The sequence below is a fragment of the Pogona vitticeps genome, chromosome 3 (genome assembly GCF_051106095.1).
Source record: "Pogona vitticeps strain Pit_001003342236 chromosome 3, PviZW2.1, whole genome shotgun sequence".
Classification (NCBI taxonomy): Eukaryota; Metazoa; Chordata; class Lepidosauria; order Squamata; family Agamidae; genus Pogona; species Pogona vitticeps.
The window spans coordinates 248,444,147-248,732,504 of NC_135785.1; the positions used below are offsets into that span (position 1 = coordinate 248,444,147).

At 40.3% G+C, this 288,358-nt stretch overlaps 4 protein-coding genes, 3 long non-coding RNA genes and 1 other non-coding gene across 18 annotated transcripts; 4 read left to right on the forward strand and 4 right to left on the reverse strand.

Moving 5' to 3' along the window:
* Positions 1–29,534: 29,534 nt before the first annotated feature.
* YAP1 (Yes1 associated transcriptional regulator) lies at positions 29,535–125,328 on the reverse strand. Of its 4 annotated transcripts, XM_078390099.1 has the most exons (10): positions 124,802–125,037; positions 124,530–124,755; positions 117,603–117,844; positions 76,665–76,780; positions 70,143–70,256; positions 55,756–55,934; positions 53,572–53,619; positions 38,063–38,190; positions 35,515–35,627; positions 29,535–33,534 (listed from the first exon to the last, which is right to left on the reverse strand). In XM_078390099.1, the coding sequence occupies exons 1-10, from the start codon at positions 124,891–124,893 to the stop codon at positions 33,296–33,298; spliced, it is 1,497 nt and encodes a 498-aa protein (XP_078246225.1). In that variant the 5' UTR covers positions 124,894–125,037; the 3' UTR covers positions 29,535–33,295. The 4 variants fall into 4 exon arrangements, with proteins under 4 accessions (XP_078246225.1, XP_078246226.1, XP_072849729.2 ...); XM_078390100.1 differs by lacking the exon at positions 53,572–53,619; XM_072993628.2 differs by lacking the exon at positions 53,572–53,619 and having other exon boundaries at positions 124,530–125,328.
* On the forward strand, positions 34,538–48,933 carry LOC140705589 (uncharacterized). Its single transcript, XR_012084976.2, has 3 exons — positions 34,538–34,602; positions 44,330–44,417; positions 48,768–48,933. It is a non-coding gene; the product is annotated as an uncharacterized LOC140705589 (long non-coding RNA).
* A 356-nt stretch (positions 125,329–125,684) lies between the features above and the next one.
* On the forward strand, positions 125,685–127,065 carry LOC140705590 (uncharacterized). Its single transcript, XR_012084977.2, has 2 exons — positions 125,685–126,234; positions 126,539–127,065. It is a non-coding gene; the product is annotated as an uncharacterized LOC140705590 (long non-coding RNA).
* A 1,487-nt stretch (positions 127,066–128,552) lies between these two features.
* On the reverse strand, positions 128,553–150,279 carry CFAP300 (cilia and flagella associated protein 300). Of its 3 annotated transcripts, XM_072993633.2 has the most exons (8): positions 149,929–150,279; positions 147,070–147,151; positions 143,139–143,211; positions 142,241–142,407; positions 136,336–136,508; positions 135,265–135,346; positions 134,495–134,561; positions 128,553–128,967 (listed from the first exon to the last, which is right to left on the reverse strand). In XM_072993633.2, the coding sequence occupies exons 1-7, from the start codon at positions 150,039–150,041 to the stop codon at positions 134,544–134,546; spliced, it is 708 nt and encodes a 235-aa protein (XP_072849734.2). In that variant the 5' UTR covers positions 150,042–150,279; the 3' UTR covers positions 128,553–128,967; positions 134,495–134,543. The 3 variants fall into 3 exon arrangements, with proteins under 3 accessions (XP_072849734.2, XP_020651668.3, XP_072849735.2); XM_020796009.3 differs by lacking the exon at positions 135,265–135,346; XM_072993634.2 differs by lacking the exon at positions 135,265–135,346 and having other exon boundaries at positions 150,068–150,185.
* Positions 138,746–138,912, forward strand: LOC140706124 (U1 spliceosomal RNA). The gene has a single exon (XR_012085852.2). It is a non-coding gene; the product is annotated as a U1 spliceosomal RNA (small nuclear RNA).
* A 4,945-nt stretch (positions 150,280–155,224) lies between the features above and the next one.
* Positions 155,225–179,410, reverse strand: CEP126 (centrosomal protein 126). Of its 4 annotated transcripts, none has more exons than XM_020796003.3 (12): positions 179,013–179,405; positions 176,764–176,883; positions 173,986–174,131; positions 171,320–171,410; positions 170,467–170,629; positions 166,528–168,187; positions 163,747–163,908; positions 161,683–161,807; positions 160,464–160,542; positions 158,523–158,732; positions 156,822–156,886; positions 155,225–155,656 (listed from the first exon to the last, which is right to left on the reverse strand). In XM_020796003.3, exons 1-12 carry the CDS (start codon positions 179,270–179,272, stop codon positions 155,561–155,563), a joined length of 3,177 nt encoding a protein of 1,058 aa, XP_020651662.3. In that variant the 5' UTR covers positions 179,273–179,405; the 3' UTR covers positions 155,225–155,560. The 4 variants fall into 4 exon arrangements, 3 of the variants coding, with proteins under 3 accessions (XP_020651662.3, XP_020651660.3, XP_020651661.3); XM_020796001.3 differs by having other exon boundaries at positions 166,102–168,187; XR_013543408.1 differs by lacking the exon at positions 161,683–161,807 and having other exon boundaries at positions 166,102–168,187; positions 179,013–179,410.
* A 481-nt stretch (positions 179,411–179,891) lies between these two features.
* ANGPTL5 (angiopoietin like 5) lies at positions 179,892–197,200 on the forward strand. Of its 3 annotated transcripts, XM_020796006.3 has the most exons (9): positions 179,892–180,124; positions 181,792–181,912; positions 186,567–186,714; positions 188,367–188,470; positions 190,037–190,130; positions 191,485–191,585; positions 192,586–192,706; positions 192,866–193,051; positions 196,584–197,200. In XM_020796006.3, exons 2-9 carry the CDS (start codon positions 181,910–181,912, stop codon positions 196,889–196,891), a joined length of 1,065 nt encoding a protein of 354 aa, XP_020651665.3. In that variant the 5' UTR covers positions 179,892–180,124; positions 181,792–181,909; the 3' UTR covers positions 196,892–197,200. The 3 variants fall into 3 exon arrangements, with proteins under 3 accessions (XP_020651665.3, XP_078246228.1, XP_072849725.2); XM_078390102.1 differs by lacking the exon at positions 179,892–180,124 and having other exon boundaries at positions 181,725–181,912; XM_072993624.2 differs by lacking the exons at positions 179,892–180,124; positions 181,792–181,912 and adding an exon at positions 182,333–182,544.
* Positions 197,201–229,934: 32,734 nt separating this feature from the next.
* LOC144588075 (uncharacterized) lies at positions 229,935–250,129 on the reverse strand. Its single transcript, XR_013543412.1, has 3 exons — positions 250,066–250,129; positions 246,684–246,736; positions 229,935–230,064 (listed from the first exon to the last, which is right to left on the reverse strand). It is a non-coding gene; the product is annotated as an uncharacterized LOC144588075 (long non-coding RNA).
* Positions 250,130–288,358: the final 38,229 nt, after the last annotated feature.

The window sequence follows — 288,358 nt, forward strand, 5'->3', positions numbered from 1 at the left end:
GGCTGACACCTGGAAATGCTGTTGTCAGGAGGCAAGAGTCAGCCTTAAAATTGTTTGAGAAAGATACTTCATGTCAATGAATCTCCTGCAGCTTGTGGAAGGATTATTATCTTAGTACAGTAGTAGTAAAGAACATGAGATTCATGGAAAGGGCCCCAGACATCTCTTAAGAAAGGCTGGAAAAGCCCCTTGTTTGAGAGAGCTTCTGCCAGTCCAGTTAGATCAGTGTGGTGTTTGGCATCTCCTGTAAGTTTTCATAACACCTGTGGTAAGGGGTTGTGGGAGCTGTAGTTGAAAACATCTGGAGGCCAAGGTGGAACCACTTTGGAGTGGATAATCGTGTGCTTAATGGATGTATGGTGTGATTTCTTTCTCATGATAATGAATTACTTGCTTTAAGCAACTGCTGCACTTTAGTGCCATACCTCTCAATACACCTGGTATCAAAATTTCATAGTACAGTTCTGTTAATAAATTTATTGGATGAAGATAAGCTTCAGAATTGATTATATAGAAGACTCTTGTGTAATTTTATTTCACAATGTCTGTTAAGTAAAACAAAATGCACCCAAGCATCAGTTCATAGCACTGCTTCCTAGGTAATCTCATACCAGTTTATCTATTAATAGTTGAGGGGGCTGCTTTCCAGGCAAGTATGTACAGTATTACTGCAGGAGAGCATAAATGCTGTACATGTTTAGGAAAAGGTTCCCCTTGACAAACTGTCCAGTCATGTCCAACTCTAGGGTGTGGTCCTCAGTTCCGTTTCCAACTCATAGAGCCAGCATTTGTCTGTAGACAGTTTCCGTGGTCACGTGGCCAGAATGACTAGACATGGAATGCCGTTACCTTCCACTATGGTGGTACAGTGGTGCCTTGACTTATGAACATCCCAACCTACAAACATTTCGAGTTACAAACAGCTCCGTTTGCAAAATTTTCCTTTGATTTGCGAACGGTGCTTTGACTTACAAACAAAAAAAGCAGGGAAGACGGGAAATTTGAACTTTCAGTTAACCGTTGGCCAGCGAAGAGGCTGCTTGTCTGCTACCTTGCTTGTCCCAGCGGTTAGAGAGAGTGGATATGGAGAGAGACTTCAGACTGCTGACTGCCTGATACTGTACTGTACAGACTGGTTTTGGGGTGGTGGTTATTTTTTTATTTTTGACTTTTTTAAAACAGAGACTGCTTGTTCGGGGTGAGTACACTATATTTACTGTACACGGGTTTTGCAGCTTGGGGTTGGACTAGGTGGCTAGGTGGGCAGTTATGTTTCTGTGCTGGCTGTAGGTTTTAAAATCAGAAACTTTGCAAAGGGGTCTGTCTGGATGTTGGTCTCTAAAATGCATTTTAGTCTTTTGGTTTTAAAATCAGAAAACTGTTTGCAAAGGTCTGTCTGTCTGTTGGCCTCTAAAATGGAGTTTAGACTCAAGTCTTCCCCCCCCCCCATTGTCTTCTCTCTCTCTCTGCTCTCTTTTTGTGCTGTTTGCTGGAATAATGGTTGCTGGATTCTGTGGCTCCTAGGGTTTGTGTACTGTGGTGTGCTGAACATGAGAACAAAAAACAGCCGGAACAGATTAATCGGGTTTCAATGCATTCCTATGGGAAATGCTGATTTGACTTACAAACGTTTTGACTTACGAACATCTCCTGGACAGATTAAGTTTGTAAGTCAAGCCACCACTGTATCTATTTATCTACTCGCATTTTTACATGCTTTCGAACTGCTAGTTTGGCAGGAGCTGGGACAAGCGATGGGAGCTCACTCTGTCGCTTTGATTCGAACTGCTGATCTTACGTCCTTGCAGCACAGAGGCCTTGAGGTTTAACCTGCAGCCCCATCACATGTACATGTTTACTCGGCAATCAGTCCAAATACAGTGAATAGTTTTAACTCCATGTCTGCATAAAATTGTAGGAAAGGCTCCAGTACTTTGTACACTAATGTAAAAATAAGCCCCATTAAACACAATGAAACTCACTACTGAGTAAACATGTAAGATGTTTTCAAGCCCTCAGACTGGGGCAAGGTTGTGAGGGTGTGTGTGTTTCTATGCATGCATATGTAGGGATAAAGGCTATGTCTGTGGGGGATTTTTTTTAGATAAGTGGTGGCATATGATAACCTTTATTTTAGTTCATGAAATTTGAGAAAGTTGTAGTTATTGTATCAGTGTTATTTTGAGATAAAAGTCTAAAGCATGCAGGGGTGGAAGGAGGCAGGAACAATCGCATCTAGTACTGTTCCTATGCTGCATAAGCATGTAAAAAGGCACAGGAAAGCTGAACCATTTTTTCTACATGTGCCATAAGTCCTAGCACTCCTGCAAAGTAGCCGGTATTATCTGCATATTATAGTAAAGAGTGGAGTTGATGTTGAAATCATGGTTTACATTGGACTGCCAAGTGACTTCATGGGGAAATTTCTAGGCAAAGGAATATGAAGTTTCCCTCACAGGAAATTCCCAGTAGAAACAAAATCGTTCGTGTGGGAAAATAAAGAAGTAGTGTTTGTGAACAGAAAAAAATGAAAGTTGCTTTATTTAGTAATAACAAGGTGGGGAAATTAAATTGATTATACAGAAAAAAATCCAGACTAATCATGCTTTTAGTTTAATGCAAATTAATCATGTGTCAGCAAACCTCTTCAGAACAGGGATCTACCCAAATAAAACCAAAATAATTTTGATTAAGGGTGCAGTGAATACAGATATCAAGAACATTAGGTGCTTTTTGCCTCGGGGAAAACCAGCAGAAGTATATTTCCATTTAACATGACCTTTTGTGAAAGGGGAATTCCAGTCCTTGAATAATTTCCTGTGTGTCATTGCCAGACTGGCAGACAGCCAAGTTTGGGTAAGCTATACTGCAGTCACTAGCTGGGAATAATGTGAATCTTTGAAATGAAATGCTGAGCCAAGTAGAGAACTTGTGGCCTTCCAAATATTATTGAACGGCAGCTTAAAGTATCCCTTACTATTGGCCCTGGTGGGTGGGGCTAATGGTAGTTGCAGTTTCATGATAATGGAGTACATGGTACATTTCACTACCTTCTTCTAAACCATTGTGATTCTGCAAGTTCTAGACTAGTTGAATTTTGATATTTTGCCATAAGATCTCCCTTAACTTCACAATCATACCGTATTTCTCCTTTCAGCATCTGCATTCATTTTATGTGTAATACAGTAGTAAGTATATTACACTCTTATAGGTGTTAATAAAGGAAAGACTATTTCGGACAGCTTAGAAGTTATGTCTGATTTTAAATAGAAGCTGATTATAAGGTGTAGTACTATTCATTTTTCCCTTATGTATATTACTAGGGCTTTGTGTTATCAAACTGAAAATGATGACAATATCATTTATGATTTCTTTACATTGTTTTAGAAGAGGGAGCCTTATTAGTCTGTGTTATTAGTCAAAAACAAAAGTAAAAAAATACAGAAGACAAAAACATTGAGGCACCTTGAAGACTAGCTGCTATATTTGTGAGCTTTCATATACAGGTCACGCTCATCAGACTGAAGAGTGGAACTACAGGGCAAATATTTATATATGTCAGTAAATCGGAGACTATATCAGGTCTTTGCCAGTTTAACAACTTGACCTTGGGTCTCCAGTGACACATCCTTGGACTTGATCTTTTCCAGTTCCTTTGTTGTCACCTTTTCGCGCATCAGTCATATTCTGAATTATTGGCTGTAATCTCCTGCTTAGTGGCTTAGGTCTGGCTCCGTAGCCAGAGGTTGGAACTTAATTTCTCACGGTGCCTGCTTGGGAGGGCCTGGACTCAATAATCCATAGGGTCCCTTCCAGCTCTGCAGTTCAAAGGTTGTTGTAGTTGTTGAACCAAGGTATACAGAATCTTTTATCAATTTCTTCATTGTCAATAAAGTTGCATAGTCCCTTTCCTAGTCATGATTTTTTTAATTTAATGTTCAACTATAGTCCTGCTTTGGCACTTTTACTTTCATCAGTAGTCCAAGGTTGGGAACTACAGTGGTGCCTCGCTTGACAACGATAATCTGTTCCATTCAAATAGCTGTTAAGCGAAATCGTCGTCGAGCGAAATTAAAAACCCATTAGAATGCATTAGAAACAGGTTAATGCATTCTAATGGGTGAAATACCTCATTGTCCAGTGAAGATCCTGCATAGGGCGGCCCTTTTCCGGTGCCTGTAAAGCGAGCAATCAGTGCTGAAAACAGCAGGGAGCCATTTTGCACAGCAGGTGGCCATTTTGCCACCCGCTGATCAGCTGTTCTAAAAATATTGTTAAGCAAACAATCGGTTCCCAAAGCAGGGATCCGATTGTCGTCAAACGAAAAAAGCCCATAGGAACATTGTTTTGCGGTCGCAATAGCGATTGCAAAAAAACCCATTGTAAAGCGGATTCGTCGTTTAACGAGGTAAGCGTTAAGCGGGGCACCACTGTACTGCCGTAGGGTCTATGCTTACAATGTCCAGCACCTCTAATACCTGTTTTTCAAATCCAGAAATGAACTTGTGACAATTTCTGATTGAGGTCTCCCCCTCCTGCATTTATTATGTGGTCCATGTGTCACCTGAAGCAGTGGTCCCCAACCTTTTTGTCACCGTGAACCAGTTGGGGAAGAATGGGGTCCATGTGTGGGGAAGGTGGGGCATCCTTCTCTCATGTGCATGCATGAAGAGGCGGGGGTGTTTGCGTGGGCATGCACTCACGTGAAGAGGTGGGGGCTCTCATGGACTCGTGCACATGCACGAAGGGGCTGTGCGAGGGGTGTGTGCATGGGGGTGAGTGGGAGATCTGTGTCCGTGGGGGTTGGGGACCCCTGCCCTGAAGGATAGCACAGAATTAACCCTTAAGATATATTGTTGTACATTCTGGTTTAAAGCAACTCAGAAAAATCAGTCTTCCTCAGATCAGTGCTTCTCAGGCTTGATGTGCTCCAGTAAGGTGTTTTTCAAATGGCATAACTAAGATATTTCCACATGATAAATTTGTTTCATGATAAATAAACATTTACTGTGCTTTTGTGGCTATCAGTGCTCGATTATCATTCTTTTGTCCAAACATATTTTTCTAAGCAATACTTTTCCTTGATGAAAGCCCTACACAGAAAGCTATTGCCATTTCTGTGTAGAAGCTTAAAAGATATTTTTAGACATGATGCCTCTTCACGCATTTTTATTAATAAAATAAAAACTTTTTGTATGGACACACAAACACATCCTATATTCTTTTATTTATTTATTTATTACATTTTATCTATCTAGTGAGAATCCACTACTCTCACAGTTCATATCCAGCCCCCAAGCAAAAAACAACTAATTAAAAGAAATATGGATGAGTACAATGGGGGATGGGGAGCCCAAATGGTAACAGCTAAACAGGATTTCAAATGAAACTATTCAAACTATGGGCCAAAAATGTCTACCACAGAGGTAGGATGTCCTTGAAAGCAGCTTTGTAGAGCTCTGTTTTCACCAGATTTCTAAACATTATGAGGGAGGAGGCCTAGTGCCACTCCAAAGGCAGAGAGTTACAAACAGGGTGGATAAAAATCATTTTAAAAAATTTAAATAGTCAAGCATTTTTAAAAATGCTTGATTTAAATCAAGTCTACCCTGTTTATGGAGAGACGGGGCAACAACTGAGAAGCCCCAGTTTTCTAATAAAAGTACATACTCCAGACCTCTCTTGAGGTAGCCACTTGTAGCTACAAACCTAGAGGACAGAGTGATAGAAGTAACAGATACTTAAGAGAGATGTTCCAACAGGTTTTGAGGCCCCAAACTTAAGAGCATTACAAGTCAATATTTTTTGTTGTTGTTTAGTTGTTAAGTCGTGTCTGACTCTTTGTGACCCCATGGACCAGAGTACGCGAAGACCTCCTGTCTTCCAATACCTCCCGGAGTTGGGTTAAATTCATGTTGGTAGCTTCAATGACACTGTCTAGCCATCTCATCCTCTGTCATCCTCTTCTCTTGCCTTCACACTTTCCCAACATCAGAGTCTTTTCCAGGGAGTCTTCTCTTCTCATGAGATGGCCGAAGTATTGGAGCCGCAGCTTCAGGATCTGTCCTTCCAGTGAGCACTCAGGGTTGATTTCCTACAAAATGGATAGGTTTGTTCTCTTTGCAGTCCAGGGGACTCTCAAGAGTCTCCTCCAGAACCACAGTTGAAAAGCATCAGTTCTTTGGCAATCAGCATTGGTGGTTGGTGCATAAACTTGGATTACTGTGATGTTGAAAGGTCTGCCTTGGATTCATATTGAAATCCTATCATTTTTGACATTGTATCCCAGTACTGTACAGCTTTTCCCACTCTTTTGTTGACTATGAGGTCTACTCCATTTCTTCTACGGGATTCTTCCCCAAAATAGTAGATATGATAATTGTCTGAATTGAATTCGCCCATTCCTATCCATTTTAGTTCACTGACGCCCAGGATGTCAATGTTGCCATCTCCTGTTCGACCACATCCACCTTGCCTATGTTCATAGATCTTACATTCCAGGTTCCTATGCAGTATTTTTCTTTGCAGCATCAGACTTTCCTTTCACTTCCAGCCGCGTCCACAGCTGAGTGTCCTTTCAGCTTTGGCCCAACCACTTCATTAGCTCTGGAGCTACTTGTATTTGTCTTCCTCAGTAGCATGTTGGACGCCTTCCAACCTGAGGGGCTCATCTTCCAGCATCATATCTTTTAGACTTTTTTTCTATTCATGGGGTTTTCTTGGCAAAGATACTGGAGTGGCTTGTCAGTTCCTGCTCCCAGTGGATCGTGTTTAGTCAGAACTCTCCACTATGACCTGTTCGTCTTGGGTGTCCCTGCACGGCATAGCCCATAGCGTCTCTGAATTACTCAAGCCCCTTCGCCATGACAAGACAGCAGTCCGTGAAGGGGACAAGTCAATATTAGCACTTTGAATTTGGCACAGAAGTTCACAGAGCACCAAAGCAAGCAGGCCAGCATCTGGGGGAGGCAATTAAAGCTTGAAGCCCCGTAAACTATCCTGGCCACTGCATTTTGAACCTGCAACTTCAAGGACAGCTCTGCTTAGAGGCCATTGCAATAACCAATATTTGAGATTACCAGTGCAGGAACTAGTATATTATTATTAGTTTTATTTGTATGCTGCATTTCTCTCAACAGAGGGAGAGAGGAGGCTCACAGCATTAACATTCACACAATTAAAACACAATAAGTTAAACAGAAGAGAAATTAAATATATGATTTAAAATAAAATTAAAAGATTAAAACAGAAACATGGAAAAAATTAAAATTACCTGCTAAAATGGGGTTCAGGGATTCAGTAGTAATTGTTAAAAGCCTGCCTGAAGAGATGAGTCTTTAGCTTTTTTTGGAAGGATAAAAAGGAAGGGGCCATCCTGCTCTCCCAAGGGAAAGTGTTCCATAGTTTGGGAGCTGCCACAGAGAAGGCCCTCCACCATCTCCCCATCAGCTGTGCTTGTGCTGGCAATGGAACTGAAAGAAGGGCCTCCTCTGCTGATCTTAATCACCAAGAAGGCGCATATAGGGAGATCCGGTCCTTCAGGTAGTCTGTACCCAAGTTGTATAGGGCTTTATGGATAATGACCAGCACTTTGAATTGGGCCTGGAAACAGACTGATAGCCAGTGCAGTTCTTGTAACAGGTGTGTTACATGCTCCCTGTCGCTAGCCCCAGTCAGGAGTCTGGCTGCAGAGTTTTGCACCAGCTGAAGTTTCCGAACCATCTTCAAAGGCATCCCTGCATAGAGCGTGTTACAGTTATCCAAACAGGATGTAATTAAGGCATGTGTCACTGTAGCCAAATCTGACACCTCAAGGAACGGACAGAACTGGCACACAAGCTTTAGCTGTGCAAATGCACTCCTGGCCACTGCCGAGACCTGGGCATCCAAGCTTAGGGATGAATCCAGGAGTACACCCAAGCTGCGGACCTGAGTTTGCAGGGGGAGTGTAACCCCATCCAGCACAGGTAGTATCCCTATTCCCTCATCTGCCTTCTGACTGACCAGGAGCACCTCTGTCTTGTCTGGATTAAGTTTTGGTTTGTTTGCCCTCATCCAGCCCATTACTGATGGCAAGCACTGGTTTAGAGTCAAGATGGCTTTCCTAGAATTAGGTGGAAAGGAGAATTGGGTGTCATCCGTCTACTGATGACACCAAAACTTCAGACAACCTTTCCCAGTGATTTCATGTACATGTTAAAAAGTTTGGGTGACAAAGCAGAAGCCAGACGTATTGCCTGTCCAGATAGGAACCAACTGGTTAATCTGCCAAAATTGGAAAAAGGCAGACCTGACCACAGCAGAAATTTGCTTCTCCATAGAGAGAGTTGAGTCCAGAAGAATACCCAAGTTGTGCACCTGGTTCTTTAAGGAGAGTGTAACTCCATCCAGACTAGGCAAAATACATCCAGATCTCTGCCTTGTCAAGACTTAGTTTCAGGCTGTTAGCCCTGGTCTAGTCCATCATTGAGGCCAGGCAGCACTAAAGGGTCTGGACAGCCTCCTCCACTGATGTAAAGGAGAGACAGAGCTACATATTGCAGCAGACTACAAATCTGATTACCTCACCCAGCAGCATCATATAGAATAGATGTTAAAAAACATTTAATAACAGTTCTTCAGGATTAAGTACAAAGTGTTATTAACACAGGATATGTGTGTCCAAACAGAAAATTTATTTCATTAGTGATTCATTAAAACTTTTTTAAAAAGTGAATAGGTTAATCTCCAGTTACACATTCCACACAGAAAGTAAAGCATTTCTGAGTACTCTGTACCTTTTTAGAAAACAACAACTGGAAAGGGTTGCTGTTAAGAGATGATCAGGAACCTCAGCTTAGTTTGGCATGGTGCCTGCACAGGTGTTCTGCAGGCACTGTGCACTGCCCCCTCCCATCTTCTCTGCGTGCTCGCCCATTCCGTGGCTGAAGCGCACTTCCCTTCCCCTCCTGCTCGACAACTCACCCATGGCACTGAGCTTCCCTTCCTCTGCCTCCTTCATTAGCCGCCCACTCAAAAGCAGCCCTGGGGGCAGGAAGCGAAGGAGTGAAGCACACACTGCTGCAATGGGTTAACTAACTTTTTAGTATTAACTAAAACATGAACAGCAGTACTATCATTTTGCAAAATATAGTAACTGTTCACAAACCTTTGTACTATCATTACTACAAAGAGAGACGTGGAAGTGTGAGCCAGACGCTAAAATGCAAGAAGTGACTCGAATGCTGATGTGGCAAAAGTTCCTGGTTACACAACTAAGTGGTGAGCTGACACACGAGAAAAAGAAAAATGGACAAGACAGTCAAGATAACATCAGTTTATAGCGATGAAGGACAGAGTGTTCTCTTCTGCCATGGGCTTGCGGAGGACTTTCAGTATCTTTCTTACACAGTAGGGGCAAAGTTTATCAGAGATACAAGACCACTATCTGGAGGGGAGAACCCAGCTGGAACATCATATGTGTAGTAATTATTAGGAAATCTGAAACAAGTGCTCAATTTTTCCAAACAGAGTTTCTCCTCTGTAAGCACGACTTGTAGTGTTCTACTCACCCCTCCTTGCCAGAGGAATTAAGTCAAGACAAGGGTAGGCATTGAGCATTTGCTTCCTATGACAGAGCAGTAAATGCCACCCCTCTCTCATGCACAAATGCTTAGGGTTTCTTAAAAAGGCACAGCATTGTGGAGTGATAAGCACATCAAAGACAATCCAGAATACTATGCCTCTATGGGTTCCCTATGCTGAAAGAATTGAGGTTAGAAAAAAATATTTTCTATGAGTTAAAGCCTATTCAATGGGCTTGTGTACTTAATATTTGATTGTGGTCTCTTCATCTCCATGTTTTTAAAAAATATGTTTACCCTGCCTTTATACTTAAAAAGGACCCAAAGCAGTTCACATCATTAAAAACACAAAAGCTAAATGCAGTAAATTATAAGAATAATATTATAAAGGTAATATTTGGTAAAGGCATTACTACAAACAAAATTAGAAGCAGCAACAAAATATAAACCATCCTGTTTATTGTCTCCCAGACAGACAGTTGCTAAGGAAAAGCCTCCCTGGAGAGAAAGGTCTTCACCTGCTTGCAGAAAGACATCAGAGATGGGGCCCGTCTGGCCTCCTGTGGGAGAGAATTCCAGAATCTGGGAGCAGCAACAGAGAAGGCCCTCTCCTGTGTCCCCACCAAATGTACCTGTGAAGGTAGTGGGAGCAAGAGAAAGGCCTCTCCTAATGATCTTAACATCTCAGCTTGGCATAAATGCAGTTTCTAATTTGCATCTGGTTGAACCAATATGCCCGTATTTGCCTTTGATGAAGAAAAGGGAGGACTTTTACTCATTACACTGAACATTAGGGAGCAATCTGTATGAGTGTTGGTAGATAGTTTAGGGTTGATTTGATCAGTGGCCCACTGGGTTGTCTTTCTGGCAGTCCAGGGTATCTGCAAAGCTCCACCACCACATTTCAAACAAATCTCTTTTTCCCCCCTGTCAGCTTCCTTCACTGTCCTGCTTTCACACCCATACATGGTGATCAGAAATAGAAGTGTGGATGATCTTGGTCTTGATTCCCAGTGACACATCCTTACACTTGCTTATCTTTTCTCATTCATTCATTGCTGCTTTCCCCAATCTCAGTCTTCTGATTTATTGACTGCAGTCTCCATTTGGATGGATAGTTGAACCAATGAATTTCTAACTATTTCAATTTCACTTAAACTATTTCATTGAAACTGAAATAGAGAGTTTGTATACCTAGGGGGAAACCTCCACAATTCTCCAAGTGTCTCTGTTTTGGTTTGTTGTTTCTCTGTGTTTCTCATAGAGTAGTCAAGTAACCACCACTAGTGAAACAGGACTAACCTAGATAAGATCTGAAAGTTTGCTGCTTCTTTCTGCATAGAATGCTAGTGCTTGAAAACCTGTTCTCGGCTTTTGGAAATGGGGAGAGGAGTCAGAAGAATGCCAGGGAGAAGGCGTGCTATACAGCTGCTGTTTTAGCACCACCGTGTGGTTTTAAAGAAAATAATGTTTAGAAAAACAATGGAAAGGGAAGTTACTGAATCCTTTGTTGGATCTCATTTTGCGTCAAGAAGAATCCTAACGGCACAGGCCAGACTTTAGCTTTGCTGAATTTATTTCGGTTTTCAGCTATAATTCTGAGGTCCACCAATAAGAGCCAACTAGTGCAAAATAATGACTCGGAAATGGAAAAAGAGACTTGAAAATCCTTAGTTAGCAATTTATTTTCAGTAGCAGAACTGGTGCTCTCACACACATATTGTCACACGAAACCCTTCCTTCTGTTTTGCTCCCATCTTTCTTTGCTAAAGCATCTTACTCCAGGAAGACAACAACGGCATTTTGTTATTGCTGTTATTAAACCTTTGGGAGAAACCGATCCTTCCTAATCTACTGCAGATTAACTGTATGTGCCTTCTACCTCCTCTTGGGTTAAGCTGTTGACAAATCAGCAAAAATAATGATTTGTAACAATCAGAAAATATTCAAAAGTATCTTGTCAGGGAGGGGAGGGAAAGCACACAAAAGTTATAACTGATAAATCTTTGTTAATCCATACTAGGACAGTACTTTCCTTAGGCCAATCAAAATAACACAAGAAGACATGGAGGTTTTTGAGATCACACACAAAAATAATTCTTTGGTTGTTTGGGCATTCTGTGGGTTACGTGATTCTCGTTCCCCTGATGTAAAGGCTCCACAGCAACAAACATGTCTTGTCATCCATGCAAAGTGCCTCAGCCAAGACATCATAATTATTATGTGTTGCCAAGTTGATTCCAATTTAGGGCAGCCTTCTCAGAGTGCACCATTCTCTATGGTGGCACTTTAGGACCAAAGTGCAGCCTAGCTAGGACTGCACAAATGGCCGGGCAAGTAACGCAACTCAGCACATACTCCGGGTGCTCTTGGCTGACCTCACTCCTGGGAGGCCCAGTGGGGGATTCAAACTCCCCGCCCTTGACTCGGCAGTCATGCACTCCAACCCACTGAGATATACCAGCCTTAGGGTGACCACTTACATGGCCCCAAAAATGAGGGGCATGTGTCACCAAAGAGAAAGATAAAAGAAGCCACGGATTTGTATAAAATTGCATATGATGATTTGTATGTATAATCAAAATAGCTGTATACCAGAATTGCAGTGCACTGACTTCAGTGGGGTGATGGCAGAAAGTGAGGAGGAATTAAAGAACCTTGTAATGAGGGTGAAAGAGGAGAGTGCAAAAAACGGTCTGAAACTCAACATCAAAAAAACTAAGATCATGGCCACTGGTCCCATCACCTCCTGGGAAATAGAAGGGGAAGTTATGGAGGCAGTGACAGATTTTATTTTCCTGGGCTCCATGATCACTGCAGATGGAGACAGCAGCCACGAAATTAAAAGACACCTGCTTCTTGGGAGGAAAGCGATGACAAATCTTGACAGCATCTTAAAAAGCAGAGACATTACCTTGCCAACAAAAGTCCGAATAGTCAAAGCTATGGTTTTTCCTGTTGTGATGTATAGAAGTGAGAGCTGGACCATAAAGAAAGCAGACCGCCGAAGAATTGATGCCTTTGAATTGTGGTGCTGGAGGAGACTCTTGAGAATCCCCTGGACTGCAAGGAGAACAAACCTATCAGTTCTAAAGGAAATCAACCCTGAGTGCTCACTGGAAGGACAGATCCTGAAGCTGAGGCTCCAGTACTTTGGCCATCTCATGAGAAGAAAAGACTCCCTGGAAAAGACCCTGATGTTGGGAAAGTGTGAAGGCAAGAGGAGAAGGGGACGACCGAGGATGAGATGGCTGGACAGTGTCTGCGAAGCAACCAACATGAATTTGACACAACTCCGGGAGGCAGTAGAAGATAGGAGGGCCTGGCGTGCTCTGGTCCATGGGGTCACGAAGAGTCGGACACGACTAAACGACTAAACACACACTTCAGTGGGGAATGCTGTCCAGAGTAGACCTTTGGTCTAGATGGGCAGGGTAGAAGTCTAATAAAATAAATAAATAAGGTTAATCCTCTGTGCCTACTGGAGTCTGCTGTCTATGTTCTGCTAAATGTGAAAGAACAACTTTGTGGCTTTTCCTCTTCTATTTCTTTTCTTTTTTAAAATCAAGTTTGGACTGGATACCCCTTCAAATGAAGGACAACAACAATAGTCATCCGGAAGGTCTTAAAACAGAGGATTGTTGTCCCTAAAAATAGGGCATGTGGCCACCCCCTACCTATCTTAGAAAATATTTACCTGTGTGACAGGAAAAAGAGCCAAGACTCAACTCTAGGATATCCTTGTACTGTACTGATATCACCTGATGTGCTGTTCCAGGGAAATTGAGACTCCCACTCTTACAGAAATAAAATTTCACTCTCCTAAATAACCACTGGGAAAACAGTGAGTGGCAATGGCTTCTGTCCATGTAAATGCAGCATTACTGGGGCCATCCTGACCCACAATGCCCAAATAGTCTAAGAAACTTAGCTGTTGCTAAGATGACTTTACCAGTTCTGGCGAGGACTTTGAAACTGATAGTCTGTAATTCAAAAAGCAGGTTTGTCACTGGAACAATGACTGAAAGAGCTGGGACATAAAACTGGAACATCAAGGAACATCTTCTTGGCCAGTATTACTGGCAGCAACATAACAACACCAATAGCCAGACTGATTAATTCTTATAACCAGAGGTTCTCTTGAATTACACCTCTTTCAGGATAGTTGTGAACTTTATTCTCTCAGACTTCTTTGCTGCCAATGTTATTGTTGCATTCTTTTATTTTAATAGTTTTCTATTTTTATGTTACTTTCCTTCAGCTGGGAAAGACAAAATAAAATATTTTAATGTAATCATTTTCTATCTGTCGCTGCGTATCTGTTGCACTATTTTTTTTGCAAAATGAAAAATATGTCTTTTTTTTTCACAGTCTGAATTCCATTAACTCTTAGGAGTTAGCCAAGGGAGCATAAAATTTTGCCTCATACTGAGCTGGACCATTGGTTTATTTAGGCCAATACTGGCAGCTCTAACTGGCAGCCTCCAGGGTTTCAGGCACGACTCTTCCCAAATCCTATCTGGAAATCTGTGATCTTTCTATTTGGCCTCCCATCCCTGCTGAACTTCCTAAATTGGATGAGAGGTGGTGTGTTCAAGTTACAATGATGGTTAAATTCATAGGCACTGGTTCCCACAGCAATACTCATCTGTAAAAAAAAAAAAAGTTGAATTAAGAACTCTATGATCCTGTGAACCTCCAGAGGGTGTCCCAGAAGTTGCATAATTCTGTTGGGGGGAAAAGAGCAAAGAAATGCAGGGAGCCTGCCCAATCTCATCCTTTCCCTTGGAGAAGAAAAAAAATAATATTTCGCTTCTTGGCTAAATGTGACCCAAAAAAAGAGAAAGTTTTATTTACATTTCATGGCTTTTGTACTTTTATAGATATACATGTAGTATGGAGCTACATTGCCATACAGTGGGGTCTTGACTTGAGAACTTAATCCGTATTGGAAGGCGGTTCTCAAGTCAAAAAGTTCTCAGGTCAAATCTGCATTTCCCATAGGAATGCATTGAAAACCATTTGATCCGTATCTGCTCTTTTCCGTCCATAGAAACTAATGGGAAGCTGCTATTCCGCCTTCAACCACTAGAGGGGGATATTTTGTTTCTTTTTTTCTTAGGTCAAGAAAGGTTCAGGGAAGGCAGGGAAAATACAGTCCAGGCAGTCTCAGGCAGTCTGAAGACTGTCTCCCAATCCACTCTCTAAACGCTGGGAGGAGTGAGGAAGCAGACAGGCACCCTTTTCACTGGCCAACAGTTAACTGAAAGTTCACATTTTGCACTTTCCCTGCCTCCCACGTGGTTTTTTTTCAGTTCTTAACTCAAATCTAAGTATGTAAGTCAAGTCAATATTTTCCTATGGGAGTGGTTCTTAAGTCAAAATGTTCTTAACTCAAGCCGTTCTTAAGTCAAGACCCAACTGTACATCTATTTTTGGAGAGCAGAAAATGGAGCAGGGAGAAAAAGGCAGCTAACAACAGGAAGGAAGTGGAGGTCTCAAAGAATGGGGCGTAGGGGAAAAGCTAAGGTTTGTGGAAAATACAGAGTGCACACCTCACAAGACACTCAGGGTTAAAGAGAAGCTTGCAAGATTTCATTTTCCCAACACAGTGTTTTCCTGAACAAGCAGAGAGAGGTCTGATCTCAGAGGAGGAAAGCTGACCTTGGTATAATCCCCTCCCAGTCCTTGCAGATATTTCTCCATCATTCAGTGCTCTGATGGAGAAAATGTAGAAGGGAGGAAATGCACGGAAGACATGGCATCTGGCAACTGGGAGGCTTCAGATCCAGAGCCTTCCCAATGCCAGCCTTCAGTAATTTCCAGTTTTTGAAAATGCCCATTCTCCTTCAGTTCCGCTGGGGAAGGGAACCAAACAGATCTTTGAGGCTTCAGCGTTGGAAATATCGAATAAAAATGCTAGGATTTCTCTTGAGAATTGGAGATTTTTCTTTATCATAATCTGAAAAGGTAGAGAGCCACTGTGGTGTGTAGCAGACGGTGTGTTTGACTAGATTTCTGTAAATGTAGGTTCTGATCCCTGCTCAGCCAGATAAACCCACTGTTAGGGTTGCCATAAATAAACTGCAGCCTGAAGGCACAAAAGTGGACTTCTACGAGACCGCTATCACTAGACCTTCCCTGTGTCCACAGAGTCCTGGAAGGTGAGGTCAGCAATGGTGCTGCAGTCTCGAGTCAATCTGTGTACTCTGGGTGTGGGGGCTAAACATTCATTCATGCTGAATATTTTTTGTCAACCTTGCCTTTTAGAGCAAGCTCTCACAAGCTGCTTTGCAATAAATACACTAAAAGCAATAGGATGATAGAGAGGAAAGCCACACAGACAGACAAAAACACATAATGAAAAACAGGATCAGATAAATTTAGAGAGAGAGAAGCAAGAATAAAAGTGATGAAAAGCTTGGCGCAATAGTGTACACCCTGGCTTGTTCTCTAGGGAAATATTGGCTTTTCTTGAAAAGAAAAAGTTTATACCTGTGTTTTGGCTCTTTGGTGCACTCATATAATCCTAATTTCAGCCTTTCATAGAAGTCCAATTGCTGTTAGATTTCAACATGTTTGTACTGTTATTTTGTTCTTGCATCTCCTAATAAAAATACTGTATGTAGTAGCACAGTTAAGCAGTCAAGAACTGGAAAAGCAACCTTGTGGATCCCTCCTTAGGTGGATAACTCTGGACCAATTCTCCAACTAAATATCTCTTTTCCTGGCAGCAAGGAGATATTAATCTTACTTCAGATGCTTTCAAAGGCCTATTTTCTATATTTTCTCCGTCATGTTTCCTTCAGTGCAAGGCCATCCAGGCAAATTGCACTGTCTGCTGTCTGATTCATTCGGCAGTTGCACAAACTGTGTGACCTTCCAGTTCCCAACCCTCCCTTGGGAACCAGCCGATTAAAAAGAAGACCGATTGTGCTCCTACCAGCTGTCTCCCAGGAACAAGAAAGACAAAATACAAGAGGTTGAGCACAATATTGCTATTGTCAAAGCTTGCCCAACTGAAGCAATGGATACTTGGTTTAGAAATGATTGCAGCCTCCTTCATATTATACTGTAGAATGGCATGTGTGAGCTTGAGAGATTAAAAGCCCGAACCTGGAAGCTGCTGCATCTCAAAAATATGAAAAAAATGCCCAACAACCACTGTACCAACAGAACTACACAATCTGTGCTGCTTTGGACCAACGTCAGTCACACAAAAACTACATAGGAAAACTTTTTACAGAGTTGTGAATTTCTGGTAAAATTCCTTGTGCAATGGAGAAGTACAGAGAATCACTGGAATAGCTACAAGTTCCCCAAATCCACCTCTTTCTCAATGAAGTCTCAGTAAGTCCCAAAGGGCTGATATAGACAGGGTTGATCTGTTTTTTTAAATTACTGTAAATTGTTGTAGAGATTGGAGTGGGCAACAAGTCACCTTCATGGGCCCCAAAACACAGCTCACAGTAGCCCTGGGCACATAGCAGCAACAACAAAGTTTATTACCCAAGATGCTAGTTTACAGCATCTCCCCTTCCTGTAAGGGCTCAACAGACTCTGGGAAACCCTAAAGTTTGTAGCTGTCTCCAAAATATTGTATAGAAAAGGAGATGGCAGGGGGATGCTCAAACATCAATGGAGAAATCAAATAATTGAATGTAATTGGGCTTGGGAACCAATGTGTTTACCATATACCAGACAAAGTCCAGAGTGCAGGCAAGAGGGGAAAAATCCAGAGGCAAACTAAGGAATGCAGACTAAATGTGCTGTTAAGGGATGTGAAGAAGGTTTGAACCCCAAGGAGAGGCTCTCCCACATATTTTGTGGCAGGGAGCCCCTTGCCCTGTGGTAATCCTTGTATTGCCTCTTCCATCTTCTAAGAAGTCCACAAATTCAGCCCAGTTTCAGACCTCAGCTGATTGATTTGTGACCTCAGCTGATTGAGATGACAGAGGAAAACTAGAAGTCAAGTGAGAGCTGGCAGCATCCTCTTTGTGAAATTGATGACTCCTGAGGGAAGCATTATGGGAGCTCAAACTCCTGTTGTTTTTTTTCATTCTTCTGAAGTGGGACGGCAGGAAGTTCTCCCTCTGTTTGAAAACGTAGTGCTTTCACAATTGCTATTTCTGAATCAACAAATGAACAGTGAAGCAATAAGGAGGAAGTACAGTGGGAAGACCAACTGAGTTATCTTTCATCTTCCCTCAAGCATCCTCCCATCAGTTGCTTTTCAAGCTACCCACACTGTTGAGTCCTTTGACGGGTATGCTCTGCCATCCTGCTTGCTAAGATATTACATTACAAGGAATTATATTCTAGCAGAGGAAGCTGGTTATTCCAATTTTATTTGTATCATAAGATGAAAGGAGTCGGATATGCCTGGCATTAGTTCAAGAATCCACTGTTTCTCCACCAGCGGTACACCTATCATCAGTGGGAGACAGGCACATGATAGGTGTGGCTAGGGTTCTTTTTTAAAAGCCGATTTTCCCACTGCCTGGAGAAATACCTTGTCAGATCCCCACCTCCACCTGGAAAAGCCAAATGTACAAGTCTTCAGGTCAAACGGCTGTTACACTGCTGTCAGTAAGGTCTGCAGAATTTCAGTACTGATGAAGGTGAAAAAGATGCGGTTTTGGCTAGAAAGAAGCTGTTTTGATACAGGTTGGGCCAGTTTGGTTTAAGTCTGGAAAGAAAGCACTTCCTTACCATTGTCTAAATCATGTTACACAACACTGTCATTTAATAAATAGAGACACATTCTGTCACCTGTCTGTTTTCCTCCTTTGTCACTCCAATGGTGTTATCTCTATCAATATTGAACTGCACCATTTTCTTTCCCACCTACACATTTTGTGTCAAACTACATGCTTAGGTCAGCAGCAGATTTTTCATCATAACAATAAGAACAAACTTCTTCAGGTCCTGTTTCTTTTTTTGGAAAAAATTCAGTTCAGTCAGTAACATGGGCTTGCCTGTCCATCTTTTTGAAGTCACCCAATTCTTAGGATTCTCTTTCCAAACTGTTTCCTGATATCCCTGTAAATTAAACAGTTTTGGCATGTTTCTGGTGCAGATTCCAGAGCAACATAGGGAACCCTTGGCCCTCCACATGTTGAAGTATACTCCCCCTTAGTCCTCACTGTAGGCCATGCTGGCTGGGGAACCTTAGGAGATGAAACCCACCCTTCTCTAAGAGGCCAAGCTTCGGACTATATTTTATGTAAGCCTGTAAAACTGGGATCAAGCTTTAAATGAACCTGTTGATTTGGCCCACGTTTAACTACAGATTTCTTGGAAACGTTATGTGAATAGATGCCCACACCCTAACAAAGAGCTGCTTAGAGTATGGGCATCTGTCTGCATAAGTTTTGCAATAAATCTGTAATTAAATGCAGGTCAAATCGACAAGGGACAGTGTCATCGAAGCGACCAACATGATCTGACCAAACTCTGGGAGGCAGTGGAAGACAGGAGGGCCTGGCGTGCTCTGGTCCATGGGGTCACAAAGAGTTGGCCACGACTTAATGACTAAAAACAACAAAGCCCCTACAGTTATTTTTGTTCGTTTAGTCTTTTAGTCGTGTCCGACTTTTCATGATCCCGTGGACCAGAACACACCAGGCCCTCCTGTCTTCCACTGCCTCCCTGAATTGTGGCAAATTCATGTTGGTTGCTTCAATGACACCATCCATCCATCTCACCCTCTGTCGTCCCCTTCTCCTCTTGCCTTCATTCTTTCCCAACATCAAGGGCTTTTCCAGGGAGTCTTCTCTTCTCATAAGATGGCCAAAGTATTGGAGCCTCAACTTCAGGATCTGTCCTTCCAGTGAGCACTCGGGTTGATTTCCTTTAGAATGGATAGGTTTGTTCTCCTTGCAGTCCAGGGGACTCTCAAGTTATTTTAGTTACTCCCAAACTCTGATTAGGCTGTATATAAATAGTTGAGCCCCAAACAATTAACTTTTTGAGCACAAGAATGAAGTCTTTACCTTTTTAAAGTATCACTATCAATTCAGAAAGAAAGGATATACTTTGGCTGTTGGACCTTTGGGAAGCACTGTCAAAAGCAAATAAATCTAATTAGTTCAGGGGTGGTCAGAGGGAAATAACAAATCATGGCAGTGACAGCCCTTCTGTGGCGATCAATAACACTAAACGCCAGGCCCAGGTAAATCAGCATGCCTAGGCTTGACGGTTCAACCTTTGGCTGTTTGTTCATGGTCCATTAGGTTCACAAAAGTAGATCTAAAGGAAAGGGAAGCTTCAAGGAGGTTACCTATCTCTTTTGTTAGCTGTGAGATTTAGAAAAGTAAATAAAGAAACAAATAGGCGGCTTAGCGGGTAGCTTGGAGGTGTGCCTTGAAACTGCTGTAGGCCAAAGGCTTCGGAGAAAAAAAACATCAGATCATGCATTTGTTAAGCACAGCAGGCAACGGCCAATCTTTGAAGGAGTTCATGGAAATCTGGAAATAAATATAGATCTTCCTGGCTCTCCGGAGGCTAATTGTACTTCCAGATGGAATACTTGTCTTCCACATCAGGAGACTAATTCAGTGCAATTGGCAGTGTCTGCAAATGAAAGGTGGTGCTGATTAGCTACTATTCAACTCCCCACTTCTTGAAATGATAGTCCCTTGGTGACTCTACTCGGATGGGGGTACTATGTGGCGAAGTGCTCCCGTCCCAAAGCCTGATGGATATTGGGCTACTGAGCTCTGGAATATACTGTGAATCACTCTACACAGGTGCAAGAACCCATAGGTGTGAATCACAGAGACCATGAAATAAGAAAGGGAAGAGCCATTGCCCATGCTTATGACTCAGAGAGAAAACAACAATAAAAACACACAATCAGCAAAGAAAGCCACTGCTTAATTGGTCGTTTTTAGGGGTTTCTTCTTGGGTGAGCAAGCCCTTGATCTCCAGGAGGCAGTTTTAAGCCCACAGGATCCAACCAAGTGCTGTACTAGCAGTCTGTTATTCTGCATTTAAAACCCTTCTTAAAATTGGAGTTGTGGGAAGGAGACAAGAAAATGAGGAGGATTTTGGCTTATTTTAAGGCATTTGTTTAGAGAGTGGGCTTCAGGAATCTCAGAAGGAAGGAACGAATGAACGAACGAAGAGGGCATTATTTGTGATGTGTGGGCTGCTGAATTCCCACTTCTGATTTATATATATGGCCAAGACAGTCAGAGTTCTTACTTATACTGTGTTGCAATTGCTCTGTAACATTCATATAAAGTTGACGTGCAGTGCAATACACCCCCTAACAACCTCCTAATTATACTGTATTTCCAGACTCTTCCATTCAAATTTGGAAAGTCCTTGGAGTTTTAATTTTTTTAATTTTGAAAGAGTCTGTAAGTTGAGAGCTTTTGTAAACGGCTTGGTTATTTAAGGTGCTGGAAACAGCTGAAATTGTGAACCTTTCAAATCATTATTGAACTTCAGAACAATCTGGAAGCCCCTACTGGACCTTCTGTTATATAAAGGGGAAAAAATGAATTGATAGTATGTGGTTTTGAACTCTAGAAACATTGAAAAGATGTATAAATGAGGAGACTCCAATAATCCTGAGTATGGACTAGTTTTCATGCAGTGAATACTGACTTTGAAGTATTTACTATAGATAAGCAAAGGAGTAATTGTTAGATTGAGTAACAAATGATGGGAAGGTCTAAAATGTCAACAGTGTGAAGATATTGTAAAACTGGTTTGCAACCTTTACCTTTTTGCATCCCTTGCACGAGAAGCTTATTAAAATACATTAAATAGAAAGTCCATGGAGTTTTAAGTATCTTATGTCTCCTTTGCCCCAAACCTTTCCTTGATCAGAACCAACATACCCTCTAATTTTCAGCCCCGCTGGGTGGGACTCTGCCTCTCACACACACATCTTTGCCGCTGTGTGCGCCTCCACCCCCTCGTGCAGGGTTCCCTCACAACCAGAACCAAAAGGGCCGAAAATGATCACTGTGTGAAGGAGGAGGAAAGCTGCATGAAGGGAAACAGAGTTGCACATGTGTTCCACACCTGGCACTCTTGTTATCTGGCTTAAACTCTGCTTGGGGACACAACCTCATTTTCTAACAAAGGTATCTCGACTTCCTGGAAGTAACTGGTCCTCACAGAATCACAGAAAAGTGAAGCCATCAAGACCCAGCCCCCTGCTCAATTCAACGCAGGAATACAATCAAAGCACATCTGCCAGGGGATTATCCAGATTTTTCGTGAATGCCTCCAGTGTTGGAGCACTTTTGACAGTGCCTGCAGAATCCAACTCTGTCCTTGGACTTGAGGCTACGACATGGACATGTGAACGTGAAAAGTGATTTGTTGAAAAGCAAGGTATTTCTAGAATGCAGGCAAAGTGTGTGGCTTTCCCCATATCGCTGGACTGAAACCCCCATGAGCCATAGCTAACATAGGCAATAGTGATGCAGGCTGGCAGTTAAGAGTTTTCCGCTTCAACTGTTAGTCTATTCATCTTTACCTTAGTGGAATAAGCAAATCACTAGATCCTTAGCTCTTGGTCTTTTGCCCAGTACACTTTCTGAAAACATCTGCTGGTTCTCCCTATGTCAGCTAACAGAACAATTAGAGCCATGTTCCCCCCCCCCCAAAAAAGCAATTAAAAAATAAATTAATAAAATCTCACCCACTATAAATCTGGAAGGTCCTTTCTTTATGTTGCACAGCTATCCACTTGAAAAGCCACACACGATTGTTATGCTGATTTTTTAAAAGAAAACAATGCCATTTATTCCTGCCTAGACTGACTATGAAGCTGCAAGTTGTATAACTCTGTTGATGTGCAATCAGATATGGCAGCTTGCATGCATGATCTGTTTGGTCTGAATTAGGATCCTTGGCAGAAGCTCTCTGGCTGCCCAATGTCAAGTTGTTGCACTCAGGCGTATATGGATGTCAGCTGCCTCCACAGCTATAACTTCAAACCTGGCATTGAAACAGGAAATATCTGACAGAAGAGGCCTCCGACACAACAAATGTTGAAACACAACAGCTGGTTTTGCAGGATGGCTGCTCTTCCTCCATCATTACCCTGCAAATCCTGCTAGCACACCTGGATGTCATGGAAATTCAGGATGGGAATCAATATCCTTGAAATTGGCCTACAAGGGTCACAAAAAGCACTGGAACCACTTGAGAATGGCGACTTCTAGAAGTCTATCTTAAAAAAAGATTTCTTTTCCAAAAAAATATCCAAATTTCCCACACACAGTTCACGCTGCTGGCCAGCCAAGGCTTGGACGTAACACATTAGATGTAACCATGCTCTCTTGTGACTCATTACTCTTTTTTTTTAAAGCATGAAAGATGTAAGAAGTAACATAATCAGTTGTTGACATTGTTGGGGTTTGGGTTATAACTGTTCCTGTTACCTTTTTGTTCCTTTTACAACAAGCCTTTTGAACGGGAGTTGTGATGTACAAGCCTGTGATCGCTTCAGCCAAGCTCTTCCACTGACTGGGGTCAGAGAAACTGTCCGAATACAAAAAACGTTTACAGAGAAAACAGAGTCATCATCTAATTTTGCTGGGGGAAGATCCTACTGCCCTTCAGACAGGTATATCTAGTACATTTTAGAAAAGTGCCCTATTAATTTTTTTAATTGTGATTTTTTTAAAAAATGTTTTTGTCTTTGGGTTTTTTGTTTGTTTTTGTTTTTGGAAGGTACACATTTCCTTTCTAGAATACCCTGTGGGCAAAAGCATTTCTGCACTGGAAATTTCTGTAAGCACTACAAGAAGTTTGGCTTCTGAAGATACCTTATAGATCGACACGGGTCATGGGGGCTCACCTTTAAGTGTGTGCATTTGTGTAGTCACCATGTATCGACCAGGTGCCCTTTAAAACGAGAGTTAGTATTTTATTCCTTCCCTCTCCAAACATCACAGTAAGCAAATGCGCATTTACCCAGTCATTTTCTTTGGCACATGTCATCAACAGTCTTGAAGGACTTGGGAGCCGCTCCTTTTCATGTTGGTTCTTATTCCAAGTTAACACAAATAAATGTCATAGTAATCCAGGGTGTTCTCAGTTATTAGTCATGCAATTGTTCATGCGCTTCCCCCCCTTCAACACTTAATAAGGTCTTTGAATTACATAGTGTTTTCCGCTACAGCTCACAGAAGACTCCTCACCACAAGTCAGGAGCAAAGACAGAGTACAAGTACAGTTAATGTGGTTTCCATGCAATTGTCATTCACATGGCACTCACCGCATATATATTTGTTATTTGAAATATTCTTACCCTGTCTTTCTCCTTGAAGGTTGGCTACAGTTTCCCAAAGGGACTGTTATGAACTGGGAAGTACCAAATAGGTAACAGCTTGGCACTGGAAAATAATAATGAAAGATTCTGAACTAGACAGAGATTCTTTGGGGTCTGAAAAACGCAACAGCTGGTTTTTATAGTAGTCGAGTACAGGAATGGATGACATTTGTGATTCTGGGAGACAGACATTGTAATTTTCCAGACTTTTCCATGGGGTCATGGCGTTTCAAACTAAAATTGCCTTCAGACTTCTATATATATATTTAACATGTATCAACAACTTACCCAGATGCCTGTGCAGTGGTAATATAGCAGGAACTTCTGAAGTACAGACATGCTTCATAGCCACCCTCCCAAGGAGACTGAACATAATGGAGTCAATTGTATTGATCCATATAAACCAACAATACTATCACTTTCCAGTGTCTTCATGAAAAGATCTTTTATAAAGCCAACGGGCCTTACCAACTCATTCTAGACTAAATCAAATGTGGCTAGTCCCTTTTTCTTAAGCTGTGCAGCCCTGCCCAAGGCGGCACAGGTGGCAGGGCTCATAACCTCATCAGCCACACAGGCTCCAGGATAATACTGGCTTTGAAATAAGCCATGTACTTTAAACATGTGAGATGCGCATTATGAATGCTTATTTATATATATACAGTGGTGCCTTGCATAACGAGTGCACCGTTTAACGACGAATCCGCATAGCGATCTAATTTCTTAGATCGCTAATACGATCGCATTGCGATGTTTTAATGGGTAAAACATTGCATTGCGATGTTTTTTTAAACAGCTGATTGGCAGTTCCAAAATGGCTGCTGGGTGCCTAAAATGGCCGCCGCAAGTGTTTTCGTGCCCTACCCTCGCTTACCGAGGGCGCGAAAATGGCGGCGCTATGGAGGAACTTCGCTCAACGGTGAGTTTGGGAGCCATAGGAACACATTAAACAAAGTTTAATGTGTTCCTATGGCTTTTTCCATTCCGTTTTGCGATGTTTCTGCATAGCGATGATTAATCCGGAACGGATTAATGTTGCTATGCGGGGCACCACTGTATATATAAAGCAATTTGGGTATGTAACTCTAGTATTTATTGTGCCCCATTTTCAGTCTGCCTTTTCTAATGATAAGCGGTTCCGACAGACAAAATCTAAACACAAACAATCTTGTTTTTATTTCTTCAAAGGAAGGAAGGTAAACAGGCACACTGAGTTTTTGTACACAATATAATTAAAGCAGTTAGATTCCACTTCAGTAACTCTCATGGCTGCGCCTTACAGAACCCTGCTGTTTGTAGTTTGGAATACTTAAAACTTTGTGCCACAGACCTCTAGTGTTATGATTCAGAGGAATGCAAGAAGGAATTATGACAGCATGGTATCAAAATGCTACAACTGCATAGTGTAGCTACACTCAAAGATATCAACCAGGTGTTTTAAAAGAGGTATTGCGCATCTATAGTATATTCACATAAGCCAGTTCAGCTATTTCACAATGATCACTATGTAGATTTACAACACTACCTCCTATGATGGTGTACAGACTGCTACTAGTCCAATGGCTGAGGAGACCTACAATAGGTTTCTGTATCAGAAACTTCATTCTGTAGAAACAGGGCAGCTCAAAACAGGGACATGGCAACAAGAACCTGCTATAGCAAAAACCTGCTGCTTTTTAACCATTTATCTTTCCCAGCCAACCACAGACTGGGAGCCTCATGCTAGTTGAACCCAAGCAGCCAACTGTTCAATCAGATCAACTTGAGCAAACATATTAAAAGAAAAGCAAGGGCTGGATGTCCTTCATGGAGAAAATTTGTAGTTCTGAAATTCCTTGCCCTGGGCTTTGCTAAAAGTCCCAGAATGCCCATATAGGGACCATCAGGATACTCAAGGTTTAGAACAGAAGACAAGCTTAAGGTCATGGAAGAGCCACTAATCGGCAGTATATCATGGTAGAAAAGTAGACGTTGTACACCATCACAGCACAGACTAGAAAATAATATTTTTCCCCTTAGCATCCTGACCTCACCTATGCAGCTACATCTGTCTCCTGTGGGATTAAACTTGAATCATTTTAGACCAGTGCTTCCCAATCTTGGGTTGTCAGAACTAAAACTCCCAAAAGCCTTCACCACTTACTTTGCTGGCCAGGATTTCTGTGAATCGTTAAGCCAAGAATATGTGGAGGACCCAAAGTTGGGAACTTCTATAGGTGTATAGAAGTTAGAGGCTAGGTTACAGCAGCCATTCTCAACAGGGTCCATATGGCCCTGCTGAGGGGCTCTGGAACATTTGAAGGGGGGCCAAAGACTGGAAACAACTCTTCACACACCGCCTTTTAAGGTTCATTATGTGATTTATACAATCCTGATTTGGCCTATATTTCTTTCCGCTTCTCAGCAATCAGCTAGAAACAACAGCACCAAGGGAACTGCCTCCTCAAGGTTATTGGGAGGGCATGTATTGCATAAAGGGTGTATATTTTGAATTAATCCCTACATAAAACCAAATTTTAAAACATCTGAGAAGCCTATGTGTCTCACATTTTCTTAATGCCTTGTTTTTCTGGTATAACAAGTTGCAAAGAGCAAGACAACAGAGGTGAATATAGCCCTCATAAGAAGGCAAGCCAAGCCACCCACACATTAATTTCTTTAACTTGTGCAATGCACTTGAAAATACATTAGAGGCTACTGAATCTGGTTCCTTGACATGTCATAGGCCACCCTAACTCTTACCTTCAAGAAAATAAAAGAAATAAAACCAAACAATTGCCATCAAGTAGATCCCATATGTCAAAACACAAATCTTTTTTTATAAACATATACCCTGTAGTCACCCTGTTTCCCCTAAAGTAAGACCTACCCTGAAAAATAAGCCCTAGTATGATTTTTCAGGATGCTCGTAATACAAACCTTACCCCAAAAATAAGCCCCAGTTAAGTGAAACCCAACTCTCTACCACTGTGCAGCAACCAGCATTTTAATAGACGTACAGTAGATTGTTGTACATGAAAAAAACAAAACATCTCCTGAAAATAAGCCCTAATCTAATGCGTTTTTCGGAGCAAAAATTAATATAAGACCCCATCTTATTTTCAGGGAAACAGGGTAATGAGATGCCAAGTTAAGTGGGCAAATGGTGTGAATACGCCCAAACAATTATTATTTAATTCCTTTTCCTCATTAGTCATATGGCCTCACACTATTTACTGCAGTTCAGGACTAGGGACCAAAAATCATGGGCACCCATGGCCAACATTCTTTTGAAGTTTCCTGTCCATTTTTTAAAAATAAATAGCACAGACTCTATGGAGACAGACATATTAAGATACAAATGCATAGAAGTACAAATGCACAGTGCAGAAGAACTTGAGTGGCATTAGGTGAGTGACAGGCCAAAAGAATGAAAGAAGCAAATTTGAAAGAGATCACATTGTATATCCATCGCTCAGTTAGTCTGTTACAACTTTATTTCCATGATGTGCGCATAGGACAGTTCTTTTTGATTGTCAAGATAAAAGAGGCTTCTCCTCCTCCAAGTGTCATAGATACAACTCATGTTTAGCTATATTTTATGTAATGATACAATCCCGCTTAATGAAAATTGAATCTTCCCTATACGAGCTAATTTCATAAAATCACTGAGGTCCCTTTTGCTTGGACTCAAACCTTGAAATTAATACAGTACAAATAACAACCTGTAGTTGTATAATTGCTGGATAACTGTTTTGAAAACATGAAGAACAGCATTTTGGTGCAAGTATGTGTGCACTGGAGTCAAGCGTTCAAGTGTTTATTGCTTGTACATGTACCATGACTCTACACAACATATTGGAAAATACTTCAAAATACAGCACAAACCAAACCCAAGCCCTCCATGGCAGTCTTATTTCTGATAAACATTTAGTTTTAGCTAGGCATCCTTCAGTCTCGAGAGACTATGGCAATGTGCTCTGTATGGAGGACTTGGAACAGCGTCTAGTATCTTCTTGAGCAAAAGATATAACTTCTAATTTGATGCTGCAGTGAAAATAAGATGCTGAAACTCTTGTCACTGAAGCATCAAGTCAAGCTACAGTTTTTATACTGCTTCAAAAGATGCTCAGGCAAGCTTCCAAGAAAAATTCTGCTAAGAGAACACCTAAAGTGTGAGAAGGCCAAATTCAATGCACTGAATTTATCCACTTTTGCTGTCTTCAGGCTGTATTAACAGTTGTATCAACTGGTCAAAGAAAGTAATGGTAACACTTGAGAGATCCGGATCTGCTTAGCCAGGAGAAAGCTGAGAGGTGACACAACAGCTATCTTCAGAATGGCTTTCACATGGAAAATGGAGCAAACTTGTTTTCTACTGCTTCAGAGGGTAGGACATGAACTAGTGGACTCAAGTTACAAGAAAGGAGATTCTACCTGACAGTAACAGCTGTTTGGCAGTGGAATGGATTGCCTCAGATCTTAGCAGAGTCTCCTTCACTGGAGGTTTAAACAGGGGTTAGATGAGCATATGTTTAGAGGTGCTGTAACTATGAGTTTCCTGCACTGGTGTGGGGTGGACTAAATGTCTTTCAACTCTCAAGATCCCTTCCAAATTTAGGACTCCTTCCAAATCTATTTGTTCAGGGGGAGCAGTACTGCACAGGGCCTCTCGGTTTCCATGGAATAATGCAGCAGAATGCTCCTGCAGAGCCTGTGTTACAAGCTGATAAGAATCTCCGAAGACCATCCTCCTAGCAAAGGAGATAACAAAACAAGTCTGTGCTTCAAGAAGTCATAAACAAAATGAGTAATATACATAGCTTGCATTTCAAACAAAATCAGGAAGGGTAATGCAGAAGGATTTACTATGCAAAACTCTGAAAATACTGAAACTCAAACTGAACAATACACCGAGGCAGCATAATGAAGATAAAGGAAATACGTGGTATATGAGGATAGCCTTTTCAAAAGTTCTTCTTTCCTCACCTCAATTTTTAAAAAAGAACAACAACCACCTGCAGCCATCAGTGGTTGCAAAACTGATTTCTCCCAAATCTTCAGAGCACACTGATGCACTGACCTGAGTTAAGAGGAAGGTCTACTTGCCTTTGCTATCTATTCAAAGGGGACCGTTTCCAAAAACTTGCATGTGTGGAGCTCCACCTATCAGCAAATCAGGCCAGGCTGCACATACAGAAGCACTGCAATATTTCAGAGTACAGTACATGGGGTTCTGGACAATGGTGAATTATACTGTATTTTGGCAACTATGAGGTCTAAATATTGTTTTTAAAAAGCATTACTTTTCAGTACCCTGAATGAGGTGTTTGACTCAAGGTGCAAAATTCCTAAGCTTTTCCTATTAGTATTGATGAATCCATAAGGTGCCCTCGAGTCAACCCTCCCAGAGTATTGTTACGTATAAAGTACTCAGAAGGAGTTTACCAGTCCCTCCTTCTGGCGGCACTCTGGAGCCTTGCAATTTACCGAAGGCTGCATAGGTGGCAAGGCATATAACCCCATTAGCCTCTTCTGGGTCACTTCAGCTTGCCCACCTCTGAAGAAGAACAGGAAGTATACCGACGCCTGGCCCTTCGCTTCACAGCCAGCTGCTCCAACTCACTAAGCTATATGAGCTCCTCATTACCAGGCATGATATGTTTAGTGTAAAAAAAACAAACAAGACATTGTAAGCGCAAAGTATATATTTATGTCATGTAAAACAAAAAAAAAAGCAATGAAAAACGTATTACATAAAGGAAAATAATGTAACAGAATTTACTATGGTACCTAACAGAGGCATGCTCTTACATCTAAAGAAAATACAACATTCATATATATATATATATATGATAATTGTGTCTCAGAGTTTTGGAAACATTAAAATATTGTGATTTTTACCCTAAAGAAAAAAAAGAGTGTTGTTATAGACAGACATACCTGTCTCTTGTATAAAAAAACACCCTCATGATTGCAAGTGAATTCATTATAAGATGTATTCTCCAGATGTGCAAAAGCTACATTATCATTAATCAGTCTGAAACTGTCGTCCCACCTCTTGCATTGCTTGAGCTCCAACACTGATTGGTACAATTTTGGATCCATATGATTTATGGAAATAGTACATATTCCAAAGCAATTATGTTGCCAGACATACACATGAATTCATAAGCCTCAAATCCATTCTGAACACACTGTATTAAAAAAACTAGAAGCTATAAAGTTAGAACAGTGATCTGTTTAAATATATACACCAATCAATACAAAATACTACCCATAACACTTTTATTTTCTTCTTCTTTTTGTATTGCAATAAAAAAAGTTAAACCACTTTCTCAAGTGATTGATTTGAATAAAATCTTCCAACTGGTCTGGTTTGTTTGATTTTCTCCTGCCAACAGTACAAGTAATCTCTAAGGCACATGTCTCATCAAATCAAGAGGCTTAAAAAATAGCTAGAGTTAAGTACTGCACTAATAGAGTTAAAAGAAATTCAAGAATTCCCAGTTTTATATCAGTACCTCTCCAGCAGTGCTACTCAAATACAGAAGTTGTATAGTGTATGTACAATGAGAGGGGGAAAAGTTCCAACTTTAAAGCTGTGACCCAGAAAAACAAACAGAAACTACTTCTGTGCATTTCTAACCAATACCCAGGATCAGAATTCAGCAGTTCCTACTTAATGCTCAAATAGATACAAGTGGTCCTCCAGTCTCTGGATATAAATAGGCAAACCAACATGCAGGAACACTGGCTAAAATCCTGTTGCTTAGCACAGTAAGTCACAACTAGAAGAGGCTGAATGAATCAGTGGGAACTGGATGAGCAAACTCCTCCCTAGGTTCCACTGATTCAAAGGATCTTAGTTATGTGCCATCAAGTTGGAACCAATTTATAGCTGTCCTAACAAGGCAAGTGAGACATTTAAGGAGCGATTTCATCAGTCTCACTCCCCCGGTGATTTTCCATGGCCAACATGGGATTTGAATCCTGGTCTCCATAGCTCTAGCTCATAGCTCTATCCATTAGTCCACACTGGGTACTTGCAATGGACCTACACTAGTTGAGACATATTACATAAAGCAACATGATTTCAGCCTCTGAATCTTGCTTTTCTTCATTTCTACCTCTACTCATGTCAACATATATTTTTTATCAGTTTGCTTTTTTAAAAATACTTTTAAAAAAGGGAAGGAAACATTTGCACTAACGGAAAGCTGCTCTTTCTTATAAGCCCCCCACCCCCTTGTAAGCTGATTTGAGGGTTAATGTGGCATTCCAGGAGGGGAACCCCCCCCCCCCCATTTAGCTATCACTTATTGGCACAGGCAAAATTATACCTCTTGTGTTAACTCCTGCCCATCAAATAGGAATGGCCAAATTAAGTTCTGATTTTTTTAAAACCATTGCTCAGATTGAGAATGAACACACATTTCAACCTGAGAAGTTCTCTGATGGCCACATTTCAAACCCTGAAAAATAACAATAACACATTAAAGGGAATGTTGACAGTCACTTTATGTACTTTCTGGTGCCAATGTACTTAAAGAATTAAAAAAATACTTCATAGCTTATACCATATAATTGATTCATGCTCATTTGTTCACTTTAAAATACTCTTTGGAAAACATTGCAATTCCTACAGACAACTTCAAGGACAATCATTTTCTGTTAAAGTAACTGTATCTAGATGTACTCACTCACTCAATTTCAGTGCTAATCTCTACAACTAAATTACACTACTACTTGCTCGTGTCACCATCTAACACATGTCTTTACAATCTTCTATGTGCACCATGGCCCTATCCGTCATTGCGTTCTTGATGTATCTTAACGTTAGTGTTTGTGTTACTAGTTCTGTAAACTCAAATAACAGTGCAGATGATATTACTAAACTAAGTACAGGAGAGCATCCATTTTCATCCATCAGAGACTTCAGAATCTCAAGCCACCAATTTCATCAAAATTAAAAAGCTCTTCCAGCAATGGCAAGAGCTGTTCTGCAATGAAGACTCATAGCCTACTACTTGCTGTGTTTAAAACTCTGCATAAAAGCTAGTTAATCACCCTTAGGCAGTAGTCCCAAATACACTCAAATGGATGCAGGTCTTCTGAAATAAGTGGGACTAACATTCAACTAAGTGTACCTAGGAACAGTAAGAGTTACAAATTTTAAAATTCATCCTAAAAGAATCTTTGATTCAAATTCTGGCACATGTATGAAAAGAGAAGCCAGCAGTCCTTTAGTCTAAGGCAGCCTTCCCTAAGCTGGTGCCCCATAGATGGGTTCAACCCCCATAATTCTACAGCTAGCTGGTGGCTGGACTATAGGAGCTGCACTCTAAAACACCTGGAGAGAACCAGAGGAGGGAAGGTTGGTCTAGGGAATACATTCAAAGCTATCTCTTAAAAAGTTACAAGCAAAACACAGAACACTAGATATTCACTGGCTACAGTAAGGTATAAAAAAGGTCAACCATTTCAGACTTAAATAAGACTAGGTGAAGTCAGGAAATTTAGATTTCACTATTTAAAAATACAAAATGAAACAAAATCATCCGAAGACCAAAAACAGTTATTTTCCTAACCTACAACTATAATAATAAAAAAGGATCTAGAATTTTCAAAAGAGAAACATAATCTACAATAAGAGGCAATGATCAAGATTTATAAAGTCTGTATGTGTAGTGACTCACTTATGGTGCCATAAAATGTGGACAAGCTGATAGAGAAAACTAGCAAGTAACTAATGATGGGCATATTCCCACAGACATCGCTAACATGCATCTTTTACTCATTTCAATATTGATCAAACAGCGATAATGCCTGGGGGACTGTGTCCCCCAAAAGGGAATTAGTGTTCTTCTGACGTCCAAATCAGTATTGATTTATTTCCCATCAGATACATCATTTTTGGCTTGCTGGACTAGTAAGTCAGTTTTGCCACTTGCCATGGGCAACAGAGCAAACAACAAGCAGAGACAGCTACAGGCGGTGGCATGCACAGTTAAACTCAACAAAATCCATACTGTCGTAATCAATGGATATACACGTGGATAGCAGGACAAAAGGAATGGCAGATATCATCCCAAAACAGGGCTGGTCTCTCTATTTCTTACTCCACAGTTACCCATGATCTCCCTCTCCACTATTACCATGTTGAACAGTAGTTGCAACAGGAAAAAAAAGAATTTCAAAAGGATAATAAAACAAACAGTCTAATTCTTCAGAGTCAACTGTAAAAGAGGTCAGCAGTAACAGCAGCGATTGGACAAGGAAGAACAAAACATTGGATGAAAAGAATCTGGAGTATTTTGTTCATTTATGTGTTTTCCTCTCTGATCATAAGCCAAGAAGCCTTTGCCGCACAGGCTTGTTCTCAACATCAGGTACATGTCTTATCTCCTTAGATCCTTCAAAGATTTCAGACTCCATCTCCCTGAGGCCCCTATAACCAGGTAAGAAAGCTTTCTTTATCTAGCTTGGTGGCTGCCAATACGGACTCCATGTCATTAAGGATATCAGAACTCAAAGCTTCTTGTAGACTTGGCATCAGTTCCTCTCCCTCTATATTCATTGCATCTCCTTCCAGTGTGCCAAGGTCCACGTTAGTCCCTGGAATGGCTTCAAGGTAGTCTGGAAAACGGTTCTGATGAGAAGGCATGTTGCTTTGGTTGATACTGTCGCCTAGATAAAACAGGAATGCAGAGCATGAGTGTTAAATAGCACACCATCTGGATAAATTTGGGGACTTGCTCCTATCATGCATCCCAAAATTATTCTGACAGATTTACTCTCTCCCCACCACCACTTCAGAAATAGGAAGGGGGCCCGCACACGTTTTAGAGCTATGTTTTTAATGTTTGCATGTTTTTCATTTTGTGTTGTGTGATTTTAAACTGTTAAAGTATCTGTAAGATTGTTTTATACAGTTTTGTAACCTGCCCTGAGATCCTGCGATATTGGGCAGGTTATAAATGTTTAAATAAGCAAGTACTCAGGAATATCACAGTGGTGGCCACACATTTGGTCATGTGGGATAAAGTTCCATGCTGGTATGCATGACTATATCAATCTAACCAGGCACACTCTGATCCTAAGCCTGAGCCAGCTATATTTGATTAAAGGGATCCAGCAAAGAAGATTTTCCTACATGCCAGGGCCTTCCCAACTGATTAGATACAATAATTGTGTTGTGCTTTGCTTACCTTGTATCTTCTCCAATAGGACCCTCTATCCTTCCACAGAGGCTATTTTTTTTTGGGGGGGGAGCATAACTCCTGGAATCCCACAGCCAGCATGGCTGATGGTTAGAGAATCCTGGTATTTTTATTCTAGAACAGTAGTTTTTCTGAATTCTGCATTCAACTGTCTAGATGCCAGGCTATTTCTACTTCCACTGCACCTTGATGCTTAGCTCTGATCTCCTAGCAGCCCACAAGAGGAAGTCTACCTACTTGGGGGGGGGGGAGATGATTAGTTCATGCCATCTTGCAATTAAGAACTAGTACCGAAGTTTCTTCTTTTTGCCCTTTGTCTCTATCTAACCTTCTTCACTGTTACCTTTTAGATTGTAAACTTGAGCACCAGTTACTGTGTGTACTGTGGAACTACTGAATCTAGTAAACTGCTCTGGAGATTTTTCTCAGTAGAAGAAACAGATGAAATTGACTTAAATAATTCTAATAACCTACCTCTTCTCTTTTATTACAGGACAGCCATATTCTTGGAAGCAGGAATCTCCTTTAAAACAAGGTATGTACTCTTCACATGCCTTGTTCTATACTAAAAAACAGCTTTTTAAAAGAAAGGATTGGAAATAGCCTTCAGGTAATTCTCCCCACATTTTCTAATGGAATGCACTAATGGTAAAAGGTGGATGTGTGGTAACTGGGATCCGGGGGAGAGAACTGGCCCACAGAACCACAAAAATACTCATCCATGTTGTAGACCACCTAGTACACTCTCTTTCTCAGTGCAAGATATCTAGAATGACAGCGATCTTAATAAAATGTCAATAGATTTCTCCTTACGTGCTATTCAAGTTTCTTATAATATTCAACCAAAATCTCTATCCATAACTTTAAACCACGATGACATTCTTGGTTCCAGGCAAGCTGAAGGGCCTTGTCCCCCCATATTATCCTGTCTGGGAACTGAGATCTTGATGTCTTTCTTTCCATCCCACCACTATCACAGGTGTGTCTGGTGATGACGTGAGACAAGCATCTTGGAGCTCACTCCACCCCGTTGTCCTTCTCCTGGCAGGCAAAGGCATTTTTATTTAGACAGTCCTTTGGCCTCTGAACGTTTGTTAGGGAACAACCTTTTAGTGGTTGGTGCTGTATTTTGGCTTGTTGTTGAAAATAAATTTTAAATCATTTTTTTTAAAACATTGACATGACAATCTATATAGATGTCATGATCTATTGAATACTATGAATTCTGCAATTTATAATGGTTTCCAACTGCATCTGTTTTGAAATTTATATTGTAACCAATCTTGGGCCCTGGAAAGAGGGGAAAATCCTACTCTTTGGAATGAGGCATGACAGCATCTGAATTAATTCTGATATTACCCAGAATACACATAAAAATCCAATTCATTCTTTACATTAGCTAAGCTGTGAGAAACATACACTAAAACAAGAAGTCAACAAAACAAACCTGTATCCATTTCATCAACACTGTTGAGGAAATCATCCGGAGTTCTGGGGACACTGTAACTGCTCATGCTAAGGCCACTGTCTGTGCTCTCATCTCTAGAGTGGTATGTTCCACTGCAGACAAAGTGAAGTGAAGCAAAGCAAAACCAAAATCACTTTATTACTATTTGTTTGAAAGAACATTGCAGCACTTATTATCCAAAAAGCAAAACGATTCTCTTCATGACATCATGAATTTTTAAAACGAATGTAAACAGAGAAACTATGGATGTGCAGTTTTGCAAAAAAAAAGATATCTTAAAACATGCAATAGAACTGCATGTCATACATGTGATCAGAATCCTATTGGCAATATATGTGTGTGTAAATGAAATAACTTACGTTGCACAAGCAAACTATCACTAATTAATAAGATGCTAATTGTACTCTTGGTTACATGCATGTTGTGGGACTAGACACAGGACCAGGTATGCAACTAGTAGCTTGCTAATCTATGACTTACGGTATTTCAGTTATGCATGTGTAGACTGCCAATAGGATTTTGGCAGTCTATGGCCAAAAAGGCAAAAAGGCAAGAATACTGGGTGAACAATCAAAGCAAGATGGATGTAACACAGAGAGAAATTTCCTTCCCATGTTTTATGCTGGAGATACAGTTAGAACCAACAGAATTAAGAATAAGCATATTAAACCTGTAAGTGGAAAAAGGTCATGAGCCACACAATGGAAATAAGGGAAGTAAGGCTGCTCTTAGATAAGAAATGCGTGTAATTTTTAATGTGGAGACTGATGGCTCTTGCCATGTGTGTGTAACTCACTCTGCAGTGCATGTACAGTGAAAACAATGTGTAATAATGCAAAAATGTTTTGTGAGTGGAATCAATTCCACTTTACAGTATCACTTGTAATACAACATCAAGATACATATAATTATAATACAGCATGTAATTCTGAGGTACTCACACAACATGAGTACAACACAATGTAAAGCAGCTACAAGGAATATAATTCTGTAATTCCTGTACATGGCAGCTGTCCAGCCAGAAATTAACAGTTGATTAGAAAGTGATGTTTGTTCCTGCTAATACTTAAGACCAAGGAGAAAATCCAATTTTAGTTCCCAATATGGAAAATTCATTAAAATTAATGGGACCTATGCTAATTTTGACTAACAAAATATTTTCCTTCAACGGACCTACTCTAAAACTAGATTTAAGCCCATCCTCCTATAATCTGATGCTCTATTGATCATATCCAAAGAAATGTGTGTCACGTTTGTAACTTCCTCTCCATTCTTGCACTACTATGTGCTCCATCATCCCAACATCTACAAGTGTTTAAGTTACTTCTTCAACACTACTGAGGCTGCCAACATCCCATGGTCAATTAAAACATTCAGCACAGGACTACTGATGCACTGCAACAATGGCTGTCATTTAAGCTAAAGGTGTCGGCACAAAATTTAAAGGTGCAGATAGAGCCAAAATCTATCTATAATTAACACAGTTCTGAAAGCTGAAGTTTCACATGGCTGTAACCAAGGAATCAGCCCAGATGGTAAGTTGTTCATACTGAATTGACTTGTACGAAACAAAGAGAAAGAACTGGGTGGCCAGATTTGAGAAAGCACATTCTATATATAACATCCACGTTTTCAATTTTATTTCTTCTTTACTTTTATTTTATTTGTAATGTGTCCAGTGTACTGGTTTATGATTTTATTGTAAATCAATTGAAACACTCATTGGTTGGAGGACCAATTCAGAAACACTATATAATATTTGCAAGTGACTTCCAAAAAACCCAGTGTAATTTTCTTCTATGCGTTAGTGACTGAAACACGTGTGACACAAATAGAACTATGCTGTTTAATATCACACTCTCAGCCTGAAAAATTGGGGGATCTGAAAGTGACAAATTTATCACATTATCTGAGTTGGTAGGCTCTACAGATGTCCCATTTTCATACATATTCATATAATGTATGAAAATATTATATGAAGGGTTAAAAATATTGTTTTAAGAACTAAATTAGACACACAGCACTCTAAACAAGACTCCATAGTCCACACAAATCAATGCCAAAAAAGCTAGCCTACAGCCTTGTAAATATGATATGTATACTCTTATCACTGTTATTTTCCGTGTCAGTCCTACAAAGGATAAAAATAGAACCAAGAAGGCAGCACAAACTCCTTAAAGTGAGCCTCGCAGCAGTTTTCACTGCTAGCTTTTGAAAAGCTTTTCCGAGTCAGTAATTCTAAACGGCTATGCATCAATTGACTTGTGCCTGGGCAAACATGTTGTAACTTTGAAGACAAACCCTTCCTACAAGTCTGAACAGTTGACTTCCTCCCGCAGGAGACAGCTTTTAATCCTCAACCTCTTTTTTTTCCTTAAACTGAGTCTTTCCTTAAATGGCAAGTCCATGTACAGCTGTGGTTCTTGGAACAGACAGATGTTCAAAACAGACGATTACATGCACCAAACAGAATTCGAAAATCATCATGTTTGGTGAAACAAAACCACCAGTAGCTACAGCAACTAACCTGTTAAGAAAAGGATCCGAACTGTTTGTGGTCATTGTTCTTAGTTCTTGTGACATGCCAGGAGAAGATACAGGATTCTGAGAGACATCTTGTTCCATACTGGGAAGCTGACTACGAAGAGCCAATTCCTGCCAACCAAGAAGTGAGTGAATTTGTAAGTTCCATACAAAGCTCAAAAGGCATAGATAACAATGAAGGACAGATGTCTGTATTTACATAAACACTGTGTAAAATGAAAAGCTACATCCAATCCTATACAAGCGGTATTGCCTTTATCATGGGCTACTAGCCGTGACACCCTAATATTGCCTCCAGTCTCAAGAGGCATTGGCTCTGTTCAACCACCATGAAATCTAGCATCACCAATACACTTAGAGAGAGTGATTCTCTCTCTCTCTGTTGTTGCTCTCCCCATCTAAGCAGTGACAAATCTGAGGAGGCTCCCATCACATGTTGCCTTCAAACGTGAGCAAGAACCCTGTGAAATCTAGGTTCTGTGCATGAAGAAGTTACAAACAACCAGAAAACTCACCTCTTCAAAAACGGTCACTGAGTGTGTTGAGAAAACCACAATGGGAGCAGGGCTAGGTACTAAGCACTAACTTCCCTTTAACTGCTGAAAAAGCTGTATTAATAATGCCCAAATAATTTTATTTCTCTATATACCAGCTGCCAGAGAACCTGAACAGCAAGGTATTATTACACTCAGGCCCTGCCTATAATTCTCACATAGGAAAGTGTTGCATCACTGTGAAAATTCACTGCAAGAATAGAAAGGACTGTGGTTTGACCCAATGCAAGAGAGTATGGTCCTCAGAAGCGACTGTGAAATCACTAGGTCTAATCATCTCAAGATTAGCAGATGAAATTAACTAGGTTTCTGTAATCAATGGATGCAAAGACCCATTGTGTAAAAACAAAATGCATCAAAGAAGCAACAGAAAGACAAAACCTCTGCCTAGACCAGTTCTCCAAATAATGTTTACTTCTAATAATGAAAGATATTTTCAGATAAAGAGAGTTTCTAAAAAATGCAAAATAAGGATGGAAAATGAGGAAAAAAATCCAGGGATTTTTTTTTTAAACTCAGGAGCAAACGCTGTCAGCTGCACTACTGTGGTGGATGCAAAGGAACTGAGGGAGGACCATCAGGGAGTGGTTGAGCGTGCACACACAAGATCGGGGGAAGGCAGCCTGAGGGTTCTAAGGCTCTGGAACATTCTGAATGTTGCATACACAAGCACAGAACCCATATATGCGAGCCACAGACACCACAAAGAATTATGAAGTTTACATCCACTGGATGCATTCATCTATACATTTTATGGGACAACGGGACACAGTTGCAAAACACTGGACACAATGATTTCACTAATTTGTCATGATGACAACAGAAGAACTGAAAGCAAAAACTGACACAAACTTGAGGTAACCACACACTAGCTTTTGTTTATCTGTAAGTCTTCCACAACCATTCCTTGAACTGTTGTAGCACACAAGCCTGGGCCAACAGTTTAAATGATGAAAGAAACCGAAGGAAGAACATAATGAATTTAAAACAAGGGCAGGAATGCTAGAAAAGAGGAGATGGGTAGTCTAATGCTTCTTGCTAGCATATAATCTGAAATAAACAACATGAGTAGAAGCATTGTAGTGACAACACACATCAAGAAAATAAATTAATAGAAACAAGCTGTTTGATGAAGATGACCTGAAAAGCAAAGCCCAAACAGACAGGTTACATACACGATTGGTAAGCAGAACTTGGATGGGGGAACAAGGCACAGAAGAGCGGATGTTTCAGCTCTTAAGACCTCAGAGTCCAACTAATCAAGTGCTGAAAGGGATATGACTGCTAATGGCCAGCCACCAAAACTTTCCAAGGATGCAGCTCATGTATGCATGTATGTATGCATGTATGTATGTATGTACGTACGTACGTACAGTGGTGCCTTGACTTACATACGACCAGCTCCAGCCGCAAAATTTTGCTTTGACTTGCGACCGAAGCTTTGAGTTACAATCAGGAAAAGGCAGGGGGATAAAGGTGGGAAATTCAAACCGTTGGTGGCAAAGGGGCTGCTTCTTTGTAGCTCTTTAACCCCAACAGTTAGGGAAAGGGATGCAGCAGTGGGGGGAGGCGGGGGCGTTACTGCACCTGAAGGTGGGATCCCAGTCCTCGGCCTCGGTACAGGGGCAGAAGGGCCCTGATCCTGGCTCCCGGAAGAAAGGTCCTCCCGCACGGCCTCCTCCTCCTCCTTCCTGGCAGGGCCATACTCAGTGCTTGGCCCTGCGGGGGTGGCTCCCCTTCTCCGCTGGCCTTGCCGTCGAAGCACTGCGATAGGCTCTGCCAGGCCCGGCTGGCTGGTGCGGAGGCAGTGCCATAGAAAGCTGCGTGTCCGGACAAGCGCCGCTGCCACCCAAGGGGCTCCTACGAGGATGGGGTATGGGGCGACGGGAGGCTGAGCATGGCCCATGCCACCGTTGTGGCCGTGCCCATCCCCCTGCCACGATCTACCTCTCCAGACGCTGGAAAGAGAGGCTCCTCCTGGCCGGGGTGCTCCGACCGCTTGTCCCGGCTTCGCCCTCCACCATGCCGGCCCTGTCGCTGCCGCCTCGGCCACAGTTGGGGAGTGAGTGCCATCGGAGGAGGCTTCGGACTGGTAAAGCAATGTGCTGCTTTTTGCTTTTTAAAAACTGTTCTGGGTGGCTTTTGCAGTTATGTTTATGTGCTTTGTTGTTTTGTTTTTTTGGTGATTTTTTAAAGCCTCAGCGCCTTTGGGGCTTCTGTTTATTTTTTTTTTTTTTTTAAGCCTCAGCACCTTCCGATAGGGCTTTCTGTGTGCTTTTTAAAATATTTTTTTTAAATGCTGGAACGGATTAATTGTGTTCCAATGCATTTCAGTTGGAAAAGGTGCTTCGACTTACGACCCTTTCGAGTTACATCCATCTTCTGGAACAGATTATGGTCTTAAGTCAAGACACCACTCTGTGTGTGTGTGTGTGTGTGTGTGTGTGTGTGTGTGTGTGTGTGTGTGTGTGTGTGTGTGTGTGTGTGCGTGTGTGCGTGCGCGCGCGCGCGCGCACGCACGCACGCACGCACGCACGTTACGGAACTATTCTGAGTGGTGTACATATAAAAATAATATAACATAAAACAAAGCAAAATATAAAAACCCAACAACAACAAGCCAGTGTTAAGCTCCAATGGAAAAGCATATCATAGCAGCAATACAAGGGTTAGAATTCAAGAGAGGCTGCCTTCAAAGGCCTGGCACTCTGTCAGTCAGCTTTAAAATCTAACAAATTTAATAGGAACGAGGTAGACTACCCCCCAAATCTTCCCCAATACCACTATATTTTCTCATAGATATTAACTTGCTTCTTAACCTATACCAGGAAAACTGTAACATTTAAATAAACAACTCACTTCCCACTCTTAAAGGTACCACCAGCCTCTAAAATTTTGGAACTCCTAAAGTGTACAATGTTCTCTGTATTCAGTATTTCGGAGTCTAGGAAAGAGAGAAAAGCCTAGAAACCTAAGCTCCTACTTCATAAATCAAAAGCATACTGGAAAGGTCCTGCTGTTAATTCAAGTTTCAAAAATATGTGCTGTTCTACATCTAAAAATAAAAAGTATTTAAAAAAACTGGCTGAAAACTGTGATTCTCCATTACTTGAAAAAAAGTAAAACCATGTCAAACTTTTCAAATGTCCCTGGGGAAAATAAGACTTAACACTCATTGTTAGTACAAATTCTAATTTTGGATGTTGCAAAAGAAGCCAAAATGATCTGTCAGCTTCTTGGAGAAGCTACTATAAAAACAGGGTTGGTGTTTTGAAAGCCATCCAATTGCCTTTTAATGCTCTTTGGGTGGGTTTGCGTGTTTAAAGTGTCCCAGAGTCGATGTATCTTTACTTCTACTCTCAAAGTGCAAAACTCTTGAGCTGTTTTTTTTTTAATTTAACATTTCCCTGAACAGTTTCTACATTTGAAATATTATTTTGAATGATACAGCTGTATCTTCTAGTTACAAACTTTTATAGATATTACAAAAATGTGAATATGTATAAATGCCAGAAAAAATATTTGACAAAATTGAATTCCCATGTTTCAGGGTAAAGGTTCCCCTTGACATTTAGTCCAGTCACGTCTGATTCTAGGGGGCGGTGCTCATCCCTGTCTCCAAGTCGTAGAGACAGCATTTGTCCATAGACAGTTTCCGTGGTCACGTGGCCAGGGCAACTAGACACGGAACGCCGTTACCTTCCCACTGATCTTATGACTGCTGGTCTTCTGACCTTGCAGCACAGAAGCTTCTGTGGTTTAACCCACAGCACCACCACGTCCCTGTTTCAGAGAAAATTAGTCCTTAAATCTGCAAATATTTGAGAGTGCGAGATACTGTAGTAGGATGATGGTTAAAACTCTATGTCAGCCATAAAAGAATCAAATTAGATATTTCAGAAGGTCTTCTGTCACCATGGAAATATAAATGGTTTTTTCATGAAGTCACTGAAGATCCAGTGTCAAATACTTCCTTTTATTAATTTTTTTACATTTCCTGACAGGAATTATTAAATGTAACAATTATTAAGGAAAAATGTGAGATGGGTTCTTTAGCAGTTGCTAAAGTGGCTGAAATCCAACAGTAAGTCACAACTAGAGTAGGTCCATTGAGTCAACGGAACTTACAACACAATTAACTCCTCAAATTTCCATTCAATGGGCCTACTCTAGTTGTGACTTTCACTGGATTTCAGCCAGCAATTAGTGAATGAAAGTCCAAGTAACTATTACATCCTTTGGTATTACAGCCTGAAGAAGAGCACATGCTATCCTACAATTTCAATTAATTTTTCTTTTCTGGCTATACATACATTTTTCTGCTTCAAAAGTAATTTCCAATATAAGGCAACCAAAGTTTGTTCCCATAACATTCCCCAAATGATTTTAGCTGCTAATGCATTTGCTGAAAGTTTCTCAGTTTGCTAAAACAATTACCCATTTATGTAGAAAACGGGTAAGATGAATAAATCACTAATTAAGAAGCAGGATTAACTACTCACATAAGTTTTCAATATTGGTTGGATTTCATACATATACCACAGAGGAATAGTAGTGACTGATGATATAAATATATACAGTGGTGCCCCACTTGACGTTTACCCTGCATGACGTCGAAATAGCTTTACGATGAGTTTTTTGTGATCGCTACTGCGATCGCAAAACAATGGTTCCAATGTTTTTTTTTCGATTGATGTCGACTATTTTTCCGGCTCCGCAAAATGGTTTCCCTTTGTAAAATGGTTTCCCTCCCTTCGCAAAATGGCTGTTTTCCAGACCCCTGCTTCGGAAGACAGCAATTTTAAACAGCTGATCGGCGGTTCTCTATGGGCAATCTTCGCTGGATGATCAGTTATTTCCCCATTGGAACACACTGACCAGTTTTCAATGCATTCTAATGGGTTGTATTTTTTTTCGCTTGACAACATTTCGCTTAACAGCGATTTTCCTGGAATGGATTATGTTGTCAAGCGGGGCACCACTGTATATTACTGTAGGACCAGTATTCACAGGATCAATACAGGACCAGTATCCATTGTTTCACTTATCCACGGTCTGAAAGTATCAAAAATATTAAAAGGAAAAAAAATCAGAAAACTATTTTCATATGTATAAGCAGAACTGGTCATGAAAGGTTAACAGAGACCATGCTATGAATACTTGTTAGTGAAGAACACATAACATGATCACTAGTGGCCAGTTTTGGTAATGCATGTGAAAATATTCCCCTCCCCCCCTTTACCATAAATAAACAAACTATTTTCCATGGGGAGGGGGGCTTGGAACCAATCCTCAGTGAATATGGGGGTCTTAATGTATAAAAGTAATGTATCTATTGCTCTACCTTCTTAAACATTTTAATTTTGTTTGTTTTTTTCGATACAACCAATGGAACCAGGTTTTGGAAAATACTTAGTATATCTTATCTTTCCAGTACAGCGAATCTTAGGGCCTGACCACCATATTCATCCTGTTAGTTTTCCATATTGGGGCAAAGTAATTTATTTAAACATAAGCATCACTTCCTAAAGAACAAAAATGCATATCAGCTGAAAACGTTGAAAAATTAAATAGTATGAAATGGTTCATAAGAAGAGAAGTCCTCAGGACACAAAGTTGAATCTGGAAAAAAAGGGAAACTCTTATTGTAGAGTTCAAGAGGAGCAGCCTTTTATTTATGTCCCCATTTATTTCAGAGAAGTTAAGATCTGGGACTATGGGAAATAGAAGCACTTAGTCACAGTACAGCAAAACCAAGAGGCAATTCACAGGATGAGCTTCCAGGTAAGAGAATGTAACTAAAAACAAGTATCACATAAATCTACGGTGCACCAACTAGATCCTACAACAGAGATGCCAACTCTGTCCCTCATATCTACTCTGGCAATTTAATATCATGCACAAAACCTGGGAATAATTCGGCTGCTCATCTTCCCATATAATATATGCTGCTATTTGCCTGCAATTCCTCTCTGCATTCTACACAGGAGAAACAGACCAGATTTCACAAAAGAATAGACACACACATCTAAACTTTGAAATTACGATGTTAAAAAAAACACAGTGGGACAACAAAAAGGGACTAGTCTTAAAATAACCACGACTGAGCAAAACTTCAAAAGGAGACTAAATGAGAGGATGATAAATTCTAATTAATCAAGAGACTCAATTCTGTCTTATATCACCTAAATCAGGACATCTTATTATCCAGTTCCATGTCATTTCTGCTATCAGTAAGAGCTATATTCCCTAGATGGCCATGACTAACATAGCTGTTGTAGTTTTCACTTTTCTCCATTTCTCTCTGACTTTACTGTCTACTGCCTGCTCTTAACTCTTAAGAGAGCAATCTTCATTATCACCAATAAGAAATGAATATATCACAATCTTTTACACAGGAATAGCTATCAAATATGAATGGAATCTTCCAAGCTGCAGCAGAACTGTAAACGACTCATAGTTTCCACAGACTTTGAATATTTAAGCTCAAGCCAAAATAAATCTTTCAGAATGCTGGCTCTAATTATTTTTAGACTCTTTTCTTCCTAAGCATTGATACCACTCTGTTCTTGGTGTCCCACAGGCCCAGAAATGATCAAACAGGTGTTGTGTTCTGCCTTGAAGCTTAGGATGTGACTGCACTTAAATACAAGCAGCATATTTAAAACCTGGGGCAAGGAAACAAATTCTGAAGCTGAAACAAGGATTAGAAAATATGAGAACAAGACAGGAATTCCTGCAAAGAGAATCAAGAAAGGAGGTCTGAGTTAAGGAATGGATGTGGCACTTTCTCTTTGTTGATTTCCAGCAGACATATTAGGCCTTTGATTTATTTACTGTATATTACAATGATACTAGGCTCAGAAACAGTTATGCTTTGAGATGGCCAAGGTCTTCCTCCATCCCATGAACACAACAAAGTGTTTCCCTTCCAGGTTTCATACAAAACAGTGTTGCCTCAAACCAGGATAGGACAGAGTGAATCACCTCAAGTGATCATCTGTTGTTCCTCAAAGTTTGTTTAGACACCAACACATCGTGGTTTGGTATCATTTGTCAAAGAACTCATTCTGTGTCTGGCTTACCTACACAAATTCACACTCATGTTAATGATTTGACTTACGGGAGTAGAAAAATTGGAAGGAGGGAAATAATGAAATAGTGCGGCTTCTTATGCAATTAGAAGCCAGTTTAGAAAGGTGCCCTGCTCTTACACTTAAAATAGTATGTGTATAAAGGCAGTGTGACCCCAAGACAATGGCACAACCATCGCCCATGATGATTCATAATTATATTGTTCACATGAATGCATCACTCATTTGAAAAAAGCTGCAGCAATGTCTGTACTTGCTCTTAGTTTCACAGTTCTGTCATACTTCTGTCAGCAAACTGTCCTGAAGAAGCTACACAGGATAGCTTTTGTGTCCTGGGGAAGAAACTTGCTTACTTTTCTGGGTTACTTTAACAAATGGCACACTGAAATACTCCCCATAACATTTAAAAGTAACTTCTTAGCATTCAGTTACATCAAGCAATCCTTTCATGAGTTCTGAACAGCCTAAAAATTGCAGCACAATTCAGAATGAGGAGTGTGTCCTTCTGAGGTCTGGCAGAAGTCTGAGCCACATTAGGAGAAGATGGAACATGGTGAACAGACTTCTAATCACACACACAGTTATTAAAAAACATTTAATAAATGTTTTGCCAGGAAATTCAACACAGAGTTCAGTCTCAATGAACACACAGCCTCACTGTTCATAACAGCAGCACTCGTAATATATACAAACACATTAAGTGGAGTAGAAAAGAAATTCAGGCTCGCATTTTGCTGCTCGCGTCAGTTCCAGTTCCATGATTTCAGTAGTATACATATAAAATGGGCTCAGTTTGCTGCTGCCAAAAAGCAGATCCATGAAAACAAACAGCATTTCCACAAAAAGACTGTCAGAAGTAAGTCCAGAATATAGCACAGAGCCTGGCTTTCTACATTAATCTGTATTTTAAACCTGCAATTACCTCACTTATTTCATCTAACCAACTTTGTGTTAAAAAGTGTCAGCTATTTAAATAGGTCTTTAAAAAAAAACCTTAAGAGCCAGTATGTTGTAACAGAGTGATGAGCTAGGCTTCAAATCTCTGGTCGGCCGCAAAAACTCACTTGGGAGCGGCACTGCTAAAACACCTCTTAAATATCTCACCTTGAGAACTCTTTTAGGGTAACCGTAAGTAAAATACAATTTGCTGGTATATAGCAACAAAAATGCCTTGTAAACTACTAGTGTACTAGCAGCACATTTTCAGTTTCTCAAATTTAAATCACAGGCTGTAATACCTGGAAACTGGTTATGAGTTATGGAAAATATATATGGCACATTCTCTTTTTTTATTTACATTTTTTATTCACTTAGGTTACATGTTGCTGTGGGTTACATCCACTAATACCTCTGTCAGTTTCAGATGAAGTAGCATTTATATTTGATGTATAAGCAATAGTATAAACAGTTAAATGTCTAACCTGTTTAACTTCCATTATTTCTCTCCCTTTAATTTCTTAATTTGATGTACATTACTATAACAACAATAGCCTGACGTTATCTCAGTTGCAAGACAAACATTCACCGATTTAACACTGTTTTGGTATCTGTGTATAGGAAGAATACCCTGGTTCATTCCAATATTGCTGTTAGTAGCAATACTAATACATCTCCTTGACAGTAATCTGAATGTGGTATTCAGTGACTACAAATTCTACTTCCTAAAAGTATTCTTTCCCACTTTCATTTTATGTTCCTATTCTGTATTTTCCAGAATACATTATTAAAATTCTCCTTTTATGAAATTTAGTTTTTGCTTGTATGTTTCACAACTTTGAGCTCTTTGTAGAATTTGCTTTCTTCATTTTTATTGCAACTGAAGGGCATCAGGTAAATGGCTGGGAGCTTTGCCTTTACAGTGGTGCCTCGCTTAACGAGCGCACCGTTTAACGACGAATCCGCGTAGCGACCCGTTTTTTGGGGTCGCTAATGCGATCGCATTGTGATGTTTAGATAGGCTAAACATCGCATTGCGATCATTTCTGCACCCAGTGGCCATTTTGGAAACAGCTGATCGATGGTTCCAAAATGGCCACCGGGTGCAGAAAATGGCCGCCCGCACCATTTTCGCGCCCTGCCCTCGCTTACCGGGCAGCGAAAATGGTGGCCGGATCCAGGATTCTTCGCTTACCTGTGAGTTTTTCCCTAATAGGAATGCATTAAATGGAGTTTAATGCGTTCCTATGGGTTTTCCCCGCTCGGATAGCGAAGAATCCGGATAGCGACGTTAATCCTGGAATGGATTAACGTCGCTATGCGGGGCACCACTGTAATTGGATAAACACTACCCAATCTAAGTATGGAATGAAACTAGCAGCAACTGCATTTATACCTTTTTAAAAAAACTATGATTGAAAGTCCATAATTTCCTTTACTGAAAATACAGTATCATAATCATTATGAAGAAAATACGGCATGCCAATGTCTTATCTGTATTTGGCAGAACCCTGATGAATTCTAAGGACTGAAAAGTTTACACTTTTCACTTATTTTCATATATTGTGGATTCTTCCTGCTTTGTACATATTTTATACATCCCAAATTCCTAATCTAACTTTCATCCTCAATATTATTAGCACTCTTTTATCATCCAAGTGCTTTCAGGGAATAAGGGACTTTTTACATTTCTATTTAACCATGATTAGTTTACTTGGAAGATACAATGAGTGGGCTTCTATTGCCTTCCATATCTTAGTGGTATGGTTGATGTCTATGAGTATGGCCATGCCTGCTGTTTTCTATATGGAAGCCCAAATGGCATCCTTTGCCTTTTGCCTCTAATTCGTAGTGACACTGCTGCTGCCCAAGGTCAAATGGGGGTTTAAAGGGCAATTTAGTTCCTCATGGCTTCGTAGTGACACTGCTGCTGCCCAAGGTCAAATTGGGGTTTAAAGGGCAATTTAGTTCCTCATGGCTCCGCTGAGGCTTTTTGAGGGGTTTGTGTTAATTAATCTACACCCAATACTTGCTATGTCTGAGGTACACTATTCAACAAAGCTGGTCCAGAAGCTGCTCCCTCAGTGTTAATTTTTTTTTAAAGGAAGAAGTGGGTGAAAAGAGAAATACCATAGGTTGTGGCAGAAAGAGGAAAACGAATGAAAAAAAAAGCATCAAATACAGAGAATTATGGAAGAAGATCTGAAATGAAATTAGAAAAGACAAAGAAAAATTGTGGTCCAAATAATACACTGTAAAGAAACAGAAAACCTAGAGAAGATCTAAATCTTCTATAATGCAGATAAAAAGATGAAGGACTTAACAGAAGGACAATGCCTGCTATTAATAGATAGTAAGAATGTTCTTGTCATTTGATGTCAAGGGTAAAAACACAGTGTGGGTGGATGCATTAAAGAACTGTTTGAAGATAATCAATAGACTGTATTGAACAAGATGCCAACATTGGACTGGCAATATAGATATATGAAATCTTATATCCAGTATAGCTAATAAAAACTGGCAAAGCTTTTGGAATCAGTGATATGTTTGCAGACGCATCACAGCTAGGGAATGGTGAGAACTTGCATGCTTTAGTGAATCTTTTCAATTAAATCTAAAATGTAAAGGTTCCACAACATTATTTTTCAAGATTTAAGAAAAATATTCTTCGAAGACGTTGAACAAATAAACTTGGATAATATTAAATGTTAATTAGTAGTCGCTGGTATCTAAGTACTTTGGAGGAGGGAAAACAATACAAGCCATCATAATAGAAATTAAGCCTGAATGTTATTCTGAATACATTCCTCTCAGGGTGGATAAAAATTTATAATTAAAAAAAAATTAAAATATCAGATTTTTTAATTTGAATTGGATATTTTAAAATTTAAATCAAATTTATTTTAATGAAATGCTTCTGGAGGAAAAATCTATCTAAAAATAGTTTTCTATTTAAGATACATTATAGCTCATAGATTATCCAGCATGAAATAGAAATTATGTAGCATGAAGCTGTATGTATATTCATGCAATATTTACGTTTTTGGTGAAATAATTCAATTAATCCAAGTTATCCAAGCTGAGATAACCTTTTCACAGTAGAAATGGTACAAAATGAACAAGGTTCAGGAAAAAAACTTTAATTCCATTGTTGTTCTGCAATTCTACGTACAAAAATGAACACATTGATATTAAAGCAAATATATGCGTATCTGTGCTATATGTTTTTTTTATTTAAATAAAATAATTTAAGTACTTCTCTAAATATGAGTGATTAATGTATTACACTAAAATCTGTTCTGATGTAGCTGTTTTGATAATCTGACAGATTACTATTCTAAATATGAAATCTTTGTTTGGTTGCAAATATTAACGATTATAACAACCAGCAAGAATGAGTCTTTAGATTTAAAAATCATGATTTAAATCAAGTCTTACTGATTAGTTATTTAAATCATGATCTTGATTGCTAACACTGCTGTTGCCAACATTCAGACTCAACTTTGCTATATAAAGGTTGGAACTCTTTTTCCTGCTAGCAATACAGGCATGATACTAGAAGGCAATGTTGGTCTGGTTCCTTATTTTGAATCATTCATAAACCAGAGGGTTCAGTTTAAAGGATTAAATTTCCTGGTTTTTAAACATAAATTTAGCAACACACAATACATCCATATTTCCAATAGAAGAAATGAGCTAAAGGTTTTCAACACAGTACCAGGCACAAACAGATGGATGTAGTGCCATAAGCAACCAGTAGAAATGCCCAGTGTGGTACTACAGTGGCCAAAATATCAGCCTAAGACTCAGGAGACCTGGGTTTGAATCGTATAGCAGGGATGGTAGTGGAGGAATTGATAAAATATCTCACTTACCTCGAGAGCCCTACCAGGGTCATTGCAAGTTGGTTCTGAATATCTTTCTTAATTTACCATGCCCAGAACTGGAAGGGTGAACAGCAAAAACATTACCCAGTAAATGTAAGCAGCATTGAGATAAAGAAGTGAAGGTTTTAGACCAACCTGGGGTCAATAGGGCTAGAAAAAACTGAGAGACTAACCAATTCAAATGGGTTACCATTCATGTAAGTTTAGTGAGTCTCTTCTGAGCTTCCATGAATGAAAGATGTTGATGCAGAAGGCTTCTGTTAAAAATGTGTACTTTATACTGTACATGAAAGAACTTAGTGAACACATGTTCAAATTACTACCACACATAGTTTGGAAAGTTTTTACAGACTGGAGTGGCTAGTAAGTCAGAGTATTATTTCACCTTCTTCCACAACTTGCTACTGGCTTGCTGAAAAAATATTTCAGTTTTGTATAGCTTGCTAATTCATGCTATTTGCTTCTAGCATGCTGAGAGGTAAGATAAACTGGCATTTTTTCTCTAGCAGGTCTTAGATCAGTGCCTGAATTTGCACTAGGTGACTTCTAAGTTCCTTTCTACAATCCGTTTGAATGCAACATGAGAATTCCAGCAAGGTAAGGAACGGAACTACAGATCTCCGGGAGATGAGGCGGAAGCAACAGTAAGGCCCATGGAGTTTAAAAATCTTGGTCTAATATTTTCCGGCTCAGCTGGCTGAATAGGTCAGTGAGTCTGGTAACAGTCTGCAGAACCCCACTGTGCCTCCAAGGAGAAAAGGCAGTCTGTGTGCCTTGGGCAAGCTGTACAGTCCCCTCTGAGTACTCTCTACCTAGAAACCCCTGAAAAGAGTTGCAGTAAGTCAGAATTCACTCGACAGCACACAATTATTGGCTGGCTGGATATCTCTGTGAATTAGATATCTTTTCTGTGGAGCCAAGAACTGAAAGCTCAATTCCTCATTGTGCTTTTCAGGAAGCAGAGTAAGCATGTGTGGCCTTGGGCAAGCTGTACAGTCCCACAGTGCCACCAAAAGAAGGGAATGTTAAGCCACTTCTGAGTACTCTTTACATAGAAAACCCTGGAAAGGATCAGCATAAATCTGAATTGATCTGATGGCACACAGTTATTATTATTCTTTTCCAACTCAACATGATAAATCAATAGAAGACAAAAATTCAGATTAGGAGACAACAACTTGGAACAGTACCAATCATAAATGAAAGGCATACTGAGAAAACCATGATCACTTCAACCAGCTCTAAAGCTAACTCCAGTACTGAAAAGATAATTTCTTTAATAAAAACAGAAAACTACGAGAGGTCAGCATCAAGATGCCTTTATGGGAAATAGCGTGAAATAGAATTCCATGATTCACAATAAGGAAGGAAGGAAAGAAAGAGCAGTGATTTTCTGTAATCCAAGGTCTCTACAACTTTGGAGGGGAAAAGATAGTCAATTTGGAACACTCCTCTGTTCTTTGAACAGTAATCTATCACAAGTATTCTACATTCACCCCCATTTTATTTTGGTTGTGTTGACAAAGGGAAGTAATGGCAAGGTGCTGAGAGCTTTTGATAATAGAGAGTTCAGAAACAGCATTTCTGTAAAAGCTCTAGTGGCCACATTTCAAAAGTGTATCAAAGATTTTTTAAAAATCTTAATAGATTTCTCACAGCTATCAATCAGGCTACCAAAAGTGCCCAATTTCTACTACTTCATTTCTCTGATGCTAAAGTTTTCTTACTAGAATTCTATTTTTAAAAAAGGACACAGAATGAATGAGATGTAACTTTGAAGTTAGCAAAGTGGATTTTACAGCACAAATGGTTAAGTGTGTATTCCATTTGTGCAGAGTACACAGCAAAAGAAATACTCCATTGCTTGGAGGCAGAACAAGCTAGGTCTCACCTAGTGATGAAAGCAAATACTGGATCTCCAGGATAACTGAAGCAAGTGATGGACTAATGTTGTGTCGCTTTATCTCCTTTGCAGCCTATGGAACATCGTAGATATAAAACTGATTCTGGGCTTTGATACCTTTTTTCCCACTCAGTAACTAAGTCACAAGGCCACAACATTGAATATTTGGAACATCAAATATTAACTGAACCAGACACAGTTCTTTTTATATAAATTGGAAAATGAGAAAATTATTTAAAAGTAATGATGTAGAAGTAAATTTGGAAGTGCAAGGGCTTATCACCCCCACAGCCATCACCTTTCCAGGAGACTCCAAAAATGAAGGCGGTCGGATCAGTCAATATCCACAAATGAGGAGCAGATCTTTAGTGAAGCTAATGACTCTTTTTCATCCCTTAAAAACCAAATCGCATCCGAACAGTTTGTACAATATAATACTCACAGGAAAATCTATTTCTTTCCCAGCTGCTATGAGGATTTCAGCTAAGCTCAGAGAGAAAAGGAAGGTTTAGGTGATGGTGGATGATGCTACAGTCCTTGCTACTCAGGAGGTTCCAGGGCACTGACCCGGAATGCCCTGATTTTACTACACTACTGATTAATAGCAAAATGTTCAACCATCTTGATATGAAGCTCTGCTGATACGATAATTCCAGCAGTATTCTCTATGGCCATGTAGATCAACAAGAGGTTCTCATGCTGCTAGAGAAGGAAGGTTTTCAAGTCTGAGGGAAGGTCAGGTTTCAGCCAAGTGGAAAAGCGTTGGGACAAAATATGCTCCTGAAGTTACAAAAGAAACCTTGTCTTAATGGGCCAACTAGTACATTGTAGGAGTGGCAAGGTCTCATCCCATGCCCTCTGAAAACCACTGCATCACAGGGTGGGGAATGGGGGACAAAGCAAGTGCAGATGCATCTCATTAAGCTGTGTATTCTTTAAAGCAGGAGACACAAACTTTAGAGATTCACAAAGCTTTTTTCTTTTCAAGCATGCTGGGATTATTGGCAGGCTGGAGTTAGAAAATGCAAGTAGCTTCATGTCACTCAAGCACCTTTTGTAGCTGATCTAAGTTTTAAAAAATGCTTCTTAGCTTGCTGAAATATCTGTTAGGCGCCTACCTGACGTTTTGGAGAATTTGCTGTGCTGGGATTGATATTCCGCAATGCCTAAGAGTAAAAGAAATAACATGGATAAACATTACTTTCTTGTGGCTCGTGTTGGGATGGGAAGGTGGACTTGACACATACATCACCCTCTTAGCATTCTGTAGAGGCAGATTTCCATGACAGCCAAAGATGACAAAGGGTAAGGTAGTTAAGAGATGATAAAAGCTGCTGCATAACGGAACAAGACGCTTAGGAGTCCTTACAGAGCACATGAATACAGGTTGGTTTAACATATAGGGCACAAAAAGAAGGGACATCAGAGTAGCCAATGCTGCCCGGCCTGAAGTTAGTCAACTTGTCAAGAAGTTATCAAAGAAGAAAAGAAATCCAAAATTAGGAGCCTTATCTAAAAGCATGCTGGCGTATGAATTTCTTTGAGGATTAATAGCAAAGCAGTTACAGGAAAAGCTCAAGACATTTCAGCTAAAAAAGCCCTTAAAACTGTCTGCAGACAAATGTAAGTAGTTTTTAAAAGCGGGACACATCCCACAATGAGTCTATTCAAACAAAGGGGTTACCCTACAAATATTCCTTAAATACATAAAAGTGAGTTAGACTCCAGAATAACGGTAGAAAAAGCAAGAGGTGATGAAGGCAAAAAGCCTAAGGAAATGATCTCCAAGAGCATGAAAATATTTTATGATGCAGGGCCCATCACCCAAATAGAAAGAGGGAGATATTTAACCGAATACTCTCATAGAGGTTAGGATATCTGCAATGCCCCACAACCTTTGCAGAAGTGATGCCAGAGATTTGAAACAAGGAACTAATAAATAATTAGCAACAGATCTAGGACAGGAAGCACTGATTGAGAGGGATAGTAGTAGAAAGTAAGCTTCATTGTCTCTTTGGGTTCATGCCTTGAGGGTTATAAAAAAGCAAAAAGCAGAAAATCAGCTATATTTGAACCACCTAGAAAAATTTATTAATGTTTTAGAAATTAATTAAAACTGAAGCAAAGACACTTAGTTATTCTATTTACTTTTAAAGAAGTTATGAGTTCACAAATTATACTCAACAAAACAAAGACTGCCTAATATGATTGAATTTCCCATGCATTTTCTTTCTTGTAAATCACATGGAGAAACTTGTTCATAATGGGATGTGTATATAAATAGCTTACTGACATGCACTTCACTACACTCTTTATCCTTCATTAAAGGGTTAGCAAACTTATTTGGTGACAATCTTCAAAGCTGTTATCAGAAAGCAAAAAAAAAATCTGTTTACTGACCATGCACAAGTATTGTCAAGTTTATATCTAGCATGGCCAAAAGAACATAGCCACGGAGTTCATAATGAGAGATACCAAATATTTCATCTGGGTTTTGTCAAATGACTACATGATATGCTTATAGACGTTGGCTTCAGTGGCATGGACAATTTTTTTCGATGAATTTTAAAATATTCAGAGGACATAGTCTGTTGATGGCTATAAACCAAGAGAGCTAAATGAGTGTCCATGTACAAAGTCTTTATACCTCTGCATACCAGATGCTGGAGACAGGCAATATGGCCAGTATTTTGAGACCTTGCTTGCAAGCATTCAGAAGGACCTGGCTAGCTATTGTTGGAAACAAAATGATAGATTATGACCTCCTAGAGAGGACCAGCCTTATTTTTACAAACAGCATATGAAGAGTACATGAAAGTATACAGGAATCAGAGGCTCAAATATGGCAAAGCTAGATTCATTTTACAAGGTTGCCCCATTGCGAAGATGGGCAATTCAGCAAGAGCAGAGAAATCCATGCAGAGCATTAACTTTGCAAGGCAGCCTGACAGATTGCTGTCCATGTAGTTGAATTTGAAGCAATGAAAAAAGGCACCAATATTAGGAAACAGCCCTTGCACCAGAGATCAAAGGAAGCACACACAGATTATGAAGAGTCACAGTTCCTGAGATAAATTCATTTGCTTACACCTGTGGTATATTGTTGGGAAATTTGTCCAAAAAGGAAAATATTCTTTAAAACACTCAAATCTCAAACTTTATCACAATGAAGAAGTAGCCCCTCCTCCTCAAATCTGCCAATGCTTCCTAGAGCTACAAGTTGATGAGCATAATGCCACCCATTCATGCACACACAACAGACGGCATTACAGTGGAAATGCATTTCTAACCTGTGGCCTCACCTGCCGAAGCAGTTCTTGATGTTTCAGTCGTAACCTTTCTTTTTCCATCTGCAGTTGTTGCAGTCTCATCTGCTGCTGCTGATTAGAGTTGTTACTTCCCAGCACGCCACCAGGTGGACTCTGGGGGGCTAGTGGAGGTGGCTTCACTGGAACACTTTGGCTGATTCTCTGACTCATAGCTGTGGATGCAAATAGCACAGCAAGCATTTTAAATAACAAGGCATAGTTCAGAGACCTCATTTAAAGCTCATTTAAAAGCAGACAACAAAAAGGAGTGTATCACAATTTTCACAAACATTAGCAACTTTCATTTTGATCTTGTGGATCATCTTCTGATGGTAGAGTTGGCATATAAGGGCTTAGATAAATAAAAAAATACCAGTTTATTTAGCTTCAGAATGCTGGAAATCACAGTAGAGGTGTTACCTATCTCAAGCCTATACTTCATTTTTACTTGCATGCCACCAGGACTGTTCCTGACATTTCACCGAGAATATCTGCCTCATTATTCTTTATAAAGACTCTAGCTCTCTTGACTACCAGGAAAAGTTCAAACGGGTCTAGGAAGGATTCAGGCTGTTTTCTAATAGGTAGCTCTTTCTTACTTAATGATTTCTACCACTCTAGCCCATTCCAATATTTTCTAAATTGCAAAAACTACGAAAAGAATTGCTGCCAAAACTGTGTCAGTCATCAGGCTTTACAAATGTGTATAAATTCCCATGGATAACTGGGTTTTGGAATGCAGCACTGGGATTCTCTTTAAGATACATCACATAATTTTTAAAGCTACCGAAACCCTTGACTTCCAAGCAGCAAGATTATTTTTATATTTCTGACATACATAAAATGCCTTTATAAACTATCAAGGTAGCACACAATAAATAGACACATTCTACCTAATGAAAAACAATGGGTGGGTTTGCATGCTACAACAAGCTGGAATTTTACTTTGTGGGTGAATTCCGGGGGGGGGGGGAAGTACTCCTACAATGAGGCTGCAAACTAGAGTAGCTTTTACCTATACTTTACTTGTTGTGATAGGTGAACACAGTTGCAAACAACTTTAGAACAACCTTCTACCCTGTTTCCCTGAAAATAAGCCCTAGTATGATTTTTCAGAATGCTTGTAATATAAGCCCTACCCCCAAAAGAAGCCCTGGTTAAGTGAAGCCCACCATTGTACAGCAACCAGAAGATGACATGACTGTATTTGAATGAACGTAGATTGTTGTACATGAAAAAAATAAAACATCCCCAGAAAATAAGCCCTACTGCTTTTTTTGGAACAAAAATTAATATAAGACCCTGTCTTATTTTCAGGGAAACACTGTAACAAACCAAGAAACAAATCCTGCAACTATGTTTGGAGATAATACAGACTTGCTACTGTGTCCCTGTTAGGCCACAGCAAACTTGGACCTAATTCTGCTGTAAGTGGAAGGTGAGAGTCAACACACCAGTTTTCCCAAGGCAAGTAAGGATTCCCAATGAGCCCTGGCCTTCCATGTAATCCAAGCACGCTCAGTTTCACTAGAGTAGTGGTTCTTAACCTTGGGTTATTCAGGTGTTTTTGGACTGCAACTCCCAGAAGCCTTCACCACCAGCTGTGCTGGCTGGGGTTTCTGGGAGTTGCAGTTCAAAAACACCTGAGTAACCCAAGGTTAAGAACCACTGCACTAGAGCACTGTTCAGATGTTAAGGAAGCATGTAGAACTTACACACATGCAGGGGACCACAGTAGCTCCAACTTATTGCCACAAATAACAAAGACGTGTGATAGTCTGAAGAGGGGAAGTCTGGGTTACCAAGGTAATCTCTCAATGGAAATCAAAACCCTGATTCAAGGGTGGGTTGATTAAAGGGTGAAATAACCTGGTTATGCCAGATTTCTGCTCCTTGAGACAGGCACTCCCCTCAACTCATGCAGGTTCCACATGCTTCCTTAATGACCAGAGCCCTTCAGGTACAATGAATACAGGTGTTTCTACAATCACACAAGAAGCTTACACTGACTGGGAGCAGGTCTCCAGTGGTTGAGGAAGGGTTGTTTTCTAACGATCTGGAGACCCCTGGTATTTCCTAGCTGTCTCCCATTCACATGGTAACCAGACCTGATTCTGCTTAGCTTCCATGATCTGCTTAGCTTCCATGATTTGGGTACATTTGTGGTGCAATGGTGTATGATTCGAAAAAACCACATCCCTATATGCCCCAAACCTGATGCTGATTTTTTTAACGGATCATTGTAATTAGAAAGCTTATGCAACTTACATGAAAATGCCATGAGCTGTATGTGGAAGCAGAAAAGGAAAAATAGAAGAAAGTGAAAAGCTAGAAAGAAAGCAACTGACAAAGAACCTGTTTGTAATACAAATACAGTATACTTTTTAAAAAATGAATTCTCGCTGAATGTTGATAATGCTAGGATAAAGGCAAATCCCATTTATCACCTTGCCCTGAATCGAGTCTGAATTTTGTGTTGCACCAATTCATTCAAGAACTTTAACCAAAAGGGCATCACAGCATTGGAATGTCCTATTATTATATAATATAGATCATAATCCAGCAAACTATACAGGAGGTTTCACAAAAAGATACTACATACTGCTCAGCAAGTAACTTCTGAAATTTAGGGAAGATTATTCTTTAAGACTGTTTAGACCATGGGATTCCAAATGAAATCTACCACTCCTCCTCCCCTAACCAACCCTGCCTGCAACACCAACTAACAAAATCCCCCAAACCTTTCCTGGCCAAAAGAACACATTACTGCTCCTGGAATCCTCTGGAAGCTACGGTTCACCTTTTAAATAGGTCACCACCCCCTCCATGTTTAACAACCCAAAACAAAGAACAAAGCAAATGTCTCCAGGCAACTCTAGTTTTGTTCTTTACAGATTTTGGACTTTTGTGTGGCCCTTGGAGACATTTAGGGGAGGAAACACATCCCTAGACCTACCAAACTTGCTCACCTATGGTTCAGACCTGCACATGCTATCTTTATTTAGACCTTCTAAATATTTAGAGATTCAACTTTCATTCCACTGCTGATCCCAATGATTCTTCCAGTCATGATAGAGTGGTCAAATAGAAGGAGTGAACAAACTGAATCCTTAACAATGACATCTGAGAACAGGGAAAATAGGACAGTGACGTGACAGCTCCTCCCCAGGGATGGTCATTTCCCAATTTGGTTTACATCCAGAGTTCTCAAGAGTCAGTTAAAAACTAACAAAACACTTGGGCAGCAAGTCTGCTATTCCAATTACACGGTTCAGCCAAGTGGGCTGCTCCTGGGTCAACGAAACAGAATACATTTATGATAAATATAGGCTCATGTAAAAATTGTGCCAATTTCCATTTCAGTTGTAAACAGACAACCATCAGCCAGCTCTACTGGGCTGAAGATCAAACCTAGGCTATTTATAGGCATGTGTAAAAATAACCAACACTTTCAATTCCTTGAACATGTTTTCAGCCAGGACTGAGATGCACAATATGATTAACATTTATGAGGACAATTGCTCCAGAATCGTCTCAGAAAAAAAATATAAAAGCACAGAGGAGTGGCACAAGAATTGTTCTACACTGTGGTACTTTGTTTTTCTTTAAAAAAAAAACCTGGAGAGTGAGAGGACTACCAGGTCTATAAGAAAATATAAAGTTTTTCAGAAAAGCAGAATAGTGGTTTTTAATGTGACATATTAAATATTATGTCTGATATTTATCAGTCTGGAAGGTGACAAGGAGGAAAATGAAGGGCTTTTCCACAGTATTAAGTCTCTCTTAAATGGCCTGCCTGAGTATATGCAGCCCTTGGAGACATGTATTTGTTTGTGATCTTAAATTGAATATTTAGCTTAGCAAGCAACACTTGTGGAGTTGGGGGCAGGGGCAACAGAATCCATGACTAATTAAAGTTGGTGGAGAGGGAAGAGGGATGCCTCATAGCAAAAGCCACACACACAGCTATACATTCTTCACAGGGAACACCCTTGTTTTCATGTACCTATAGAGCCACTTCAGAGGCACAAGACAGCCTTCTAATGATCTCTAAACACAGCTCATTTCTAAACACTATCTAAATTAAGAAGATGGAAAAAGGGAAAAATAACTTCCTTTATCTGCCACAGCCTGGATTTAACAGCTTCCTGTTCTTTGCTTTCACGGGTATCAGGGAAGCATTTAAATACAGGGCTCTGCACCCACACATGGGCCATGCAGCGAAGACCTCACAGGCAGACAAGGAACAAACAAGTCTTTGTTTCACAGAGGAAAGAGAGGGATTTAGAAGGAAAGAGAGGGATTTGGAACAAGAGGAGAGGGAAGCAGGACTTTAAAAACACATAGTTAGAACCTTCTTGAAACAGGCAAGCATTTTAAGCAAAATTACAGTATGCTCATAGCAAATACATTTACTTAAAATCAAGGCCCAGTATGTTGTGGGCCTTACTTTCATGCAACTATACATACGAGGACAGGGTCTGTTTGTTCAGATAGGGAACAAAGCATTCTCTTTCTATAGACACTAAAGGTCTGAAGCCAAAATTCAATCTCTAAAGGCAAACTGATTGTCATCAAAGAGGTTTGGGCTTCACAGTACTGAAAACTGTACGGCAAATGATATATTCATCAACCTGCTAAGGGTATTCCTAAAATTACTTCAGAATTCCAATTGGAGATGACATAATTGAATGTTTGCCCAAAACACTGCCATACCCATGAAGAATTAACATGATGCTGAAGAGGGTGTCATCTTCTATACATACTCAAATGTGTAACCCTCAAATCCACTCATCACTGGGCAATTTCATTATTTAATACAGCATCTGATTTGAAAATGCTGAGCAAATGTGGGCAGGTCCCTGGAATGTTTACTTCTTTTACATAAGGCTTTCAGTGTTTGCATAATTCAGTTAAGAACTGGTCCCCTTGTATTCTCCACAAAGAAGGCATAACAGAATTTATGAGTAAGCTGTTTAACTTTGCAGCATCAGCACAATGCACCAACATGAAGTGGCAGTTTATAATTTGTAAATATAGAATTTTTCATTGACAATTATCAATTTTAAACAATTGCCAACAGCTGTTCATTTGTTTCCTGAAATCTTCAAATCTACGATTTTGCAAACATGCCAACTCCCCAACAATTGTTAGGACTTGATTCCTAATTTTTGGGCTTGATCCTTTGGTCCACTGGTATGCACCAATAATGATGAGCAATAATGATGAGCAATAAAAGTGCATGATGATAATGATGGAATGTAACTGCATCTATATTTGAGACTGTGCTTATTTTGTTATTTTTTTAAGTCCAAGTGCTGCATCTGAACTCTGTTTCTAAAACTGTTAACACTCTGTTTCTGATTATATTACATACAGAGTACAGAAGCCACATCTTTTTACATACAGAAGTTATTGCCACATTTGTTTTCATTCTAAAATTCTACTAGACCTACACATTCTGTTAACACCTGGTCATCTGCAAAGGCTGCGGATATAGAATCATATAATTATAAAGTTGGAAGCTGCTTATGAGACCGTCGAGTCCATCCCCTTACTCAAATCAAAAGGTACCTGTCAGGTGGTTGTCCAAGCTTCTCTTGAATGCCTCCAGTGTTGGAGCATCATCACCTCTTGAGATAATTAGTTCCACTGCTGTACTGCTCTAACAGTTAGGACATTTTTCCTGATATTCAACCGAAATCTGGCTTCCTGTAATTAGAGTCCTCTCAGTCTAGCAACTCTATTTTAATGGGAAGTTTCACGGACCAAGTCCATACCCTCAGACATTACCTGAAAATAAAGTAATTGTCTGAAGAAGCAGACTTGTCCACGAAAGCTTACATTAAAATACTGTATAGCAGTTAAGTCTTTAAGGTGCCACAACATTTTTGTCATCTTTATTTTTAATTTTCTCTTGGTTTTGTAAATAAAATTCACCAAAGGGTTACTGGACAGCTGAAACCCAACCATTACTGCCGTGTATAACTTCAGGTTTCCAAGAACCCTCCTCCCTTCTGCCCCCTCCAGAGGGCAGAGAAGCCCACATGCTTGAGTTTCTCTTCTCCTGCCCCCTCCAGTTGGGCTCTTTTTGACTGAAAAGGCCTGGAATATATTAAAAGTCCAACCACAAAATAATAATAATAATAATAATAATAAAAAGATTTCTGGCATTTACTCAAGCTTGTCTTGACCAGGCATACAGAGTGGGCCCAAAAAGGGAAACTATGCAGTTTAAAAAAACACAAAAAACTGTTTTATGTATCTCCCTCTTTTCTGATACAGAGGCAGTCAAGCTTAACTAATGCAGCTGCTAGCCTCTTGGGAAACCATGGACTGCTTAAAACAAGGAGCTGAATCCCTTGGAGTGAGGAGACACTGTTAGTTGTCGCATAGACAATAATAGCTACATCAACAAGAATGTCGTCTTCCAGAACTCAGATATTTCCAGCTTCTGACCTTTGTTCTAGATCTTCATTCCAGACAGCCTTTAGACTCTCACAAATAAGGGTATAAAGAGGAGGAGAGGCAGTTATTGCTTGGGTGGTGAAAAAGTGCAAAACAAAAATGTTTCTTCTCAGATCATCAACAGAAGTGATCAGAGTAAAATAAGGAGATGTGATCCTTCGCCGTTTACTAACTTTTGCCCAGGAAAAGTGGGCTCCTCTACTCCATCCAAACACAACTTCTCCCCGCCCCCACACACAAAAAAAGCCTAGGGTGACACTTGAGAAGCACCATTTAAAAAACAGACGGACATTTCCAGAGGCGAGTTCAGTCTACAGCTCGCTGCAGAAAAGCTGATGCAGAGAATTGATTCAGAGTAGGATTCCCAGCTCCCTTGTTTTTGCTAAGACTTGGGGAACTCAACTGGTTCTCCAGTTCTTTTGGTAAATGGTTTAAATCTCTGGGACAGGGAAGGGAGGTGATACTCCTGCCTGGTGACTTTTAATTTTAGGTATCAAAGCTCTAAAAGCAATAGGAAGAAATGTGCTGTGCAACTACTGTTTAGACGGTACTTAGCTGCAAAAGCAAGAGCTGCTGGTCACCTCCTCTCTCTCTCTCTCTCTCTCTCACACACACACACACACACACACAAACACACAAACACACACACACACACACACACACGCACACACACACACACACACAGAGTTGCCAGCCTGGTAAAGACAAGACAGAGGAGGTGAAGAAAGCCTTTGTTCCAGCAGGAGCTCCAAACCACTATTGAGATTTGACTACCTGGAGACAAGTTCTTTCCAGGACTTCTGAACAAAGGCATGTAATAACACTGTTAAAAACATGCAATCCCTTTCTTCTTCCTTAAAGACCTGGGTTATCATTTCAGGCAGTCTTTATGTGGGATCTACTCCTGGGCAGAAGCTGGTAGGAGTTGCCATTTACAGTGGGGTCTTGACTTAAGAACGGCTCGAGTTAAGAACATTTTGACTTAAGAACCGCTCTCATAGGAAAATATTGACTTGACTTACATACTTAGATTTGAGTTACAAACTGAAAAAAACCACGTGGCAGGCAGGGAAAGAGCAAAATTTGAACTTTCAGTTAACTGTTGGCCAGTGAAAAGGGTGCCTGTCTGCTTCCTCACTCCTCCCAGCGTTTAGAGAGTGGATTGGGAGGCAGTCTTCGGACTGCCTGGTCCTGTACTGCCTGGACTGTATTTTCCCTGCCTTCCCTGAACCTTTCTTGACCTAAGAAAAAAGAAACAAAATATCCCCCTCTAGTGGTCGAAGGCAGAATAGCAGCTTCCCATTAGTTTCTATAGATGGAAAAGAGCAGATACGGATCAAATGGTTTTCAATGCATTCCTATGGGAAATGCAGATTTGACCTGAGAACTTTTTGACTTGAGAACCGCCTTCCAATACGGATTAAGTTCTCAAGTCAAGACCCCACTGTATATGCACACACAGGCAAATGCGTTGGGGAGTGGGGTGGATGGCAATCATTTCCCTCAATGCTGTTGTTTCCTCTTTTTCTGTCTCTGAGGTGAAGCTTTTCAGAATTCCTTTTCCTTTTCTGTTGCAACAGCTGAATTTTTTTAGTATAAACAGAACACTGAGAGAAGTGAGGAGTTCCGAGCGACAGAAGGCTACCTAACATTGCATGCCTAAAGCCAGCATTTTCATTGCCAGCTCAGATTTTTGCATTCCATCTTCCTCCACACCTCTTTCTCCAGCACCCATTACCCTAAGTAAATCTGAAATCAGAATCATGGCTCATGAAACACTGAGTAACTTATATATATTCCTTCATAATTAGTTTTGTTTTTTGTTTGTTTGTTTTTGGATTTTTACATGCAACAAAATTGCATATACATGGATATTAGAACAATGTGGGTCAGACACATCATGCTGATGTCCCAATCAGTTGATTCTGAGTTGAGGACTCAGGATTAGTCTGACCTAGCATTCTAACACTTTACTGATTTTGCTGCTGACACTTTACTGATTTTGCTGTAAAAATGGGGCCTTAGCTGCAAGCATATACCACCGTTTCAAAGAGAAGCCACAAGGCAGAAACCTGGATAAGTCTTCTGAGTTCTTAAATTACGTTATACTGAAATTCTGCAAAGAACCATTTTGAAATATTTTACTGACTTTAAGCCCATAAGCTAATTATTTCTTAGTTAATTCATTTAATATGCTATTCAAGAAATATTAACTGCAACTGTGTGTGTACAGAAAATCTAAACAAGGATACTAAGAATACTTATAAATGAAAACAAATTAACTTGACTATTTTTTTAAAAAAATTATTAGAACTATCATAAAATAACTGTGGGTTGTGTGCTTGTGATGTCACAGGGGTCTACCTTTATGTCTCAGGTTTTGGCTGCTAAATCTCAGGAGATGCTGCTAACCTGGCAGCTCTAAATTGAAGAAAAGGGCAGCAGTTCACAAAAGATTATATGAAATAAAATTTGTTAGTATTTAAGGTGCCGGTTTTGCTACAACAAAAAGGAATCTATCTTCATGCTACAACAGCCCTTCAAAGCCCTTCTGGAGTTTTGAAGGTGTTGACAGGTCATACCGGTAACTCCAAGGAAGCTTGCAATTTGCATATAATGTTTTATATATCAACTAAATTTATTTTGAACTTTACCACTCTGTTTCATTCCTCTTTTAACATTTTTTTCCCTGTAGCTTTAGTTCTTTAGCTGAAGAGCAAGATATAAGTTGTTGAAACTGACTTATATTCAGGGCCAGCACCTAGTGTGGCAACAGGAAGGCAACAATTCAGTATGCCTAAACAGCAATTAGCATGGAAAGAATTTCTTCCAGGTGGCCAAACAGGACTGATTCCAGGATATGGAAGAGCTGTTCCTCCCCTTTCCCTTCCAGGCCATCACTGTGCAACATATGGTGGACTAACTTTAAAAGAAACAATTTAAATTAAATTAGAAGGAAGAGCAAGATCATCCTTCTGATCCATTTTCATATGAAGTCTTCAGTCTTTTGACTTGTGCATTTCTAGTGAATACTGATTTATTAATTAGCCAGGAACAGAGTTAAAACAGATCTCAAGCTTTTGTTACTCGGCATGGAATTAAAATTGTTTTCATTACAAAGCACACACCCCTTGCATGAAAGGTGGTTCTGACATTAAGAGTTCCTCTGTAGACCTATGTATTCAGTTATATATCTCAATTATTATGGAATATGAAAGAATAATCCCTATCGCATAAGAATTTGAATCAACAACAGCATTATTCTAATTAATATTTTTGAAACGCCAGCTGTAATAAAAATTAATCTCAAAAACTTCAAGTAATCATCTTCTAACAAAGTAGAGGCCAAATCCCTACATACACAGAGACTTCATTTCTGAAAAGAAGTAATTTTAGCCAATGTGCTTACATCCCAAAATTTCTGTAAACAATAGGTATTATTAAAGTCCAACAGTACATCAAAGCATTGCATAAATAGCCCTTGTTGTAGACTTCTTAATTACATGCTTGCCTTCTTAAAGTAATTTAAACATACAAATTAGGTTTTCATTTGAATTTCAGTATTGTATTCCTAACATTTATCCAAATTAACCATTCTTCCATATTACAGAATCACCACATATAAATAAAATTCACCTCATGAGTTAGATCGTAATAACATTTATGTTTAGAACTGCTATAGTCCCCCCATAAAAAAATTCTCAAGGTATCAAGCAGCCCCATTTGTATGCTGATTCTTCCTTGACAGGGAAGTAAATATACAATGCTCTCATAAGGGGCTGTTTGATATTAACATTTTGTACAATTCTGAGCCAGGTGGTTGAGAGTATAGAGCTGTCACAAGGCTTTTTAAAAAAAAGAATGGGTCTGAATGGGTTTTATCACTCTAGAGAAACCTGTCCAGTTGTGCCATAAGAAATTTAAGTTAATGAGGTGTGGGACTGTCAAGCCGCCTTGCATCTGACTTCAACAGCACAGGAAACTTTCAGGAAGGGAAAAGAAAAAGCAGGTGTTCCTTTTCTTCTTCCATGTTCCTGAAAATTCCTCTCTCCTTCAAGTCTTGAACACACCACTGCAAGGTTCCTACGTTAGCTAGATTTCTAAGAAGGACATTCTGATTAGGGACACAGATCACACTGCAAAATTTTGTTCCAGTTCCCACTATATCTATGTAGCACCTCTAATTTGAAGGACCGTATCTCTCCCTATGAGCCTTCTTGGCACTTAAGACCATCAGAGGAGGTCCTCCTCTCGGTCCCATTGCCAGCGCAGAGATGGTTGATGGGGACAGGAGATAGGGCTTTTTCTGCTCCCAGGTTATGGAATGGTCTCCCTTAGGAGATCAGGTGGGGCCCTTCCTTTTATCCTTCCACCAACAGCTGAAAACCCACCTTTTCAGGCAACAAGCCTTTAACAATCAAGACTGACTACTTGAATGCCGCTTTTTTTTGTTAAGATAGTTTTAAACGTTTTACATGTTTTTAATCATGCAAAGGTTATTTTAATCAGCTTTATAGTTTAATTATTTTTAATGTAGAATTCATTATGTTTTAAATTCTTTTTAATAAAGTGAGCCACTCTGAGTCTCCTTACTGGAGAAAGGCAGCCTATAAATAATGAAGTAAATATATTTAATAGGCATTTTGGTAATCTGATTTGGTAGAAGCATTTCATACTACTAAAGCAAGGGTACTGCACCATCCATGCACCCCAGCAGTAATGCTTTGCTTTCGTTGACTGCTACAGTTAGGCTGCAGTTCAGGTACTGGTGTGGTGTCTCACTGGCTAAATTACTCTTGAGTCCTCTTGCTTGTTTGCAATCTACATCCTTTTTCTCCATCTGCAAACAGAGGACTTTTAAAGGGTTACTATTACTAATTATTTGTAGGAGTCTCACATTGTCTTTAAAGTTTAAACAGTAATACAAATATTAGCAGAGAGGCTGCTGATGAAACAATGCATCTTCCAGTGATGTGCATTCTATTATTTGTGGACTTAAATATCTCCCCCTCCCCAAAGGCCTAAATCTGTTAATATGTCAAAACCCCAGTAAATCTTCAAAGTATTTTGTACACCAGTCTGACTGACCTGCTCAATGATCCACACATTATTTTTACATAACTGCAATAAAGCCAAGAAAACTGACGTTTGGAAGCCACAGTGTTCTGCTTTCGCGCCAATAACCATGTTGCTAAATATTTCTATCTACACAGACATTCATATACTAATTTTTGAAAAGTCAATCATTGTTTACTTATGGTGACTGCCTCATCTTGGTCAAGAAACTCAGTGCAGTTTCTTTAATGTTTTCAGGCAGCCTCCTATGAAACCACTGTGTCCAGGCAGAACCTTGCTTGGCTTTAACAACGCAGCAGCACTGCATGCCTTCAGAGAACTCCTTGAACCTAGCAGCACAGTATACTAAAGATCCTACATAGAGACATCCATTTTTATTCATTTTCTCCTTACTAGCCAAAAAAAACGATGTAAGAAATCTGCACCGATTCACACAATCATTTAAAATTATAGACAACCATGCAAAATTTCATGGAGCAGCTATTTTGACTAGAATCAAATTCCACTCACAGAGGAATTGAGCCACCAAATCCCCACTGATTCAATGGGCCTACTTTCATGTGACTTACTACACAATTTCAGTCAATATTTCACAGAAAAACAAAAACATGTACTTATCTACTAGCATGAATTTTGAATGCAATTCTAAATTTATTAGCCTCAGTGAACACAGACTGCACTTCTAAATAAACTTATATAGGGATTTCATTGCAAGTTAAACTAAGAAAATCTTCAAATCACTCATCCATTACCAAGAGTGACTCCAAAAACTGTTACTTCTATTTAAGCATCTGTTTTTATTTTGAAACTTATTCCAAAATTGACTTTCCAATAAATTTTATGCAAAGAAAGAAAAGGAAACCAAAAGGATGAAGTTCAGTTCTGAATTACCTGTGTAAACTACTGTGTTTCCCCGAAAATAAGATAGGGTCTTACACAGTATTAATTTTTGCTCCGAAAATGCATTAGGGCTTATTTTCAGGGGATTTTTTTTCATGTACAACAATCTAGATTTATTCAAATAGAGTTATGTCATCTTTTTCTGGTTGCTGCACTATGGTGGAGGACAGGGTTTCACTTAACTGGGGCTTATTTTTGGTGTAGGGCTTATATTATGAGCATCTTGAAAAATCATATTAGGGCTTATTTTCAGGTCTTATTTTAGGGGAAACAGGGTAGCTGCCAAAAATCACAGCCATAATTTAATGGCAGCCCTAGTAAAAATTCATTTATTCGTCAGGGTCATGTTTCAATATACCCTACGGCTGTGAAACCACCATTCACAGCAATGGGGTGTGTTTGAATTTCTCACATTTACTTCACACAGAAAAAGCATCAGTGGTTGCTAGATTTGCAACAAATACTACACTAGAGACAAACTTTTTTTTGTTATAAACCAGTTTATGTTTCCAGTTTTTTAAATCAATTTCGATTTGTCAAGGATCTATTGTACACATTATTATGGCACATTGGAGTAAAAGATTTAGAATACCTAGTTAAAATGTGGGAGCTATTCCAGTGTAATTATATTTTTATGGGATTCGCCAAATGGAGCAAAGATTCACAGTACTAAACAGGCATGCTTCTATAATATCCTGAATATTGGTACTACTCAGCTATTATTTGCAACTTATGCTTGAATGCAAACTATTGACCTACTGTAAAGTTGGAGAATAGTCACAATCATCCTAGCTATGGAAAAGAAGGGTCAGCCAAATGTGCTACCACTGTAGTTTCTGAGCAAGAAATGGGAAATCATCCAAAGGAGAAGAAAGTCATGTCCTGACTTGGCAGAAGGAATGAGGTCAGGGGTGTAGAGAAGGGTCTTAGTGGAAGAGGTACAGTACTAAAATACAGCTGAAGGAAAGATAAAGTACAGAAATAAGATTAAGAATGCTCATCAGATGTTTCTTCAGAACACAGACCTAGCATAGCACTAATGTTTAGAATTTGCACCCTGGATTTGAAAACTTCTAGTCCAAATTTCCTTCTGGCCAAAACTTACTAGGTGCTTTTAGGCAAACTATCATTGAATATTCTAGCCCCCCTACATGGAATAGAAATATTGATTTACCCATACAAGATTATTTCAACAGTTGACAATGTAGGTAAAACTTCCCAGCACTATACAATTACTAAATCTTACTACAGTAATCTGAAGAATATGAATCTAAGAGAAGGAAGGAATGGCAGCTAATAACCAGAAGGCCATGAGGCCAAAGGGAAGAGGTATTCGAGGAGAAACATCACCAGATATCTGAAGATAGGACTATCTGCTATTAGTAGAAGTAGGCAGGGGCACAAGAGATAATGGGGTGAACCCAGATTTAGTCAAACTTAGAGAAGACCCAATGAAATCAATAGGGCTTTTAAGTCATGACTAATATTATGCCAGCTGATTGGATATCTGAGAGGGTTTCAGAGCTAATGTTTGGGCATTTGATTCTCCATTGTGTCTCTTAGCAGAAAAGCCAGCCTATACAGTTTTGATAAGCTCTATGGTCCCACAATGCCATCAAAAGGAAGGAATGGTAAATCACATCTGAGTACTTTGTATCTAGAAAACCCAGGAAGGTCCCTGTAAGTCACAATCAACTTGAAAGCACATACTGTTAATGTAATCCCACTGATTACAGTGGGTCTGCTCAAAGTACATCTAAATCCGGATCTAGCTTGAGACACTACGTTAAGCTGATGAGTGAATATCTCAAGTTGATTTGAAATATTTAGCCAATATTTTAGCTATAGGACACTGACTTAAATGGTTATGTTTACTTCAGTACATAAGTGTCTTATGTAAAAAAAGAAAAAAAGTCTTAAGTGAGAGGAACTTTTACCAAAGCGTGGGTCAAGTCTTGGATCTAGCCAAGATGTGGTCTTGTTCTTATGGTTTATGTAGTAAATTTCTCCATCCTGGGTCATGGCTTGTTCCCATCCATCAGGGAGCGGGCCTGTAACACAGAAGGAAGCAATTCATAGTAGGCTCTGGTGTGCCCCCACTGAAAAGGTTAAATTTTGAAAAGAAAACTGAACTTTAGAAAGAAACCCAAAATAATTTGCATAGAACAGAGCACGTGTGAAACCAATGGTTTCATTCTATAGTAGCTATGAATGAGGGCTTGGGCGACAGAAAGGGAAACTGATTTATAGTGCAGCACCTGTTCCAACATATCTGAAGTGAAAATTTCAAAGTCCTAGAAGACATGGTACCTTTTTCTTATTCTCACTTTGAGGGGCTTAGACAAAGCTCAATTAATATATATGCAGGAGGTTATTTTCTGTGCCCCAAGTCTTAAAAAGTAACTCAAATCAAGCAAGCATTTCCATCTTTGTTTCTCTTTTTTAAATCCCTCTAGAAGTTGCTGAATGTTTATATAATCTTTAAAAGGACTATAAAGATCTATTGCTGGTTCCCTTTGTTTTCCTTGCTTAGTTTTTCTAAACCATTCCACGGATTTTACTTTATTTTGATGTAATGATGAGATATATCTGCAAAGGCTATGTGAAATTGTATTCGCGAAGGCTTTCACGGCCGGGATCTAATGGTTGTTGTGGGTTTTTCGGGCTTCTTGGCCGTGTTCTGAAAGTGGTTCTTCCTAACGTTTCGCCAGTCTCTGTGGCCGGCATCTTCAGAGGACAGCACAGTTTGCTGTCCTCTGAAGATGCCAGCCACAGAGACTGGCGAAACGTTAGGAAGAACCACTTTCAGAACACGGCCAAGAAGCCCGAAAAACCCACAACAACCGCTATGTGAAATTATTAGAACACTGTAGCATGCTACTTTCAATGAAAGGACTTTTGCATTTTCCAATTCTATGATTTCTGTGAGCATTGGCATGGAGGGCCATTCAAATGCTGGACTTGAGCAGGGAAGATCAGGACCATGGACTCACTGGAAAGAACAAGCTGCTTCAATCTCTCTCTCTCTCTCACTGCCTCTGGAATGGGAAAACTAATCACCTAGTTCTCTCAAGACTGATGACAACACAGATGAACTAGAGGCTACAAAGCATTCTGTAAACTAAAGGAAATATCTAAACAATTAATCATAAGAGACGTTTGTTTACTGGATGGGAACCAAAGTGTTCTATTTCACAGAAGTGTCCTATGTTAACGAGCATTACTAATGTTCACCATTGAGACATCACAGAAGAACATGCTCTACTTAATTCCAATGCAAATTCCAAACACACGCACAGTAATTATGCAAATGTATGCAGATTATGTGGAAAGTGAAGATGATTAACCAGTAAGCTTTCAAGGTTGCTCATCCAAAGCAGAGAGAATGAACTTTTAAGTTAGGAAGACCACCCAAGAGAACAAAAAAGGGAAGACAGGAGGAGAGGAGAAAAGGAGTGTTTAAATAACTATATATACAACATTTTTCTATAAAACTCCAGAAGTGGAGGGTAAGATATGTAATTTAAAATATATTAGTTCAAGTTATATAAGATACAGTCCTGCACACATCCCTTGAACCTCCAGCTGTTACCATCACTATCAGTTCTAAAAAAGTTCCAACTTCCTTCAGACCCTACAGATTATTTATTATATCTCAAATTTAGGGATGGGCACAAGCCTTGGTTTGAACGTTCGTGCTGCGCATTCCCTTCCCCCTCTTAGCCGGCTCCTCCAATCACCAGCCAGTGTGCACTACTTTTCTCCTGCTCTTTGCACAATTGTCCAGTGACAGTAGGAGCATGGACTTCCTTTCTCCATCTCCTCCAGCAGCCACCCACTCAGACGAGGCAGAAAAGGGATTCCATCACTGCTGCTTTCAGTGGGCAGCTGCTGGAGGAGGTGAAGAGGAGGTCTGTGCTCCTGCTGCAACTGGAAGAATGTGTGAAGAAAAGAAAAGCAGCATATGCCAGCTGCTGAGTTGGGGAGCTGCCCAGGGGGAGAGGGAACACACTGCACCTGTGATGCTGTGCTGGCGAACCAGCACAAACCTCTGAACCAAGGTTGATGTCCATCTCTACTTAAATTCTCTTCCAGCATACCTACAGAAAGCAACTACTTCAACTTCAAACTACTCTTCATAGAATACACCTTGTCCATACAGCTCTTAGTCCTTCTAAACTTCACTCAATGTAACATAAACTAAGCAACTGCTCTTGTCCATTCTGCTTATTTCAGCCATCTGCTCTCATGCTATAAGCTCATGCATGAATGATGAACTATATATATTTAAATTTAGGACTTCCCATTAACTGTTGAATGAATGTTACTGAACACTCAAGATCATGTATCAGGTTTCACAGCTCAGCAAGAACTTGAATTACTTCAACACTTTACCAGGGTACCAACAAACATTTTCACAATAAGGTGTCAAATGCATAACAAAAGAGTACAGATATCTAATAAGAAAAGGAAAAAAGACGGGACAACACCAAAACAGACTGAATAAATGCAAAATGGCATAAAACATATGCATGAATTCTGAAGGGAAGAGGGAAATACATAATACACAATTTAAATTTGGCTGATTTTGATGTTATTTTTTAAATGTAACTTTGTTAGAGAAGCTTGTTGACCCTCAAAAAACTTCTTACAAGTAACTACATTAATTGTACGTCCTTTCTTCAACACCGAGAATTTAAAAAATCAATGCTTTTCAAAACAAATTTTTTTTAAAAAAAGAATGTTTACATTTGAATCAAATTTTTAAATTGCTGCTGGCAGTACACACACACACACACACACACACACACACACACACACACACACACACACACACACACACATATAAAATAGGGGTCAGGAAAATCAGAGTGAGTATCATAATTTTCCAAGTCACACACAACAATCTTGCATATTTCTTGGATTAATTAATATAGTGTTTTTTTAAACTAGTCCTCTGATGTTGGCCCAAATGTGTTCTCTCAATCAACTGACTATCCAGAAAGCAAGCCTCTACTTTTTTCCTAACAGATCAATGGACCAAATATAATTCTCGGACACTTTTGTGATTTCCTGTCAATCAGTCTTTAATGGAAACATTGAATGCTACGATCACTACAACCACTTCTGGAGAATGATCAATTAGTTTCACAGTTCTCCATTATGTAAAAGGCTATGTTGTGGTGTTGTTATGTGACACTGAGTCACTTCCAATGTCTGGGAAGTCTATGAATTAGCAGTATTCAAAACAGCCCACCTTTAACAGTCCTGCTCCAGTCTTGCAAACACCATGGCTTCTTTCACTAAATCAATTCATCTCATATTCTATCTTCTTATTTTTCTGCCACCTTTACCTCTTCCCAGCATTCCTGTCTTCAGTGAGTCATCTGCTCAAGATGTGTTCAAAGTACGACAGTCTCAGCTTAGTAGTTTTTGCTTCTAGAAATAAAGTGTTCAGGCTTGCCAAAAGGGGTTTTGTGGGTGTGAAAGTAAACACCCAGAGTAATGCTCGCACTAAAGGGGCAGTATATAAATAAAATAAAATAAAAGGCCATGCTGTCTAACAAATTCAAATTTGAGCAAAATAGTACCAGAATTACTCAAAATACTTCGAGAATTTGCAATGAAAAACTAGAGGGCTAGTCACAAGAGCTTGGGCTCTTCAACTACCTAGCAAGAGGTCCACACCGTGCAATCTATATTTGCCTTCTGAAAACAGTGGTAGATAAGAGATATGAAAATTAGCACTATCATAGTACTACAATGTCTCCATCGTATCTTCACACAGCTTAGCCATCAGAAAAATCAAGCTGTAAATGAACTTTTGATCTATGCACAAAACTGGATTATTTATAATACTAATATTTCAGAGTTTTGTTTTATTTATATCTCATAAAATGATCCATCATATGAAGACTCATACATAAGAATGGAACCACTGGGTATGAGAAACTACCCTAGGACATGCAAGAACTCTCACTCGCATTGGGTAAAATGTCCTAAGTTAGGCAGGAGGCTTTAATTTCCATTCAGGGCTACAGGCATACCTTTTTCAGGGAAAGCTGAGCAAACTCCTGATCATTTCTTCTCAAGGCAAAGTGACTCTCTTCTCTCAAATTCTTACATAGCACTTGCCAACAGGGAGAGTATGAGCTTCGTCCTGCTAGGGAAGTTGAATTTGGTCCAAACTAAGCTTCTGAACGGCCTGCTTCCAGGGAATATACCCCCCAACTGCGATTTCACATTATTTTACCTGAGCTCTCCTGTATAACACTAGGTGCTGCCAAAAACTTGTCACCCTACAGTGTTAATCATGTGCAGGCTTGTTCTGCATCCTAATACCACAGGAGGAGTGGGATAGCATCATGGGACAAAGATTGATTTTGAGGCCTAGACCTTATAATTTCCAGCTACCTGAGAAAATTCAGTTGCCTATTCTCTCCCCTGCTGAGAACTGCCAAAAAGACACACTCATCTTTTGACTTCATGTGTCACTTACTTTACACTGAACAGTTGCTTAAATAGTCTGTTAATAAATACTGCTGCTTACTGTGTTTTTAGATAAAAACAATGACCAAGAAATGCACATCTAAAATGTAATAATATAATAAATGAAAGGTGGAGCTTTTCAGTGTTTGACACGGTTTACTTGACTGAAGCCACTGTGTACCATCAAAAATTTCCTCGCTTGGACTTGCTTTCACCTTATCAACTGAGGAGCTGATTGATGATTTTGTAGTTGTCCAGAAGATTGGACATACACACATTACATCACTTTGGTATCATTTGACTTAAAAACACTTTTGATTCCTATTGATTCCTATTCCTATTGGGGTCAAGATAGCATACAAAGTAAAAATAAATGGAGAAAAAAGCATGGCCATGGCATTTCACAGTGGAGCTAGATACACATGCACAAATATGTATGTATGTATGTATGTATGTATGTATGTATGTATGTATGTATGTATGTATGTATGTATGTATGTATGTATGTATGTATGTATGTATGTATGTATGTATGTATGTATGTATGTATGTATGTATGTATGTGCTCACTGGAAGGACAGATCCTGAAGCGGGGGCTCCAGTACTTTGGCCATCTCATGAGAAGACTCCCTGGAAAAGACCCTGATGTTGGGAAAGTGTGAAGGCAAGAGGAGAAGGGGACGACAGAGGACGAGATGGTTGGACGGTGTCATCGAAGCTACCAACATGAATTTGACCCAACTCCGGGAGGCAATGGAAGACAGGAGGGCCTGGCGTGCTCTGGTCCATGGGGTCATGAAGAGTGGGACATGACTTAACCACTAAACAACAACAACAATGTATGTATGTATGTATGTATGTATGTATGTATGTATGTATGTATGTAGGTAGGTAGGTAGGTAGGTAGGTAGGTAGGTAGGTAGGCAGGCAGGCAGGCAGGCAGGCAGGCAGGCAGGCAGGCAGGCAGGCAGGCAGGCAGGCAGGCAGGCAGGCAGGCAGGCAGGCAGGCAGGCAGGCACGTGTATATTTATACCCTGCCTTTCTCCTTGAAACGACCTAAGGAGGCTTAACAAAATGAAGTGCCCATCTCTGCGAGCAGTATAGACCTTCCCCATACTCCTGAGGTGTCTATCTTTGACTTCCACTGCATGTGATTTGCTCCAATGTCCCAATGGCTTAGGCCATGCAGATTTCTAACATCTCCTCCAACTGTTGCAAGCTTATCTGCTCTAATCGTAAATAAGCTTGTTAGCATCAATGTGCAGGAATTTTAAATTTAGGGAGGCTTTTGAGACCCCAGAATCTGAATTTTGAGATCTGCAAGCAGCTTAAATGAACATTATTAAGAATTTACAAGTTTTCCTAGCACATGCAAAAGTAAACAAACCTCCTCATGTATTTTAATGCTCTTTTGATGGCCGAATGAGACTTTCTTAGCCATTGGTTCAGTGGACATATGAGCAACATTTTATTCTTGTATCATATGAAGAATAGAGAAGTTAATTATAAAAATGAAAAAACAAAGAACAGTTAAAAAAATCTTAACTGGTTTTGACATCTCTGAAGAGCTCAATCAGGATGATTTTAGGAAGATAAAGAGAAGCAGAGAGTACAAACATGATGTAATTTGAGCATTTAACATGCAAAATCTGATACAATGTTCAAAACCAGTCTTGAACTATTTCAAAGGAAGCAAGTTTGTTTTCTTCACCTGCATGACACTCCCATTTCCAGAGGTAATGAGAGTCCCTTATTATACAAATTAACACTGTTAATTGTGTGTTTTATATACTCAGGAGAAGCACAAGCATGTAGTAATTAAATAGAAGGAAACCTGTTTAGGATCTATTTTGTATATCAAACATTTATAGAAAACGATAATGACAGCCTGCACTTGGGCGATGTATGTAACTACAAAATACAAAAGCACCTGCAGTAAGTTCTATAAAGATGTGTTGATTTCCCCTTACCAGTTGCTGAATTCATGATATTCTGTTGCACTGGAGGACTTGTGGGAGCTGTAACATTCATCTGGGAAAGGAGGGCCTTCCTTGGATCCTGCCATGTTGTCGTCTGATCGATGTGACTGAGAAAAAACAGACCAAGGAATTTAGACAGCACACAATCACAACAAAGTTTTGTAAAACTGGAAGAACAATTGGAAAGCAAGCACTGAACAAGAGCACCATACTGAATAGATAACAGATAAATATTGTTCACAGACTGTGGCACCAGCCATAGTAGACATAGCCAGGCATATAAGAACAGCTAATAGTATACCCCAGGCAGCTTCTGATTACAACGGTATCTTACCAAAAGCAGGTTCCCCATGGGAAACTCATTTGGAACTGAGGAACATTTTCTAAAAATGAGTTTGTGCTGTGGTTTGAACAGTCTGGCATTCAAAGCCTCAAGGAACCACATTGCAAAGTATGCCAAAACACAGTTTTTAGGCCCATACAGAACATAATCAAAATCAAATAATACTGGCCTGCCATGAAATTATTCAATTTTTAAATGTTTCAGCTTAAAAGCAAAAATCAACACAGTATTCAGCTGAAACTCTAGGGCCACAAAAGGGTAAGGAAGGAATACTGCTCTGAATGCAGCCAGCTGAGTGCAGACAGTCTTTGACATTTTTTATGTTTCCAGGCTATATAGATATATAATTATCTATAAAAGTATAAAAGTTTTTTTCCCAAAATAAATCTTATTGTGGAGAGAGGAAGTGAACTGCTTAATCATTTACATTACTATCCAAATACTAGGAACTAATTTCTGATTGCACTGATTTCAAACAAAGAAAATAAGTTTGTTCTAACAGTTGACTATTTTGTTTGTAGCTATTTTAGACAATCGCTTTTTATAGGCCACTAACAATTTAATGACAAGCCACTGTGGACTTCAATCTATTTGTCCTCCATCTGAATTGCTCAAATTTTATTGCGTTAAGTATCTTTTAGGATTACTCAATTGAGGGGCTTTATGTCCATTTGTAAGGCAGTTATTTTCAATTTCATCCTCTCCAAAGATTTTAGATCACAATCTCAATCTCCCCAATACTGACCTTTTGGCAGAAGTTGTAGTCTAACACAGAGGTCCCCAACCCCCGGTCCACAGCCCACTGCCGGTCCGTGGCCTGAGCTGGACCAGGCTGCAGAGAGAGTCCTCTCCCCACCCCAACACGCATTCCCCCCCCCCGCACAGCCTATTTGTGCCTGCACCCAAGCGCCCGCACAAGCTCTGCACCGCCCTTTGCGCACAAGCGCTGCCCTGCCCTTTGCGCATGTGCAAAAGCGTGCTCCTTCACACATGCACATGAGCGCAGGGTGATGCCCCACCTCCCCCAGCTGGTCCGCAGGGCTGAAAAGGTTGGGGACCGCTGGTCTAACAGAATTGGAGGACACTCAATTGAGGAATGCTAGAAATTGCTTTTCTGAAGAACAGTTTTCTAAAGAAGTGTACTAAAATTATAATTAACATAATTAAATAATGAATTAATATTATAATTAATGTTAGTCTAAAGCTTTGTAATGTTACATTTTTATGCCACCAATAATCGAAATAGATAAATTTGCTTTCATATACTGTACCCTGTTTTCTGAAAATAAGTCCTACCCTGCAAATAAACCCTAGTATGATTTTTCAGGATGCTCATAATATAAGCCCTACCCCAAAAATAAGCCCCAGTTAAGGGAAACCCTGCCCTCCACCATTGTGCAGCAACAAGAAGATGACATAACTCTATTTGAATAAATGTAGATTGTTGTACATAAAAAAAAAACTATCCCCTGAAAATAAGCCCTAATGCATGTTTGGAGCAAAAATTAATATAAGACCCTGTCTTATTCTCAGGGAAACACGGTTACAACGTAGCACCAGTTGTGTTACTAACTCCTTACAGTGTTTCCAGTATTTCTACACCTGCTTCTTGTTGTTGTTGTTTAGTCGTTAAGTCGCTTCAATGACACTGTCCAACCATCTCATCCTCTGTCGTCCCCTTCTCCTCTTCCCTTCACACTTTCCCAACATCAGGGTCTTCCAGGACTGAGAAGAGAAGACTTCGAGGGAGTCTTTTCTTCTCATGAGATGGCCAAATTATTGGAGCCTCAGCTTCAGGATCTGTCCTTCCAGTGAGCACTCAGGCTTGATTTCCTTCAGAATGGATAGGTTTGTTCTCCTTGCAGTCCAGGGGACTCTCAAGAGCCTCCTCCAGCACTAGAATTTGGCAGTCAGCTTTCCTTATGGTCCAGCTTGGACAGATGCAATAAAAGAAACCACAGCCTTTAGTTTCCAAGTCCTGAGCAGGGCTGTTATTGATGGACCTTCTAGAGGTCACGAATTCACAGACTCACCTAGGTCAGAAGTGATTTGACAGCAGCTAACAACAAATCAGTGTACTCAGAATTCCAGGAAAAGAAACTGCAGAGGAGCCCTCAGGATTAAAGATCAAACAGCTTTAACAAAACAGCTGACATTATTCTTTAGGAGAGATATTTTATCAGATGTTGCATCACAGGCAAACCTAAAGAAGTGAGGCCAAGAAAAGACAACCCTACTGCACGCAGACACATTTATTTCCTATAGCCTGTCAAGCAACATGTTTGGGTGAGGCCTGCAGGAAGAGGGAACACTCTGCCCTGTTCTTAATCTTTTTTTTTTTAGAATAAACTTCAGGGATCATTCTTGTTCACATGCAAACTCATATACTTACATGTACACTGAAGGTTATTAAACTAAAACGTGACTCTTTTTGTACTCCACTGCAGCTATACTGAATACATGATATAAAGGAAAAAGCTTACACTTTTCTTAATAATGGTGGCATTCACGGGTTAGCAATTTGCAACTCTCATTCATACTATGCAGTCCCTTACCATTTTCATTATTTTCTTGCAGACCATGCACAGTATGAAACACTCCTCACCAGTCACTGAGCAGATACTTCCCGAGCTTTCTTGTTGTTTCTGGAGATTTACCGTATTTTTCCATGTATAAAACAAAACTTTTTTCTTAAATAATTTGAGAAAAAAAATGAGGGTCATTTTATACACAGAAGGCAGCTCTTTTTTTTTTTTACAAAAGCAAAGAGTTTAGCAAGAAGGGTTTTTTTTTCTTATACTTTGGGTCGTCTTATAAACGGAAAAATATGGTACATTCAAAATCTTGTTAGGAAACACATTGGAAAGGCAGTCCTCACCAGCTGCCACATTTCAGTTTTCATTAAAAACTGAGTGATGAAAGTTCTACATAACCTTCTTAATCCTTTTTCATTAATCAGCCATTAAAATAATAATCCCTCCAAGTCCAAGTGCATATCGTAATTTTACTGAAGAAGTGGTTCAGATACATGTTTGACAAGAAACTAATGTTAAAACAGCCACTGATGAAACTGATGTACATGTATGGAAAGTGGCTTGGTGACCTCTCCTAAATGTTTGCAGAACCAAATTAAGTATTTTGGATGGTCTGCTCTGCAGTGTTTACAAAGAGTTTGACTTTTATCCCTTTAGTGCAGTTTGTTCTTCACAGGCGTATCTTTGGCGCTCTACTCAGCTTCTGTCTCATGTTACAGTTTCTACATCCAGCTTCTTTTCAGAGAGAGAGAATAAATTAGTAGTGTGAGGTAAGCAGCTTTATGACTTGGGAAACAACACAGACATCTATAGGACACATGGTAGAGGGCTTTAAAATACCAGGAAGGAAAAGAAGGAGGGCATATGGAAAAGACGTACCACCAAAACAGATTCAAGCTACAGTCTCCCACTATTTTCACATTATTTCAATAAGTGCTAAATACCCATAGTGTCAATTATACATGTAAATAATTTGGTTTGCAAACACAGGCCTGGCACAGTTTTCACTCAGATACTTCATTGGTGGGGAACCATGGCAAGTACCAGAAGCATGTAGAATTAGATACTGTGGCTTAAATCCAATTCCTAAACTCAAACCACTGAACCAATGGAAGGTATGTAAATGCTGACTAAGAATTCAGCAACTGATTGCATATGGCTACTCCCGCTGGGCCTAGTAACTGGATCTAGGCCTGTACACCTATCTCACAGCTAGAAATAAAAATGCAGTTTTGAAGATGTGCACACTTCTGAAATGCAATACTAACATTTGTTAACATTATGAAACAACACAATTCCATTATCAAGTGTGAGGAAAAACCACAACCACCACCAACTACCAGACCTCTGATCATCCATGTATAAAGCTGCCATTTGCCCCAAATTGGCAAATACCGACTAAACGTCAGCACTTTTAGACTTTATGGAATTAGAGCAACAAAATTCTACTCTCTCAAAGCAAGCAGTTTACTTAGAAGTGTAGCAGTAATAATTTGCAGCAGTAATAATGGTCTATGTTGCACTGGTCTACCAATGCAATGTTTTAAAATGATTACTGCTGCATTTTTATTATGGTTCTTTTGTAAGCTTAGAGCGGTTGACTAAAGTAGGCTACTGAGGAGGCATATATACCGAGGAGGCACGGACCTGCTTAAACTGGAACCACTTTGTTGTACCTTGTGTTCTCCAATTCTTTTCTGGGCACTTAAAGCACTATCTGGGGAGTTTACAATTTAATTATGGAGGCTACAAAATTCCCCACCTCCACAAGCTAGATACTCAATTTACCAACCTTGGAAAGACAGGAGGCTGAGTGAACCTTGAGCCAGCTACCTAGGATTGAACCTGGGTCATGAGCAGAGTTTGGGCTGCACTACTACAGTTTAACCACTATGCCGTGCAGCTTCTAAGGATGTCAAGCAACACCAGGCCCTAGATAAAACCCCGTGGCACCCTATATAACCACAAGAATATTGTGAGGAGCCCTGTCAGAACTATTAGTGAAATCAAAATATACTATGTTCACAGCATTCCTTTCATTTAGCAAGCTCATGAAATCGACATCAAGGCAGTGTTTTCACTAAAGATCACCAGCAAAGACAAAGCAGCAACACACGCCTGCCCTACCCCAGTGCTCCTCTCATGAGGACAACAATATAGACTAAGTGCAAAAAGGCACTTTGGATTTCAGCATTATATATTTCTAATGTATGTAGAAATATACATTATATATTCCTCCTCTCTAATTCTGCAAGTTGTATTACAAATAGTCATACTATGCATGAAATCCAGGAAAGGAACAATATTCTTCTAATTAAGTCACAGATTTTCCATTACTTCTGACTTCTTATGCAGTTCATAGCATTTTGAGTGAGTAAACATTGTCTGAAAAAGTGTTTTACATATTCCAAATGAGAAAAAATGTGATTAGCTTTTGTTTTTGTATTCCCCAAATTTTCCAATTTTTCCACTGGGAAACTGAAAAATTGTCCTTGGAGATTGTTTTTCCCCACCAAGGCCTGACCTCTCTACATAAAACCTACCACTGTTATTGCCTGACTAAGCTGGTGGTTTTCCTGTACAAAAAATGATATTCTGCTGCCAGGCTGTTTCAAACTAACTTAGCCATAGACTGTTTCTGGGGTGGGGTGGGGTGGGGTGACCAGAAATCCAAAGCAAGTACAGCAAAGTTGTCAAGAGTATTGGACTAGAACTCAGAGCACCTGGATTCAGATTTGAAACTCATCGGGTGCCTTTTGGCCAATCACATTCTCTCAGCCTAACCTGCCTCATAAGGCTGTTGTGAAAATAAAAAAAAAAGGGGGGGGAAGAGGAATGTCACCTTGCCCTCAGTAAAGGAAAAGTGAGATATAAATCTAACAAACAATCCTGGTTTGCACACAAAATTGTTTTATTGATCCACAACCATTTGAACAATCGTTTTCTTTGCAAGGTGAAGCAGTTACACAGGACTCAAAGGGCAGCCACTTGTATGATCAGTTGTGCATCTGCAGTTGTTGGCCTGAAACTATAAAGCATTGTTGTCAGATTCTTGCTGTTCAGAACAGTACAAAGATGATAATCAAAGATTAACTACACCAAATTCACCTTACATAGCTTCTAGAGGATGAAGAAAACTTTCCATGATACAAACTTGGCTCTAAAAGATACAAGACTGAAATCAAGGAAAGGAATAACACTCTCCTACACAAGTCACAGATTTTTCCCCATTATTTCTGTCTTGTTTAGATCATATTTCAGTTAACCTTTATCTAGCTCTAAACACATGGACTCCTAACAAAGAGCTTCTTTCAGATTTAAGTAGGATGAAACAGAGGTAAGATTTTTGCAGTTACTACGCTGTTTCCCCGAAAATAAGACCTACCTTGAAAATAAGCCCTAGTATGATTTTTCAGGATACTCGTAATATAAACCCTACCCCCAAAATAAGCCCTAGTTAAGTGAAAGCCCGCCCCACCATTGTGCAGCATTGTGCAGCAACCAGAAGATGACACAACTGTAAAATAATACAGCCTCTGAAAATAAGCGCCAATACATTTTTGTAACAAAAATTAATATAATACCCTGTCTTATTTTCGGGAAAGCATGGTACTGTCACTGATTAAACACACAGGAATAATTACAACTGCATAGGTGATAACTATAGCAAAGAGGTATAGAAATCAGTGTAGTTGATCTCTGATTAAGATCTTTGTACAGTTCTGCTGACAAAGGTCCGCATAGTCAAAGCTATGGTTTTTCCAGTAGTGATGTATGGAAGAGAGAGCTGGACTGTAAAGAAGGCTGACCATCAAAGAATTGATGCTTTTGAACTGTGGTGCTGGAGGAGACTCCATTTTGAAAGAAATCAACCTTGAGTGCTCACTGGAAGGACAGATCGTGAAGCTGAGGCTCCAATACAGTGGTGCCCCGTATAGCGAGGTTAATCCGTTCCGGATTAACCTTCGCTATACGAAAACATCGCTGTGCGGGTAAGTAAAACCTATTGGAACGCATTAAACTTAGTTTAATGCGTTCCAATAAGTGTGCAAACTTACCCCTCCAGCGATGTTTTCGCGTCCGGCGGCCATTTTGGAGCCGCCGATCAGCTGATCGGCGGCTCCAAAATGGCCGCCGGATGACCCGAAATGGCCCCTATCAGCGTTTTCGCGCCCTCCCCTTGCTTATGCAAATGGCCGCCCAAGCCCCAATCGTCGCAAAGCGAGTGCGGCGATTGGGGCTGATCCGTATAGCGATCCCCAAAAAGGGATCGCTATACGGATTTTTCGTTAAACGGTGCACTCGTTAAGCGAGGCACCACTGTACTTTGGCCATCTCATGAGAAGAGAAGACTCCCTGTTAAAAAACAGTTAAAAACTTGGCTATTTAAGCAGGCCTTCCCTCCAGTCAGCTAAGTCTTTTATTTTTTATTTTTTCTCATCTTATCTTATTTTGCTAACTTTTTCTTAATCTATTTTTATTAATTAATATACTAATTGTATTTTAAGATTATTTATATTCTATATTGTCTTATTTTATGCTGTAAGCCGCCCCGAGTAGACATGGTCTAGAAGGGCGGGGTATAAATTTAATAAATAAATAAATAAATAAATAAATAAATAAATAAATAAATAAATAAATAAATAAATAAATAAATAAATAAATAAATAAAAGACCCTGATGTTGGGAAAATGTGAAGGCAAGAGGAAAAGGGGATGACAGAGGACAAGATGATTGGACAATGTCATCCTAAGCGACCAATATGAATTTGACCCAACTCCAGGATGCAGTGGAAGACGGGAGGGCCTCGCGTTCTGGTCCATGGGGTCATGAAGAGTGGGCCACGACTTAACAACTAAACAACAACAGTTCTAAAGATTCAGATTGGCATTCCATATAAACAGATATGAGAAACATTTACTTCTGTCCTATTTTAGAACCTTGGGACCCACTTAAAACAAAAAGAAAGAAAACTTCTAAACAGGACATTGGAGAAAAGAAGGAAGGGTTGCTGAAGTTTTGGGGATGACCACAGAGGAAAATTTTACATGAATATAACTATGAGGAAAGCAATTGTATTGCTTTTCTCCCCGGCTCTTTGTCTTCCCATTTGAAGTAAGGAAAAAAGGGAAAAAGTTGGGAGAGAGAACATATGATTTCTTCACATGTAGAGTGTATCCTTCTTTCCATTCTCCCTTTACCTGGCATGGGAGACTCAGAAGATTAGGTCACTCAGCCCCTTCTACAATGAAAGTTGCATTGCTGGGTCACAGGATATATACCACCTGTTGTATTTCACCACTGGTGTAGTCTTTTTCCTAGTTACAAGAATCTGTTTCAGAGGTTTTGTTTATAACCCAATGACCTTGTTTCTCTTGATGGAAAGCAGGCTGTAAAGGCCAAATCCACCAAAGTAGAATACAAATATGGTTTTGACAACCGAATGGATTTTAGCTTAACTCCAATTCCTAATTTTCTCACCAGCAGTCAATTAGAAGTATTGTGATGGCATGGCTGGCATGGCATTAAAATGCTCAGCAGGCTGGCTGCCCAGATTTATGGCCCACTTACCAAGCCTATGTTTGTTGTGAAATTGTTATTTATAAAGTCACATGCTAGGGCTTGTTCCCAAGCTCGCTAAACCTACACGCTTAATTGACTCTCTGGACAATGCTTTATTGTTGACTAATCTTTCTACAGTTCTTCACACAAAAAGTACGCTCTCTTGTTTAGGTTACACAGATTGTAGATTTGCTCTTGTCCAGAATTGACAATACAAAATTCAAACACAACACAGAACATTACTTTACAGGAATAAAAGATTTATGAATGCCACAAAAAACTCAGGTTAGTCTTCCACATATACAAAATGCCATCACCAGTGACTAATCCCACTATATTTTTTAATAAACTACAATATAAAAAAGAGGTATTCTAGCCCGAGATAGAATTGGCATAATCACAAGGATGTACCCACCCTTTATCTAGGTTTGTGAATAACTGAAAGCAAAGATTAAGCAACTACACTTTAAATGTTTACCATATAGAACAGGAAAGACAACACTTTTAAAATAGATTGGAAATGTTTAGCCTATTTATAACTAAAGTACTAAATCTAGGTTCACCAGGGCAAAGGAAGAAACTTCTATAACATTTATGGCAAGACTCCAACTGGTTAAGCATTAATGGGCTCTCTCCCTCCAACTACTAATGATTAACAAGTGACATTTTTATGACTTCAGTGTGTTTTCAAAAAAAGGGAAGGAAATAAATTCAAATTTCCCAGTCTATAGAAAAACTATGACAATTAGCATGCTATCTTTGTTTGATATTTGGAGTATCAAAAATTGGGTGTAGGTTTTTTTGGGGGAGGGGTAGAATTTCAATGGCTCAGTTACAGACATTAAAGCCCACTGTAAATTTAAAGTTACAGCCTTCTTCTTGGGATCGTTCATTATCTAAATACCACATCTATACTACAGAGAGACTATGGATGACATTTGTAGGATGAATGACAGCATAAAGAAAGCAGACAAATAATTCAATCCAGGGGTGGGGTGGGGGACAAAAGAGCATGAGGGAAGAAAACAGCCAGCCAATTTGGGCTAGAAACCAGTGTTGAGTATATGAGAGAGTAAGTGGGATGCAACATCAGAACGCACATATAAATGCATAGGAAGGAGAAGGAGAATTGGGCTGGTAGCAGGTCAGACCAATAAAGCAACCAAAAGGTAAGGTAATGCATAGTTCTTTGCAGTCTAATGGGCAGTAATGAGATTATGACTACCAATTTCTTAGTAGGTTAGTATAGCTAATCAGATCTGTTATTTCTCACATTTATGTATTTCTGTGAACCAGTATAAGTCTCTGGAATACAAACACAGTCTGAGCAGCAAACTTTTAATTATAATAACTAGCAATGTGCCATTTATTGCTGTTTTGTGCTCCAGGAATTCCACAGGCAAAATTCTGGAAGTTCCAGTCCGTAGGCCCACACTTACAAACACCTACAGTTTGCTTACCTGGACCACATATGGCCTAGTTGGAGCCTTGTTTCATGTTGGCAATGTAAAAAAAAAGGGGGGGGAGTTTGCTGCTATGCTTCCTAGGAGTGACAGTTTTACTGTCCTTTAGGTTCTAAAGAAGGAACCTCTGACAGAACTACCACTCCCAGGGAGCCATGGATAAATGTGATTTTATGAGTGGTCACCTGTGAACCCACACAGATGCATCCTGAGCTTATGCACAGCCATGTGTGGAACATTCTTGATCTAAGTATGTGCCAGATGCTGAAAAGGAACATAGTACCTTCCTCCTAAACCCCAATAAAAGGTTATACATTTTCCTAGAGGACAAGGAATCAAGAATGATGTGGACTGGGACTGCTGGACTGGATTCAAGAGAGCAGGTAATAAAGGAATCGTCACTGGTGGCAAAGATTTGACAAATATTTACAGTCAGGATGTGACATTGGTGGGATAGAGCTTTTATCTCACACTCCAATGAGTGAGTCACAGCAACTGTGCCACATAAATACAGTATTAACATCTTTTGAGGGGTAAAGCAGTGTTACACCCTGTGCCCGGTAAAGACAATGGCAGCAATCAGGACGAAGGAGATGAATCTGCTTATTAGTCTGTGGACTGAGATGGTATACATGGGGTCCTTCTCTGAAAAGTAGACATGGTCTAGAGGGGCGGGGTATAAATTTAATAAATAAATAAATAAATAAATAAATTAAAAAAAAAGAATTAAGAGATGCAGCCCCACCCCCAAGCCTTACTTACCCAACAAGATGGATCAAGACCAACAAAGCTTGATGCTTAAAGTTTGGGAAGTATGTGCCCTCCTATCGTCAAGTAGTAAGGCATTGCTTTTTTTCACTAATACCAAGAGCAGAGCCTGGATCACTGACTGAGTGGTGTGGGGATACTTCAAGCCAAGTGGAGGAAACGGCACAAGTCAATTGATTCGGATATAGTGGCTACTAAATAGCAAAGTCAATACTGGGAAACAACACAGATATCACTGTTAAAAAAATGAAAGTTTATGTAGCTACAGAAGCTGTAACAAATGTAGGTGAGTATATTACCACAGGTGGTACTGAAATTATTCATTTCGATGGAGGCAGACAAACGATGGTAGATGTATATTTTGCCCATTCCCAGCCTCTGCATCTCAATGATGGAAAGTGGCTATCGTATTAAGCAAGTCCAACTTAGACCACATAGTGTAAAACATATTACCTGGCCAGCCTCTATGAAAAGCCAGTGGTGGTGGTGGTGGGGGGTTACTTTTGTATCATGCACCTCCATTTTCCTCACTCACTCAAGATAAACGAAATTCCTGCTTATCTGACAGATGGGAGGGTTTCTGCTGGGGGTTCCTTTCCCTTTCTTGGATCTAAGAAGCTCAATAAACAAAATAAAAGCCCCAAAGAACCCCAAGCCAAACAGCTTTCTTTTTTCATCTTTGAAAAAAGACACTCTGTTAAATAAATCAAGTGGTTGGTGAGACTGGGTTGTATCTAATAAGGAACTATACTTTATTACATCCGAAAGAAAAGAATTACAACACTTTCAAAACAAAAAAGTGTAACGCTAGGTAGAAAAAAAATCAGACACACATCTTTGTATACAAAACTTGAAAACAATATAGAAAACAAGTAGAAGAAACGTGAAAACAGATATACACAGAGCAAAACCATAATCCACGGCACAAACTAGTTAGTTCATTACCATTCTAATTCTACTCATTGCCATCTAGTGGGTTTTCATTCCCCATAACCTGGGAACAGCTGTCCCACAAGGCCAACCAAAGAGTTAAAAGCAAAGCAAGCAAAGGGACTTCTTAATGGTCATGTAAAGGTCATCCAGGGAATCAGTGAGCCATCAGTAACACAATCACTGGGAACGAAGACTACCTTTCTAAGTATTAACCTTTCCAGACGTGCATATAACATGAACAATTGTACTTTTAAAATATGTTACTCCATAATGACACACTTGAATCCACTATCATGACATGGTCATGACCCTGAGAGGACAAGTACTCTTACTATTCAGGTGATCTGTGGTCATGGTAAGTGAGAATAGCAATAATTTTCTCCCCAGTGTAGTTCCAATGGCATCAGCTGGTGTCTCCCAATACACTGGAGGGAAAGGAATATATTGGGGAGCATTCTGACCACAAATGCTGTTGGTAAAACTGGACATGCTGGCAGGGTTCTAACTGAACCACACTCCAAACACAAGGTGTGGCTGCATTTCTTAATTCTTTTTCAGAGAAAGCCCCCATGCACACCACCTCAGTCCTAGGACTAATTAACAACTTCTGCCTGGAATCTCTCCAGGATTGAATTAGAGATGAGAACAACAATAGAAGGTAAAAGAAAGGTTAGGTAATGGCAGCAGGCACCAAAAACTAACAGCATAGGCTGTTCAACTACTAGAGTGAGGTGTTCCTTGTCAGACCTCTTTGCTGTCTGCTTTAGTCTCTGATGAGCCTGATGGTTTAGAGAACTTCTTACAGACTGATGCATTTATGGATTTTTCTGCTGCTGACAGGCCTATAACAGCTAGATGCAACTTTCAAAGAGGAAGTATGTCCGGTAGGAGATTTCTGTGCTGAAACAGTCTGAGTACAGGTCAAGTACAGGGCAAGGAGAAAGCCAGCCTAACCACCTGTGAGTGATGATGCCATGAATAGAGGTTTAATCACCATAGCCAGGTCTTCAGCACAAAGAAAAATATAAGGAAGGATTAATCTGTTTAGTCCCAGTTTGGTAAACCCCAGCAAACCAAGAGGGGATGGGCCAGATGGATTTTGCCCAAACAAAAATGCACTTTGAATAAACTGCCTGAGGGTCCAATTTTCTCCCTACAGTCAATGGCCTTTTTAAAACAACTCTGTAGCAGTCAAAATGTTTGGGCAAACCCCAACAGGTTAAACAGAGATGATGAGAAAACAGAACTGTCTACTCCAAGAAAAGGGAAAAAAACACACCACACAGCAGAACACCAATTCAAAGAGAATTTTCCAAGCACACACTCTTCAGAGTGAAAATGAGATTATTTGCCCCAGAAGCCACTAAAAACAACCCATAAAAAATAATTGAGGGACTTTCATTAAGGCACACTTTTAGCAAGAACCTTGCCCTGCTATTCAATTCCACACACTGAGGCATATGGAGCAGAGTTCCTACTCAATTACTGAGCAAAGTTCCTACTAAAAACTACAGCCAACTCTCAACTTACTAACGTTCCTTCATATGAACTTTTCGATTTATGAATGGCTCTATTCGGAAAAATTGGCATCGACTTGCGAACGGAGCCTTGACCTACGAATGAGGCCAAGGCTCTGTTCGCAAGTCAATGCCATTTTTTGCCAACAGAGCCGTTCGTCACCTTTGGAGGTCTCAAAAGGCTTTCCGTCGGACATCGGAGGAAGCCCTTTGAGAGCTCTGAAGGCAAAAAGGCAGGGAGAAAGGTCTGGAAATTCGAATTTCCCACCCTTTCTTCCTGCCTTTTTGCCTTTGGAGCTTTCAAAGGGCTTTCCACCTGACATCGGAGGAAACCCTTTGAGAGCTCCGAAGGCGCCGATTGCGGCGGCAGGGTCCCACAGGGAGGTGGGAGGGACCCACAGGGCAAGCCCTGGGAGACCTCCCTGGGGGTCCCTGCCACCGTGATTGGCACCTTTGGAGCTCTCAAATGGCTTTCCCCCTGACACTGAAGGAAGTCCTTTGAGAGCTCCGAAGGCAAAAAGGAAGGGAAATTCAAATTTCCTACCCTTTCTCCCTGCCCTTTTGCCTTCGGCGCTCTCAAAGGGCTTCCTCTGATGTCGGGGGGAAAGCCCTCCGAAGGTAATTTTTTGAAATGCTGGAACGAATTAATTCCGTTCCCATGCATTTCAATGGAAAATGGTACTTCGACTTACAAACTTTTCAACGTACGAATGCCATTCCAAAACGGATTAAGTTCGTAAGTCAAGGTACCACTGTACTTGGCTCTAGCACACTCTGGGTGCTCCTCTGAGTAGATGCAGTATCCTGAGAAGGTGCTGGTAGGCATTAAGTCACAGAGATTATGAAGAAAAACAGTTAACTCATGTGCACATACATTAACATGCACAGTCCTTTTTTAGGAGAGAGGTAGGATAAAATATTTTAAATAAATAAATAAATATTACATAATGTCCTGTTCTTGCTCCTTGAGTTCATGTAGAGTGGAATCTATCCATCTATGAAAGTTTTATGTCACCAAAAACCTTGGAAGCAAGTTACAATTTCACTGGTCTGTCATCTGTTTATTGTACATGGCCTGCGGTGTGCACTTTATTAACTAATACGTACCATGAAAAGGCTACACTCATTGCCATGCAACAAATGGCTGCAAACCTTCCAGTCTCTTGAATTTCAACATTTAGTATGTTTTTCATAGAGTCAAAATGGAATGTAAACTTTGTATTTTGTTTAGCTTGTTTATAAAAAGAGCACTGTTCATTCACTGAAACAAGCCTCTGTGAAATTTTGAATGAAAATACAGCGACCTACGGAATGAAAAAAATCCAGCTGCCAACGTTCCTTGGTCAGTTTTTCCTTTTTATATTTGCAGCACTGTAATACAGGTTATTTGAACCACAAGCAATTATCTTGTGAACTCTGCCTTTTCCAATCACGGCATTTGGTACAAGTTGACTGGCTTTGAACACAACTGTAGGCTTCAATTTATAAGTAATAAACAGATTAATTTTTTTAAACAACCACAATTTTTTAGAGAAGTTTTCCTCACCTAAAAATGCTCCAAGCAGTTTGACTTGGCAGTGAAATTTCTCCCTCCCTCCCTCCCTCCCTCCCTCTCTCCCTCTCACACACACACACACACACCCATCCCCATAATCCAAATCTCAAGATGGATAGAATTTTATAGGCATTCAAAACAAGACCAATGTGGCTGTTCTCTACTAAGTTTCATCCCCAATTAGGTTACCATAAGGTTGGAGGGGTGGATAATATTGAGATCAGCCATATTGTATCAATTAAAAATTTGGAGAAAAGCTGTTCCAAAATGAAAGGAAAAGAAAAATTCTTCTGAATCTATTTGTAACACATAGTGCATGATTTTGTACTTTTCCAGCCGATGCAAACTAAAGGCAAGGGAAAACAAGCACCACAACTGAACTACTCTCTTTTCATCTACTGAGTCATGTGATCTCTTCAGTTTTTAATTTGGTTAAGTAAGGTTACAGGAAATCATTAACCTATTAATCCCTATTTTGCATTAGGAAAATTTAAAAAATGGAAGACTTTGTGTTGGGCAAGCAAAGATCTGAATTTTAAGTGAGTAAAGCTGACACAGTAAAGGTTCTGAACTCTTCCTTCATTACAACTACAGGGTGAAGGAACCATAAAGATTGTAAGTCAGTCTACAACTTGTTCAGCAACTCTGCATAAATAGAATTTATGTTGCAACCCTGAGGAGAAAAATGCAGAAACCTTTAAGGTACTAATTGATGATCAACAGCAAAATCTGAGGAACTGTCAACACAGGTTTAGAAAATTAATTTCAGGATGGATTTCTGCAGATGCTAGGGAGATAGTCATATGATCAAAATATCAATTCTGCTCTGATCATAAGCCAAATATGCTAGCTGTTAGATTTTACCAATCTTCTATCAGAAGACACCATTAGGCGATGTGAGGCAGCTAGATGATGCAGCAGATTTTGTGTGATATTAAAATAAGTCTTGCCAACTCAGCAGACATTTCTGAAAAGTTGCCTAGCACAAGGCACATAAAATGAAAAGGAACTTCCATATTTGTAAGACTATCTCCATAACAAAAGTAGATTGTACAAAAACTTAATAGCTGTCACAGTCTTCCACAATCTGGATCTTCTACTTCAGATTTTTTTTAAAATAAGTGATATACTACAGAAACTATATTTCTTATTACATGCCACCAAATCACTTCTGGTTTATGGTGATTGGATGAATCAACCACTTCCAAAAGGCCCAAACATTAACAGCCATACTCAGCTCTTGCAAACTCAGGACTCTAATTCCCTTTACTGAGTCAATCACATTAATGTTCATTCTTCCTGTTTTTCTACTACCTTCAATCATTATCAGCAATTTCTTTTCCACTGAAGGCTCTTGTTATATAAAATACACTAGTCCCAGATTAGTCATTTTAGCCTCTAGTGAGAGTTTAGGCTTGATTAGTCTTTCTGGCAGTCCATGGTAAGCATAAAGCTCTCTTCCAACATCTCATTTGAAATGAATCAGGCTTTCTCCTGTCAGTTTTCTTCACTGTCAAGCTTTCATATCCACATATATGAAATGGAAATACCACAATATGAATGATCTTGACCTTGGTCTCCAGTTGGATTGATAATTGATCCAATAGTTTTCTTTGTTCCTATGTACAAATTTGATGAAAAGTTGCATTTAGGTTTGTAATTTTATTCCCGTCACCTTTTACTTTTGCTGGCTGAATTGCTCAGTCAATTAGGTCTCTGGCTGCAGAACCAGAGGTTGGGAGTTTGATTCCACACTGTGCCTCTGGAGAGAGAAAAAAGTTTGTGTGGCCTTCGGCAAGCTTGCACAATCCAAGGATTTCCACAGAAGAAGGAAATGGTAAACTACTTCTGAGTATTCTCTAAACAACCCCGAAAAGGGTTGATATAAAACAGAATTGACTTGATAGCATACAACAACAAAGATGACAGATGGGAATCGTAGCCCAATAACATCTGTAGGGCACATGTTGCTTACCACTAGTTTAAGGGTTTTGTTAATAACTGTGGAATAACTTTACTATTACTTTACATTACAAGCAGGTTTTAAGGTAATACGTTCCTCAAATCCCTGCTTTGCAATGTGAAAACAGTGAAGGGCAATATATTTTAAATCACTTTAAATAAATAACATATAAATAAATGAAGTGTAGCATTAAGAGACTAGTAAAATATACCCTGGAAAAGACCCTGATGTTGGGAAAGTGTGAGGGCAAAAGGAGAAGGGGACGACTTAGGACAAGATGGTTAGACAGCGTCATCCTAAGGACCAATATGAATTTGACCCAAATCCGGGAGGCAGTGGAAGACAGGAGGGCTTGACATGCTCTGGTCCATGGGGTCATGAAGAGTCAGACACGACTTAACGACTAAACAACATCAAAAATATATTTACTATTTTCCAAAGTACTGAATAATGGACAGTGGTATTACATTTGGCAGAGCTTCAAAATAAAAGTGAAAGAGTGAAATGCAGTCTAGCCTAAGGGCAAACAAAATCCTAGGCAAGTTTCAACTGTATTCATAGTACTTATAAACATGTACTGTACCAGATGTCTCTTCAATGAAAGAGGTTAAAGTCACTTTGAAAGAGTTCATATAGTGAAATGTAATTTTCAAAAAGCAGGTACATATACTCTCTAAGACAGAACTACATGCACTCACAAGGAACAGTTTTCAAATGTCACCCTAGAAACCTTTCACATTTTCCTGTTATGCATAAGTGCTATCATATGGGAAGGAACTGTGAATAGAAACAGGTCACCACTGCTGCCAGCGTGCACTGCATACTTACATTACAATCATCTTCATAAGTAAAAACACCCCAACCTGCCTTTAACATTCAATGTAAGGGATCAGTAACACCTAATGTTTGTGGATTCATCCACTCCCTACTCTAAACATACACGTGGAATATCAACTATTTTAGTCACATAATGTCTAGTTTACAACCTAACTAAAGGTTGTGTAACATTTCTGACATTGACGGAAAAAGCATCCTTGAACCATACTTTATTCTCTAAATAACTAGTCTGCAATGTTAAATATTCTTTTTAAAAACATTTTACTGATAATAAAGAGATAAAGATACAAATCCTATACTGAAAACACACAAACATCACCGCACAGTTTTCACAAATTGTCAGTTGTCTGTCATGAGCAACTGCACATCCCACTGTACAACTGAAAGATTACAGGGTGCACAACAGACATCTGACAAACTCCTTCCTATTGTTGGTGTGATTCTGATCACATTAACATGACAGGATTTTAGCCAATGTGAGTAGTTCTTTCTGATTCCAGCTCAGCAAACTAAATAAAACAGAACCTTACATTGTTATGTCACTTTCAACTGATGGCACTACTAAGAATGCAACCCAAAGAAGATTTACATAGCAACCATGCTGGACTCTTGCTTCAAATGAGGAGTAAATCAGCTTTCAGTTCAACTGAATTTCCTCCGGAAATTCGCGAGGCCCCAACGCTGGGTACTTTCAAATGCCAACTGAAAACATGGATGTACATCCAGGCCTTCCCTCCTGTCAACTACAGATTTCTTTGCTTTGCTATTTATTATTTATTTATTCCTGCACTATTTGTTATTGTTGTATGCTAATGTTTTTATGTTTTTTTAAATTGTTTTTGATATTCTGTAAACCCAGAGTGGTAGAATATACCAGATGGGCGGGATATAAATTGAATAAAGAAACAAACAAATAAATAAACAAACTGGCTTCTGATCTTTTCCCTTTAGTTTAATTGATGCTGTTCAGGGCCACACACCTCATTCTTGTTTTGCTATTTAGATATCTAGTTTACCCATGGTTTTAGAGCAGGTGACATCAATTTCACCTAACACCACAATCTCTCCTTAATAGCTGAGAATGTATATACAGCGGTGCCTCGCATAACGATGTTAATTGGTTCCAGAAAAAAAAACATTATGTGAAAACATCGTTATGGGAAGCACCATTTCCCATAGGAATGCATTGAAAACCGGTTAATCCGTTCCAACTGGAACGGATTATCCGGTTTTTTCCCTCCCCCCCGCGGCTTGGATCTGACCCATGGCGGCTACCTCAGCCATGGCTGGACTCCCTAGAGTCCGGCCATGGCTGGGGTAGCCGCTGCGGTTACCCTTTAAGCGGCGGAGACAGGCTGGGGGGTGGATCGGGGAGCTTGAAGCCTCTCCGCGCCGCCTACCCAGGTCGTTCCCGGACTTCTGGAAGTCCGGGAACGACCTGGGTAAGCAGCGCTGGGAGGCTTCAAGCTTCCCGATCCACCCCCCAGCCTGTCCCCGCCGCTTAAAGCCTCCTTGCGCCGCCTACCCAGCCCGTTCTTGGACACCTAGGTGTCCGAGAACGGGCTGGGTAGGCGGCGGGGGAGGCTACCGGCATCGGAGAACAGGCTGGGGGGTGGACCGGGGAGCTTGAAGCCTCTCCGCGCCGCCTACCCAGGTCGTTCCCGGACTTCTGGAAGTCCGGGAACGACCTGGGTAAGCAGCGCTGGGAGGCTTCAAGCTTCCCGATCCACCCCCCAGCCTGTCCCCGCCGCTTAAAGCCTCCTTGCGCCGCCTACCCAGCCCGTTCTCGGACACCTAGGTGTCCGAGAACGGGCTGGGTAGGCGGCGGGGGAGGCTACCGGCATCGGAGAACAGGCTGGGGGGTGGACCGGGGAGCTTGAAGCCTGGGTAAGCAGCGCGGGAAGGCTTCATAGGCAAGATCGTTGTGCGATCGCAAAAGCGATGGCAACAAAGCCATCGCTATGCGATTTTTTCGTTAAACTGCACTCGTTAAGCGAGGCACCACTGTAATCCGCTGATATCCCTCATATGCCTCTCAACTCCAGCCTCCTAAACAAACCTAAAATTTCAATTACTATTACTGTATAAACTTTTACTCACTACTTGGGGAGAGAAGAACACACACAAAAAAAATCCAGATTGCTTACTGTGTACTGTAATTAATGTAACTGTAGCTCTCTTGAGTGGCCACCTGTGCATTCACATATACAGTGGTAACCTTCGCTATAGCGAAACATCGCTGAACGGGACAGGGAAAGCCATTGGAACGCATTAAACATCATTTAATGTGTTCCAAAAGGCTCCTTTACTCACCGTTCAGCAAAGTTTCCTATGGCCGGCAGCCATTTCTGCGCCCTCGTTAAGCGAGGGGAGGGCGCGAAAACACTGTGCGTGGCCATTTTGGGGCTTCCGGTGGCCATTTTGTCTGCCAAACAGCTGATTGTCGGGGCTTCGTTTTGCGAAGATCGGTAAGCGAAACGCTTGCCGATCTTCGCAAAGCGAGTTTCGCCCTATCTAAATGTCGTTGAGCGATCGCATTAGCGATCCCAAAAAAGGGATCGCTATGCGATTTCGTCGTTGTACGGTGCGCTCGTTAAGCAAGGCACCACTGTACACTTTTGCTGCTTATTCAGTGCCATGTCTGAAACATTCTAGAACAGAAAGGCTTTTGATGTAGTGGCTGCAGTCTGCAAAAGCTTGTACTGACACTGTATTCCATCATGGAAATCCAGGTGCCTGGCATGGCACACTCCTATTTAATCCTCCAGATTGTTTTAGCAGTCAGAAAACCAGAGAACCATCCAAGTAGGACACACCTTCATCAGAATGGTGGATGGGATATGTAAATGAAGAGGTGGATTCCTGAAGAACACATTTACATGTAACTAGTTGTCTATAAAAAAATCAGTCCTAATTCTGCAACATGTTTAACTTCTGGCCCACTAAGCAGTTTCTTATTATAGTCTATTATTATATGTCTGGCTGTTTTTCATTCACCAAAGGACAACTTCATATTACATTTCACCTACATTTGTGTGAATGAAGACAGACAACAATTCTTCTAAAATCAGACTTCAGCTGGTCTCTGAATGCACTGGCTAAAGCTGTGTTTCCCAACCTTAGGGTCCTCAGATGTTCTTGGACTACGACTCCCAGAAATCTTGGCACAGGTAGTGGTGAAGACTTCTGGGAGTATTAGTGTAAGAACATCTTGGGACTCAAGGTTGGCTAAAGGAACCAACTTGTAGCAGCCTTCTTCCACAGAAAGAATTAAGAGCACACACCTTAAGAATAAACTTTCCAAAACTCACAATACACTTTATTCTCATACAGCAGCTCAAAGTTATCACTGACATCAACTAGGGAGGGTTTTGGCAAAAACACTGGTAATTGTTCTTTCACCAAAACAAACTTTCAAACTGTAGAACCAATAAGGGCAAACATTCTAAAAATTGGAGAGAATATACAGTGGTGCCTCGCTTAACGAGCGCCTCGCTGAGCGATGAAATCGCTTAATGAGGCGCTCTGGGCCATCGCTGGATCATTCGCTCAGCGATGGCCCCTATGGGGATTTTTCGCTTTGCGATATTCGCTAAGCGATTCGCTTAGCGAATATCGCATAACGAAGCGGGGGAGAACAGCTGATTGGCGGTTCCAAAATGGCCGCCGGAAGGTCCGCGCCGCATTTTCGCGCCCTGCCCTCACTTACCGAGGGTGCGAAAATGGTGGCGCTATGGCAGAACCTCGCTTAACGGTGAGTTTTCAAGCCATAGGAATGCACTGAACAAAGTTCAATGCGTTTCTATGGCTTTTTAAATTCCGTTTAGCGATGTTTCGCTATAGCGAAGGTTAATCCGGAACGGATTAACCTCGCTATGCGAGGCACCACTGTACCTATGTTCTCACAACAGAAGAATCCATGGAGGAATGACTGACAATAAGAGAGCCTGAGGAATAGCTCTCAATTGCACAGCAAGTATCCGTAAGACTAGTTACTGCTCTCTGGAAATCAGTAAGTCATGGCAGCCGGTTAACTTTGCGATATTGGACAAATCCTGACTCCACAACAGTTTACACAGAGGCTAGTATTCTACAGGCAACAGCTGGGTACATTTAAACATTTAAAAAAGCTTATTATGTTGTCTAAACCAACAAACAGTATTTACTCCTAACTATGTTACACTCAAAATAAGCCAGTTCCAATCCATGAGTTTAAAGCTGGCTTGTTTCAGATAAAACAGTTAGGATCAGCCACTGTTCTTTCATTCAGAAAACACAAGCCATAGATAATTTAAACTGGAAGAAAAAGTTTCCACTCCTGTGGTGTGTATGGACGGGGATACAAACCCAGGCATAAGACTAAACTCAATACCATCACAAAATGCTCAGGTTTACTATGAAATTTGAATGCAGCCATATGGTTAGATGCTTTTGTGGTTGTTTAAAAGCATAAGACAAAAGAGTTAAGAAAAATACCTGGCCTTCTAGTGACCGAACAAACATTACAAACAAAATGCCATGTGTCACCTTGTATTGTATACTCCTAATGAATCCAGAATAAAAAATTATTACAAGTACAAGAAATCAGAAGTATCATCCTAAATTTACATTTTTGTCCTCTATACATTATATTAGCTTCTGTAAATGTAATATTTTGCCCAGTAGTTACCAGTCTGTGCTGCTGGAAAAGTAATATTCAAGTAAACAATCTTGCTTAGTACCTTTGCAGATGTGCAAAGAGCCAAACTTATCTGTCTCTTTGTCTTTAGACAGACATAATTTCACAATATAAAAGCATGTAACCAATAGGTGTTTAGTTTATCCTCATATACTGTGAAGGTTCTATCTTGGTTTGCAAAAAAATATTCTACCTTTAATTGTGACTGACTTTAATCGTCAAAATTTATGTTAAACAGGACATCCTTACCTTCTGCTCTTTGCTCCACAGTACATGAAGATGCATCTTCTGATTCTTTCCTCCAGCTCCACATGGTAAGCATAATAGTTACTAATCTGCCTTTAGTTAAGTTTCCTAAGTATGTTTGCATACTGTGAATTTTAAGATCAGACATATTCAAGACCATTGGCTATTTTTCTTAATCAACTAGAATCAACTCTCAGAAATCGTAAGACTTAGAAAATCACAACTCAGATGAAAACCAACCAATATAATTATTCCTATTCTATAGCAACAAGAAGAAGACTGGGATAAAAGAGGAAAATAGAAAGTGCAGGGTGAAGGTTTTGAAACCAAGTGCCATGATTTATGAGCAACTCTTATTTGCCTCTTGCAGAGGTCAAGACCTGAACAAATAAAGGTGCTTCCATGGCAGCAGCATATAATTGCTAGAAAGCTTTTTGCTACAGTATGTGGGCTCAGACAAGAACAAACAACTTCATTTTGTTAAAGCAACATCATCTTCTTCCACAATTTGATGCTCTGATTTCCACTACAATGAAGCAGCCCTTAAGGCCGAAGTAGGTGTGATAGCAGCAACATCTACTTGTCTCAACCCAGCTCTTTCACAATTATGAGGGAGGGGTGAAACTTTATTCCAAAGGTGATGTGCAGCAAGAAAGCACTAAAATCTCCGAAGATGCTTACCTTGTAACTAATAAGAATTAGAGTTTGATTGTCCCAGAAGCCTCCTCCCACATTTTCCTTTCATTCTTAGTAAAGATTGGACTTTCTTACTCATCTTCATTACCACATAATGCAGCTAAAGCAGTCACAAAAAGATCGATTACTATCAGGTCTACTTTGCCTAACAGCAGAAGCACCGGTACCTATGCCTACCAATACTATTTTACTATTTTTTTGGGGAACTGCAGACAGATGTTGAAAATGACAGACTATGGTTGTTCCCTAAAGTTTTATTTTTTTAAAAAAAGTTATAAATGCTATTCAAACAGAACTGTTAAAAAAAAAACCCAAAAACCTAAATAATTTAGACAGGTAAATTATTTGGTCAGATGGGTGGTTTAGAAATTAATTAATTAATAATTTGCAGGCTGAAACTTCAAATCAGCTCTTCAGAAATGATTTATCACATTAAAGGTAAGCAGGAAAGGTTACTAAAGAGCGTTTAACTTTACGAGTTCTTATCACTTAAGAACTTTCCTTTAAAAATATGTACGATTTCAACTAGTTTTCAAGGTTTAAAACTCTTTTGAATATGCAATAGCTACTTTTTAAGCTCTCGGTAAGCCAAAATACATCCATTAGATAGCTTTTACCTCAAGTGCCCATTTGACAACCATTTTGGTAGCACAGCCATGCTGCAGTTATAAGAGAAACTGCTCTTGCAAATCAAAGAAATACATACTGTTTGCCAACATTACTTCTTAAACCTAATGGCTGTATTCTATTGGAAACAGATACAACACTCACTTGCATTCCAACTGCAACTTTGCTGCCCATTTTTCTCTTTTTAGCACTCAAAGTGATATACTGTACACAGTCTCCCACACAGATTTTCTTATCCTCCCTTGTGGCACTCCGGAAGCTGTCATAATCCTACTGTTTTTATCACAATGTCATTAAGCAGTTGCAAAGGAGAATACTAGCATATTCGGCACCCTGAACTCTTTAGAGAAAAGATGGGTAAGGCAGATAAACACAAGACTGATAAGAAATTTTACTTGTGAACAAAGCAAATTGTGGAGTGCTTTCTTAGCCTTCTAGGTGTATGGTACTCCAGATGCTGAAATGAAATTGCCATACTCCTTCACCGTTAGCAATGCTAGTTCAGTCTGTGGGGAACAGTAGGCTAAGAACACATTTGTCTAGTCTAGTCTAGAGGGAAGAGAAGCAGGACCCTATGGCTAATAAAATATAAACTCTCAACAGCAAATGATTAAAGGCTTATAAAAGGGAAACGATGATTCATCACCACTAGCAAGCCATGAGATTTTGGTGGCAAAGCTATCTTTAGGCCCTCTAGAATCACATGCCATTTCCACACATTCCAGAGCAAAGTATGGAAAGGCAAGACAGTGGAACATACGTATTACTCTAGACAATTTCAGTTCAGTGAATGAGAACTATAAGGCAAGGCAAAAGTGGGAGCAACATACAACATGCCCAACATGTGCTCGAATATACTGAGTTCACTTTTTATAACAAGGTGTATAAAAAGTGTAAAAATGAGAGAAGCATTTTACAGTGGCACCTTGGTTTCCGAATGTAATGTGTTCTCTAGGACATTTCATATTGTGAAAAATATGCAAACCGAAACGCAGCTTCCCGTAGGAACGCATGCACGGGGACAGTACTATAAACCTCCTAGGCGTAATGCACCCTGGGGAAACTTGCTTCGTATTGAAAAAAGAAAGAAAGAAAGAAAGAAAAAAGAAAAGAAAAAAAATCATAAACCAAAGCATTATTTTCAATGGATTTTCATTCGTAAACCAAAAATTACATTAACCGAGGTGTTGGTAAACCAAGGTACCACTGTATTTTAAAATACTGCTGCCCTCCACCAGGTGTATCCTGAGAATGATGTATGAAATATAATGATATATTATTAAGCTAATTTCGAAAGCTAAGAAACTCAGTTTAATGAGCATTTACTAACCCACAGCTACTGAAGATAGATGCATAGTGAATTATTCATAATAATTTAACAGCATTAGTCAATCAGTGAATAGTATTTGCAGAGAGTGAGAGTTCAAAAGCTTGTGGACTAGTTCAAAAACACTATGCAAAAGAATGCATTTACAAAATTTATACAAGAAAATCACACACATATATTTAATTAGTATAGCTTACACAGTTGTACAATTGGCCTGGAGTTAAGATAGCTTCTTCTCCATCAAGTCTAGTATTGCCTCTCCTGGCTGGCTGGCTGTTAATCTTCAGGAATTTAGGCAAAATTCCCTCCCCTCCTTTTTAAACCGGATACTTCAGAGACTATTCTGCACAAAGACCTTTGCCCTGGGCTTTTATTATCATAAAATCAGTCGTTTGGTAAAACATACTGTTGCTTAGCAAGAAATGACACTGTCCAACTATACTCTACAGGGTTTTTTTTCAGATACAATGTTGTGCTTTTGCCTTTATTTCATGATGCACTTTTAGAAACAACTATCCTATTTTCTAAGGGTCAATTATCACACATTTTTGCCCTACATTTCCATATTTACACTCTCAAGGCAGGACACATCTAATCACTTTATAAAGGATACACAACATTAGGGTTTTGCCAACAGCCCTAAGAGCACCCCAAGACAGCAACTGAAAACATACCACAAGTTCATTTAGGAAGCAATATAAAGATGGGGGGAGAGAGAGGAAGTTGTTGACAAACTTCTTGGAAGAACAGTTTCCTGCAGAGTAAGCTAACCACATAAGACAGCTGGGGTGATCAGTAACAATTTCCTCAGGATCAAGCATGATTAATAGGTATTCTGAGAGTCTGCAAAGGAATTAGACATGTTGAGCCATTCAACTTGTTTTTGTTCTAGAAATTAAGAGAAAGCACACCTGGAAAAGCAGCCCCCCCCCCCAAACCCTCTAAGATACAGGTCTGCAAGCCATCAGCTCCTGCTAATTAAAACTTGCTTTTTGCCTTTAAGATGAAGCTGAGACCTCATTTCATAGTTCATTGCAATGGCAAGCTACAGCTGGCCAACAGGAAGCATTTCCAAAGCAACACAGATGTCCCCTCTATTCAGCTTGCAAGCTGTAGGGTAGGCAAATCCATTTTGAAAATTTATTTATTTAATTTATTTAATTTATATGCTGCCCACACTACCCAAAGGTCTCTGGGCGGCAGCAAACAATGGACACTGGAGGTACAACCAACAAGCACTGTTGCCAGTACAAGCATGGCTAAAGTGTATGGGCAGCTCAGTGGAAAAAAACCTTGATGGACTAGATTCTTAACTAACAAGTTAAGTTTTCTCTCATGAGAGCATCATTATTAATTACTCTGCTTTGGATTTTACTGTCTTCCGACCACAAAAGCTAAAATTCCACTGTACAGTGGTGTCTCGCTTTACAATTGCCCCGCATTACAACAAATCCGCTTAATGATGATCTTTTTGCAATCGCAATGGTCTGAATGGGGGAATTTCGCTTTGCGATGATCGGTTCCCTGCTTCAGGAACCGATTCTTCGCAAAACAACGTTTTTTGAACAGCTGATCAGCGGTTTCAAAATGGCCGCCGGGTGATTAAAATGGCTCCCCGCTGTGTTTAGGGACGGATTCCTCGCTATACAGGCAGCGAAAATGGCCGCTGTATGGAGGATCTTCACTGGACGGTGAGTTTTTACCCCATTGGAACGCAATGAACAGGTTTCAATGCGTTTCAGTGGGGTTTTTATTTTCGCTTTACGATGTTTTCGCTTAACGGCAATTTTCCTGGAACGGATTATCGTTGTTAAGTGAGGCACAACTGTAATCTAGTTCAAGTCATAAGCGTTCTAGACTCCTATCACATAAGGCAGGTTTCCTCAATAAAAAGCACCAATGCCTTGCTATTCCTGTTCAAAATGAGACAGCATTAAGCCCTCTGCTTCCAGTTAAAACTCCACTACCATAAAATTAGCTCTGGAAAATAAAAGTACACTGTGCATCTGGAAGCAATTGCTAATCAATAAAGATGGCAAAAAAGGCCAAGAAAGATGAGGCTATGCAAGCAGCAAATATGTTCCCAAGGCTGGTCTTTTGAGGAAACAGAAAAACAGCTGGATGGTATTGTTTTAACTTCAAGTCACCCAATGTATTGTTATAATCTTGCTTATCATTCATAATCTTGCTTATCATTCAACAACCAATGAATTATTTTATTCACATTTGATTTCAACTGAATGTAAGGAAGTAATATCCCAGAGTCTTAATTAATAAAGTATTAAGCTAACAAATATATGTTACAACACTATAAAATATATAAATCTTTTGAAACCAACTAGATACAAAAGTATAGCTTCTCCATAATCGATTAAACCATATGAGAAATCCAATACATTCAAACATGTAAAAATCCAAATTATGTCAATAATCCAATAGTCCAATTCTAGCATTGGAGCACCATCTACTGTGAATGTCTACTAGAGATTTCCCATTAAAATAAATGAGAACCATATATTCATTTGTGACATCATAACACATTTAAATGTGGCATGCATAGGAGAACCTCCAAGTAGAGTGAAGTAATATAAAGGAAGTTTGTATGAATATGCAATAGATCTTTACATTCCTAAGCAATTACCTGACCTAAGTAGATGGTGGGGTCAAATAAAATAGCTACTTTAATTTAAAGGGTTTTAATCAACCTAAACCTTGCAACTAGCATTGGTTATGGATTTGAAATTATATTGATTTTATATTGGGTTCAAAACTGAAAAATATGCTCAATATGCTCTGTTACACATATTCTAAAAATGGGTCATCTAACAACTCTTCTAAGCTTTATTTAGACCCCCAATAAGTAGTATCACCATGACAGCTGAATTAAAAAGTGCAATAAAATATTGTTTCTAAACAAAGAATGTCTTATAGGAAACAGTAAGAAACTCACCAAAGAGATCACACAATTCTTTTCTCTGGTGGTTGGTGCGAGCAAATATGATCGCATCACCCTATTTCTGGCTTGCTTCCACTAGCTACCCATGGAGTCCTGGATTAGGTTCAAGGTTTTGACGCTCACATACACAACTCTCTACATTTGGGTCCACGTTAGTTGTCACTGAGATATTCTTTCAGAAGGCATTTTAAGCTGCTTGTATTGATTTGCAATTAAAAGAAATCGCAGGTATAAACTGTAGTTTTCACTTTTACAGTTTTCTTAAGAATAGTCCTCATGCCATCTGTGTTACAAAACTTACAGAGGTGTTCATGTTCCAGATCATACTTAATAAACCATAACTATATACTGTAAGCCAAGAACTGGCTGGATAACTTAGTGAATTATGCATCCTGCTGCAGAGCCAGAGCTTAAGAGTTCAGTTCCCCACTGGGCATCCCAGAAGAGCTAGCCTGTGTGGGCGAAGGCCAAGCTGCAGTCCCAGGATGCTCCCAGAAGAATGGAAGTCCTGGGCCTGAGAAGTCCTGGGTTTGAGAACTCAGCATGCACTCTTTCATTTAGAAGAGACTCAATGGAACACTGGAGATTAGCAAGTTTCATAGAGGTTAATGAGGGCTTTTCCAGTTAAAGTGGAACATACCATAGCTTAAATTTCTAAACATTCTTCATAGGCTCTTCTTTAAAGGAACGTTACAGAGAGAGATTCATTATTCCCTTTACCCTGTTGGCTAATCCTTTCCTATCACCCTGCAACTTTTATGACCCAAGCAGGTGTCCAACACATATTTGGTAGATTTTACCTCTCTAAGAATCCCATCTATGTCTTCAGCTAATAAAACTGTGAAGTACCCACTGCTATAAAACAGCCACTGAGGCTGTATCAGCACCTCTGTTCTCACACTGCAGTGAACTACATCTCCCCTTTAAGAAAGAATACAAACAGGCCTCTGACTACGCATCTTAGTCCAAATGAGTATAAATCCCACCAGGATGTGTTTTGTCTATGCCAGTGGAACTATAGAGAGGTCTTCCACAGCAAGATCAGCATCCTTCCACCCAGGTGGGGAGAGCATGCTGATTCAAGGTGCAATCATACCAGCACCACACTATCCCAACAGTAGTCCAAGATCCAGAAAGATGATGCAACAGGGGGGAGAGGGCTGTAGGAAAGTGCTAAATGAGGGTCTCAGTACTGCAAGCAGCTATGCTCAAAAGCAGTTATCAACTAGTTAATAAGACTCATCTACCAGCAGCTACTCTATAGTGTTGGAATTCTCCATTTCCTTGGACAACCATAGAATTTCCTGGTTTGGCCAACAAAAAAGTATAGTTTAAATCTAACCAAGACAGAAGTATTAAAGCTGCCAAGCTAACAAAGCAGCAGGGAAACAGGGGGATATGTAGAAGCGATGCTGCTGCTTCTGTTTAATATGTGTAGCCTGCATAATCAACTTATAAACCACCCAGAGAGTGCTTGAAGCACTATGCAGCAGTATATAAACAGCATATTTTGCTTTAACACACCAGCTTATTAATTAGCATGCTGCAACTGAGCTGGGCCTGTATCTGTTAATACTGTGGTTCCCAAGCTTCAGTCCCCAGATATTCTTGAACTAAAATTCCCAGAAGCCTTCACCACTAGCTGTGCTAACCAGGATTTCTGGGAGTTGTAGCGCAAGAACAACTGGAGACGCAAGTTTGGGAAACACTATTAAAATTAACTATGATTTTTTTTAAAATCTGCTTTTCTCTATCCATACTAATTAAGATCACTTCTGTTAATGCTAAAATGTTCAGAATTTTCCAGAAGTAAAGACTGGTATTTATCACTGTGAACAGTGTTTCTCTATGATATAGAAAATATCTGTCAACACTATTCAGTTGACCATCTGAATATTCACAGATTGAACAATACTGTTTTTCTTTTCTTTTTTTAACCTATTGTCATTTGAATGTCTGGCACTGTGACACATTCTCTCTCATACTTCAGCCTTTTACACAGAAAGAACACTGAGCCAACTCTTAAGTATAGACTACTTCACAGGAGCTCATGTTTCAGCTTTAAGAGAGGATGCAGGCTTTAACAAGGGTAGGCAAAGTGTGGTCTGTGGCCACGCAAGACACCTCCATAGCCATCTTGTGACCTTTCCATACTCTCTCATCCAAAACAAGCCAAAAAAAATGTTCATAAAAAAGCGTATCTTCTGCCACGGGAGGTCTCAAGAGATTGCAAGTTTTGCACAGGAGGGGATTTGGAAGTCTATCCTAGTAAGACTTATCTCCTTCAACTGAAAAATCAACAGTGGAAACAGACATCTAGATGCTTCTGCTCTGGCGTTTCTTCTCATGATTCTTTGGCATTTCTGAGCCTGAAAGTGAAAATATAGTCCTCAGACCTTCCAAAGATGTTCACCTCTGCTTTAAAATGTGTGGTTTTTCATTAATCTCACTTCAAACCACATTACTGGTTCTGCATTTAAAGAGTCAAAAATGGATGTTCAAATACAGGATGTAAGATAGTTAGCTTGGCATGTGAAAAGTACCTAGGGGTCTTAGTTAGCTATGTGCTGTCAAGTCAGAATCAGTTTATAGCAACACTAATATGGCTTTCAAGTTAAGTGGGACATTTAAGAAGTGATTTTACCAGTTCCACTCCCCCAGTGAATTTCCATTGTCAAGTAGGGATTCAAACCTTATCTTCAGAATCCTAGTCCATCACTCTACCCACTACACCACACTGGATACTAGGGGTCAGAGTAGGCCGCAAACAATAGTTGTGCATCACATTGGAGAGAAGTAACTAACAGGATCCCATGTGGTTCTGTCTTAAGCGCAGTGTTCAATATTTTCATAAATGAAATGAATGAGGGACTGGAGAGGATAATCATAAAATCTGCATTAAGATGGGAGGTGTGGCTAATAAAACCAGGATTGAGGAACAACATAACAAACTGGATAAATAAGCTAAACCAAACCAAAAGAGTTTTAATAGAGAAAAATGTCAAGTTCCAAATTTGTTGTTTAGTCTTTAAGTCATGTCCGACTCTTCGTGACCCCATGGACCAGATCATGCCAGGCCCTCCTGTCTTCCACTGCCTCACAGGTTTTGGTCAAATTGGTTGCTTCGGTGACACTGTCCAACCATCTTGTCCTCTGTCGTCCCCTTCTCCTCTTGCCTTCACACTTTCCCAACATCAGGGTCTTTTCCAGGGAGTCTTCTCTTCTCATGAGATGGCCAAAGTATTGGAGCCTCAGCTTCAGGATCTGCCCTTCCAGTGAGCACTCAGGGTTGATTTCCTTCAAAATGGATAGGTTTGTTCTCCTTGCAGTCCAGGGGACTCTCAAGAGCCTCCTCTAGCACCACAATTCAAAAGCATCAATTCTTTGGCAGTCTGCTTAAGATGCTGTCGAGGTTTGTCATTGCTTTCCTCCCAAGAAGCAGGTGTCTTTTAATTTCGTGGCTGCTGTCACCATCTGCAGTGATCATGGAATATCTCTACTGAGTAGCTAACCACTATTTCTTTTGTCTTTTGCTACGCACATTCCTGAAGAATGCTTTTTTTGTTGCTTTTAGTGTCTTTAGCTAACCTCAGCTCATTCTCAGTTTTTGCCCTCCTAATATCATCACTACAGTTCCTTGCTACTTGTTTGTACTCCTTTGTGTTCATGGCCTCCTTTCCACTTCCTATATGTCCCTTGTTGGTCTAGGGCTTGCCTTTGCTTTGTTGAATTCTGGACATCACAGTTTCAGAAGGATAACAAAAAGTTGGAATGCCCAAAGGAGGGTAGCCAGGATAAAGCAGTTGAAAACCAAGCCCTACAAAGAATGGTTAATGAAACTGGGCATGTTTAGCCTTGCAAAGAGAAGACTGAGAGGAAATATGATAGTCAACATCAAATATCTGAATGGCTGTCACATGGCACATACAGTGAACTTGTTTTCTTCATCAGCAGAGGGTAGGACCCTTAGCAACATATTTAAACTACAGGAAAGGAGACCTTCTTAACCATGAGAGCATTTTGACAATAGAACAGAGCGCTTCATAGGGCGGTAGATTTTCCAGCACTAGAGGTGTTTAAACAGAAGGTGGGACGGCGGATGACTGCCTGTCAGGGATACTTTAGAATGCATGCCTTTGCAGTGTGACAGCAGCACACATGCAGCAATGTCCTATACTGGACATGATACAGCACAGCACTATGGAAACCGCACCCATAGCTGTCAGTTTCTTCACCATCAAGGAAACAGAAAGAAGACACAGCACACACATACATAGTCACCTACCATAACACTGAATGGCAACAGCTGACTATTAAAAGTAATCTGCATAGTCCCATAATAGTATAGGGAATGAGACAGGAACTGTTACTGGCAGCAGGGTGGGGATGCACTAAACAGAGAAGAAAGCAAAAGCAGAGGCAGGCCCTAGACCAAGAATCTTCTATGTTGATTTTAAAGCTTCAAAGACCTACCATACCTTAATACAAGTAAAGAAAATATTGGTTTTGCAGCACACATAAGAATGTACTGTATTTTTTGCACCATAAGACTCACTTTTTTCCCACAAAACAGGGGTGTGGAAAGTCTGTGCGTCTTATGGAGCAAAGAAAACAGATTATATTTTCCTGTTTTCTTCTCCTAAAAAATTGGTGCGTCTTATGGAAAGGTGCGTCTTATGGAGCGAAAAATACGGTAAATATACTATTCTTTTAAGGCATTTTAAAAGGATACAAAAATCCTATTAGTCGTATTGAAGTTTGAAAAAGGAATACATCTTACTTTTTTTTAGATGACTTCACATATTTATTTTTTCTAAGATGATCTTAATAAAAACAAGTCAATTTTACAAGTTAAGCAACTGAGCTTACAAAAAGAAATCATTTTATACAAACAGTGGATCTGGTACAGTTCCACAACACACATAATCTATATTGGAGCATCAGTGTTGTTCTTCAGGGCTAAGCTGTCCTCAGATTCTCCCAAACCACGGCAGCACCCAAGAAAAAGAAGAAAGAAAAACAACTTATCAAGCTGTTTATCTTCTCAGATCAGCATGTGATCCAACAGGAAGAAAGTCAAAAAATACAGCCTTTATTTTTCTTCCTAACAACCTGGTTTGCTTCTACTTTTCCCCCCACCTTCAAGCCACATCTTTCACAGCTAGCAGCTCTCTCAATCATATACTTTGGATGTCTGCTTCAGAACAAATGATCTGGCTCATGCAGATGAGTCTGCCAGACTTGTGTGTACTTTCCAATCTCAGGCTCTTTATTGTTCTTACTGAAACCTGATGCTTTGAAACAGATACCAGAAACAAAAGAGAGAGAGAGAAAGGAGAGAAAGAAAAGACATCTCTTGCAGGGGTGGTTTGAAGATATTTCTTTAACAATAATAAAACTGTCCAAAGTCTATTCTTGATCAAATGCACACCATTTATTCCTAAAACAGCACAGATTCAAAAGCCAGCTATAAAAGGCTATTCTTTCTTCTCTGTATAAAAAAGAATTATGTTCAAAAGAAGGGAGTTGACTTCACAAGAAATCTACGATACAGTTTGCAACTGATGTAGATTTTGTCCAGGCTAGACATTTATCCTACAATCCAACTGTATCTGGGTGGGAAGAGATACCTTTAAACTACAGATATGTGAACCTGTTTCATCCTGTTGGGTCTTTCCAGTTCAGCATCATCTACCGTATCTAGCATCAGCTTTCCAAGGTTTCAGACAGGAATATCCCAGTTCTAATGTGAGATGCCTATCATCGAACATGTAACCTATTATAATCAATGTGCTGAGTGAGCTACAGACTCTCTCCATGGGTTCACATTCCCTTTGCTACAGCTAAACTGTGACCTACATTCTAATCTTATTTAAAGTATTTATGAACCCATCTTTCTGCTCAACAACATGTCTGCAATAATAAAAAGAATTCAGACATAGTAAACTGCACACCACTGTTTTTGGGGAGTCATGGTAACTCATGATGAAGACTTGAGTGAGATTATGTGATATGCCCATCATTAACAGACAAGCACACACTAGAGCCAGGCATCTACTTACTAGTTACTCAGACACCAAACTATTTTCCACTAAGTATTTATTTGCATTGTTTGCACTGCTCCTTACTTAAGGGGCTGAAATGATTTGCAACTACTGTCCCAGTAAATGTCCAGATCAGGGAGGTTCCTTATCTGGGCCCTAGAGACCTGAGTGAAGGAAACCCCTGGCATCTCCAATCACTGAGAATTCAAAGATTCCCTTCCTGATGTTGCTTCTAACATTGTAATGCAAGGAAAGGGGATAAAAAGGGAAGCCGAGCCGGGGTCCAAGCTGAAATGCTAGATGGAAAAACGCCTTTCACAGCTTTGGCTGGAGACTCAGTGATGTAAAAGGGATTGGCCATTTCCATTATGTCATTTAGACCACAGAGGATTGGGGTAGAGCATAGAATCCAGCCCCGGTTCTGCACTAAAGCAAGGCAATATTATTCCTGTAGTACAATGTCTGAAATAGTGGAGAGGCAAGGCTACCTAGAAAGTATATGGCTAAGACAAAATGTGAGCTTTCTCTTAAACACCTGTTATGAGATGGCTCTGATGTAACAAATAAAGTATAATATTAGAATGAAACTATACCAAGTCTTAGAGTTGCATAGTCCTCTTTCTCCTTCAATGCAGTCATGGAAAATTAAAACATTTTATGCTGTTTTTGCTGACACAATTTATCATACTTTATCATAACTTCCTGTGAACTTAACAAACAGTATAACCTGAACTACGATCTGCTTGAAACAAGCAAACCTGATTTTATGAGTTTCGAAGAAGTGTCCTAACTGGTCCTATGTTTTCTTAAAGATTTTGTTTTGTATTGTCCTACTTTGAAATTTAGGAATACTAAAATCAGTGGCACTTCAATAACCCTAAAAGTCTATGGACCATCTATATTTGGCTATACAGTATAATAATAAAATATACAGATGATCCCTTATACTAAGTTACCATATTTTTTGCTCCATAAGATGCACTTCCCCCCCCCCAAAAAAAAGTGGGGTGAAAAGTGTGTGCATCTTATGGAGCGAATACATTTCTGCGAGGGCTCCCTCCAATGTTGGAGGAAAGCCCTTGGAGACCTCCTCGGGGTCAGATCGTGGCGGCGGGGGACCCCCAGGAGGTCTCTGATGGCTTCCTCCAAGCCATCAGAGACCTCCTGTGGGGATCCCCCGCCGCCGCAATCGGATCCCCAGGAGGTCTCCAAGGGCTTTCCCCCGACATCAGATGAAGCCCTTTGAGACCTCGGAAGGCGCCGATCGTGGTGATGGGGACCCCAGGGAGGTCTCCCATGGCGGTGGGCAAGCCCTGGGAGAGCTCCCTGGGGGTCCCCGTCGTGGCAAACGGCACCTTCAGGGGTCTTCAAGGGCTTTCCCCCCAAAATCGGAGGAAGCCGTTTTGAGACCTCCGAAAGCAAAAAGGCAGGGGAAAAGGACAAGAAATTCGAATCTCCCGTCCTTTTCCCCTGCCTTTTTGCCTTCAATGTACTGTATTTTTTCACTCCATAATTAAGTGTGTCTTATAGTCAGGTGCATCTTATGGAGCGAAAAATAGGTAAATCATTGGTGCATCTAAGCCCATCTCCACAAGCAATGGGCTCCCACATCTTAGATGAAGGTCTCCTGCTTCACCTGGTACCTTACTCTATTTACTGTATATGCTACAGATGGAAGCTGCCACTTCTGCATGTGAAGATTGTGCTCTAGGGCTGAGTTACAATGTTAATCAACCAGACAGGCCTGTACTATTTCCTCTCCTTAACTTTCTGAATAACTCAGTTATTCCAATTTCATTCTGTTCATTCACAGCCAGCTTTGCTAGCAATTGATTAAACCAGGTTAAATGAACTGAAACTACTCCCCAAAATTGCTTGTTACACCGAGACATACTAGTTGCATGTCCCTCTTGAAAATCTCTACAATAGAACAATTTCCCTGAAATCAAAATGCTTAACTTTGGGTCATTCAACTAGGAAGAAGGAGAAAAGGTGAGGAAGAATGGAGAGAAGTGTGTTTGAAATGTCCTCAGACATGAGGATCAAATAGGATCTTGGCTTGATCTTTCTCATTTCTCTCATATTCCCTCAAAGCTCCTATGAAATGGGGGAAAGTAGTAAGGAGTGGGACTGATCTCCGGCAGGAGGGCACAATAACATAACATACAGTATTTATTTATTTGTTCCATTTTTACCTCACCCCTCTAGATTTGGGAATCTACTCTGGCTTACATAATATAAAGATAAAAACAGCATCAAAATAACTTTGATCATAAGAGCAGAAAGATCAATAAAGAACACAGGATCCAAGATGGGATAAAGAAGCTATGTAATGGGAGGAGGGAAGGCCTACAGGAAGAACCAAGTCTTCAACTTGTTTTTAAAAATTTCCAGTGAGGGTGCCAGTTGAATCTCCGGGGGTAAGGTGTTCCAAAGATGATGGGCTACCACCGAGAAGGCCCAGTTTCTTGTTCTCTCCTTTAGATAAACTCAATTATTTAACCCCAAACCACCTCCCAAAATACCAGTTTGCCTTAAATAGGGAGAAACATGAAGCAACCACCTTTCATAAATTCAGCAGTCAATGCTCCAGTGGAGTGACCTGCAGACTGAAATATAGAAGCCAATGATCTCCAGTGTGAATGGGCTGCCTTTCAAGAAAAGCTTTCCTACAATTTTGGAAAACTACCTGGCCTAAGAGCAAAAGGCTTCACCATGGATCATGCTACTAACTGGAACAGTAAGCAGGGGAAGGTTATTAGGTGTTATTAGGTGCTACACCCAGAATTATACTACAACAAGAAGAATGGTAAATATAATGAAATCAGTGAGACTTTAGAAGCCAGTTGGTCAGTTAAGCAAGGCTACAGCACCCCCTCATCCATGATTCCCACCCAAATGGTGCACTAAAAGTATGACATTAAAAAAATATGACTTATTGCAACAGGAAAATAATTTCTGAAAGCTGAGCAGGAGGTTGAAGTTAAACAGCAGCTCCCATAATTTTATTTATTTTTGCAAGACTGTTGGTACTAGTTTAAGTACTGAACCAGACATGTATTTAAATGGCTTTCCCTTATGAACAGTGCCTGTTCCAAGTACACTTAACATAGCACAAAATAGCTGGCTATACCAGCCCTTCCTGGTCTCAGGATGCAAGGAATTGCTTGATTTATCCCGCGTCCCTTGGCTGGGGGCAGGATGCATGGGCCATACTGTGGCTCCTCCCTTGCCCTGTTCTCTGCTGCCTTTTGGGTACTTCTGCTGATGGAGCAATGTGGTTTCAGGATGTCAGCTACTTTGGTGTTTGTTCCAGTTACTTATCATGTTATGGTCCAGTTACTTTTTCCAGTTACCTATGATGGTAAGATTTTTTTATCCACAACAATCTACTTTAATGGAGCTTTTAGGGTTACACATGCTTAAAGTCCCACCAAATCCTATATTTTACAGATACAGAATGCTGATGGGGAACTGCTTGTGGGCCAGGGGTTTCCCACCATGTCAACAATAATTTTCTGCTTCTCTCTCTTGTTGTATTTAAACACCTTAAACATCCTGCATGGAACCAAACTGTGTTTACAGGCCAGAGAGGTATTGCACTGAGCTGATTCCTGAGTAGACATGTTCAAAACTGAGCTTGATAAACTCCACATTGAAGATTTGGTGAAAAAATATCCAAATTAATCCAATCCTACCCCATTTTGATTTGGTCTCACTTTCTCAGTTTCTGGATTTGCCTAATTCTCTGCGGACCACAGCAAACTATGGCAACTCCTTAAAGAAATGGGAGTACCCGATCACCTTATCTACCTCCTGAGAAATCTATATGTGGGACAGGAAGCAACAGCTAGAACTGGATATGGAATAACTGATTGGTTCAAAATTGGGGAAGGATTATGACCAGGCTGTATATTGTCTCCCGGCTTATTTAACTTATATGCAGAATACATCATGTGAAAGGCTGGACTGGATGAATCCCAAGCCGGAATTAAGATTGCAGGAAGAAATAGCAGTAACCTCAGATATGCAGGCAATACCACTCTGATGGCAGAAAGTGAAGAGGAATTCAAGAACCTCGTAATGAGGATGAAAGAGGCGAGCACAAAAAATGGTCTGAAGCTCAACATCAAAAAAACTAAGATCATGGCCACTGGTCCCATCACCTCCTGGCAAATAGAATGGGAAGATATGGAGGTAGTGACAGATATTACTTTCCTGAGCTCCATGATCTCTGCAGATGGTGACAGCAGCCACGAAATTAAAAGATGACTGCTTCTTGGGAGGAAAGCAATGACAAACCTAGATCAGTGGTTCTTAACGTGGGCGATAATGCCCCCCAGGGGGCAATTTCATTTTTCAGGGGGGCAGTAAAACGAAAAGGGGCGGCATGGGGGCGCTGGAGCAGAAGGGGGGCGGTAGGGGGGCGCTGGAGCAAGCCAAACCTGTGAAGATGGCTGCAGCCTTTTTACAGTGTGCATGAATATAGATTTTCCTCCAATCTTAATTTAGTTTCAGAGTTTTCGTCTTGAAATTTTTAGTTCCTGCATTGCAGTTTGTTTTTATGCTCTTTTTATATTTCTTTTTGGGTCTTAAAATTCACTTGCAACTAAATCATTAAATGTTCCTTTTTTGGGGCATTTCATTTTCTTGGAATTGAATTTTGTTTTCAGGGGTCATTGGATTTAAGTGTCATAAATAAATAAACAAACAAACAAACAAACAAACAAACAAATAAGATATCAGTGCGGGGAGGGGGGCGATAATAACTTCCTCAATGGCTCAAGGGGGCGTTTCTTTCAAAAAGGTTAAGAACCACTGACCTAGATAGCATCTTAAAAAGCAGAGACATCACCTTGCCGACAAAGGTCCGCATAGTCAAAGCTATGGTTTTTCCAGTAGCGATGTATGGAAGTGAGAGCTGGACCATAAAGAAGGCTGACCGCCGAAGAATTGATGCTTTTGAATTGTGGTGCTGGAGGGAACTCTTGAGAGTCCCCTGGATTGCAAAGAGAACAAACCTATCCATTTTGGAGGAAATCAACCCTGAGTGCTCACTGGAAGGACAGATCCTGAAGCTGAGGCTCCAATACTTTGGCCATCTCATGAGAAGACTCCCTGGAAAAAAACCCTAATGTTGGGAAAATGTGAAGGCAAGACGAGATGGTTGGACAGTGTCACCGAAGCTACCAACATGAGTTTGACCAAACTCCAGGCGGCAGTGAAAGACAGGAGGGCCTGGCGTGCTCTGGTCCATGGGGTCATGAAGAGTTGGACACAAGTTAACAACTAAATAAGAACAACAACAAATAGTCTTCACCTTTCAAAATGCTAGAATGTAGTCCTTCACAGCCGTCTGAAATTGGATAATCTGGACTAAATATTTTTTCTTCTTCTTGATACAGCAGTATCTACAATAAGCCTGCAATCAAATTACTTCAAAATGAGGGGCAGCCAAATGTATAGTCTTCTGCTGCAAAATGCATGGACTCCGGTGGCAGCTTAAAGATTAACATTTTTTTTGACATACATTTTTGTGGTCTACAAACCACTTTTTCAGATGTATTATAACAGCCTTAAAAGGCAGACATCCATACACAAGAAGGGGTTATGAAATGACATTGCTGTATCTTACACATTCTTGTTCGCATCTATAGCATCATAGCTTACACAAAAAAGTTCCTCTGTCCCAAGGTTTCAGAAAGCAGTTTAAAATATGGTCTCAAAAAAGCTTTCTGAGAATCAGAAACAAAGAAATAAGTACCTGGCCACTAATGCATAACTCCCCACTGCCCAGCTTTTCTACTCTCAAAGGTGTCTCAATATATGAAATTGTCTTTCATGGAGGAAGACACTTTGTTGTTTGTAGTTTAGTCGTTAAGTTGTGTCCGACTCTTTGTGACCCCATAGACCAGAGCATGCCAGACCCTCCTGTCTTCCATTGCCTCCCGGAGTTGTGTCAAATTCATGTTGGTCACTTCGGTGACACTGTCCAACCATCCCATCCTCTGTCGTCCCCTTCTCCTCTTGCCCTCACACTTTCCCAACATCAGGGTCTTTTCCAGGGAGTCTTCTCTTCTCATGAGATGGCCAAAGTATTGGAGCCTCAGCTTCACGATCTGTCCTTCCAGAGATCACTCAGGGTTGATTAGTAGTGACTTTTCAAGTTAACTAGTGGTGACTTTTCAAGATCTTAAGGAAAAGCTTTTCCTAACTATGGTCTTTCAAATTGATTTTGACTAGGATATTGCTTGAGTGCTTCTAAAGCAGTGGTTCCAAAACATGCATGTTTTCTATGATTGTGTGTGTGGATGCAAATGTGCTTGCGAGAGTGACAGCAAGATATTCTAAAGAAAAACATTTGTACCAGTTTAAAAGAATTCTGTGACAGATATTACTAAAATGCAATATTCCTCAATAAAAACTATTTGAGATAATTTTTAATTTGAAAAATGTTCTACTAAAAAGAGAGTTGGACAATGGGAAAAGTAACGGGGAGACATGAGGATTTTTTATTTAAAAAATCAGAAAGCACTCATGATGGCAAGAAGTTTGTGAACTACTGCTCTAAAACATGTGCTCAATGCTAAGCTATGGTCCTACCACATACAGTATTATCAACAGTCTTCTAACACTACAGGTATGTTCATATGTTAAATGCAATTATTTCAGAAAATGTGCAATTTCAGTATACAATTGCTCACAAGCCAACCCTGTCACTGCAATCATTTTCAACAATGATCCCCAAACAATGTCAAGGGCATACAAATAGTTTTACACAAACAGGTTAAGCAAGCAAATAAAACAATTAATTCTGCTGAAAAAAAAATGAAAACGCTCAAAGATCTGCCACCACCCCTCTTTTGTGATTTTTACTTACTTCAGAAAATATCTCTGGCCAGAAGGTGTCTTTGCCATCTCCCAACCAGGTGGTAGGGGCACATCATCAGGGATTTCAAAAGATGACTGGCGGAGATGCTGAGAAGGTGCAGCCCCAGGAACTACACTGGAAGGAGTAAGCGTTCCTGGAGAAATGGTTCCCAACTGCAGTGAGGCTGGAGAGGAGTGGGCGCGGACATGTTGAGGAGTCAGGGCTCCAGCTGTCCCTGCATCTGTGCTGGCCTGCAGAAAATTAAGCAGTTCCTTTAGTCTGAGATACAGCCAGATCATCACTGACAGCAATCTGTTTTTTAAAAGCATGTGTTTTCCACTTGAAATGTTTAACAACATGATCATGTACTCTCAAGGCAAATGAAAATGTAAGACAATACTGCTCCTTGCACTAGTGAAGTGCCAAAGTTCATGCTGAAGTGGATATGAGACACATGTCCCATTAGCAAAGTAAGAATTTAATTAATGTTATTCTAAATACAGAAGTCTGTGATTAAATGCTGGAATCAATGTTCCCTCTAATTTTCAGCCCCACTGGGCAAGACTCTGCTCCTCGCATGCTTGACTTCGCCCTGCACACGTGATTCTCCCCCTCCACATGGGGTTCTGTCAAACCCAGAACCAAAGGGGCTGAAAATTATTGTTGGTGTGTAAAAGAGGAAGGCTGTGTGGAGGGGAGCAGAGTTGCAGGCATGCACCTTGGCTGGAATTGAATTGGACTTATCTTTTTTTTAAAAAAAATGCTTTGAAACAAAACTTCTACTGAATGCATAGAGGTGCATGGGGTAGGGGGGCAAACTGTTTTAGTTTTCAGGTTGCACCTATTTCTTTCTAATACCAAATACCATACCTGGCTCTGGCTCTACCTCCCCCTACTGTTTCCCCTTCCTTTGTCACCCATCTTTATCAAGAGCATCAAGAGACAGCTGTGAAAGCTATTTAAATAGTATTACAAAACAGGACAAATGCGGTCCACATTGCAAACAGTAACACATGTCTGGTTTTGGTAAAATGTGTTCCAGATGACAAAAGATTTGAGCGGGGAGGGAAGAAGGGAAGGCATGATCTAAAGCAGGACAGGGCAAACTGGGTTTTTCTCCAGGCTAACTTTCCTCCTGTTACTGTATCTCTGGAGATAAAATATACAAAAGCCGCCATTTAGAACATGGCTGGTGATGAGATCCCAAACCCTACTTTCCAACACAATTACTTTCAGCTGTAAATTGCAGAGGACTGATGTCTTGAAAAATCACCAGTCTCTTTCAAAAGCAAGATTTATAAACACAGTGGAGTATTCCCCTTTCCACACCACCTTCCAATGGACAACCTGAAGGGAAACGCTGTAAAATCCCCACAAAAAGTCTTTCTCACTGTAAAACTGAAAAGGAGGAAAGAACCAGCTCTAGTAGTGGACCATATCCAATGGTTTCCATCCATGAAAAAAAGCTGTCCTTTCACTTACGGAAGTGTCCAATTTAGCAGAGGGCTCTGTTAAAAGATAAGACAGGGAAGGTCTTTTGCATTTCTTTTTTGGCTGATCACCCGTCTCCCCTGCAGGATCCTGTACCACTTTTTACAATGATCTAAAGCAGGGGTGCCCAACCTTTCACCTTCCCTGGGCCACATTAGAAGATGAAAATTTGGTTTGGGCCGCACATACATTTGGTTTGGGCCACATGGGGGGGGGCAGCCCTAGCCTTCCTCCACAACCCCGCTCCAAGCGCGCTTACCGGCAGCTGCGATCTTAGACAGCGGAGGCTGCCAGCTTCAACTCCGGCGGCTTTATGGAGCTGGGAGGGGGTCCGCCTATTGACGGGGATGGCGCAATGCAGTCACGCAGCCCCCCTGTCCCCTCCCTCACCCTCCTTCCTTCCTTCCCTCTCTCCCCCTCTACTGTTGTGACATGCCCCGGCCACATTCTGGCCACAAGCGCCGGTAGTGTAACTTGAAACTTTGGAATTTCTTTAAAAATAAAAAATTGCACTGGGCCGCATTACGAGCTGACCTGGGCCGTATGCCCGGAGGTTGGACAAGCAAGATCTAAAGTGGTCCCCCAACACTCTGGAGCAAACTGGAAGTGCTACACAGGGGACTGGCACAGACGACATTCCATCCCCTTCAAAGGTTCTTCTGTGAACAGAAGGGCACAACTAGATTCAACTAATTAAAGAAGTGAGCAAATCATTCCTTGTTCAGTTAATATAGTCCAGATTATGCTAAATATATCCACAGTTGTAAATACCCATCATGGAGGAAGCACACTCTTACTATTAGCAATCAACTCAGGCTGATGCTTTGCAAAAAAAAAAGCCAGTTCTTTTAAGCCAGTAATGACCTATACAGGCATATGGAAACAGACATACTGGAATTCATTCCAGGAGTTGGGGTTAAAAAATCTGAATGCCACATCCCTGTTCCAATCAAAAATGATAGGCCTTCAGTTTAACCCTTACCCAATGACTGGCAAAGAATCTGCAGACAATGTAAGTAACCTTCCAGCAGCATTAATAGCTAACATTCTGTTGAGAGTGGGCAGAAGGCAACCTCTACCCATAGCATTCTGTGATTTCTGGCTTACTTTTGTACAACCTAGAGATTGCCTCCTTTCTGCAATGAGGCTTTTGTAAGGGTTAGGATGTTCCTTGCGGAACATCCAAAAAAGGCCCACAGTTAGACCACATTTCACTGCATGCACAAAACAGGGCAACAGAATTCTGGACAAAAAGTTTCAACACACCAGTGTCTGTATCTTTGATATGTCTATAAAGCTTTAAATCCCATACCAAGCCAATAGATATAACTGGTTGGGAATGTGTTAAGACCATAGGAACCACTTAGGCAAGTATTTTAGCCTTCTTCAAGCAGTACAAATTGATCCTTGTAGTTTTAAACTGCTTCTGTGTAAAGTTATATATAACTATATAACTGTCAGCAAAATTCAAGATATTAGACCTACATGGAAGTATATGATAAGCCTGTATTGCATTAAAAGGCAACAAAGCAATAGTCTTTGTTAGCATCTTTACAACTTCTAGACTAAGCCTTTTCATTTTTATATCTTTCAAGTGAGCTAATGCTTGGACTGAGTGCTTGTGCACCAAGGTTCAAGTACAGTAGACTCTTTTAAAGCCACAAATGAAGGCAAAGTCCTCTTACAGATGCTTAATACTGGGAAAGCTGACATAACCCTTCTGTTACAGCAACTCCATTAGCTGCCACTCCACTTCTGGGCAGAATTCAAAGTGATGGCTATAACCTATAAAGCCCCAAACAACTTGGGCCCAAGCTGTCTTAAGGACTGCATCTCTCTTTATGACCTGCTGAAGTGTTAACATCAGGAGAGGCTTTCCTCTCAGTCCCACCCCCTTCACAGGTGTGTTTGATGGGGACACAGGAGAGGACCCAGACTGTGGAACCCCCTCCCACAGAAGGCTAGGCTGACCCCATCTTTAATGTTCTTCCTCAAGCAAGTGGCCAAACTTTCCCTTAGTGACTGGCTGCCAAGTGGGGTTGTAAAAATAGATTGTAGTACCATACTGTTTTGCATGTATTTTGGTGTCCCTTATGCTTTTTGGCATTGTACTCATTGATCCTTTTAGTATTGTATACTCACTGCTATTAACTTAAATGCTGCCTTTTAACTGCTGTAATCTGCCTTGGGTCTTTTTTAAAGAGAAAGGTGGGTTAAAATATTTTAAATAAATTGGTCACATAGATAACAGAAGTGGTTACAAAGTTGCCACTTACTTCTCTTATTTGCACAGATAACATGACAACACTTTAGACTGAAGGAATCGTTTACAAGATTCTCTTCCGTTATGAGTGACCTATGAGTGACCGAGTGTGTGGGTTCCAGAAAGACCAGTACCTCAGGCCTAAAAAGGAGATGGAGACTTGCAAGGGAAGATGGGATGGTGAGCCTAATACAAACCTGCAAAGAGTTGCAAGAGATAAAAGTTTCTATATCAGCAAGAAACTGCATGTGTGGGCAGAAGTTCTAAATTTGGACTCATTTGTCCAGACAAGAAAGGGGAAGCAGGCTGGCTGGAATCAGGTCTGTGGTAAAGGAAGCAAACCCTTGAACAAATCAACCACAAGCAATTCTGGGGTCAAGGACCTTTTGTTCTTTTAAGTAATTAATTTTCCCTTCCTCCAACAAAACACCAGAACTGTTGTTGTGTGGCAGGTAAAGCACTAGTGTGGTGAGAACAGACCTTGGATGATACAGGGCCTTATCTAGAAAGCATTCAGGTTCCCACAGATCCAACTCCTCTCTCCTGCCTTCCACAAATTTGGGAGGAGAGAAAGAAGATGAAGTGCCAAGAAAACATTGTGCTATTGGGCAGAGAAGAGATTATACTCCTCCCATTCAACATCTGTGCAGACAGATTAAAGAGAAATAAGGAAAAGTAGGAGTAAAGCTTCCTGTTAAAGGCTTTTAATTGAAATAGTATCAGCTGCGGGTCCTGATGGCAATTTTTAAAGCATATATTTTAATTGTTTTGTCTTTTTATTGTATTTTAAATGTTGTAAGCCGCTCAGAGACCTTTGGGTAGTGTGAGCGGCATATAAATTAAATAATAAATAAATAAATAAATAAATAAATAAGCATCTTTCATTAAAGCTGAGAAAAACCGAAAGAATGAAATAACCTCTCTGTGCCTGGATAGTTATTTCCCTCTTTAAGAAGGAGGGAAGAAAGTCCAAACTCTACCATACTCAAGCGGGTTGGTGTGGGGAACTCAATAAGAAGCATAGTGGTGGTCGAGAAAAGAAAGCCAGTTTTAATGGTCCTATCCAGAGATTTATGAAGAGGACATATTAGAGGAAAGGTGAACTTCCTCATAACAAAACCCTCAAAACGCTAGGCCATCTTGTCATGTATGCCATCTTGAGTTCTTCAGAGTTTAATAAACAATAAGAAAAATGAATATCCATAATAAGCTACAGACATCTGGAATTTCCCCTTCCTGGAAAATCTGGAGCTAGAATACAGTACTTACAAAATGAAACAGAAAAGATTGCACTTTCACAAATCTACTGCAAATAGAACTTCATGTGTCTAAGTGAAAGCTGGGCATAATCATCCTCCTGGAAGTCAGACCTTCTGACCTGGAAATGTTTCCAGTCAAGTTGAGGATTACTCCAGCAATCACAAGCCCAAGCATCTACAAAGCTACTGCAGAAGTGCCTATTATGCCTCATGGACATAAGCAGTAGCTTCCCACTGTGCAGATATAGCAAAACAGAGGCAAGTATCATGTAGGTGTGACTGTATACCTCCAATTCCACCCACACTCCAATGCAAAAGGGAAAAGTGGTGCCCAAAGGTTGATTTCAGCCATGGGGCAGGGGTTGAAATCCACAACTGCATTTAATTGAAAGAAAGCCTAACTACCATTGCCCATCATTGTTTGCTCATCAGCCTTGCTTTTCTTCCCCCCCCCGCCTTCTCCACCCTCAACTGTTCCCACCATGTCAAACACTTTGAGTGCAAACCTGTCCACTGGGTACCACTTACCCATCAAAACCTGACATTTGTTCTATTAAGAAACAAGAACAGCTGGAAATATAGGGAGGTAAAGATGACAACAATAACAACTGTGGTGATTCTACGGTGGCAAACAGGCTGCCCAACTAAGGAATCAACTGCATATTTCATTAACTTTTGATTTATCCCAAAAAAAACCCTGAGATCCACCTGGGCAAAGTGCGGCCCGAGGGCCACATACGGCCCGCAAGCCTCTCCAGTCCGGCCCGTGGACAGTTTTGAACATCAAAACCATTTATAGCTTTTTGTCTAAAGTTGAACAGTTGCTTATCTTTAACATAATGAAAAAAACCTCTTTAGTATTTGTGAAGATTAACAAGTTTAAAATAAAAACAATCATAACATCACTGTTTCATTTTATTTTTAAGTAAAGTTGGTTCGGCCCCCAAACACAGTTCAGATTTTTCATGTGCCCCCCCCCCTATAGAAATCAATTGCCCACCCCTGACTTAAAGGCTCCATGCTGGGCCTTCTTTCAGAGGGCAGGGGAAGAGGAGCCCTCAGAGGCCTGCAACCCCATAAACAACTCACCTGGGCAGAAAGTCAGACTTAGACTTACCAGAAGCCATACCTAGGGTTGTATGGGGGGGGGGGAGAGAATCCTCCCTTCAACAAACCATTTAAAAAATAATACTAAGCAGAGCATACTTCAAATATGTACAGTGGTGCCTCGCTAGACAGTTACCCTGCATGACAGTTTTTTCGCTAGACATTGACTTTTTGCGATCGCTATAGTGATTCACAAAGTGATTCCTATGGGGGAATTTCGCTGGACAATATTTGGTCCCTGCTTCACAAACCGATTTTCGCTAGATGACGATTTTGACAGCTCCCTCCGCGCTCGCAAAACGGGTGTTTTCGGGACCTAAGCTTTGCAAGACAGCATTGTGGTTCCCAAAGCGGCTTTCCTATGGCCGATCTGATCTTCGCTAGACAACGATGATTCTTCCCCATTGGAACGCATTAAACAGGTTTCAATGCATTGCAATGGGGAAATGCTTTTTGCTAGAAGATGATTTCGCTAAACAGTGATTTCAGTGGAACGGACTGTCTAGCCAGGCACCACTGTATATGGATAAGCATGGCTATTCTTTCTACCCAGATCCCATAGAAAGTAGCCCGTTCGAGGTGTCTCTCGGTAAAATGCTTCATTTTCTTATACACCGCCTTTCCGCACAACTGGCAAAAGGCGGTCAACTGAACCTCATGTTAAAGGGACGGGGGGGGGAGGGAAGAAGGCCGCCCTGAGCGCCGCCTTCCTGCGGGTCCGTCCCCCTCCCCGCGGATTTCACCGGGGGGCGCCCCCTAGAGGCGTCCCGCCGCCTGCTCGCCCGCCCTCCCTGCCCCCCTCCCTCCGCTCCTCACCTGGCGGGAGTGGGCCTTGGGCTCCGGCGGCTTAAAGAAGGAGTCGGGCAGCTTTCGGAGCCTCATGGGCAGCGTGTGAGGGACGTTGGCGCCCTTGGGGTTCATGACGGCGTTGAAGAGGGCCTCCAAGTCGGTCTCCGAGTCGCCCCTGACGTGGACGATTTGGTGGCCGGCCGGGGGAGGCCCGGAGACCGCGGCCCCCCCCTCCGCCACCGCCACCGCCGGGCTGGGGCTGAGGGGGCGGCTGAGGCGGCGGCGCCTGTTGCTGCTGCTGAGGGGGCTGCCCCGAAGGCTGCTGGGCCGCCGGCGTGGGCTGAGCCGCCGCCGGCGGAGACTGCTGTTGGGGCTGCCCGACGCCGTCCATGGCTGGCTGGCTCGCCCGCCCTGCCCCGCTTCAGCGGCCGCTTCTCTTAAGCCACCACCCGGGCTTCGCCGCCCCGCATGCCCCGCTCCAGACGGCCGCGGGCTGGTGAGGGTGCGGAGGAGGGGGCGCCACTCGTTTCCTCGCTCGGTCTGGGCTCCGGCGGATCTCGTCGCTCTCCTTCCCAAGGAATCCGGATCGCGAGGGGAGGCTTTCAATCGGTCGACGTTTGTATGGAGAGAGAGCGAGAGAGAATAAAAAAATCTCGGCACCTCCAAACTCCCTGGCGCAAAAACACTCCCAAACAAAAGTTCTGAGAGGCGCCCGCCCGAGCCAACTCCGCCCAGCGCGAGCCCGCCCGCACCGAATCCGACGGGACTTAATTCAGTCCAGCCGGGACTAAGATCCTCCTGGTTGGCGGTGGTGGTGGTGTTTTTTTTTTTTAATTAATCGCCTCGTCCCCGGCCGTACTGAATTTCGCGAGGGAGAAGGAAAACTTTTTCCCCCTCAACGTGCGCTTCCGAGCCGGCTTTCTCCCCCTTCCCCAAGACTCTTCCCTGTTTTGCTTCCTAACGAGACCCACCGAAGGCTTCTTCGCCGCCGCCTTCAGTGCTATCCGACGGGCTCCTTTCCTAAAGTGGCTGGACCCGCCCGTGCAGCCACTTTTCGGCGTTGTTGTATTCAGCAACCATGTTTTTTATTGTTCTACTCTTCTCTTCCCCCCCCCCCAATACTCCCACCAAAAAAAGTTTTCCAACCCTCCCACAGAGAGGAGGAGGAGGAGGAGGGGAAATGGGGGACTATTTTTCCCTCCGTCACCCGCACCAAGCAAAAGGGGGGGGGGGGAGGAGAAGGGGAAACGAGCCTTTTAACCCCCCCCCCCCGCCAGGCTTCAAAGCTTTTCGTGGGGACGAAGGGAAAAGGAGGGAGAGACACCCCGCTCTGGCCACTGCTAGGATTTGTTCCCCCTCAGAGATCCCTGCAAATGGCGTAGCAGGATTTCTCCAGATCGGCCCCCTTCCCAGAGAAATTGCTCAACTCCTTCAGCCGCCCGCCCCGGAAGAGGCCCAGGGTGAAAGCCTCTCACAGGTCTACTTGGAAGTAAGCCCCTTTGCGGTCAACGGCCCTCACTCCCGAGTAAAAACAATGAAGTCTCGTGGCGCCGAGAAGGCAAGAGTTCAATAGGCAAAAAAAAAAAAATTTTTTTTGGTGAGCTGCGATCCTTTCTTTCCGTACACCTGAGTTCGTTACCCCTTAGAAACTTTCAGATGAGTAATAATTTCCAGGGAGGTAGTTGGACTCGTTTGCTGCTGCCCAGACAACAACATCTTGTGACACACTAAGGTAATAATTGCTGTTTGTCCATTTTACCTCTTAATCCCCTCTCAGGCCGTTGAGTACCTCTCCTACTTAGCGCCATGCAGGGGTGCAAATCAGCTGCCAACGGTGGCAAAACTTTTCAGTCTTTTAAGGTGTCTGATAAGCATGAGCAGGATGGCCCTGAAATGGGCGTTACAGAGGAAACCCCTTAATTTCCTGTCCCTACAGACACCTATCTTGTTTAACTTGCTCTCGGTGCCTCTGTATTCACCCTGTTTCCCTGAAAATAAGATCTAACCTCAAAATAAGCCCTAGTATGATTTTTCAGAAGGAAATTTCTGAAGGAAATCAACCCTGAGTGCTCATTGGAAGGACAGATCCTGAAGCTGAGGTTCCAAACTTTTGGCCATCTCATTTTAAGAGAAGACTCCCTGGAAAAGACCCTGATGTTGGGAAGTGTGAGGGCAAGAGGGGAAGGGGACGACAGAGGATGAGATGGATGGACAGTGTCATCAAAGGGACCAACATGACTCTGACCAAACTCCGGGAGGCAGTAGAAGACAGGAGGGCCTGGCATGCTCTGGTCCATGGGGTCATGCAACTTGACTAAACAACAACAAGCAGGTGTAGAAATATTGGAAACACTGTAAGGAGTTAGTAACGCAACTGGTGCTACGTTGTTACTGTGTTTCCCCGAAAATAAGACTGATTTTTCAGGATGCTCATAAGTCCTAAGCCCCTGTTAAGTGTAACCCCGCCCTCCACTATTGTGCAGCAACCAGAAGATGATATGACTGTATTTGAATAAATGTAGATTGTTGTACTTGAAAAAAATAAAACATCCCCTGAAAATAAGCCCTAATGCATTTTGTCGTGTTTTGTTTTGGAGCAAAAATTAATATAAGACCCTGTCTTATTTTCAGGGAAACACAGTACTTTTCAATGGGCTGTGGAAATTGCCTTGTTGATTTTAAAATTACCGTGGCAGAAGCCTCAGCGAAACAGGGAAAGCTGCTATGATTGTTTTTACAGCCATGTTCGGGCACATAAAGATCAGCTATTGACAAATGTAGCCTGCTACAACTATCATGGGAAAAAATGGAAAGAATAACATGCAACTGCTTCTCTTGGATGCACATCTTAACATGGTGAGGGGAGTTAAGTGTGTCAAGAAAGGTGAGACAAGTGTCTTTGGGAGGCTGACCTTCATTACTAGTCTGGACTTCTAGGAAGGTTGCTCAAGGCAGAATTGTTAAAGCTAAGTCATCAGACTCATAAGATGCATTCCTCTTGTTGAGGAACATCAGTTGCATCAGCAGAAGAAAATGAACAGTTCCAATGGTGATAGGGCAGAGAAACTCTTCAAGGGCAGCTATTTAGAAGGTAATGCTGACAGAGGAAATGGCAATTACAATGTTTGTTCTATGCAGAATAAGGCAATATTAAATCAATGCTGAAACAGTTCAAAAATGAAACAAGATAGTGCTGGAAGAAGAGACTCCCATTCAGCTAGTGAAAAGAGTAAAGGACAACTATGAATAGCACTGACACTACTGAAGGATCTACTATATTAAAGGTGAAAGGATGTTTAGTGGCTGACATGCACACAGGTGAAAGGAAAGCCTTGTGCTGTACAACACGTACAGTAAACTGGAAACCATAAAACAGGAAATGGAACATTTACACATTGCAGTACTTGCTGTGAACAAACCAAAATGGGCAGAAATAGGACATTTTTGGTCAGACAGTTGCAAAGCACTTTATTCTGGATATGGCAAAATAAGAAGAAACGGTGGCTCTAATAATGAAGCAAGGTGCCGCATAGGCAATTAGAGGCTATAAGGCAAGGTATGACTGAACTTAGAAAACTTGTCTACTTAAACACCATCCAAGGCTATGCTTCCACTACAGTTGTTAAAACTAAATGGAAAGCTTTTATATAAGTATCCAGAAGAAAACTGATCACACACCAAAGCAAGAGATGCCCATAACGATAGGGAGCTGATACACAAAAATAGGAAACAAATGACAACCAAATATTCTTGGAGAATATTGTTGGACTTCTATCTTGATCTGAATTCTATAGTATTTTTAAATATTTTCTTTAGCTAGGGATAATTGCTATCTTCCTGTGCTAATTATTTGACTTTTGAATAAATATGCTTAGGATTATGCTATAAGAATAATAAGATACCCTTTAAATTATCTTCATCATCTCAGAAAATAATTTTTCTGACACCAGGACTAAATCATGATTTCAGAAATATTACAACTCTTAATATTTAGAAAAATAGAAAACGTAGAAAAATATTTAACACTTAAACATGTAGACAGACAATAGGTTTCTCTTTCAAATAATAATTTATTATAATTTTCCATTAACATACAACAGAAAATATTACAGTGGCAGGACATATTAGTCAATTGAGCAATGGCAAAGTCAAGAAGTATATTCTACAAGCAGTGGTATGGATGTTGAATGTTGAATGTTAATACAAGAACCATTATAAGTGTGAAAACAGTAATGAACCACATGTAGGTAATATAGATCTCTCGCTTAATATACAATCCTGCCAGTCTTGTACAGAGTTCCTATGTTAATGAAATATAACTGAGAAACCAAGATCAGTTACAGAAGAAAGCCCCACCAAAAGAGTGGTACAAAACATAGACATGGCGTTTCAAAGGATTCACAATCAAATAAGCAAAATTCTGTTCATGGCTATTAGATGAAGGATAACAAAGGCCATTAGCATCCTAAAAAAAGAAAATGTTTTGTTGTAGTATATTGTAGTAATAGACAATACTCAGTTGTCAAACCATTATGCTACTTATTTTAGATGGGGTTAACACACTTTGCGGTTTTCAGACATAACACAGAATTATACTGATAAACCGTTCCCCTATGCCATCTCCTCCTCCAGCACAACTGGGAGGAGAAAATTGGTCAAATCTGCTATTCTTTTCAAATATCTGTTGTTGGTCATGTCCAAACTGAGATAAACTGTGGTGAGCATAAACTACAGTTTATTCATAGACTCAGAGGCTTGAAGTGGATGTTAGAGGTCATCTACCTCAACCTCTGCCTGGTACACTATAGAATCATAGACATATGGGTCAGTTTCCACCCAAACATCTCAAAGCCCATTTCCTAAGACTATCTGCTTCACTATCACAGAGCTCTTGTAATTAGGAAGTTTCTACTAATTTTTAACTAAAACTTGCTTCCCTGAAATTTCCACCCATTGGTTCTACTTCTACCTCTAAAGCAAGACAGAATACTCTTGTTCTGTATTCATCTCGATACTTAAATTCGTTTTTAATTATTTCCTTAGCTAATGTTTTTAATTATTTCCTTAACTAGCCTGGGAGTTAAATTCCTCTTTATATGATTTGCTCTATTTGCAGGGTGAACACAATTCCCCTTATAACAGATTAAAGCAAATCAGGAATTCTGCCCTCTGTTCACCTGTTAGCACTTCATTGTCTACTCTATGCAAAACTACCCTTTCTTGCTCTTAAAACAGCTCAAATAGTCCCTTTTGTTGTTTTTAGCATGCCTCACAAGCTTCATCTCATACTTGGTGTTAGTCTTCCTGACATGATCCTTAGAGGTTCAAGATACAGTATTCCACTTTGTCCTTTCTTAAGACCTGTACAGATTGGCAGTTTTGGTAAGGGCTGAATTGGACTGCAGAGGGTCCGTTGAGGTTGGGGGGTGGTGATGTGCCATTTGGCACACTTATCCCCTCTGAACAGCATATTGACCTTCGTGCCAATTAAATGCTTACCCTGATCATCTGTGGAAGGTCAGAGGAAGTGAAACTATTTTTTAAAATATGTGCTAGATTGTCGCTAATGTCATTAATCACTTTGATTAAATTTTAAAAAATCTTTCCCTGTCTATGTACCGCTGATTGAGAAACTGCCCCCAGCTGCAGTTTAGACAAGCAAAGAAAAAATAGTTTTTAATTTAGTTGAATTTAGTTGAAGTCTAGTAGATTTAAAAAATCTAGTAGACTAAAAAAAAAACCCAACTAATTTCACTTCTACTGACCCTCTGTAGACAATCAGGGAAAATGTTCAGTTTCGTAAGCCATTTCCAGATACTGGAAATTGATGCGGGAAGGAGCAGCAAGGGTCTAGTTTAGTCAATTCAAAGCAACCATACTCACTGGGAATAGACAAAACTGGAGCTCTTTAGCCTACACCAAAATAGTAGAAATAAATGAACTAGTTGAGGCAAATTGACCTGCTCCAGCTATGTCCGTGTGTAGATGCTGGAAAAAAGAGTGAACCAGCTCAACCCATCAGTGCACCAAATAACAACAAAAATGCCCATGTGGACAGGCTTGAAGTTACATGCAGCTGGTTTAATCTTTTGTACATTTCCTTCGTAAATCCCAGCTAAGAGAGTTCCTGCTTTAGTCAAATTGTCTTCCCTTGTCTTTCCTTACTAGATATTTGTCTTTGCTGTCAGTATTTAATTTCTCAGACTTTCCCATTCCTCTTAGAATTTTTAACCACTGCATCCTATCCAGCTTTTCTGTGAACTTTTTGAAACTGCCATTTCTTAACTTCAGGATACTTGAAAATAATATTTTCACATTCCTTGCTATCAAAACTTTCAAGGTGTCATCATTTTCTGAGGTTCCACTTTCACTTCATCCACTAGTTCTTCCTTGTTGTTTAAGAATAAGTTTAAAAGAACAGATCATCCTGCTGCTTCCTGTTCTTTCTCAGAGATAAATTTGTCAGCAAGGCAAGAATTTACTTGGCATTCCATTCTTAGTAGAGGAAGTCTTCCAGGAAATGGCAGAATGGCTGAAATACTCCATTACTACTAGACTCTTCATTATAAGTTTAGTAATCTATTTCATGGAAGTATCATCTATGTCTTCCAGTTGGCTGCACAATCTGTAATACACTGCCACAACACTATTCTTTTGTTTGTTTCTTTTTCTATTCTAATCCAGATGCTTTCAACAGAACTCTCAAATGCATGCATTTTTGTTTAGATGTCTACATTTATAATATATAGTACAACTCCCTACATTCTTTCTTTTGGATTTATTTAATTTTGTATTTATTTATTTATTTATTGAATTTGTATCCCGCACCATCAGGCAACCAGGCCACTCTGGACGGCTAACAACAGTATAAACAACAATATTAAAACACGATAAACATAAATAAAATAATACAAGCCAAATTGGATAATTCTATTCTATAAATTCTATACTTTATAGAAAGTATACCGTTCTGTTCCAGTGTTCCAGTCATGAGTTTCATCCCATCAGGTGTGATACTTGTCAGATCATATTTATTTTCCTATATCAAAATTTCAAGTTTTTCCTGTTTGTTTTCCTTAGTCCACACATTAATATAGTATATAGACCTGGAAGGCCATGGGTGTTGCATTTCACTCTTATATTTACCTGCAAATTAGCAGGTACCATCTCTACTGCCTGACTCCCTAAAATGGCTCAGCAACTAGCTTTTAGCTACTGTCTGTCTTCCTCACCCACAGGATTTAGTTTAAAAGCATGGTTTAGCTTTAAATACTCCTGGCAAACATGTTTTACTAGTCTTTATAAAATACACCACATCTCCTGTCAAAAGTATGGTAGATTCCAGTAGTTAATTATCCTGTCATGTTTCATATGACATTAATCATGGTTTATCATAGTGAAACATAACAAACCAGTTTGGACATAATCACAAAAGTCATTTAGTTGAAACTAAGAGCAGATACAGAGGAAAAGAAGGGAGAGGGGAGCCGAAGGTTTAATCTTACATCCAAGCCATGCCTGTATTGTTTCATGTTTATTATCTGTAAAATATATTGGCTTATTCCCAAATAAAATAGGAAAATAAAGTTGGGAAATGTTCTAGATTCAAGTTTATTAACATTTAAAACTAGAAATTTAAGTGGTGAGAGGCATAACAAGCCCTGTACTAGTATGCAGAAATTCTTATGCACACGGAAGCACCTTAAACATCAGGCAAGAAGGGACTGCCTTGTCTAATTTTATATTACAGTATGTGCAATGCCTCAGCCTAAGTAGAGCACATGGAAATGGTGGAACGTGTGGGATGGTCATGCTTGAGTGAAGCACCCTGTCACCACCTGAGAGTCACAAAGTTGTGATTCAGGCTTCCATATCTGTGTAGTGCAATTTGCAAGTCAAGTATTAGTCAGCAAATACCACTGAGTTCTCCCTTCTACTTAGGTGTAATCACCATTAAAGGAGCTTTACTGTGGTTTAGTTTTGATATGGAATGCTGACAATTTTATTTTTATATGAATTTCTTCTGGATCAAAATATAACATACGAACCAGAGCCTGAAGAAATGTGTACCTATGGGAATAAATGGGAAAATCCGGGATTTGTTTTTCTAAAAAAGTAACTTTCAAAAGTCTGGATAAGAACATAAGAAGAACTGATATGTATTACCACAAAGACAATGAATTACAATGGAAACACTGACACTGTGATGAAAATTAACAGTTGCTGTTTTTATTAAAAACAATTATACCACTTACCCGGCTGTGTCTTGTGCACACTTATTTGAATGTAACTCCAATGAGACTTAACTCCATTATAATACATATGGGACTGCAGTCTTAATATTTAAAATTTACCATATTTTTAGATTGTTATCAAAGATACCATGTCCAGTGGTATGAAATAGTAAGTCGGGGTAATACATTTCTCTGTATGTTTGCTGCAAACCTTAATGAGACCTGTTCCTTAGTATGTATGTGTATGATGGCAATTTTAACTGACAAATTTACATATATTCATACATAGTTTTCTTATTTTTCAATACTGGAGCTTTATAGTTAATAGCAATATATAGTGGATAGCAATCAGAAATGGAAAAGGCTTGATTTTGGACTATTATTACCAGAATCCCATATCCCAGTCTATGGGATTCTGGGAGTTGTAGTCCAGTCCCTTCCCAACATTTCCCAAATCTGGAAGCAAGAATTGCAGACAGCCTCCTGAGCAAGTTAGCTAAGGAAGCATAGAAACCATGTAGGCTGCCAAAGAAGGAAAGCTGGAACAGAACTCTTTGTCCCTGCCTTGCAAGTCAGAAGCAGGTTAGTAACTATTGGTTTTTGTTATTTATTTATTTATTTACTTTTTGCAGCTGTGTAACTTTTATAGATCTATTGTGGAAAAGAAGATAATTTTCAAGACCTAAGCAGGGCTGTTAATGCCAGGACTTTCTGGAAGTAATTAATTCATAGGGAAGCAACTCGACAACATGTAACAGCAACAAGCCTTGTGGCCTTATTTACCATTTCAACATGGCTTACATGACTAAGAACTTTAAATGCCAGAAACCCTGAGCTATGTTTAGTCCAGGCTTTCTATTGTGCATTGTTTATGCAAATACTCAGAAAAATGGGCTCAAGCCTTTTTCTATGTAACTGTATATAAATTACCCTTTGCCCACCTAACTACAGCAGGAGCATGCTACACTGTGCTACATTATGATGATTATTAACATGATATACTGTAATCATATAAGAAACTGAATTTATTTAAGGTTTTATTCTCCTTAAACTTTTTAATGTTGAGGTGTATTTTTAAAACACTGGCTGAAATCCTGTTGCTCTATAATACAAAACAGTGCAAAATTCAGTTTTTCTTAACCTGCAATTAAGAAGTAATCGCTAGGATTCTTGGGCTTGATGGTGTGGACTGGCTTGCTACCATCCCCAAAAATCTGAAAAAACACTTGAAAATTGCAGCAGAGACTAATTAATTGTTGGCTAGGAATGACTGAATTTTTTTGCTTTTTGTGTAACAAAGCAGCAGGTTTTCAGTCATTCATTAATATTATTGCTGTTTTCATTCTAATCAAGTGAAACAGCTGAATTTATCAAAATAAATGCAAGCTTTCAAGTTTCATAAAGATCTTTTAACATCTAATTGTGGTCAAAAGAATAAACAGACAGATAGTCCTTGCAATGTTGATCCTAACTATGGGCTATACTAGCAAACCTGTATCTCTTTCAAATTCATGATGTAATTTTCCCAGATTATTTGGGATGCAATTACAGTACTACATATTTACAAGTCTCTTCCTTCCTAAACATCTCAGTAGGTAAGTATTCTGTGTAAATGAAATTATTTTGTTTTATCAGTCTTGTTAGCTTCTCTGGACCTTTCAGGGGGAGAGTATAAAGTCTTTCATTTTATTTCAAAATTATATCTGTCAATACTTCTGGGCTGCATGCTTAGGACTCCTACTCTAATGTGATACTTACATATGCACAGACTTTAAAAACAGTCGATATTATATTTATCTCCTTAGTTTCAGGATCCTTTTGAACACTGAAATTCATTAAAAAAAACAAGTGTTAATGAAAATGGACTAGCAAAAACACACATTTTACAATTTAAGGTAGCTATCCAAGAACTGAAAGGAACATCACTAAGAAGACTAGCAACTATAAAGATATTAGAAGGCAAGTACAGATGAAATCTCCAGGAACAAAGGAACACTAGAAGGGCTATTCCACATGAAGCATTTCTTCAAAAAGTATTGCACTGATTTTACTGATATTTCCCCCCCTTCATCTGCAAAAACAAATAAAACAAGTAAAACATGGCTCAGTTTGTTCAGTGTTGCTTTTTATGTACTGTGCTCTTAAAATTCTCTTAAACTTTTTTTAAAGTTTTGTAGAGTTCACGCAGCAAGAGTTTAGCACTAATGACCAATAAACAAACACAGTGAAAAAATCTAGCAGAGAAGTTCATTTATAAAAGGTTTCCTCAAAATATTTTAAAGAGTTGTTTTTAAAGATCTCTAATTTCAGAAGGGGATTAGTGGTATAATTCAATACTGAATGGTACAGCCAGGAATGTTTAATTTTAGCACAAATTGATCACTAGACCAAATAAGTATTCAGCACAGAATATTATTTTCAAAGTGCTACCTCTAGAGCTGCCATTCTCAATCTTTATTTGGCCATGGCCATAAACACAATATGAAAGAAACCGGCCAAATCAAGATTGTATAAGTCACATAACAAACCTTATAAGGTGGTGTGTGGAGTATTGTTTCCAGTGTGTGGCCCTCTTCAAATGTGGTATGGCCTCTTTTGAGAATGGTGGTTCTAGAGTATTTAAAGGCAGCTGATTTCTAAATTGAATTAGCAGTGGACATCCAACAGTCAGAAGCTGTTAATTTTAGTGCCAATCCACCCCTGAAACAAATCTAGCAGAGTAGAGAAGCACCTTTTCAAGTTTTTTGAAACATTTTTGGTCAATTTCTTAACAAAATGCAGATTTCCATAAAGAGAACAGAAGCAAAGGTTTACAGATATGTTTGGACAGATATCCTGATCAGTGTTAAGGTAATTTGGTATCAAATCACATAAGGGGAGAGGAACAAATGCTCTATTCAATTTATCTATTTAATTTCCTATAGACAAAGCTGTTCCTTACATAAATGATGGGATTAGGAGAGTCTAGGTATTTAGGATAGTACTGTGAGAGTGCTTCATGTCCAACCCTACTTAGTTTTGTTTAGATAATAAGGTGAAGCTACAACATGTCTAGGATATCTTCATCACATCAACAGAGAAGCTATTAATCATTTCATTATTTCCAGTATAACCAGTTGGACAGAAAATGACAGCTGAGCTACTGTACTAGCTGTGGCCTTTCCTGGACATGGATGGCTTGGGCATAGTTACCCATGCTCTCCTAACATTCTTCCCAGAGTACTAAAATGCATTATATACAGGGCTGCTCTTGAATTCAGTTCAGAAGCTACAGTTAGTATCTAATAAAACACATAACTTATTAAATAGTATGAAGTCTGTAGATTATCACCAGTCTTGGATAAAGTACACTCATGGTCATGTAAAAGTCAAGGACCCGGTATTGTCCAAAGCTGTATAGAACTTTAAAGATTCATAACTTCCTCCTTATATATGAACCTGTCTGGTAATTAACATACATCTTGTGGGGTTCCCTTGCTTTAAGAAGTAAAGCTTGCTGTAACCCACACTAAGGCCTTTTCTGCTGTGGTATCTTGCCTTTGGAATGCTCTCACCAGACTTAAATGAGTGCATAATATTTGTATAATGAACAAATGTACCTCACTAGATCTTTATACAAAGCTTTTGTTGTTTCTAAGTAAGGACCCAGGTCATCTTCATATTGACAGAGAGCTCCACCAAGGCAAAGATGCTTAAAAACACAGAAGATAAACTCTTCACGGTCTGTATGGCTGTATAAGTCGTAATGGTCCGAATCTTCCAAAAGAAGTACCTTTTATGAGAAAAGGAGGGAAAATAATGTTATATTGGAAATGTTTCCAAAGGAATTAAATATCTGTTAAGTCTAAACACAGATTAACTTCTATTATTTCTGTTTATATAGGCTGAAATCATGTTGCTTAGCATTGTAAGACAATTAGAGTAGGCGACTGAATCAGTGAGGATTCAAATGAGCTACTTCGTTTGCAGAAACAAAAGGATTTGATACATCAATGGTATCGGCAATAAAAATGAGAGACTAAGTCTCGGGATGTAGAAAACTGTAAATAGTCTTTATTCTGGTTTTTAAATGCTGAGTTCAGGACCATCAGAGTGCTGGTTTTAACCTCTAAAGCCCTTAACGGTTTGGGACCTTGTTACCTGACAGAGCGTCTCTCCCTAAGATTGTCCACCCAGGTCAGCCAGATGTTGTGTTTGCAGGTGTTCCCCCCCACAAGACAGGCTCAGAAAACTACTACCAGGAACTGGGCCTTCTTGATGGTAGCCACAACACTATGGAATGTGTTGCCCACAGATACACGCCAGGCCCCCTCCCTCTTGTCCTTCCAAAAACAGGTTAAAACTACCGTATTTGCCAGCGTACAAGATGACTTTTGGCCCTGAAAAACATGCCTCCAAGTGGGGGGAGTTGTCTTATACGCCGGGTGCACTTCCAGTAAACCCTCCCTCTCTCCCAGCGAAGTCACTTACCTGGTAGTAAGACCGAGTAGACCAAGCTCCTCCTTGGTAGTCTGGGAACAGCCTGACTCTAGCGCCGAACAGCTGACTGTCGGGAACCAGCAGAGAGGCGGCAGCCATTTTGAGATGCAACCACATGGCTGCTGCCTCTCAAAATGGCTGCCGCCTCTCCAAAATGGCTGCCGCCTCTCCAAAATGGCTGCTGCCTCTCTGCTGGTTCCCGACAGTCAGTTGTTCGGCGCTGATGCTGTCCTTCTTCCAGCAAACCCTCGCTCTCTCCCAGAGAAAGGAACCAAAAGCGGCAAAACGAACTCTCCCCATGATGCAGCCAAAGCAGAATCACGCATGCGGAAGAGGGGGTAGTCTTATATGGCAAGTATATAACAAACTCTACATTTTGAGTGGAAATGTTGGGAGGTCGTCTTATACGCCCAGTCGCCTTATACGCCGGCAAACACGGTATACTGTTCAAAGAGGCCTTTGGAAACATCCGTGTAACATCTTCATGGCCCATATAGTGAGTTGATCTTGATGGCCCATATAGTGAGTTGATCTTGATTTCGATTTGCTGTCCAAGTTTCCGTCTTTTGTGGGGAATACCTTGGGTTTTTAACATTTATTGGTTTTCTATTTATGCCTTTGTGGGTGGTATTGGGTTGTGGTAATTTAATTGTTGTTAGCTGCCCAGAGTAGTGCCCCGACACTAGATGGGTGGGATATAAATAGAATGAATGAATGAATGAATGAATGAATGAATGAATGAATGAATAAGAATTAAAAACAGAAATAAATTACTTATAAAAAACAGGCTCAGGACAACTATAACTATAGCTAATACTCATTTTGTATTCATACAGACATTATTATATCAATGAATATGCATTCAGTTTTTCATAGGAATTCTCCACAGCATATTCTCTATATTTCTAGAAGTACAGTGGTGCCTCGCAAGACGATTTTAATTCTTTCCATGGAAATCGCTGTCTTGCGAAAACATCATCTTGTGAAACCCAGTTCCCCATTGGAATGCATTAAAATCTATTTAATGCGTTTCAATTGGGGAAAAAAATCACTGTCTTGCGAAAATTTTCCATAGAAGACATTGTCTTGCAAAACACAGTTCCCCATACCATCTTGGCGAAAGCAATCCCCTCACCTGCACTGCCTTTGGAAATTCAATGGGTCTCAGATAGCCTTCTCCCTCTTGCTCTCTCCAGCAACAAAGAAAGAGTTTCTTTGTTGCTGGAGAGAAAAAGGGGGTAAAAGGAGTCAAACCCCCTTCTGTCCCCTGACCCCCTGGCTGCACCTCCCACTCAGTACAGGGCTGCACAGCGCCAGTCCTGCCAGGACTGTGCACTAGAGGATTGTGGAAGGAACACTTAGCCCCTGATGGGGGTCCCGCAGGGCATCCCAAAACACTGAGGAGCTCTCTTGGCCTCTGGCAGGACTGGGGCTGTGCAGCCCTGTACTGAGTGGGAGGTGCAGCCAGGGGGTCACTATGACTTGGGGGCGTTAGGGGACAGAATGGGGTAGGAAATTCAAGGTCCATTCTAACTTATACCTTGCAGGGGAAATACCATGTCATAAAAATGGTTTTCCCAGGGGGAGGCTCATCCATTGCACTTTGGGTGTGCTGTTGATCCCTGTGATTTCCCTAAATGGAGGTGGGAGGTGTATAATTTATATTAATGAGGGGATTACATTTCTGATTTCCCTGTTTTTTTACAATGTCTTTATCCTTTGGTTTTTGGCTATTTTCACCACTCTCTATCATTTAAATTTGCAACCATAGCCCCATTGGCAATGCTTTGCAAGATGGTTCCTTCCCCCCAATTGGAACAAATTAATTACATAAGACCTACTTTTTAATCCCAAAAAAAGTGGGGGAGAAAGTATATGCTGGTGTTTTTCCAGGAGGCAGACCCTGAAAAGCCAGCAACATACATTTTCATCTCAGCAACATATATTTTTTCGGATAAAAAAGTAGATCTTATGTAATTAATGTGTTCCAATGGGGGGATGGACAGTCTTGTGAAACAGGGTTTGAAAAAAAACCTGTCTTGCGAGGCAAGGACCTAATCACCGTCTAATACATCGTCTTGCGAGGCACCACTGTACTAGTCTGCCAATATGAATCTAAAACATCTTGCATGATACATACCAAGATTTTAAAATTGAAACTAATGTATTTGGTCTGTACCAGCTCCAAAATCTACATGGTTACAGGAACAGCAGTATGCACTTATTAGCAACAAGCAGCTGAGTCAAGGGCAATTTGATGTCAGATCTCTCTGTAAGGCTATGGGGGCACTGCTACATTAAGCAACAGGATTTCAGTAGTAAAGGGACATATACTGAAACACATTCACAACACATCTGGTAAATAATATGGATATGGTTAGATGCAGCCATTTGATTGTAACAAAAGAAAGATGCAAGACAAGTACTGTATATACTCGAGTATAAACCTAGTTTTTCAGCACAACCTTTTGCTGAAAAAGCATCCCCTGGCTTATACTCGAGTCAGTGTCAAAATTACATGTTCTCCCCTCCAGTGCGGGTGTTCTCCAGACTACCCCGCTCATCTACGGGTGCCTGCAGCTTCTGTGGGTGGTCCGATGATCCGGGTTAAGTACACTGCATTTCTGCTTCCAGGACACTTCCATCCTCCTTCTTCAGCAATACTATGTACCCACCTTCCTCCTCCCACCTCCATCCTCCATCTCCCTCCATCTTGTTACGCACCAATCGTTTCGTTTAGTCGTTTAGTCGTGTCCGACTCTTCGTGACCCCATGGACCAGAGCACGCCAGGCCCTCCTATCTTCTACTGCCTCCCGGAGTTGTGTCAAATTCATGTTGGTTGCTTCGCAGACACTGTCCAGCCATCTCATCCTCGGTCGTCCCCTTCTCCTCTTGCCATCACACTTTCCCAACATCAGGGCCTTTTCCAGGGAGTCTTTTCTTCTCATTAGATGGCCAAAGTACTGGAGCCTCAGCTTCAGGATCTGTCCTTCCAGTGAGCACTCAGGGTTGATTTCCTTTAGAATTGATAGGTTTGTTCTCCTTGCAGTCCAGGGGATTCTCAAGAGTCTCCTCCAGCACCAGAATTCAAAGGCATCAATTCGTCTGCGGTCTGCTTTCTTTATGGTCCAGCTCTCACTTCCATACATCACGACAGGAAAAACCATAGCTTTGACTATTCGGACTTTTGTTGGCAAGGTGATGTCTCTGCTTTTTAACATGCTGTCAAGATTTGTCATCGCTTTCCTCCCAAGAAGCAGGCGTCTTTTAATTTCGTGGCTGCTGTCTCCATCTGCAGTGATCATGGAGCCCAGGAAAATAAAATCTGTCACTGCCTCCATATCTTCCCCTTCTATTTCCCAGGAGGTGATGGGACCAGTGGCCATGATTTTAGTTTTTTTGATGTTGAGTTTCAGACCGTTTTTTGCACTCTCTTCTTTCACCCTCATTACAAGGTTCTTTAATTCCTCCTCACTTTCTGCCATCAGAGTGGTGTCATCTGCATATCGGAGGTTGTTGATATTTCTTCCGGCAATCTTAATTCCGGCTTGGGATTCCTCCAGTCCAGCCTTCCGCATGATGTATTCTGCATATAAGTTGAATAAGCTGGGAGACAATATACAGCCTTGTCGTACTCCTTTCCCAATTTTGAACCAATCAGTTGTTCCATATCCAGTTCTAACTGTTGCTTCCTGTCCCACATATAGGTTTCTCAGTAGATAGATAAGGTGGTCAGGCACGCCCATTTCTTTAAGAACTTGCCATAGTTTGTTGTGGTCCACACAGTCAAAGGCTTTTGCATAGTCAATGAAGCAGAAGTAGATGTTTTTCTGGAACTGTTACGCACCAATAGAGCAGTAGATAAGCGCAGCATCCTGTATGAGTCCTCCCTTCGCAGGAAGTGAAGTGTGTCTCACAGCTCAGAAGGGCAGTATCTTCGAAAACATTTATCCTACTGATGCCTCAATTGATATCTTATTGATATCTATTTTTATTTTTGAAATTTACCAGTAGCTGCTGCATTTTCCACCCTTGGCTTATACTCGAGTCAATAAGTTTTCCCAGTTTTTTGTGGTAAAATTGGGTGCCTTGGCTTATATTCGGGTTGGCTTATATTCGAGTATATACTGTACATTAGTGTGGCCATATTTGGAGCTGGGGGGGTAGAGCTGATGAATATCTCAGTTTCCTTTTTAAAAAGGTATAGGTATAAAACTTCTTGCTTCAAACATTTCCCCCCCCAAGCAATAATCATTGGCATCAGTATAATATTCTGCTACAAACTAAAACACTTCAGTTTAAGAAGCAACAGGTTAAAACTTTGTATAATCAATATATGATGTATCCTAAGATTTATCTTATCCTAAATAACATAAAAAGAGATAAGATAAAGTAAATCTTAATTCCATTAATATGAACAGAGGTTTTTCCCATGACTCCAATTGCAAACATTTAAAATGATTTAATTTTTATTTTATTGTTCATTATTTCTGTAATTGCTTCAAGGCTCATTTGTATACCTACGACACCATCCTTATTTAACTTAGTGCCCTCTAGATGTATTTTTCTTATGCCTCTTATAATCCCTCATCTGTATGGCTGATGAATATAGGAGCTTCCCCCCCCCAGCACATTTGGAACATACCTGACTGAGGAAACCTCTACTACAGTATTTCAATGGCAGACAAGAAAGATAAAGAAAAGCAACTCTGTAAAGGGTACCAGAAAGATAGGATATGCATTTAATATATAATTACATTTATTTGTGATGTTTTTGTGCAGAAAGAATGTTACATCTGCAATTTTGCAGATGGAAAAAACATTATTTGTAGAGCAACCTCCTCCTAATGACCTATAACTGAACTGTATTTTGGTTCATTTCCCTTTTCTCTGCAGTTGGGAATAACTACATGTGCTTAGAGAAAAGCAGTGGAAAATATAAATAGATGACAGAAATTACTAGGAAAATTGAGTATGAACACTGGCAAGAGATTAAAAAACCCAAATCCACACCCCATACTGACCTTTCTTAATTCATCTCCAATGAGAATGTCATTATGGTATTCATCAAAACACTTTACAATATTTCCATTTTCTCGAACAACTCCTTCAGAGTATAATCGATCAAAAAATGACATAGAAACTTGAGTACACAGAACACTCTTGGCTTCAACTTTTCTCACATTAGTATCTTGAAAATGAAGAAAAAATCAAAATGAAAGAAGTGCATGGTACTTTTCACTTAGGACTCTGCAGAATTGTATTTTCACTAGCTGAATGAAGTGAGATAATACTGAACATTTCTGTTCATAGAATTTAATGATTATAGAAATAACAAGCATTAATTGCTTGTAAACATTTTACACAGCTCTGTAAATCTAAATATCTAGACCAGTGCTCCCCAACCTTTTTGACACCGCGGGTGGACAGGGTCCATGCGTGTGGGGTGGGGCACTCCCAGTACTTGCGCGCATGTGCAAAAGGGTGGTGCTTGCTTGTGCGTACTTGCGCGAATGTGCAAAGGGGTAGGGGCACTCGTGCGGCACACACGCATGCACAAAGGAGCAGGGGTGCTTGTGCGCTGCACACACACACTTGCGCACATGTGCGAAGGGGGCGGAGGCGCTCATGTGGTGCGCACATATGCATGTGTGTGAAGGGGCTGTGCGGGGGGAGTGCGTGTGGGGGTGTGGAAGATCTGTGTTAGGGACCCCTGATCTAGAACCTTTAGAACCCTTAGGTATACCCTTAGAATTTGTTAAGGATAATATTTTGGGCTCTGTAATTTACTCTGCCATTAAGAACAAAATACCATTTATTTCAGTTGTGCCACAGATACATACTAATAGTAGCTGCAGGAGAAAAGAATTACCCTGCTGAAATAAGACTCAAAAAAGCTTACCCTAAATATCCCTTATTTACCTAATGTGGTCCACTCTCCAGAAGCTGACAATAATTTCAAATTGCTGTTAACCTCTGGGTGATTGAAAAATGCCTAGAAGCACAGAAACAATTTGTTAGTAAAACAAATTATGTTAATAGAATTTTATACAGAATTTCCATGGATGGGCAATATAATGGGTTGGCAATGTAAAAATCCAATAAACAAAGCTGTGAGGTGGAATTGTGCTTCCCCTCAAAAGATATTTGTCATTAATAATGTCAGTTTAAAGAGCATATTTATTTTGACTATCTACTTAAGAAGGTTTAAAACAAATTATATTTAACTTTTGAAAATTCAGAAAGCAAAAGCAAAAAAAAAAAAAATGAACCAGAAATAAAAACTGTTTTAGCTTTCAAAAGCTTTCCTAAATAATTAGCTCATCCTAAAAGTAGGAGAAATTTTTGCAGACTTTCTGTGGAGGTAATTCCACAATAAAATTATCACTATTAGAAGTATGTTCCAATGATTTTATCTTTTGGGTCAATGGAACTTGGAGCAGACCATCACCACTTGATCACACAAGCTGGCAAAGGAGTGGTTCATTTTGGCACCTTACTGTTCCACAACAGGTGTGGGCAGCTTTTGTAAGTCTAGGAGTTAATTTTACCTCATGGATAGCGGCAGTGGTCTAAAAACACAGCCACAACCAGTGTGGAAAAACCTTTATTTTTTTCTGGTTACCATGATTTGTCAACAAATTTGAGTGGCAGTTCCTTGGAGCCACAGACAGTCTGCCCTCTTGCCCACTCCTGTTCTACAGGGTCTCTGTGTTTCTGGATTCTAGGATTCAGGGTAGTTCCTGTTTCCCAGATAAATGATTCCAGAAGACAGCAGACAATTTGGCTGAAATCTTGCTGAATGCAATACTAACTCGGTATTTTGTTCAGATTTGTGAAAATATGATTTGTACTGATTTCCTCATTTTAAAAAGTAACCATTAAAAAACCTTCTTTATATTAACTCAGCATCAAACTGGGTGAGCCATCTATGTGTCTGTCCTGTTCACAAATAAAACAACTTCTATCCTATCCTACTTATTTTGTAGGCTCCACAACTTTAAGACTTTCGGTCAGCCTTTCATTTCAAGAGTTAGTAGAGAGAAAATGGCTTTTTAAAACTTGATGTTGATCAAATGTGCTGAGACACAACATGCACCATCTTCATCCAGTACTGTACAGGCAATGGCCAAACTGTACTGGCTTAGGACTCTTTAACAGGTCTGTATGGCACCAGATTGGATAAGTCTGCTGAAACAAAGTTGCTTATTGTAAGGGGTGGTGATAGGTGCTTTTATGTGTGTAAACGGCCCAGAATAGTAACACACCAATAGATGGACATTATAAAAATCCAGTAAAGAAAGAAAGTTGTGAGGTGGAAAAAGAGTCAGGATTCATACTTTTCACTTCCACATGCTGCTTTTTACATAAAGACTACACATTTATCATTGCACATATATGGAAAAAAACTTCATGACTTTCCATCATGACCCTTAGTGGAAGATGAACCTGTTTAACTGGATCCTTGAGAGTGTTCTAGAACAAGAATTGTGAATATCTAGCCTTCCAAACTTCCAAAGAATAGCAAGGAGAAACAAAAGGGCCTTCTTAAACGAACAATGCAAAGAAATAGAGGAAAATAATCGAAAGGGAAAAACCAGAGATATGTTCAAGAAAATTGGAGATATTAAAGGAACATTTTGTGCAAAGATGGACATGATAAGGGACAAAAATGGGAGGGACCTTAGAAAAGCAGAAAAGATCAAGAAGAGGTGGCAAGAATACAGAGAATTGTATATCAGAAAGATTTGGATGTCCTGGAAAACCCAGGTAGTGTGGTTGCTGACCTTGAGCCAGACATCCTGGAGAGTGAAGTCAAGTGGGCCTTAGAAAGCATGACTAACAACAAGACCAGTGGAGGTGATGGAATACCAGTGGAACTATTTAAAATCTTAAAAGATGATGCTGTTAAGGTACTACACTTAGTATGCCAGCAAGTTTGGAAAACTCGACAGTGGCCAGAGGATTGGAAAATATCAGTCTACATCCCAATCCCAAAGAAGGACAGTGCCAAAGAATGCTCCAGCTACCATACAATTGCACTCATTTCCCATGTTAGCGAGGTTATGCTCAAAATCCTCCAAGGCAGGCTTCAGCAGTATGTGGGTTGAGAACTCCCAGAAGTACAAGCAGGATTTCGAAGGGGCAGAGGAACTACAGACCAACTTGCTAATATGCGCTGGATAATGGAGAAAGCCAGAGAGTTCCAGAAAAACATCTACTTCTGCTTCATTGACTATGCAAAAGCCTTTGACTGTGTGGACCACAGCAAACTATGGCAAGTCCTTAAAGAAATTGGAGTGCCTGACCACCTTATCCATCTCCTGAGAAACCTATACGTGGGACAGGAAGCAACAGAACTGGATACGAAAACACTGATTGGTTCAAAATTGGGAAAGGAGTATGACAAGGCTGTATATTGTCCCCCTGCTTATTTAACTTATATGCAGAATACATCATGCGAAAGGCCAGACTGGAGGAATCCCAATCTGGAATTAAGATTTCCGGAAGAAATATCAACAACCTCAGATATGCAGATGATACCATTCTGATGGCAGAAAGTGAGGAGGAATTAAAGAACCTTGTAATGAGAGTGAAAGAGGAGAGTGCAGAAAACGGTCTGAAGCTGAACATAAAAAAAAAAAACCAAGATCATGGCCACTGGTGCCATCACCTCTTGGCAAATAGGAGGGGAAGATATGGAAGCAGTGACAGATTTTACTTTCTTGGGCTCCATGATCACTGTAGATGGTGACAGCAGCCACAAAATTAAAAGACAACTGCTTCTTGGGAGGAAAGCAATGACAAACCTCGACAGCATCTTAAAAAGCAGAGACATCACCTTGCCGACAAAAGTACACATAGTCAAAGCTATGGTTTTTCCAGTAGCGATGTATGGAAGTGAGAGCTGGACCATAAAGAAAGCTGACCGCCGAAGAATTGTTGTTTTGAAATGTGGTGCTGGAGGAGGCTCTTGAGAGTCCCCTGGACTGCAAGGAGAACAAACCTATCAATTCTAAAGGAAATCAACCCTGAGTGCTCACTGGAAGGACAGATCCTGAAACTGAGGCTCCAATACTTTGGCCATCTCATGAGAAGAGAAGACTCCCTGGAAAAGACCGTGATGTTAGGAAAGTGTGAAGGCAAGAGGAGAAGGGGATGACAGAGGACGAGATGGATGGACAGTGTAATCGAAGCTACCAACACAAATCTGACCCAACTCCATGAGGCAATGGAAGACAGGAGGGCCTGGCGTGCTCTGATCCATGATGTCACAAAGAGTCGGACACGACTAAACAACAACAAGCCTTCCAGATGTTAGACTATAAATCCTATCAGTTCTAACTAGCACAGCCAATGTAGACGGATGATAGCACTGACAGCCCAACATCTGGAAAACTATGTGTACTTATTACCTGATCCTATACCCATTGTTTTCAGTAGACCTGATTCAGTGCAGCATGTCTAAGTGTGGCTAAGGTTTCAATTTTTAATAGTGGAACTTATATCAGAGCAGACATATAAAATGATCACCCTCTAAATTTATTAACTTGCTCCCAGGTATGTATACAAAGGACTTCAGCTGAACCATATTATCAATCTATATGTAAATCACTTATTGTCAACACATGTTATTTAATTTGAAACATGATTCACACAGAGATAAATAACACTTTTATACAGAAACTAGGTTGCATGTAAAATTATACATTGTTTTTCAGTCTTCTGCTTCTAGCCTTTAATTTATGTTTAAACAATATTTTTGTTTCATTAATACTAATAACACAATTTAGAAATATTAATTTGGGACTGAAACATGCCGTGAAGTAGTTATGGAATTGTGGATAATTACCATAAGAAAATCATCCCGTTGATAGCCTTTAAAGTTCTGATCAAAGCTGAATGCTTGTACTGTGATTCTCCCATCCATAGACCTATAGAATACAGAAAGAAGTCAATGTCAGGACATAAAGTCCAATAAGGTGTGTACTGTAACACCTGAAGGTCCTGGCGGGAAAGTGGTCAGATATAAAACAAAAAAGAAGTAGAAAACTAATGTTGCAAGAAACATTCTCTTTAACTCTTACTCCATAAGTGGCAACTTTTGCACTGAACAGATTGAGGGATTTCCAGTTTTGATGTTTTCTATCTAATTGGCATTTTTGCCTATTTCCAGGCCTGGTGTAGATTTTGATAAAGGATGTGGTCCCCAAGCCCAAAAAAGTTACCCAGCCTATCCTAATATATCCAGGTTTTGATTATTTGTGTTTAATTGTAGGAGGAGTTTTTACTCACTGTCTTCCAAGAGATACAGTGTACTTTGAAGTCTCATTCTGCAATGTAGGTTTACCAGGCTAAAATGTTATAATACATTAACATTTTTGGAGCTGTTCATACTTAATATTTTTCTAATGATGACAAAGGAAGTAAATAATTATTATTGTACTCTGCAACCAAAGGAGAACCCACACATACATACTATACTCTTCACTTGCGGCACAAACCTATCCAAATCCCAGTGTATACAAGGGACTCTTTTCTCATGAGAATGTTCAGCATTGCAAACTCAGTTTTAATTAATTTGCACATTTACCATTCTGCAAATTTTTCTCATTTACATTGGTTTTAAGAGGGGTATGATGAGGCACATGTGGTTGCTTTGCACTGAAAGCCCTGGGAAGAAATAAATAACCAGGTGTAGATGGGATACTGACAGAATATTCCAAGCCACAGATATTGTATGTTTCAAAATCCTAACAATAATAAGCCAACAAATACTGAAAACAAAATAATGGCCCTCGTATTGGGAACATTCAATATACATTCAATCCCCAAGAAAAAGATGCGAAGAAGTAACTATAGGACTATTGCTCTCATTTCCCATGAAAGCAAAGTGATGTTCAAGGTATTGCTCAAAGTGTTGCATTTTTACCTTATATGGAGTGAGAAATGCCTGATGTTCAAGATGGATTCTGAAAACGAAGGAACACTTGAGATTTTATTGCAAATATCTATTGACTACTAGAATGCAAGAAAGAATTTAAGAAGATCAGTGTATGCTTTATAGACTATAGCAAAGGTTTTGACTGGGTGGATCATGAGAAACTATACATTGTTCTGAAAGAAATGTGTGTGCCTCTGGCCTTGATTGTCTTAATTCATAACCTGTACTGTGGACAGGAAGCTACCATTAGGACAAAATATAGATAGCATGGTTTCCTATAGGCAAAGATGTTAGACAAGAGTGCATTTTATCCCCTTACTAGTTCAGTCTGTATACAGAAAAGTCACACTAGACTCAGATGGAGGACTGAAAATTTGTGGAAGAAACATCAATGATTTAAGATATGAAGGTGACAACATCTTAATGTTAGAAAGAGGCAATGACTTTAAATGACTTCTGATGAAAGTAAAAGAAGACTGCCAGAGCAGGACTGCTGTTGAACGCTAAGAAGACAAAAAATCATGACTGCAGAATAACTTACACAATGTCAATGCTGATAATGGAGAAATTGAAATAGCTAAAGATATTTTATACCTCAGTTCCATCACCAATCCAGATGGAGACAGCAGCCAAGAAATCAGAGGACTGTGACTTGGAAGAGAAGCAATGCAGGAATTAGGAAAAAAAATGTAAGGATGTGTCACGGGAGACCAATTCCAAGATCACCCACATTCTTGTAGTATTTCCAATCAGTACATACAGATGTGAAAGCTGGACAGTAAAGTAAACTGACAAGAAAAAATTGATACATTTGAAATATGGTGCTGGAGGAGAACTTTGTAGATACCCTGGACTGTCAGAAAGATGAAGAAATGGGTCCCAGAGCAAATTAAGCTTGAATTCTCTCTGAAGGCAAAAATTATGCAGCTATGGCTTTCATACTTTGGCACAACATGAGAAGACTAGATTTGCTGGATATGACAATAATGCTAGGAATGGTGGAAGACAGCAGGAAAAGAGGAAGATCAAATGGATTGCCTCCCTAAATTCCAGAGGCTTGAGTTTAGAAGAACTGAGCAGGGCTGTTGAAGACAGGTCATTTTGGAAATCTCTCATTCGTAGGGTCACCCTGAGTCTGAGGCAGTTTGAAGGCACGTAACAGCAAAAACACAAACATTGTGAATAGAGTTATGCAGATGTTTTTAGACTACAGCTCCCGGAGTTCCCCAGGAAGCTATGGCAGACATCTCTGTGTAAATAATTACTTTCCAACAAAAAGGACAGACTTTTTACTTATAACAGGTGTATAAGGCCTTCCACGTCCACCTGTTGAAATTCTCTCCTACACAATGACTGAAGTTGCAAGTATCCCATACTCTTTCACATATGGCCATTTATACTACAGTATTCAAGAAGCACACACATTGATTTAATCTGCGTACTCTTCGCATAATAAGCATATGCATTCTACAGACAAACCATTTTCAGCATCTGAACGTGTTTTTAAGAATGCCATTTATATTCCAAACGCGTAATCACAATATTTATGAGGAAGTTCTTTGACCTGAAATCTCTCCGCTAGGGACGCAGCCCAGCCTCCCAAATGTTTCTAAACCTTTTCCCCCTGTACAATATACGAGCAGTTAAAGCCCGCTCTCCAAAGATTTGTTTCCATCTTCCTCAATAGGTCTCCCTACTTCTCTCCCCGCCCTCCGACTGAGAAAACATCCTAGAAACCGCCGAAGGGAACGACCGCCTCTTCCCCACCATTTGAGGAGTCGTTCTCGGATATCTCTGTTCTCCAGGGCAGGGAAGCTTTTCTGAGGGAGATGATGGAAAATGTAGCGCGGTTCCATGCTTTGGTCTCCGGAGGCAGACATGGCCGCTTCTTCAGGAGAAGACGCACCTTTGGTTGCCGTGGAAACGCACTCCCGCTTGCGGTTTGCAACTATTTGGTGTTCCTCGTTTTCGCTCCCCCTGGAAACAACTAACCCGTTTCTTATGGTTCCGTTTTCTCGGTGTGTCCCCCCCCCCCGCTACACGTAACGAATCAAAGACCACAACATAGAGTAGAAGAAAGTGTAGTACAGTAACTGTGAGCTTTCACCTGGGACTAGATCCCATTCGTAATAACGGGATTTTTTTTATCTGAGACTAAGTATATGCATGAATGCCGTTGGTTGGTTGATTTAGACGCTGATCTTTAGGAAATGTTCACACCTCATCTCCCTTTAGGAACAGGAAAATGCCCACAACATTTAGGAACAGTGAAATAAAATACATGTAGCAAAGGTGGCATAGATGCAAGGACAGTATAAAACCAAATCAGCATGTGCAGAGTGAAAGCTAATAATAAAGGGCTGCTACTCTGTGCTATCAGTGTAAACATATTCATCTATCTTTGTAAGGTTTTAATTATTTATTCTGTTTTATATATGTTTATGTTTATTATCTGTTTACTGCTAGCCACCTAGAGTAGTCCTGAGTTGACTAGATAGGCCGGATATAAATAAATAAATAAATAAATAAATAAATAAATAAATAAATAAATAAATAAATAAATAAATAAATTCAGGATTTTCTAGAGACACCTTAAACTCTAACCTAGTTTTGGTCATGTCAAATCAGTCACCACTATGAATGTATTCCTAGTGGCACCCGCAAAACCAACCAAACTCATCACTCTTGTTCAGAACCTGTTTAGCCTCAGACTTAAAGTGAATTCTGTTGGCTTATTTGTATATACTCCATTTAGCTGTCTCATAACTGTGTGACTTACACAATCCCATCCCATTCTCCTTCAAAAGCATGGGTAACAGAATTTTAATATGGCTGATTTTCTTGGCAGAGTATAAAAATTTATGGCTACAAACACTTCTAAATACACAACGGACCTACAGAGCCAAATTAGCATCAAATCCCCCCACAGTAGATCATTTCTTGTTTGGTTAGTTCTCATCAGCCAGCACTTACAGTCTCAATAGCTCAATAGTAAGAAAAAGACTAAAAAGTTCAATTTACACACAGTTCTGAACAGATTAAAAAACAGAATGTTGTTGAAGAATAATGACTGGTTAGATGGAGAGAGCATAGCTACATGTTTAACTACATGGCTGACTGGCTGCATACTGACAGAACACTGACTAAAAATTCAGCAAAGTGGTTCTCTTCAAAATCTGAGACAGAGAGCAAACAATTGATTGCTGCTGGATTGTCATTCCAGTCCAGAAAAATCCCTCCCAGCCAAACTTCTTAAAGACAGAATCCAAGGTAAAGGTTCCCCTTGACACTTAGTCCAGTCGTGTTCCTAGGGCACGATGCTCATCCCCGTCTCCAAGCCATAGAGCCAGTCTTTGTCCGAAGACAGTTTCCATGGTCACGTGGCCAGCACAACTAGACATGGACGCTGTTGCCTTCCCACCGTGGTTGTACCTATTTATCTACTCGCATTTATATGCTTTTGAACTGCTAGGTTGGCAGGAGCTGGGACAAGCGACGGGAGCTCACTCTGTTCACGTGTATTTAATCTTACGACTACTTGGTCTTCTGACCTTGCAGCACAAAGCCTTCTGTGGTTTAAACCGCAACACCACCACGTCCCTCAGCATCTAAAGGTTGTTAATTCCAGCAAATTTGATCTAAAACTGAACAGCAGCGGCCATGCAAATGATATAAACAAAATGACATTTAAGGCCGTGTTCTAATGTGAGATGTCTGTCTCTGAAGTGGTGGGGTCAAGATGTTCCCTTTACTCAAGTCATAGGCCCTGGGGTTTTGGAATTAACAGCTAAAGGATTAACTGACATAACTCTTTACATTAAGAAGTTAGGAGTAAATTGGTGAAAAAAGATATTTGGCTTTTTCTCTGATGGTTCTGATGTAGTTGCATCATACATGATTCATTCATCTTGTCTGAATATGATCATCAATGTGTATTATTTGAACATCATATGAAAGAGGAAGCAACTGTTATCTACTATGGTAACATAAAAATAATCTCTAACAATGATGCATGCGCCAACAAAATATAAATGGGAGCCCTACGCCCTTATATTTGAGTGAGTAAATATAATAGAACCGAAGAGATACAAATCAGCTAGAAGAGACTCCAACACTCAGACCAATGTGACAGCTGCCAGATGAGCCACAATGTAAGGAAAGCTGCAAGGGTGTGTTCACTTCTCCAACAGGTTGTTCCAGATCTTTATGAGAAGAAAGGGCAAGGAAGGGCACATGAGCAGTGACAGGAAGTGTAGGTGAATGCACACCTGTTAATGCGGAGGAGATTTTACATAAGCCACCCACTCTTTGGGATATGTTGAAGTAGGATTCCCATGACTACCAACTATGTGTGTATGGCTTTTCCAAGCAAGGGAGGGATCCCTGGACTCCTCCTTGTGTAAAGTGCTGTATGTACACAATAATGAAAAGCAGTCTAACATCTTTCTAAATTACAAATTAAATCAGATGATTTTCATCTTCCATACCCATCTTTTTCCTTTGACATCGTATCTTCTTTTTCTACCATACTTTTTGTCTTGGATTGGCTATTGTTATTTACACTGCCTCTGATGCCTGGAGGAATTTGGCTTTGTTAATGTCTTTTATATGCTACCTTTCTTCCCATAGGGGACTCAAGTCAGCTCACAATTAAGTAAAACTATATAGTAATCATCATTATAATCGCCATAATAAACCGTAGTAAAAACAATTAAAACAACCATTAAAAACAAGTTAAAAATATTTTAAAACATAAAAAACCCTTCTAAATTTAATAAATACAGCATTTCTTTTTTTTAAAAAAACCCACCTCATTGCTTAAAAGCCTGCCCCAAAAGGCAGGTTTTTGCTAGACAATGGAAGGACAATAGGGAAGGGGGCCAACTTGGCTGATGAATGGAGTGCTTTTCACAGCCTGGGAGCAGCCACTGAAAAGGCCTTCTTTGTCATCCTCACCAATCAAAGCAGAAGCAAAGTGTACTGCTTATATACTGCCTTAATCTCTGGGCAGTTTACAATTTTATTTTGCAGGCTAGACATTGCATCTCTCCAAACCGCCCCCCTCCCGCAAGCTGGGTACTCAATTTACCGACCTCAGAAGGATGGAAGGCGGAGTCAATCTCGAGCCTGTCAGGATTGAACTCAGGTTTGAGCAGTCTTGGACTGCTTGCTGTACTGCAGTTTAACCACTGTTCCGCGAGGCTCCAGAGCCCGAGGTGGTAGAACTGAGAAATGTGGTGTCTTAATGTGGTTAATAACATCCAACTGCATCCATATGGTATACCTTCTTGTAGAAGGCAGACTATGACTCAGAAGCAGCTTTTCAAAGGATTAATTGTTTACATTCCAAGAATCTGCAACCAAAATAGCCACTGGCCGTTTCATTCAAAAATGTAATTTTTTCTAGTTTGTGCTCAGAAGCAACATGTAGACGAGGCAACAGAACCTGGGCAGTATGTGAATATATGTCAGCGATGAAGTCATTAATGCCAGAACTAGAACTAGTAATTTTGATATCCAGGGTTTTTTAGCCTTATTGATTAAATTTGGGTCATGTGAGATTGACATTCATACAGGGACAAGTCAGAGGCATGAGGAGAATGTCTGGGTTTGAGCACCTCATACTCATACTGCTTCCACATGGACTCCTGGCTGTCATGCATTTCCTTCTGCCTGGTGAGGGGCAGCTGGCAGTGGTATATGCACTCAGTGCACAAAGGTTCACATCCTTCCAGCAGAACATGTTTGTGCCCTCTGAACATTAGTACCCTGCATTAAAGCCCTAATTCCTCTGCACTGATTATGGCTCTGCTCAATGTCAGAGAGACACTGGGGAAAAGATGGAGATTACAAGCTGCTGGATTTCAAGGTAGATGCTTTTCAAGAACTGTGCACCAACCAGGGAGACATCAATTGCATTTATAAACATTACTAGAGATGAGAGGGAAAGGTCAGGTAAGGTGATGTGTGCCTCCTAGGTTTAGAGCTTATAAATTTGGTACCGCAAGCACATCTAAACACGTCTCTGCACAAAAAGTAATCAACATGCTTCATCTAGGTGACCTACATTCTGTACTTACATAGCACAGTTCAAAAAAGCTGAAGGCTATAGCATGATGGAAATAAAGTAAATGTATTCTGCTTCATTAATCACAAGGTGGAGGGGAAAGGCTATTATAGCACAGAAGCACCACCCCAGTAATTCTGCTTGTTGTGGAAGGTACACAGGATGTACCAGTTAGGAGGCTACACAGACACTTCATTGTCTTTCATAAATAAAAAGAAAAGAACAAAGCCAACAATGTCCCTCCACCCATTTTATTTGGGGGGGCTGTCATAGGGGGATACAGTTAAACCTAATTTACTTGTGCATTGTGGGCCAAATCCAGAGCAGCACCCCTGCTGTTGATTTGGGCCACAAAGCACAGGTAAATTAGTGCTCTCCACTACATGCAAATATAGTACAGTGGTACCTCGCAAGACGATTACCTCACAAAACGATTAATCCGCAGGATGATTAGTTTCTGCGATCGCTGTTGCGCTTCCCAAGATGATAGTTTCCTATGGACGATTTTCGCAAGATGATGATTTTTCCATTGGAACGCATTAAATAGATTTCAGTGCATTCCAATGGGGAACCACGTTTCGAAAGACGATGTTTTCGCAAGATAGCGTTTTTCGCGGAACAAATTAACATCGTCTTGCGAGGCACCACTGTATACATTTCTTGTTTAATCTAGCATCTAGCAGCAATAGGGTGACAAACTAAACTGCAGGAGATTTGGGTTAAAATCCCTGCTTCTATTATTTATTGAGTGGTGTCACTGCTTCTCATGGGATACACAGTGAGAAGATGAAGTAGCTGGGTCTCCTGGGGAATCTATGGCTGTTACGACTTCAGTATTCTTTTTTCTAGCTAGGATTGGGAGCCATCAATGATAAGTGGAGAGGAATGACTAACCAGGCAATCTTCGCAGCCAACCGGCTATCATGTCTGCAAAATGCCTTTTGCAAAGATGTTATAAATGTATTAACAGTTAATAAAAGTCATAAAGTTATAAGATTAATATATATATAATTTTAATCAGTAGCAAAATAATTTCTTTTTCTCTTTAATTAAAATTTACAATGAATTTACAAACATCACCACTTATTCAAAAAGTGAGGTATCAGTATTCTTTAAAAAAATACAATATGTTTTATAATAAAGTGCATATAAAATACATTTCTTGCCATATATGTAAACTAGGTAACAAGCAGTTAATACTTGTATATACATCTTTATTTTGTTTGAATTATTTTTAAATAGCATTTAAGGCATGTAGCAAATAATTACATGTTATAAAGATCATTGCCAAGAATACATTAAAATAAATCCCAGATCAATAGTGAGCCGAAATCAGTATCTTTTCTGCCTTAGGGTACCGGTGGCATTTGTTATACTCTTATACCTTTGCGTGGGTGGTATGAGGTCCATATATGAGGGAGATGTGACCTGCATGAACAAAAAGCACAACAAAAATATATTCATAGCAGTACAGAAAATATACTGTCAAAGATATGTCAATTCAATCGTGTGTTTGAACCAAAACTGATTCTACATTTTTCAATGGTGGTATGATTTATCTGCTCATTATTTGTTTGTAACACTTATAATCAACCATTGTTCTAATGAGTTTAAAGTAGAGTATACTATTTTCCACCTTTCTGCATAATTCTCACAGCAACCCTATGGGTTATGTTAGGCTAAAAGTGTATGACTGGCGCAAGGTCGCTTAATTTCACATTTGAAAAAGGATTTGAACCCACATCTCTTGAGTTCCATCCAACACTAGAAACTATACCATATTTTTACGGAAGGAAAAACCCAGAAACCTACTAAAAAAGATGGTCAGCAGAATCTGAGGGATAATCAACAATGTACAACTGACTATACATGGCTACTCAAAAGCGTGTTCCACTGAATTAAATGAAATACTCCATGTAGGTAGTCTGAAGATTACAAAGGATTCTACAGTTAAATTAAGTTTTGCTTTAGGATTAAGTACCTAGCTTGTTGGGAATGAAAATGGTCAGCGAATCAGCTCCCTGCAAAATTCTCATCCAGGGTCTGTTGTTTGCTTAACTACTCCTGTAGCCAGTAGGAGGAATTAGGCAGGGTGCACCAGCATAGTGGATTTCTCAACAAAGGCAGGGTTCCTATATTATTCTGGCTTATTTTGGTATCTAAACACAGCTACTGTTTACTTTCCGCCAGACTCCTTATTGCAAGGCATTATAAGCACATGTTGGTTGGATAGCCCAGTGAGTTGGTTATGGAGCCAGAGGTTGGGAGTTCAATTCCTTACCATGTCTCTCATGAAAAGAGCCAGCCTGTGAGATCCTGGGCAAGTTGCACAGTCCCAGAGAACCCCAGAGAACAGTAAACCACTCAAGAGGACCTATGCCTAGAAAACCCTCGAGAGGTCAGCCGTCAGAATTGACTTGATGGTTCATAAATATTAAATATTATAAGAGCATAGCATGCTTCTGCTGACTGTAGCCAGACACATGCTCTGGAAGACTTCAAGAGAATTTTTGGCCCTAAAATATCTTTGCTGCATGTTTATCACCCAGGAAAAGTACCATATTAAATTGGAAGTGCAAATATATGAGCTTACCAAAGGGGAAATAGTCTGAAAAACGCCCGTAGATGCTGGGTTTCTGTTCATTTTTTCTTGAACATCTAAAACAATGTAAAGTAGAACATTTCAACAGTATGATAGAGAAAAAACAAAGAACAACCCACTGATTCTTTGTAAATAGTGTGTGGGTTTATGCTGCCTGTTTTTAGAAAACACCTATATGGGAACCTTCTTTTTCGAAGACAGTATGAATAGCCTAGTGAAAGCCATTTGCTGGTAAAGAGTGCTGTCTCCTTGCTTGCTGGTTTGTGGGTTTCCAAGAAGCATCTGTCTGACCACTGTTGGAAACAGGATGCTGGGTCCAGCTGCCCTTTCTAGCATGAAGCCTTTTCCATTTGCTTAACCATTAAAGGAACATATATTCTTCTGGCCACTCTGTCTGTAAGTTTGTGGTACTTTTGGACCCATGGCTTAGAACACTGCAGTCACAAACTTTTCTAACTGGTGGATAGCCCTTTCTTTCATTTCTATATCTACTGACCATGGCTTCATTCATTTTTCCCCCACTCACTACTTATACTAGAATATACACTGGAAGAAGAGTGTCCACAAGTGTAGACCATCAGAGGGTCCTCATTTGGCCTCTCAGAAGTCCATGTCTAGGCTTAACTTCCACCCATGGAGGCAGCACTGGGAGAGAAAATGTGGTTTAATCTTGTTATCAGAGACAGCAGTGGAGATTTCCAGGTCACATCTTCCATTTGGATAAAGCTCTCCACGCAGCATCCACATACTTTTGTGTCCTGCATGCTTGGAGCTTCACCAAATGCCATCTGTGTCCTTTTTCTTTGGGCTGATGGGATCGTGGAACTCTCAAACTCCTGCACAAAAAAAGGAAATACGGGCACTGGGGAGGGGCTTGGTGGTCTCATAGAAGAAAGCTGTGGGAGTGACTCCCATTGACATAATTCAAGGATTAGATCAAAGGAAAACTACAAAGAATTATGAATCTTGATTATCCCCTCTTGATATGCCATCAATATCCCTTACATAGTCTCAGATCTGCTAATACTGCCTTATTTGTACATATGACTAGCAAGACAGGGTTGCCGTCCTAATCCATTAGAGAGATGGCAGATAAAAACATTATTTATATAGTATCTGTTACTGGACAGCTTCTCTAGTTAGGAGAACCAAGTTTGAATGCTCCCAGCTTTGTACAAACTTAGCTTTTGAAAACAAAGACACACCAGGTTGCTTTAAAGAAGAGTGTAACAGTTAAAATTTGCCTTGCTATGTGAAACTGGCATGAGTGCCATACAGTTGTAAATAAGGCCTTAATTAAATGAAATTATTTGATCACATTCATATCATGTGTACAATGCACAAAACACCCCCAGAAATGTAGTTGCACTAAGGTGTATCTTTTAAATTAGCTAAATAAAATATTTCAAATGGTAAGTCCACTTGCTTAAAGAATGACCATGACAAAACTGTGATTGTATAGTATAAAGGAAAATATAAAGGGACATAACATCACAATAGTATGTTTTTCAAGAAAAACATGGTCCCAACATTACGCATCAAATTTAGGATCTGAGGTCACTACATGGCATATATTTTTAAAAGCAGGAAGAAACAAAAACTTTTTTTGCTTGTGTTATTTCTTCTTTAGGTTACCTGCCAAATTGATGAGTACAGTAATACAGTGCAAAACACAACTGACTGGATACTTACCATGCAACTTTTGATTAATACGGTCAAGTGACTGAAGAACTTTGTGTTCTTCAAATGACAGTGCGCTCATTCCTTGTTGCAGAGGTCTGTTTAGCACCTTTGTCTGATTGTGTGGGTGGGCTATGTCCAAACCAGTCAAGATTTCACTTTCTGTAGCTGACAAGTTCACCAGATTTTCTGCTAGCAGAAACTGTTTCATGCTGTCTGAAACTAATAAAAGGAATGCATACTGAAGGATAGCTTCTAAGCAAAACAGGTTAGAAACATCAGGATTAGCTACAATTTGTTTCAATGTTTACCAGCACAGTTCATATTGAGTCTCTATGTATCTTTCAGATATAACTGTTTATCCATATACTATATACTTAGTACTACTCTTGTCAGCCCAGGACATCATTAACTACAATGCTGGAACTAGTATAGCTTTCTCTGAAGACAGCTAAGAGACACACAGAAAGCACACAGGACAGAAATAAGTCTGTCTCTGTGTTGAAATCATAAAGTGAATCCTGCAGACTCCCTTGTTCACCTTGATATAAAGCTGGTCCCCTTTTATAATGTGTTTCTATAAGAAGCCAAAATGTGAGCAAAGCAGTGGCTGGTTGAGTGTGTATGCAACAGTGGCCTATCTTCACTCTAATGTAATGCTCATTTTGAAAACAACGACATAAATATACCAGATATTCTTTTGTCACAAACAGAACACTGTGCTATCCTTGTTGTCCACAAATCCCAGACCACATCCTCTGTCCTGTGTCATCTTCCCTTGCTGCTCACTGTGACTGTAACATTTTTCTTCCAGATACTTGTCCTGTTTTCTCTGCTGGTGTTTTTAAACGCCAAATTAAAAACTTCCACTTCACTCCTTCTCCAAGAAATCCTGCGCTTTTACCATTCTGTATGCTCTGATTCCATGGAAGCTGTTCTCTGCCTAGACCACTGTATTTTGCCAGTAATGGTCTGGATGAGGGCTAACAAATTGAAATTTAATCCAGACAAGACAGAGTGCTCCTCGTCGGTCACGAGGCAAATAGGGTTTCAGCTTGTACTGGATGGGGTTACATTCCTTCTGAAAAGTCAGATTCACAGCTTGGGTGTATTCCTGGACTCAAGTCTGAGCATGGATGCACAGGTCTCAGCAGTGGCCGGAAGTGCATTTACACAGTTAGAACTGCTGCACCAGCTGTGCCTGTTCCTTGAGAAGTCTGATCTGGCCACATTGACACATGCCTTAGTTACATCTTGCTTGCATTACTGCAACACACTTGACGTGGAGCTGCCTTTTGAAGAGTGTTTGGAAACATCGACTGGTTCAAAATGCTGCAGCAAGATTGCTGACTGCTGCTGGTTTACAGGGATATATGTAACTGCCTTATTGTAACAGTTTCACTGCCTGCCTGTTTTGGAGCCCCATTCAAAGTGCTGGTTATTACTTATAAAATCCTCTACAATTTGAGTCCAGACCATTTGAAAGACTGTCTCTTCCCATATGAGCCTTCTTGGCTTTTAAGATCCGAGGAGGCCCTTCTCAGTGATTGCTCCCAAGCTTTCTTTGGAATGAGCTGCCACCAGAAGCTAGGTTGCTCCCCACCACCACCTTGTCCTGTTGTCAGGCAGAGAACTTCCTTTTCAGGCAGGCTTTTAAGCAGTAAGTGGGGTGTGTGTCACAAGAATGCTTTATTTATTAAATTGAGAGATTTTAAAATGTTTTAAAACTTTGTTTTTAATCATTGCTTTTAATATTGACACGTGTTTAACTGTTCTTAACGTTTTCTTTGGTGTTTTTAAATTGTTGATCATTGTATAGTTTTAACTGTTGTGAGCCATGGTGGCATATAAACAAACAAACAAACAAACACTACTCCCTAAACTCTTGTGAGAATAACACGTAAACAAAAGCAAGGTAGCTACTCACAGCCGCAATGAGATATACTACATTACCTTCTTCAGAACTGCCAATGCCAGCCACTTGCTCGTATGCACACTGAGACTGTGCACGTTTCACAGCTTGTGCCATACTCTATATAAGAAAAGAATTTTATCATCAAACTATTTGAAATATGTAGTTAAGTCACTGAATGATGATTTAAAATAACCCAGGCATTTCATGGCCCAGGAATGCTAACATTATTCTGAAATGTGAAGTAAATAGCGAAAGAAGTTTTGATAAAGCAGCTAAAAAAAGAGAAGAAAATATTTATACTGTAAGCTGCTGTACTGTGGAGGACAACAGCCTGTGATGATGGAAGGCCACATTAAACTATATCAGTAAAGCTATGCAGTGTTTATTAATTATAATCAAACATTCCTTGTAATGTTGACTAAAAGTGATTACAAAGTTTCTTGCACACTTGTGCAGAATGAACACAGAAATATTCACATGTTAAAATTTAACTATTATTGTGAGGATTCATTGTTACTTCTTACACATTTAGAAAGTTCCCACGGGGGGGGGGAGGATTTCCAGTTACAGTGGTGCCTTGCTTGACAAGGATAATCCATTCCAGCAAAATCGCTGTAGAATGAAATCGTCATCAAGCGAAAGTTAAAAAAACCCCATTGATATGCATTGCAATGGGCGAAATACTTCAGCCTCCAGCAAAGATCCTCCATAAGGCGGCCATTTTCTGGTGCCTGTATAGTGAGGAATCCATCCTAAAACCCGACGATCAGCTGTTTTGATCATCATTAAGCAAAAAATTGATTCCCGAAGCAGGGAACTGATTGTTGTTAAACAAACAAACAAAAAAAAACATACAAACATGGTTTTGCCTCATCATTAAGAGATTTCCTCGTCTAACGAGGTAATCGTCAAGCGGGGCACCACTGTATTTGTTATTTTTCTCAAAAAACATTTCTAAATGGAAGTTGACAGCTTTTTGTGTAACCCACATCCAGCTTCTAGGTGTAACAGTGTCCATCACTGTAGGGTGATCTTAGTCTGTACAGTCATGCATACCCTCATGCTTTCTAAGGATCAAATTTTGAATATCCATGATGTGCCAAATCAGAGCCAGGGCAGCAAGAAGTCCAGAAACAGCTATATAATCCGTCTTCCATACTGAATCTAACGTCAACGTTTTCTTCAGTGCACTGTTCGTGTTATTTCCACGGCATAACATGGAAACCACTTTCTGAAATAGTTATTAATCAGATATACCTCTCCAACAGCATTAGGCTTCTGTCCTGCAGATGCTGCCATTTGTCTTCTCTGTTCTAAGAGGGCCTTTCGTTTATTTGCATTATTTTCAATAATCTGTTTTCGTCTTGCAAAAGCAACAGAAGCTGCAAGTAATAAAACAGCCGTGTAAAAATTTCAGATCTGGTTAGCTTTTTTAAAAAAATATTTTAATCACTGATTTACTTCCCCTCCCTAGTATAAATTTTGAAAATATGGTATACACTATTTTTTTTAAAAAAAAAACCTAATCTAAATACAGTAGTGCCCCACGTAGCAACGATAATCTGTTCCAGAAAAATCGTTGCTATGTGGAATTGTCGCTATACGAAACAAAAAAACCCATAGGAATGTATTAAAACACATTTAATGTTTTCCTATGGGCAAAAAACTCACCGTTCAGCGAAAGTCCTCCATACGGCTGCCATTTTCGCTGCCTGGTAAGCGTGGAAAGGGCACGAAAACACAGCGGGCGGCCATTTTTTCAACCTAGCGGCCATTTTGGAACCACCAATGAGCTGTTAGAAAAAATATTGCTATGCGAAAATCAGTAAGCGAAGCAGCTTACCGATCATCGCAAAGCGATTTTTCGCTATCTAAAACATCGCAATGCGATCGCTTTTGCGATCGCAAAATCTTCTTCGCTATGCGGATTCGTCGTTAAACGGGGCGCCCGTTATGCGGGGCACCACTGTATATACATCTGCACTTAACATCAGGGTCTGCAAGAACTGAGAAAGAAACAGAATGTACAGATAGTTTATCTGTTTAACAACTTCATCTTTTAATGAGATAAGTAACACTGAACAGACTAGACAGGAAATTTAGCTGTGTGGTACTTATATTCTTTGCCTTGTAACACACATTTTGCCATATGGGATTGGAAAAACTGTTTTTCTCATCTAAACAGGAACTGTTTTCTTGATCTAAATGGGATCTGTTTTTCTGATGCTATTTAGATCAGGAAAACAGTGCAAGGAAAAGGATTTAAACAACTTGCCAATGCCATAGACTCAATCCAGTTCACACTCACAGGTGCACCTAAATTCTATTAAAAACACAGGTTATCCAATCACCCTTTCCCCACTATCTAATCTAATTTGGCATCATTATTTATAATAACAGATTTGTCCAACATCCGGAATTATAGGAGGCTGCCTTACACCGAGTTAGATCACTGGACCATCAAGTTCAGCAGCACTGCTGATGCTGGCAGACAGCACTTCTGCAGCGTTTCAAGCAGAATTCCTCCCTAGTCCCACATGAAGCTCCACAGGACTGAACCTGCTCTACTACCAGAGCCCTTTCTGAACTCTGCTAAATGGGGGTCTTTCGACAGGAAATGTTGAGGATTGAAACTGGGACTTTCTATATGCAAAATGTGTGCTCTGTCATTAAACTTTGGGCCAATGTAAATGGTAACTGCGCTGATTTTAGCATAACCGTTAATTTCTAGGGATGCATAGCTTTAACTGCTAGATTAATCAGTCAGAATTTTAGTTGATCCATAGAATCAGTTCCAACTAGATGGGCACTTACTCTAGTTCAGTGCTTTGTTGTGATTTGGTGGACTGGGCCCACAGGAGTTGCATGGGTGACTCGGATTCCACGCCCCGCCTCTTCCAGCAGATGCCCACTCACAGGAGCAGGTGGGGCAGGGAAACCTGCAGCACATGGGAAAAGGTGGGGTGTGGAATCTGGGGCACCCATGCAACACCTGTAGGTCTAATCCATTGAACTGTGCTGAACAGCTGAACTGCAGTAAGTGCCCGTCTCTAATTCCAACCGCTAAGAACATTTTTATAGGAGCGGTGGTAAAGTTAAGGGCATGTTTGCTAATTTTTGTCATTTTAATTCTGTTACAAACACTGTAAAATTATAGCTTGAAGCAATGCATGGAAAAGGACCTCCTTTTCACATGGGCAGTTTTTAAGTAATAAGAAGAAAGAAGGAGCTATTACAGAATACATATACAGTACCAACCTATTCTAATTCATGGACTTCTAGTACTGTACTATTTTCGGAAGGGGAAAAAAAGAACCTTACTGCTTGGCTGTGAAGAAAAAGCTGCATTTGCCCTGACACCTGATTTAATATTGCCAATTAGATTTCCACCGTCAATAGTGATGTGAGCCACGTTAGGTCTTGTGGGTTGCAGGTCTCTATTATTTGTGTTATTACACACAGCAGCATTATGCTGTGAATCCCCTGAAAGAAAGAAAACAATCCAGAAGCAAGATTTAAAAATTATATTCTGAAGAGCACTAACACCATCCCACATTATAACTGAATATTAAAAAATTACTCTTTAAACCAAGCCTCTTAATTCTGTATGTTTTTTTGTAAGTGTATGTATTAATTCTGGGTAGGTCCTTCAGCCCCAAGAAGAAAATCTATGGAGTAAAACTACAGCCCAACCCAATGCACTAGCTGCTGGGATAAGAACAACCTTGCATGCAATTAATACTGAGTATTAGTGGGAGGGATCTTTCACAAGCTAAAGTAACTGTCCCTTTTTACCACTAATTAATTTGTAGCGTTCTTTTCCCCACCTTTGGCTTTTGATCCAAACCCTCATGCTTCAAGAGCCTTGTGGTGCAGTGGTTAAACTGCTGCACTGCAGCCAAAACTGTGCTCATGACCCAGGGTTCAATCCCAGGTTGCGGCTCAAGCTTGACTCATCCTTCTATCCTTTCGAGGTTGGTAAAATGAATACCCAGATCGCTGGGGGGGGGGGGGGGGGCAATGTGTAGCCTGCATAATTAACTTGTAAACCACCCAGAGAGTGCTTGAAGCACTACAGGGCGGTATATATAAGCAGCAGGCTTTGCTTTGTTTGCTTGCTTCCGCTCATCCTCTTTCTGTTTTTTTGTTTGTATTGCTCTTCCTCTGACCCTTTTGTAGTCATGGAGTCATTGTTCCTTTGTGTGGAGACTACAACCTTCCTTTTATTGTTTTGTTTGTAGCTACTGAGTCCAACTGTAAATAAAGATACCTTTTCCTTTTCTACTTAAAATGCTTCCAGGGTGATTTTTAACATAGAAAATGCTAGTTACTGTGAAGGGGGATGACACTAAGACTTCAGCTATTCTCTTATGCCTTTTCTGTGCAGCTGTTGTCTGTATCTGATATTCTGATAATGAACAATAACAACAAAAATGACCAATAATCCACAATACTAGTAAAGGATGAAAACAAATGCATGTATGAATGTCCAGGTTCATTCGAGGCTCCCTTCAGCATAGCAGTGATGAAGTACTATAAGAGTAAGACTAAGTACTCAGTCACTTTGCAGCAAGAAGTTTTCATTGTTTGATAGCAATTTCATACTCTGGCTAAATGCAAATATGATAATATTTACAATAAACCAAAGCCTGGATGAAAATCTTAATGTGGTGAGGGAATTTAAGAGAGCTATGCTGTCAGGAGGCTAGACTCCATTACTAGTCTAGTCTCCTAGCACGGTCTTGTAAGGCGGAATCGCCAAAGCTGAGATACCAGACTAAGAAACATTCACCCTCTTCAAGACCAACACTTCCATCAGTAGAAGAGAATGTATAGTTCCAATGGGGATGGGGATGGAAAAAATTCTGGTGGCCAGCTACAGGGTTGCATCAATAGCGGAGAGCCATACGTTCAAAATCATTAAGCATAATGAGACATCAAGGTCAGAAGGCACTCATCCAGCTATTCAGAAGAGCAAAGCACAAGTACAAACATCACTGTTGCTAATGAAGAGACTGGATTACAGCCAAAAATATGTGACGTGACCAACAAGCACAGAGGTGAAAGGGAACTCAAATGCTGCACAACACATACAACTGGAACATGGAACATGAGAAGTATGAACTGGAAACTGTAAGGCAAAAAATGGTGCTTAGTGTGTACAAACTAAAGTGGACTAGAATGGGACATGTCAGTCAGACAATTAGTATTTTACTGTGGCAAAGAAAAAATCAGAAGAAATTGTGTTTCTCTAAGACATAGGTTATAATGTAACACAACTGATTGAATAATTTCGACCATCTGTTTCTACCAGTAGTGGGATTCCCCAGCTTTTACAATTCTGTTGGTGATAAAGTATGGTGGCCCTGAGGTACTAAGTGGAGCCAAGCAACTGCTCATCTTCTAGGCTGTAATAAAATTCCATGGCACCACTGGGGAAGCATACCTGTTTGTAACAGTGTCTTGTGGCATCTGAAAAACTAACAAGCTTTAATCTACAGAAGCTTCTATGGACTGTATGGACTGTAACCCTATTTGTCAGTGCATCAAATCAAGTGGTCTGCCAAAATTCATGGTCTGTTTAAAAAAACCTATTAGGTGCTACAAAACTCTTTGTTATCAGAGCTGGAAAAAAACCTTACAAATCCTTTTCATTTTTTTAAAGATTAATCTTACCAGCAGCACCATCCTTTTGAGCCAGTGCATGATGCACTCCTTGCCACAAAATTGTGATTTCTTCATCAGTTGGTGTGCGATCTGGACATAATCCATTTCCTGAGTGCACAGAGTTTCTTTTCGGAAAGCTGTTGCAGCGGGCAATTGAGTGAGTAGTATTTCCAGTGCTCTTTGCCTTTGTCAAGGGTGCATAGGTAAATACACTATAGGAAGGCTGCATTGTAGGTGTGTGAGAAGGTCCTTCACTTGATGGTGAAGGACCTTCTTCAGTGTCTCTACCCAAATCTTGCCCTTCTGACAGGTGTCTTCCATTTTCAGTATCTGCATGAGGTTTGCAAAGAGTCCGATATGTACTGCCTACAGAATTTTCATCTGGCCTTTTACTAAGTAAAGGTTTCCATGGAGGGTGTGGCACTATTAACTTACCCTGGGTCTTTATGACTTTGGTGGCTTCATTAGCTGATTGTGGACGGATAATGGTACCCTTCCGGTTTTTAGTTATTGAAGCTGAAGGTTGGGCTTTGGCAGATTTTGGTCTTTTAACAATTTTCATTCTACCTTTGCGTGGATTGGTTTTTGGATTTTTGGGGTCACCATTATAAAGAATAGGTATAATTTCTTCAGTTCTTGGTGCCATCCAGGCCTCTTTAGCAACATAATATCCTGGGGACAAAAATGCATTCTGCATGACATTATCTCTTTCAGCACCTCCAACTGTAGAAAGTTTGGCAGATTTCTCAGAATTCTCCTCAGGATTTTCCAGGAAAGCAGAATTGAGTGTATAAGAGGAAGAGTTTGTAAGATTAATTCCAGAAGTGGTGCCGGTAATTTGAAAGCTAGGCGACTGGAGCTGTGACTCGGTTATTTCAGTGACACTTTGTTCAGAACATTTTTCCTCATCGTTAGCATCTTCTGCTTGGTCAATTTCATCAAACCATCTAAGCTTTTTACCATTCTTTTGAATATCTGCATCCTTCCCTTTTATTTTTGCCAATTCAACACTATCTCTAGCAGCAGACACAGGCTGAGGACCAAATCTGATCCCTCTGTTTACAACTACTGCTTTGAAACAGCCAGCTTCATATTTAGATCCTTTTTTCAAAATGCTTTTTGGCAGCTTCACTACCTTTCTCTCACTGGGGTCATCATTCCTTTGTTGGTCAATTTCAGAGAAACTGGATGTGAGGCCTCCATGAGGCACAGAGAAAATAATTTCCTTCACTTTTTCCTCTCTGTTGTCTTTCTGTTGATTGATACTGCCTTTATGTGTCTCTTCAAACAAGGATGCTTCAATATTAACATGGTCAACATATTTTTCATCTTTATCATCTGCCACATAGTCTGTATCTTCAGTACATCTTGCTGCATGGGCCTCCTTCCCCTTCGGCAGACAACTCAGCAAGAAGCTGTTACTATAATGGGCAGTGGCACTCCGGTCTGTGGTAAGAAAGCCTACAGAGGAAGAGGTTACTACATGATGACTAGGGGCTTGTGCTAGTGAGAGTGTGTTGTCCTGCAGTTCAGAATTCACCAACTGGCTTGCAACAAGTGGAGAAGGATTGGGAATAGTCCAAGCTTTGTTTAATTTGAGAACTGCTGTGTCAGTAGCTGGAGGGCTCTTTGAGCTAACTGTTCCTGAAGATGGATGTTTCAACAGAAAGCTTTTTCCTTCTCTTGTATTTTTTGCAAAAGTTAGATTACCATCAGAAGCGCATCTCTCAGTCTCTGTTTGTTCAGATGTGCTTAGAACAGATGATTTCCAGCCAGGACCGTGTGTGTCTTCATCAGAAGGCACAACATTGTATTTAATCAAAATATCACGGAAAGGAGAAGTTGTTGGGACAGCTGAAGTATTTAAGTTTCTGAGCCAATTATTTACATGCTGATTTTTAGAAAAAGTAATGTCAGCCTCATCAGCTCTCTTCTGTTGTTCCTGTGAGTTGTGGCCTGAAGAGTCCAACTGTGCAGATAACGATGATGTTTCACTGGGTGTCACACAACTTCCATTTGGTTCTCCAGCCTCAAGACTGTCCACACTGCAAACGCTTTCTGAGCAGCGTGCTTCATTTCCTTCTTGATGCAGATCCTGAAACCAAAAAGCAAGCAAGTCGTGTGTATCAATATTTCTAGTGGTCTGTATGTTTGCATCCTCATAAATCATCAAGAAGAGAACTGTTTTTAATATTTTTTAAAAACAGTACCTGATGGCACCAGAGAAGCCAGAGCGCCCTCTAGTAGCAATTCTATAATGTAAACGGAATAGAAATTGTTTACAAAATTCTTTTGCAGTTCCACCAGCAGATCCCATTAAATGCTGATCCCAATTTCCAAGGAAATCTATATGTAAATAGACTATGATGTCTTTTGCTTGATAGATGCAGCTTTGTCTGTGCAGAGTCTTTTTCACCAGAATAATTATAAGACCTTTAAAAACATTGATTCTGTGAAATAATTATCTGCCATAAAGCTACCAACCAACCACTTTAATTCCTTCTGATGGGCTATTCAGAAAGTAACATGGATCTGCATCATTGCGACAGGACGTGCATTGATACAGCCACGTCACTGCACTGGATACTTTGGAAAGCAGAGGTAGGGATGCTTATTTAACTTCTTCCTTACGTATTTTATACAAATACAAACTGACAAATGACTTTGAGCTTTTCAAGAGCAGACACTGTTAAAAGGACAAGCTTAAATGCACAATAATTCTCCATCTACATAGAAAAATACTGAAGGTTAAAAGTGAGAAGAAAAGGAGATACGTTCCACTTTCGGTACTTAATAGATACTGGCAAACCATGACATTTTCTTTTCAGTCTATTTGAATAGCATTCATCTCAGTCCTGCGAATGTTAACCAATATTGAAATTAAGAACTCAATTCCATTTAAGTCTAATACATACATACATACATACATACATACATACATACATACATACATACATACATACATACATACACACACACACACACACACACACACACACACACACACACACACACACACACACACACACACACACACACACACACACACACACCTATATGTGATTTTAATCAGAACATTACATTACAAAGCTCTGAAAGAAATTTAGGCTGACTACCAAAAGCCCTTTTGCCATAGTGGCTGGCCAGTTCTGGGAGTTGCAATGTGAAAAAGTGACTTTCCTGAGCTCAGCTTCAACAGAATGATTGCACAGTATATACAGTCAACCCTCGACTTACAAACTTAATCTGTTCCAGAAGGATGTTCGGAAGTCGAAAAGTTTGTAACTCAAATCAGCATTTTCCATAGGAATGCACTGAAAATCCATTAATCCATTCCGGCTGTTTTTGGTTCTTAGGTCGAGGGGTTGTTCATAAGTCAAAGCATTAGTTCCCATAGGAACCAATGCAAAGCCGGTTAATCTGTTCCTACCACTAAGGGCATAATTTTTTATTTTAATGTAAGATGGTGTAGGTTAAAAAAGGCAGGAAACCACGGAGGGAACAAATGAACACTACTTAAAAAGAACACCTTTTCAACCAAGCACCTTTTAAATCAAAACAAGCAGCTTTTAAAGCAACCAAGCACATTTTTACCCAAGCAGGTTTTAACTAAAAATGGAATCCCTTTTACCCAAGCACCATTTAACCCAAACAAAGCACCTTTTAAAATAAAATTTACATTTAAAAATGATAATACCAGGCAGTCCCAGGTCTCTCTTCCCACTCTCTAACAGCTTGGATGAGCGAGGAAGCAGACAAGCAGCCTCTTCGCTAACTGAAAGTTCAAATTTCCTGCTTTCCCTGCCTTCCCCACACATTTTTTTCCATTCGTAACTTGAATCCAAGTTCGCAAGTCAAGTCCATATTTTCCTGTCAGAGCGATTCGTAAGTCGAGGGTTGATTGTAGTTTAAACATAGCCACCTAACTGACTTTCTGAGTGTCGAAGTAAGTGCGTAGAATACCGTAGTAAGAAGTATCACTTCTCACAGCAAGAGTGTAATGAACATGTGCAATCCAAGCAGGTAGGAGCAGCAAAATGGTGGTAACACTGTTGCAAATAACTGAGCATACTGCAACATCCTAGGCTCAACCCAGGTGGCACCCCACCCCATGGATGACTTGGTAATGATCGAGTTTTATAGGGACCAGCTACATATGTGGTTCTTCCTGTAAGGTGGAAGGGGAATAGTCCAGGCATTTTTAGAAATCCTGCAAGTCCTGGCTTCCAAATCCTTGATCTGGGAATGAAGCGGGTGTACTCCCATTGAAGTCAAAGGGCCTGAGCACTAAGAATTTCAAACACAGTTCCTTAGGTGGCATGTCAACTGGCCTTTAAGAATGAAGAAAACCCATATTTCTGACAATCATCATACCTGAAGGTTGCTGAAATGCTGTTTTTGCAGCTGCTGCTGCATTTCATCCAAATTTTGTTGGAACAGCAGCGGGTCCCTCTCCGGATTTGCCCTGTTGCTTTCCTGCTTTATCCTACCACAGGCAGCTTTTGCTGAGCCCTGCTTCCAATGGAAAGGATCATTTCTGGTGGAGAAAATTTATGCAGATGTCACTAAGTATATCCCCACTAAGTATAAGTGTTCACCTTTCCCCTTCCCTGACTCCACCCAAAATTATCTCCCTAGGGTTAGAATAAAAGCAATTTGAACACATATTTTAAAACATGTAGAACCTAGGAAATATTTAGAACACCTTAACTATAGAAACAATATGGTGAAATAAAGAACATTCAATAAGAGGTATCAAATTACTCAAACATATTAGTGTTAAGAGTGTTCTGTGTCTAGTTGCGCTGGCCAGGTGACCAAGGAAACTGTCTTTGGACAAATGCTGGCTCTATGGCTTGGAAATGGAGATGCGCACCGCCCCCTTACCTATTAGTATGAAGAAGTAAGTACCTGGGAGTGTAACCCAAATGCAGGAACTAAAAGCATTAACAAAATAATTTTAAACAATGTGCTTCCATGTTAAAGGTATTCATAATTTCTTATGAATGAGAAATTAGCAAGGAGAATTTGTCAATCACAATGTAAGCATTATCATGAGCGGATTATAAGAACGCCAAACCAATTCACTTTTCATTGCATATGCTATACAGACAGAGATCATCTTCCACAAATCTTATGCAGCATTTTACGATAAATATTTTGTCAAAATCTCAGCATCGGGTTATTCTTGTAATGACTGCATGTTTTAATTAAACAAAGTATTTACCTTTCAATAACTCTGAGTGATGACAACTGTAATCCTGTTGACTGAATTTTCTGAAGAGCCTCATCCAATTTAGGTTCTGGTTTTCTCTGCACTAGGCATTAAAAAAGAACCATGAGCATAATTACCAAGTTTTCAGTTATCACTGGATAACTGAGTGATTTAGGTCTCTGGCTAAGGAGATGGAGGTTGGGAGTTCGATTCCCCGTGGTGCTTCCTTGACAGGGACTGGACGGGATGATCCTTAGGGTCCCTTCCAGCTCTGCAGTTCTAAGATTGTTATTGATAATTATTATTACTATTATTATAAAATAACAGAAGTCAGGACCATTCTAAAAATCCACTGGTCCACAGTGTAAAATCATATGCTTATTTTCTCTTGCTTATGCACTGCCGCAGTTTAATGCAATCTAGCTATGAGAAAGATGCAAAAAAAAGAAGAAGCTATGCAAATAGCAAAGCTATCTGCCATAATGCTAGAGAAGGAAAGCGTTAAAAAAATTCAATGCTGTTTGGGTGGCAGAAATGGAGAACTCACTGGGGGAGTATTCTTCATTTAGTAGCAAACCACACCCTGATGAAGACAACACCCCCGCCATGGCTGTTCTATTCCGACACAGAAAATCGCACATGCCTGAAATCAATATGAGTCGGTTTGCTTCCCAAAAAGTAGTGTTAGCCTTGATTTTGAGTCTTTTAGGAAATTTGAGCTAATCTCTGGTAGAGGTTCAGACACAGACAAACCAGCTGTGATACAACACATTTTTTATTGAGAAAACAAAGTATGCCAGAACAGACAGCTGGAGCTTTTCTCATAAAGACTAAGAAGGCTCCGAAAATAGATTGCTCAAATACATATATATTGTTTACAAATAGGGAGTCATAAACCCGAAAATCGTGATTGGGCCTAAGATGCAACAAGTTTGGATCCTTGCCCTAGTTGGTGTTTGGGCTATGATCAAGGTGAGTTATTGGTTCTTGACAGGGAATGGAAAGAGGTGGAGGTCCCCCTCTCATTGTCCTTCTAATTTCCAGACATCCTGGCGAGATGTCTATTCCTTATCTATATTTTGGTGTTGGTATATAAGGACTGAGGATCTGTTGTGTTGTAAATGGGCCTCTTTACACCTTCCCTGTAACAGTAGAAGCCCAACAGCAGAAGGAAAAAAACCTATGATTTAGGAGGTGAAAAGGCTGGGCTAATTTGCATTTCCACTGTCTTCCACTGCCTCCAGGAGGCAGTGGAAGACAGGAGGGCCTGGCCTGCTCTGGTCCATGGGGTCATGAAGAGTCGGACATGACTTAACGACTAAACAATAACAAGAATTCACATTTAGCTTAAACTGTGTAGTCATCAGGGAAATCAGGGAGCTGGACAGCGGCCAGATTGTATTTGTCTTCAGTGTGGAAGGGAGTGTCACTCACGAATTGGCCTTCTCAGCCACACTAGACACTGTTCCATGACCTCTATTCAAAGCACATTACCATAGTCTCTCCAGACTGAAAGATGCCTACATCAGGGAAAACACTGAATCTAACAATGCCAAATCTGATGCAATATTAATGTTATTCACCTATGTAGCTGCCCCCTCAGTAAAATTCAGCATATACTCTGAAGGAGGAAGCTAATGAGGATATATTTTGTTTTCTGATAATGTATTAGTTAACTACCATTTACTACAAGTATTTTTAAATGCATTTTTAAAAATGTATGTATTTGTTAATTGAATATGCCTTGCACAAACACTCTGCGGACACTCTCTCCCTAGATGTCAAGCTGGATAAATGCATTGGCAAAGCAGCTACCATGTTCTCTAGTCTCACAAAGAGAGTATGGCTCAATAAGAAGTTGACGGCATATACCAAGATCCAGATCTATAGAGCCTGTGTCCTGAGCACACTCCTGTACTGCAGGGAGTCCTGGACCCTTTGTGCAAGGCAGGAGAGGAAGCTGAACACTTTCCATATGTGTTGTCTCCAACACATTTTTGGTATTACCTGGCAGGACAAAGTTCCAAACAGAGTAGTCCTAGAACGAGCTGGAATTTTTAGCATATATACCTTACTGAAACAGCAACATCTACATTGGTTCGGGCATGTCGTGAGAATGGCTGATGGTCGGATTCCAAAAGATCTCATGTATGGAGAATCAGTGCAGGGAAATTGTCCCAGAGGGAGACCATAACTGCAATACAAGGACATCTGCAAGCGAGATCTGAAGGCCTTAGGAATGGACCTCAACAGATGGGAAACCCTGACATCTGACCGTTCAGCCTGGAGGCAGGCAGTGCATCACGGCCTCTCCCAATTTGAAGAGACCCTTGTCCAGCAGGCCGAGGCAAAGAGGAAGTCACAAAAGCAGCAAAACCAGGGAGCCGGACAGGGGACAGACTGGATTTGTCTTCAGTGTGGAAGGGATTGTCACTCTCGAATTGGCCTTGTTAGCCACACTAGACGCTGTTCCAAGTCCTCCATACAGAACACGTTACCATAGTCTTTCAAGACTGAAGGATGCCTAACTAAATGCCTTGCGTAAAATGGCCACTACACAGAATATAGATTTTACTGATGGATGTTAATATGACTGACTTTCACCTGTAATTGTCAGTTTATTAACTGATAGAAGCAGACATTATAAGCACTGCAAATTGTACATGTAATATACAAACCTCCTCTCTTCCGCTGTGAAGATGGGAGATGACCACGCTGGAACTTTTCAGTGGCTTCTTGAAGTTTCAGTTTTCGTTGCAGCAAAATTTGTTCCCTAAATTTTCGTTCTTTTTCTTCATCCTCCTTCCATTTTTCTTCAAGTGCTCTATTTAAAAGAACTATAATTTTTAATAAAATAATTTCTAGAACACTAACAGTTGCCAATTCCATTTTGCTTAAACATTTCTTTTGGCATACTCCCATATTGAAATATTAGTCATATGAAAACATGTTTCAAACTGAGTACTAATACAGTACACATATGACAAAATTAACTCCATTGTACCACAAAACTTAAAAAAAGAGACATCAGTACTGCTGTGTCAGCATTAAGACAGGGTCCTTTGTGTCATGGACTCCTACATATGCTAATTTAAGGGCTGTTGAGTGTTAAAACACATTAGTGTTATTATACTGTACCTGATTACAATAATCATAAGAGCTCCCAATTACGAACTCTACCAAAATGTTCCTAAGAAGAACCAGACACAGGTCCTGGGAGACACGGGTCATGAAGTAATTAACATATTGTTAGACTTCACATCCCATCACCCCTTGCTAGCATATTGTGAAGGACAATGGAAGCTGCAGTTCAAAACACTTGGAGGGCAAACATTTTGTATACTGTTCTGGTTGATGTACTATCCGTTTCTTAGATATACCTGGGATCTGATTAGGACTAGCTGACTGCCTAAAGCTGTTCAGTTAAAAACTATGTCAGACTTGGATTTGTTTCTGAAACAGCTGAACCTGGATGCACTGAACAAACAAAACAAAACACACACACACACACACACACTCATGTTGAGTTCAAGGTTGTTCATTCCCAAGAAGTAAGTATGGAATTTCATCCTCGGTATCACTCTTGCTGTTGGCTGGCTTGTTCTAGAGACAACCCTCAACAGCACATTTTGGAAAGGTCACGTTGTAAACAGAGAAAAGGGGTCATTTAAAGGCTTTTGATTTAATGTTATTATGAAGTCTGATAACCTCCTGAAGTGAGGATACAGATTACATGTAGATGCAATGAGGTCAAAATGATTCCAAATATATGAATTAATAAATATTATCAAACAGGAACTATGAAAATAGCTTTGACAAAAGGAATAGTTTTGCTGAGTCACAAGACAGGTGGAGCTGTTTTTAAATTTATAATTTTGTTAAAAGGATTTCTAAACAAGTGCTATTGACCCCTAAAACCACTTGCACTCATATTAAGAAAATTGGATCATTTATCTATTATGTAAATAAGCAACATATTGTGATTTGTATTCACAAAGGCTTTCACGGCTGGGATCTAATGGTTGTTGTGGGTTTTTCGGGCTCTTTGGCCATGTTCTGAAGGTTGTTCTTCCTAACGTTTCGCCAGTCTCTGTGGCCGGCATCTTCAGAGGACAGCACTCTGAAGATGCCGGCCACAGAGACTGGCGAAATGTTAGGAAGAACAACCTTCAGAACACGGCCAAAGAGCCTGAAAAACCCACAGCAACCATATTGTGATTTCATTCATTTTTTTTCTCTCATACACACAAAAAATAAAACAGAAACAAACTCCTGATTCAAGTCTCTAAAGAAATGAGACTTGATCCAGGCTTAGTCATACATAAGAGCAGATGTACTGATATTAAAGTGAGGTGTGTATTGTTTAATGGCTTGTCAAGCATGGTTGAACTCTTCCTTTTTAGTAATATTTTCATGCTCTTCTCAGGACATGGATTTAACGTACGAAAACCTATCATTAAATTATTTTTGACAGCTGTACTTTTCACATTTTTTCACTGTGCTGTTTCACTGTCTCACTTTGCTTTCAGTAATAGATGACCATTATTGCACAATTCTTAGTATTTTACTTTTGTTGTACATTATTGTTAACAGACTTGTGCCCATTTAATAAAATGCAAGGTGTAAATGATTAAATAAATAGCAGATGCATCACCCCCCCTTCTTCAAATCAGTCTCCAAATCTGTGATTTTTCACAGGTTTCTGCTTACTGAATCCTATTAAATACAATGCCTTCTATTCAAACATCAATCAATGTTAAATTGCAAAGGAATACTACCTGGAGTATAACATAGGACCTAAGGAATCTACTGTTACATAAGTATATTCTATTTCAGTCTGTCTAGACTGGTGAACCCTATACACTTCTTGATTGCAGTATGGCAGGTTCAAAGAGCAGTGTAATAAGCTACTAACAAGACATCTTACGATCCAGCCATGATTTCATTTACCTCCCCCCCCAAAAAAAAGGTCACAAACATGTGTGTTAAGCTTGATTACCACAATCCTCAACGTCTTGTAGCCTTATTCTTATGCTTATACTTGTTGAAATCACTGGGACTAACACAGCCAGCAAGTCCCACTGATTACAATGGGTCTACTCTAAATTTCACTAAGGTTGAAATTCATTAGTAAATCACAACTAGAGTAGGCCCATTGAATCACTTGAACTTACAGAGGAACTGATTGATGAAATCACCAGTAATTTAATAGGCCTACTCTAGTGGCAACTTACTCCTGGACTTCAGCCTAACTCGTTGGCTGTCCTTACTAAAATCCTGAAATACATAACTATTGTACTTTAAATCACACTACTAGTTAACTTCTCAAGTTGCACTGTAACTCATATAAACAGAGAACCAACAACTAATCTGCATCTTTTTATGCATTTAAAAAACAAAACTTCTGAATAAAAATATACTTAATAAATAAAATTAAATAGTCTATAGGTACATACCTCCTTCTTTTATTTGTTTCTATGGAATGTTTTCGTGCTTGATTACGATATAATCGTTGATCTTTTAGCAACTCATGACGCTCTTTCGATAAGTCCCTCTCAAGAAAAACCTTTAGATTTCTGATCATGATATTAAAGATAATGGAAATTGTAGCAAAAATCCTGGAAAACCAGACTACATTCTTGGTTGTGACATTGATTAGAAACTAAACCATTAATGCCAGATATGTGGTTAAAGAGCAAACTTACACACATATAGCATTTCATCAATTCACCACATCAAGATAAACAATCATGAATACAATTCCATCCATATTCATTTTAGCCACTGGTTTTAGTGCATCTGGTTTTACTGCCTCTGGTTTCATTGTAAACCACTATGAGTTTTTATGAAAAAAACTAATGATATAGAAATATCATTAATGATACAGAAATATTCTAAAATGTAATAAATGCATCTTTTTGTTAATATCGCCATTAGTAAAGAATTAAAACTGCACTCATCTTAAAGTTATTACTAAACGTACTTCAGAATTAATACCATTGAAATTTACTGGGAATTTCATAAATACAACTAAGTGGCTTGCCATTCAAAACAATAAAGCAGAGCTATCTCACTCTTCTCTCTTGTCCCTAATTAGACTGTCCAACTGCAGTGTTTTTTTCTAGATGCAAAAATATAGCTTTAACACAGTCCAGTACAAAGATTCCAAGAATGCAATTCCACTTATCTGAAGAGTAAGCCTGGCTGAACTCAATGAGACTTTTCTGTGGGGAGACTGGTATAGATTTTCACAGATATTAAAGCAGGCATTAAAAGTACAATATAAGGATAATAATGGTGGACTAAGCAGGCAATCAAGCACAGGGGTTATGTTAGTAGGAGTATACTTCAGAGGAAAGCCTCACTAATTTTCAGTATAATATTCATCCAGGTATTTATGCCTAGGACAGCTCTTTGTGCCTCAAAGCAATTTGGTTCAGGTTCTTCAGGGTGGTTAAATATGTATACATATTAAATTCTAATATCCTGTCTGACTCTGCCAATTTAATATACTGTGGCGGGGATCATTTAATGTTGGTTGGCACTTTAAAAGAGTGTTAGTTGGCCTTCCAAAATTCAGATTATAAACTTGAAATAAAACGTAGGTCCAGTGACTAAAACATGGATTCCCACAAGATGGCAATAAAATCTGAATTAGCAATCAAGTGCTTCCTTGACAAGGAGCTCAACATATTCTTGGCTTTCTCAAATATTTCAAGCACTACATGAAATGTATACCTATGGTATTTTCAGTGTTCATGAAAAGATTAAAGTAAGACTACAAGAAACATAGGTTTACAGATTTATGGAACATACAGGTATACACCGCAAAGTTCCATGTTCCACTAATAACCTTTTTTCTGCCCCACAACGTGTGGATGTATCTCATGTGAGCAGTCAGAATGTCTGTTTGTCTGATTGACATAGCAACATCTTTTTAGAAGAAAACTTGGGAAGGAGAATTACAGCTGCACTTTCCTCTCTACAGGGCGAACCCCTGCTTTCACGGGATGAATGACAATTACGTCATTACCCGTAGTCATCTTTATCTAAACGTTTATACCCAGGGAGTTGAAGACAGGAACATAAACCCATTTTATCTACGCAGCAATCCTATGAGGTAGGCTATCGAAAGACCTAAGGCCATGTTTGGCTTTATGGGGAACTGAACGCAAGTCTCCTGAAATTCCAGTCTAACACTTTCAACCCCTACAATATTAATCTTTCTCTCCCCTTCATTCTTTACATAAAGATCAGCTACTATATGGCCAGCCTGTCAAGGAATTAAACAATCAAGAAGGAAGGCACCCCGCATCTTATAAGACCTAGAAAGAAAACAGATCTTGGTGAAGTTCCTTTTTTTTTAATTGTAACTCCCAGAAGCAAATGGGTTCCCCACTGTGCCTCCTTGGCAGGGCTGGCCTCCATGATCCACGGGGTCCCTTCCTGCTCTGCAGTTCTAAGATTTATTATTATCCCCTTTACAACATAGCCACATGTTGGGTGGGTGCGTGGGTGGGGGTTCTGTGTGAGGTAACTTCAAAAGTAACTTCTTCCCCAAGCTCTGATAAAAAGCCTGATGATTATAGAGGAGCGGCTGGATACCTCATCCAGAGGGCTGGAGCTTGCTGTCGTTTCCCGCCCTTCCTTCCCTGTCACCTCCAAGCCTATATAGGCAAAAAGGGGGGGGGGGGGTGGAGGATACGAGCAGGGCCCGAGGGCGCTAACCGGGCGGTGGCCAGGGCCCCGCGGCGGTGCACCTCCCGAGAAGCCCTTCTTCCAGCATCCCGGAGCAGCCGCGGCGGCGGGTTCGGATCCGGCTTCCCCTTCTGCGCCCTCAACCGCGACGGCCTTGCCTCCTCCTTCGCCTGGGCTCCTGCCTTCCGTCAACCGGCCGTAGTAGGAGTAGCAGCCGTTCCCGCTGCCAGTAGTGCCGCCGCCGCCGCCGCTTCCGACAGGCTCCATCCAGCCCGCTTAACCCTCCGCGGCGGCCGCCATCCTCCCTCGCAGGCCCGGTCAGGGGTGGATGGATGGATGGAGGGAGGGAGGGAGGAATGGGCGGCTATCCTGAGAACAGAAGGGAAGCGGTGCGAGTCTGACGGAGGGGCTGGCCCGCCGACCCCCCCCCCCCCCTTTCAGCAGCCGGCGGCGAAGCGGGCGGGCGGGCGGAGGCGCAGCGGCTCCAGGGAGCCTTTGCGGCCGCCTCAGGAGCGCCTTCCGAAGGCCCTCCGCTGCCTCCAGGGCGCCGACGACGGCGAGACGCCATCGTAGCAACCGGCGACGCTGCTTCCTTCGCAACGGAAACCAAGGGCGACGGCGGCGCTGGCGGGTGGGAGGGGCCGGAGAAACTAGGGGAAATGGAGGCGCGCGGGAAGGGGGCGGAGCCGTTTTCGGGTCTGAGGAGGAGGCTTTCGGGGAGCGTTTAGTGCGCCTCAGGCTCCTGACAGAGCAGGCCTCCGAGGGTGTGGTTGTTATCTAGCAGTTCCCCAAATGTTTCGGTTTTCGTTGCGTTTTGTGCATAGTCACCCCTCTGCCACCCTCACTCTTGAAATAAAAGGGAGCCGTGTAGTCATTCCGAAATACCAGTTCAAGAGAAGGTGGTGCCTTTATAGATCACACACACATTAAAAAAAAAATCCCCCTCGTCTTACTTTTCGGATTCTTCAGTTGCTTTTTTTCCCCGGTTCCTTTGTTCTTCCCAGATTAAAAAAGCAGCATCCTTTTATCAACGCAACTGAAGGAGAAAGCAAAAAAACAAACAAAAAGAACAACAACCCTAGGTTGTCTGATCCAAGGAAAAAGTGTGACATTTGGAAGGTAACTTTCTAGGCTGCATTATTTTATGGCAACATTTGATCCGAGAGGCTGATGGGTGTGCATGTTTTTTCCATTGTGTGTGTTGTACCTACTCACACCCTTTGCTTCCCCGTTTCATAAAATCCAATATATTTTGGCACAGAGCGACTACAGCCACATCCCAGCAGTCCTCCCTTCGGTCTTCTCCCAGTCGCCACAGTACACAGATCATGTCCTGTGATCTCCTGGGATCCTCTAACATGGGGGAACTTTATGTTGGCATTTGTGTAGTGGATGTATACTAAGCTTCTGTTTTAAAAAAGCCAGGACATTCAATTCATCCCTTACTGACTTTTTTTTAATGCAGTTTTCCCTTCACTTTCTAAAACTGCAAGTTCCTCCTCAAAATATTTTTTTCTTTGAGTAAATCTGACATCTTTAACTTTCTTCTGCATAGCCTTCAATGTATTATTTGAATTTATCTTAATTTTATTTTCATCAGATAATATATTCCCAGATCAATCTACGCTTATTTTGTTTACTATGCACAGGTTTCCTTCCTCTAAACAAGCTAATAATTTCCATTTTAGACTTTATATAATACATGACTAGATGTCTCTTGTAAGTAAACTGTTCTTGAATGAATAATTACTGTACAGTATGGTTTTTTTTAAAAAAAATCTTGCATGTTAAATAAATGTTTTGTTGAGAAAGAGAGCTGATGAGTGTAAGTTACTGGATCAAATCTGCTAAGAAGCACTGCTGCCAAGATCAAGAGCTCTAAAGAGTACAGTATTTGTTGCAGAATGTATACAAAATGATACAGTACACATTTCTGAATACTTTGTCTAAAAGCCTCATTCCATGTATCCTGTCATTATTCGTGAGAAAGAGTCCTTGGGAGTAACTATGTACTTTATGGAACATCAGGGAGAATGCATATGCCATAAAATGTGTTTATATATATATATGCTGGACAAAGTGCAGGCATGGAGCTGCATATGAAGACCCCATGGCTGTTTTTGCTCCTTCTAACTTTTCCAGACCTCACAAAAAATAAACCTCTAGCAAAAAAAAAAAAAAAAAAAAAAAAAGTAAATTGCCACTCCAAGAAACCTCCAGGAAGTATGATTCACCTTCCAAATAGCAGGGGCCTCCTAAAACATTTGACAACTCCAAAATGACAGTTTTTCAAAACTGAAAGTAGACTTCTGTCATTTCTGAGGTTTTTATTTTCTTTTTGGATTCAAGAAGATCCCTGTGGCCTCAGATATCACTAAGAGCAGAGCATTGGTTCCTGGAGTTGTCAATTTGCCTGCCTCTGGTGCATATAGTGCTTTTATTTTCTGTTTCTGTAATGTGTGCAGTTTGGGATTCTGAAATATTTGTTATGACTGTGTAAACTCTCAATATTTGGAAAAGAAAATAGATTACATTACATACATATTCTTAGCGAACTCTAACCTTTGTTTGCGTAAGTTCATATGTGCTGAACTGTAGATTATTGTTTCCAGATGATCAGTCTCTGGAATCAGCAGTTAAAATCTGTGTTGTTTTGTTCACAAGAAAAAATGTCCCTGGATTCAAATATGCTATTGGCACTTGGCATCATGTCCTATAGGGTGCATTTGTCTGTGCCCCCACTTGCCAACTTTCTCATTCACTTCCCTCTGCACGACTCAAAACAGTTCGAAGAAGGGGAATAAGAAGAACCTGAACATGTTAAGAGATGGAACCATTTTCATGCCAATACGTTCTTCTTACTTGAAGACAAGACAGAGGTAATGAAGGAAGGACCTCCAAAACATGGTAAGTCAGTAAAAGGAGAATCATTTCTCTTCCTTTCCCTTAGTAGCCCCTCCTCATCTCAAAGAGTGTGAAGGGAAGGATTAAGAAGTATAGGATAATGGTGTCTGGATTTACTGGCATACCATTTTAGGGCTGCAGGTTTCAAACTGTGGTCTGCTTCAGGGGTTTGGAAACTGTATCTGGGAAATAGGATACTTGTAATTTGTCCTGCTGAAAATTGGCACATTTTTTTAAAAAAATGATTTAATTTCACATATTAAGAATCAGAAACTGTTAAATTAAACTGATAATTATTTGGGGGATTCAGTTATTTTACAGTTTATAATTACTTTGTGGAGTAACCCTTGTATGGGTTACGTGAACTCATTTATGTAAGTTTTCTGAAGTTCAGACATAAAAGGGTTGGCTTTCTGGCTCATGTTTGTGCTGTACGCATTCCTGAATTCTTAACTCAAGACTTCATCAGCTAGTGGACAGTGTTTTCCGAGGCAGTTCAAAACTCAAAGGAACATTTTCATTTCTTCAGCTCTGAGATGATCTACCCCCGTACATCTTCACTGATCTTCCTAAATATCATATTTCTCATTTGGGCCGATACTGTATTTGATAATGTCAAGCCATGCTCTGCAATGGTAAGGTTTGCCATGTACTGCCTTGCTAAATGATAGAATAATAAACTTGAGACAGCAGATCTTGCTTTTAACGTATTTTTATTGGGGAAGGCTATTGTTTATACAAAGTAGTTTTGCTTAGACACGCTAAAACTTTATTAAACCTACAAGTAAAGCAGCTAAAGTTTTTGTTAGTTACAAAGCTAGATTTTTTAAAAAAATTATTGGAAGTTTTACCATTTGAAGACGGGGTTTTTAGCAGGTCATTAATAAAAGATACACACTTAACAAATGGTATATGGGCTTTATAGTATTGGATGAGCTCCTAGACAACTTTATGCCAGTATACATTTAAATTACAGAGTGTTTTTCTGCACATTTTAATTGTAAAAGAGGGGCAAATCCTGATCTTTTTAAGCCAACATGGTTTAGCAGTTCTTTGATATTAACTCTGGATGTTCTGCAAGACTGTTTCTGTATACAGGATTCCATCTGAGTTTATATATTTTTCTGACGTCTGTGTTTTGAGGTTTTTAAAAATAAAAATGGAAGATTTGGCAGAGGTTCTGAGTATTTTCCTCTTTTTTTAATCTCTCAGGGACTTGATCTAAGATAAAGAGAATTTCTTAAGTATCATTCTTACCCACTATTAAGTTCTCCACTTACATTCACTTTAAATCTGTACTGTACTAAACCAGCATTCCATTTTTCTCCCTACTTAAGGAGTAAATTGTCTATTACACTGTACTACATTACCAATGTCAATCATGTGAGATTTAAAAACAAAGTTCAGTAGAGACAGTCAAATATGTTGCCTTCCCCAGCCAAGATTTTCCATCAGGATCCTTCATATACTTCTTGAGATGTAACTCCTAATGTGCTGCAGGAGACTTGCTTCCTTAGTAAATGTATTGAGGACTGGAACCTTAAAGTTCTAAACAAGTTGGTGTTCATTTGGGATATCAGCTGTAATGGACTAAATAAGTTAATGCTGGGAGTGGTGGGTGGAGTAGGAATAGTTTAATGTGAACTGTCTAACAGAATATTTCTCTGTACAGAAAAGGAAGAAGAATGTGAAAGAAATATTTGGAAAGTTGATGGGATTTCCCCCTTCCTTCCAGAAATCTGGAAAGCTCACAATTTTCATGAGCACACTTCCTCTTTCTCTTAAGATTTAAACAGTAATAAAGCAATCCTCTACTGTAGAACTCTGTACACCTTATCCAACTAATCTAGGAACTAGTTGGGTTTGGGTTTTTACCTATCATTCAGTGATGACAGGAAACCCCTTTTGACATTTGGAGAGTTATGATGTTCTGTGGCCAAGCCCTGGAATTCAAAACAATCTAAGGACACACCACATGTTTGGTAAACATGGTGAAACAGTGGGACAATCCTTTCCCTACAAAGCTTTGAAATGTTTCTTTTTTATAAGTTGGCTGGGAGTTTCTGGGAGCTGTAGTACAAAAGGTACATTTTCAAAGATCTGTCCAAGTAGTGGGTATATGCATGGATTTCTACACATGCATGTTCAGTAGCAGCAAGGCAACACATCAGCATAGCATGGGTACAAAATGTTTGACATCTGAAAAGAGCACATCATTGGGAAATTGTATGTTCATGCTATTAAGCAACTGGTGCATCACGTGCAAGAAACAGACCTCTCACCGCTCTGTGCACTGAAGTTACCCGTCATAGAAAGTCAATGTACTTGTGGTGGCTTGTGGAAAATAAACCATTTTAAAAGTAAGTGGGCAAATATTACTTATTTTAAAAAACTGGTAATACAGTGGTGCCTTGACTTATGAATGTCCCAACATACTACCATTCTGAGTTATGACCAGCTCCAGCCGCAAAATTTTGCTTCGACTTGCGGCCAGAGCTTCAAGTTACAACCAGAAAAAAGGCAGGGAATTCAAATTGCTAACCATTGGTGGCGAAGAGGTGGCTTCTTTGTAGCTCTTTCGCCTTAGCGGTGAGAGTGTGCGATCGGAGGAGGCTTCAGACTGCCTGGCAAGGTAAGGTGCTGCTTTGTACTTTTTAAAAAACTGTTCTGGGTGGGTTTTGCAGCGTGGTTTTGGGCTGGATGGTGATATTATGTTTCTATGCTATGATGGGTCTTGCAGGGATTGCTGGGTTTTTTTGGTTCCCCCTCCATTTTCGATGGTTTTTTCAGGGTTTTGTTTGCTTTCTGGTTGTTGTTTTTCCCATTTCCGATGGGTCTTGCGGCATTTGTTTGTTTGCTTTTTGGGTCCCCCCCATTTCCGATGGATCTTGTGGGGCTTGTTTGCTTTTGGTTTTTTTTCCCCATTTCCAATGGGTCTTGTGAGGTTTGTTTGCTTTTCGTCCCCCCATTTCCGATGGGTTTTGTGGGGTTTGTTTGCTTTTTGCTTTGCTTTTTTGCATTTCTGAAGGGTCTTGTGGAGTTTGTTTGCTTTCAGCTTTGCTTTTTTTGCATTTCTGCTGGGTCTTGCATGGTTTGCTTGCTTTCCGCTTTGCTTTTTTGCATTTCCAATGGGTCTCGCATGGTTTGCTTGCTTTCTGCTTTGCTTTTTTTGCATTTTTGAAGGGTCTTGCGGGGTTTGTTTGCTTTTTACTTTGCTTTTTTGCATTTCTGATGGGTCTTGCACAGCTTGCTTGCTTTCTGCTTTGCTTTTTTTGCATTTCCGATGGGTCTTGCTCAGTTTGCTTGCTTTCTGCTTTGCTTTTTTGCATTTCTGAAGGGTCTTGTGGGGTTTGTTTGCTTTCTGCTTTGCTTTTTTGCATTTCTGATGGGTCTTGCACAGCTTGCTTGCTTTCTGCTTTGCTTTTTTTGCATTTCCGATGGGTCTTGCTCAGTTTGCTTGCTTTCTGCTTTGCTTTTTTTGCATTTCCGAAGGGTCTTGCATGGTTTGTTTACTCTTCTTCCCCCCCCCTCGGCCAGAATGGATTAATCGCGTTTCTGATGGGTTATTTTATTTGGTGATTTTTTTTTCTTCCGCCGGAATGGATTAATTGTATTTCAATGCATTCCTATGGGTAATAGCGCTTCAACTTACGATCATTTCGCTTTATGACTGGAGTTCCGGAACCAATTAAGTCTGTAGGTCAAGGCACCACTGTACTTCTGTGACCACTCTTTAGCAAAAGCTCTCAGAGCAACTTACAATGCAGAATGCTAACCTGATCTGAACTATGCTAAAACTCTAGCAAATATGTTTCTTCTTGGCCCATGTTATTTTGATCACCAACAGTATTGTCAGCAACAGCTTTTCACTATCCTGCTACCTGCCTTTCCTGAAGTTGTGTGCTATGTGCTGTCGAGAAATGATTTATAGTGACCCTAATAAGGCTTTCAAGCTAAGTTAGATATTTAAGGAGTGGCTTTACCTTTCCCAACCCTGTGAGTTTTCATGGCCAAGGGAGGATTTGAACCCTTTCTAGAATATAAATAAGCCAGGCTTCCCAGTTTTCAAATGTTAGGAGAAACTGTGGTTTGGTTTGGTTCAAAAATTAAGTTGAAAGTTCTGATCTCCTCCTCTGGTGTGCAAAAATGCAAAAAAAAAAAAAAGTGCACAGGGGAGGGGAGAGAAATGAGTGCACAAGCCTAAGGCTTGTTTCCAATTATTCACAGAAAAAATACTTCATTTTTGCATTACATCCAAATTAGGCTGGTATTTGGCAACAGGAATTAATTTCCACCACATAGTTTTACAAAATACGGTTATAAAGCAAACTTGTGCTTTTCAGTTTTATGATATATGCGTTTACTCTCAGATATATACAAAAAAGTATGAAGTTAGCTATTTGCTTTGCATTTCTCTGTGATGACCAATCTTTGCTGCCTTTTAATCATTGTCATCATCGTCTTAGAACTTCCAGAGCTGGAAGACACTCTACAGATCATTGAGTCCAACCCCTATCAAAGAGACACGGAGAGGAGTCAACCTCTGGCTCTGCAGCCAGATACCTTAACCACTGAGTTATCCAACAGTTCATTTTTAAGAACCAAGAGCTAGTTTATGTACACTCTGTGTAAGTTTTCTATTGTTTGGTTGTCACAGGATGGCACCACAGCAAAAACTGGGGAAAAGGCAGCCAGTCCTGGAACAAAAAATCAATCTGCAGATAATTTGCAGGAGAAGAAAAAATGTTATGCACCCTGTGATTTTCAAGCTAAAATATTAAAAGAAGAAAAGCATCACATGTGTCGTATGTACATTTTTAATTTTTTCTAATCTTCACTGATGAATCATACCGTGTCATACACTGCCAACAGAATTTACTTTGCATTTAGCCTCAGTTCACATATGTACATATTAGAGCTGAGCATGAAGCTAACAATGAAGATGGAAGTTTGTCGAAACTAACATATTTTTCTGTGTATAAGACATCCCCCCAACTTTTCTAACACAAAATTAAGAAATCTAACCGGGGCTTAACAAGTGGAGGGGGAAAAGGTTGAAAGCGCTGCACGATCACTTTAATCTCTGCTTTCCCCTTCACTTGTTTTTCTTCTCTTCTCAGTTTACTTCGGTGTATAAGACAACCCTCAATTTTTAGTCTAAAGATTTTGGACACAAGTAACATCTTATACATGGAGAAATACAGTAATTTGCTGATTCGGCTCAGTTTGGGTTCGTCCAAACTGGAGAACCTGAACTTTCCTGAAACAACAAATTTTGGGGCAGTTTACAAACTTGTTTATGCAAATATGTGGATGTGCAGTTTAATCACCAGTTTTTAAAAAAGGAATCAAACATCTAAATGTACAAATAAAGGTGCAAAGGAAAAAAAATGAAGATCTGGCAATTGAGAGACGGCAAGATGGTAGTAAACAGAAGAGGTGGGGAAGGGATGGACAGATGACTGGCAGGAAAAAAGAGGTGGTCCTGTACCATCTGAAACTGCAAAATATCTGTAAAATCCAAAGGAGAAAAAATGGATTAGGCACCATTTTAAACAACAGCTGTACTTGATGTTGTGTGATACAACAGGAGTCATTGCAGATTCAGTCCTGTTTTTACAAACAGTTTAATTGCAGTCATGATTGGTGGTGTTGTGGCTGGGGGGATTGTGGGAGGTATAAATGTGAAACGTGGTGACACTGCGGGTTAAACCACAGAAGCCTCGGTGCTGCAAGGTCAGAAGACCAGCAGTTGTAAGAATGAATCCACACGATGATGTGAGCTCCCGTTGCCTGTCCCAGCTCCTGCCAACCTAGCAGTTTGAAAGCATGTAAATGTGAGTAGAAAAATAGGTACCACCATGGTGGGAAGGTAATGGCGTTCCGTGTCTAGTCGTGCTGGCCACATGACCACGAAAACTGTCTTTGGACAAACTCTGGCTCTACAGCTTGGAGACGAGGATGAGCACCGCCCTCTAGAGTCAGACACAACTGGACTAAATGTCAAGAGGAACCTTTACCTATAAATGTGAAAAGTAAATTTTCCAAGCTCTGATAATTGTAGCAACGCTTAAAACAACTCAGGTGGGTCAATACTACTAGGACTGCTCATGAATAGGGTGGGGCAAGCCACTTCCTCCTGAAATTTTAGGATGAAATGCCCCCCCCCATCCCAGCCCACAAGCTGCTCCTGATTAGGACTATATTACAGACGAGGAAGATGAAAATGACAGAATAAAATAGTGCTCTGTGAACTGGTGCCTGAACCTATCACTTTAGTGCTTCAGATGTCACTTTTCTGAGGATGATGCCCACAATGCTGCCAGAACATTTAACAGTTCATCATTTTGTTTAAACAATTTCCACACAATGCCCATCTTTTGTTTGTTGCTCAAGAAAGCTTTATTGTGGCTCATCACAATACTTTAAAAATGACTGACTATTTGTATGTTTACAGGGAATTTGCAGAACTCGCTGGTTGAATATGCAAGAAGTACTAAGAAAATGATACGAAACATGATGGATGATCATCAGTCTTCTTTGGATTACCTTTCCAATCAGGTACTGCCAGTTATTACAAAGGGGGTGGAGGGAGGATGGTACCTGTAGGGGATTGATATTATTGAATAATTTTCTTTAGCCAAATTCAGTGCCAAAATCTAAATTACAAATTTTCTGGATTCTTTTATACAAAACAAATAAACCCAGCTTGTACTGTTACTCTTCAGTCACTGGTATTTAGTCACTTGCCGCTGCTATGGAGAGCAAAGAGCAAAACTAACCATTGTATCCCTTAGTTAGGACTTGTCCTACCATCAGATAAAAAGAGGCATCTTAACCCAAGCATCAGATCTGTGATCTTAGGAACAGGTAGAGAATTGTTGTTTTTTTAAATTTACAGTTGTATTTTCACTGCTGTCAATGGTCTGCAGTATATGCTCTGCACTTTGAGCTGGGTGGTGGAAAGCAGCATTTTCTGCTCTGACTCAGGAAGCAAAATGTCTCAGACTTATACAGTACCTGCTTATAGTGTTGAAAATATTGTTATGGGTAGTTACCAGAAAGCAGTTAAGGTCAGTGGAGATCTAGATGAGAAGCTCCAAGTAGCCTACTAGGTTCTGGTGTAGAATGGCTGATTGTAAATACTGTAGTAGTTTTCAGTAAAGCCCACACAATGCTTCTGTTTTCTTTTTAGTTTTCTTTTTTGCTGTGACTATAGAGAGTTGGGGATATATATTGATATTGCATGCATGCATGCCCTACTTCTGGGCTTCCTGCATCTTGGTTGGGCACCATGGAAATGAATGCTGGATTAGAATGGCTTTTGGTGAAAGTAGTCCATCAAACAACATCCAGCAAACTTAACCTCTTATGCAAAATTTAAATCAGAACTGGGCAAAATGTGGGTTTCCAGGTGGACTGGACTGCAGCTCCAATAATCTCTTGATAGTATATCAGTGCTAAAGAATGCAGGAATTTCAGTACACAGTTATCTGGAGGGCTGCAGATTGCCCAGTCCTGATGTAAAACAACAAGTACAGAGGTAGGGAAAACTAGTTAAAAAAATTATCTCCACTGAAGTCCTGCTCAGTGGGGAGAAGTCACCTAGTGGAGCTTTCCAATGCTGCCTGGAAGTGTTGTGAAGGTAAAGGGTTAAAGTGCTTGTGCCCACACCACCATAGTCCTTATCTGTCCCAACCACTTCAACATACACACATGCTGTAAGTATGGAGAAATCCATAACTCATGACCAAGCCATATGAATTATGTCAGGTATAGGTTGGTTCTTGAACTGCAGTTTTGAACAGAATTACTACACACTCACTAAGCTCCATTGTTGAATAAACATGCTTTCGATTGCCCTATATGGCACATCATTCTGTTTCCAAACCTAGATATATAGATGGATAGTTGTTTTGTATGTTTATTTAGAATTAAGTCAAATTCAGTGCGGTGGGGCTTATTCCTGAATAGGATTGCCTAGAATGGCAGTCTCATAAGTACATAGATCTGGATCACATCCTGGAACAACATTTTGTGGCCACGGGCTAAATAATGTAGTTAAATATTAAATACAGTACTGCATATTAAAAGTATTTAAACATTTTTCTTCTTGTAAACCTACAGGTGAATGAGCTTATGAGTCGGGTTATGCTTTTAAATGCAGACATGTCTAGAAAACCAATTGATGTATTTCCTCATCGGGCTGTTCAGTCTCATGGTAAAGACTTCTTCCATAACTTTTACAGTTTCTCTTTTAGGTATATAATATTCCTGGAAAGGCAGTGGAAAAAAAATAATAAGGTGGAGGAGTGTTTTGTCATTCCTGGTCTTTCAAAAACTACTTAAATCTTTGCATTCTCTGCCATTAGTATAAAACAGTGATGCTCTTGTGTGCTGTGTGTAAATTTGCTGTACAGAGTCTGATTTTCCTTTTTGGCTAAATTGTGGCTGCTTCTTGACCAAGTTTCCTGTGGATAAAATTCAGCCAAAGCATTACATATTCTACCTTGTAATGTTCCTACTATTAATACGGTACAAATAATGTCTATACTATTTAACACCATGTTTTTTTCAGAGTTAAGCCTCACTGTGTTCTCTGTGGCTTATTCCTTGGTACATACAATAGAACCCCCGTAACCATGGGGAATGACACCCCCCCCGAGGATGTTGAAAAACATGTATTATAGTGAATGCTATTATAATAGCAACTGTCTTCCTCTTGTGGCTAGTTATGGTAACTTCATAGCTAAAAATATTTTTGGGGGGATTTTACTTTTAATATTTTCAGACCATGGATAAGTGAATCAGTGGATACTGATCCCATGGATAAGGGGGTACTACTGTACACTGAGGATTACAAATATAAGAATACTGGATTTTTTTGCCACTTTTAATCTGCCATTTTATTGATTTATTTTGATTTTGTTCTGGAATCTACCGTGTTTCCCCGAAAATAAGACAGGGTCTTATATTAATTTTTGCTCCAAAAATACATTAGGGCTTATTTTCAGGGGATGTTTTATTTTTTTCATGTACAACCATCTACATTTATTCAAATACAGTCCTGTCATCTTCTGGTTGCTGCACAGTGGTGGAGGGTGGGTTTTCACTTCACTGGGGCTTATTTTTGGGGTAGGGCTTATATTACAAGCATCCTGGAAAAAATCATACTAGGGATTATTTTCAGGTTAGGGCTTATTTTCAGGGAAACAGGGTATGTTAATTTTTAAATAAACAAGTAAATAAATACACAATCTTAGCTAAATCCATTAAACAGTGAGGCATTGGAAATTTTACAAAGGACCTGAACAGCAATGGAATCTCCAGAACCTAAGCCTTTGCTTAAATCCTCCATACGTACTCCTGTTTATATAATATGATCAGATCTGAAACACTGATGAAATCACAACTGGATAGGTGGGTGGTTATGTAGTTCAGAAGAAATATGTCTGGTAGAGAAAACAGCTTAGTGTTTCCTGTTTTGTTTTTGTTTTTGTTTTATTTTTTGCTTCTTTGTTTTAATTTGCCTACCAAGATGAACCTGAGCTTCCTCTGGTAATATTGTCCCGCAGGTTTGGATTGCAGTGATATTAAAGACACAATTGGCTCTGTTACAAAAACTCCAAGTGGTCTTTACATAATCCATCCAGAAGGATCCAGTTACCCCTTTGAGGTAAAACACATTACTGTATTCATGTTCACTATTTGTTTGGAAACTTAAAAAAAAAAATCTCAGCATCAGAGCAATCCCAGTGATAACATTTTGACACACTTTAAACAACCACCACTCAGCTCTTACTCTGATGTCCTGTAGGAATACTTTGGAGGAAAACATTTATCCATTTGCCTCCTGGTAGAGCTGGGCCTGGTGTATAGTGTACACACATTATACTTGTGATTATAACAGTTAGCCAATATTGTGGCTGATATTGTATGCCTGGTGTGTACGGCTGTTATATAACATTGCCTGCAGTATAAGTTATGGCAGAGGGGAGGAAGAGAGCAGAAAATTTGTTTCTGTTATTGTTTAATAATTCAGAAATCCTTGGCTATTTACCCGAAATGACTGCAGAGAGGCATCAGTAATTCTCGATCTGCCATATATCTCTGCTCTAGAACATCCCTCTTCTGGAACATGGTATTTAAAGTGGTCTCAGGGACTTGATTTAAAGTAGAGAAGCAAATGGATAGCAGTGGCTGGTAAACCCATCAATTGCTCTTTGTCCGCAGCCTCTCTCCCAACCATTATGCTCCAGATACCATTAACCTCCAATCTTTAAGACACATTAGGTGAAGACTGCTGCTTTTGGAGTTAATTGTAAGACAGATTTGTCAGGTGTGTGTGTGTGTGGGGGGTCTTTCCTTGCCCACCAGTCTGAACCTCTCCCCATATTGCTTTATACAAATTCATTGGATGGTAACCCATATTCTGACTCATGGCCCTCTTACCATTGTGCATAATTAATGCTCCTAATCTATGAGGAAAAAAGGGTTTTACAGCCTTCTGAGCAATGCCCACACCTAGCCTGAGTAAACCATTCTAGTGATATTTCAGAATGAAAAGAACTACTCTGCAAACTAAAAAATCAAGCTTTGTAGAAATCCACATTGTTTGGATGGCATTATATAGAAGAATGCAACCAAAAGATCCCCTCACTCTCCATCCATTCTAGGTATTGTGCGAGATGGAATTCAGAGGAGGTGGATGGACAGTGATCCAGAAGAGAACTGAAGGGATAGTTGAATTTCAAAGGACCTGGTCTGACTATCTGGATGGTTTTGGTGATCTTTCAGGTACCAATATATTATATGCTTGGTAGAATTTTATTTTATTAAATTTGCATTCACAAACCTTACTCTTTTTCAGATGACTTCATAACAAACAGACTGAGGGTAGCATGAAAGGGGATAAGTCTTTGCTTCTGTTAAAGTTTATTTTCATTCCGTTTATAGGGGAATTTTGGCTTGGGCTCCGAAAGATTTTCCACATGACAAACCAGAAAACAGCCAGCTTCATGCTTTACGTGGGCTTGGAGTCGGAAGATGACACATACGCCTATGCATCATATGATACCTTTTGGTTAGAAGATGAAGCGTGTGCCTTTAAAATACATTTAGGACGTTATTCTGGAAATGCTGGTAAGAGCTGAATGCCCAAAGCTGTCTCTCTTTAAAATGAAGATTTCTATAAATGGAAATTTTAGGTGGCAAATAATATCCATGTGTGTTGTGCATTCTAAAAGGAAATTGCTAAGATGTTCCCAGGTCCCTTTTGAAAACCCTTTCATAACCCATTGGTTTTGGGATGACCAGACTACATTCTGTCTTAATTTTTCTTGTAATAGAAGTTGAGGGCCTGGCATAACATGGTTAGTTGGATATTTTAAAAGAGAAAATTGGAGATGTGGGAATCTGGATCTGGACCTCAACATTGAAGTCTAGGAGGACAGTAACCTGTCATCCCCTTCTGTGGTCCTTATCTGAATTGAAAAACTGTCTTCATTGAGGAAAAAAACTGTTGGAAGGAACAGATTCCCCTTGTGAAGAAACTGAGGAAATGGGGAATAGATGGAGTATGGAATATGAAATTCAGTTATTGGAAGCTTTGATGCTTCTTTGTGGGTGCCTGGGAAGCTGTCCAAACAGACGGAGGTCAGTATGTACCCAGAACAAAAGGACAATTGACACCTTCCAATTAGCTCTTGTTAATGAAAACTTCAAAGAAAGGACTGAGAGGGGAACTGACACTTCTTTTTTGTGATCTTCGTAAATCACAGATATGGATGTTTCTGCACCAACACAAAACTTTTTGGAACATACTAGAGCTTAAATAAAGAACTGTCAGCATAACCACCACAATCCCCCCCGCACATGTCAATTCACCTAATGGTTATCCCTTGGTTTCCGTTAGCCAGGACATTCCTAGGAACATTCACTAAGAGCTATTTTTCTTATTTCCCCTCTGAAAACCTTACCTGTTCTTGTCCCTTCCTATCTTTTATTAGAGGCCATATCAAGGCACTGCCAAAAGGGAATCTAACACTTTCACTTGATTGACAGCGCCAGTCTGCCTCCTTTCCCAGGAGTCATGCAGATTGCAGCAGTGAGAAAAGAATAAGAGAGGGAAGATCTTTTTGTTTTGAGGGAACATGAAAGGCAATTAAGATGTTTGTTGTGACAGCAATCCTCCCCTTCTATTCTTCCTCACTTTCCACCTTAAATCCCCATCCCTCCATGCTCATAAATGTGGCCTCCAGGGTGTCGTCTGTAGCACCGCCCGAGTCCACAGGTGAACTGCAGGTTGGGAAATCATATCCTTACTCCTGATGAGGTGGTAGACCCATACTCCCCAACAGGGGAAAGAGAAATTGGTTTCACAAGTTGCAGTTGCAAAATTACATGTTTTCATTCTTAGGAAAATGAATTAATTACAAATAACTAGTTATTAGAATAATTGCTTCTAGGCTCTGGTGAAAGGGCATCAGAAAAAAGCTTACTTTTAAAAATATTGACAGTTACCAGTTTATTCTTGGTAACTTTGTCGTAGGATTTCAGTAAGCTCTTAATTTTATTATATAAACTGCTCAGTCTTCACCATTCAGACAGTCCACTTGTGTGTTGATTCATAATAAAGTGGTGCCTCACTTAGCGATTGCTTCGTTTAACGACAAAATCGCTTAGCGACAACTTTTTTGGAGCGTTTTTACATTTCGTTTAACGATGGTCCCTATGGGCGATTTTTGCTTAGCGATGGTTGGGACCATGCTTCGCATAGCGGTTAAATTTTGGGTCCCCTGTTTCGCTTAACGATGGTTTAAACAGCCTTATGTTTACTGCTTTTAAATGTTTTTCTGTTATTTATAAAGTTAAACTTTACTGTTTAAAATGTTTGAATTCAAAGTGCACTTAATAAACCCTTTGTTAACCAAATTTGACTTTGTTCTGACTATTTTTTAATTTGTTGTTATATTTTTTCCCCATTGAGATGCATTGAATAGGTTTCAATGCATTTCAATTGGGGAACTGTGTTTCGCTTAGTGATGTTTCCTATGGCGATTTTCACTTAAGGACGGCAATTCATTCCTATTGGAACGGATTATCCGGTTTTCAATGCATTTCAATGGGAAACCGCATTTCGCTTAGCAGCAATTTTTTTGTTAAGCAAGGCACCATTGTACTGATTTTCCAGTCTACACTCTTTCATATTTTTGCAACACCTTTGTTATTCACTGCAGATGTTAAATCTATCTGGAGCATTAACAGTGTGACTAACATCTGAAGGCATTTCACAAATCATGGCTGGTTTATGGCCAGGCATTTCCAAATGTCTGTGCCTTGCCATAGCTGTATAGCACAGCCAAAGAAGACGAGCCACCATTCATATAATTAGTAACTGCATGGACTGAGGACTAGGGAGAGGATAGTTCAGATGATTACATGGCATTGCAGAGTAAGAGGTATTTAAAAATCAGCCATTTAATTTTATTTCAATGTGCTGTATGGATTGTTCTAAGACTTGAATTTCTAAAAATAGATCTAGAAAGTTCTAGTTAAATACTCAGAATTTTCTGGAGGATGCTCATGCTCATGTTTTGCCAGTTCTTCAGTAGATATGATTAATGTAGTTGTGAAATGGTCACCAAAAATATGTATGCACCCAGAAACAGGAGTCAATGACTATGGGAACCAGGCTACTCCTTAAGCATGCTTCCTAAGAACGTTAGTAACAGAAAGACAGCTCCCTGAAAAGAAATATGAACAAAACACTTATTATTATGGAAATTCTGAGCAATCATCACTGTTCACAAGTGACATTCTCAAGCGGAGGGAGAGAGTAGACAGCTATTTGTTCTACTTTTCCTTTTGATATTTATTCTATCAACTATACAGTATTAGCAGTAATCACAGGTAGGTCTGATCTTTTGGAATCAGTACTATGCAATATGTTCTGTTCAGCAGACAAAGCTTTTGTTTTTTGCAGCGTTTCTATTTGCACATTTTTTGCCTTGTTTTGGCTTGTGTGACCCCCTATCTTGGGTGTTTAGGGCCATTGTTGGGCCTGTCCAGATGGCATCACTGATAATGTACAAGAGTGTGGCATGATGTGGGAATGAGCTACTCCTTTTGTTCACAATGGTAAGGACTGCAACTGGAATGCAGGTTTTTGCCCTACTTGGTCCTGTGTTGCACTGTGGGGTGGTATATAAGAACACCGCATGCGTGCGCGCGCGCGCACACACACACACACACAGAGTACATACATACATATCTTGGTGCTATAGCTACAGTGTTAAATTGATATAGCACTATTTCAAATGCTTACCATGTTTCATCAGTTCAGTGCTATTTCACCTGCTAAATATTTTTTTAAATGGATTTGAAGGCCAACAAATGGAGTAGGCAAGAGGGTGGAGATAATGGCACTTCAAATGGACATCCGAGGTTAATTAAAAAATTCTGTGTGCTTTGCAGCAGTAAGGTTTGTCATCCTATGACAACCTATGCCAAACCCTTGTATAGTCTCACCCAGAGTCTGTTTTCTTTCTCTTCGAAGTGTGGCAGTTTACACACAGTTGAAGCTTATATTCATATTCATTGCACCCTGAATTGTTGGCTAGATTAGTATGATAACTTTTTTCTGTTCTTTTTTGTTGTTGTTGCTATAACTTAGGTGATGCATTTCGAGGACTTCAAAAAGAAGACAATCAGAATACGTTACCTTTTAGTACATATGACATGGATAATGATGGTTGCAACCCATTGTGCTCTGTCCAAGAGCAGCCTATAAAGAGCTGCAGCAACTTCAGTGGGAAAACAGGATGGTGGTTCAGCCAGTGTGGGCTTGCCAATCTGAACGGCGTTCATCGGGTCACAAGGAGGATGCTGTCGACTAGGATTCGTTGGGATACCTGGACTATGGATGGCAAACCTATCAAAATTAAATCTGTTTCAATGAAAATCAGGAGAACATATTTTTAATAAGGGAATGATGTCATCGAAGAGTATCTTCCAAAATTAGGCTGTCAGATACCTCCTCCAAGGTTGACACTTAGAAAATTATAGTGTTGCAATTTGTTTAAAGAATTATTAGAAGCATTTTGGATTCCGCATTACTCTGCAATTGCACTTTTTAGTACAAGATGTTTCTGTTTTCACCATGATGATGTAGCTTTGTTTGTAATATGTTTTTTTTTCATAATACTGCTGGATATCAGAATTGCTTGTTCTTATTAGCACTCCCATTGCACTGATCATTGCCTTAAATACAGTTTGTTGCAATTCTAGCTAGTTTGCTGTTGGCCATTGCCTCTTCTTACACTTAAAATGGTGCAGAAGGTTTAACAAAAACTTGTAGTTATATTAATTTGAACTTTATGGAGGGAATTTTCACCCAGTCAAAACTGAACACAGACTAAACAGGAGCTGTTGTAGTAAATGTCACATTTTGCAAACTGAAGACAAAGCAGCAATTTTACCAGAAAAAATGTTCTCTAAAGCAAAAATGGGCCTCTTTCCTAGCTTTTTATTTACGTATCCCACACAGGGAATAGGATAGCCAGTGTAGTATAGTAGATAGAATGACGGACTAGGACTTGGGAGGCCTGGGTTCGAATCCTCACTCAGCCATGGAAATTTGCTGGGGGCATGGAACTGGTAAAACCACTCCTTAAACATTTCACTTATCTTGAAAACCCCGTTGGGGTCACTTTAAGTCAATTTTGATTTGAAGGCACATAGCAACACATTGGGAATGGGTGAGAATTTCATTTCTATATATTTTACAATTTACCAAAAATTAGGAAATTCCAAATGTGGGACAACTAATATCCCTACTCCCAACAGGCTTACTTTTCACGTATAGCAGTGTACTCGCTGACCATTTCTTGTGAGTGGCCACCAACAAAGTGGAACAGACCTACGTACCATATGGTTTGCACAGATGAGTGGTGATCTAAATGGGGGAAAGAGCTGCATGTGCCCAGAGCAGAGACCTACATAGTGTTACATCTCCATGCAAAGAAGCAATCATGGGAGTTATTAGGGAGACTGAGGCAGCCACCTCTGGTGACAGATGTTGGAGGACAGAACTGGCAGCCTCATAGCTCTTCCCCTTGAGCCACTTGGCCTTTCATGTAACCCCCCAAACTAGATTGCTTCCCTGAGCTGTGATGTAGGATCCTATCCCTTTGGAGTAAAATTACAACCAGGTTAATTGGCTTTTCCAGAAGGAAGTAGAGGTAACATCTTGTTCTATGCCTCAGTCATCCAAGTATCACATCATGATTCCTCACACAAACACTCAGGTTATGGCCTCCTTGGAGAACAAGGTGAAACTCCCAAAGATTTCTAAAATCCTGTGGCGGCTTAGACTGACTGCTTCCCTTCCTCCACATCATGCCATAGTATTATGGAGGTGAAATTTCACCTTGATCTCCAAGAACACCAGAACCAGAGTGAGTGATGTGATGTCAACATCTGTCCTTTAGACATCGACAGCCAGTAACACTGGCAATATTTTTTCACTTTGGCAATATTTTCGACATCCATTCTATCTTCTTGCAAGCCATTTCACTGTTAGCATCACTTTGTAGTACAAAGTCCAGCACTAAGCCCTATTTGTTGGAATCTGTTCCCTTGGGTTGATAGGCAGGGCAGTCCAATGAGCCCCATCGAATCATGCCAAGATCCAGTCATTCCATCTTGCTGGCAGAATGGTAGGGTGAGAAAACAGTGCTTGTTTTTGAGCAATTTCAGAGCTGATCTTAGTTGGCAATCTAGTCAGGGTGGCGGTCAGTATCCTTCACTCCACCTGATGCCTCTTTCCCTTCCCACATCAGAGAGATGAGTGGCATGGATCCTAATGGACCATGGGGTGGCACTAACATAACTGATGATGGCAGTTGATGGAGATGCTGCCTATATATCCTTGATAAGCAGGCATGACTGCTTTCCTTTCTGCAGCAGCTGGATCCACAAAATGTTGACTTTGACCATTTTCCCAAAGACACAATTTATTTACTTAATATGCACATCCTTGAAACACATGCATAAAACAGATACATTAAAAAAGATCCAGAATAAAATGAATCACTTTTTATATCATTGTTTACTGAAGCATGAGACAACGTCATGCTCTCTCTGCTTCGACTAAATGTTTTCCTGCACCTAGCAGTGTCGATTTTATTCCCAGAACCTTTTTAAAATAAATGGCCTTATCTGCTGATACTTTGAACTACTGTATAGTCATGCAGGGATCTGAATTTTTTTAAAGTAATGTAACATCTGTTCCTGGCTATTCCTTTCACTTCAAGGTAGTGAACACATATTTTGAGAGAAATTGTTTATAATAAATGTTGATAAGCAACTTCTTGTGTGGGCTTAACTATCAAAATAGTACACTACTATGCTGGTAGATACACTTTTTCTTGTCTGGCAGAAAGACAAGACATGCTATATTGTTTGCTCCATTGTTTAGCACCTAAAAGCAAAAATCTGTTAAAATGTTCCATGAGTGCAAACAAAGTTGCATTCAATATTCTAACCTTACTTGACTGAAGAAATACTTGAAATTGTAAATAGGCAAAAAGCAAAATTCTCTGAATTGTTTACAACCCCCAGCCTAGAGGAAGCTTCACATTTCACAAACATGTAATGGGACGGGTGGGGGGGCAGACAGAGAGTACTGTAATTAGAAAATTGTTGGTTGGTGTCTGGGAGGGGAAATTCCAACCACACTCACAAGGAAGGATGCTTGAGACCATACCTCCCAACGGACTTTGCAACCTGAGTCTGGATTTTCCTAATGCAAGCAGACTCAGCACAGACATCTGCCATGAATATTTTGGGACAATAATTTCTTCACTATCCATAAAAGGGTGATGCACAGCCTGAGGAAGTGGGGTTTTACCCACGAAAGCTTGTAATGTGTGTGATAGTGTTTTTTTTTAATAGTTTAGTAAAGGTATTACCTATCCCTTGCATCTGTATTTTCCTAATTCTGCATGTATTTTAGTGTGACCGAGCAGCTGGTAAAAGAAAAGTTTATTCAGCAAGTGCGAAAGGGTACAGCCAGACTCCATCTGACGTGGCAACAGACACTCAGTGTTTTCAACATCTGGAAAGAACAGAGCATTTCAGTCCAAGAAGTTTCCTTTTTTGACAAAAAGCCTGTCGTCTGGCTTTCACTGTCTCTGCAAATGTACTTAGATGACTCGTGTCAGGGTCCATCTCTGTTATAAATAGTTGAATTCTCAGAAAAGGGCATGTGCTTATTCTTCTTAATTGCTCACATAATTGTGCTGCTCCAGATTAAAGAGGAGATATTTAATGTACTGCAGTGCAAGACTGGAAATAAGAGTAGATGTGCATTTGTAAATATTGCTTTTTCCAATCCTGAATTATTGCAAGACCAGAGAGTAGATGTGCATTTGTAAATATTGCTTTTTCCAATCCTGAATTAGTGCAAGACCAGAAGTGCAGAAGTATCCTTCAAAGGGGTGTGTGTGGAATATACATGGGGGAATGAATCAGAGATGGGGGAAAACCCTCTTTTCTTGGAATACATTCGCCTGAATTCTCCAGCCATCATGGCTAGTCATGAATCAGAATAATGGGAACCAGAGTTATAGAGAAATACAATTTTGAGAAGGAAGACCCATGAGGAGACAGCACTTAGCACTGTCTTTCTCTTGCTGCTGTATACAACTCCTCCTTCCCTTACCCCTGCTATAGGACATAAAGAGAAAAGGCGGTCTTGGGAGCCTTGACTGCAACACAGACACAACGTAGTGACAAGGGCCCCTGAAAAATGTAGTGTTTAGAAAGTCTGGCAAAGATGATGCACCTGCAAGAGTGACATGGGCTGAGGCAAATTTTTCAGAAACCACTGCGATCATAGCCACCAGAACGCCCTACAGGGTCACTTCGGTGATGGACAGTGTGGGGAAAGCAAGATTTTGATCCACTGTAGTTCACACTAAAATAAATGTGTGTATCTTTAAACTGACATCATGTTTTCCTCCCCCCCCCCTTTCCCCTTTTGCTTTGCCAACATGTTGAGACAGACTAATGTGGCAACTTTTTTTGGGAAAACAGGACTTCCTGTCTTCCATGACAACGATGGGTCTGCCCCAAGTGGTAGGATCTGGTACCATTACTCATGCTGTAAGATGCATTCTGGACCCTTCCTTCCTTCCTTCCTTCCTTCCTTCCTTCCTTCCTTCCTTCCTTCCTTCCTTCCTTCCTTCCTTCCTTCCTTCCTTCCTTCCTTCCTTCCTTCCTTCCTTCCTTCCTTCCTTCCTTCCTTCAATGGCATTATTTATTTACGTATTCAAAACACATTTACCCTGCCTTTGTCCTTAAAACAGGGGTGGGCAATTAATTTCTAGAGGGGGGCCACATGAAAAATCCAAACTCTGTTCGGGGGCTGAAACAACTTTACTTTAAAATAAAATGAAACAGTGATGTTATGATTGTTTTTATTTTAAACTTGTTAATCTTCACAAATTCTAAAGAGTTTTTTTGCGGCATGTTAAAGATAAGCAACTGATCAACTTTAGACAAAAAGCTGTAAATGGTTTTGATGTTCAAAACTGTCTGCGGGCCAGACAGGAGCTGCTCGTGGGCCGTATGTGGCCCTTGGGCCGCACTTTGCCCAGGTCTGCCTTAAAAGGATCCAAGGCTCTTTATATCACTTAAAAAAAAGCACACACAAAATTTAAAAGCCAAATACAGTAAGTACATAAATATTCTTTTAAAAAACAAGTCTTTTATTAGAAATGGTAAATGAACTCAATACTGAAAACACATTTAAACCCAACAGAGCACAACAATCAAGTTTTAAAAACCCTCACAGTCACTAAGGAAAGGCCTGGCTGAAGAGAAAGGTCTTTGCCAGCTAAGATGGGGCCAACCTAGCTTTCTGTGGGAGTGAGTTCCAGCACCTAGGAGCAACAATAGACAAGACCCTCTCCTATGTCCCCAGCAAGCACGCCTGTGAGGGTACAGTGGGGTCTTGACTTGAGAACTTAATCCGTATTGGAAGGCGGTTCTCAAGTCAAAAAGTTCTCAGGTCAAATCTGCATTTCCCATAGGAATGCATTGAAAACCATTTGATCCGTATCTGCTCTTTTCCGTCCATAGAAACTAATGGGAAGCTGCTATTCCACCTTCGACCACTAGAGGGGGATATTTTGTTTCTTTTTTTCTTAGGTCAAGAAAGGTTCAGGGAAGGCAAGGAAAATACAGTCCAGGCACTACAGTACCAGGCAGTCCGAAGACTGTCTCCCAATCCACTCTCTAAACGCTGGGAGGAGTGAGGAAGCAGACAGGCACCCTTTTCACTGGCCAACAGTTAACTGAAAGTTCACATTTTGCACTTTCCCTGCCTCCCATGTGGTTTTTTTTTTTCAGTTCTTAACTCAAATCTAAGTATGTAAGGTCATGGAACAACTGAGTGGTTCAAAATTGGGAAAGGAGTACGGCAAGGCTGTATACTGTCCCCCAGCTTATTTAACTTGTATGCAGAATACATCATGCGGAAGGCTGGACTGGAGGAAGCCCAAGCCGGAATTAAGATTGCCGGAAGAAATATCAACAACCTCCGATATGCAGATGATACCACTCTGATGGCAGAAAGTGAGGAGGAATTGAAGAACCTTGTAATGAGAGTGAAAGAGGAGAGTGCAAAAAACGGTCTGAAACTCAACATCAAAAAAACTAAGATCATGGCCACTGGTCCCATCACCTCCTGGGAAATAGAAGGGGAAGATATGGAAGCAGTGTCAAATTTTATTTTCCTGGGCTCCATGATCACTGCAGATGGAGACAGCAGCCCCGAAATTAAAAGACGCCTTCTTCTTGGGAGGAAAGCGATGACAAATCTTGACAGCATCTTGAAAAGCAGAGACATCACCTTGCCAACAAAAGTCCGAATAGTCAAAGCTATGGTTTTTCCTGTAGTGTTGTATGGAAGTGAGAGCTGGACCATAAAGAAAGCAGACCGCCGAAGAATTGATGCCTTTGAATTGTGGTGCTGGAGGAGGCTCTTGAGAATCCCCTGGACTGCAAGGAGAACAAACCTATCAGTTCTAAAGGAAATCAACCCTGAGTGCTCACTGGAAGGACAGATCCTGAAGCTGAGGCTCCAGTACTTTGGCCATCTCATGAGAAGAAAAGAGTCCTTGGAAAAAACCCTGATGTTAGGAAGGTGTGACGGCAAGAGGAGAAGGGGACGACCGAGGATGAGATGGCTGGACAGTGTCTGCGAAGCAACCAACATGAACCTGACACAACTCCGGGAGGCAGTAGAAGACAGGAGGGCCTGGCGTGCTCTGGTCCATGGGGTCACGAAGAGTCGGACACGACTAAACGACTAAACACACACACAAGTATGTAAGTCAAGCCAATATTTTCCTATGAGAGTGGTTCTTAAGTCAAAATGTTCTTAACTCAAGCCGTTCTTAAGTCAAGACCCCACTGTAGTGGGACCAAGAGAAAGGCCTTTCCTGGTGATATTAATGTTCAGATGCTGACAGTCTGGGTGTAGAAGAATACTGTAGTTCTGTTGTCATGAATGGATCATTCTTTGAACGTTATTTCTGAGTAGAAGGGATATGTGAAAAGGCATTTTTTTGAAATGAGATGGTATCACTAGATGTAATGAAAAATCTGTATATAGAAAGAGTGGTGAAAAAGGTGTAATTTCGAAAGCACATTGAAAAGAGAAGGATATGGGTCATCAGCCTTACTTCTGAAATGTAAACTACAGCTTTTCTTGCATGTTTAATTCAAGAGAGTCACAAAACAAAATGCACCACACACTGCTGAAAATAAATAATTATAAAAAACAAAGCAGATATTTTTTCCTGAATGTGTATGTTAAAAATTAGCAACCAGTTACAGCTGTTACAAGTTGAAAAGAGGGGGGGGAAAGCATAGGGAGGGAGATAGAAGTATGCTGGACATGTTTTGCAAGCAGAAATTCTTTCTTTGGGTGGATTAGAACATGACTAGTAGCCTAGCCAATGGATTCAACTTTTCTCAGTTAAAATCCAAGGAGTAGTACAATTCCAGGAATTTTTCCATTAGCATTTATGAACATCTGGAGTACACACTCTCATCCACAAAATTATAGCATAATTCATAACATGCAAATTTCTGAAACCCAGTTGTTGGAATCTTTAAAACAACAATAATTGTGTGCCTTCACCCTTTCCAGTGTTTTCTAGATAAAGAGTCCTCAGAAGTGGGTTTTCTGTTCCTTCTTATGGGCACTGCCCTGAATCTGAGCAACAGCTTCTCTTGTGCCCAAAGCTACCCAGGCTGGTTCTTCTCCTGCAAGGCACAGTGGGAAATATAACTCTCAGTTTCTGGCTCTGCAGCTAAATTACTACAATATTCCTATGTGTGGCGGTTGTTTGTAACTATTTAACCAGCAGGTGGCAGAATACGCAAAGGAATTGTGTGTTCTAGAATGCATTAAGAGATGGGTCGGGATTTTGGTTTTTTGTTTTTTTAAAAAAAATCCTCAGTTTTAAACTTTCTGAATAAAATCCTTTGAAGGTACTTGAGATTTTTTTTAAAAAAACTCAAAACATAAAGACATTTGCCAATGCAGATAGAGATGGTTGAATACTTAGTTTTTGGAAGTATTCTGATTTGGTGTATTTCAACTGTGTTTGCAGTGCTGGATTAGATTTTCCACATTTTTTTAAAAAAAAGAAGCTCATCTTTCACAGCTACATGGCAGGCAGGTTTAATGTGAGATAAAAAACTGTGACCCTATTCAACCCAAAGGAGACAATGTCTTGATAGATTCTTTAGTTTCCCTTAATAATCTGTCTTCATGGGCCTTTTCAATCAGTTAGAGGCTCCTTCTATAGAGTCTTAATAGGTAGCGAGACTTTCCATAGACTAGTGGGGCAAGGCCGAGGAAGCAGTGTGACTCGGGGCATTCCCTTCTGTTCCCCAACTGATACAGGTGGAGAGAAGCACAATATTCTGTTTTCTCCACTCTCAGATCTAGGAGTCTGCCTGGGAGATTCTAGGCAGTTTATCGGACTGAAAGTCCTAGAATTATGAAAATCCCACTGCTAATGGCCATGGGGGTGGGGGGGGGGAAGAGAGATAATTCCTGAAGACCAAGATGTTTCTCCCACTGGTGTCTAAATCTTTACCATGGCTTCTCCTGGTTTTCCCATAGAGCAGGCTAGCAAGGTACAACAACGTTGGCAGGCTCTCTCTGCCTCTGTGGGTGCCGATCAGCTGATCAGTGCCCACAGAAGCAGAAAGATCAGGCCATCCTGCCAAGACGGAAGTTTCCTTTCTAATGGCAGCGTTCCGGCAGCCTAGCTTGCTCTTTGGGCCCAGACCCAATGAAGGGCCGAATAAAAAGGGCAAATATTCATCACTTTGTATCTGTCAGGGCCTCCAGAATGGATGAATATAAAGTAATGAATATTACACTAATCAGCGATTTCTGATGAATATCACAATTCATTTTTTATTCATCCCCATGTCTAATCGGCACACGTGGGAGAGAACAAGAGGAAAGGGGAGTAAAACTTGGGTTTCAGTGCCTGACAGCCATATAGGTCCCACTCTGAGCCCTGCCTGATTGCGTGAGTCTTTCCTTCTACCCAGGGGGAGTGGCTGAGCTCACTGCCATTCTCAATGGGGGCCATAGGGTCCTCCTGGGGGGGGGCTGACACATTTGAAGGGGGCCACAGGTTGGGAAACAATTATACACACACCGTCTTATAAGGTTCATTATGTGATTTATACAATCCTGATTTGGCCTAAATTTCTTTCATATTGTATCTATGACCATGTCCAAAAAAAGGGCTGAGAACGGCTGCAGGAAACGCATGTGCTTGGAATAGTTTATCTGCAGTGAGCCACCTATGAGGAGAAAGGCAGCAAATAAGTAAGTTAGTAAGTAAGTAAGTAAAAATACATTTTAAAAGGTGTAATTGTGCCCACTTTAAATAGGATTTTTGAAACCTCTCAACTGAAATTTTCAGACTGCTTTGCTCAGCAAGGCAGAATGGCAGAAATGTTTTCTTGAATGAGTTTGGGATCATTATGGGGTGAGTGAGCTCATTATGTCTTGGCCAATCTGTCTTGGGCCCTCAGCTGGATGTTCTACTCTTCTTTAGTCAATATTGAAATGTGTGTTTGATGGCTGTGTTGGTAGCTCAGTGGCTTTGAGAGTTTGGAGGAGTGAAAATGAAGCAGGCACAGGTTAGCATTTCTCTAAATGATTTTTTTTAAAAAAAGAGAATAATAAGATGTGACAAAATGACGGCACCTATTGCCTTTTTGTTTGTCTACAACAGATGTCAAATTGCCCTTTCATGTATTTTTTAAAATTAGAAATCCAATATTTTTCCATCACAGAACTGAGAAATTTATTATCACAGTAAAGACTTTCAATGTTTTAAATGAGACTTTCTGGGTATAAACATCCAATTAAAGCCAAAAAGAGCCTTTCTCCATTTGAACGTCTGGAATTCATGGCAAACCACTTCTGAATATTTAATCCCTAAAAAACCTTGAAAAGGGTTGCCATGACGTCAGAACTGACTTAATGGCATATCATTTAATTCATGATTAGTTTTTACACTGCAGCATCATTAATGTTTACTTGGAAGTAAGTCTCACTGTAGCCAAAGCCGTGTATTTATTCCTAATGAGTTTATTTAGGACTGCAGCCTCACTTTTTTCAGGAGGAATAAATTTTGGTATGTTAAAAACAATCTTCAGATGCTATTTATGGAATGCTAGAAATAGAAATATGTTTTGCATGTTGCCGTTTTAGATTTTATCAAGTGGTGGAAATCTTTATATCTTAATTTGAGTCAGGAGTTAAGATAGTTTTAATTCTGAAAAGTTCAAGGGGACTAGGAAAAACATGAAGTGCACTTAGGTTTCATTCTAAAAGTTCAAGGTAAAGCTTTCAATGTGTTCTGAGTCAGTTCTCTAATTAGGGGAAATAACCTCCCCATTTTTGTTGTTATTAAGGGCTTTCTATATTCACAAAGACTGATTCAGATGAGTTTGGCCCTTTTTGTTCCTGATATGGAGTTTTATGTCTCTCTCTCTTTCTCTGCTTGGGGCTCTTTCTTTTTTCAAGCTGGAACGATTCAAACTGACTTTTCTCTGTGTGATAAATTCGTTTTGCTCTCCGTAAGGAAGGGTTGGTGGGGTGTAACTGGGGGTGGTGTTCTGGTGACGTACTAACCTGGTTGCTATGTTTTTGACAGCAGGAAGACCCACTCCCATGATCTTTCTCCCTAGTTGCTCCTGAGTATTTTCTAATTTTTTAAAAAATGAAAATTAAAAAACAGTATTGAGTTGCAAGAGCAACTTATTACTACATTGGTCTACTAGTTTAGCGCTAGATCACCTCTGCACAGACAAAAATGAAAAGGTAACGTTTGGTATGAAATAGAAACAACTCTGACAAACTATGACAGAGTACTGTGTTCCCATAGTATGGTGTGTTTGTACTTTATAGAAAACTTTAGAAAATGGTCCCTTTCTTCCCCAGCACTGTGTAACACTTTAAACAGTCCACCGGCTTTATAATGCACCATAAAAGGCGAGCCAGAGATCAGCGGGGGGGGGGCGAGATCAAAGGAAGGAGGGCTGGGATATGGATGAAACCACATCAGATTGAGCGCCGGTGTGGACACTGGCACTGAAACAATCTGTCATCTCTGTGTGATCATCTAATTGAAAGAAAACATAAAATAGGCTATGAATCAAACCGCAGCAAAGTCGAATTGCTTCGATTCAGCTTGCCAAGATTGTATCTTCCTAACAGGGACAATGTGTTTGTGAAGTCATGTGTATGTAAATCCATGAAATCTGATGCTCTTGTGATTGAAATTGCCCATTTGTTTTACTCGGTTTTCCAGGCTTCCCAGTGCTTGTTATGTTTGTTTTCGTATGTTGTCATAAGATCATAAACTTCTGAAATTTAACTTTTTGCCAGACTGAATGACGTTTCCTGTTCTCTCTGTTCATTTTTCCACCTTCCTTCTTGGACAGGGGTGGTGGAGAAATTGTGTTTCTGATTAAAATGGAAAGATGCAAGGGATATGAGTCAGCCTTTATACCCAGATGGTCGGGTAGTCCCATATATGAGCCGCTTTGTGTCCCTTGTTGGGAGAAATGCAGCATATAAATAAAACTACTACTATTACTACTACTAATAATAATATATTTTAATGGGGAGATGTTGTGCAAAGTTTCACCAGTTTTGATGCACTCATTGCAAGCATATTAATAACTAAAATAACTTAAGATTTTGGGCTATGGCAAGCTCATAACTTCCAGCAAAGCAGGATGTAAAAACTCTAGGGAGTCCATTTATTTTCCCAGATAATTAACAGAGCTCTTGTGTCACAGTCCTCATGAGGAAAGGAGCCATTTGAAAAATAGATGAATACATTTACTTTGATACGATCTGCCGGTCGGGTCTGAAACATTACACTGGAAAACTGCACACAGAATATTGATGATGAAAGTGAAACAAAACCAGCCTTGTTCTTGGAATGTATTACTACTCTTGAGGCAGAGTGGATAGCAAGGATGGGGACATCAGTTGCGGGATTTGCTATCAAGTCAGACTTAAGTCACACTGATGACTCAACTCAGAGTTGACTTGAGGGTGTGTGTCAATGACTCAGAACCCACTCACCCCTCCCTTTTTTCTTGTTTTTAATAGGGATTCAGAGTTGGCGCTTGGGTCTCGGGACTTGGGACCAAAGACTCAGATTCAGACCTAGGACTTGAGACCAAAGAGTCAGACTCAGACTTGGGACTTGGGACCAAAGACTCAGACTCAGACTTGGGACTTGAGACCAAAGAGTCAGACTCAGACCTGGGACTTGGGACCAAAGACTCAGACTCAGACTTGGGACTTGAGACCAAAGACTCAGATTCAGACCTGGGACTTGAGACCAAAGAGTCAGACTCAGACTTGGGACTTGGGACCAAAGACTCAGATTCAGACTTGGGACTTGAGACCAAAGACTCAGATTCAGACTTGGGACTTGGGACCAAAGAGTCAGACTCAGACTTGGGACTTGGGACCAAAGACTCAGATTCAGACTTGGGACTTGAGACCAAAGAGTCAGACTCCGACTTGGGACTTGGGACCAAAGAGTCAGACTCAGACTTGGGACTTGGGACCAAAGAGTCAGACTCAGACTTGGGACTTGAGACCAAAGAGTCAGACTCAGACTTGGGACTTGGGACCAAAGAGTCAGACTCAGACTTGGGACTTGGGACCAAAGAGTCAGATTCAGACTTGGGACTTGAGACCAAAGAGTCAGACTCAGACTTGGGACTTGGGACCAAAGAGTCAGATTCAGACTTGGGACTTGGGACCAAAGACTCAGATTCAGACTTGGGACCAAAGACTTAGGCTTGAGCTTGAGACTCAGATCCAAAGAGTTGCCAACATCCCTGGTGGATAGGATGCAATCTAGTCTTAAATCTAGGCTAAACAAAAAGTAACCATGAATCTTTGAACATTTCTATTCCCTGGACAAATATCAAATATCTTAATCCTAACTGGTGTTAACCACCCTCCTTCAGATATATGTGGCTATTGTAACACAGAAAAAAGCAAATTTTGGAATAAGAGGAAGCTTAGATTCTGATTAATAGTAGGAACCACACTTTGTACCCTCTTGGGGAGCTTCGCTCAATGGAGATGTGTAGCTTACTTCATCAGCATTTGGCTGCTGGTGCAGTATGAAATGACGGGTTCCTCCCTTCTTAACCAGTCAGGTACCAGATGGGGCAGAACTTTCCTTGACTGAGCAAAATTGATCACCTCTGGTATCCTTGAAAGATAGCTCCTCCAGAAGCTCTTCCATCGTCTTTCTCCTTCATCTAGTCCTATGTATCAGATTTGACATACTAGGGTTACCATGTATTCTTCTTCTGGTATTACAATTCAAAGTGCTGTTTGAGTTGTAGCACTAGAAGCCTTATATGCCTTGGGTCCTGTAAAGCCCTATATGGCTTGGGTCCAGGGTATTTGAAGGATTGTATCCCTTCATATGAGCCTTCTTGACTTTTAAGGAATTTTAAAATGTGATATTTATATAGTGTTTCTAAATTTCTTACCTCACCTATTGTGAGCTGCCTTGGGCCCCCTATGGAGAGAAAGGTGGCATAGACATAAATAATAAAGCATTTCCATTCAATTAGTGGGCTTTCTCTAGTTGAACTCACAATGCTACACAACAGAAGTTCAGCCAGAGGGTTTGCTACTGCCAGTGCTCTACCATCAGAGCACACAATGATTGCCACAATGGCCCTGTTTAGTGAAGACTTATTTATTTATTTATTTATTTATTTAACTTATATGCCGCCCACTCTACCCAAAGGTCTCTGGGCGGCTTACAACAATTTGAACGGGACACTCCCAAATCTCAATTAAACCCCTCACATACTGGCTAATTTAGTGTGCCTCTTTCTACTTTTTCATTAACTCTATAACATTTTTCCCGCCAAGGTAGCATATCTTCACATCTCTGATGGATGCACCAAAAAAAACAACAACAACAACTCATTCCCTCGCAGTTGTTGCCAGTAGACATTTGCATAGCAGACTTTTTTTTTCTGATTTGTTTCATTTTCCTGTGTACTTTTGTGCAATCCTTTTTTCATTCTGTCTGAAAGGTGGCATCTCTTTTGGGTCACTTTGTTTTGTTTTTCTCCATTAGGTAGTGGTTCCAGTGGTGTTGACACCAAAGCTGAGGGAAGGGAAAGAGCAGAATAGGCAGGATATTTTTTGGAATATCAATGAATGTGAGGCGATTTTTACGTACATGAGGTAAATGAAGACAATGAATGAGAGAAACATGGATTAGCGTGGAAGATTCATGTCCTGTAATTCATTGAAACAGATGATTTGTATTTCTGAGGTTCTCTTTTGGAACGCAATGGAGGAAAATGAAATGAAAGTCTTGTTTCCTATTCTTCCTAACCTGAAACTCCCATCCTAAGCTGCCAGTGATAAGCCTTAGATCAGAGATGTTGTTTGGCCCCTTTTTATTTTTCTCTTCTAATTTCCCACAGAAATTAGGCCTTCCAGTCAGATTTTTTTTTCCTTTCTCTTCTTCAAAATGTAAACTGGAAGAACAGACAGGCCAAAGACTGAAGACTGATGTGTTAAACCCGCAGCATCATCACTCTTCACAGAAAAACCTTGAAGTCTATAAATCTACATTGGAATGATTAATCATCCAACGATATGATAGATAGTTCATGTTTCAACAGAGCAATTTAAAGATTTTAGGCATACTATGAACACTGAATGCATATATCAAGCAAGTTCTTCTGAATGCTAGTTTAATAGCCCCACCACCTAATCCCAAGATGACTGTTTGGACAGAAAAAAATAATAATAAATGTAAGAATTAACTGCAGATGTGGACAAGTCATAAAATGTTAACTTTATGTCTTCTTAATCCAGAATATGATTATCTCTGTCTCACTATCCATCATGCGTGGAAGTATGTGTGTATGTTGCAGGGGTAATGTGTGACCTTCCAGTTGTTGTCAGCATGGTAAATACAGTAGAAAATATCAGATTATAATTCAACAGTATCTCAGAGGGTCAAACATTCCCTGCTTCTTTAATATATAAGGCTATCTCCAGACAGACAATGCAGTCTGACATGCTAACTAACTGTAATGTGTTCGTGTGACACTTCAAGGTTATATGGGGCTGTTTACTTAGATACCTATTGATGAACATTGAGAACACAATTTCACAAAACCAGTCTGTTCTTATTCACAATTATATAACAATGTATGTTGTTATAATTGCAATTTTATGAGCAAGTATAACAACAGCCAAATGCCACAATTTATGCATCTAAGTCCTTGGCAATAGCACCAATGCAGAAGTAGCATGTAGAAATTGCAAATTTCAAGTGCCCTTTTGAATTCAAATTCAGGCAAAAATCCAATATATCTTCCTCAACTGGGTTGGGTACCTATAACACTGAAGATCCAGCTCCATATGCAGAGTCTTCATAACCCTAAAATAAAATATTAGTTCAATTCCCTATACATGAATTGACTGTGTGGATTCATGTCTCTAACACAGCATATAGGAATTATACGTAGATAAAGTTGGCAAGAGCCTCAGCAGTCTTAGTGGCAACAGAAGCTCTGTCCTCTTCAGCTCTCCCGCTTTTTCTGAGTCAAACCTCTTACTCACAGCCCTGCTTTTTCTTAGTCCCACCCCTTTAGGCTGAACCAATATTTCACAGGGAAATATTTGGAATGGGCAGAAGCCCCTTGTCCCAGAACCACTGTCCTTGTGCTGACTGATCTCAGGTCTAGTGGTGCAACTGGATGTGCCAGCAGAATTGCTGTGCTGGCTAAGATTAGCTGGCAGAAGAGAAAAAAAGATTGGAGAAGGGTAGGAGTGAGGTAAAGCAGAGTAACACCCAGTGTAAGTCTCTTCTAGCACAGACTCACAGCTATGAGCACAAAGTTAGGCCAGGGGCAAGGTAGTCCTAAGTAATTCCCAATATCCTATTGCTATTAGGCTGATCTTACTTGTATTCATGATCAACCTGGTGAACGCCAGTTTTTTTTAACTTGTTCTTTTTTAGTCGTTAAGTCATGTCCAACTCTTTGTGACCCCAGGAACCAGAGCACACCAGGCCCTCCTGTCTTCCACTGCCTCCCGGAGTTGGGTCAAATTCATGTTGGTCACTTCGATGACACTATCCAGCCATCTCGTCCTCTGTCATCCCCTTCTCCTCTTGCCTTCACACTTTCCCAACATCAGAGTCTTTTCCAGGGAGATTTCTCTTCTCATGAGATGGCCAAAGTATTGAAGCCTCAGCTTCAGGATCTGTCCTTCCAGTGAGCACTCCTAAGTAGTGATGGGCATGAACTGGCAGTTTGTGCCAGTTAAGCTGTCAGTCCAACAGGTGTTTTATGGTTTTCAGCCTTGCCTCCTCCAGCAGGCACCTACCGAGGGGCAGTACCCAGAGGAGGCAGGGCAGGGAAGCCAGAACGCTGCTTCCGAGTTGGCACCTGCCAGAAGAGGCAAGGCTTGGAACTGCAGAACACCTGTTGGGACAATGGCCAAACTGGAGTGAACTGTCAAACTGGTGATTCGTGCCCATCTCTATTCCTAAGCATTGGCTGTACTGACGATTTCATGAAAATGGATCTAAAATATAGCAGGTTAAAAATAATGATTGGGTGGTCACCATGGTTAATATGGGTTGGGTGGAGCCTCCAACAGGTTTATGGAGGATTATTACACATCCTTCAAGTTGACCATTCCTGAACTAGAAGCTAAGGACTGAATAATGTTTAGCATGGGCATACCTGGAGAAGTTTCTTTTTCCAGGCTGAACCAGTAGAGGTTGATGTGGTGATTATGTGTGCTGTGCATCCATTGGCACACACATTATCATTCATAATACATAGACATCACTAGGGATGGGACAAATGGGGAAATTCTCAATTCCCAACATTTCTGAATGTTTGTATTGGCTTCTCTTAGCGAATCTACTTCCCTCCTATGCTCATGAATAAGTCCTACTTAGTTTGCTTTGGGAAAAAAATTGGCCCCTAAAACAAAAACCTTCCTGCATGCCAAGAGATCACCAGTTCCATGTTATTTGTATGCAAACACAATATTTTTAAGAGGAATCACAGACTCCACTTTAGCTTTTGCAGGCTGTGGTTGATGTGACAACCCAGTGATTCAAGAGCAGGAGAGATTGGTCTGGAGGGAAGGAGACATCAATCAAGTGGCCTTCTTTTCCTTTCTACCGCTTTAAAACATTTATTCATTTTTGTTGGAAGGAATAAAATATTGCCATTCAAGGGCCAAATAGCATTTCTTGGAAATGCATGTAATAAGCTATTTCCCCCATAGTGTTTAGTGTTATGCTCAGTTTCTTCCATGAACATGGCAAGCACGTGCACTTAATTTCAATGTGACAGAGACAGAATTTTGTAGGAGGAGTTCCCAGAAGGAAGGGAAATGGGTTCACAGCATGTTCACACCTAAAGGGGGAAAAAAGATGAATTAGCTAAAAAATGTATTTGTCATTAAATATGTTTTCCCATCTGTAGTCATCATGGTGCACACTTGTGTACAATATTAAAATTGTAACTACCACTTGTCTGCCTGTGACAGTGGATAGCAAATCAATATGCATAAAGACTAACAACAAGCAAGGAGTGAGCTAAATACCGTGGTCCCTCACCTTGGATCCCCAGAAGTTCTTGGACCGCAATTCCCACATATCCTGGCCAGCACAGCTAGTGGCAAAGGCTTCTGGGAGTTTTAGTCCAAGAACATCTAGGGACCCAAGGCTGGGAACTATTGAGTTAGAATATTTGGTCGCTGCATCCCCTAGTTTGGCAATAGTTAGGCAAACAGGATACAACTCAGAGAAGACAATTCCACTCCTCTATCTCTCACAAGCAATGCTATTGTCCAAGAAATGTTGCATTATTGGCTCTAGAATTCTATTGGTAAGAATAACTCCTTCTTTTTAAAGCACAATGTAGAGGCAATATTAGTAGTGCCTAATGGGAAAATCATTGTCACTAATTAATAATTATATGTCATCAAGTCAGTTCTGACTTATGGCAACCGTTTTCAAGGTTTTCTATGTATAGATTACTCAGAAGTGGTTTACCTTTCAATTTTTCTGAGATAGCCCTGAAACTGGGCAGCTTCTCCTGGAAAAGAGAGTGGGGAATTGAACACCCAACGTTTAGCTCTGTAGCCAGGTTGCTACCAATGAAAAATGAATGGCTTTCATAAGCAGAGTTTATCCAGCGCTCAGTCAACAATATTATTTTGCATGTTGAAAGATATCAATCTCCACTGTTTTTTTTAATGTGGAGATTGCCATGTCTAAAATTATCCATGCTGGGAAAATTCATGTTTCTTATTTAGATCTCAGCATGTTTCCTTTGTAGCTGAATGGTCTTCTTTTTCCCATGGGATTCTTTGACCCTTTCCACCAACTTTTTGTGGAAGGGTGAGTAAAGGAAGCTATACAAAGACCTTAAAAAAAAAACCCAACAATAGACAGACCATGGGAATTAAATATAACTGTTCCTATCAGTTTTGATTTCAAAGCCGAATTAATTTTTTTAAAGTATTTTCCACTTCAAAATTTGTAAAATGAGGCCAAAGGAGCCTGAAACATGGAACAACTCAACTTGCACGCAATATAATGCAATTGGTCTCGGAGAGTGTCCTGATTTCAAGGCTCTGCTGGTGTTTTCTAGAACGTCTTCCTTCATACACCACACCCATGGAAGGCACTGGGTCTTACAATCACTATGTATTTGATGTTTTAGAAGAGGTAGCCATGTTAGCCTGTGCTAGCATATCTGGCCAAAAAAATAAAAATAAAAATAAAATAAAATAAAATAAAGCAAACAAAACATTGCGACACCTTAAAGACTAACTGCTTTATTTAAATGTGAGCTTTCATGGACCAGTCCACTTCCTCAGACCTGATTTTAATTTTTTTTTATTTTATTTATGTTGTTTTTGGCCTGATATATATCTGATGATGGTCATATGGTGGACTGAGAATAGCAGACTGTCAGGGATTTGGCGACAGGAAAAAATACGCAGAGTTATTGAAGACACAAGTTCTTCTTCTGTTGCAAGACGGTTGTATTTACAAGTATTTACAATTATTTACAGGCAGGCATCTCATCAGCATGGCAGGAATTCTTTATACAAACGGACATAGCGCACAGCAGCAAATGGTGAAGAAAGAAGAGGAAGATACAAAGACACTGTTCACTTATATACATGTACATGGCATTTCTAGTCCAATCAGAAGACAGATGACTTCATCCATTGCACCTGGTCTTCTTCTTATTTCCAGACATTGCATCATCTTCAGAATAATTCAGCATACTCACATCTGTGCACAATGGCAGCTCGTTAATGATACATTTATTCAGGTTCAGGCCTACAAAATTTCTATATTCTAGTAGAAGTTCAGGCCTGTTTCATTTCTTCTCTAGCTTCTGGGATACAAAAGGGGGCTGGGTAAGGATCTAGAAGATAGCAGGAGAACTCAAAGATGGAACAAATTTGACAACATTTGTCCAAAGAGTCTATACAAACTAGGCTCTTTCAAGGGTATGTGTCAAAGACAGGATCTGAGCTTAATGAGAACCCAGTATCAGAATATCCATCTTCCTTCCTTCCTCCTTCCTTCCTTCTCCTTCCTTCCTTCCTTCCTTCCTTCCTTCCTTCCTTCCTTCTCTTCCTTCTCCTTCCTTCCTTCCTTCCTTCCTTCCTCCTTCCTTCCTTCCTTCCTTCCTTCCTTCCTTCCTTCCTTCCTTCCTTCCTTCCTTCCTTCCTTCCTTCCTTCCTTCCTTCCTTCCTTCCTTCCTTCCTTCCTTCCTTCCTTCCTTCCTTCCTTCCTTCCTTCCTTCCTTCCTTCCCTTCCTTCCTTCCTTCCTTCCTTCCTTCCTTCCTTCCTTCCTTCCTTCCTTCCTTCCTTCCTTCCTTCCTTCCTTCCTTCCTTCCTTCCTTCCTTCCTTCCTTCCTTCCTTCCTTCCTTCCTTCCTTCCTTCCTTCCTTCCTTCCTTCCTTCCTTCCTTCCTTCCTTCCTTCCTTCCTTCCTTCCTTCCTTCCTTCCTTCCTTCCTTCCTTCCTTCCTTCCTTCCTTCCTTCCTTCCTTCCTCCTTCCTTCCTTCCTTCCTTCCTTCCTTCCTTCCTTCCTTCCTTCCTTCCTTCCTTCCTTCCTTCCTTCCTTCCTTCCTTCCTTCCTTCCTTCCTTCCTTCCTTCCTTCCTTCCTTCCTTCCTTCTTCCTTCCTTCCTTCCTTCCTTCCTTCCTTCCTTCCTTCCTTCCTTCCTTCCTTCCTTCCTTCCTTCCTTCCTTCCTTCCTTCCTTCCTTCCTTCCTTCCTTCCTTCCTTCCTTCCTTACTTACTTACTTACTTACTTACTTACTTACTTACTTACTTACTTCATGGGTAAGGAACTTCAAGAGATTTAAGAACTGTGGCACTATTGGGATTCAAGCAAGTCAGCCATATGTGATGTTTGATTAACTTGTCCACTTGTATCTTTCAGCTCAAAAGATGGATGCATACCACAAAGAGAGAAACTAGTCTGGATATTTGTGACATGACATCAGATGATGCAGCATTGGCTGTGCCATGAAAACGAGGAATTTGCTTCCTTTGTACATGAAAGCTGATGAGTACAGTGTTCAAAGAGAAAAAATTCCACATATGTTCATAACGTTGGCGGAATGGGAACATTCCTTCACCCACCAATTCCTGTATTGTGTGTGGGCTGCCTTCACATGGACATATTTCCCTTGATGATAAAGAGAAAAACATCAGAGCATACCATTCTCTGAAATCTATTTAAGGAGTTTCTCAGGACTAGAGGTCACAGGTTACAAAACAGGAAGCAGAGAAACATGCTGTGGGAAATAGCATAGTGGTACATGGTTTTAAAATACTGACACATCATTAAAAATAAGATAATTAAGGGAACATATGATTCATTGGGTTGATACAGCATTATGTTAAAACGGGCATGGGGAAAAGGGTACTCGTTTACATATTATGGAACAAATTAAGAGAACTGGTGTGATGGCAATTGGCCACCATGATTTCATAAGACCATTAAATAAACACATTAAAGTGTTTGGGGATCAGAGCTGGGTATTTGTCAGGGTGAGCCTGCAGGATCCCTCCCAGTTCTGAGTTTTTTTTTTAATGTTCGCTTCTATTACAGTTATGGCTGGATAGCTCAGTGATTTAGTTTCCTGGCTTCTGAACAAGAGGTTGGGAGTTTGATTCCCCAGTGTGCCTCCTGCGAATAGAGCCAGCCTGTATGGCCTTGGGCAAGCTGCACAGTCCCAGGACACCCCCAGTAGAAGGGAATGGTAAGCCACTTCTGAGTAACAGCCCTACACAAGATAGAGTATGCAACTACATTCTTGTCCGATTGGTGAACTTTCCATAAGCCACTGGTTGGCCATTGTATGAATAAAATGTTGGACTAGATCAGGGGTTCCTAAATTTGGACCCTTAAATGTTCATGGACTACAGCTCCCAAGAGTCCCTGCCATTGGCTGTGCTGGCTAGGGCAACTCAGAATTGTAGTCTGAGAATGTCTGGGGCCCAATGTTTCAAAGCCATAGACCTTTGGTCTCATTCAACACAGATGGTCTTCTTTTCTATCATCATTCATATCCTGTGTATGAACTCTTGAGAAACATCTACTAGGCAACTGTAGGAGTCAAATTACTCTTTATCATGACCAAAAGAGATGTACTCATGACTCAATCATCCTGATATTTATGTCAATCATATTCATTTGGATTTGTGGCCCAACCTACAACTTACCTGGATTAGCTCCCTGTCAGTTTCTGAACTCAATTCAAGGTGCAGGTCATCACCTTAAATCTCTAAACTGCTTAGGACCTTGGTACTCATCAGAACATCCTCCCTACAAAACAGCTATCTCTCTCATCCATTTTTTTTTTTGCAGTCCAGGATGTTAAAAACAATAATACCAGGGAGGGCCAAAAGAGCTAACACCAGAAACTGGGCTTTCTTAGTTGTGGCCCCACACTTCTGGAATAAACTTCCAGCTGAGGTTCACCAGGATGTAAGAAGTCAGTAAAAACACAACTGTTTAAAGCAATCTTTTATTATCATACCTGTGATGCCCAATTTCATTTTAAATGGCTTATATATTTAAATATAGGTTAGCTAATCAATGTTTTTATTGACTGATTGATTTGTTTGTCAATTTGTATCTGTATATTGTTTTATATTTATATTTTCTTTGTTGTATGTTTTGTCCAGAGAGTATGCTGTACTATAGGACAGTATATAAGTTTAAATAAATAAATAAACTTTAGACAGACTGTGTAACTTTCACAACAGGTGTGTGGGTTACCTCAGCAGGTCCAACAACCATTTTTCACTTTTGCTGGCAGCTCAAGAGGTGCAGTCACTAAATCCCATGTTTTAATTTTTAATTAAAAATAAATAAATAAACACACTCATTATATATAGCAAAGGCTGCTCTGGTGAAAATATTAGAATGTACAAATCAATGGATACAAAGATCAAAGACCACCTTGAAAACTGACAACTTAGAAGAACAAAGTGTATCTGAATGTCTGATATTAAGGAAACTGTTATTAATAGTACTGCATGCATTATTAATTATGGAAAATAGAGTGAGACATCTAAACTAGAAAAAATCTAGTATAATGTTATGTTCTTGCAGAGGGTATTGGGTGGTGGTGATTTTGCTCCAGATTGCTTCTATTGAAAAAAAAAGAAGAGTAAAAAAGTGAAGTTTACTCAGTAAAGAAAACATAACAAATTCAGTTTCTTAGCAGCGTAGTCCAATACATGTCTGTTTAGAACAAATGCCATTGAATTGAAAAAAATCAGTGTGTATAGGACTACAGCCTAAGAACATGTGAACGCAGCATTAATGACTACATATCAATGACATATTGTCTGAATATAAATTTTAATCTCTGATTTGAGAGCCCAGTCAAGAAAAACTGTTCTATCTCAGGAATCCATAGGGCTAATGATATGGAACCTTATCCCCTTTCTCAGAGCTTGAAAAAAGTTCCTTTTTTTCTATGATCTCCCAGAATCTTCCAGAAAGCACAGACACTAGCAGGGAGGTTTGTAGTCCAGAAAACTCATGTCTTCCATGATCTGTCCTTTCAGCATGCACTGAGAGAGAGATAGACAGACAGAGAGCTGCCAACAGGACCGAATATTTGCCTATCAAGATGTTACTTTGTTAATCATTAACAAAGCCTCTTGAATTTATAGGCCAGTCCGGAAAGTGAATCTGAAGTGGTTCTCTCAGATCCTACCCATATCTGTGCTGAGGCAGATGACATCAGATAGGACGTAAGTCAGCCTCTCTTGACCTTGAAGTAATATGAAAAAGATCCTGAATCTCTTCTTTGAATTTATAAAGCAGATGCAGGATTGATGCTCCTCAATACTTGGTAAAAAAAAAGGTTTCTAGTCAAAAGTAGAGTGCTCAGCTGCAAAAGCAATATTAAACAAGTGCAGAAAACAGCAATGAAACGAGAGCATGCGGAGAGGATATTTTGCCTAGGCCAAATATAATGAGATACTGTACTTGGGGCATACAAAATGAAACACTTCCAAGATCGTCTGACGTCAGCAGGAGAAAATAATACTGAAGTCACATCTGTGGCTAAAGGTGGTCCTTTAGAATTAGGCCCTATGAGTGCTTTAGGATGATCCCAGCTAAGGGAGAGCAGCAAGAATGGGCAATTTGTTGCTTTGCTGAAATTGTTGAACTGCAACATGCTTCATTATTGGCTATGCAGGTTGATGGGAACCGAGCCCAAGAACCACTAGGTGGCCTCAAGTTGACCACTGTAATGTATAGAATGTTTGGGACTGTGAGTAAATCTCTTTGGCCTAAATGGGAGTGACAGCTGAACAGACATGGCTGGCATTGTACATTGTAGTACTCACTCATGCTTGCAAGCTGAAGAATCAATGGAATAGAGCAGTGGTTCCCAACCTAGGTGTTTTTGGGCTGCAGTTCCCAGAAGTCTTCACCACTAACTATACTGGTGATGGATTCTGGGTGTTGCAGTCTAAGGGCACCTGAGCTACCTATGTTTGGGAACTGCTGGAGCAGAGGATCTCAAGGCTGAGAAGGTTGCTTATGTAAATTAATATTTGAAGCCCACCATTATATGGATTGACTGAACCATTGCATTGTTTGGAAAAGTCTAATGCAATCTTCTAGATCTTAAATAAGGTGCCTTTGTGATGAACTAAAAGGACTTTTCCTCTTCATTTCTGCCTTTGCAGGCAGCAGAATGGGAGTGGTTTGGCATCATTTTGAGGGCAGGCCGCTTGGGACTTGAAATCCAAAAGGAAATATACATCATGGTAGGGCAATAGCAGCAGAAACCTTCTTTGAGAAGCATTTTTCACAGTTATCACTGCTCATCTCATATGCCTTCCTCCGTATGACTTTTTATTCGGGAACATTGTTCTCTGAAGGGATTTTGGGAGAAAAGAAATATATGTCAGGAGACTTCCATTGGCTGACAACCCCCCCCCCCAATGAAGAGCATTGTTGCCATGACTGTAAAATAGAACTAGCCTGATTTCATCTCCTTTTCTGGATTGCAAGCCTTTCACTTGGTTTGTTGTTCTCATTTAAGAACAACTACACAGGAGTAAGCAGGGAGTGATCTAAGACTCAGTTCATTCACACTTCTTTTTTTGGTGATATCTCAGCAATGTGATATCTCCCGCCAACCTAGCGGTTCGAAAGCATGCAAATGCAAGTACCGTAGATAAATAGGGACCACCTCGGTGGGAAGGTAACAACATTCCATGTCTAAGTCGCACTGGCCATGTGACCACGGAAGATTGTCTTCGGACAAAACGCTGGCTCTATGGCTTGGAAACAGGGATGAGCACCGCCCCCCAGAGTCGAACACGTCTGGACAAAAAAAAATATTGTCAAAGGGAACCTTTACCTTTACCTTACATCAATGTGAGTGGCAAATTAGTTTAGGTGGATGCAGTTATGAATTACTTTCATAACAATTATTGAGAATTTACTAACTCTCAGTCTCTGTATCCTCCTACATATTTGATCTGCATTCCCCTGCTCACTTCCCTCCTAGATATTATCCATCTGCAGCCTTTTGATATGCTAGTTGCAACCTCGATGATCAAAGTTGCTTGTCTCCTGTTGCCCCTCATAATAACTCTGCTCCATCAAGTTGATTCTGAATTATGGTGATCCTTTCCAGGGTTTTCTAGGTACAGAGAACACGGAAGTGGGTTGCCATGCGCTTCTTCTGAGGGCATCCTGGGACTGTACAGCTTGACCATGACTACACAGGCTGGCCAGGGGGCACAGTGGAGAACTGAACTCCCAACCAGATACCTAAACCATTGGACTATCCAGCCAGCTTGTTATCTCTACCCTCCACTTTATTGTAAATGGTAACAGAATGCCTTTAAACATGTGTCTAGGTTTCTTGGGAAAAAGTGGGCTTTTTGTTCCTATCAAGTTGGAAGTCAAATTCTTTGACACAGTGGTTGGTGGGAGTGAGATTCAATAAACTGAAGGCTTAGAACTACAACCCAAGAGAGACAAGTCTGCTAAGCAGTAGAATCTCTGTTGACCCATAGTTGTATATAGTTGACCCATAGTTGTATATGAAGGAGATGTAGCCACAGGTTCTCCCTGACGGAAGTATCTGGGAGCAGGAAGGAGCTGTTGACATAACCCTTATGGGCCACTTGGTTCAATCCAGTGGGTGAGAAAATCCTTAGGAAGGGGTTGTTGTGATAGTAACATTTCACTTCAGGTTGAGAGAGAGAGAGAGAGAGAGAGACCGGAAAGGAGCATTTATTCCCTTAGACAGCAAGTAAGCCGTTCTTACCTTGATTTAGAGTGAATATCAACACCTGCGTCCTGGAGGAGCCATGGAATAACAATCCTTTTAGGGATACTCAGTATTTGCACCTGTCTTGGTATTTTATTTTACCTCCTTCAAGATTTGTAGTCTGCAGGAACTGCTCTCTCAGAGCCTTGGATTTGTCCACGAGGGGAAGATTTTGAAAGATAGACCTGCCTTGAGATTTAGATCACGACTTGCTTGCATTAGAGGCTTATGTGGGCTTTATTTTCTGCAGCTGACTCCTGCTCTGGCACAATTTTTGTTCTTGGACTCATGGGCACTTGGTGTGGGGTGGGGAATGAGTGAGTTCTGCTTTGAGCTTTGTTGTTCTTATTGTTATGACGTGGTTTGATGTTTCAAATCTTCATGGAGCTTCATGTGTTTGCAGTGTTCATTTAGAAGTACCAAGAGAACAGCACATATTCACTATAAAAGGAAGCAACAATGTAGAAATTGGAGAAAGAACGTGGATAGGATGGATTCTTTTAACTTGTAATAGCAAGAGTATTTTTGTTTAGCTAGTAGTGACTTAATGGTTTTGTTTTGCTGCTTTTGTACTTCCTTTGGAGTAACCACTTCTATGTCACCAAAGCAAAATGAAAAAAAGAGGTCAGAGATCTGTGTAAAATGTGTGTGTGCTTATTTATATGTTCATACATTCAATACATCACCCCATAAGGGGGAAGCTAGTTACTGGTTGACCTGTGGGCTACCCTGCTGCTCCCTATGAGTGGGAAACATCAAAGCCTCTGCTTCCCATTCATAGATTTAACAATCCTTTATCTTTCACAAATAGAGGGCTCTGTCTTGCCTGAAAGACTGGATGTGTGTATGCACAGAAATAATCACTTCTATCTTCAGAACAACCAATTGCTAAAAACCAGTCGGCTTGTGCTAGATGGACCAGAGTTATACTGGGTCTGAAATAAACCAGAATTTACCACGGTCACCTAAGAGTAGAGATTACAACAGCCCAGAGGTACTCATCCTTGCATGACTTTTGCTGGTTTAGAGTCAAATTAAACATTACAAGTAATGTGTATTCTACCCACTTGAGTTAGTTGTTTTCTGTTATTGTTAGCTGCTCAGAGTAGTGCCTGGTCACTAGATGGGTGAAATAGAAATGTAGTAAGTAAGTAAGTAAGTAAGTAAGTAAGTAAGTAAGTAAGTAAGTAAGTAAGTAAGTAAGTAAGTAAGTAAGTAAGTAAGTAAGTAAGTAAGTTTCATGTTCCCACCTGTCCCTTGGTTGTTTCACCAATCCCAGGGCACAAACTATGTGTCATTTTGCTGCCATCAGTTGATTACATCAATACTCTTTATTATTAATCACAGAGGTCCAGGCAACGTGTCATTTTAAGAAGAACCAAATAGAAGTTGTTTATTGTTACAGGTGATGAAGGTACAATCAGTGTCTTTAACTCTTAACCAAACATCCCACTTCATCGACCTTCAACCACCAACTCTCTCTCTATCCACCCCCAAACTCCTAGTCTCAAACTCTCCAATCTCTCTTAACTCCAGATCTAATCTCCTCCTCCTCCTCCTGCAGAGACTCTTATATCTCGTGGCTCCGCCTCTCCAGCACTCTCATTGGTCCATGCAGATAGCATATCAATATTCATGTCCTGGACGGAAGCCACACTAAGTAAGTAAGTAAGTAAGTAAGTAAGTAAGTAAGTAAGTAAGTAAGTAAGTAAGTAAGTAAGTAAGTAAGTAAGTAAGTAAGTAAGTAAGTAAAAGAACAATTAGACCAATAACACTGATTGTTTATTACTATCTGCCTCCCATCATTTTTCATTCTTCCACTTCCTGGTGCTGCCAGACCCTCCCATTCCCTTGTTATGCTAAAACAAACCACTTGTTTACTTTTAAATTGGTCCCATTAAAAGCCAGTTGAACTCAAATGCGCAAGTTGTGGATTTCAGTTTTCAGCAAATGGTCATGTGCTTGCTTTCCAGGAGTTTTTTAATAGCTTCTCAAGCAGTTCTTGGAGTTTCAAAGGGTCTCTCGCCCGCTCCCTTACAAGGACAGAATTCTTCAAACGGTTTTTGGGTCTGTTCTGTTGTCTTTGCCAAAGGGTTGATTGCGTTTGGGTGCTAAAAGGCAGAATATCCATAATTTTTTTCCCCCACTCACTCTTTTGGGGCAGTACTAATATTTCTTCTTAGTCTCCTCTCGAAAGTCCATTGCTTCCTGGCTGAAGCCCACAAATGCTGAAGCCAGGTAATTTATATCAAATCCACTAGCAGCCAAATCCTGACCTTTGCAAACCAGTGATAAAGTACCAAGCGCCATTGCTTGCGCTAGTGCATCCAACAAAATGCCTGCGGGTAGGAGAGAGTGGAGGTAGTTTGGCTTCATCACTTCAGCAACCATAATGTATCATAACGTGTTTCATAAGAGAACAAAAATACCTTCCCAGTCAGCTCTACCATTTCCAATTACGCACAATGCGCAACCCTCTCATTGCCAACTTATCCCGGAATAACCACGCGAGACCAGGTATATGGGTTAAACATGGGCCACACTTTATTAATATTCATTCATTTTCCATGAACATGATAATCCTCCAAGGAAAAGGGGGGTCCTGCTGTAGCGCGGATTCAAATTCTTACTGGGTAATAGGTTGGCTCTTGCCCAGCTGCAAGGCTGGGCTCAGGCCTCAGTTATTCCCTTCATTATCAACATGGAATAACTGACGGTCTCTGAATTTCCCCAGACCCCTTCGTTCTCTCTGTACCTTTCGCGGGTCCGGTAGCGTCCCCAGCGCATCTTTACCTTCCAGCACCATGGTTGCCTGCCCGGTCGTGCTACTGGTCCAGATGCGCTGGAATTTGTTGCCACTACCCAATAAAACAGTATCCAGTACCTTTGAATCCACACTACCCGCCCCATGTGACCGAATGCTACCACCTTCGCTAAGCCAACGCTCCTAGTCCAGTGTGGGATAGGCAAAAAATCCCCGCCTCCATTGGCCAATTGGGTGACGGGTCAAAAATTCCTATCCGGCCCCCAATAGGGCGACCAGCTAATCTCACACTAGAAAATAGGGCAGGCGGGTGGGTTGCCAGTTCAGCAATGGCTGCTGGAGGACAAAGGGAGAACCCCCTTTAAATGCCTTCTGACCTGCCCATGCCCCTTGGCCATCCTTGCATTCGGCCACCCGACGTCATGCGTTAATCCAGGTAAGTTGGCAAAGCCCGGCCTCGATGATTGGATCCCTCCGGTCCCTCTATTGGCATGACCATTCTTTTTCCGGATTCCATCTTGCATATTATTATTATATTATTTATTTAATTTATATCCCGCCTATCTAGTCGTGGTGGACTACTCTATTTTTATTTTTATTTTATTGTTTGTTTATATCCCGCTATGGTGAAGGGCACAGCTTTTCTTCTCCTTACGACAACCAGATAAGGTTGCTCAGGCTGAGGGACTGACAGGCTCAAAGTTACCAGCTGGGACTAGAACCAGGCTTCTCTTTCTGGTACTGCACCCATTATGCCTCACTGTTTCCAACTTACAATACGAAGCAACGGGTGGCACAGTAAGCAAACGTTTCCAAGAGAAACAATCTTGTTTATAATTCTAACCGATGGCACCATCCTCCAAGATATTTCACTACCCTGCCTTTCTGTCTTTCTTTCGCAGTGGACGACCAACGTATTGACACCAACGACTATGTCAACTGACTTTGTCATCCCCACTCCTGGCCTTTGCAATTTTTAAAAAACTTGCCACTACTTTTATTTCTCAGAGGCCAGATTTCCTGTTGATTTCGAGGGATGTGTATGGTGAAAACCTTCATTTTTGTTCAGTTTTGGGGTCTTTTGGGGGTTGCTTCTTTAGTTTTGGGGTCTTTCTAAATGGCAAGGTCTACCTCTGTGCTCCTCCTCCAAAGATCAATGCCAGATTACTTTTAATGTTTCAGTCCCTGTGTGTGTGTGCGCGCGTGCAGAGATTGTAGGGGTGGGAAAATCTGTCAGTTTCTTTTTCCTTTTCTATAAAATGAACTGCTGTCTTTTGAATGACAGGCGTGGATGCAACTTTAGCCCTACATTCAATGGTTACTTACTCAGTTCTCTTGAACATGCTTTCATAAAGAGTAAGATGCCCATCATTTCTTTCCTGTTGTTTTCTCTATGCAGAGAACCATGGGTAGGAAGAAGATGGACTCCTGATCATATGTCGGTTCTCCATGTGAGCAAAAAAACTGGGAAAGTCTTCTGCAGGCACATCACTCTCCATGTGGAGAAAGCAGCAATAGTTGAGTTTGTCTAGTTGCTTCTCCGTGCTGATATCCTGTCTTGAGCCTTTAGGTGTGTTAAGCCTGGGATTTTTTTAATTTATTTATTTATTTATTTTGCTTTTTTTCTGAGCATGTGTTGATTGCTAGGTGTGGTCAGAAGAAAAGGTGAGCATTAGAGCCTTTGTGACACAGTGGTTAAACTGCAATGCTGCTCATGACCTAGATTTAATCCCAGGTAGTTGGCTTGAGGTTCACTCAGTTTTCCCTCCTTCTGAGGTCAGTTAATTTATTTTATCAAAGGGACCCATGGCTCTTTGGAGGGGTGGGGAAAGCAATGTGTAGCTCACATAATTAACTTGTAAACCACCTAGAGAATACTATGGAGGGGTACATAAGCAGCATGCTTTGCTTTTTGCTTTTGCTTTAGAGGGGCCTGACTGCTGAAACCTTCCCATATTGGAGGAAAGCTATATTATGCTGTTCCCTTATGTTTGGGCTTTTAAAAAGATCTAGTACCATTTGGCTTTTTTCCCCTCTTCCTTTCTCTGTCCCTCTCCTACTTCCCAAGTCTGGCAATACTGTACTATGCAGAGTTAGTAGCAGACCATGCCCTGAGATTTCAGAACTAAAACATGAGACCAGGGGCAGGCCTCTGTGATGTCAGAGAAATGGGGGCAGGCAAGAGCTAGGAAGGAGAATTATTCTTTAACCTGCTGATTGTGGTGCAAGGCACTCTCCTCCCTGTGTTGTCCAAAACTGCATGACGGACCCATGTGAACACAACCAGAAGCTCTCTCCCTGGCTTTTATTTATTTTATTTTTTTATTATATTTCTATACCACTCCATCTAGTAGCCTTGTCATTATTCTGGGTCCAACAGTAAAATAAACATCAAGAACACGACCACACCCCGCTCAACCCACAGATATATAAAATGTAAAATGAACTACACAGCTATACATGAACGGTGGCGGCAAACTACAAAATATATAAATTCCTCCCTGAAAAGCAAAGTTTTATGTGCTTTCTGAATGTTAGGAGGGAAGAGCCTGATGCACCTCGACAGGCAGAGCATTCCACAAAGAGGTGGCCACCACAGAGAAGGCCCGGTTCCTAGTAGAAAACTAGGAAGTCTGTTGGGGAGCTATCTGTCCCAGCCTGTGGAACCTGATGGGGAAGCCAACCGATTGAGAACGTTTTGGGATGAAGCCCCATTGGTAAATCCTTTTTTTTTTTACACCCAAGCTGAAAAACAGTTATGTTAAATGCAATGTGTTAGAGGACCCATTGGTCCTACCAAAGTTATCGTTCATGATTCTCCTTGTTCAGACAATAAAGAGTTTGTGCATCCAAAAGAATCATTAGCACTTTTTGGGAAGCATTAGGGAGAATGGAGAGTGCCCAAGCTTGAACCCACTCACAGGCCCAACGAATATTACTGTAGGAGCATACTGCTTGTTGAAATGTCATTATACATTTAGATGGCTCCCTTGGACACAGGAGATTCTCATTAAGTTTATTTGAAAACAACTTGAAGACAGTTTCAAAACTTTTGTGAGTTTTTTTTTGGTCAAGACCGTTGATTAGATATTATTCTAACACTGGAGAAAATTGAAGAGAAAATTGGACAACCGTCTGTCAAACCTGCTCTTATTTGGGTTCCTCCACTAAGCAGGAGGTTGGACTTGATGGCCTTATAGGCACCTTCCAACTCAATTATTCTATGAGTCTATGATTCTAATGGTCCATGAAATAATAAAGAAGGCAATAGATATGAATGAAGTACAGTTTCTTCACTAGTTAAGTGAACAGCCATGGTTTAATTAAATCATCCCAATGTTTATGGTTCTCCACGACATGCTGTAATTTCATCAATTATTTACAAAGCCAGAATAAATAGAGTTTTTTAAAAGTGGGGGCTTTGGTACTGTTCGGCTTTTTTATTATAATTTTGAAACAATAAATTCTTGTGGTTAAGTGTATGTTGAAACCTGTGCTGAATCTCAAACACAGAAAGTAAGTCCCCCAGTTCAGTATCCAGTAAACATGTTTGAAATTAAAGTACTTTTCATTCTGTGTTTATCCTAGGAAATCTCCACCAGCAGAATTATAATGTCTGACATGTAGTAGCAAGTGGAACATAAAGTTCTCTCAAGAAACTGAATGACCTGTGAATGACCCAGTATCGGACTGAATGATCTGAATTATATATGGAACATCTATGAATGAGTTTCCAAAGTATTTTCTTAAAAATCCTTTAATAAAGCATGTGGCAGTGCTCAGATAGAGGATTTCTACAATGGTCAAGTGTAGAGATGGGGGTATTCATATACAAATACGAATATCGCCCCACAAGTGGCGAAGACAGTCCACTCACTGATCTGCCACTGCTGCAGACACCATGATCCTTCCAATGGCTCCGTAGATCACGATTGGCTAGCCACTCCTGGTAGAAGGCAGGAGGACAAGCCATCTGCAGAGCCATTGGAAGAATTGCAGCATCCGCGTCAGCAGCAAATCAGTGAGTGGACCGCCGGCCCCATCGTTATCTCTACCTGTGTGGGGATATTTGTATACATACGAATATGAATACCCCCATCTCTAGTCAAGTGTACTGGAGAAAGCTTTCCATTCAAGTGTAGAAGGGCTGTGGATAGTTAACTTTTAGACACTCATTGGGTGTATCTACACAACATGGTTGTATTTATTTATTTATTTATTTATTTATTTATTTATTTATTTATTTATTTCTTTCTTTCTTTCTTTCTTTCTTTCTTTCTTTCTTTCTTTCTTTCTTTCTTTCTTTCTTTCATTTATACCCCGCCTATCTAGTCAATTGTGACCACTCTAGGCGGCTTACAACATACACTTAAAAAATAAACATATAACATACCACATCACAAAAAAAAAATAATTTACATAAATTAAAAGATAGAATAAATTTTTTTCCCAAAGATGGCAAGAAACAGGATATATTATGACAGAAAAAAACAATTAGGTATTAGGTGGAAAGGGGGAAGGCCTGCCTGAACATTTCTATATAGCTTTAATTGTTATGGCTTCACCTAATGGAAGCTTTGAATTTATGGTTCGGTAAAGTAAGATGCATAGTTTCTTCTTCATCAGTTCGCTTCCAGCTCTGCGGTACTATGATGATGATGATGATGATGATGATGATGATGATGATGATGATGATGATTCATAAGCACTCACTCCAGGGGTTGGCAATGTGCTGGAAGCAAGGGTATGTTTGGCAGTGGCTACCAATTAGGCTGCCATCATTATTGTCACTGAATATGTTGGCAACCCTGGCAGCTCTCTATAGTTTCACAGTGTGACAGAGTGTCTTCCCACATCATAGAGCTGGAAAATGTCACCTACAGAAAGGGAAGGGAAGAATTTTCTTATTTTACTTGCCAGTGGCAAGGCTGTCACCTTTTATTAATTATTATTTTTTGAAGCAGTTTTTTCCCTGGGATTTTTTGTAAATTGCAAATTCAAAAAGTATTTGAACTTAAAAAAAATGATGGTCTGTAGCAGCCATTCTCAACCATTTTTTAAAAATCACAGCCATAAACTCAGTATAAAAATATATAGGGTGAATCCATGTTGCATAAGTCACATAACAAACCTTATAAGACGGTGCTAGAAGACCTGTTTTCAGCCTGTGGCTCCCTTCAAATATGCCAGGACCCCCCCACACACACACACACGGGGACATAGGGCCACCATTGAGAATGGCTGGTGTGTAGGATATTGTGATTCATTACGGCTATGTAATATGAGAGAACCATATGCCTTAAAAAACAGTAGTCAACACTGGCAGCTTAAAGATACATATTAAAGAGTGGATGATGAATGTTCTGTTTGCAGCCTTGGAATAAAAGTCTGCTTGCTATAGCAACCACATCCAGGATCCACAGTTGTTATTCATCGTTTAACGGTGAGACAGTTTGTTCGTGGTATCAGCAACAATGAGGATTTTAAAGATAGTCTGAGCCTCATGTGTGGTCTTTCAGCTCCATGTTAACCCATCCTTTATTTTTAAGGCAGACCCTTGGCTCTTTTATCCAAGAGTCTAAAGCCCATAGCTTTGTTCCTGGGATTTATTACTGCTCAAGATGTGGATAACTTTGGACCACAGGAAACTTATCCAACTATACATCATCAAGAGGGCTGCTAATCATGTGATGTATGGATGTGGGAATCCATGCCAACTTTTCTTGGAGTCTGCAAAATTTATACAGATTTGGCCACTGCGTAGTTATTTAATATTTCAATGTAATTTATGTTCTAGCACATTATTTATAACGGGAAGACCCTTGGCCTGAGTATAGGAAGGTCCAGCAGGCAGTGGTCAGAAAGCAAAAGAGTATGTAATACTGTATTGTCCTTGCAATAAATGTTTATGGATGTAAATTATGGGAACAGTTAAGACTTTCGGAAGGTGGCTAGCTGTGGGTTCCACACAAAGAGAATGAGTATGTAGGAGAAGAGTGAGAGGATATTATGAAGTAAGTTGATAGGTACAAATGTTACTATGGAAAGGGTGGTGGGTTGTTTTTTTGTTTTTCTTCTGCTAGTTTAATTACTGGAACCAGCGAAATCTGAACAATGTTAGGGCCTCACACTTTAATTTGAATTGCAGATCAAAATTATAGCATGAATTCTCCCAAACTTTGTCAGACTTGTTTTGAACAAGGAAGGAGAAACAGATGGAGAAGGAACCTGGGTGGGTCTGCAGCAAAATTAAATGTTATTTAAATTAAGTGATTTGTGTATTCTATCTTTTTCTAAAACCAAGTGCTTAATATTCAGTTGCACTTTGAACAAAACTCAGGATCCTGTGAAGCATACGAAGAGAAAGGATTGACTAGGTACTTTAAGTTTGATTTCTGGAGGCTGGAAGCAGGATGGAAACAGGAAATCAGTTAAGATTCACCTTTTCCTGTATAGTTGCTATTGTCTTGTGCTACAGGTTGAAGCTCCTGCATTTGGAAACATTGCTCGGATAACAGCAATCAGAAGATATTTTGTTGATATTCAGAGTGCTTAGGTGTGGACCAATTAATCTGAATTACAATCAGAGGGGGACAAAAGAACATGCAAATGTTTCCTATTGTCTTCCCTAAGTGAGCTCTTTAATCTGCATTGCTCATTGAGTTGGTAACATGCTTGTAGGGCCAGAAGTTGGAAGTTTGATTCCCCACCATGATTCCCAGGAGAAGAGTGACCTTGTGCAATCCTGGGAAAGATGCACAGTCCCAGGGCATGCCCAGAAGGGACTCGTAAACCAATTCTGAGTATTCTTTAACTAGAAAACCTTAGACGTCAGAATCAACTTCACAACATGTAGTTATTATTATCTATTTGCTTCACTTCCTCTTTCCAAAGGGAAGCCAATTACAGTAATTGTTTTTCACTTTATCAGAAGGAGGTAGCTGCTCATGGAGTCTGTTTCATAATAGTTACCATTAGAATTCGAAACTGGGGGCTTCTGCAACAAATTTGGTTTATTTATCTATTTGAAGGATCGTATCATGTCATATGAGGCTTCTTGGCTTTTAAGGTCTTCTGGGGAGGTCCTTCTATCAGATTTTCTTGGACTAAAGCTCCCAGATGCCTTCACCACTAGCTATGCTGGCCAGGATTTCTGGGAGCTGAAGTCCAAGAACATCCAGAGACCAAAGGTTGGTAACCACTGTACTAGGAGGGAAGTCTATATACCTGACCAAATGACAGATCTCAGGATTCCATACATCTCCGAAACCATGGGAGTTAAACTGGCATTAAACTGTAATAGCTACACAATATAGATGGCATGCATTGTAGAACATATCTGGACACCTGGTGAAGAAACTGTGGCACTTTGCCTTCATGGAGACAGGCTGAAGCAAAGATGAGGAAAGGTTTATCTCTGATGCAAAGGAGTCAGCTGGCCACCGGCTGAATTTGTTGATAGGACAGCTCCATTTCTTTAATGGTTCTGAACTTCAATCACAAAAGAACTAGCCAGTTTTGGCCATTAGTTCTGTTTTTTTTAAAAAAGATATGTACCTGAGAGAATGCCAGCTATTTTTCTATATAGGGCTTTACCACAAGGCTGTTCTGCCTATGATTCTTTAGATCACTGGTTCTTAACCTTGGGTTACTCAGGAGTTTTGGACTGCAACTCCCAGAAGTCTTCACCACCCACTGTGCTGACTGGGGTTTCTGGGAGTTGCAGTTCAAAAGCATCTGAGTAACAAAGGTTAAGAACCACTGCTTTAGATGGTGCTGTAGGTCTATGTCATAATATAGGGTGCTGTCAAATTAATCTAAATATTTTGATCAGTGAAGACAATTGACTATTACACATCACTTTCATAATAATCAAAATGACAAGCTCTGGATGTCACATCCATCATGTTAAAAACATAACCGCCCCCAATACTAACTTGTAAAACATAATATAACTAACTGAACATCATCAGCATTGCTAGCATTTAATCTGGGAAGTCTGACCATGCAAGCCTATACAGTGGAAGCTCTCCTAGGTGTGCATAGTTATTTAGCCTTAATTATGTTTTGGTGATTCACTATATGGGACAAATTCATAATTTTCTTTGGAAATGCTATGTGATAGATGTGACAACCACTGTTTGTCAATGCTGCTGAATGCAGAGAAGAGGCACAGTAATAAAAGTCTTCACTTTTATTGTTATTATTGTTATTATTGTTATTATTGTTGTTGTTGTTGTTGTTGTTGTTGTTATTATTATTATTATTATTATTATTATTATTATTATTATTATTATTATTATTATTATTATTATTATTGAAATGGAGAGTCATTGTAAGTTGGCTTTATTTATATACCTAGCTGGAGTGTGTAACGTGAAAAGAAGACTACCTTTGAAGTTGGAAACAGAGCACATATGACTAGATGTAAATGGGTTTCTAAGTTGTGAAAAACTGGGTATTTCTGCTGGTCTTGTATAAACTATAACTGCTTTTTAAGTCAATTTGCAAAAAACATAACAAAACAACAACAAAATCACCACTAAAAAACAAAACAAACAAAAACAGATTACAGTCTGTACATGTAGGAAAAATTGATTTCAAAGCTGATTGTTTAATTTTTTTTGTTTCAGCAAAAAATACATAAGAAAACGTAAAACATTTTCCCCAGCTCTCATAATGTAATATGATATACTATGACTCAGATAGCTCACACTGGGATTTGCTTGACTTAAAGGTGCTGCAATACTTTTTATTATTTTTGCTCTTTTATTTTTGATGATATCCAATAGTCTCATTTAATGATGGCTTGATTTTATTTCATTTTTTTCATAATAAGATAAAATATATCTAACTTGCTGTAAACGTATTCTATACAATAAACTATATGACCAGAATGCTGTCACATTTGCAGAACAGCAATAGACAGATGGATATCACAGACCACAGATAGACAAATAAGTGGGTTCTGAATCGAACAAATCCTGAATTGTTGTTGTGGGTTTTCCGGGCTGTTTTCCAAATCCTGAATTCTAATTAGAAGCTAAAGTCATACTTCGGGAATCCAATGAGAAGACAGGACTTACTGGAAAAGCCAACAGTCCTAGTGTAAGTGGAAAGGAGGAAGCTTTGCTATGAGATGGATAAACTCAAGAAAACCATGAGCTTTAGTTTACAAGGCCTGCAAAGGTTTATTTAATCAGTATTTTCATATAGTAATTTATTGTGCATTTCAGGTCAGTGTTTTTTTCTTTTAATAAACATTGATTGTCATGCTCTAATGTTTTAAATGTGTTTTAATATTGATTTTATTTACCGTTTTAATATACAGTGGTGCCCCGCTTGATGACGATAATCCATTCCAGGAAAATCGCTGTTAAGCAAGATTGTCATCAAGTGAAAAAAACCATTGGAATGCATTGAAAACTGGTTAATGCGTTCCAATGGGCAAACACCCCATCATCCAGTGAAGATCAACCATAGAGAACCGCTGATCAGCTGTTTAAAATCGTTGTCTTCTGAAGCAGGGGTCCGGAAAGCAGCCATTTTGCGAAGGGAGGGAAGCCATTTTGCGGAGGGAAGACATTTTGTGGAACCGGGAAAATCATCGTTTAGTGAACAAACAGTTCGTAAAGCAGGCTTCTAATCAACGTAATGGGAAAAAAACCCATTGGAACCATCATTTTGCGATCGCAATAGCGATCGCAAAAAAACTCATCGTCAAGAGATTTTGTCATCAAGCGGGGTTGTCGTCAAGCGGGGCACCACTGTAATACTTGTTTAATTCTATTTTACTATTTGTATATGTGAGGGTTCGCATGGAACTGCTTTCTCTTTTTCAAATAAACCAGGAGTCATTTTAAAAGTTAAATCAAAACTTGGGTTTATTGAGTCATTTAACCGCAAGGCGTCATTCCGCTTTTCATCATGTAACTTTTCTCTTGCCACCAATGGGCAATGCAAGGGCAACCAAACATCTGGATCAAAGGGGTTCAATGTCCTGTCTTCCCAAGGCCCAGGTAAGAAGGGGTCACTGGCTTCATTAGGGAGCTCCCTTTCTTCAGCCCCTAATAAAGGTAGGGTCTCCTAATTTTGGGTCTCTCCCCATAGGTGTTCCCCTTCTCTCTCAAAGAGTGTCCAAGGTCCCGGAGGTATTCCCTCCTCTGGGCTTCCTCCACTTTCCATGTCCTCTGGCGATAGTCCGTCTCCTTGCAGGCCACCTTTACCTTTTCCCATCTGCCCGTCCAAGGATCTTCCACCCAAGTGAGCTCCCAGCCCCCCCCGGATTGGATCCCTCTCCCCTTTTATTTCTCCCATTCCCGCCTCTACCACTGACCTCCCTCTTTCTTCCTTTCCCGCCAATTCCTGCTCAGTTTGTGTGGTGGCCGTTATCCTCAACAATCTCTCCTCCAGTTCTCAGTTGTCAGTTCCCTGATGGACAGCATCTCTGGGTGGTTTGCACCTCCTGAGAAACCCTAAGGATGGATGGCACTCCAACGAAAGCCTCTATGCTCTTGTATCGCATCTCTCAGTATACTTACTGTTTTTAGCTTTTAAATATTGATTTTTTAAATGATGTAAGCTGCCTTGGGTCTTTTTAAGGAGAAACGCAGGATGCAAATATTTTAAATAAAGAAATAAATTCTGTTTCCTTCTGAACTATATAGCTCTTCTGACTGGAACAAGTTCTTTGAAATCTCAGGGTCAACCTAAACATTCAATGGAATGCATATTTCCTACAATGAAACCCCATTCCCTTGTAGCAAGTCAGCAATAAGACTCTCAAAATAAGTTATTTTTATGTTCCCAACAAAAGGTTCCAGTCACGAAAGCAAGATGCATAAGATAATCATGTGCTGTGAGAAACAGACCTTTTCACCACATGGGGGAGCACCTCTGTAAAAAATGTGATAGCATCTAAATTGAGGATTGAGGGGTGTGTGACCCATGGTCCACATTGTTCACTCAGAGGCACAAGCAAAGCCCTACAGCGCCCTTGTGTCCTTACCTCCAATTTTCATTTACTAAAAAGTTGCCTTATGCCTTCTACCATGGCTTCTGCTCTCTTTTGGTTTAGAAAAATGATGCTTCTGTACCTAAAACAACTTAAGGGAGTCATGCCAAATTTTGCTTAGAGTGGTTGTTCTGGGTTTTTCAGGCTCTTTGGCCGTGTTCTGAAGGTTGTTGTTCCTAGAAGGTTGTTCTAGGAACTCTACCCACCCACAAGGACAGGGGATCACTACACACAAAAGAGCAGCTAATGACACCCATCAACCACAGGAACAGATAATCTCTTCCCCTTAGCACAACAATACACCCACAACAATACACACTAATCACCCATCTACAGGAAAAGACAAAAGCCTATTGCACAGCCATAAATACTGCACTCCCAAGCCAACTACACCAGAGTACAGGTTGCTGTCCTCTGAAGATGCCAGCCACAGAGACTGGCGAAACGTCAGGAAGAACAACCTTCAGAACACGGCCAAAGAGCCCGAAAAACCCAGGACAACCATTAGGTCCCGGCCGTGAAAGCCTTCGCGAATATATTTTGCTTAGAGCTTAGGACAGCCACACTAGCTGGGGCCACGTCTGGGAATTATAGTCCAAAGAAGCAATTTTTCACAGCCTTTGTTTTTTTGAGCCCACAAAGCAGTTTTCCTGTTCTCACTCAGTAATTGCAACAGCAACCTATAACATGAGGCAAGTTACTATGATGGTCCCACTTCGCAGTTGTGGTATGAGGCATAGTAGCATGCTTAGGTTCCTTCAGATGTCTCAAGCAGGATACAAAGCACTGTGCAGTCCTCATCTTTGGGGGAACTGTTCCTGTTGAACAGCTGCCTCACTTGCAACTCTTAAAGGAACAGGAGCTGCACGAAGAGAAAAGGAGATCATGGAAGGCTGCACTAAATACCTTAGTACTTTGGCTTCCAGATTGTACATCCCTGCGTTATTTGTAAAGAATTAAAGGTAACCCAATTTTCTGTTTCTTATCTACATAACAACATTGAAAAAGGTGGAAACTGAGAGAATTCACAGTAGTAATAAAAAATACTTTGATACCAGAAAATAGAATTTCACACAAAACTAAAGCAAAATTCACAAAAGACAGAAGAGTAAAGGAATGTTCTAAAAATGAAAGAGTTTAATAAAACTTAATTAATAAAAGATAGGTGGAACTATATAGTTTTTACCAGCCATTTACAAGCCAATAATGAAGAAGGCAACTTAATTCCTCTGGGAAGGGAGTTTTTCCACAACTTGGATGCTGCTACATATTAGGGTCTTTCTCAGAATGACAAGAGTTGGAAGAGACCACAGGGGTCATCGAGTCCAACCCCCTGCCATGCAGGAACTCCATCAAAGCACCTCTGACAGATGGCCATCCAGCCTCTGCTTAAAGGAGGAGAGTCCATCACACTCTGACTGTGTTCAACAGGATTGCTTATGGAAGAAGCTTAATTCTGCATTACATAGTTATTTGGGCTTTCTGCACAGCAGAAGCTGAATAGGATGCTGGCCTAATTTTCATATACAGCTAGAGCATTGGCTGTTTCTTTGTTTTTAAGGGATAATCTGGAATTCTCCTAGGCTTCCCATGAATGCAAAGTCTGTTTGTTTGTTTGTATGTATGTCTCCCTCTGTGCTTTAGTCATCTTACTGCAATGTAAGTTTGGTGCAATAATGCAAATATGACTCTCTTGCAGACTTCCATATTAATGTACACATGCTCCTCAGGTAGTTGAGGAGCAATGGCATATGGGATTTCAACTTCTGTGTTTCTCCCCACTCCAGGGATGTCAGATCCTAAACCCATGTCCCTCACTGAAATAAATGGGATAATATATATTCAGCTTCAGTTAGGTTGATGCCTCCATCCACCCTTTCCTTGAATCTAGGTTATTGATGACATGCTGAAAATGTACAACGCCAGAATTAATTTCCTGTGTTTATGCTGTTCATTAACTTTACAATACTCATTGGAGGAAGGAGAATTCCTGGAAACAAACATGGATGGTTTTTATAGCTGACAATATTTGTCAAGCACAGACTCACTCAGAAACAAGGTCTGGAAGAGCATGGTAACCTGAATTAACTGAAATAGAGAGATGGCTGCGTCAAGCACCAAAACATATCTGCCGCAGCTCTTAACCTGAAATAGTTTTCCATTTGACTCTTTATTTACTGATGTTTGGCATGCAGGGAATGAAGAGTTTCAGGTCTGTAAACACATAAAAAGAAGGCACAGCAGCTGATCCCACATAAAATACAGTACATCGTACTTCCCATCTCATCCAAATCCTTTTAAAAACCTGTAATGGAATATGTTGCAGGCATCAGAAATATGAGAATCATATAGTTTGTATGAGATACTTGGAACAAGACACTCCCCGTCTTACTCTTTAGTCTCCTGGCTGGCTTTCAGAGACTTCATTTCTCATGTTTGGTTCTTCATTTCAATGTAAATCTCAGATCCTAATCTTCTGGATCTGTTTTTTATTCTGATTTGGGATCACCTGCTAGTTATTTCTGACAGAGCTTGTAAACATTACTATTTCGGGCAAAAACATCAAAGTACCCCAAAGAGCCTGGCTAGTGGCCATACTAGCTGAGATATTCTCAAGCTGAAATCCAAAACCAACCAACCAACCAACCAACCAACCAACCAACCAACCAACCAACCAACCAACCAACCAACCAACCAACCAGCCAGCCAGCCAGCCAGCCAGCCAGCCAGCCAGCCAGCCCAACCCAACCCAACCCAACCCAACCCACCAACCAACCAACCAACCAACCAACCAACCAACCAACCAACCAACCAACCAACCAACCAACCAACCAACCAACCAACCAACCAACCAACCAACCAACCAACCAACCAAAACATTTTCTCATTTCTGATCCCTAAATGCATATCTCAGTAGTTGAATGTACTGCCCAGCATAGGCCTCCCTTTTTGGTGTGATAAATAAATTGTTAATAGTAAATTGTGCATGTGTTACTTAATCCTGACATTCCCAGAACTGGAAATTTACACATGATGAGATTGGTAAGTATTGTTTATCATCCTCATTTACATTATGAAGTCTAATATTTGAGGTTGGAAAGATAATTATACAGCATCCATCATTCAGTGCTCCAAAGATCTTACTACTTTAGCTGTGTATGAGTATTTATTACAACATGGCCAACTCCATCCAACAGACATCCTATCAGGTTAAGTTAACATATATACCCACCTATTCCATAATCGTATCTTGTATGCTTCACCCTTCCCGCCTCTTTTTCTCCCTTTTCCCTTTCCCCCAATGTAGGTATAATTTAAACATCGAATACTTTATTAAAAATGTAAAATTATTAATATTCAATAATATTATTGTTATTGTAAGGAAAAAATTAGACAAATCTATTAGGAACTCAGCTGGCTGGATGTCTTAATAGTTTAGACATCTGGCTACAGAGCCAGATGTTGGTAGTTCAATTCCCCTCTGTGTATCCTGTGAGTAGAACCAGCCTATGTAGCCTTGGGCAAGCTGCACAGTCCCATTCCCCAGAAGAAGGGGATGGTAAACCACTTCTGAATATTTTCTATCTAGACAACTCTGGAAAGAGTCATTTTAAGTCAGAATTGATTGATGGCACACATTTATTATTATTATATTATGATGAACTGAAGTCCTATTACCAAGTGTCTGAAAACCATTCTTAGGTTCCCACTGTACCATTCTTTCAACACGTTGAAGAGGACTAGAGACTTAGGAATTGATAAATCAAAGACAGGCTTATGATAATAGAAGTATTTTTCTGTGTTTAGGCTGGTGGCTGCAACACTCACAAGCCTGGCTTAAAATGGTCAGCATATCTTTTCAGTAAACTTCTGGTCCCATTTCTTATTTTAACTTTATCTTAAATGGAAAGTATGGAAATACTATCAGACTAATAACTGAAAGAAATGTAATATAGCAACTAATATATCATGGAAGCTTTTTAAACAAACACATTGCAGTGTGACTTCATATCTAGCCAAAAGAAACGTAGAGACAGCTTGGCGGAATAAGAGTAACAAATGCAAGCTTGCTCCTTCTATCCATCAAAAGCTGCAAGAAGCTGGATTTTCTGCATAAACGGTAGATACAGGACTGCACAAACAGCAGTCACTCTTTGTGATAGCTGAGTTAAAAACAATTTAGGAGCAAGTATGGACATTTATATAAATCAACCTTCACACAATATAAAAAGAGTATATAAACATTGGAGGGCAAGAAGGAGAAAACTTAATCTCGATCCAAACTGTCAATAAGATTTAAAGCCCCAAACTCTTCGCAATTCACTTGCGATGCTACTAGCCTTTATCTAATTGAGGAAATAGAGCTAATTAACAACAATGCCTAGTCTATTTTTAAAACTACAAAGCATGTCTCCCTAAGGAATCTCAGAACACTAGTCTGTCACTCCCAATATTGTCATGTTGGTCTGGGAGCAGTGGCAATCCAGAATTTCAGGCAGGATTCTTGTTTAACTCTACCAGATGTTCCCTTATACAATGGCGTCTCGCTAGACAGTTACCCCGCATGACAGTTTTTTCGCTAGACATTGACTTTTTGCAATCGCTATAGCGATTCCCAAAACAGTGATTCCTATGGGGGAATTTCGCTGGACAATATTTGGTCCCTGCTTTGCAAACCGATTTTCGCTAGACAACGATTTTGACAGCGCACTCCCAAAATGGGTGTTTTCGGGATCTAAGCTTCGCAAGACAGCTATTTAAACAGCTGATCGGTGGTCTGCAAAGCAGCTTTCCTATGGCCGATCTTCACTAGACAACGATTCTTCCCCATTGGAATGCATTAAACAGGTTTCAATGCATTCCAATGGGGAAATGCTTTTCTCTAGACAATGATTTCGCTAAACAGCGATTTCAGTGGAACTGATTATCATCGTCTAGCGAGGCACCACTGTATATGGTGATCTCCCTACCCAAGGACTGTTGGATTTGACTGCTTGCAACTCACTTTACACTTAAGAAGGTGCAAATCTTTGCATGGGAATGGACACAGAGGCCCTCCTCAGGTTTCCTAGAATGTCCTTTGCCTGTTTGATCTGTGCTGATCTTCCTCCAACCTTAGATGGATATTCTTAGGGTTCCTAATGTCACTTTCTTCCTTTGCACACCTCTCTCTCTTGTCCCTCCAAGGAAGAGACATGTTCTTTTTGTTTTCTAGAGAAGACAGGGACAGCCATTGCTTCTGACGTCTTCAACTTAATGAGCAAGAAGGATCACTTTTGTTATCACAAGCGTCCTCCCCTGATAAATATTAGCATTCTTAGACGTGTGGATGTGATTCCCTTACAAAGGAATGCTCAGATAATGGTTGGGAAATATTTAGTCGTTGGAAAACATGTAATTCTTTTAATTCATATGCCTTTTCCATCTCTTTGTCTTACTGCATTATGACTCGTCACCCACACACTGAGGTTCAAACTGACTGGAGAAACCAATCCAGCTTGTGATAAAGTTGAGTCAACGACTTGTTTAAATTTTCCATGATGGAAAGTCTGGTTACTTCCATTTCCCAAGGTTTGGATTAGTGTGTTGCACAATTCTTCATTCAATGGCCTTTCCCTCATTCTATGGCTCAAGAGTTGAGGAACTGTTTTGCACATGTTTCATGCAACCACTTGCTCTTTCCGTTGCCTTAGTCTCAGAAACCTTTCATTGCCTGCAAGTCTAAATACAACCCATCAGCACATCTCTGCCTTGCAAAACAACTATTTGAACACAGCTTGCTGATTGGTAAAGAAATGAAACACCTCTAACTTGATGATTGATAGAAATAGTTACAGTGGTGCCTCGCTTAATGCTTGTCCTGCATTACGATGAATCCACTTTACGACAATCTTTTGTGATCGCAAAACGATGGTCTAAATGGGTGAATTTTGCTTAGCGATGATCGGTTCCCTGCTTCGGGAACCGATTTTCGCTTTATGACAATCCAAAACAGCTGATCGTTGGGTTTTCAAAATGGCCACCGGGTGCTTAAAATGGCTCCCCACTGTGCTTAGGGATGGATTCCTCGCTATACAGGCAGCAAAAATGGCCACTGTATGGAGGATCTTCGCTGGATGGTGAGTTTTGACCCCATTGGAACGCATTGAACAGGTTTCAATGCGTTTCAATGGTTTTTTAAAATTTCGCTTTATGATGTTTTTGCTTAACGGCGATTTTCCTGGAACGGATTATTGTCGTTAAGTGAGGCGCCACTGTACTAGCCTCCTTCCTTCTGTTAAGAGATAGTGTAGACCCCACTATCTGTGGGGGATTGGGTCCAAGACATGCCTCCTGTGGATACTGAAGACTAAGATGATAGTGAACATTATTTCAATAATGAACTCTATACCCAGCATGGCTCTAGCCCCCTCTAGTGGCCAGTTCTGGTAATGACATAGAGGAAATATGTTTCCCTAGCAAATGCTACACCAGTAGTGTCCAACCTTGGCCCTCCAGATTTTCTTGGACTTCAACTCCCAGAAATCCTGGCCAGCAGATGTGGTGGTGAAGGCTTCTGGGAGCTGTAGTCTAAGAACATCTGGAAGGTCAAGGTTGGACACCACTGTGCTACACAAAGCATAGTCTCTGGCTCCCTCTAGGGATCAGTTCAGGTCACTTGATATTTAGATATATTTTTAGGATTTTTCTTGTAATTTTTTTAATATCTTCAGGCTGTTGGTGAATAAATCAATGGATACTGATCCAGATAAGGGGGTTATAATGTAGTACAAAACCTTTCTGCCAATTTCCTTTGTGTGCCTTGGTGTTTTATACTCAGAACACCTCCACCTGTTGGAATAAATTGCTTTGGCTGCCTCTCTGACTGTTTACTTGTTTTATCTCCAAAATCCCACTGAGAGAGAACAAACCTCTAGGTGTAATTGGACTGCACCCACAACATAACCATTCTGCTTTTCAAATAGCTGAGCCCACATTCTGTATCTGTATGCCAGATTGCTTCAGTTTGTTGGCATTTTTGCACCCTTGTATACTGCCTCTAGTCCAGTGCTTCCTAACCTTGAGTTCCCAAATGTTCTTTGACTACAACTCCCAGAAGTCCTAGCCAGTACAGCTAGTAGTGAAGGCTTCTGGGAGTTTTAGTCCAAGAACACCTGGGGACCCAAGGGTGGGAACCAGTGCTTTAATAGGTGTGGCTGGGAGGGACATTTCTGGGCTAGGTTGATGGTCAGTCTATCCAGCACTAATTGTTCCTTCCTGCCTCTGAGTTCAGAGAACCAGCCTCTCTGCTATGAGTTTTTCCCCTTCTCAGTCGGTTGGAAGTTGTTAGTCTGTTGAGGCCTGTTGCCACAAGCAGTCATGTTTCTCAGTCTGCTGTTTGTCTGTTCAGTGTAAATAAAGAAAACCGTTTTTATACTTTCCACTGTGGATGTCTCAGAGTGAGTTACTGGGACTGTAAGGGCCAGTTAAGGTGAAGAAAGGTAGACTAAACCGGGGGACTTCAAGCTATTCTGCTCTGTGAATCCCTACACTTCTGCTACGTAGAGGAATTTTACCAAAATTTAGCACTCGGAAACACTGTCTGCATTGTTTTTCTTTTAAACCTGATTATCTGGATGAAAATTTACATTTGCATCCGTGTCCATATTGTGGTGTTCAGTAGGTCTCATACTATTCATTTTTATACACAGTTAGGATGGCATCAGGGTAGGTATGCATGAACTCTGCATAGTTTTGTGCCTTACAGAAGTTTTGAGATAGTGTATCCCAATAGAATGACTTGACACATGACGCTTTATTTAGCTTGCAATACAGGAAGTGCACGACCGTTTCCAGAACTCCCCTGGCAACATCTCCCACGCAAACCACTTTGAAATAAGTGGGACCTCCATAAGAACACAGCAGTATGGCTGCACAGGTCAAAGTTTTTTGTGTGTGAGAGAGAAATCTTCAGTGCATTGTTATACACTGAAGCTGCCATTTTCCAAAGTAAATAAAACATTTAACTAAGCTGACTGTGAAAATGACATGCTTTCTCATTTCAATGCGAAACTAAGATGTGTGGCATCAGCAGCATATGAATACTGCCCTTCTAATGGTTCCAAATTGTTGGGAATTCGTTACTGCCCTAATATCTTTAGAAGTCTGCTTACCGGGCTGTGTTACATATGAAGGTGTGAGGTGGAGCCCACAGCAACCGAATGCCACAGTAACCGTTCTGAGAGAGAAAGAAGAGGGGTGTGTGACTGAATTCTGTCCATATACTTGACTCACATTTATTTATAATTATATGGACTTTACAGCAGGGGAAGGATGCCTTTGTTCATTGGTTTAAACGTCAGATGGAGAGTAGAAATGAAATAGTCATAAAAGAGCCAAATTATAGAGCTTATTGTGACAGAAGGCAGCCCCGTTATTTTCTTTGGAGTTATGTAAATATGTAGGCCGTGATTAACACACACACACAATACCAACAGTCTTTTATGTAGGTGCACCACAAATTCAATTTTTCCAAAAAGGAAAGGGGGATCAAGTTTTTAAAACAGAGAATTTTACCTTTTATTTCCAGGTGACCACTCTTCCAACAAACAACTTTAAAATATTGAACATGTGAAGAAGTTAATAAAGTCTACACAATTTTGTTTCTCAAAGCAGTTAAGAAAATAATCCAAATCTCTCTCTTTTTTTTTTTTGCCAGTGCTACTGCTGCAGTGGTAAGCTATCCATAGCACCCTCATACCATGTTTCACTGAAAATAAGACAGGGTCTTATATTAATTTTTGCTCCAAAAGGTATTATGGCTTATTTTCAGGGGATGCTTTGTTTTACAATCATGTCACATGCACAATGGTGGAAAGCAGGGTTTAACTGGAGCTTATTTTGGGGACAGGGCTTATGAGCATCCTGAAAAATCATACTAGGGCTTATTTTCAGGGCTTAGGTCTTATTTTCAGGAATACAGGGTAGAGACAAATTATGGTTTTGGTTTCAAGCCCGTAGCAAAGCATTCTAATCAGTACAGACTTTGGATATTAAGCATCATTTTTGACTTTTTTTTTTCAAAACTCATGCAACAGGATAGGATATTTTCATCCCTCAGTGTTTTGTTGCAGACTCCATACAGAAATATACATTCAATATAAATCACTGTTTGACAGAGGAATCTGCATGGAATATACCTACATTTCTGTCATTTATAAAATTTATTTATAAAAACACATCATTTTTTTATTTCTCTCTCTCTCTCAAACACACACACACACACACACACACACACACACACACACACACACACACACACACACACACACACACACACACACACACACACACACACACACACACCCTTTTCATGGAAGTTGCTTGTTTTGTTGTTTAACAGAAGCCCTTATTTGATATTTCTAAACCACCACTTGTGATTTCACCTGCTGTTGTTACAGTATGTGCTGTCAAGTCACTTCCAACTTATGATGACCCTATGAATGAGCAATCTGCAACATGTCCTCAACAGCCTGTTCAGCTCCTGAAGACTCAACCCTGTAGTTCCTTTAGGGAGTCATCTCATATTTGGTCTTCCTCTTTTCCGGCTGCCTTCCCCCTTTCCCTGCATTATTACCTTTTCCAGAGAATCCTTTCTTCTCAGGATGTGCCCAAAGTAGGCCAGCCTCAGTTTCAACCTTTTTGCCTCCAGAGACAGTTCAGAGTTGATTTGCTCTAGGACCTACTTGTCCATCTTTCTTGCAGCTCAGGGGATCCACAAAGCTCTCCCCCAGCACATTTTAGATAAATCAACGTTTTCCCTGTCAGCCTTCTTCACTGTCCAGCTTTCACACCCATACAAGGTGATCGGAAATTTCACTTACTCTGGACTAAAATCCCTATAGGTTTCTAACCATGGATCCAACTAATGCTTAGAAATTACTCTCCAAGGGTGGGAGATAAAGTTCCATATATTCCAGCTCATGATAGCTTTTAAGATGAATTGTATTTAACTGGAGAAGCAGAATGCCCTGTGGATCTGTATTAACACAGCTGGTGACAAATGATAGCAGCACATCAGGTGACACCCCAGAATTAATAGTTGTAAGTGCATGCTGAATTTTAATAAAGTTGCTTAGAAGCTTAGCAATATTTAAGTTTCTCTCCGACATAAGGAGGAAAACAAGGGTCACTCTGTTAGTCCTGTTAACAAAGCCAATATGGCCTGAGTGATGGGATTGGTAGTGAATCCCAACTGAGTGATGGGATTGGTAGTGAAAAATATCTGGCTGGATTGCAGAAGGCAGTGCCACATGGACATATGGTTTGACCCATTATAAGGCTGCTGTATTTCTGTAGAAATAAATGTGCGCCGTATGCTTGATATACACCAGCACAGAGGAGCTGTTAAGAATCTTGATCTAGGTTTCGGGGGACACGAATTCAAATCCCATGGAAGTCACTGGGTGTCTTTGTGCCAGTTGCTCATCCTGACTTACCTACCTCACAGAGTTCTTTTGAGGATAAAGTAGAGAGGAAGAGAACCTCAAGCTCACCTGGAGGAAAAGTATGACATAAATATAATAAATCCCTTCTGGAATCAGAAATTCTGTAACTTTTAACATGGTAACTGGTTTCTAGGTAAAGGTAAAGGTTCCCCTTGACAATTTATCCAGTCGTGTCCAACTCTAGGGGGCGGTGCTCATCCCCGTTTCCAACCCATGGAGCTAGCGTTTGTCCGAAGACAATCTTCTGTGGTCATGTGTCCAGCGTGACTAGACAAGAACACTGTTACCTTCCCACCGTGGTGCTACCTATTTATCTACTCGCATTTTGCATGCTTTTGAACCGCTAGGTTGGCGGGAGGTGGGACAAGCGATGGGGGCTCACTCCGTTGCGTGGATTCAATCTTACGACTGCACGTCTTCTGACCTTGAAGCACAGAGGCTTCTGCGATTTAACCCACAGCACCACCACATCCCATGTAACTGGTTTCTAGCTAGTGGTTAGTTTTTGTTGTTCTCCTATATCAGGATGAAAGGAAGAACATCATGCCCTTTGCAGTATTTTAAAAGAAAAGGCCTTTAAACTGGCAAGTTCTGCGGTTTCATTTTCAAAAGGTTGCGTTCAAAGGGCAATGAGTTGTGAGGCTCTGGGAAGCTTGTTTCTGAGCTTCCTGCAAACAAGAGTGGGAGGGACACATCGGAATGCTTGGCAGCGACGCTGTTTATCATCATTTCAATAAGTGCCTTTGTCGCAATATTTCAAGGAGTGTTCAGAATAAGATTGAAGTTCTTCCTTGGGGCTGCAGTGCACATAAATACAATAATAACAGAAGAAACAGACTACAGAGTTCTGTAGTAATAGCTTTGTTCTTCCAGCTAATCTACAGAATATTGGAGTTCCATCTCAGGATCTTCATATAAAATATACCCAAATTAAGAAAACTTAGCATTGATTATTCAGCCTCTGGGCTCAGAATGTCAGACATTACAAGTCCCTGTTACATCTGAGCATACAGGCTCCACCTCCAACAAGGTGTGTTTCTAATGGTTTGTACAGCATCAGCTGACGTTAGTTCCATAAGGCACATGATTGGAGGAAGCTAAGTCTCCTAACTGTAGGAAGCTAAGCCTTGTGACTGTGGGAAGCCTGTTTACAGAGGCAAAGTACTACAGGCCATTTTGTTCTCAGCTATCTCAGCTTACTTCCGTGTAAAAGACGCCCCTCAATTTTTAGTGTAATGATTTTAGGAAAAAATTAGCATCTTATACATGGAAAAATACAATAGACTGTTTTAGACCAGAAGCAGGCTACTTTAATGGCATCTCAGCCATTTGCTAGACCTTCTTGTGTAAATGTGGTGGGACATAAATTGCATGCACATAAGTGCTGCACTGATTGAATTTCTCTACAGAAAAGTTGTCCTATATCCGGGTAGCCCCAATTTAGATTATTCTTTGATCTGCCTACTTTGCCTCAAAGTCTGTTAAGTGACTTCCAAATGGTCCAGCCAGAGTCTTATCCTGGTCAGAGACACCCCTTGGCATTCATCTATTTGGCAAGGTGTGTTGTTTATGCTCTCCATAGGTTTTGTCTAGGGGACACAGAAGGAGCCTCTCTGTAGAATGGAAAACATTGCGAGTACACTCAGGCATCTCTTGGGCAATGGCGTACAGCCGTCAAGCCTTAACTTCCAGTATCTTTGTCCATCTGATGGTGTTCAGTAGCATCAGTGTCCTAGGTGCTCCTCTATTTAATGTTATTGTGCTTCTAACTTCACCCTGTATCCTTGTCCCTTCCCTTGTCATGTTGGCAGAGCATGGGAGGATGACCCACCAAATCCAGATGCTGTGCTGAAACTCCATGCCCCTTTTATGTCCAGCTATCCTGACTTTCACTGTTAGAAATTGCAGCCCAATGACTCCTGGGTTATTGCCATCTGTGAGGCAGCAAGCAAGAAAGGTAGGTTTTCAATTGTGTTGAATTCAGAGCTGTAACTAGCAATGCTGGCACCTGGTGAACGTTCTCCCACCTACTCTGCCCTAATGCACAGGTGTGAGCATTCCCCCCCCCCAAGAAAAAGGAGTGGGAGAATGTCTGTAATTAAAAAAAAAGGGGGGTGTAAATGTAGCCAGGAGGCTTTGCTACTTATTTTCCTAATGTTCCCCAGTAGATTCAGCTCTGGACAGTTGTGCTGTTAACATTATGGTGCCCTGGGGAAAAGCCCCAGTTGTTCCTCCCTGGTTGCATTGCATCTTTGGTGTTAACAAGATATAGGTTACTTGTATTCATATCCCTGGGGATACAAATACAAATGGTGGCAACACAGATGCTATGGAGGCCCTTTCCGTCCTCCCAGAACCAGCTGGGCCACTCACCACAGCACAGCACTCGGCGCCATTGTTGTTGTCATCACGTCAATTGCAGAAGGAGCCCAGCCGGCTCTTCCATGCTTCCCCAACTGCTAATTGGCTGAGCATGGAGACTCCCCATCTCACCTCCATGCTGCAGTGGTTGGCTGCACACGGAGGTGGGGAAGAGCGAGCCGGACTCCTTCCATAATTGGCGCGGCCACAATGGAGCTGCAGTGCCACACTCTGAATGGTGAGTGGACCAGCTGGTTCTGGGGGTTGGGAATGGGCCTCCGTAGCACATCTGGTGGCGGTATTCATATCTGTATCTCCAGGGATACAAATATGAAGAGCTCATGTCTAGTGTTAACCTTCAGAGCTTCATGCAGCACAGATGGATGTCTTGCAAGTTATTCTGGGAGTTACAGTAGAATAAAAACTACCATTTCTAAGCTCTTATCTTGACAATAGATTATCTATCTATCTATCTATCTATCTATCTATCTATCTATCTATCTATCTATCTATCTATCTATCTATCTATCTATCTATCTATCTATCTATCTATCTATCTATCTATCTATCTATCTATCTATCTATCTATCTATCTATCTATCTATCTATCTATCTATCTATCTATCTATCTATCATACCACCTTTCTGGCTGCAAAGGCCACTCAGGGCAGTTTACAACAAAATAAGACAATAATAACAACATTAAATAATGGCAACATAAATATCACAATAATAGAAAAATAGGCAACAAACACAAAATCATTAAACTTGAAAAATACAACACAAAAGACATTTAATAAAAGCCACTTAATAAAAGTACTATACTGAAGATATTTTAAAACAAGAGATAATCTGCCTAATTACTTAATTTATATAAAAAATATTTATAGCCTACCCTGTATCACAGGATCTGATTACAAAGCTGTATGAAACAATGTTGAAACATAAGATAATTAAAGCAATTCAAAATCAAACAATTTAAAACAGAAAGTTAATGCTTTCAAACATCATTTCACCTTTGTCTTTCTGGTTGGATTGTCTGGCCATTGTGGCCAGACCAGAATATCCTGGACAGTTTGTGCTGGCTTGTTTATCAGAGCAAGTAGGTGTTCGGTGTTTCAAAGCCCCGCCTCCTCTGGCCAGCATCCAATCAGAGGCAACATTTGGAGGAGGTGGGGCAGGGAAGCCTGGACGCTGCCTCTTATTGGGCACCTGCTGGAGGAGGCGAGGCCTTGAAATGCTGAAACAGTTGTTCAATCGCTAAATGAACCAGCACAAACTGCCCGACCAATGCTGAAAGACTGTAGCAAATGTGCATATTTTTGATAAAACCCATGGTCTGTCTTCAGAGAAAGAAGTTCTTTACACTCAGTGGGGCCTGGCAAAAAAAAAAAAACCCTGCTTAGTTTAGTATGATAGAGCCCCTACTATAAAATTGGTTCAATTGTCACCCTATCAGAACAAAGCTTAAAAGTTCCGCTTCAGAAAAATAATGTAATCTGTTAAGTATTGATAAGCTTGTGTAAGCAGCAGTGAGAGAGAAAGCTGATTTCAGAGAGAAACCCTTCCTTTTAAAAGGAAGCATTTGGTGAAATTGTCAGTTCAAGTGGCAAATTTTGCATGATCATAAAATACAGGCATATGGACAGAGGTTCTGAGAGTTTTTCAGCCAATTCCTTCAGCACTCTCGGATGCAGTTTATCTGCCCCTGGAGATTTGAACTCGTTCAAGGTAATAAAATACTCCTTGACTATTTATTTATCAATCTCCAACTGCAACCCTGTCCCTCCCACTTGCACTTCACATTTTTCTGGAGGTTCATAGGCTGTCCTATGGGAAAAGACTGAACTAAAAGAGGAATTGAGTCTTTTGTAAATTAAAGCTATGATTTCTGCCACGACAAAGATGCCGTGGGGGCAAGGCTGGTTCCAGAAGAATTGTTACAGTACAATGTACTTCTCTACATAGAAGTAAAAAAAAAAAAAAGTTCACAATGATAGTTACTTCCAAATAAGTATGTTTGAAATTGTAGCCTTGGGCCAGTATCCTAGTATGATATATATGACCAAGGAAGAGCCCTAATGCAACCACCCCCTTGTTCTGGTAGATACACCCCTTTGCCTGTCTTGCCTCACACTGCTTGTGAGATAAATTGTGCATCCAGTAATATGACGACTCGCACAATAGGAGACCTGTTAGAGAGGGGAAAGAATTATTCAGTTGTTCTTTTGCTCTGAATAGTAGTACATACTTTGTTCTTTAAGAAATAGCTTAATTATGAGTTTTTGAATTCTAAGGTAAAGGTAAAGGTTCCCCTTGACAATTTTTGTCCGGTCGTGTCCGACTCTAGGGGGCGGTGCTCATCCCCGTTTCCAAGCCATAGAGCTAGCGTTTTGTCCGAAGACAATCTTCCGTGGTCACATGGCCAGTGCGACTTAGACACGGAACGCTGTTACCTTCCCACCGACGTGGTCCCTATTTATCTACTTGCATTTGCATGCTTTCAAACCACTAGGTTGGCGGGAGCTGGGACAAGCGACGGGCGCTCACTCCGTTGCATGGATTCGATCTTATGACTGCTGGTCTTCTGACTTTGCAGCACAGAGGCTTCTGTGGTTTAACCTTCAGCGCCACCACGTCCCAATTCTAAATGGATCAGAATTTGGTAATTAGGCTAATAAAAAAACACTGCAATTCAGACCCTGTTCTCTGTAACAAATGAGTGCTGTCAAGTCACTTCCAACTTATGACCACCATTTCCAGGGTTTCCTAGGTTGACCATTCCCTTCTTCTCGGGTCGCCTTGGGATTGTGTCGCTTGCCCAAGATCACACAGGCTGGGTCTTCTCCTTCAAGGCATGGTGAGGAATCGGACTCCTGCCCCTTGGTCCCGGTGCTCCTTTTCACTGAGCTATCCAGCTGGTAGTCGAAAAAGGTAAATTTCCTCATCTCGGACACAATCTACTTATCATTCTTGTTTCCCCCAGATTGCCCTTCCATTGCAGCTGTTGCTTCATCATCTTTTGCTCCATTTAAGATTTAGGTGATTAATCTGAAGAAAAAGGTTACAAAAAAAATAATCAGCCAGTTCAAATTGAGATGTGAGATCCATCTTCTTTTGGTACGTGTTTTAATTTTGGAGACTTGAGTTGTTAATGCAGAGCTGCGGTAACGTACACACAGACTAAATACTTTTAAAAAGCCATGAAGCATTAATATAAAAAATAAACACATAACTCAGCTCAGCAGAGTGGTCTGAAGTATTTGATTTCTGTCAGGAGAGATCAATATTGGAGAGTCATTTTTTTTCCTATATGCTTCTCTGTGCAGTCTTGTTAAGGTGGCTGCTGCTAATTTCTGTGATGTTTTGCATGGGGAGCCGAGATGGACTTTGAATATGCAGACTTGCAGGGCAAAATTAATACTTATGGTTTGCCAGTTGTGCCAGCGAAGTCCAGACACTGATTTCAATATTAGGCTGGTGTCATGTAGTTTGATTTAAGAAATGTAGCTTTGTGGAGCAAAATAGAGATTCTTTGAAGCATCTGGCCTAGATGCCTTTAAAAGGGGATTGGACAGATTTCTGGAGGTAAAAGTCTATTGCAGGTTACAAGCCATGATGGGGATGCATAATCTCCAGGCTTAAAAGGAAGGTACTTCAAAATGCCAGATGCAGGGGAGGGGTATCAGGAGACAGGTATATAAGCAGCACACTTTGCTTTATCTCAGGGGTCTCAAACATGCGGCCTGGGGGCCATTTGCGGCCCGCCGGATGATAGTTTGTGGCCCCTGCCTTGCCTCCCCCCCCCCTCTGCTGCCTCTGCTGCCAAGAGTAAAAAAAAAGCTTCGCCTCACTCTCTGGCTGTCTCCCAAGACAGCACCTCTTGCACCCTCCATCCAGAACTCCAGCCTGCCAGCCAGCCCGCCTGTCTGCTGGCTGGCAGGCTGCAGTTCCAGATGGAGGGTGCAAGAGGCGCTGTCTTGGGGGAGAGCTGGTTAGCAAGCTGCACTGCTGGGCCTTTTTCCCGAGCACCCAAGCCGCCGCCGAGCGATGCCTGAGAACTAAGGAAACTTCTGGGCGGTTTCCTTGGGCTCTTGCTCCGCTTGGCAGAAAATCTGATGCGGCCCAGCCTTACCCAGACTCTGCCTCCAGTGGCCCCCAGGTAAATTGAGTTTGAGACCCCTGCGTTTATCTAGTTGTCTCATGTGCTCCCAGAGGGATCTCGTGGGGCCACTGCGAGATACAGGAAGCTGGACTAGAGGGGCCCTTGGCCTGATCCAGCAGGGCTGCTCTGAACCCATTGCCCTCCAAATTATCAGAATAGACCTCCTATCATTTCTGGCTATGGTTATGATGGCTGTGGCTGATGGGAGCTGGAAGGTCACACTGCCAATTTGAACCAATTTGTGTTCATCCTTTTTAAAAATGAGGTTCAAGTCATGTGGTATTTAAACTGGTGGCCATGGAAATCAATATATTTCCAGTGATTGAAACTTGTTTTGGCATCTACACTGCTGAAATTGATTCACTTCCTTTCTGTTTTAGCAGCATGCTGTTCTTAAAAATGCCACCTGATGTCTGAATAGTCATTAGAAACCATGGGGGAAACACCAGATGGGTGACTCCAGCTTATTAATGATGAAAAAATGACAATAGGGTCTAGGGCTTGAACTCCTTTGTGAGATGATGCTCCTGGCACATGGATTGCCCTTTATGTCCAAGCACACGGGCTCTGCACCCACTGGACTTCTGCTCTGCCAGCTCCTTCATTGGTCCAATGGAGAGAACAGGGTATGTAATTGTAATGCTGAACGTATTGATAAAGTAATGCAACAATAAACATTTTAAGAAAGAAATCTTACAAATTTAAAAGGAAAAATAGTGGTACACCTACCTAAAATCCACATAGGCACAAATTAAAATGACAGCAATGTTCACATCCACAAAACCACATTGAATTGAATCAATTTTAGAAGTGAGATATTTTTAAAAAGCCCTTGCTGGCTAGTTGAAAAATACTTACTTTGCAGCCCATATAATCAATTTCAACCTTGCATTATGTGAACGATAAAACCTAAATCGACTTAAATGAAGCTTAAATGTGGTTTTCATTGCTAGTATGACTGCAGCCTTAGACACTGAGCTCTTTGTCTTTAATTGAATTGCCTGCTTTCTGTGAAGTGTCTCTGCTTTCAATATGCCCAGTATTTTTTTTTAACAGTCACCTTACATTTCAGCTTCTTTCTGTTTGTATGTGTGTAAGAGAGAGGGTTATGTGTCTGGGGTTGCAATCCAGATGCATAGTCAGAAGCATGACTAAAACTTGCCAAGTTTCTCATCACTAGCCACTGCATGTAATGCAAATCTAATTCAAACACCAGTATGATATTTCCCCACTGTCTCACAGTACACACACACAGCCCCACAAAAGCACAATAATAGCACAACCTCATAAGTTGAGAGGAAGGTGAAAAATTAATTAATTTTTAAGTCTACACTTCTGCCTACCTAGTCTGGAAGCTATAAAACAGATGAAATCCACAGTGACTCCTGCTCGTGTCATCAAGTCATCCAGCAGTTCAAAATGATGGCCCAATCCATTATTTTCTGCTCATGCCTTTTTATTTTATGCTGTAGTTTTGTACAGTGCAGACCGCCTCTTCTTTTCCCCTGCCAGGTGGCTACCCACCCCTTCGTCACCCTTCCTTTGCCACCCTTCCTTGCTCCTCCTTCAATGTCTGTCTCTGCTGTCTTCAATATTCTTCCTCCTTTGAGCTTCCATTTCTATATGCAGATGTGCAATTCCTGTTATTTTTTAAAAAATACTTTAACAAAACCTTGTGATTAAAACTGCACATCGGAAGATTTGTGACCATGGAAGAGAGTGATTTCACCATGGAGGGTATCTCTTCCAGGGACCGCAGATCAGTGAGGGGGTGTGAGAGGGGAGAGAGTGCAAGAACTGAAGAACCACTACAATCAATTTATCTCCCAAGCAATGTATCCTTTGTGTAACCTGTCTATTTTCTGTGTATACCTGGGTTTCTGCTGTGACTGGAAAGAAGATGCTGCCCTTCTTCACCCTATATAGAGATGGGCACAGATCACCAGTTTGGTGGTTTGTGCCAGTTCGTTTATAAGATGAACAGATGTTCACCACATCAAAGCCCTGTCTCCTCTGGCAGGCGCCCATTCAGGGGCAGCAGCCTGACTTCCCTGCCCCACCTCCTTTGGGCGCTTCCTCTGAGTGGATGTTCACCAAAGGAGGTGGGGCTGGGAAGCACCAAACACCTGTTGGGATGCTATGCAAACTGGTACAAACCAACAAACTGACAGTTTGTGCCCATCCCTAATTGTTTTAATGTACACAGGCTTGGCCAATTAAAGAGAAGTAAGTGGCAATTAAATATTCACCCATGTGCATAAACATTTTTTAAAAATAAAAGGGCCTTGGAGCTGGGCACAACAGCACAAGAATGGGAACATCGTGATCAGGCCAGCCCCGAACATGCTCACACTAACAGTGTGCAGCACACCCAATTAAAGCAAAGAAAAACCACTACAATTTGAGTGTGTGTTACAAGTTGGGTCACATCTGCTTGCAGCTAATCTGCAGCAACTACAGTGGTGCCCCGCAAGACAAATTTAATTCATTCCGTGGTTAATGTTGTCTTGTAAAAAATTTGTCTTGTGAAACGTTTTCCCATAGAATGCATTGAAATCTAATTAATGCGTTCCTACGGGCAAAAAAAAAGTGAGAACAAAGTCAAATTTGGTTTACGAGGGTTTATTAAGTGGTCTTTAAAGCAATACATATTGTGCAGATGATTTAAAACATTTCAGTCAAAAATGTTAACTTTTAAAACATTATAGAAAAACATTTAAAAATCCACAAACATGAGGCAGGAACAAAAAAATGGAAAACATTTGTCTTGCGAAGCATGGCCACAGGAACATTTGTCTTGCGAGTCATCAACACCCCCCCCATTGCTAAAACCATTTGTCTTGCAAGTTTTTTGTCCTGAGGCATTTGTCTTGCGAGGCCCCACTGTACTCTTTCCCTAGTTTATTACCATGGTTCAGTTCCAGCCCTGTGGTGCCCCTTTGCGGAGAGAATAACAGATAGGCTGAGACTCAGGAGGCCCAGGTTTAATTCCCCAACTCTTCCATAGAACCAGTGGGGGAGTGTAGAACTGATAAAAGCAGTCCTTAAATACCTCAGTTACTTTGAAAACCTCACTGAGATAGCTATCATTCAGTTCTGACTTGATAGCACATAACAACAACAGTTGCAGTCCTGAAATGTTATCCAAATCTGTGCAAACACTGCTTTAGATTATACGGATTGGTACTTAATAACTTGAGTTCACTTTCAGAAGGAATGATGGAAGATTAGTATAGTAAAGAGCTGAGTTGCAGCACCAGTGCCCAAAATTATCTTGTTTTTAGCAACACCTTGTAATATTCGTAAAATATAGGGAAAGGAGTATGTGATTTTCTTCTTAATACTCTAGAAAAGTTACTATCTTAGCTTACTGTGCTTGATCAAACAGGACCAGATGCTATACATCATCTTTTTTAAAAATCTATGGCAAGGGATAAGTCAGCAGTAAAGCATCTGTGCTCCATTATTATCAGTTGCACAAAGTTGATTAACGACATTATGTTCCAGATTAGCTATAAAGATTCCAGCTTGTTGTAACAGTCACTTCCCAAGCATCCTTTACTAGGAGAAACTGATCCTTCACACAAAAATGGACAAAGATCTGGTATATGCTAAAATGTTCCAAACATTCAAGCTTTTTCTTCTATAGAAGGTGTTTCAATACTTGATCACCCATTTTGTTACCTTTTACAGATCTGTAATAGCCTTCTTTATTTAAAAAAAAAAAAAAGAACAGGAACCCATCGTTGTTGTCGTTTAGTCGTTTAGTCGTGTCCGACTCTTTGTGACCCCATGGACCAGAGCACGCCAGGCCCTCCTGTCTTCCACTGCCTCCCGGAGTTGGGTCAAATTCATGTTGGTTGCTTCGATGACACTGTCCAACCATCTCCTCCTCTGTCGTCCCCTTCTCCTCTTGCCCTCACACTTTCCTAACATCAAGGTCTTTTCCAAGGAGCCTTCTCTTCTCATGAGATGGCCAAAGTACTGGAGCCTCAGCTTCAGGAACCCATAGACTATTCCAATTATTTGAAGACTCACACTGTGGATTTTATTGGATGCTTTCAAGTCATTCTGACTTGTCACAACTCTAACAGGGTCTTTGGGTATGTAAGATGTCCCAAGAGTACTACACCACTGGTTCTTAACCTTGGGTTACTCAGGAGTTTTGGACTGCATCTCCCAGAAGCCTTCACCACCAGCTGTCCTGACTGGGGTTTCTGGGAGTTGCAGTTCAAAAGCATCCGAGTAACAAAGGTTAAGAACCACTGTACTACACCATTGCTAAGTCCCCATGAGTTTCCATGGCCACACAGAGATTCAAACTCAGGCTCTGGAATGGTCCTAGTAAAACTCTCTGTACTAGGCTAGTGAAAATGGTTGCACAAATCATGCAATTTGTCATGATTCCACGTGATTTCATCAGCAATACTTATTATTAATAATAGATGTCCAGGCCATATGTCATTTTAAAAAGAACCAAACAGAAATTATTTATTGATACAGGTATTGACAGAACAAGAAATGTTGTTAACTCTTAAACAAACATCCTTCTTTATCCACCCTCAGCCACCATTCTCCCACCCATACTCCACAACTCCCTCAACTCTCTAACACTCTAATTCTCCATCTCTATCTAAACTTTATCTATGTCTATCTATCGCCTCCTCCTCCTCCTGAGTCTCTTATACCTTGTGATTCCGCCCCTCCAGCACTCTCATTGGTCTATGCGAAAAGCATACGAATATTCATGACCTGGGCGAACACCACAATGCCTGTCTTTCAAACATATTCTAAGACATCAGTTGATTGTGCATTATGCATTGACACCTCCATTGGACCCCACAATGAGCATTTGTTCAACTTGTTTTTATTAGCATGATATTGGTACTGCATCCCAGTGTCCACACCATGCAGGGCTGGAATTATAATCAGCAGAGTTCAAGCAGGACAAAAACCTTGCTTTTTTTGGGGGGGGGGGGTTATACCAGCCTCAGGTAGTTGTGTGTTTACTTCTGTTCCACTTTGCTCCATTTTACTCCACTTTGCTCCAGTACACTATCTGTTCATGTGGATGCGTGCTGATCTATGTACTTGGTGGGTTAGTATCATCAGATGATGTTTCCGTATGGGCGTGATTTTGCTGGTCAGTCTCCACCCCTCCATCTCTTACTGTCATTCTTGTTTAGTTTTCTTGGGATACCGGCTGTTCCTGCATTCTGCTGTGTCTGTGTCTGTGTCTGTGTCTGTGTCTGTGTCTGTGTGTGTTATAATTTTTGTACCCTTAGAAAGGATGATGGCAAAAACATTAAGATTTGAGTGGAGAAGACAGGCAAAAGATGACTGAAAAGATGTAAAGTAATGGAGAAGCTGATTTTGTAGTGCATGAAAGCAATTGCCCCTTAGTAATCTGATGATTTTGTGTGGGCAATTACTCAGGAAAATTCAGAAAAGATTTTTCAACATCTACCCTTCACAACATGCAAGGAAAAAGAGCCTTAGGTTTACCAAATTGGCCCAGAGAGCTTTAGAGGTTGGTTTAACACGGTGTTGATAGTGAAACTGCAGAAAGAAATTCTGGATGTGTATGGACAGGTAATACTGAGGTGACCCAGGGCATCAAGCAACAAACACCCTCTGAATGTGTAGATGCCAATACCAGAATGTGCTGGTCAAACCTCAGCAGCAACAACAAAAATACCGGAACAACCCAGAGCTATCACAGGACACCTAGGGTGGACAATCAGTGTGGACAAGCCCTTAATTTCTAGTCACTATTCAGTAGCATATTATATTTATTTTTATTAAGTGTATTTTTCCTAGGTTAAATCAGTATTCACATTTGCCTTGATGAAAAGCCTTGCTTGGAAGGTCGACAGTCCAGCTGCTTTATAGATGTTCATTATTTATTTTTGTACACTCATAAAATGGAAGCAGTAGAACATAAAATGGTTTGGTTAAAAAAAAAAACCTGCTGTGAAAAACCAAAAGAAAAAAATTAACTGCAGTGTAATATCTTCAAACTGTTGAGTGCAGGCTTTTTATTGCTGGAACACTGCACTGGAACAGTTTTAACTGGGCTAACTTTCCCAAATCTCTTCTTAACTGGCAAGGAGATTTTTTTTAAAAATAATACTTCCAGTGAAGACTTCTTAACTTATTACAGAGCAAATTACCTTACTGGTTCTTTTCCAATTTGCAGTTGCTGAGCAGCTGTCCTTTACAGCATGATCGTTCATGTTCCTCCTATTTCATATCCCCCAATTTCTCTTTAAAAATCATTAAAACTAATTACAATGTTTATAGTTTGAGGTACAAGTTCTTGGCTTCAGTAGGTGGATTTCAGCACAGATAGTGAATTTCACCACTACTGGAAGTGGAAGACAAATTGATGCTGAAATGGCATTTCCTTTTTTGAAAAAATAAAACATTATTGTTGTTCTTGCTATTACTGTTTTGATAATGACCTGAAGGATTAGATCACAGCTTAGGGAATCCCTGGATCCAACAATCTCTATGGAGGGCCAAATGTTGGCTATGGCCAGAAGTGCATTTTATCAACTATGGTTGATTGCCCAGTTGTACATCTGCTTGGATAGGAAATGCCTAGTAACAGTGGTTCATGTATGGTAATCTAAAAAGAAAAAAAGACTACTGTAATGCTCTCTATGTAGAGCTGCCCTGGGAAACAGTACAGAAATTTCAACAGATCAAAATGTGGTGTTCAGGCTGATTTCTGGGACTAGTAAATTCTATCATATATTTCCTGTCTTGGCTTATCTTCATTGACTTCTTGTCAGTTTCCATGCTCAATTCAAGGTGCTGGTTATGACGTATAAAGTCCTTAAAGTTTAGGGCCTCAATACTTGTTGGAAGGTCTTTCTCAGAAATCAACTACTTGTTTCACCCACTTCTCTCAATCCGCATTGCTAAAGGTGGCTCCACTGAGGGAGGTCAAAAAGGTGACAACAAAGAATTGGACCTTCTCGGTGGTAGCTCCCAATCTTTGGAATCAGCTTCCAACTGAGGTTCCCCAAGCTCCTTCTCTCCAGATATCCAGGATATTGGTGAAGACAGAATTAAATAAAGTAGTGGTCCCCAACCTTGGGCCTCCAGATGTTCTTGAACTACAATTCCCAGAAGCCTTCACCACCAATTCTGCTGGCCAGGATTCTGGGAGCTGAAGTCCAAGAACATCTGGAGGCCCAAGGTTGGGGATCACTGATATAAAGCTGTCTTCAGTAACTTTTTCCCAAATTAATGTGATTTTTTCCTTTTTTTTTTGATATGTATTTTGGATCTATATCAGTAAACCTCCATGTTGATTGCATTATTATGTGGGATCGTGTGGGGCTCTGAGATTTAATTTGTAAACTGCCCAGAATAGTGTTTTCACTAAAGGGACAGTATGTATATATGAAGCAAGCAAATAAAATTTGGTGCTGGTAACCATGCAACTGTCAACGTTGTTTCTGTAACTGATTCCATTCATGGTGCTCAGATGCTGGACCTCTAGTACTATCAGGGTTTTCTCTTACTGTCTTCTGTAGAGAAAGACCTTTCTCTTCAGATAGACTTTCTCTTAGTGACTGGCAGCCTGAGAGATTGGATTTTTTTTTAATGGATTGTTGTGCTCTGTTTTTTCAAAATGTATTTTAGTACTGATTTCATTGACCACTTTTAATATAATACTTGTTTAATTCTTTTTCAGTATTTCTATACTCACGGTTTTAACCTTTTAAATGTTGTCTTTTAATTGTTGTAAGCCACCTTGGGTCCTTGTAAGGGGAAAGGTGGGATAAAGATATTATAAATAAATAATAAATTTTGACTGTTTCTTTTTAACAAGCAGATCTAGAAATATCTTCACTGCGAGCCCCTTAATTCCAATAATCCAACCTGAACATTTTACTTAGTTATGAAACAGTATGGGGAGAAGAGTACAGCAGAGAGAAAAGAAGTATTTTTAATTTATAGTAGCATCTGGTTTCGACCTCAAAGGGATGATACTGTAGATGGAGTGCACATATCAATGTAACTCATTAGGCCTGTTAAGAGGCTCCGTTTCTGGTTTAACTAAACATGTGATGATTAGAACACCAGCCTTGTCACTTCCACCTTTGCTTGAGTTCTCCTCTCATGAAAAGTAAAAGTCTGAAAAAGCTTCTCTGTGTATGGGGGCCCTTCTTTTCAGACTGTTATTCCCCATGTGAGGAGAGTGACAACAGAAGAAACAAATGAACAAATTTATTGGTTGTTGCAGGTTTTTCAGGCTGTTTGGGTGTGTTCTTCAGAACACAGCCAAACAGCCCGAAAAACCTACAACAACCACTGGATCCCAGCCATGAAAGCCTTTGAGAATACAAAAAAAAACCGTATTGTGTCACCTTTAAGACTCATAAATATGTTTCACTGTGAGTTTTCTTGAATACAAGCCAGTGCTTCTGTCTGCTTGTAGGTTCAGAAGGTAACACTGCAATAAATTTGTGAATCTTAAAGAGTTCCACAATACCCTCACTTTGTTTTTGCTTTTGGTGTTGTGGAAACAACCAAACATGGTTACATCTGTGAAAATGGAATAAGGTGAGCCTAGTGTGTACTCCATCTCCATATGTTTAAATCAGAAACTGAATGCTAAATTCTTAAGCTTTTCAGACTTCCAAAGCAGGCTTTGTTGGGGGTGGGGGGTGGCTGTGGGAATGAAAAATTCCAACTCCCCATCTTATTTTAGATGATACTACTGCACAGTTGAATGTCCAGCATGGGATAACAGCTCAATGAAAGCAAATATCATCATATTATTGTATGTACTTCTTGAATGATTTGAGCCATGGTGATCTGAGCCAATTGGGAACCACATCATGGACAAGATGAGCATCTTATTCACTGCTGCTATTACTGAGAGAAAACATAGCACATTCAGAGTGAGGGCAATGAGTTCAAAACAGGTAAACGGCAGGCTTTAAATGACTGGTTGACTGAGGAGATTTTTTTTGAAAGTGTCTAATTTATTCTCCTGTTTTACTTCTGTTTTTAGTATTACTCATTGGTGAGTTTTTTATATATCTGTTTAATGCTTTTAAACTATAGTAATAATTTATTATTTAGCTTTTAGCTTTGTTTTTTTTAATAACATGAGCCACCTTTGATCCATTGTAGGAGAAAAGTGACGAATACATAAGAACGTAAGAAGAGCCCTGCTGGATCAGGCCAAAAGCCCATCTAGTTCAGCTTCCTGTATCTCACAGTGGCCCCACCAGACAACTAGAGACCTGTCTCCTGATACCTCTGCATCTGCCATTTGGAGGTACCTTCCTTCTAAGCCTGGAGATTGCATTTTAAATAAATAAATAAATGTTTTCAAACATTTTCGGAGCAATCTTATAGTAACCAAGGGGGGAGGAGGAGATATTTCAATGCTGCAATAAATATTCATGAAAAGCACTGAATTATTTTTTTTGGCCAGCTTACGGTAACAAACACTCTCCATCGGATGCCATTCTATGCCGACAGAAGGAGGCAACACATCTATTTTAGACGCAATCAATGGTAAAATCTTCACATTATCCAAACTGTGAAGGGAACAGTCTGACACATCATGACACAGGAACGTTTCAGCTCTCTCCACGTTCCAGGCAGTCAGGGTGCCATTAGACCTAAGGCCTCAGTACTACCAGAATGCCCTTCGCTGCGTGCGACTTGGCAAACAGTTAGGCAAAACTCTGCCAAGATCGAGAAACATTGCTACTGGTAAATTTCTCTGGGTATATATGGTCACAAGCCTGGAGATACACAAAACAGGATTAAACAGACACAGTCAGTAAACGGTAAGTTAGGAGAAACATTTTTGATAGTCAATGATCACTTTACTGGAAGTATGTAAAACCAAAGATGCTCTAATGTTCCCATGAGGCAGAAATGAAACAAGAAAAGTGGCTTGAAGAAGAACAGGGCTGGAATGTTGGCAAGTCTTTGGGTCCAAGTCCAAGTTTTTTGTATCAAAACTTGAGTCCAAGCCGCAAGTTTCAATCCCTACTAAAAGCAAACTTTTTCCCCCCAGAAAAAAAGGGTGGGTTCTGAGTCATGAGTGAAGTCTGAGTAATGGGGGAAGGAGTCAAGTCTGAGTCGAGTCACTAGTGGGACTTAAGTCTGTCTTGACAGCGAGTCTCGCAACTCAAGTCCCCATCCCTGGAACAGAAGTATATAAACCATTTTGTGGACAATAGAATTGATACATGGACACCTTTGAAAGCTGGACACCTTTTCACTGGACAAAGTAGATAAGACTTGGGATTTCAAGTTTAGGACTGCAAACACAGAGAAGCTTTGGGAGAGTCGTCGTTAATTCTATAGCTGGCAAATGCAAGTCCTGTGAGCTTTCAGCAGGATCTACTCGCTTCCAGATGCTAGAAGTTGGTGGAATCACTAGCGTCATCCAGAATTTCCATTGACAGAACTGGGCTATGTGCCACTGCCCACTTTAAAAAAAAAAAAATCCTGTGCAGCAGTAAAACAAGTCCTTATATTGTGCATATTGTATTTTTTTCATCCCAATGAAAATTTTAATGCCACACCTGTGATGGAATGTTTGCGTGTGTAAGAATCACATGTATTCAACACAAACATCCAGAGACAGAAAACACAAGATGGAATGAGGGAAAACTAAAACTAAATAAAATATGCACTTCTTAAATAGTAGAGTACCACTGGTGTCTTTCCAGTGGAAGAAACTGGAAAGTTTCACGTAAACAGGGCTAGATTATTGACAACTAGAGTACATCATTTCTGCTTTCATGGTTCACAAAAGGTAGAATGGAAATAAAATACAACAAAATTAAAATAAATGGAATCAGGGCTCCTTCTGCTTCTCTTCTCTACCACCTCCTTTTTCTTTCTGTTTGGTTGGAATGTGGCATATTTGCTAGGAGAAAAAGAAATAGCCCAAGGGCAAAGAACAGTAGATTTGTTGTAACATTTTTGTCTCTGCTCTTTTGTAATGAAGAGGGTGATGCCTACTGGCCAAAATCCTGTTGCACTGCTCTGCCTGCACAATGGGAATGATGTCATTGTCAGTGACAGACCGCCTCTGATTAGAGACTTCCTTTTTTCATTTCAGCATGTGCGTGGCTCACATGAAATGAGACAAAGTAGCAAATACCCCAAAGCTGGAAAAGGAACTCTTTAATCAGTGACAATCTGCAATGAAGGTTGGCATAATTCCTGTTACTCAGGCAGAATCTGCCCAATAGGATTTTGATCTGTATGTGGCAAGTGGCTTAAAACAGGACTCATTGTTTACAATGACAATGTTATATGATGTTCTATATTGTAGATCAAATCCTGTATGCATACTGCAATGCAACAGTACACCTGCAAAAATAAAAAGGTCCATGATAAGTACATTTTTTTAAATAAAAAAAGGAAATTAAAAATACAAGTAATTCTCTCTCTCTCTTTCTCTCTGGCTCACCCACAGAGGGGAAATTGCCCCACTTACTGTAATGGATAAATTGTTGTTATATCAGGATTAGACCTGGTGAGACTCACCATCTGCCCAATCAGTTTTGATAAATGGTGAGATCAATGTAACCATTTCATGTTTTCTGTGGGTCGAGCTTCTTTGTAACTGAGTTTCCTCAAGGCTGCATCAGGATCTTGAAGTTCATACAAAGTATGTACTAAATTCCCCCCCCCATTTTGAATTGCAGATTCTTTTCTCTTGCGTTTTGTTCTGTGAACAATTTCTACCTCTTCTATGCTCTGCATTTAATTCTGCTATTGTAACTGTCCCCACTTCTCGGTCCTTAGATTATTGCCTACAAAATATTGTCATGTAAATAAGTCCTTCACACTGGAAAAATGAAACCTATTTGATTCCTCGTATTTGAAATTCTGATTTCAAAATGGGTTTTAAAATTTTATCTTGGAAAAGAACAGAGCAGCACTTTAGGCTTTAAGTGTTGTCCTCCTGTATTCATGTGATTGGGCAGTAAGAGGGATCATAAAACGTACATAATAGTCGGTGGCCCAAGGAACTTGGAACACAGCTGGCGGCTGCCTCCTTACTCTAGAGCCATCCCATCTTCCACATATAGATGTAGTGAGGCTACAATGGGAAAATGAAGGGTCTGCTAGCATGAGCCTGCACAATGGACAGCATGCATGTATGAACAATGAATGGCTCTCAGGTAATTCAGTTTTCCCATATCTATTTCAATATCACATTATTTCTTAACATTCGATTACCTTTAAAAAAGAAAGCATAGTTTCATAACAAAACTCAAGGATGGCTGAACACAAAAGAATAATAATTGTGTGCCGTCAAATCAATTCTGACTTAAGGCAACACTTTCCAGGGATTTCTAGGTAGAGAATACTCTGAAGTGGTTTCCCATTCCCTTCTTCCGGGAGCATCTTGGAAATGTGCATATTGCTCATGGGCAACAGGGTAGCTCTCCTAGGATGCACCGTGGGGAATTGGACATCCAACCTTGGGTTCTACGGCAAGATACGTAACTCATTGAGCATTGTTTACTTATTGTTGTTGTTGTTGTTGTTGTTGTTGCTGCTGCTGCTGTTGCTGTTGCTGTTGTTATTGTTTTGTTATTGTTTTGTTATTGTTTTGTTATTGTTATATTTTATTGGATTGGTATTTTAATTATGATACTATTTATAGTTATTGTAGGCTGCCCCAAGTGGCTCTTGGGTAGATGGTCAGTATAAAAATGAAATAAATAACTAAATATATAGATATCAAGCCAGTCACACACTGAACACATACTGGTGCCTTTTTTATTAATATTTTGGACAGATGAGAAAAACATACCAGTGCACAAAAACTTGAACTACTCTCTTAGCACTCTATTTCTTAAAAGCGTGAAGTCTCCAAAGTAAAATTTCCCCTTACATTTCCTGCATAACTTAATAGAGCATTAGTGACTAAAGCAGCTGGCTGGGAAGGAAGGGGTTCGTAATCAGAAGATGGGATATATAACACTTTTCTAAACTTTTCAGTTCTTAGAATATACTTCTGTGAAAGTATGAAAGTCTGTTCCCCTCCCGTCCCTTTTAATGGATAAAAATTCAGTACAATCTAATTATACTGCATACTCTCATGAACTGAAGAGTCAACAACTGTTGCTTATTAGCAATAAGCTCTGTGGGAGTCCTTTTGATCAAAGCTAGAGAGAATGCATACAGATTTCCTTTGCACCATTCCAGATGTGTTCATTCTGCCAGAGCCCTGTGTATTTTCCTTTTTAAAAAACCTACCAACCTTTAATTTTATGATATTCCTTTAAATGGGCAAGTAATACTTTTGATCAGTGAACAGATAGCTGAGACCCAAGAGACAATAAACTCTGGAAAATAGCTATGTGGATGAAGCCAAATGTCATGATCAGAGGCTGCATTACCCACCACCTATAACACCATTACATTTTACAGCATTTGTTAGATACGGAAAAACTATAAAACCCACCCAACCCCGCAAAATTTTCCTCTGGCATACAATACGAGTGTCAAGGAATAAGATATGCATACAGGCTGTCTCAAAAAATATTCAGAAACCCAAGAAACAAAAGGCCAAATTACCCAGAGGTTGCAGAATATATCAGCATGTATCCGAGTGAGTAGATATTCTAAAGGATTGTTCTTCTAAATACTGTATACAGGCTTTGGGGATATGGCTGTCAGTGAACCGAATTTATGTCACTTCTGAGGGAAAAGGATGATGGGGGGAGATAAGATGATGTAATATGATTCAAATGTTATGAAAACAAAAGAAGGTCACATCCTTGGACCAATAATGCCCCAGCTACTGAAGGGGCCTCGGACCTTGAACAGCGAGGCTGGCTTGCGAGATGGATTACTGCCCCATGACTCACGAGTAGGAGGGGAAAGCCCAGCTACTGAAGGAGCTTAAGATCGCTGGAACCTGGGGCCGGGGATTCACCCTTTCATTAATCCCGTCATTTATCTGTTTCCGCACGACAACAGGCCCCCTCCTTTTGAGAAAGAATGGTTGACTTTTGGATCTGATTGTATATTAATTAAGTTTGGCCCATATTTAACCCACATCAGTGTCTCGTGTTTTATTCCGGGGTTGGGAGGGCAAAGCCTGTGCTTATTTTTCATTAGGTTTCCCCTTCCTCTCATCACTATAGTAACCATTTAGGGCTTGATCCCAACAATGTTTTGCCTTGTTGCTGTTATGTGATATGAAATTGCACAACTTATGTTGACACAAATGGGTTTTTAAAATATTTTTAACATATAGGGGATGTTCAAGGAGTTATTGGCCATTTTAACTTCCGCCTCTGGCTGAGCAGGGATTTGAACCCAGTTCCTCCTGAGTTGTAGTCTGACCCCTATCCACTGCACCACACTGGATTTCAAGTCTTAATGAAAGTCAGAAAGCCTCTTTTTTTTAATCTGACACTGAGGAGTATACACTGTTAGGACCAGAACTCATGTAAGATGATTCTGTGGTAAGCCTTTCCAAAGTTGGGGCTAATACAGTGAGGACCCTTTGTTTTATGTGACCTTCTGTTACAGAATTCGCCTAGGTTAGGACCTCTTCTAACATCTTTAACAGTCACATAAATCAAGATGATATGGGGTAAAGTGCTCTTTCTAATACTTAGATGCTAAAGTATTTAGAATTTTAGAGGTAAATCTTAGAACTGCAGAACTGGAAGTGCTCTATGGATCATGGAGTCCAGACCCTGTCAAGGAGGCACAGTGAGGAACTGAACTCCCAGCCTCTAGCTTTGCAGCCGGAGACCTAAACTAGTGAGCTATCCAGCATTAGCATCTTGAATGAGGCTCCACAGCCAATAGGCAGCCAAGGTAACTTTTTCAGAACTCATGTAAGATCCTTCCAAGTAAGCAGATCAGCCAAAAATCTAGCAGTGCAATTTTGTACTGGCTTGAAAACTATTTTCAAGATGAGACCACCTGCACAAATAATACAACCCAGCAATGAGGAGCTCACTGCACCCAGAGCAACCATCTCTCAGAATAGTAATCATTGATGAACAAACAAATACTGTAGATGCTGCTCTGAGCCAATGAGGCTACGTGGACTTCAGGAGGCTGTGACGAATCCAAGATCCCAAACTGCCTATCTATGTATTTCTTAAGGGAGACCACAATCCCATTTACAACTAGCTGCAAACCAACTTATTGAACTAAAGAACAATTGTAGCACCTTGGACACACTTGACCTTATCTATCAGACCTCAAGCAGCATGAGGCCTGGATAGTGCATGTATGGGAGAGCACCAGGTAATACCAAGTATTTCCAGGTGGGCTGAGAAAGAATCCTGCCCCTAATCCTGCACAGCCATTGCTAGTTGGAGCTGATACTGAACTAGCTGGACCAATCTCATTCTGACTCAAAGGTCTTGCTATGTAAACACAACCTATGCAACCACCATTAACGCACAATGTCTAAGTCTTGACAGTATTCAGCTTCAATTTGTTTGCTGTTAGCCAGCTTAGTTCTGAGTCTGGTCAGTGGTTGGGCACTAGCGATGGCATCAGCTGAATTTCAGCAAAAAGAAAACAAGTTGCATGGCATCAAAATGTTCATGACACCTTAATTCAAATCCTCAAATGAATTTTCCTGGTGGCTGCATATATATGTGTTATGCTACATATTAAAGACAGGAGCATTTAGAAAACTACAGCTCAAATGCCATATAGCAGAGCAACAGTTTCCCACCTATCTAGTTGTTCGGCTACTCTGGGCGGAGTACAACATACAAAATAAACAATTAAAATAGCATAATTATCAAGATTCCCAAATCTATGGCCCATAATTGTGCTCTTTTGGCCACAGATTAACCCTATCTGATTTGCGCAGGCAATTAAAAACAATTTTAAATACATAATACTGCTAAAAGGATTAAAATGGTTAGGTTGCATTGAAAGATAAAAATGTAGAGAACCAAACATGTAGGAAAACAGCAAAACCCAGCCTGCTTCTTGTGCACAGAAGTTTTTCTTACTTGCGGAAGGTGGAACCAGCCTTAGCTATTTTGCTGTCTGCGGCAACAGAGAAAATCTGGACCCTCCCTTGTTCCATGTGTAGAAGATAGACTGACCATCCTTTAGTCATGCTTCAACACTGGCAATGGAAGAGTGTCCTTCAGTGCACCTGAGGCAGCAGATTCACACACTCATGACATGACAAATTACATAGAATTGGGGAACAGCTGTGGAATCCCAGGAACTAACAACTTGCTCTATGAGAGCTTCTCAGGTAATCAAAGAAAAACCCATGCAGACTAACTAAATATGAATTATTCACAGTAGCTTCATGTTCTTAAAGTGCCATGTCACTTTAAATATAGACAAAGTTTCAGTCAATACACAGTACATTCAATACAAACACTCGAATCCACCAGGAAGCCAAGATATCTTGTTCAAACATGTCCAGCTTGTATGATCTTATGCTTTAGAACAGTGGTCCTTAACCTTTGTTACTCGGATGTTTTTGAACTGCAACTCCCAGAAACCCCAGCCAGCACAGTTGGTGGTGAAGGCTTCTGGGAGTTGCAGTCCAAAACTCCTGAGTAACCCAAGGTTAAAAACCAGTGCTTTAGAAGACTCTAGTCAAGTCCCGCACTTTCCTTCAGAACAAAATTTCCTTGGATGATAGTTTCAGTTCCTTTGTTGAAACTTTAGATTGTCCCAGCATATAACCAGGCTGCTTGCATGACTACCCAGTTTCACTTCCTTTGTCAAAGCTGTGGGAGCTTCTAGCAAAGCCACTTCTCTTATTCTGTGTAATAATGGTGCTTGTCCTGCCCCTTTGGTTGAATTGTAATCGGGTTGCCACCATACCAACACATTCAACCATGTATGATTTTGGAAGCTAAACAGAGATGCCTCATTTGTTATTACGTATATAGATAGGAGACCATTAGGCAATAACCATAGGTCTCCAGTTAGGGTTAATAAAGAAGCCTATCTAAAACCCTGCTGTCACACACCCCAGTTCTTCTGTATGTTCTCCCTAACAAACAGATTTGCCTTCGGGCATGACAGTTTCTCTTGTCTCCACTTCCACTGTCACCAGAGGAAATCCTTCCTCAATTACCAATTAGGACCACAAAATCAATCGTGTCAAATATAATATTGTTTATTAATAGATTACCATATTTAAGAATCAAGGAAATCATAGATGGAATTGTATTTGATATTCATTAAACTTCATTTCACTTAGAAATATGCTGGTTACTTTGTATTTAGTCTCAATCACTTTATAATAGTTGCATTCAGGTCTCTTATACGTTTCTTTCCAAGTGTTTCTTTCCAAAACAATTCTTCAAATTACCCAACTCCTGACTAACTGTCCTATCTCATCACTAACTGGCTAACTGAAATCTTAACTCTAACTGAAACTCTAACTGTCCTCCATTCTCTTCTTTTATTTCCTGGTTCCGCCCTCCTACACAACCATTGGCTACTGAACCAGTATTCCATTGTGATGGACAGGTGTGGTTTCTGGCCTGTCCATCACACCTGCCAATCAGAATTGATAATACCGGGCTAGACAGATAAATAGTCTGATTTGATGTATGGCACCTTCTTGTTAGCCTTGAGAAAAGAAGACTGAGGGGAGATATGATTGTACTTTTCAAGAATTTGAAAGGTAATCATACAGAGGAGGGGCAGGATGTGTTCTTGTTCATCCCAGAATGCAGGACACACAATAATGGGCTCAAGCTACAGGAAGCCAGGTTTAGGATAAATGTCAGGAAATTTTATTAAGTGTTAGAGTAGTACGACAATGGAACCAAGGATCTCAGGAGGTGGTGAGTGCTCCAGTGATGCAGGTATTCAAGAGAAAATTGGACAACCATCTGTCAGATCTGCTTTGATTTCGATTCCTGCCCTGAGCAGAAGGTTGGATTCAACGGCTTTATAGGCCCCTTCCAACTTGGTTATTCTTTAATACTCCCTGAGTAGGGATCATTTGCACATTCTTGAAAAACACCTTTTTGTTTTAGAGCTTTGAAATGGGAGGCATTTCTCTCTCTCTTTACACACAGGCATTTGCACATTAATGTTTCAGAACTGCAGTGTAGAAAAAAGGAGGCAGTAACCGCATCACTGTTTTAGGTGAGAATGAGGTTCAGTAATGGCATTTGCCCGAATTGTCTGTCACTGCGGCCTAGCTCCTAAAGGTTGCACCCAGCCCACCCCAGGATTAAAGGTAGCCCAAATCCTGCCGACAGCTTGCTTCCCAGCTGTGCGTGAGTTAACAGGGTGGTTAATAGAAAAGCTTCAGAAGAACGTAATTAATTGGCTGCTTTGTTGTTTGTGAAGCAGTCCCGTAGGATCAGGCTTTTTGTTTGTTTGTTTTCAAGCAGCCTCTCTGGCTTGACTCGCTTTTCGAAAAGCAAGTTTACACACTTTTAGTGTATGTGTGAAGAAACTGCACCCAGATAAAATAAACAAGTTTATTTTATAAACAGTTTTGTTGGTTTGAGATGCTGTGTGGTGTAGAGCACAGAATGCCAAGTTAAAACTCAGGAGACATGGATTCAAGTCCCTTTGCAGCCATGAAAACTCACTAGAGAAGTGGTAATGGCAAACCACTCTTTGAACACCTCAGTTATCTCAAAAATATTTTTAAGATAACTATAAGTTGGAGGTGACTTGAGGCTATACCACTACTACCAGCACAACAACTCTTGGTTTAAAGGATGAAAGGAAGGCCATGCTGGAGATCATATATTAAAAAATCTATGAGTTTGATGACAGTAAGTTGTACTGTTTTGATCTGTGCATCTCAAAAAGGATATTGTACAGCTAAGAAAGAAAGAAAAAGAAAGAAAGAAAAGAAGGCAGCTAAAATGATCAAGCAAAAGAAATAACTCCCCTGTAAGGAGCTTCTACAATGTTTGGGATTAAATCAAGTAAGGGAGGAACACGTTAGACGCATTTGAAATTATAATGGTGTGGAGAACATGAATTCTTCCTTTTCCTCTTCTCCTGCTGGAGCGGCACAATTCTTGTTATTCTGGCTGTGAATGTGGCAGCTCTAATTAATGATGTTGTGTTGCATCCAAAGTAGTCTGTCGCTATCCCTAATCAATAAGTAATTCATGCATTTCTTTCTCCACTGATTTTATCTTGTACGACCAGCTGCAATAATCCATATTTTTCACTTGTTAAATAAACAAAGTATTTTAGATTTCTGCATATTCTGTGTTTCAGGATTACTTGGTCTTTATTTGTTCACTTTAGGTATGTCTTTGTTCATCATCCTTTTGATCCAGAGCAGTCTTTTTTCCCTTTGGATAAATTCACATCTCAGATGCTTCTAACAGGTTTTGTTAAATAATGATTCTATTTCATACAGTAGCACTGAGGGATCATCCATTTATTCATCACTCTCTGCTACACTTTGTGCTGTTCTGTGCCAAAGAATAAAGATTTTACTGGGATTCCTCTCCTTTCTCCCCTTTTCTAGGACATCAGCATCTTTTGTTTGTTGATGGATTAACAGTAACACTGAAACCTTCCAAATAAAGAAGGATTTTCTATCTGAACTTCAACCTAGTACTCAGTGACAAAGGAAGAGAAGGAATCACTTTTCCTGGAAATAGTTTAAAGTCCTCCATAAAGCAAGGTCTCACTTTTTGTCACTGTTAATACAGATATGAGTCTTGGGTCATTTGGATGAAAAACAAAATCATCGGTGTACAATCAGGTACATGTAGGGGAATAAATTCTCTGCTTGGATGAGAATACATAGCACCATGCTATATGCATTATCAACATTAATTTTCCTTTTTGGTTGCACACTACATCAATAATAATAATAATAATAATAATAATAATAATAATAATAATAATAATAATAATAATAATAATAATAATAATAATTTATTGTCATTGTAAGTATATACACAGTATACCCATACAACGAAATTCACAGACACCCAGAGACCAGACACATGCACACACATAACATTCCCCAAACATTCCCCACCCACTAAAAAATTCCCCACTAAAAATACAAACATCTACACCTCAGGCCAAGTAACACAGTCCAACTAATTATTCACTACTGGTGGTCTTTAAGCTCATTATTAATGGCAATTATAGCTCTAGGATAAAAACTATTTAGAAAACGTGTGGTCCGAGTCTTCATTGTTCTATATCTTCTGCCAGACGGCAACAGTTCAAAAAAGTTATAAGCAGGATGGGAAGATTCTCTCAGGATGCTGTGTGACTTCCTCAGACAGCGGGATGTAAAGATGTCATCCAGGGTTGGTAGCTGGAGCCCGATGATATTCTGGGCAATTTTAATGGTTCTCTGTAGAGCTTTTTTGTCCTCTACAGAGCTACTCCCAAACCATGCCAGAATGCCATAGGTTAGGACACTCTCAATGGTGCTACGATAGTAGGACAGAAGTAAATGCTGTGATAAATTTAACTTCAGGAGCATTCTCAGGAAATACAGCCTCTTCTGTGCCTTCTTTATTAGCATGTTGGCATTTATAATCGGAAGGATCTGCTGTATGCCATCTTTATTCTATCTTCTGTTGCAGTGGTTCCCAAATTTGGGTCCCCAAACATTACAGCTGGTGGCAAAGACTTCTGGGAGTTGCAATTCAAGAACGTCTGGGGGACCCAAGGTTGGGAACCACTGTTCTGTTGCATGGTTATGATTCTACTATTCATTCAATCAGATTCCAAGGAAAGGGAAGAGGTACGTCACCATAACTAGATTCTTGATGGCAAAAAATGGGACATTCAGGATAGACAAAATGCTTCTCCTTAATACCACACAAAGATAAACTACAGAAATTATCACCAAAAAAGGACAGAATCAAACTATGGTATCTACTCTCTCAGCAGGTAAAGATGACTACCAAGATAGTTTTAGAAGGAAGTTAGACAAATTCATGGAGGATGGGTACGGATCATGATGGTTATATATGACTTCCAGAGGTTGCATGCGTCTCCATACAACTTGCTGCTGCTGGGGAACAGGAAGAAAAGGGTGCAACTATATTCAGAGTCCCCCAATCCAGCATGCAGAAGAACTCAAAAGCATGCACAAGATGACCCTAGGAAAGGTATTGCACAGCAGTGGATTTTGAACTTTGCTTTGTCCTCCTTGTGTGATTCCCATAGCCATCTACTCAGCTGCTGTGGGAAAAAGATGCTGGACATGTTAAGCTTTGGTCTGATCAAACATGGCTTGTTTTACTGAACATGTTGTTGTGTTCATTGTCATGAGCAAGAGAGAACAATGGTGTCACTTGGAAATATATTCACATATTGCAGATTGCATAAGTCACTTGCAGGTCAGATGCTCTTAAATGTGGATAGAAAATTTATACCTGCCGTTGTTCATAGCTAGCTGAAAGCAAAATTGGAACCTTTTTCTCTTTTCTTTTTCTGTGATCAAATCTTCCGTTATATAAAATTAGTGACTGTGGTTTGTGGCAACCTGTTGCGCTGGCGACGTGAATTTCTGGTAAATTCTATTCATTGGCAAAATGAAAGGTTTTGTATGTATGTTTGTTTTGGAGAGGGCAAGTCTTTGAAGTGTTTATTTACTCTCTCAAACACATCTCAGTTGAATATAGAATTCTTTGGAACTAGCCACTTAAGTCAAAGAAATAGTTGTTGTGGGTTTTTCGGGCTCTTTGGCCATGTTCTGAAGGCTGTTCTTCCTGACGTTTCACCAGTCTCTGTGGCCGGCATCTTCAGAGAAAAAGAAATAGCTTCGTGAGATGAAATCTGCAGGGTGGTTGATAACAAATACAGTATTTGCTACAGGGATGAAAAATAACCACAACAGCTATAAATAATAGTTATTAACAAACACCTGTTGGGTCTTCCAGAGCATTGCAAAGTCTTGTACATATAGCCTTTGTGTAAATAATAAGGAATCTAGAAAGAGGATTCGGAAGAATTTTAATGAACACCAGACAGGCCCTTAATGGGAAGGCTTTCTGAAACCATTGGGTAGGAACGCCATAGCTGTCATACATGGCTGAATAGCTTAGTGAAGCAGGCATCTGGTTGTGGAGCCAGTTATTCTATCATTCTATGAAGAGAACGGTAAACCACTTCTGTGTATTCTCTATCTAGAAAACATTGAAAAGGGTTGCCATAAATTAGAATTGACTTGACAGCAGCAAATAATGGATTACAGAAGCAGCACAAGATGATAGGGTAGAAAGGACAACAGAAATGTTATGAAATAGCTGTGTAGATTGAAATTAAACTATTAGTTTCATTTCAGTCTAGATTTTATTTCAATCTTGGTTTTATCTACAACAACCAAAACTATTGGTTGCTGGCAGCTTGACTTCCTATATCCTCAGTCTTCAGTCCTGACATGTCCCCTAATCCTAGCTGATATAGTAATTCACTTTGATTTTGATTAGGAGAAATAAGCATGTACTTAAGCAATCCATGGAAGTCAGTAGAACCAAAAACTTGTGAACCTATGCCATATTTGTCCAGTGTACTCTATGATATAATGAATATTTCATAGAAAATGTGGAATCTGACATGCCTTTGGGAAAAAAAAGACTAGGTCTCATAGCTACTGTTACTTTTATACAAAGGAAGTGATTTGAAGTGTGATGTTACACATGGATTAATGGACCTTGTTATGAAATGTTATGACTTACAAATCAATCAGTAGCTGCTCTCTCAGATGCAATAAGATTTATATAGAAGAAAAACATGAAATAGATAAGGCCGTATTTTGTGTTCAGGCTTCCTTTCTCATTGTAGGAGTGCACAGTCTGCTTGCCATTTATTCAGAATTTTTCTCTAGTCTTCCGAAGATTTCTTCATAATCCAAAACAAGCAACACTCTTACAGCAATTGGCATTCATCCAATCACCTCCTTTCTTTTGGTTTTTGTTTATACTGAACTATGCAGCCGAGGAGCAACCTCTCAGTGCACCTGAGGGGTCGTCGCAGAATCCCAACTGCATACAAATGTAGTAGATGGAAGAACACTCCACTACTCTGTTAAAGGACAGTCATCAGCTAGCTCTGCAAGTTGTGTGGGATTGCTTTGAACTGCAGTGATGGGGAAAGCCAGGAAGAAGACACACTCTTGTACACAATCATAGTGCATTCACAAACCCACAAGGTTCCTGGAAGCCAGGCAGAAAAGGCTAATGGAAAACTACTCTGAAGTTGCAATCCATGCTGAAAACATTCTCCGAAAGACAGTTTGTGTACTGCTGTTGTTATTCCCTGCAAGTGTAGGGTAACTAAGTTTTGGGACTCTGTATGGTGGGACAAGGTTTAAGATCAACATGCAGCGGGCACAGATGTAGCCAGCAGCTGCAGCACCTGTAGCTTCACTACCCTGTTGGCTAAACATGGGTCATATGAGACTGGCATATGCAGGAAGAGGAGAGAAGAATGGGACTGCATACTTGGATCTGAGTCCATGATGGACATACAGTGGTGCCTCGCTAGACAGTTACCCCGCATGACAGCTTTTTTGCTAGACATTGACTTTTTGCAATCGCTATAGCGATTCGCAAAACAGTGATTCCTATGGGGGAATTTCGCTGGACAACGTTTGGTCCCTGCTTCGCAAACCAATTTTCGCTAGACAACGATTTTGACAGCTCCCTCCGGGCTTGCAAAATGGGTGTTTTCGGGACCTAAGCTTCATAAGACAGCGATTTAAACAGCTGATCTGTGGTTCGCAAAGCGGCTTTCCTATGGCCGATCTTCGCTAGACAACAACGATTCTTCCCCATTGGAATGCATTAAACAGGTTTCAATGCACTCCAGTAGGGAAATGCTTTTCGCTAGACAATGATTTCGGTAAACAGCGATTTCAGTGGAACGGATTATCATCATCTAGCGAAGCACCACTGTATTGATTCCACTCTGAGTCTCCAATTTTCATTCCCATTTGCCCAGGCTTCCTTCCGGTCAAATATACCAATAGGCAGGTACACATCCTTCCCACAGCAACATTTGTGGTGCCTTCTAAATGTTGATGCCATGGGTTACCATTCTCTTTACCATTACAGTTCTATGCAGGGGCAATAAGATGTCCCATAGCAAATGAGAATGCCTCACAGAATGCTGTCACACACCTTTCTGGTCCAGTGGTTGGGCATGTATTCTTTTTAGCATGCTCGTTGTTTAGCCGGGAGATAGCAGCCTCCAGCAGCTCAGCTTCCGAGAGAAAACAAGGGGAGGGGAGGAGGAAAAAGAAGCAGGGAGGGTGGAGGGAGAAAACAGAACTGCACAGAAAATAGGAGTCTACATATTTCCACTCCTGGAGGCAAAAAGTTCTGAAAAACTTTCAACTCTTCCATAATATATTTCTTTGAGTAAACATGAGGAAGAACTTGACAGTAAGAGACAGTAAGATGGACTATCTTCGAAAGCTCCCTCATTGTTGAAGGTTTGTAAACAAAGCTTGGACGAGTTTAGTTATGGATTTCCTGCTTTGGCAGGAGGGTAGAGTCAACCTTGAGGTCCCTTCCAGCAATACCATTATATGAGCCTAGATGCTATATACTAGCTGCATATCTTGTAATGTGTTGCTATGTTTCTCCCTCAGTGACAGCATAAAGAAAAGCCCGTATTAGTAGCAACTGAATGCCTTTTTTAATCTCCTGAAGATTAGATATAGAAATCTGGTTAAACAAATAAAAAGATAACCAAGTCTAAGCACTTGCAAGATTGTTTTTATTACGTGTTTTATCCAGGATAATGAATGTTTGCCTCCTGGCTTTGAGGCATTGCTGCTAACGTTTAATAAGAAGTTAAAATTCCAGTCTTTGTACAGAAAGCCGTTAAGGGCTTTTAGCAAGCACTAGTGAATCTTGCAAAAAGCTCTTTAAAATTCTTTTTGAGCAAGCTGTTGAAAGGTAGCCTAAAGCAGAACTGAACACCTCGATTACTTGGGGCTGGCGTGGGAAGCCATATGCCAAGAGAATGCATTATAAAATATCGTGCGGCATAAAGCTGAGCTCTGAAGCAAAACCTGTGAAAACAGTTGCGCTTAGCAGCTGTGTGAGCGCTCATAAATGTCTTTGAGCCATTTAGCAGGTGCATATAATGTGGCCTTCCTTTAACGCAGTTGATCTGATAAGATGGATACTATAGATAACGGTGGTGGTGGGTGGGAAGAGAAATAAGTGATTCCTCTTCAGAAATCACAGGTAATAAATTACAGATAATATCAAAAAGGGACATAAAAGATGGGAAGATTGTGAGGGAAACTATGAGTCCAGGTCTTATACAACTTAAAAAGAAACTAAAGGTGTTGAACACTATATTTCAATTTGTCAGTTATATAACACCCTGTGGGAAATGTCCATCATGCCACTTCTCATTATTTAATGAGTGAATCAGATTTATTCGTAGCCCTGGTTATTGTCTATAAGTCTACTTCGGTAAGAAGCTGAAACTGTTCTCAGAAGTTACACAACTGATCTGTAATACAGCACTGAGATATTTAAATGAGTTTTGCTTTCAGGGAGGACGAAGCATTGTATGAAAATACACATTACAAAGTGTCACGCTTAACCGGTCCCATGTTTACTTTCTAAAACAGTGTTGCCAGAACTGAGGGATCAGGACCTCAGCCTGTGGGTAGCCTATACCAGCTACATTTCATCCATGATATTCAGTAATACTATATAGGTTGATGTGAGTTACAGTATAATTATACTCTTTCCAGACCATCTTTTCCAGAACTTTGAAAAGTTGCACCTGTGGAAAACTAGCAACAGGATGGCAGATGAGACCTTTTTGTGGGGGAAATATTTTTAAACAACTAATTAGCATGGCAATGGGGATAATGCCACAGAATCATAGAATTATAGAAAAGTGAAGTTGGAAGGGACCTGCAAGGCCATCAAGTCTAACTCCCTGCTTAACGCATGAATACAATCAAAACATATCTGACAGATGATTATCTATGTTTTTCTTGAATGGCTCCAGTGTTGCAGCGCTCACCAGCTCCCAAGGTAACTGGTTCCACTGTCATACTGCTCTAACAGTTAGGAAGTTTTCCGAAATTTGGCTTCCTTTAACTTGAGCCCATTGTTGCATGTCCTGTACTCTGGGATGATCAAGAACAAATCTTGCCCCTGCTCTGTAGAACAGTCTTCTTTTCTCAAGGCTAAACATGCCCAATTGCTTTCAGCCCCCTGATCATCCTTATCGCCTTCCTCTGAACTTGTTCCAATTTGTTAGCATCCTTCTTGAAGTGTGGTGTCCAGAACTGGACACAATACTCAAGGTGAGGCCTAACCAGTGCTGAATAGAGGGAGACTAGCACCTCGCAGGTTTTGGAAACTATACTTCTATTAATGCAGCCTAAAATAGCATTTGCCTTTTTTGTAGCCACATCACACTGTCGGGTCATATTTAGCTTGTGATCTACAACCATTCCAAGATCCTTCTCATTCGTGCTTTTGCTGAGCCAGGTCTTCCCCCATCTTGTAACTGTGGGTTTGGTTTCTTTTTCTGAGGTGCAGTGCTTTGCACTGTTGAATTTCATTCTGTTGCTTTTTGCCCAGTGCTCCATCCTATCAAGGTCATTTTGAATTTTGTTTCTGTCTTCCAGGGTATTAGCAATTCTGCCCAATTTGATATCTGCAAATTTGACAAGCATTCCCTGTACTCCCTCATCCAAGTCATTAATAAAAATATTCAAGAGCACCGGGCCCAGGACTCAGCCTTGGGGTACCCAACTAATTACCTCCTCCCAGTTAGAAAAGCACCCATTAATCATCATCCTCTATGATTCTGTAGCCAGTTGTTTATCCACCTGACACTTGATCTATTTAGCCCACACCTAGTTAGCTTGCTAATCAGGATATCATGGGGCACTTTGTAAAAAACTTTGCTGAAGTCAAGATATACTACGTCTACAGCATTCCCCTGTCTATCAAGGAGGTGACCTGATCAAAAATTGAGATCAAATTAGTTTGGCAGGATTTGTTCCTGTCAAATCCGTGTTAGCTTCTAGTTTTTACTGCATTGTTTTCTAGATGCTTGCACAATGACCACTTTACGATCTGTTCCAGAATTTTCCTTGGGATTGATGTCAGTGTTGTTTGTTCCCATGTGGACAAGAAGAAAGGGATGTATATATATCTGTAGATTTTATGAGTGATGGCAATCCTTCCATCAGATCCCTTATCCATCCTCCAGGGAGACAGCCTACCTGGTCAGTCCATGGATCCTCTCGGCAAATTTCAGTCTCAATTCCACGTAGCAGACAGTCCCCTACTACAACTACTGTCCTCTTCCTTTTGTAGGGTGTGGGTTCAGTGACCCTATTCTGCTGCACTTCAGCCCTACTCATGTCCTCCTGTGGGGTCTCCTCTGCATCCTGTCTGACAGACTCTTCAAGTAACTGAAAGCGGTTTTGTAGTTCCACCAGGAAAGAGTGTCTGTGATTCTTTTCCATGATGGTTCCTCCACTATGTTTGTAGCCTCTACTACAGCATTTTTCCTCCACTGAAATGTTTTGGTTTTCTTCTATCAGGATTCCCCCCTCTGACAGCTGCTGCTGCTCAAGAGTTCTATTAATGCAGGCTTCATCTTCCCTTATAGCCTTGAGTGTGGCTACTCGCTGCTCCAGGTCTCTGACTTTCTCTTCTAACAGTGCCACGAGTTCACACTTGTTACATGTTACATTTTGCACACAGGAAGAAAGAAAACATAGCACAAACTTTGCAGGTAACCACAACTGAGTTGTCTCCACCCTCCATAATCCCTTCTAGTTTTTTACTTTCAATTGTTTGCTAGGCTACGGAGTTTTCTTAGTTTAAATGTACAGTAGTTGTACGTATACCCAAGGAAACCAAAAAATTGTTAGCCTCCCCCCGGCAAACTCCTGCGGCAAACTCCCTGTTTCCTCTCTTGTTCGCGAGCTCCCTGGGTCTGCCTTTAGCTTTATTTGTCAGCTGTGCGATTCCTGGAGTCAGGAATCAAAAAAGAACAGCTGGTAATATGTATGGAAATACCTGGGTCCTGCCACACCAGTAACAAACAAAAAATATTTAAATGGGACTCGAATCTCAAATAAGAATGTGGTTGTGTCATGGGAAAAATAAATTGTTTCCAAAAGCGGTATGCACCCATGGAACTCTTATGCATACTAAACAAAGCTATTTGGTTTATTTAATGTAATCTGCTTGAGCCAGCTGCTAGCTACTGGATATGTCAACATTCCTACAGCTATTTTGTGCTTCTTAAGTGACATTCAAAGAGCTATGAGACTAGCCTTGGAAACCCCAGTTGCTTCTTGTTTCCTTCATCTCTTTAGTGTTAGGGTGGGGAAAGGATTAAACAAACCAATCTTGACTCCAACGCACAGCAGAAGGGGAGCATTAAATGGACTTGAAGCAAGCAAGCAAGCAAGCAAGCAAGCAAGCAAGCAAGCAAGCAAGCAAGCAAGCAAGCAAGCAAGCAAGCAAGCAAGCAAGCAAGCAAAAAGTTTATGGCAGTCAAAGACCAGTAAAACTAAACAAAGTATACAGAGATACGGTACACATTTTAAAAAGGAAATACTCCAATGAGTTGGGAACATTTACAATAAAACTGAATTAATCCTTGCTGTGTGACCATTTGAGTGGCTCATCATCCTTAGCATCTCTTTTCAAGACTTAAAAGCTCTTTACGTGTTTTACAGGCTGCTTCCAGAAAACTGGCACATTGCTTCATTGTCTGTGGCTTGGATCCTATAAGCAGCAGCTTGGCCCTTTCTGCATCTGTAGGGCCTGAGATTTTCCTGGTTAGGGGTGAGATATATTTTTCCCTGTATTCCTTGATAGTATGGGCACTGGAGAGCACTAAATGGCCTAGAAGACACTATTATTTCACACCCAACAGTCCTTCCCATCAGTGGTGGCCCTTATATTTGGTAAAGTGATCCGGCTGTACCAGGCAGCACATTTTGAGTGAGATGAAAGGCTAGCACGTTGTTGTTCATTTAATTTGTTATTAACACCTGTTTTCATCATGAGGTGGGAAGAAGACGTATCTTGACTCATGTGTCAAACTAACTTGGCTAGTTTAAAGTACAGTAGGACTCCCATATCTTTGCAGAATCAGTTCCACCCCTTGATACAGGAAAACATGGATTATAGAAAATGCTGTTTTAACAGTGAACACTATGCATAGCATGGTCTCTATCTCCCTCTAGTGGCAAATTATGGTAATTTCATATTTAAAAACAAATATTTCTAGGATTTTTCTTTTAATATTTTTAATATTTTCAGGCCATGGATAAGTGGATCAGTGGATAGTGATCTCATGGATAATGGGGTCCTATTGTACTATGTAGTTTGAGTATTTGGTGCATAGGTGATGTCATTTGCTAGTCTGCCATGTGCAGTAAACACACTCCGAGGACATCAAATAAAGGCTCCTTGTGGTTCTGCAGGATAAGCTAGCTTTCAGACTGAAAGAAATGCAAATATAGCTCTACTCCCTTTTAGTTACATGTATAATGTATTTTTGGGAGAGGGTCTTCTATCCTCTCCTGACTTACCATAACAACAAGTAGTTGACTTGCTACTAACAGAGGAGAAACATTTGCAACTGTGAAGAGTTAACCTTAGATGCCTGCCTCTCAGATCTTATTTCCTGACAGGAAATCAACACCACTGCAAAGAGTCTGGAATATGTTCCATGACCATTTTTCCATTATTTTTCCTCACAAATGAAAGAATATTGAGATATTCATCTGTGAGGTAGAAGACAGAATTTTGAAAAATAGTTTGCCCAACATAAACAATATGTTTCAATATAAGGCTTCTGGGGGAGGGGGGAGGTTCTTACTGACTAGCAAGTCTTTGTCTAACAAGTTCAGGGTATTCTAACCCACATGGCCAGAGGTCAAATCTGAGACCTGTCATCTCTGAGCAGTTTCTGCAGCCATTATTTTGAAAGTTGCTTTAAATGAAGAACATGGCCTACACATCTATCTGGCTGTTGGATTTGGGAACTTTTATGTTTTTTTTTCTGCAGGGCCCTCATCTCTGTCATGTCCAGCCTGATGAAGATGTATGCGGATTCTAAAGCTAGCTTTAGGAAACCTTGTGTAGTTTGTGTCCCCAAAAATGGAACTGCAAAGCATGAAAAGTCAAGGAACATACAGACAAACATACACACACATGCAGTCCTCACTTGAGCTGTGTCAGCTTCCCAGAATGCCCCATCATCCTCTCTGGCTGCCATGTGGAGCCACCAGGACAGGACAGGGGGCTGGCCAAGTCATTGCCACTGGACTGGGGCTGGTGCACCACCATCAACGGGGGCTATGGTAAGTCTGAGACCCACCTTTCTCAGTCCATTTCCTGGTGACAAATAGCAGCCCAGTATCCACTGAATAGTCATTTATTGGATATTAATTTATTTATTGAAATACTTGCTTATTTTAAAAAAACCCTGTTTATAATCAAAACGCTCTGCTCAGACCTGTTCAATTCTAGGGAGATGTGTATATGTGATTTTAAATGCTGGTATGTTGATGTGTATGAATGGACACATACCAGAATGGGCATGCATGGAAAAAGTGTTGGAATGATTGACAGAAGCGTTTCTGGTGCTAAATGCTGATTGGTTGTTGAGAATGAGGGGGATGCGGTATGTGAGAATTGACAGTTGCTCTGGAGAGTGTTGGTATGGGAGTCTACTGAGGGTCATTTGGGGTTTCTGTGTGGTAAAGAATGGTCTGTTTCTTATGCTGTATGTATGTGGTTAGGGATGGGATTTGATTTTTGTCTACAAATCCCATAATTCTTCATTCAGGGAGTTCTGAAGACTTTGATCTCTTCCTGGGCATAACTCTGCCTAACTTCCTATTCAGAAAGAAAACTCCCAGCTAGCACTGGGGCAAGAACAGGAAGCTTGGGTGGAGCACGGTCTCTAGTTTAGGCCCTTCTCCCAGGTGAGCCACATTGAGACGTCTGTATGGTATCCCACAGTAGAGAATTATGGGATTTCTAGTCACAAAAAAAATCTGAAAATCTCTTCCCTAATGTGCATTGACGAAATATAAAAGTGAAGGTTATTTTTGCTCCTGTTTTTATATCTAGAAATTTACATTTTTCCTTCTCCCTACCCACTTGCTATTTTAAAATAAACCCCTTTTATTTTCTTCAAAATGAACTCCCCTCATTATATATTTTTATTCAGCTTTAGTAAGTTTTCTTAGCAGCCAATCAATGCACTTACACCCACGTGCTAGCAGCCTATGTGGAGACTTAAGCAGTAGTTTCACCAAGGTAGTTCTTTTCAATATCAACATATTAATTAAGCACATGGTTTTAGGGTATTTTAAAGAAAAACAGCAGGGTGAAGTGGCGCTGCCTGGAAAGCCCGATTAATTAAGGCAAACTTGTCTACTGGGGAAAATGTGTGGGGATGGCTGTCCTTGGTAAAACACCAGAACCAGCAGCACAAGTGAATAGATAGCTGGTAGTGTCATGGTGTGCAGAAGGTAGGTGACAAACAGGAATTGTGAATCTCACTGAAGTGCTCTAACGACTAGGAAACACTTTCCCAGGATGTTACCAACTGTACCCACATTTCAGGATAAAGAGACACTCTTCTTACAGTGAGCGCTGCTGGCATAAGTGGCCTAGTGAAGTCATAACAAATTGCACAAGCACTTCTGCCTGTGGAATCAAAGAATTAGACAGGACGCTTCTGCCAGAATGAAACTGGGGTCCTGCAAACCGCAGAAGCTTTATCCTTGTGGAACTACTGAACACAGTTCTTTCTTACATGGGAATGTACAGAAACACTGTGATATATGAGAAAGTAAATCCACTTTATGGTTGCTGAACAGACAGGACAGGGATCGCCATTTGTTCACCTGTATACAATCCTGCAGATTTCTGTTTATGGCAGTGTGGCTCTCCAGGATCTCGAAAGGGCATGGGGAAAAAACAAAGAGGCCCATGAGTGTGGTCCTTTATTAGGCAACTACATACAGGGCCCTTTTGGGACTCTGTGGCTAGTTCTCCAGTTGCTAGCAGGGCAACGCAGCCTTTCACGTCCCCTTTCTGTTCCTCCATAGGCTTATTGGTGGAGCTGCTTGAACTGACGTCTCCACCAAAAACATAGCTGGTTTGGGCTTGCAGTTGAAGTCCAAGCAGGTGTTGAAGGTGGTGCCTCTGTGTGTGGGGGACCAACAACAGGCTCATCCTCTGGCAGATCTAACACCCTACATCCCTGTGCTTTGCCAGATTGATGGGTCGGGAGTTCTAGATAGGGCAAAGATGGCTGAAAGTAATTTAAATAAAATAAGAGGGCTTCCCAAGGTGCCAGGGGTTAATAGCCTAGTCCAAGACATCACTCCATACCTCTGCCTTCCGCACATTCTCCTCCTCTCTGGCCACTTCCTCCACTCAGGCTGGGATCCACCTTTCTCTTTAGAAGATAGATGATAGACTTTCTTTCTGTCCTTCCTTGGGTCCATTTCCCAATGTTGCGAAGACTGCTGTTGTCACCATATTCAGGGCCTCAGCCAGAATGGGTTATGTATCTGCTCCAGTTGCCTGCCAGTCTACAGAGGGGATGGGGAGGACATGGAGGTATGCCCTAGCTCGGTTCGATGTCCGCTCACCCACAGTGACATTGCAATAAAAAGTTATATTCTGGTCTGGGTAAAATCAAGAAATTTTGAAGGCAGGAGCTGTGTTATTGTGCCGTACTTATTTTTAGCAGTGCAATTCTATGCATTGGTGAGTTGATTGCATTAAACAGAGTGGAACTTAAACAAGCATATGAGGACTTGTCTTGTATGGTTTTTATATTTGTTTTACCAATGTCCCAGCACATGCCCAAAGGCACCTATTTACTGCAATATTCTTGATTTTGTGCAAGCTTGTGGTTGGATGGGAGACGACTCTACCACTCTCTGCTTTACTCTATAGGTAAGACATTTCCTGCTAAGGCCCCCAGCTAACTTAATGGGCAAAGTACAATAGCCTGCTTGTTCTCCCAAAGGCAAGTCAGAATGCATGCATGAATGCATGCATAAATAGAACATATTAGAAAGCAGCAAGAAATGTTATCAAATAAAAATGTTAAGAACAACATCGGTAGGAACTGGGTGTGGTTTTTTTTGGGGGGGGTTTCTGAATAGATTAGGTTTCCATATTTATGGCAGCACTTTTCCATCACAGAAATTTTATTTTTCATATCATCTTTCAGCAGTAATAAACCACACATAAAATGGAAATCCATCTCATTTCAGAAATACATATTTCATATGTGTTTTATTTAATCCATTTCAACATTCTTTATTAAAATATATGCTTTTGACATATTTGGATTAAACAATTGAGTTGAACTGGAAAAGTGGAAAATGCAGCTTTGAGCCTAAATTGGCAAATTGCTTTGAAAATGTCAAGATTTATACTCTACATTTGTATAAATCTCTAGGCACATTTTGGTAATCAATATATAGTGTTTCAGCACCATTTGCAGAAGTATTTTCTAATAATGCCTTTAAACTAATGGATTAGCAAGACTGGGCAATGGAAAATGACAGAATGGATGCACTGTTTTCAATCTAGCATTCATTAATGTGGCCTGTTGTTATAATCTCCTAAGCAGATGTTCAACTGGTTCAAGTATTGAGTCCTGAATAAGCAACATTTTGTGGCCGAATTACTTACAAAATATATGCCATTCTAGGTGACAATTTGGAATGGAAAATAAATTTGTTTGGTTTGCATTTAATCATCATCATCACCATCATCGTCTTAGAACTGCAGAGTTGGAAGGGACCCTATGAATCAAGTCCAGCTGCTGACAAGGAGGCATAGTGGGGAATCGAAATCCCAACCCCTGACTCTGCAGCCAGAGACCTAAACTACTGAGCTATCTAGCAGTTCATTCTCTGTATGGATGTAGATGCAGGTATAGGTATAGATAGAAATATGAATACAGATAATGATAAAGATTATAGATACAATCTGTACCATTCTAAACTTCCTGAGGCTGTAAACCTCCAAAGATTAGCAGTGCGAATGTCATGTGACGTGTCATGTGAGGAACACAAATGGCAATTTGCTGGAATTGTTTACAGTGTTTGATTTATATTACTTTACAAAAATAATAGGTCTTCAAACAATAGCTTGACATCTGGAAACAACTCATTAGTGTGATCACTCTTCAGCACACTCTTCTTCTTTTGTGTCCTGGTATGACCTAGATTTGCTTCTCAAGGCATGCCCCATCCCATCTAGCTTATATTAAAAGTTCATTTCATAGTCATTTATTTCTTGAATAGCTCTTTTAAGTCTATCTTAACATTAATGGTTGATTATAGTATTATTACCTCTGATTTATATCGTCTTAATCCTATATTTCATACTTAATGCCTTCCTGTGCTTAGCCTTATTCATGTCCTATGCTTTATGACCTATATTCATAATGATATATGCCTCGAGTTCATAATCTATATTTATCTGTATAATCTACACTTGCCCCTAAGAGTGTAATTCGTGCTTTGCAACCAGTGAACCTATATATGCTTATGTTTGAAAGAAGAAAGCTTTACAATCTGTGGCAAGGCAAGGAACTTCAGCATCCTATGCTTCAAGGAGCAGCTTTAACCCTTTTCTTACAGATAGTCTCAACTGATGTGAAACATACCTGCCAGAATAATGTGCAGTTAGTTCTGTACCAATGTGTCTATTATTGATTACTGATTCCTTACATTTATATCCTCCTTTTCCTACCCCAGTTCGATCAAGATGGCATACATGGCTCTCCACCTCCTCACTTCATCCTCAGAACAACAAATCTCTGAGGTGCGTCAGGCTGATAGACCTGGAACGGGCCAAGATCCATGAGAGGAGGGGTTGATAGAGAAGGAATAGTAGAGAAGACATTAGAAATGAGCAGTTCTTCATAAACAGCATATCAAAATATTTTAGATTTTTGAGACACGATACATTTAGAAAAAAGTGTTTGAAAATTGTACACGTGGTTTCATATATATATATCAGGGCTGAAAACAATTGACCTCCTGAGATGTTGCATAGACCCCTTTCCATTAATCTTAACCAGCCTAGCTGTGGTTGGGTGCTGAGAAGAGTTGCATATCAACATATGGAGAGCCACAAGTTCTT

Excerpts from the sequence above, each read along its gene's own strand:
- CEP126 (XM_020796001.3), bottom strand. The coding sequence starts at position 179,272 with ATGGAGCCTGTCGGAAGCGGCGGCGGCGGCGGCACTACTGGCAGCGGG. Across the intron at positions 161,808-163,746 it reads TTTTTCTTCACAGCCAAGCA|CTTCTGTTGCTTTTGCAAGA; the intron begins GTAAGGTTCTTT and ends TATTACTTGCAG. Across the intron at positions 160,543-161,682 it reads AGCCTAATGCTGTTGGAGAG|AGTATGGCACAAGCTGTGAA; the intron begins GTATATCTGATT and ends TTTCTTATATAG.
- YAP1 (XM_078390099.1), bottom strand. The coding sequence starts at position 124,893 with ATGGACGGCGTCGGGCAGCCCCAACAGCAGTCTCCGCCGGCGGCGGCT. Across the intron at positions 76,781-117,602 it reads GGCCAGAGATATTTTCTGAA|TCACATCGATCAGACGACAA; the intron begins GTAAGTAAAAAT and ends GTTTTTTCTCAG. Across the intron at positions 33,535-35,514 it reads TGTTGATGAAATGGATACAG|GCGACAGTATCAACCAAAGC; the intron begins GTTTGTTTTGTT and ends TGTTTTATCTAG.
- CFAP300 (XM_020796009.3), bottom strand. The coding sequence starts at position 150,041 with ATGTCTGCCTCCGGAGACCAAAGCATGGAACCGCGCTACATTTTCCAT. Across the intron at positions 147,152-149,928 it reads CGAGAACGACTCCTCAAATG|GTCTATGGATGGGAGAATCA; the intron begins GTGGGGAAGAGG and ends TGTATTCTATAG. Across the intron at positions 134,562-136,335 it reads TTGTATAAAGATCTAGTGAG|TGTTCAAAAGGATCCTGAAA; the intron begins GTACATTTGTTC and ends AATGAATTTCAG.
- ANGPTL5 (XM_072993624.2), top strand. The coding sequence starts at position 182,446 with ATGATCTACCCCCGTACATCTTCACTGATCTTCCTAAATATCATATTT. Across the intron at positions 182,545-186,566 it reads TCAAGCCATGCTCTGCAATG|GATGGCACCACAGCAAAAAC; the intron begins GTAAGGTTTGCC and ends TGGTTGTCACAG. Across the intron at positions 193,052-196,583 it reads ACGTTATTCTGGAAATGCTG|GTGATGCATTTCGAGGACTT; the intron begins GTAAGAGCTGAA and ends GCTATAACTTAG.